The following is a 288,358-nucleotide window of genomic DNA, read 5'->3' on the forward strand; positions in this document are numbered from 1 at the left end:
GGATTATACCTGAGCATAAAGAAAACAAAAATTCTTCCAAGGTCACTTCAGGTTGTGTCCACCACAGGGCTGTTGTTTTTGTGTGTCATCACGTCAAGTCTGACTCATATCGACCCTATATGACAGAGTAGAACTTCCACATAGGGTTTCCTAGGTTATAATCTTTACAGGAGCAGGTTGTCAGTTCATTTCTTCCATGGTGCCGCTGGTGGGTTCAAACTGCTGACCTTTTGGTTAGTGGCCGAGTATTTAGCTATTTTGCCATCAGCGGTCCTTTACCACAGGGTAAAGTAGATTATTTTGGAGAAGGATCACAATGTACACCTGCAGGCTGAAGCCTCCAACTACACATCACTGTACTCACTCCTGATTCATCTTAACTGAGGTGCAGTGTATCACTAGCCTCAATCCTGACTTTTTGCTGTTTTTTCTTGAGTCTCCATTGTTGCTAATTAGACCTGGGATGTAATGCTTATTTAGTGGGGATACATTCCATAATCCACAACCTGTGCAGAAATGTTGTTTTCTATAATTGCCCCCATTCAGGATACGTTTTGTCACATTAAGGGTTTCTCCCTGGGTAGGACAAATGATTAAGGCACTCGAGTGCTAACTGAAAGGTTGGAGGTTTGAGTCCACCCAGAAGTGCCCTGGAATTGAAAGGCGTATCAGTCTCTTTGTGAACAATCAGCCATTGAAAACCATATGGAGCACAGTTCTACTCTGATGCACATGGGTTGCCATGAGTCGGAGTTAATTCAACAGCATCTGGTTTCTGGTTAAGTCTCTTTTGGGAAACCAAGTCAAATTCAGGGTTCTTTTCCTCTCCCTTTCCTTCCCTAGCACTGGACATGAGGTAAGAGGACAACATCTGGGCCTCAGCCATCATCTGTCCTCTGCTGGCATTGGATGAGCCTCATCAAATTTGGTCCTTGGTAAGTGGTCTCTAGCTGCTGTGATCTGGGCTCCCCCCATGGCCTCTAGTCATCAGTCTAAGTAGATCATTTGGTGGCCTCTCGGTCCCACTGCCACTTCCCTTTGGATTTAAAGACCTGTTCCCAGTGATTTCTGCAGCTTCCCTGGAGAATGGGAACTTTTTTTTTTTTAATTGTGCTTTAAGTGGAAGTTTACAAATCAAGTCAGCCTCATACAAAAACGGATACACACCTTGCTATGTACTCCTAGCTGTTCTCCCCCTAATGTGACAGCATACTTCTCCTCTCCACCCTGTATTTAACCAGCTCCTGTCCCCTTCTGCCTTCTCATTTGGCCTCTAGACAGGAGTTACCCACATAGTCTCATGTGTCTATTTGAGCCAAGAAGCTCACTCCTCACCAGTATCATTTTCTGTCTTATCATCCAGTCCAATCCCTGCCTGAAGAGTTGGCTTCGGGAATGGTTCCAGTCTTGGGCTAGCAAAGGGGGACCATGACCTCCGAGGTCCTTCTAGTTTCAGTCAGACCATTAATTTGAGGTCTGCATCCCACTGTTCTCCTGCTCCATCTGGGATTCTCTGTTGTGCTCAACAATGGGAACTTTTATGTGTTTTCCTGCACCACTGTGGAACTGTGCAATCTCAGGCCATCATGCCTAGAACACCATCTGCTCTTTCTACTGTTTTGCTCCTACATCTTTGATTGGCAGAGCACATGGATGAGGTTGCTGCCTTCCAGAGTTTTAGACGGGAAATAGGACTTAAGTTTTCTCTACTCTTGGATTCATTCTTACAGAAGACCTCTCATTCTTTCATTTCCAGGACTCAAAGTTTGATGGAAGGAGGAAGGACAATGGGAGAAGAAACCCATATCCATTGCCCTTCTTCTCCCTTTCTTCATCTCCAGCGTGGTGGAGGGGAGGTATAGTCTGACTTTCCATCTCTTCTTTCTAGTCTATAATTATGGTGTAAATCTTGGCTTTTGATACTAAATTATTTGCAACCACTATGCCAGCAGATCTCAAACTTTTTGATCTTGGGACCACTTTACATTCTTAAAAATTATTGAGGAGCCCAAAAGCCTTTTTTTTTTTTTTTAAAAAAAATGTCAGTTATATCTATCAATATGTATTATATTAGAAATAAAAAAATAATTAAAAAATAACAAACCTATAATAAAACTATAGTTTTGATAAAAAAAATAACTGTATTAAAAAAATAGAAAAGTGGCTTTGCATTACACTTAGCAAATCTCTTTAATGTTTGGCTCAATAGATATGAGAATCTGGATTCTCACATCTACTTCTCCATTCAATCTTTTTTCATGTTTTTGTTGACGTATATGAAGAAAGGAAACCCTGGTGGCGTAGTGGTTAAGTGCTACGGCTGCTAACCAAAGGGTCGGCAGTTCGAATCCTCCAGGCACTCCTTGGAAACTCTATGGGACAGTTCTACTCTGTCCTCTAGGGTCGTTATGAGTCAGAATCGACTCGACAGCACTGGGTTTGGGTTTTATATGAAGAAAATCTGGCCTCACAAGAATATATTTGGAAAAGGGAGGCATATATTAATAGCTTTTCAGATAATTGTGAAGCTATTAATACATGCCTCCCTTTTCCAAAATATTTTTCTTGATATTGAACTAAAACTCGACAAGTAGTATTTTCTTTTTATTTTGCTATTGTTGTTGAGAATATACACAGTAAAACATACCAATTCAGCCATTTCTACTAGTACAATCCAGTGACATTGATCACATTTTTCAAGTTGTGAGTTGTCACCCTCCTTTTCTGAGTTATTCCTCCTCCATTAATATAAACTCACTGCCCCCTAAGGTTCCTATCCAATCTTTTGAGTTGCTGTGTCACTTTGATTGATTCCAACTCATAATGACCCTATAGGACAGAGTAGAACTGCTCAATAGAGTTTCCAAGATGTGGCTGGTGGATTTGAACTGCTGACCTTTTGGTTCGCAGCCGTAGCACTTAACCACTATGCCACCAGGGCCCTGCTTGATCCCATATAGATAGTTCTTAATTAAAAGGGCGTAATACACAAAGCAGACGTTTTTACTTGTTGCACTAGACTACTTGGTTTTAAGAAGACTTCAGGGGATTTTTTAAATTTTTTATTGTACTTTAGATGAAGGTTTACAGAACTAGCTTCTCATTAAACAATTAGTACACATATTATTTTGTGACCTTGGTTATTAACCCCACAACATGTCATCACTCTCCCCTTCTCAACCTTGAGTTCCCTATCACTAGCTTTCCTGTCCCCTTTTGCCTTCTAGTCCTTGCCCCTGGGCTGTTGTGCCCATTTAGTCTTATTTTATTTTATGGGCCTCTGTAATCTTTGGCTGAAGGGTGAATCTCAGGAGTGACTTCATTACTGAGCTAAAAGGGTGCCTGGGGGCCATACTGTCAGGGTTTCTCCAGTCTCTGTAAGTCTGGTGTTCTTTTGTGAGTTAGAATTTTGTTCTATATTTTTCTCCAGCACTGTCCGGGTTCAGGCGATATTTTTGATATAAGGTTTAAAGATTATATTAGGGAAATAGTTTTAGGGGTTTATCCAGCCTCCATGGCTCCAGAAAATCTGGAGTCCATGAGCATTTTAAATTCTGTTTTATTTTGTTCTGCAGTTTCCCCCTTTTGATCAGGATTCTTCTGTAGCATTTTAGATCAAGTAGTATTTTCTTAAAGGATATTTGCAATGTGGAATCTGAAACTAAATCAATGGACTTTTCACACTCTGCTGCATTAAAATCTATTGGTTGATCTTGTTCTTAGAATGAATCTTTTATCATTATAATGATTATAACATATAATGATTTTGTAACCTCATGCATTGTTTATTTAGAAAACATTGGTTCACTGAGTTATGCAGGTCTTCCAAATGTTGATACATTTTATTATATAATATTTAAAAAATTACATTTGTTAATATCACCACCAATCTCATCAGAAAGGTCTTTAAATATTATGAAGCTCTCATGCTTACAGTTGCAAATAGAAGTTTTACAAACTTTTAATATTCACTTGAAAGCTCAAATTTTATCATGGACAAGAAATACTGTCAACTGTTGTCCTTGAAGTGACAGGCTCATTTTGTTCATATTCAAGAACATGCCTACCTATTATTTAAATCTGAGTAGCTATAGTTCTCTGTCAGTCATTCTTTCAAATAAAAAATGATTTTCCAAGAACAAAATGGTTAGTTCAGCTTGAAACTCAGTTACTCAAGTGCTTTTCCTGGAGACAGCCATCATACTTCAGTATGCAATAGAATGGTTTTATGTGTTCTTCACATTTTTTCACACAGTATTAAAAAGATATGTACTCAGGAGTTGAAATTTAATAATATTAATTTTTACTTCTTTATCAAGGACATTCTCAAGTGAAACTGACTTTTTTTTTTAATAAGAGTGTGTGGTTGTGAAGTATACAATGACTATTAAGTACAAATTGGGGCCACTGCCTTGATTTAAGTGGTTAAGTGCTGCAGCTGTGAACCAAAGGGTTGGCAGTTCGAATCTGCCAGGCGCTCCTTGGAAACTCTATGGGGCAGTTCTACTCTGACTTATGGGGTTGCTATGAGTCAGAATCAACTCGATGGCACTGGGTTTGGGTGGGTCTTGATTTATGTTAAGGCATCAGCAGTTTTATCCATTATTGTTTTGCACCATCAGTGAAAATATCCCCACAGTGCAAAGGTGTATAATGAGTTAGTATTATGAAAATAGTTTTCACCTCACAGACTCCCTGAAGAGGTCTTGAGTCTGCTAGGGTCCACGGTCTATATTTTGAGAACCACTTTCCTAAGTACTAAGGCTCTACCCTATGACAGACGTCATTTTATCTATTAGTAAATCTCCTGGATAATAGTCAACATCTGATGCCAAAGTCACCTGCGGCTTACATCTCTTGCTTTTATGCTCTTACCACCGAATGGATACTGCTGGTCCTGAATATTTACAGATTTACTTTTTTAAAAAATGATACATTTTAATAAAAAAAGAAAGTGGCATATGCATTTGGAAATAAGAATTCAGATACTTTCCCCTGATCCTGCACTATTAAAGGCAATCCCCTTTTATCATTTCTGTTTAAGTTCTTCTATTATCTCAATAATTCCAATTACCCTTTTACCTTAATTTTCTGATTTGCCAACTTTAAGTAGTTGGCTTCCCACATAAAATATGAGACATTTAGCTCATTTATATTATCGTTCTTCACTTACAGTCTTGCTTATCTTCGTACTTGTATTTTTATTTTTGTATCTGTCTCTTCTTTTAGTTATGTTTAAGGCTTTCCTTAAATGCTGACTTCTGCTAAAGTTACCACAGGCCAAGAACAGACCAGAGTATCTATTCTCTGTAGGTAGATGGATCCTAAAGAAAGTAGGGCGAGAGGGTGGGAGAGTTGGAGCTACTCAAGACCAGTTTCTGCTCCCAAATTTACCACTTAGATGATTTATGGTTCTTCCCTTGTAGCAGAGTACGTGAGGGCCAGGAAGAGTCAAAGAATGTCACAATAACTGATGCACTTCTGCGTGGAAAAATCAAGGAAGGGAAAAAGCAGTCCCCTCTCTACCAGTAATCACATGACTTCTTCCATTGACAGTTGGGGAAATTGAGGCCAAAAAAGGATAAGTGACCTACCCAGTTGTCTTAGTCATCTAGTACTGCTATAACAGAAATATCACAAGTGGATGGCTTTAACAAAGAGAAGTTTATTTTCTCACAGTAAAGTAGGCTAAAAGTCCAAATTCAAGCGTCAACTCCAGGAAGAGGCTTTCTCTTTCTGTCCGCCTTCTCAACGATCTTCCCCCAGACTAGGAGCTTCTTTGCACAGGAACCCTGGGACCAAAGGACGTGCTCTGCTCCCGGCACTGCTTTCTTGTGGGTATGAGATCACCCCTGTCTCCCTGCTCACTTCTTTTGTTTACATCTCAAAAGATAGCCTCAAGACACAATCCAGTCTTGTAGGTAGAGTCCTGCCTCACTAACACAACTGCTGCCCATCCTCCCTCATTAACATCATAAAGGCAGGATTTACAACATATAGAAAAAATCACACAATACTGGGAATCATGGCACAGCCCAACTGATACACACATTTTTGGGGAGACATAATTTAATCTATGACATCAGTGTTACTTAAGAACAGATGTTGGACTACAATCCACTATATTCTCTTTGCTGTTCTAATTGTACTTTGGATTAATCCAGGATAGAAAAAATATGGTCATATCAGCTTGATCAAGAGTGAGAGTGAGAATTTGTTAATATTATATTTTCATAACTTTTATCATTTTAAAAAGATTATAATCTTTAATTTATTATGGATTTATCGATTTATTCACTCATGTGAAATAAACTATTTTTAATTAGTATTTGTTTTGTGGGCCTTTAAAAATTTTGTTTGCTTTGAAGGATGTAATTTAACTTCTGAAATGATACACTAAAGCCCTAAGACTATATAGTATTTTGTTTCCATTTCCATTTAAAACGGTTGAAACTGAAAAAGACTCAGATTCAGAATACTATTTACAAAATAAAGAGACCATCTTCTCTCATCTATATAAATTATGTATAATATTTAAGGGCAAGACCTGGTTTCCATTTCAGTTATTGATTTGAAATAGAGCATTTTGGCATCAGAAATGTAGACAGCAGGCATTTCCTACACTTAATTTCCTACACTTAATTTATTCCCTCATAACTAGGAAGCAGCTTGATATAGGAAGTTTTATGTAGGCTTTGTCACAGATTCTGCATGCTTTGAAAATGTCTCACATTTCATTCAGTTTAATTCAGTTTTCTGTACGGTAAAATGTGGACAAATATATCCATCCTAACAATATCTTGGAGACAATATGCTGTGAGCATTTAATTTATGAAATTTGCTTTGATTTCCTTGAAAGGGGTTGCTAGGTAAATAAGATATTTAACCTGAATCTGGCAAGTGACTGTCTTTTTCTTAAATATTCATTGATACTCTTCATTCTTTCTCTAGGAGATGCTCCCAAGGAGACAGTGAACATGTAGCTGGATCCAATTTAAGTGATTTATTAATATTTGTATTTCTAACTTTTGGGACTAGACTGAGAAATAATAGAAAACCAAATATTAAGATAGTGAGATGATTAATGGAAGGAGATGCAAGGGGAGGTTAAAAAAATAAATTTCATGTACGTCTTAGGCTGGGTTCTCTAGAGAAGCAAAACCAGTAAAGGGGGTATATATACATATAAAGATTTATATCAAGGAAATGGATCAACACAGTTTTTACAGTCTTTAAGTCACAAGTCTCTGAGGCAGGAAAGGATTCTCCTGATTCACGTAGCCGCAGGGGCTGGCGAACCAAAGATCAGCGGGCCAGAGAGCAGTGCAGCCACAGGCTGTGAAGATTGATGATGGCAAGCAAGACCTCTGGCAAACTGCTAGTCTAAATTCCCCAAACCGTAGGCCAGATGAAAGGGAGCCAGCTGCAGGGTCCAGAACAAGCAAAAGCCCCAGCAATGGGAGCAGGAAGGAAGTAGGTGGAGGTGGGTGGGGAGATGAAGGCTGATGGGGTGGTGAGCTGCCACAGGCCCTGACCCTGCCAGTACCACTCAGCAGATTCCATCACGGGGGTGCTCACATATCAAATTTTAACAGGGAAGTGATCACAACATTTACAACTGCCAAAACACTGAGAATCATGGCCCAGCCAACTTGACACACAGCCTTAACCATCACAATGTACTAATAAGTGAGTGACTAAATTCTACTCCATTTGTGAAGAATACTGAATAAATAGGGAACTCTTATAGACAACACATTGGGGACAAAAAATGGCAAGAGCTAGTAGTAGCATTTGTTGGGGGAAGTTGCCACCAAATTCTCTTCGGTACCCTTGGCCACAGATGAGAGACTTACTTAAAGTAGATTCTAGATTTCCTTAGGGACAGAATCAATGTCACACTATAGCTTTAGCTTTCATCCTCAAATGCCAGATTCTTGGCTTTATGCAATTACTCTGTCTTTGGGTAAAATAAGTGAAGAGCTGGGATCATCTCAGAAAAACTTTCTTAAGGACTATCCACCACAGAATATCCATTGCCCCTCCCATGTCCACCAACTGTTTATGGGTGAGTGGCGGTGGAGGGCAGGAAAAGGCTGCAGCTATGTTTTAGGTGGTAACCAGGCAGAATCAGCTATAGACGTTAATTTGAAATTAGAGAAGCACCTTCACACTAAAATATTTGGCCAGTTCAGTGGTTCCTTATTAGTGAATCATTCCTTGGGGCTAAAATGTATCTCAGGGAAACTGCAGTGCGTTATCTCTAGAAAAGATAAACTATTATAAGCCACTAACATTGATGGGATGGCTTCAGATTAACCAGTTACCAATTGGTCCTGGAATAAACACCAATCTTTGAGTTAGCAGTCACGTTCTTAACCACTGCACCACTATACCTCCTTAGATGGACCTATTTGGTTAGAAATAGGGCATATTTGGTTAGAAAGTTGGGAATCATGTGTTGCAGATTGGAGCACCATGTGTGTGTGTGTGGCAAACCGAAGGGGAATCCCATCAGTGCACCACGACAGTGGGGGGTTGCAGCATAAGGTCATCCAATGTCTACATTTTGTAAAAGAGACACTAATTAACACCCTTTAAATCTCTAAGGAAAGATAAGTGCCCATTTATGAGGAGAAAAGCAGAGCACTGGGAGTAAGAAATGCTATATTAATTCAGGTCCTCATGTCTGTTAGGTACCAGCGGTAGGTTCTCTTGTTCTCTTATTCTAGGATCCGATGAGTGACCTAGGAGCTGCTTTACAGCTATTAGAACTTAAAACAAAACACAAACGCAGCCCCTGAATTTAGGAGGAAAAGGATCTGTGAAAGGTTATGTTATTAAAAAAAAAAAAAAAAAAATTTCTTACTGGAAGCTTTCCATACCTCTATGTTGAATTACATTAGTTCTAATAATCACCTCCCTCTGCCCCAGGCAAATACAATCAACCAAATACCTACTTAATACTGAAAATCACCAGGCTCAAACTCTTCATTTTCTTGCTAGAGTTTATTGTTGTCCATATGAGGTACCATGCTACTACCAGAAGTATACCCAGGTTTTTTATTTTAAAAAACTCAGAGAAAAAAATGTTTCCAGTAATTTTCATTCAATGTGAATGACAAGAATATTACAGCTATAAACATTGAAAAAACCATTTCATTTCTTCCTGAGGAAGTTTCATATTTTAAACAATGAAAAGGGGGATTCCATACAATGTTAGTTTTAAATTACATCATCTCTCATTCTTTCCTCATCTGTATTTATGTTACCTTCAGAATAGCATAATAACCAGCGGGAGTAGACAAGGTAGAAAGTATGCATGTCTTCTAGAATTTGGTGCTGCCTCTAACACACATTGAGTGGTCAAAAACCCTTTCAAAGGTTTGCTGTTCCAGGCAGCATAATACATGTATTTGTAAGAGACTAAATTTTTGTATGGTCTTTTGCTTTTTCTCCTTTCATTATGCAAAACCAAAAACCAAACCCATTGCCGTCGAGTCGATTCTGACCCACAGCGACCCTATAGGACAGAATAGAACTGCCCCATAAAGTTTCCAAGGAGTGCCTGGTGGATTTGAACTGCAGACCTTTTGGTTAGCAGTCGTAGCCCTTAACCACTACACCACCAGGGTTTCCTTCATTATACAAGCATCCACTATATAAGCATCTAAATTTTTGTATCTGCTTTAAAGGGTGAGCAGTTCATTTGACTCAGTTTACCTAAATAAAATCATACCATTAAGCTGCTTTATTTGTAAGTTTAAATGCACATCTCACCATTAAAACATAAATGTATGTTTTCTTTTAGCAGTAATAATGTTGTTATCAAAATGACAGCATGACACTGTATGCAACTGCTGGGGCCTATTCTTACTGTTTGACCCTCTTAAGCCAATTTCCTTAAATTAAATTAGTGGAGATAAAAGACTATGCTCATTTTCCTTAGCATGTTGGGCAAGAGCTTCTTCAAAAGAGGCAGCTGTAAGCATGAAGACTGAGTTTATCATATTTATCCAAATAACGTTTGTTTTGCTTTTATAACAGAAGTCTTAACAACTGGTTCTTTCTCCAATTCTTTCTGCTACTTGTTTAGAAATTACTGTATCCTTTGGGTACATTAAACTTTCAAAATGAATTTCATTAATAATTATAAAAGTTTAAAAAATTATAGCAACTGGAAGGATCTCACAATTAGTGAATAATTGATAGAGTTTAGTTTTGTACTTTATAATGAAAATGATAGTATTGGGCTATAGATTTTCCTTGTATATCTTAGTTTTTTCTTTTTATAACATTTTACACAGACTTGTCTAAGCACAGCAGTACATTTATTTGCTAAAATTTTATTTACGTGTACAGTACACATAAAAGATTAAGTAAATATTAACACTGGAAAATAAAAATGCCTATTCTTTTTTGAATACTTTATTAGTTATCGATGTCATTTAAAATTTAATTATAAATGTATTTCAGCAACCATGCCTTGCTCACCTTTTATTTCCTGCATTTAATTTTGTTGGTGTTCCATAAATTTAACTATGTTCTGTCATCTTCCATGAGAGTGATTTATGAAATATTCCAAAAATGGGACTCTACCTGCTTCCTTTTTTCTGCCTTGTAGCAAAAGTATCATTGCAAATATCAGATTATGAATCATATATTAATTTTTTGTTATAAATCTCTACATTACACAGTTTCATTTTGAACTACCTGGAAAAAAATGTAGTTTTTCTATAATTTGAATGTAAATAGCCTAAATACATCATCTAGGCAAACCATCTTTAGTTTTCATTTAATAGATTTTGCCTGGGGAACATTAAAAAAAAAAAAGCTATTCATATTTAAAAGTCAATCTGTTTTTGGAGATGACACATACCTCAGATTCTATACATGCATTTCTGTAGAATTAGTGAGGATTATTGAAATAGATTTGTAACTCTCAGTAAGTGGACAGGGTTGTCAGTGATGTCTTTCAAACCTGTTGCCATCGAGTTGATTCCAACTCATAGCAACCCTATAAGACAGAGTAGAACTCCCCCATAGGGTTTTGAAGGCTGTAATCTTTATGGGAGCAGACTGCCACATCTTTCTCCCTTGGAGCTGCTGGGGGTTTGAACCACTAACCCTTTGGTTAGCAGCTGAGTGCTTTAACCACTGCACCACCAGGGCTCCTGGATATATCTTTAGACCCTTATGATTTCTCCCTTCTAGAGGATTTAGTCAGTATAATTTATTATTTACTGTTTTAGTATATTCACTGTGTTTCTATTACCATCCAACAACTCTACGATATATATTTTAGTGTAACAATTATGCTATGATAGAGAAATTAATAATTTTCATGTAAATGCACCAGATTATGTAATCTGATAAATCACCTTTTTTTTTTTTTTTGCTATAGCACTTTTTGTTTTTGAATGCAGATAGAACTCAACTTTTCCACTCTCTGTTCTAGCACAAATTGTAATTTACAAATCTTTCTCAATACTTTAGTGGATTTGAGTTTTGGCAAACATTTTTTAGGGTGTTATGCTTTTGGCATTTTATGCTACATTGTGATGTCTAGTTTACTTCTTGTTTTGTGGGTCACTTTATAAAGTCAAAAAAATAACCAAACATTGTACAGGCAAACGGTGGCCTAAAAAATCTACAGAGACACAATTTAATTGACATATAAAGTGTAAATATCACTATGAAATGAAACAGTTCTGGGTTTGCATTTGATATTTACGTTGTTGCTATTATTGACTTCCACATGAGTGCACAGTAGTCTACAATATTCCACAGGCTCAGATATGGGCTAAGAGAAAGGCCATAGGCCTCAAGGCTTGTCATAGATCTTTCCTTTTCTTTCTTTTTTTTACCATCCACATGCCAGCACATGGAAGGAACTTTGTTCTTTTTTCTCATTTGAAGAGGTATATTTTTCAACAGCCATTTGGTAGCTTCTGGAAGCTTTGGAAAAGGTGAGTGTGTCATGGAAGATGAATCCTCAGGACGTTTTCTCTGAGTGCTATCTCACTTTCTGCAGCTCCTGTCTCAGCCAGGACGGCAGAGGCTGCCCCAGCTTGTGCAGCAGCTTGGAGAGCTCCACATTACGATCTCGATAATAGCTCGACAGAAATGCTCTGCTCTGAGGTAGGAGGAGGATATAAAAGTACATATGATTCTGTTTATGAAAGTATATTTCATATTCTTGCATGGTGTTTAAATCTGTATCAAGTATACCACATCTGGATTAAAATTTGTGCTATGCATGCCAACTATTTAGTGCAATAAAAACACAAAATGAATTTGCTTTTCAAAATATATGCTGTATATATGCACTGTTTTTGCTAGGGAAAGAGCTTCAGTATTAAACATATAATTTATTTGATTACAGAATTAAATGTTAAAATAAGTAGATTGAGTTGCTAGAAATATAGCTGTAACAACTGATTAGGTCTGTTATTATGTTCCATTAAAGTCATCTTAGCTTTGGAGAGTTTGGTAAATCTGCTATAAAATGGAAACCCTGGTGGCATAGTGGTTAAGAGCTATGGCTGCTAACCAAAAGGTCTGCAGTTCAAATCCACCAGGCCCTCCTCGGAAACTCTATGGGGCAGTTCTGCTCTGTCCTATAGGGTCACTTTGAGTCGGAATCAACTCGATGACAATGGCTATACTATAAAATACTCTTTCGTCATTATTTTATATTTAGATTTAGGGACTAACACCTTTCTTAAGAGGTGTTTTAAAAAAAAAAGGTATATACAAAATACTCATTGCTGAAACAGTCTTGTGATAGCCTTAAAAACTGCAGTAGGTAAACCAGTATCTTATTATTGCCTTTAATCTAGTGTATTTTAATCTGTTCACCCAAGGAAAGAGAAGAATGCCTCCTAAACTATCATGACTTAAGAATTGCCCAAATCGACCCAAATCCGTGGCCATCAAGTCAATTCTGACTCATAGCGGCCCTACTGGACAGAGCAGAATTGCCCTATAGGGTTTCCAAGGGTGTAATTTTTATGGAAGCAGGCTGCCACATCTTTCTCCTGTGGAGCAGCTGGTGGGTTTGAACTGCCAACGTTTTGGTTAGCAGCTGAGTGCTTAACCACTGCACCACTGGGGCTCCTTTGTAGAGAGGCAGGTGTCCCTTAATAAAAAGAATATTTTAATATTGAAATTGTCTAAAAGTGGAAGGGACTGCATTGTGAGATGGTGTGTCCTATCTTTAGAAGGGTTCATATAAAGTTTGGGTGATTACTGTCAGGAATATTGTGAAGGGGGGATTCCTGTATCCCCACCTCCAAAACTATTCTGAAATTTTTAGTTGAGCTAAACCTTTTAGAAGTGTTTATATTTAATTCCTTGTGCTATTCTTTTGAAATGTCGTATCTGGTACCCCATTTTAAACGCTAGGGAAAAAAGGCTCATTTTGTATTGATAATTTCACCATAACATAATGAGATATTTAACATTAACATCATGATCGTTAGAATGAAACTGGATATTTGTGCTTTATTCTACCCACTGTTATTTAGGGAGAACTTAAACCTCGTAGGTGTGTGTGTCAGTCCCTGTTTAATTTCTCCGGTTTTGGTCTCCCTCAGACATTAGTTCTAAGACCACCGATAGGCCCAATACTCAGAAAAGAGAAACTTAAGTCATATTTCCCATATACACATGTGGGAGCCCGATCACTCTGTGCCTCCGCTGCTGCCAACCAGGTCCAGAATCCAGGGGTGAGCCCTGGGTTTTTGCGTAGAGTCTGAGCTTCTGAAGTTCTTCCCCAACGTGTTCTCTCTTAAAATCTCACTCCCTCTTTATGACTGGGGTCCTGCTTGGAACAACGGCAGTCCGGGGCTGCGGAGATACTGCCAGCTTGCTTCCTAATATTTTCCAGATGTGTAAGTCCAATATTCTAATTGACTTCCAAACAGAACCTCCCAGGATCCATTTCTTCTATCCATCCCTTTGGAGTTTAGACTGAACCTCTGGATACTGAGGATCACCTCAATCACGCCTGAGCTTGGATGTCACTTGGAATCACCCGGCTGCCTGTATCAGTGCTGCCTCTGTGGCAAAAAACTTGTCCTGTACCCTACTATGTGTATATGTGTATCTTTAGCCCGGTTTCTCTCAAATATGCCCATAAGCAAGTCCCCCTTTTCTTCCTCTTATTGCTCTGCTCTCTCATGGCAATATAACTCCTCTCAGATTTGCAAAGCAGAACATGTCCTATCTGAGAGTCTATTACATTCAGGCTGAATGTTAACTAGGCCAGAACTCAGTAATATGCAGGACTTATTGTACATGCGCTGTTATCTGATGATCATTCAGAAGCGGGAATATTTTAGATGGTAAGATTACAGATAGGATGTATACTAATTTTAATAGCCTGACTAGTCCCAGCAAACTTATGTGGAATGACATAATTAGAAGTAATAATAATAATAATGCATACTTTGATGATATAACAAAGATGATAACAAAAAGGAATCAATAGTAAATTCCATATCAGGTTATTTATTGGCCTATTGTTAAACTAAACAATCAATAATTCACTTTTGATTTTGAGAAATAATAAATTCAGTGGCGTTAATTTAGGACATGTCTGTTTTTATCCTATTGCTACAACATATTTTGATAAACAAAGTCAAAGTGAAAACAGGCCAACACAATTCTAGACTGACCAGGGTCAAGTGCATCCTATGATGTTTTGGTAACAATTTTGAGGAGGGATGTTGGCACTTTTCTGCACTAGGAGGAGAGGGAAGCACATGGCGACGGCATTGACTACTCTAATCCATTCCTCATTTTGTTTGCATACCTCTATGAAGGTTCCTTTATTTTGCCTCATCTGTGGACACTATTGGAAATCCTGGTGGCACAGTGGTTAAGAGCTATGGCTGCTAACCAAAAGGTTGGCAGTTTAAATCCACCAGGTGCTCTCTGGAAACTCTATGGGGCAATTCTACTCTGTCTTGTGGGGTCACTATAAGTCAGAATTGACTTGATGGCAACAGATTTTTTTTTTTTTTTTTGGTGGACACTATTTACACAAAATCAGCCACTTTGCTCCCACAAATAAACCCAGTATATATTACACAGTAAGCTTGTTGAGAGATACAGAAGACTTGGTATCCTGAAAGGTTACATTAAATTTTTTCTTATCTTTCTCTACCACTGTATTTAATATTATATTCCGGTACTAGCTATGTTAGACAAGAGTAAAGTACAATGCTAAGAAAGCTATCTTACAGTGTATTTTAAACATTTTAGCTTTCATAAACATACCGGGAAATAGCTTTTACATAAATAAAAATATATTTTACATTGCTTTCTTGAAATACTATAGAAATTGCCCCTCAGCTTCTTTTAAGGTGTTAGGATTGTTTTCATAGTGCTCTGAAGGTATAATTTAATAATCAACCAAAGAAAGCCAGAGTTCTAAGAATGTAATTTATTTATCAAAACAACAGACAAAAGCCCTCCACAGTGCCTTCTAGATAGAAATTAATTATGAGGTTATTGAGAACAGCTCTGTCTCATCAAGACTGGCACAAAGAATGTCTGCAAAGTCTTGTTGGATAAAAGTATTCAAGTAATTTCAGATCATGCTAGGATTCTCAGTTGACATAGTGTATTAAACACAAGGGAAAAAAATCCCAAATAATATCTTAATTTCCAAGTTTAAAATTTTTTTACAAATCTTAATCTACTTGCGTTTTTATATCCAAGCTATATACTAACAGGGCTGATTATGATATTAATTTGCATATATTAATATATATGAAATAAACATTAGAGCAAAAATACAGGATCTGCAAACTGAGAAAACCACAGCAGTAAGTAATTACCACGTCACCATTGTAAACAGAAAGAGCGTGAAATACATCGAAGTATGCAAATCTTCTTTCTCCAAAATGCGTAAATTATCTGCTAGTATGTTAGACGTTTGGGAAATATATTCTTTCATCTCATCAGTATAGTAACAGTTTAAAGCTTAGTTTAACATTATTACTGAGGTCACTTATTATTAGAGAGTGAATTAGGTGGTTAAAAAAATTTATTGTCCTATTTTCAATTTCTAGTTGATATATTTCCTGTCTTTGTTTCAGCTGACATTTTCAGTGTCAAAATTTCTGTGACTACATCTTTTTTTTTTTTTAAATGAGATGTTACCTGCTTTTTTCTGATTCAAAATGGAAGATTCTATTGTTTTCCTTTATTCTTGCATGACAGGTTTCATTGGAAAAATTCAAAACAAGCAATCTAGAAATCCAAACGTCACTCCTGAGCTAGGCTTTTAAGTTCAAAGAAGGGCCAAATTTTGATTTCAAACACTTTTCTAAGAAAATAGATATGGTATTGTTTATCATTAGGCTTATTTAGTTTGTATTTTTAAGCTCCATACTTACATCAGAATCCATTGGAGGGTATTTTCTTCCTTTGCTCTTCCCAAGGCATTTTGTTTTACCTTCTTCTAGTAACTGACACCAGAAACCTTTATGAGAATCAAACCTAAAAAAGAAGAAAGAACGCACAAAAAGCAAAAGCAAAAAAAAAGTCTTTTTCAAGCAATTTATAAGATATAATGAACAAAGACATAAACATTTTCATTTGGACATCATTAATGTATAACCAGGAAAATTGGCCTAATTTTTGACTACCTCCCTTTGCATAAAGTCTTTTGGCATACTTCTGAATTCCCAGCCCATCTGTCAGATTGGTGAGTTTGCAAGATTCCTGATGGAAAAATTGTCAGCTGAAGATCTCCTATTAATAGAAATTAATAAGCCTACCTCCCTCATCTGGAAGATAAAATGTATAAATTTCAAACCTACTCCTTTCCTTTGCAGAGTTTAAAAATGACAAGTCAGGCTCCATCCATGTCTACGAATATAGACATTACTCTACCATACAACTACAGAGTAATAGAAGAGAAAGACTTTTGGTGTGTCATGTTGTTGTTAGGTGCTGTCCAGTTGACATCAACTATACATAGCGACCCGACGTACAATGGAACAAAACACTGCATGGTCCTGCGTCATCCTCACAATCGTTGCTATGCTTGAGCCCATTGCTGCAGTCACTGGGTCAGTCCATCTTGTTGAGGGTCTTCCTACTTTTTCGCTGGCCCTGCACTTTACCCAGCATGATGTCCTTCTCCAGAGACTGATCCCTCCTGATAACCTGTCCAAAGTATGTGAGATGTAGTCTCGCTGTCCTTGCTTCTAAGGAGCATTCTGGCTGTACCTCTTCCAAGACAGATTTGTTTGTTCTTCTGGCAATCCGTGGTATATTCAATATTCTTTGCCAACACCAAAATTTGAAGGCATCAATTCGTCAGTCTTCCTTATTCATCATCCAGGTTTCATATGAACACGAGGTGAATGAAAACACCATGGCTTGGGTCAGGTGCACCTTAGTCTTCAAGGTGACAACTTTGCTTTTCAACACTTTGAAGAGGTCTTTTGCAACAGGTTTGCCCAATGCAATGTGTCTTTTGATTTCTTGACTGCTGCTTCCATGGGTGTTGATTTTGGATGCAAGTAAAATGAATTCCTTGGCAACTTCAATCTTTTGTCCATTTATCATGATGTTGCTCATTGGTCCAGTTGTGAAGATCTTTGTTTTCTTTATGTTGAGGTGTAATCCCTACTGAAGGCTGTGATCTTTGATCTTCATCATTAAGTGCTTCAAGTCCTCTACACTTTCAGCAAGCAAGGTTGTGTCATCTGCATAATGCAGGCTGTTAGTGAGGCTTCCTCCAATCCTGATGCCTTGTTCTTCTTCATATAGTCCAGCTCTTGGGTTATTTGCTCAGCATACAGATTGAATAGGTATGGTGTGTCATGGCAGGATTAATTTAAGGATTCTCTAGCTATAATTCATTTAATTTTTTCCAAGGCCATTTTCTCCTTTCTCCATGAGCTCTGTATGAAAGTAACAGCATCTATAAATGCTATATTTAGAATTTACGTAATAGTAGCATGTTAAATTTATAGTTTACCAAGATATTTCATATATCTCTTTCTCATTTCAGCCTTCATTAAAAACCCGTTTAAGGATATAGCAGATAGGATTCTTCACATTTTACAGCATTTAGTATAGGGTTTGCCACTTTTTGAGGGCTTACCAAATATTAGTTGCATAAAAAATTAAAAAGAAGAAAATGCTTCCAAGGTCTCTTTATCTTGGACTTTTTCAGCATGCAGGTCATGACTAAAATCTAGGCCTCCTGACTCAAGGTCCAGTGCCTTTTTTTCTTCACTTCTTTCTGGGGTATATTTGTATTATTGTTCATGGTGAATAAACCAGTAAGTTCCAGGCTTGGATATAAAAGTGAAAGTAATAGTCTGCAAGATAATTCTTTCACATTGCTTTTTTATTCAATGATTTGATTGCTATATTTTCTCTTTCATCAGAAAGAGTTATCATTTAGGATCACATCTTCCTTTTGTTTTTAATCTATACTACTTCTCAGAATGCTGCTTCCAAGATTTTGCTTAAAATTATAGTGTGAACAGTGAACAATTGGAAATTGAAATAGAAACACATTTAAATTAGCATAAAACATGTAATACTTAGGGATAAATTTAACATGAAATAAGTGTAATATCTGTACATTGAAAATGACAAAACATTGCTCAAATTAAATACGTAGGGGAAAAAAGAGAGCTATATATATCATGCTCATAGATCAGAAGACTCAATATTTTTAAAATATCAACTCTCCAATCAAAAAAAAAAAAACAGGAAATAACAAATGTTGGAGAGGCTGCAGGGGAGATCGGAACTCTTAGGCACTGCTGGTGGGAATGCAAAATGATACAACCATTTTGGAAAATGATATGGCACTTCCTTAGAAAGCTAGAAATAGAAATACCATATGATCCAGCAATCCCATTCCTAGGAATATATCCTAGAGAAATAAGAGTCATCACATGAATAGACATATGCACACCCGTGTTCACTGTAGCATTGCTCACAATAGCAAAAAATGGAAACAACCTTGATGTTCATCAACAGATGAATGTGGTACATACACACATACACACACAATGGGGTATTATGCAATGATAAAGAACAATGATGAATCTGTGAAGCATCTCATAACATGGATGCATCTGGAGGACATTATGCTGAATGAAATAAGTCAATCACATGAAAGGACAAATATTGTATGAGACCATTACTGTAAAAACTCATGAGAAGGTTTACACACAAAAAGAAACAATCTTTGACGGTTACGAGGGAGGGGAGAGGCGAGGATGGAAAAACACTAAATAGACAATAGATGAAGTGGTAACTTTGGTGAAGGATAAGACAGTACACAATACTGGGGAATTCTGCACAACTTGTAGAAGGCAAGGTCATGGCAGCTCCATAGACACATCCAAACTCCCTGAGGGACTGAACTGCTGGCCTGAGGGCTGTGGGGACCACGGTTTCAGGGAACATCTAGCTCGACTGGCATAATATAGTTTATAAAGAAAATGTTCTATGTTCTACTTTGGTGAGTAGCATCTGGGGTCTTAAAAGCCTGTGAGAGGCCATCTGGGATACTCCGCTGGTCTCATCCCTTTGGGAGCAAGGAAGAATGAAGAAAACTAAAGATACAAGGGAAAGATTAGTCCAAAGGAATAATGGACCACATCTACCATGGCCTCCAGCAGACTGAGTCCAATACAACTAGATGGTGCCCAGCTACCACTACTGACTGCTCTGACAAGGCTCACAATAGATGGTCCTGTACAGAGGTGGAGAAAAATGTAGAACAAAATTCTCACTCCAAAAGACCAGACTTGCTGGCTTGACAGAGGCTGGGGAAACCCTGAGGGTATGGCCCCCAGACACCCTTTCAGCTCAGTAATAAAGTCACTCCTAAGGTTCACCCTTCAGCCCAAGATTGGACAGGCCCATAAAACAAAAAGAGACTAAAGGGGCACACCAGCCTAGGGGCAGGGACTAGGAGGCAGGAGGGCAGGAGGGAACAGGAAAGCCGGTATAGGGAACCCAAGGATGAGAAGGGAGAGTGTTGAGATGTAGTGGGGTTGTTAACCAACGTCACAGAACAATGTGTGTAAAAAAAAAACCCAGCACTGTCAAGTCGATTCTGACTCATAGCAACCTTATAGGACAGAGTAGAACTGCCCCATAGAGTTTCCAAGGAGCACCTGGTGGATTCGAACTGCCGACCCTTTGGTTAGCAGCCTGAGCACTTAACCACTACGCTACCAGGGTTTCCACAATGTGTGTACTGACTGTTTAATGAGAAACTAGTTTGTTCTGTAATCCTTCATCTAAAGTACAATTAAAACAAAATAAACTTCCTCCAAATTTATCTATAAATTATGTACAATCCCAATCAAAACCCCAATGTGTTTTTTTGTTTTGTTTTGTAGAAATTGAAAAGATGATGCTAAAATGCATGTGAAATTGCAGAAGGCATGGACAAGCCAAAACAATTTTGAAAAAAAAAGGTTGGAGATCTTGTACTACCTAGTTACAAGGTTTACTATAATGCTACAGTAGTCAAGATATTGTGGTACTGGCAGAGAGATAGACACTAGATCAATGGAATAGAATAAAGAGTCCAGAAATAGATCCACCCATTTATAGTTAACTGATTTTCAAAAACAGTTGCCAAGGGATAATTCAATGCGAAAGGATAGTCTTTTTTTTTTAAATTGTTGTACGAATACAGATAACATCAACATTTTTCACGTGTACAATTCAGTGAGACCAATTATATCAATCATCACCAATATCCACTGTCAAATTTCCCATTACCATGAAAAAGAAACTCAATGCTTCCCAAACAATGATTCTCCCTTTCCTTCTCCCTCCTGCCTTTGGTAACCACTATTAAACTCTGATATCTACACATGTGCTTTTTCTAAGTATTTCATATCGGTGAGAGGAAAGGATAGTCTTTTAAACAAATTGCACTGGAACAATTGGACATCTATATGGAAAAAATGAACACTGACTCAACTCACATTATATGTAAAAATTAACCTGAAATAGATCATAGACCTAAACTTTGTAGCTAAAACTATAAAAATTCTGGAGGAAAACAAAGGAAAAAAAGTCACATAGGCACAGGGATCATTCTCCAGGATAGGCCATATTTTAGGTCATAAAGCAAGTCTTGATAAATTTAAAGAAATAATATAAAGTATTTTCTCTGACCACAATGGAGTGAAGCTAGAAATCAATAACAGAAAAACAAAAAACAAAACAAACAATACCCTGGAATATACATAAACATATAGAAATTAAACAACACATTATTAAACCACCAACGGATCAAGGAAAAAAATCAAAAGAGAAATTTCTTAGATTCAAATGAAAATGAAAGCACAACATACCAAAACTTGTGAGATACAGTAAAGGCAGTTCTCAGAAGGAAACTAATAGCAATAAATGCCTACATAAAAAAAGAAGAGAGATCTCAAATTAACAGCCTAACTCGACAACTCCAGGAACTAGAAGGAGAAGAGCAAACTAAGCCTAAACCTACCAGAAGAAAGGAAATAACAAAGATCAGAGAAGAAATAAATAAGATCAAAAACAGAAAAACAATAGAATAAATAAAACCAGAAGCTGGTTCTTTGGAAAGACCAATAAAATTGACAAACCTTTAACTAGACTAACAAAGAAAAGAAAAGATGTAAAAAACCAAATTAAAAAATGAAAGAGGGGACATTACAACTGACCCAATAGAAATAAAGAGAAATTTGACAGAATATTATGAACAACTGTATGGCAGTAAACTGGATAACCTAGATGAAATGGACAAATTCTTAGAACCATACAATCCACTCAAATTGACTCAAGAAGAAATAGAAAGTCTCAACGGACCCATAACAAATGAAGTAATCAAATCAATGATCAAAAACCTCCCAATAAAAGAAAGTCCTGAACCAAATGGCTTCTCTGGGGAATTCTACCAAACATTTAGAGAAGAACTGACACCAATACTGTTTAAACTCTTCCAAAAGATGGAGAAGGAAGGAATATTCCCTAATTCATTCTATAAATAAAACATAATGGTGATACCCAAACCAGACAAAGACACAAGAAAAGAAAACTACAGGCCAATATCTCTTATGAATATACATGCAAAAATCCTCAAGAAAATATTAGCGAACAGAACCCAACAGCATATTAAAATGACCATGACCAAATGGGGTTTATTTCAGGAATGCAGGGATGGTTCAACATTAGAAAATCAATCAACATAATACACCACATCAATAGAACAAAGGAAAAGAACCACATGATCATCTCTATAGATGCAGAAAAAGCATTTGATAAAATCCAACACCATTTCTTGATGAAAACCCTAAAGAAGACTGGATTAGAAGGGAACTTTCTCAGTATGTTTCAGAGCATACATGAAAAGCCAACAGCTAACATTATATTTAATGGAGAAAGACTGAAGGCTTTCCCCTTGAAATTAGGAACAAGACAAGGGTGCCCACTCTCAATCACCACTTCAATAATGTATTAGAAGTCCTAGCCAGAACAATAAGAAAAAGAAATAAAAGGTATCCAGATTAGAAAAGAAGTAAAAGTATCTCTATTTGAGGATGATATGATCCTAAAAAAAAAAAAACCAAACCCATTCCTGTCGAGTCGATTTTGACTCATAGCGACTCTATAGGACTGAGTAGAACTGCCCCATGGAGTTTCCAAAGAAAAGAATAAAGTACCTAGGAATAAATCTAACCAGAGACATGAAGGATTTGTACAATGAAAACTGTAAAACACTGCTGAAAGAGATTAAAGAAGACTTAAATAAATGGAAAGAGGTTCCATGTTCATGGATTGGAAAACTTAATATTGTTAAGATGTCAATACTCCTCAAAGTATCATACAGATTCAATGCAATCCTGATCAAAATTCCTGCAACCTTCTTTACAGAAAGAGAAAAACCAATCCTCAACTTTATATGGAATGGCAAGAGGCCCCAAATAGCTAAACCAATGTTGAAAAAGAACGAAGTAGTAGGACTCAGATTTCCAGATTTTAAAACATACTATATAGCTAGGGAAACCCTGGCGGAATAGTGGTTACGAGCCCAGCTGCTAACCAAAAGGTCAGTGGTTCGAATACACCAGCCGCTCCTTGGAGAACCTACGGGGCAGTTTTACTCTGTCCTATAGGGTCCCTAAAAAAAACTAGACCCATTGCCTTTGAGTCAATTCAGACTCATAGTGACCCTATAGGACAGAGCTCTTAACCACTGCACCACCAGGACTCCTTTATACAGCTACAGTAATTGAAACAGCCTGGGACTGGTATAACAATAGACATATAGACCAATGGAACAGAATCAAAATTCCAGAAATAAGCCCACACATCCATGGTCAACCGATTTTGACAAGGGTGCTAAGTCCATTTGAAGCAGAAAGAAAAGTCTTTTAATTAATGGTGCTGGGAAAATTGGATTTCCATATGCAGAAAAATGAAGGAGGATCCATGCCTCACACTATACACGAGAAACAAATGAAAATGGATTAATGACCTACATGTGCAAACTAAAACCATAAAATTCTTAGAAAAAAAAAAACAGGGCAACACTGTCAGGCCTAGCTTTTAACAATGGATTATCTAATATAATTTTAAAAAAGCACAAACAGCAAAAGACAAAATAAATAAATGGGGCCTCATAAAAGTAAAAAACTTGTTCATCAAAAGAGTATCAAAAAAAGTGAAAAGACAAGCTATCAACTGGGAGAATATCTTCAGAAACCATGTATCTGACAAGAATCTAATAACCAAAGTATAAATAAAACTTTGACAGCTTAACAAAAAGACAAATTACCCAATAATAAAATGGGCAAAGGACATTTCACCAAAGGCCATGCAAATGGCCACTTAACACATGGAAAAATGCTCAGTGTCATTAGTCATAAGAGAGATGTAAATCAAAACCACTGTGAGATACCATTTCATCCCCACTAGGATGGCTAAGATAAATAAACAAACCAAAACACCAGAAAATAACAAATCGTGGCGAGGATTTGGGGAAAATGGAACCCTTACTCGTTGCTGGTGGGAATGCAAAATGGTACAGCTGTTATGAAAATCAAAACTAAAAATAAAGCTACCATATGACCCAGCAATTCCACTCCCAGGTATATACCCAAAAGGCTTGAAAGCAGAGACTCTAGCAATGTTCACTGCAGCACTATTCACAATAGCCAAAAGGTGGAAACAACCTAAATACCCAACAACAGATGAATGGATAAACAAAATGTGGTACATACATACAATGGAATACTACTGAGCCAGAAGGAAAATGAAGTCTGGATACACGCTACAATATGGACAGAGAAAGATGATGTTATGTTGAGTGAAACAAATCAATCACAAAAGGACAAATACTGTATGGGCTCACTTATATAAGAAGATAAGAAAAAGGCAAATGTACAGAGAACAAAGTTTATTAGTGGTTATCAAGGGTGGTACAGAAAGGAGGAGAGGGTGCTAAGGATGATGGAAATATTGCATGGATTAAGCATAGGATCGCATAGCTGATTATTGTAATTGCTGTCAATAAGTTGTATACCTGTAAAAAGTTAAATGGGCAAAAGTTGTGTGATAGCCATATTTACAAGCCCCCCCCCCCCAAAAAAAAAGCGTAGCTGCTGAGGCTGCTTATGTACAACCAAAAACCTCATGGGATTAACTTCATGGAATTTCGTTTCTTGGTTTGGAGGTTTAGGGTCATGGTTTCATGGGACATCCCAGTTATTTGGCCTAATAACATGTTTAGTGCTTCTGTTCTACCTCCTAGTCCAATGTGTAGTGCCTGGGGTTTTAAAAGCTTGGGAGTTGCTATCCAAGGCACAGCAACTGGTCTCTATGCACCTAGAACAACAGAGGAAGAAGGAGAATCAGGAATAGAAGGAAGATACGGAATGTGTGGCTAACTGCGTCCTTGAACTATTGCTTCCTCTGCCCTGAGACCGGAAGAACTAGATGGTATCCAGCTACCATTGCTAAACATTTTCATCAAATATTTCATAGAAGAACCCTGATCAGAAGGGGACAAATGCAGAAGAGAATTTCAAATTCTCATGGAATCCAGACATCCAGGAGCCATGAAGGTTGGAAGAACCCCTGAAATTACTGCCTTGAGATCATCTTTAAACCTTAAACCAAAAATATCCCCTAAAGTCTTCTTAAAACCAAGCAATAGTTTAGTTTAACTAGTAAAAAATGTCTTCCTTCAGCATTTGGTCTTTTAAAAACTATCTACATGGGATCAAATCGACAACGGCAACTTGAAAGGTTAGATAGGAACCTCAGGGAGCAGTGAATTTATGTTAATGGGGGAAGAACAACTCAGAAAAGGAGGCTGAGAATGGTTACACAACTCAAAGAATGTAATGAATGTCACTGTACATGTAGAAACTGTTGAATTGGTGTTTATGTTTTGCTGTGTATATTCTAACAAGAACAAAATAAAAAAAAAAGGGAAAAAATCATATGGAAAATTTTGTAACTTTGAGTTAGGCAAGGATTTGTTAGGATGAACCATAAAAGAAAAAATGATAATTTTGAATTCATCAAAATTAAAACCCTTTGCTCTTCTAAAGACACTTAAGAAAATGAAAAGCAATCCAAACACAGGAAGAAAAATGTACATAAAACATATACCTAATAAAGGTCTTATATTCTAATATATAACTGAACTTAATAAAAAGATGACAATATCAATACAAATGGGTAAAAGATTGTAACAGATACTTCACCAAAGAACATATATGAATAACCAATAAACAAATGGAAATCATTAGTCATTAAAAAAACCAAAGCCATTGCTGTTGAGTCAATTCTGATTCACAGTGACCCTTTAGGACAGATTAGAACTGCTCCATAGGGTTTGGTTAGCAGCCGAGCTGTTAGCCATTGTACCACCAGGGCTCCCATTAGTCATTAGGAAAATGTAAATTAAAATTACAAATGAAATACCACTACACTAGAGTGGATGAATTAAAAAAAAAAAGTGTTGACAAAGATATGGAGCAACTTGGGCTTTCATATCCTATTAATGGGAATTAAAAATGTTACAGCCACCTTGGAAAGTTTCTTATAAAGTTAAACATACACTTGCCATATTCCAAAAACCAAACTCATTGCCATTGAGTTGATTCCGACCCTACAGAATAGAGTAGAACTGCCCCATAGGGTTTCCACGGCTGTAATCTTTATGGAAGTGGACTGCCACATCTTTTTCCTGTGGAGAGACTGGTGGGTTAGCAGCTGAGGCTTAACCACTGTGCCACCAGGGATCCTTTTTACCATATCACCCACTATATTTACCTAAAAGAAATGAAAATACATGTTCACACAAAGATCTGTACACAAATGTTCATACTAGCTTTGTTCATAATAGCCTCCAAAGGGAAACAATATGTTTATCAACTGGTGAATGGATAAACAAATTGTGGTATATCCATATAATGGATAATAGATAAAAACCAATAAAAAGGGATCAACTGTGGATACTTGTAACAATATGGAGGAATCACAAAAGCATTAAGCTAAATGAAAGAAAGGAGATCAATGGTTGCCAGGGGCCGGGGTGAGGGGAAAATATTGACGGGAAAGGGACATGAGGAAACCTTGGATTAATGGAAATGTTCTCTATCTTGATTGTAGTGATGTATACAGTTTTATACGTTTGTCAAAACTCATTGAACTGTATACTTGAAATGGGTGAATTTCATTGAATGTAAATTATACATTAATAAAATCACACTTGAAAAATTACAGTGTGATTTAATGTGTGCATGTGTATGTGTGGATGTGATTTGCGGGGGGAGATAGTCTTTTTTATGCAGCTAATTTTGTAGAGTTTATGACTATAGCCCTATGAAAAGAATGCAGACTTAGATTTCTGCCTCTGTACTGGTTTGAGTGTTAGAGACAATGAAGGATTAATCACATCCGACTTACACTAAGTCCTCTTCTCTTCATTATTAAAGTGACTGTGTGAAATCAGAATACAACATGATATGTCTTTATCTTCTTTCTATCCTTGTTTGAACAAGTAAGGCAACTGAATAAATTAGTTCTATAGGCAGATGTACCAGATCATTAATAAAGACTTAATACTTAAATAATCTGTATATGAAGGCTGGGGAGCTCTAATAAAACAAATTTCAGGAAGTCTACTTTTGATATAGCATTTTCCATGAACATTTTGCTATTAACAGTTTCCACAACTGAATTCCAACTCATTTATAAGATATTCAAATGATAAAAACTCACAATTTGGACAGTTAATATTTTTTTGCTAATGTACCTCACAATAGATACATGACTGGTACATACATATCACATGTTAAAATGAAGCGTCTTTTGAGAAAATATTTTTCTAAGGAATAGACACATGGTACAAATCAAAAGAGAAAGATCTTATACATCAGGGTGTCATGCTGGGCCTTAACTGAGGAAGAAATGTGTGCGTGGTTGGCATCCAGCCCCAGGCATCTATGTACATCAGCTCGTGGGCAGTGATGTGTGTCTGCAAGGGGATGAGAAGGAGAGGAAGGTGGAAAGGAGTTCATGTCCATTTTCCAGGTGGCCTGAGAGATTGGGTCTGGTTTGCTAGAGAAAACAGTCACAGACAGAAAGCGAAGGGACTGTTGTTGATGAAGCAACTTGGGAGTCTGAGGACACAAGCAAACCTATTTCAGAGCCCGAGTGAAGAAACTTGACAGAAGTTGGACAAAAATCTCTCTGCATCTATTAAAACAGCAGCAGTGTCCCTCTAAATCAATAAACTATACCACCAGTGTCTGGTGAAACAGCAAGGATGCAACCTTATGTGGGCACTGGCTGAGCATCCGCAAAGGTTTCCAGAGAGTGAGCATGTAGGGAAGGTATTATTTTTTGTTCAGTGTCTGTATCTCGACCCTATCCTGAAGGTAGGGATTTTGCCTACTTAGTTCATCATTGTGTCCCTAGAATCATGCACATAATAGTCATTCAATAAAACTCTGTTAAAGAGTAAAGCAAGAATGGACTGGGTTTTAAGGTTGTCTGGAGTATCACCTGGGGACAGCTAGAAATAGCTTGAAGATACCTGTGGACAGGGATACTAAGATATCCAACAATTCAGCTTCAGGCTGGTAACATTTCTATATTAATGAAACTGTGACAACTCTGCCCTTTGGCAGGTAAAGCCTAGGGAACATTCGGATTACATTTAGAAAGCTTAAGTTTGTTTGAAATGCCTTTAAACTGAAATACCATTTCCATGGGAGAATATGAATTGCACATTTAAAAAAAAAAAAAACGGTTGAGTCGATTCCAACTCGTAGCAACCCTACAGGACAGAGTAGAACTGCCCTATAGGGTTTTCAAGATTCGAACAGCTGACCTTTTGGTTAGCAGCTGAACTCTTAACCGCTCCTCCACCAGGATTTCTGAATTGCACACAATACAGGTAAATTTCAAAACTAAAACAACCATGTTATTAACATGGGACATGCTAACACCTTTTTTTTGGAAAAAAAAATTTTTTTCTTTCGGTAAAATTCACATATCATAATATTCACCCATTGTCAGTTGTACAACGGAACAATTTTTAGTAAATTTACAGAGTTGTATAATTATCATCAGAATCTAGTTTTAAAACATTTGCATTATTCTGAAAATCCCCTTGAGCTCATTCCAGCCAATTAGAGCTGTCACTCCCAGCTTTTGGCAACCACTGATCTGCTTCCTGACTCTGCTTCTTCTGGACATTTCCTTTTTATTGAGCAGTGTCCCATTGTATGGATATACCAAATTATGTTAATCCATTCACCAGTTGATAGACATTTGGATTATTTCCAGTTTTTGGCTATTATGAATAATGATGCTATGACCATTCACTTACAAGTCTTTATGGACAAATGTTTTCATTTCTCTTGGGGTACATTCCTAGGAGTAGAATTGGGCTGTACGGTAAGCTTCTTTTAATTTTTAAGAAACCTCCAAACCGTCTTCCAAAGTGGTTGTACCTTTTACATTCGCTCTAGCAATATGTGAGAGTTTTGCTACATTCTTGCCAACGTTTGATATCATCTGTCTTTTGATGGGTATGTGGTGGTACCTTAATATGGTTTTAATTATATCCAGCGAGCAGCACCATGGAAGAAAGCCATGGCAATCTACTTCTGTAAAGATTATAGCCAAGAAGACCCTATGGAGCAGTTCTACTCTGTAACACATGGGGTCATCGCCATGAGTCGGAATTGACTCGATGACAACAGGTTATGATTACACATTATGCAAAGCGACACTCGGTGTGTGTGGAGATGGATATTTTTCATAATAAAGTGTACTTAAAAACTTAAAAGGCTTATTTCTAGTTTCAGTTTTTTAAAGGAACCACTTCCAATTGATATACTATTCACTAGCAAAAAATGATAATAATGTTTTTCTCTGGTTCTGATATCTTGTGCCAATTTAGAATTTGATAGTGTAGACTCCAGAGCTAGACTGAATTTTAATCCTTCCTCATCAACTTACTTGCTGAGTGACTTTTGCTTTAATTTTTCTCTGCCCCAACTTTTTCATCTGAAAAAATGGAGCTAATATTATCCACCACATAGTGTTGTTTTGAGACAACATATGCAAAATACTTAGAACATATAAATGTATATAGATTTTGAAAGGTTACAACCACTTGTAAAAACAAATTCATCATAAGAAATTGGAGTACACTATTTTCTTCTGTCTCCTCTCTTAGCATTACTAGGTGCTCTTTCACAGGTCATCCAGAGAATCAATAGATTTTAGCAGATCAATGAACAACATGGCTACTATTTTTTGCTACTAAAAATGTTCTAGTATGGCACATTTTGACTCAAACTCATCTAAAGTGGGTTGGGAAAGAATTCCTGAGAAATATAAATTTGGTTGAGAGGGGTGGATACTAAAACAACTGAAGTCCTTCTGAATTTTGAAATGGTGTAAGTCCTTTATGACTTAACTGAGCCTCATCCACAAAACACACCAAACCAACCAACCAAAACTAAATGCAACTATAGCCAAACTCTTCAAACTCTCATTGTCCATTTATTGAAGTTTTCACAGTAAATGAATATTAAAAATTCATACAACTCAGTCTGGTTTCATTCACTTTAAACAGGTTAATTTACCAAAAAATAAAGATGCTAGGTTCAAGTGTTTAACTAGTTCTAAGTGTGAAGACCTCCAGCACGGTCACTTGGTAGGTATAATCGTGTGAATGTACTTCATGGTAAAATTTAAAGCTTTCATTTTAGTTTATACAAATTAGCCCAATTCCTTGCTAAGGATTATTTTTCTTGCTTTCTCTCAAATGATCAGTCATTTTAAAACTATGTCACAGATAATATGAAAGCTACAGTAATGCCAATGTATCAAGACCATTTACCATTTAGGGATTTAGATTATGTTGAACTGGAATGGCAATATGCTTATTTACTTAATTGAATGAGAAAATTCCATTTATGTAGTTTGAAGATTATGCTGTTTATGTCAGGTTAGATTCAGACTCCCAAAGAAAATCATATTTGTTCTCTTCCATGTCCAATATGTCTATTTAAAATCCATGATGATGTTGTTGTTATGTGCTATTGAGTTAGCTTCGACTCATAGTGACCCTACGTATCATGGAAGAAAGCGTTGCCTGGTCTTGTGCTATGCTCACAACCGTTGCTATGTTTGTGCCCAATGTTGCAGAGACCATAATAATGACATTACTAAGTCATTTTTGGGACATCTAGACTATCCAGTGACTTTGTATGAAATTTGGAAGTCTTGGACCATTTTCGTTAGTGATTGTGCAAAAGAATAAATAACACTTGACAATGGAAGCTTATTACTATTCTTCTTGAAAATAATTTTGATACTGGAAATTGCTATATTGAATATGATCAGTTTAGAGATCTCTTAAATTTGAGAAGTCTTTTATGCCAAGATTGTATACTAAAACCTTTGTAACAACCTATTTTCATTCATTCATTCTACTGTGTGCCAAGCACTGGGTTCATGTGGGTTAGTTAAGAATTCATATCTGTTTGCAGTTCAGTATATTCTTATTAAACACTTTTTATTTATTTATTTTTTGCACCAAAGAGATAATCTTCACTCTCACTAGCAGGAAAATCAGTAAGCAATATCAAAGTGTACACAGGATCTCTTGACAACTGGGGTATATGGCATTTCCGAGAACATACATTTCTATACCCCCAGCCACCCCCCAACATTTTCAAAGCACCAGAAAAGCAACTATCAAAAGGGTTACTGCACGAAAAGTAACTAAACTCTGAGAGGATTCAGATAAACAACGGCAAAGGGCGTGAGGTGAAGGAGGAACAATTTAGTCCTAAGAAAATGGCATGAAACTTCCAAATATTCTACAACAAGCGCACTGCTGGTTTTTATACGACATGCCAGGCCAACTGATGACTGACAAGAAAATAGAAAAAGAAACTGAGTGGAAGTGCATTATCTCTATCAGCAGGGTGAGGGCTTGGGCAACCCTGCTGGACCGGAAGCTGCGATGTCAGGGACTACACATATCTTATCTTCCTACTTCACCCACTGAGCCCCCAACCAGGTTAGAGAATCATATAATGGGCAATTTTAGCCAGATACATCTCAGCTGCTCTTTGTATACAACACATGGCTTTGACAGTAATTCTCTTCGGTTTAACACTGCTTTTTCTTGGCAGTGGAGATGAATAAAAAGCTTGCTGCTGAGCTGGATACAGAGGGGACAAATACTCAGCATGCAGGTCAAGGACCATGCCGTAAAGAAAACAGAGATTATGTCTTTATAGAATACTTCTTCTGAAATACAATGCTTTGCTATACACTCTATTAAAAAAAAAAAAAAACCCAGAGAAAAGCCAATAGAAATAGAAAATAAAAGTTTTTTTTTTTTTTTTTCTTTTTCCCTAAGAGATGCTTAAAAAGACATAAAGCAGAAAGTGGACTTGAATTTCTAACTGCAAGGTAAAATCACTCAGCTTTCTTTAAGGTCAAGCTGAATGTGAAATTTTAGTGTCCGTGTTGGTACTTGAACTAAGCTCTAACAGCACTTGTAGTGTTGGAAACACACAGGTCAGAGGTTAATGGTATCAACAAAGCAAATGTCTCTCAGTATGGACACTCAAAACTCCTGAGTTTCACCTATTCCTTTGTCCTCTAAACCAAAAATCAACTCAATGGCACCCAACAACAACAACAACAAGAAAACAGTCAACTTGACAACCGCATCACCAAGCTACAATTTCTCTAAAGTCAGCTCTTTGTTGAAGCTTCAATCAATTAATTAGAAAATGAACTTACGTTAAAGCTTCAGAGTAATTATAATGAGGAGACACTCCTAGAAACTTCTGTACTTCATCCATCACTGTAGCTGGATCGGTTCTTAGCTGCTGCCCATCGACAATTAGCAACTAAATTACCAAAGAAATAAACAAAAAAGGACAATGCATGTTAACTGTACAATGAAAAATTTCTACAGTTTGAACTTACTCAGTGAGAGACAGGGTCCTGAGGGGATTTACATGCATGGTTGTTAGGCTTAGTCAGGTCATCCTCATTAACGACCTGGAACAAGAAATAAATCACCCCAATTAAATGCACTCATGTTTTATAATCTGAAAAGTACTGAAATCACTAGAAAAACAAAGAAGTCATTTGAAGGGACCAAAATAGCTTAGAAAGGTGACTACAAAATCACAAATGGAAACCAAGGTGAAAAACAAACCAAACAATGATTCCGTCGTTCAAGCTGGGAAGGCGTGAAGTAGAAAATAAGAGTTTATAATAAGATCTGACGTAATGAGATGGAGGACATATTATTCTTCACGTGTCCTTTCAAGAGTGGCCCTGTAAAGTTTTAAGAAGTGCTCTGATGATCTATTTGGAAAAGAAGGTAAGACTTTCAGAGAACCTGAGTGAGGACAGTAGTGCCACAATAGACTAAGGGGGAGCATTTGCTCATTACTGTGGTGAGGGAGAGGAGTGGATCCAGCAAGATAAGATTATGGGGACCATTATGGAAACCCACAAAGCCTGTAATGTAACACTTCCCCATACCCTTCCCTGATATTCCATTCCATTTAGTCTAGACCAGCACTGTCAAGTTCTGCAATGAACCCTAAGTGTAGAACAGACATGTTCTACACTTACACACTGGGTAATATGTGGCTATTGAGCATTTGAAGTGTGGCTAATGGGAGAGAGAAACTGAATTTTTAGTTTTATTCAGCTTTAACACAAATTTCAGTAATCGGCAAAAAAAAAATTTCTTTTTTTACAAGTGGTTACTGGCTATCATATTCAACAGTGCGGTTCTAGGCACGCATGCATACACCACGTTGGGTGTGACAGGGTTGCTTATGCAGTCCACTCTAGGGGCTGATTTTAGAGTCTAGGCTGATGGCCAGGTGAAACAGAGGAGCAAGGAAGCCAAGAACAACGTAAGACTTCTGAAAAATTGAATAAGGTGGTTCAAAATGAAAATAAACGCACATAATTAAGCAAAACAAAATTTGTCTTGTTTGGTTAAGAGGTTCTCAAGTCTTCTTAGAATAAGTATCAGGGCTCTGAAGCATTTTACAGTCAGGAAAGATAAGTACTAGAAAATAAAGCAAGGAGAATTATCCTGAAATACTCTTAGAAAGAAATGAAACAGCTTTTCCACCTCTGCTTATTTATTATTCTTTGCCATAGTCTCATTATTTACAACTAAAGAGTAAAAGCTAGTAAAGGTTTTAATGAGTAAAAATTTCCTTTATCCCAGAGGCAAAGTCATCAACTTAATGAGATTGTAACACAGTGGAAATTCTTCTTGCTCGGTACCTGAAAGGGGGGGAAATAAACAAGCCATCTCTCGATGTGGCTGGCATACCACCCGGGGACCAAACATCTCTTCTGCAAGGCTCTAAGCTCGGAGGGTGCACCGGGACCAGCTGAGATTACTTCGTAGAAGCTAAACTTCAGAGCTGCAGGGTCTTCATGCGATCGCTGATGCTATGACGAAAAGGTGGATGATTAAACTATCTGGAACCACAGGCATGAATTATTAAAAACCAATCTTTGTGACAAGTCTCAAAGCTAAAGGAAGTGCCTCACTGCTCGAAAGTTACTTGTTCTGCAATTAATAAAGGATGACAATGTTTGCTTCCGGCATCGGGATTGGAAATTATGCCAATGACAAGAGTATATTTTTGAGAAGTTACTTGGTAGAGGCTGAATGCTTCTAGGGAGGATTTTTAAACCAACTTTTTTGAGCCAGTTTCCTTAGTGTGTACATTTTATTCTGAAAGTAAACTTCTGAAGCTGCATGAATGCCCCCTTTTCAGCCCATCAGCAAACCATTTATTAACTTCAGTGACTATCCATAATGCACAAAACACTCTACTAGTTCTGTCAAATAGTTTTGCTCCATCCGGTAATGTAGTTTTAGATTAGAAAAGCTCCGGCGGCTACTTTAAATGGAGAAACTACTGAAAACTCTGACACGTACATTATCTGAAATTCACAGCTTTTATCATATATTACCTAGCATCTAAAAGCCAAAATTTTCTTATCTAATGGTGACCTTTGTGGTGAATCAGAACCATTTATTGTGCAGAAAATGCAGAAAGCAGCAATCCAAATAAGAAAGTGTTTCATAATGGCTCAGGCTCAAGCCCATGGGTTTGGGGAAATCACCTTTTCCTTAAATTGCTCAACAAATATTCAGGCTTAGTGGTGGGTTTGTGGATGTTTACCACGTCTAGTTGGAGAGCAAAGCTGCTGCAACTGGGATTCAAATTACTGCTCTCAAACTCTAGCGGACTTTGTTAAGCCCGCGTTTTGCCACTGTGGAGTAATTTATTGGCAATATTTAGGACATTTTGTTAGCTTGCAGCCTCGAGACTTCCTTTCTCAGTAAATTCTCAATTTTTCAGGGGCTAAGCAGTTGCCAAGCTCCAATTTTCTTCTTTTTCTTTGAGTCAATTAAGGCTTATTTCTCTTTTCTCAAGATACCTGGTGGAAAGAAGTAAAAGGCTCAAAATCCAATCAGTCAATTTGCAATTCTGTATATTTGGATTTAAAATAAAATAAAATAATAAAAAAAAAAGGCTCCAGGAGTTTGGGATGAATGATTAGCACGGAATTGTGGATTTTCATGGGTTTTAACTTCTAAGATGTCTCCAGTCCCTATTATGCAGGTTATTATCAATATGTCTATTTAAAATTCTGTTTCATATGACCTTCCCCACTCTGTCCCGGCCATGAAGTCTTCCCTGACAATCCCTCATTTTGTGAACCTGTAAAATCACTTCTGTTAAAAAAGAAAAGAAACCTTATTGTCTAAAATCATAGGTTGTCAGGAACTTTGCAGTTGGAAATCGTGTCAGTGAAAATGGGGCATCCCACTTTTGCCTGAAGGATCTGAGCCCTGTGAGCACTTTAGCAGGGAAATGGCCTTGATTTCCACACAGGTGCAGAGTTTCAGATAAGGGTTTTTTGGACACAACATTCTGCATTTTATCTTAAATTTATACTTTCTAAGGAAATAGGACCCTTAGCCCACTTTTCAGCCTTGACCTGCTGATAACCCCTATCCACATAGCCCTGCTTCATACCTCTCAACACACTCCTTCATTTTAATCTAACCTAAATTTCTCCCCTCACATTTCCTGTTATAACCCCAAGGGATGCCCATGGTTCCTCTGGTATTTGGGCTCCCTTGCTGCAGCCAGTTAACAAACCTAAGTTGTGGTCCTGAGATTTGTCCTTGGTGGTCATTATCAGAAGGACTTTATCACTGTAAACTCCCATAGCACATCGTCTGTAGCTTATGTGTCACTTACGACTTTCTAACTTGTATCCTGGTTATTTATACATATTTCCCCAAAAGAAGCAACCACATTTGAAAGTAGCATCCACATTTATCTTAGAACAATATTTTTCCCACCAAATACCAGTGGCCATCGAGTCAATTTCGACTCATGGTAATCCCATGTATGCAGAGTACAACTGTGCTCCATAGGGATTTCAATGGCAGATCTTTCAGAAGGAGACTGCCAGGCCTTTCTTGTGAGGCACCTCTGAGTAAATCTGAACCACCAAACTTCTGGCTAGTTACTAAGTTTGTTAACTGTTTGTACCACCCAGGGACTCTACTTTGTACACAGTAGGCATTATTTGATGAATAGATAAACACATGAACATTAGGAAAGTGTGTTTTAAATTACAATACTAAGGAATGATAACTAAGGATCCTAGAGGCTACAGGCACTTACTCCGTTAATGTTATTATGCTCTCATGTTTATTTTGGCTACTTTTATTGAAATTTTCCATTTGGTAATAAAGCCATCACGAGTCAGATTTTTTTTTGTATTATTTCTAATAATGTGTTAAGGTAAAAATGTATTTGTTACATAGATCTTATTATTAGAGTCTTAAATTATTTCAAAGTGATTGTTTCCATACTAGTTTCTAATCAGAAGCATAATGACAATGAGTGTTTAAGGAAGAGGCTTAGAGCAGGGTTTAGATTGGTTAGGCCTTCAGGGATGAAGAATTCTTACATTTAGCTTTGGCATTAAGTTGTTTCTTCACTGTTTTTGTTGTTATGTGCCATCAAGTCGATTCTGACTCATAGCAACCCTATAGGGCAGAGCAGAACTGCCCCATAGGATTTCCTAGGCTGTTTTAATCTTTATGGGAGCAGATCACCAGGTCTTTTTTCCAGTGGAGCCATAGGTGGGTTTGAACCACCAATCTTTTGGTTAGCAGCCAATTGCTTAATCATTGCCCTACCAGGAGCTCTTGTAGAACAAGGGTCGTCAGCTTCCCTAATAAGATGGACTGGGAAGAAAGGTCTGGTGATTTACCTCTGACAATTGGCCTGCTACCTATCACGGGGATGGCTCAGGACTGGGCAGCATTTTGTTCTGATGTGCATTGGGGTCACCATGAGTACAGGGGCAACTCGGTGGCAGTGGCAGCTAACAAGAATGGCAGAGCTGGGGTCAACAAACTATATAGCCCATGGGCCAAAGTCAGCTTGCTGCCTGTCTTTGAAAATAAATTTTCATTGGAACGCAGCCCTGCTTACTTATTTACATACTGTCTGTGGCTGCTTTTGTGTTACAACTGCAGAGAAGCAACAGAGACTGGATGGCCTGCAATGCCTAAAATAGTTTCTATCTGGACCTTTACAGAAAATATTTCCCACCTTCTGTTTTAGAGAATCAATCATAATTCTCATCTGTAAAACTGAGACAATAATAGCAGCATTACATGTGTTAGATAAAAAGTAACGACTTTAATTACTACAATATTTTACTCAAAAAATGCTGATGTGTAGAAGCACAGATATACAACTACACAGATATACATACAACTATATATTTTATTTATTGTATTTTAATTTAATATCTTCATTACATTAAGCAAAAATGCAATTAGTTTCTCCAAAGAAACAAAGACAAGTTTATCCATTTTTCTGCAGTTACTGAACAACTAGAAAATCTTTCGTTATAATCATAAAAAAAATAAAAGGAGGTGGTTATTGCTTAAAAACCATCTTTCATTTTCCGTACTCCCTTTTTATATCCTGTCTGTATTTTCCTTACCTGGTACCAGGAGTATGCTCGGTCTGATGGATCAATGAGAATGGTGATGATCTTGGCTTTGGGGACCAGAGAAGCGGCTCTTTTAGGAGCTTCCTCTGAGTGGAAGTAATTGGCACTCTTCTCAAACAGAAAGTCAGTGGTGACATTAGACGGGACTGGGAAGAAATCCATATACCTAGAAAAGGAGCGTTTGTCTTAAAATAAGACCAGTTTTCATCCTTGTCCTGGTGGCTGAAAATGTTAAAAGTGTCCCACAAATCCATTTATTTTCTAAACAAAAGCCTTTTTCCTTAAGGCATTTGTCCCAGATGATCAGCAAGAGAAAAATATCCAGAATGCTAGTGATGTATTTTGAAAATGTTTTTCTAAATACTTTTTTTTTTTTTTGGTTTTGGTTTTTCTTAATATCAGGAAAAAAAGGCTGAGAGATAACAAAAATGTAGACACAGGGTGATCAAACTACAATCATCAGCCTAATTGCAGAAAATGTACCTAGATATTGAAATACAGTACAAAGAAGTATGTAAGTGCTTAACCAAAAAGAAAATTTGATAAAAACAGATGATATGTTCAGTTCAAAGGTTTTAGACAAAGTGTTTTTTGCTTCATCACAAGAAAATTGTTTCCATTCCCACTAATGTGTTGTGCTGATGTTATAAAAAAAAAAAACTGTTAAAGTGCAGAATAGCTCTGGTGTAAACATTGTCTATTTGCTTTTTTTTTTTTTTCCATTTAAAGCCACTTATGTCCTTTGTTTTTTTTATTTTTTTATGTCCTTTGTAGAAAAATTATAAGAAAAGTTTTCAAATGCATAAATATTTCCAAATATAAAATCTTATCAAATTTCCCAAGATCAGGTCCAGTATCATTAAGTGTGGTGAGGATTTAAAACCTCAGTAGAGTGAACGCAGGGATACCTGTAGGCTCAGAGATTGAAATAAAGGACATAACTGATTTTGTTTAGTGTTCCACCTGTACAACTTCTGTCAAATGTAACTAACTCAGCATACGTCGGTAGATGTTTCTGATGAGCCAAGGAACACCTTTTAGAGGTAAAAGGGCCTTTTTCAAGAGAAGATACAAATCTAACTTCCAAAGAATTTTATATTTTATAATAATAGCCCACCCTCTTCAATACATAAGCTTCCATGACTTTGTGCCACCAAGATAGGGTAGTTCGATAATTACAGAAGAAAAGAGCCATTAACATTTATGTAATGGCTTCTTTTTGCAGTCTGTTAGTTTTCTTTTAGTCATCTCACATGATAAAGCTTCTGGTAGGATTCCAGTTGTTAACATATTGCAAAGTTTGGCTTGTGCAACAAAGTGATGTCTTGAGACTTAAGCAGTAAAGAAATCATTTCATGTGTTCTGCAAATTGCCTCGATGATGATATATCATTCTGGCATCCTTTAAGTGGGAAAGAGATACACAAAAATTTCTGGGACGTTTGATCTGCTCTGTTTTCGTGTTCATTCCATTTACAGGAAGTGTCAAATTCTCAGCTGTGTCTCATACAGAAGCTCACACTGGTTTCAGGGGTGCTAAGTTATCCCAAATGTCTAGTGGTGTCCTACTTGTTCCAAGCTTGTCTCAAGCTTGTTTGCTCAGAGAAAGGCTCCAAAAAGCACAAAAAATAACTAACTAACTAAATAAAAGGAGGGCAAAAGGGGCTGACATCAGATAACTTATCGCTTCTAAAAATTGACCCACCTTCCCAGCAGCCCTCTATACCTGGGATAGTTTAGGTCTAGAAAACCTCCACAAGCAGCTCTGGATCTTGGGCCTATAACCTGTTGGGAGGCTCCTGGAGAAGGAAGCGTTCCAATTCTTTTTTGCCTTTATGTCCACATTTTTCTAGTACAGCGACTGGCATGTATAAAAAAAAAAATGTAGCACTTAAAAATGTTTGATGAGTAAACCAGTAAATAAAAGGAATTCAGGTTCAAATTTTCAGGCTGGGCCCTGGAAGCTTCCCAAATAGAGCCAAATTTGAAGAATATAAATTCAGGTTATCCAAAGAGTTGGTAAGCAAACTAGAGTGGCTTAGCAATTACGGGGTTAAAAGTGAATGCCTGTATCACTTAAGCATTGCTACTTCCATGAGGTATAACACCTCAACAATTTTTTTGTTTTTACTAGAAAGATGTGATTTTTTGCAATTCTCTGTATTTATTTGTTGCTTGGGTTGGCCCTGAGTATTTCTAAGTCATTTTGCTCAAAGTCAGATGAAGACAGTTACAGGTTCTAAATGTTGAAAGGATTTTGTGGCTCTTTATGCACCACTCTGGAGCCCTGGTGGTGCAGTGGTCAAGAGCTTGTCTGCTAAACAAAGGGTCGGCAGTTCAAATCCACCAGCCGCACTTTGGAAATCCTCCTATGGGTCAGTTTTACACTGTCCTATAGGGTTGCTATGCGTCAGAATCGACTAAACGGCAGTGGGTTTGGTTTTGGTTTGGATGCACCACTCCAACCCTTCATGGCATCACCATGTAATTAAAAATGATAATTCCAAACCATAAACATAAAATTTACATGTATTCCAAAATCAAACATTTTTCTCAGATCTTCTGATCAGACATCTTGACTATTTATCAAAGATAAACACTTCTCATTTTTATTTGCCCCACTTTGCTTGTGCCCTAAGCCTGTGCTCAGGCTGCCTGTCCGTTAATGCAGTCCTGGTTTTACCCAATTCTCCAAGAAAAACAGAGTCATGTATCCAGATTAGCTACCTGTGCCTGCGTTAATTCTGTGACTCTGGCCTCTGAACCACATAATCTTCAACCTTCTGTTGCTGTGGCCCCAAAGGGTCTGCTGAGATGGTGAGGCTTTGCAGGCATGCAGGGAGGCTGAAGACTGTGAATACATTTGATTTTGTTGACGTCACTACTACAGCTATTGCCAGCAGAGTGACAAATTTCCGTTACTATCATTTATTATTTGTGTTAATTGCCTTTTATAAACACACTGTCAATTAATAGTGTTTGTGTTTGAGATGTTTTTTGTGAGAATTAAAATCTTTCATTGCTCTTAACTTTCTGCTTATTTATGTCATCCCATTGTAAAAACTGCTTGGGGGGGGGACTTTTTTTGTTTCTCTTACAGTGCCTACCCATAGTACTGGTCTATGATCAGCTTTTTATTTTTTTTTTAAAGACAATTCTTGTGAATATTCCTCAGTTTCAGTTCCAGGGAGCCCAAGTATTGCATTCCCCTTCACCTCCAAAGTAGTTTTTAATCACTACCTTTAGTCCTTACGTTAACATCATTTTATTCTTTTGAACACTGGTCTACAGATTTGCATCGGTGGTCAAACACCTGCTAAGTGGTTGATGGTTTAATTATTCTCACAGCTATTATTTAATATCACACAAGTAATCAATAACAATTACTGCATAGAAGAATTAGCAGTGAGAAATATAATAAACAGAACATATGTAATCCTAGTAGGTGTCTAATTATACTCAATACATTTCTTTATCTTTCTACTCGCAAGTCTTTCCATTCATTGGCTCTTGACGGGATGACACTTTTAAAGCTGAGATCATGCCATTTGACAATAGATGTTAATATCTACAACTCTTTATGCTAAAATACATGCAAGAAGTTTACGTTCATGCTCTAGAATTATTCTAGCAACTCCACTCTTTTATGCCATTCTCTGCCCAGTATTATAACTTAATGCTAAGACCTCTAGATACATTTTATGATTTAGCTGTGAGTTTGCACCATCAATTTATACTCCTTTGCTATATTTTATGTATATTTGACATTTTTACATTTGATTTTAAGATAACTATTTTCTTCAGATGTTTAACATATTTCTAATTTTAATTTAAAGGGCAAAAATTAAATTTCTTACAGCATTGATAGTTTTTTTAGCTTTTATGAAATATATTCATGAAATATACACATATTTCTAGTTCTATTTATTTATTTTTTAACCTTTTATGCCAAAGCACAGTAGAAAATGACATGCGTGGGCTATAGCAACACATATGCAGAGTGTACAAGAAGGTAAGTATGAAGATATTTTCTTTAAAAGAGAGAGGAATGAAATGCCTGGGTAGTAAGATATTTCTCTGTCTTCATATCTGTAACTACTATAAAAAAGTAATGCCAACTGAAATTACATGTGGGCCTCCAGGGTCAACAAGTCCCTTCAAAAACCGAGAAGGGTTTGTTATGAATAATTTCAGTGCTCTTTCATGTCATTCAACCAATGTACCATGGTACAGAGGGTAATTTCATGATATAAAAATATGTTTATAAGTATTAGTGCTAATTTTATACTGTGTACAGTACATATACTTTGAGATTTATACTAATAACCCATCTTACCAATCAATCCCCCTGTGGTAGTTATTTCTATTAAAGAACTGTACCTCCTCAAAGGTTTTTGGGCTGGGGGAGTTACTAAGGATGGAAGGATGCATAACCAGGAACAAATACAAAGCTGTGGTACCTGGGAAGACAAGAGAGGTTTAGACATTAATTGAATGAAAGTATAATTTCTTAGCATTGGCATTTCAAAGTTACTACTAAAGTAAATATTACAGTGACCCAAACAGATACATCGTAAGTTCGGCTTGAGTTAAATTAATTAGATATCCAGCATTTTATAAGAAGCTGATTCTAGAAAATGGAGATAGTCCAGTGTGGGAAGAAGAGGCTTGTTGCACGGTTTAGGTAAACCAGTTTTTGCTCCTGGCTCAACCACTGATTTGCTCCATGATTTTGGCTTTTTGCTTCTCTTAGTCTTAGTTTCCTTAACGGAAAATCACTTGCCTTACTTATTTATGGTGTTTCTCCAAGGAAGAAAAAATATAACGTGCCCGAAAATATTTTGATATTAGTAAAACACTATATAATGAAACATACTATCATTCAATATGAGGTAAAAAAAAAAAAAATTTTTTTTTTTTTTTTTTTTATTACATTACCAAAATTGATCCTTGGGTTCTCCTGTGACGTTCCTGATGAGGCCTATGAAAGCTTATTAAACTGGAGACAGAATTTAATCTTCCAGCAAGTGTTCTTAAATTTGGATGTCATTATATGTGTATAAAGAGTAGAGTCAAAAACTGTTTAAACTACCCCGAGAGTATGGCCCCTGGATACCCTTTTAACTCAGTACTGAAGTCACTCCTGAGGTTCACCCTTCAGCCAAAGATTACACAGGTCTATAGGGTCACTATGAGTCGGAATCGACTTGACTGCAATGGGTTTGGTACAGGGACAACAATAACACATGTGAGGAATGGGCTTCATTGTTCAATTCATGTACAGGTGACTAATGGGCACACTAGCCCAAAAGCAATGACGAAAAGGCAGGAAGGGACAGGAAAAACTAGACAAATGGAAACAGGGAACCCAGGATGGAGAAGGGGAAAGTGTTGACGCAGCGTGCGGTTGGCAACCACTGTCAAAAAATGATTTGCGTATTAACTATTTAATGAGAAACTAATTTTCTTTGTTACCTTTCATCTAAAGCACAATGAAAAAAATCCTTACAACCACACATACACAGACACAAAACTGCTTAAATCGCTAAATTTAAACAAAAGATTGGTGCTTTTTCTTAGGGACAGAGCTTAAAAATTTGCATTTTGGGAAAGAGACTAGCATATCACAGGTAACTACAGATCTGTGACTAAGAAGGTGCAAGGGTGTGATTTTTTTTAAGTAAGCAATGTCATAAACTATAAAAATTAGTGTTTTATACTCTATCAGCCAAAGAGAGTAGCTTAGTCAGATCGCTATAAGGAAAGGATGGCGGTCTGAAGTTCAGTTTGCCAAAGATTTAACCACGTGCTTGCAACTGTGACTGTGTTTATGAGATCATACTATAAAAATATTTCTGGTCTGTGCAGTCAGTACTCCTAAGACAGAAATACACCCTCTGGTTCCTGCTTCTCCACCGTAATGTGATTTATACTCTTATATAATCTGACGGAGCAGGAACTGTTAATTGTATTACACAGGTCGATAGCTAGCGATGGTGATCAGACATGGCCTTATCATACTGCACTTCTCTCACCTGGATAAATCACTGTTCTAATTTTACTTAGTAATAATACGTTGTTGCCATCTTTCCCCATTTTTTAGTTTCCTTATCTCTCTGGTAAGCTTTTTTTAGTATTGTACTTAAACCTTTTTTTTTTTTTTTTACTTAAACCTACCATATCTATAAAACAGAAAAAAAGGTAAAATAACTCTGTCAACAGCCCTACTGTCTGCAAATGAATTGAAGAAGACATTGCTCCTAGATTGTATTTGAGCCAAACAATGAACAGTTTATCTATAATCAGACATAGCTATACGGCACGAAGCACAGTAATCTCTTATATACAAAGGAAAAATGGTCTTTATAAGCTTGACTTGTAATAGTGGTTCTCAATCTTTAGCATGTGTCAGATTCATCTCAAGGGCTTGTTATAACACAGATAGCTGGGCCCGATGCCCAGAGTTTCTGATTCAGCAGGTCCAATGTGGGGCCTAAGAATTTACATTTCTAACAAGCTCCCAGGTGATCCTGATGTTTCTGGTCTCGGGACCATACTTGGAGAACCACTGACTTAGAAGAAATGTGGAAAAAATCTAAAACTTATTGAGGGGAAAAAAAAAAAAAACCAACCTCCATTAATTGAAATCCACAGTAGAGTAAAAAAAATATGGTCTTTGGAGTCAGGTACAATCCTAAGGCCAATAGTTTTATTTCTAGTACTTACCAGCTGTGAGAACTTGAACAAAAAATTATTTACCCTCAATGAGTCTTAGTGTTCTTACCTAATATGGGGAAGAAAATACGTAGCTATCAGGGTTTATGACAGTCAAGTAAAATAACCTATGTCAAAGCACCTAAACAGTGCCTCCCCTCAAATCTGAGTATTAGGAAGGTATTTAAAATAAAAAAATTACACCTTTATTCAGATATAATTAAGGCATTTTTAAAACTGAAAAGAACAAATCTTTGTGGGGAAAGGAAGTATGGATACTACAGTGTGAAAAGAGAAACAGAAATTAATTCCTTTCTTAGATCAACTGAAAACACTCTTTTCTGAATTTCATGTTTAAGAACGGTACTCAATTATGTTATTTGCTTTTAATAGCCTTTCATGTCCACCATTAAAGAGACAAACAGAAAAAAATGGATATGATCTAATTGCTTCACATGGTCAGTAAAAGTCATAATGTATCAGTGGTCAAAAAACTACATAGTGGTTTCTAAATTCTGGCTTTTCCTACACATGGTGTGGAGTCTGAAAAAACTGTCCTGATACATATATTTTAATGGTGGTAAATGGCACAGGACCTGGCAATGTTTCATTCTGTTATACATAGGGTCACCATGGACTGGAGCCATGGCAGGTAACTAACAGCAACAATAATTCAACTACAGAATCACAGCCATGACACAGTCAGATAACCATCAGTAAAGCTTCACCTTTTATACTTTTGTCCGTTTCAACACTGAAAAATATTTGAATATCTTCAAAAATACACTTTTGACAAAGCTAATGTTAAAAAATGAAGCTCTTTAATTCTCGTGGAATTAAGGAGATGTTTTTGTCCAATTAAATCAATTTTGCAAAATGCTGATACACACAACCAAATGGATGAAGCTCAAGAGGATTACGCTAAGCGAAAGAAGTCAAACAGAGAAGACCGCACACCATGATTTCTTTATATGAAATCCTAGACAAGACAAAACTGCAGTAGCAGAGGAGTCCTTGAGTGGGACAGTCAATGCACTCAACTGTTAACCAAAAGGTTGGAAGTTTGAGTCCACCCAAAGAAGCCTTGAAAGACAGGCCTGCTGATCTACTTCCAAAAAATCAGCCACTGAAAACTCTATGGGGCACAGTTCTATTCTGACACATATGGAGTTGCCATGAATTGGAACTGACTTGACGGCAACTAGTTGGTTGGTTATAAGTGGAGACAGCAGATCAGTGGTTGCCCGTGGCTGGGGGTGGAGGAGGGGATCCACTGCAAAGGGGCACAGAGAAACTTTTTAGGGTGACGGAAATTTTCTGTGTCTTGATTGTGGTGGTGGTTACTGAACTGCATACAATTTCCAAAAGGTATCACTATATATTGAAAATGTGTGAATTTTATTACATGTAAATTAATACCGCAATAAAGCTGGAAAAAATTCAATTTCTATAGGAAATAGATTAAAAAAAATCCTTTGCAAAGGTAAATGTCATATACAAATTGTAATGGAAACATTTGGAAACCCAGTGGAGCTTAAGATGACAGGTAATAATTCTGCCATCTAACCGTGATATCAAAAAATGTCTTCCTGTCCAGTACAACACGGGAGGAAGCATCTCCTGCAGGGCTTTCTGAAGCAAACCTGATACACAGAACACGCATGCTTCCCAGAGCAGAAGAGATCAGTGCCGGTGAGGCTACACCATGGCGGTGGGAGTACCATGAAAAGACTTTAGTTTAAACGTTTTCCCATATGCCTCTTGACTTTAAATAAATAAGGAAAAGTGAAATAGATAAGGGCGAGAAAATTTGTCATATTATTTTTTTCAGACTGGTATTTTCAAATGGAACCAATGGAAAACGAATGGGCTAAACTTTGTGTACACTGCATAGAATTCTTCCTAGTTATTTCTAAAGAGATGAAGAGAGGGAACACATCCCCCTTACGAAAGGTTCTGGTTGAAATGGCTGTTTTCTGTGAGGCCAGAATTCAAGGGCTCAGAATAATTTATCCTGCAGGATACAGCATGAATGTCTGCCGCCTTAAAACTTCCACTGGGCCTCATTTTAATACTGATTCTTACAGAAACAAGAACTTAATGGGGGGAAAAATTTAAGAAACCGTGGAAGCTTTCTTAATAAATACCTTTCTTAGCACAAAGTTTTGTTTACGTCTGGGAATTCTGCCTGTCAGACAGCTTTCAGACTATTAAAAAAAATAGTCATCTCTGCAAGAAATAGTTTAGAAATAAACCATATCAGGAAGATGGCAGCTTAAAAGGCTCTTTTTCTGGAAGAGATTTATTATAAAGAGTTACAGGTATTTATATGTGTCTCCCTTGACTTTTGACAAAATCATGTCAACTACTCTCTAAACACTTGATTAGTTTTGATTTTAGAAATGTTACTAACAATACTTGTCAATTAAGATCTTCGGGGAAAAAAAATTTATCACAGAATTTCCTGCTGAATATTCAAATTCTGTGACATCTGTTTTTGACCTTTTCCCTTAATTAAACAAAACACTTTGACAAATGCTTAAGTATGTTATTTAGGTAAACAAAGATTATGTCACAATACATAATGTGTTATTTTTTCATCCGCATTTCTAGGAAGTGTAAGAAGTCACTGTGACAGGAATTCATGGTCTAGTGTCATGAATTGAATTGTGTTCCCCAAAAATATGTGTCATCTTGGTTAGGCCATGATTCCCAGTATTGTGTGGTTGTCCTCCATTTTGTGATTGTAATTTTATGTTAAAGAGGATTAGGGTGGGACTGTAACACCCTTACTAAGGTCACATCCCTGGTCCAATGTAAAGGAGTTTCCCTGGAGTGTGGCCTGCACCACCTTTTATCTTACAAGAGATAAAAGGAAAGGGAAGCAAGCACAGAGAGGGGACCTCATACTACCAAGAAAGAAGCACTGGGAGCACAGTGTGCCCTTTGGACCTGGGGTTCCTACATGGAGAAGCTCCTGCTCTAGGGAAAGGTTGATGAGAAGGCCCTTCCTCCAGAGCCCACAGAGAGAGAAAGACTTCCGCTGGAGCTGACGCCCTGAATTTGGACTTCCGGCCTACTAGACTATGAGAAAATGAACTTCTCTTTGTTAAAGCCATCCACTTGTGGTATTTCTGTTATAGCAGCACTAGAAGGCTAAGACATCTAGTCTTTAGGATTGTTACATTAGGATTTTTACACTAGTTGGTTAATCATAACATAAAAAACTCTCACCAGTTTTCTGGGGTCCTATTACCAAGAATTTTGGTAAGCGATCACAGGTTTTTTCTTTAGACCAAATATCTCTGTGGCGTTTGTCATCACAAGGATTCTAAACGAGAGAAGAATATAGAAATTTATTTATTTATTTAGTGAGTGCGTCCATTGTGTGCTAGAGTTTTTCAACTTCTGCCCTTAAAAGATATCCCAGGTAACAAGGCTATGTGGCTCCATTTTAAAAATGAAAGCCTTGATATGGTATCCAAAAAGCTTTCAAATCATTTCTTTCCATCTTGAAGTTGAGAGTCTACTGAGGAGGTGGGGAAGGGAAGGCGTTTCCACTGTGGGTAAACAGCCTCACGCCACTGAGAGTTTTATATTTTTTTTTATTCTATTTTATAGTAGTTCTATGTCTCAGTGTTTTTTTTTCCTTCTTCTTTTTAAATAGTGAGCTTGCTGGGCAGAGACTGTTTTCTGCTAACCTAAAAGAAGATACACTCTCAGCATTCACTACATAAATGAAATACAAGGTGTCAAATTTTCATTCTGTGTAACTTTGAGCTTTCCTGCTGTGCTTCCGAGGGATATGGACCCGACCATAATAATGCTATTTAAAGAGACAGCTGATTCCTTTCAGCTGCCTTCAAGGGCCAGTAAATGTATATCTAAAAACGTAACTTTACAGGCTGTGGTGTTAAAAAGCACCAAATTTTAACAAAGGGGCAAAATGAGGGTGAATTACTACCTCAGGGATTCGGCTTTTGATCTATGGTACTTAAACTGACACACAGTGTACAAGATGTATCTTAAAAAACACCCTTTAATTCTGACTGCAAAGTGCATATTATGTTGAAAAGAGTAAAGAATTACAGTACCCTTTACTGCTATTTTCAAGAGTGGTCAAAAGGGACCACTTTCTATTTCTACTCAATTAATACTGCAGATATATATATATATTTTTATGTAGTTAAATAAACCTTCTGCTAAGAACAAATAATAAACAGATGCTACGAATGAAGCAAGGGTATTCTTTCTGGCTACTGTCCTAGAAAAAAAAAATGGGTTTCAACCCAGTCTCCTGATATAATAATGATTTCAGTTTAAAACTAAGGTGTTAAATTAGCAGGAAAATTGTATGTCTTTCCAGAGGCTAACATCGATGGTATTGTATAGTGGGTAAGATTAAAAGATGCTTGGTATAAAGACTGAAAAGTAACATGCAGTCCACAATCGTTGACTTTGCTAAAATGTGCTGTTATTTCCCTGCTTGGGGTTATCTGTTTGTGCTCTGGTGGTAATTAGCCCACAGTTTAAAGATGATTTGAATGGAGACAGAGTTTACCACAATATCAATCTGCTAAATTTACTCAGTTCTGCTGAAGGTTGTTATTGTTTTACCATCAGCTTCATCAATGAGTCTCCTGTAGCATTTTACACAGTGATTAAGACACAGTTTCTGGAGCCAGATGGTCTGGAATTGATTCCTAATTTTACTATACCCAAGCTGTGTGACCTTGTTCAAGGGGCTCAGCCCTTCTGTGCCTCAGCTTTTTCATCTGTAGAATGAGACTAATAACTGTACCTACCGCATAGGGTAGTTGTGAGGATTTAATGAATTAACAAATGTCAAGTGCCCAATCTGACCCATAGTAAACACTAAGTAAGTATTTGCTAAGAATATTACTTTTCCCAGATCGTGGAGTGGGCAATTTAAGCTGCAAGTATGTACCTGAACTTCTAGGACGCCCATCTATCCTTTGAAATTCTGGGATAACCCTAGAATACTCTGAATATGCCATATCTTTGTGACAATTTTGTCTTAAGAAACTTAGTCTTTTTACCACAAAACACTTTCTCCATGTTCTCAATCCAGTTTCTCAAATCCACTAACATTTCCAAAATGTACATTTTTTCAAAAAAGATGCCTTTACTCTTCTGATTTGGATTATCTCATAGAACCACAGATATGTTTTAGGATTAATTAAGCAATTATACCAAACTATCGATTGACGCAGTGGCTGCAACAATGGGCTTAAGCATAACAACAATTGTGAGGATGGCACAGGACCAGGGCAATGTTTTGATCTGTTGTACATAGGGTTGCTGTGAGTCGGAATTGACTCGATGGCACCTCACAACAAAAACAACATTGATCCTGTCTTACCTGCCAGAGAGGGTCTTTCTGTTCAGGGAAGAGCTCAAAATATTTGTGAGCGAGCTGCAGTGGAGGCAGAGTCTGAAGTCGCAGGTTGGTCCAGCTCTGCACGAAGTTGGCCAGATTAACAAATGTGTATAAGCCCAGTCGGTCATTCCCATAGTTGGACAAATGGGTCATGAAAATGCTGATCTGAAAAAGGCAAAGATGAACAGCAGGGTACATACAAACTGTTTTAACACTAGGGGGCAGTGCAATCACAGCAAGGCTAAGTTTTTTTTTTTATTACTAAGTAGTCTGTGCAGGGGAAACTCTGGTGGTGTAGTGGTTAAGTGCTACAGCTGCTAACCAAAGGGTCAGCAGTTCGAATCTGCCAGGCGCTCCTTGGAAACTCTATGGGGCAGTTCTGCTCTGTCCTATAGGGTCGCTATGAGTCGGAATCGACTTGACGGCACTGGGTTTGGTTTTTGGTTTTAGTCTGTGCAGGGCTTCAATTCATGAAGCGTTTGGAGATTTTGGACATAGCTCAAGGACTCTCACTGTATGAATGCATACTAGAGAATGTATTATTAGCAAGACCTGATAAGCATTTTTTCTTGAAATTTTAATATATTTTATAACAAAAAACAAATCCAACACCCATTAGCTGCCATATACTGATGTTAGTGCAGCTAGGTTGCAGCTGAGTAGCATATTTTAAAGGTGTTGCTAGGTGATGCAAATCGTTTGTGCTCCACTGCTAGCCTATACGTTGGTGGTTCAAACCCCCCCAGCAGTGCTGTGGAAGAAAGGCCTGGAAATCTGCTTCCACTACGATTACAGTCAGGAAAACCCTATGGAGCAGTTCTACTCTGTAACACACAGGGTTGCCATAGATCAGAATCGACTCAATGACAACCAACAACAAAAATGTCAACACATAATGGCCTCATGACGTATGGACTACTCATCATTTGAGACATCAGGATCCCAGAAGGTTGGAATTTTAATTTTAATCTACTTAATTCACTTATAATGTAGTTCTTTAAGGGTCAATGAATTGCCATTATTAATATTAACTGAGTGACCTCCGATTTGCATTTATGAAAGGCCACAATGACAACAGGCTGGTGCCTGAGTTTTTACTAAAGTAACCATTAACCATTTTCCATCAATAACACTCTCAAAACATGTTTCCATATTTATTGGGCCTACTATTTCCAATATATGTATAAGTATTGGGGTCCCTTTGTGGTGCAAATGGTTAACGCGCTTGGCTGCTACCTGAATGGCTGGCAGTTCAACTCCACTCCGAGGTGCCTTGGAAGAAAGGCCTGGTAATCTACTTCCAAAAAATCGGTCTTTGGAAACCCTGTGGGGCACAGTCCTACTCTGACACACATGGGATTGCCGTAAGTCAGGATCCATGGCAACAGGTTTTACTATTCCCAGTATCTTATACCTCCTTTAAATATAGTCTTCAGTGCTTGGGCAGATAAAATTGACTCTTCCTATGGAAGCATCTGACCTAAATTGAATTCATGCACTGAAAAAAAAAAAAAATCATAGCAAATGCGGGGAACTTTTCATAGTAAAATAAATTTCAATTCTATAGGTTTGATTAAATTGATCTGAGCATTTTTAAAGCTACTGCTCTAAGTCCATGCAAATAGCTTTTGTTGGTTAGATGTTGACAAATGGAAATGATTCTCCTGCATGAGATTTTCAACGGCAAAGAAAACCACTGTAGCATTTATGCTACTATTAAAAAGAGCCATAAAATAATCCAGGTGATAAAAGCACTTTCCTAAAATATACAATGTCATGGGAATGAGTAGTAATACTTATTATTATAATCATCATAATAATGAATATAAAAGGTTCATTCATTAAGTGGCTGAAAGAAATATTAAATAAAATTCAATAAGGTAAAGTGGTAAAGATGAGAGAAAGGGTTATATTAAGATCTGATATAATGAATCAGAAAAAAAAATAATTCCAACTATGAATAAGAAATAGTAATAGCCTATTTATATTCTAGGGAACAAATCCTGCAGGGCTTTCCCATGAAAAGCCTCAACTGTGATCAAGAATATTTAATTGTGTTTCTATTCACTCTGCTCTGAACAGACATTACATCTTAGAACTTTGACAAACAAAATACTTTGAGGGTGATTTTAAGTAGCTCCCGCAGAACAATACAGTAGTGGATTTGATAAGTAAGACGTATACCATTTTGGGTCTTTCTGAAAAATAAGACTTTTAAAATTTAACCTGGTTATATTCTATAGTCATTTCAATTCTGTAACTTATTTGTTTTACCCCTACTTCCTTTTCTTCTCCAAAGTTCATCAAAACAATATGTGACTGAGAAACTTAAGAAAATCATACTTAAACTTGAAAGTTCTTTTATACTGGCTGTTAGAGGCAGTCTTTCCTGATTTGTTTTATAGGCCACATTTTTTTTTTCAATGTAGCAGAATATTTCACGATGTTTTTATCTTAAAAGAAAAACTTTAATACAATGTAAAAATATATAAATGCCCACACATATGTATTTTTTTTTCTTAACCTGGTTAGCCACTTGTTGAAATTTCTTATTTTTATAAAAGATTTAAAAATACATGTGTGTCCCTGAATAATATTTACAATGGAAAGAAAATTGAAAACTTAGAGATCCTGTGTGACTTTGTGACACTTATACACTTGATCTTCCTTTGAATTCTCTTTCCCACCTTGGAAAAAATAATATTCTGTGACAATCAAAGCAGAGTACTACTTTTCTAACTGCATGACTACAGAAAGTAAAAAAAAAAAAAAAAAAAGTCACTTTCTCTGATAAACAAAGGAAACCCAAAATGAGTTATGAGCTAGCGAACAACATTGCTTTTGCTGAAACTCAACCTGATCTGTAAGGATCGCAATGACTCAAGGTGTTGAGCTTACTCCTGTCAAAGAAAAGCTACTTAGCCTGCAAGCATGGAAGCTTTCCCAGGTTTTCAATTCTATTTGTATATTCACTTTAGCATAACGCAAAGTGCACTATAAGCAAAAAGGCTATTTCAACGTAATTCTTTTTTCTTTCCTAATGCATGCCACCTCATGCACTTTTAAACTTGAGAGTCAAGCCCGGGATTTTGTTTTGTGTTTCTAAAGAAATACAAGACCAAAGGGAGTATAATTTGCTAGGACATAAAATACTGAATCACAATATTCTCTCTTGACATGGAATATTACATGTCTTTTGTTTAATATGGAGCCTCTTCAAGTTTTCTTTATTTTTTTTAAGTTATGAATCTATTGCACAACAAGCAATGGGACTGGTGAGAACAAACACCTAACTGGAATGTTGTGAGCTTTTCTTGTCCCTGTTCTGACCTCTGACATTTATAATGTCTCTTGGCATTTCCTCACCTGACAGCAATCTCTGCATGGTATAGAAAGAAACAATGAAAAAGCCTGAAAAGGTTATCAGTTCAGAGCAAATAAGGTCTTAGTTTTTTCATAAAGAGGGTATCTTTATAATTTTTAAAATGCTTCAGAACTGAGGTTCTAAAAAAAAAAAAATGGATGGAATGGATCAAACTAAATTACCTGTATTATACATGGAGGCTCCAGTGGGAAGGAAAATGCTAGAAGTTACAATTGCATTTCTACAACAATTTTTGCTCTAAGTAAAAGCTACTAAAAAGGCTAATTAGCTGCTTAAAACTCAAATCATTATAAACACTGCCAAAGGCATAAACTTCGTTTTATTATGAGTGGAAAAAATATTCTTCCTAGCCTCATAGACATAGATATATATAACAAGATAATTATCTACTTTTTTTTTTTTCTGTAAAAGGCAAAAGGCAAGTGTCAAATGCCATATACATTGGGACTCATTAGAAAGAAATAGATATAACTGGTAAAAATTGTAGCTAAGAGAAAGATATGGGAAGTCTTATGTACACTTTCCAGCCCCAACCATGTGAATCTAGTTAAGTTCCAGGTATGAGGAATGCATGAATCATTACCAAGAAGAATAAGGAGCAAAACATGTCCTGGTGCAAGAACAGTTGATAACGCAGCCATTATTCTCTTTCTTTTGAGAAGGTGAGGGAAGAGGAGAGGGAAAGGGAGTGTAAAAAGAGTATGTTAGTTGTAATATTTACTATAAATTATGCCATGAGGACCATGCAGATCAGTTCAATTCCACAGACGGGTTCTGGTCATGCTGCTACGTGCCAGATGCTCTGCCTGGCTCTGGGGGTACAAATATGAATACGATGCTCTTCTTTTTTCAGTTTTGTTCATGGCAAGATTCAGAATTCAGAAGGTAGAAAAGGGATTACAGTGCAAAGCCTCCCTCTCACCTCTGTCCAACCAGGTTTTTTTTTTTTTTGTATTCTTCTAGGTAGCCAACGATTCAAGAGCTTTAGCATACATACTGATCACCTAGGAAGCTTTTCAGAAGTTCAGATCACCAGGCATTACATGCAGAGATCCTGATGTTCTAGGTCCAGAGGGGGCCCTAGTATCTGCATTTTAAAGACTCATCCATAATGATCCTGACACAGGTGCCATGAGAACATTCTTTGAAGAAAACTGTCTGAACCCATTGTTTATTCCCCGAGAAAAGATTGAGTTTGACAAGAGTTATAAGTTGCTCTGTTTGAATATATATAAAACAAACACGTCTTGTTAAGTTCATACATATATTTTGATGCCCTGGACTTAGAGCTATCCCTAGCAAAAACAAAACAAAACAACCGGGCAAATGCTGCTGACAGATGTGTGGAGACGCATAAAGAGGATGTTGAAAAAGAACCACGGTTCGTATGTTGTTGTTAGCTGCCATCAAGTTGGCCCTGACTCATGGCGATCTCATGCACAATGGAACAAAACACTGCCCAGTCCTGCACCATCCCCATGGTCGGTTGAACATTGGGCCGTTGTGATCCATGCGGTCTTCACTGGCTGATTTTTGGAAGTATATGGCCAGGTCTTTCTTCCTAGCCTATCTTAGTCTGGAAGCTCTGCTAAAACCCGTTCAGCATTATTGCAACATGCAGATGCCACTAACATTACATGAACGCATCACTATGCGTGAGGTGCACTGGGCAGGAATTGAACTCGAGTCTCCTGCATGGAAGGTGAGAATTCTACCATTGAACCACCAATGTCTCATGTAGTTCATATAAACGTGTACAATCGGCTCCTAATTCCCTTTCAATCCTACATTTTTATCAAAGCACAATCCTTCTCCATTTCCACATATACATCTAAGATGCGTCTTATAACTCCTTTATTTAAAAGGCTGCCTTTCCTGTTCACTTTTACTTTATGTCACCGGCATTAAAGTTTTGTGTGGTAGAGGATAGCACACTGTGATTTGCCTCCTGTTCTTCCTCCTAGACTTACATCTTCAGACTAGAAATACTCTTTAGGGATTAAAATAAAGAAAGCCAGTTTATTTTTATGGGACAGTGATCAAATTCCAGTTATTTCATTTTCATCATCTTAAAATATATTTGAGTTCCACCACTGTCAAGATTGTGCTTCATCAAATGAGTGTGTCTCATTCTAGAAAAAAATAAAAAGTCCTGAGGAGAAAGGATAATCTAAGCATGCTCTGGACCCAAATCTTTTATTCTCTAATTTCCTGGTTCAAACCTTTAATAATTCCTTATTGCCTTCTGAATTATATATAAAGTATAAATTCAGGGTATTGTCCTAACATAGCACCAGCTTACCTTTCCAAACATACTTCTCCCTGGACTTGCCTACGCCGTCTCTGTTTATGCAATTTCTTCTCTCTGCAATATACAGCCTCACTTCTCTGCTTATCTAAATCCCATGTGTATAGAGTACCACCTCCACTTTTCAGATTTCTCTAGCTAATGCATTCTTTAAAAAAAATTGAGCCCCGGAGCACTCTAGTTTTGTCTTTCTGACATTTTCTACCCTAGTTTGTATTATGCTATTTTGGTCCTAGTTTTATTCAACACTAGATTGTACGGTAAATTCCTTCAGGGCTGGCATGAGGCGTTTTCAACCTTATTTTCCTATAATAGATAGTATGTGCCTTGAGGAGTCCCTGGGTGGTGCAAACAGTTAAGTGCTTAACTACTAACCAAAAAATTGGCTGTTCAAACCCATCCAGAGGCATCGCAGAAGAATGGTCTCGTGATCTACTTCCGAAAAATCAGCCATTGAAAATCCTGTGGAGCGCAGTTCTACTCTGCACACATGCAGTCACTGTGAATTTGAATTGATGCTACAGCGTAGAAACTTGGGTGTTTTTTGTTTTTTTTTTTTTAATGTGCCTTGAGCTTGCACCAATAACTTATGTGCAAAGTTGGGGAATACAGGGTCAGGTTTTTTTTTTTTTCCCAGTGCCATTCATTCTGACAATCATTTAGCACCACTCTAATTGTAGGCTTCCTCAGTGATTTGTTCTAGTCTCTTTAACTTCATCCCTATTCACTCTGAGCTCCTCTTCCTGAACTGTCTTCCCAGTCTCCGCTTACTTTCTTACTGCTGTCTTCCCTGTTTGCCTTGAAACCTCATTCCTTTGTAAGGAAATTATATCTTTATGTCTTTGACTTTGGCCTACACAGTGGTTAAAAAAGTAGGCTCTGCCACCTACTGGTTCTGTGGTCTTCACAACTTATTTAAATTCTCAGTCCTTAAATTTATTTATCTAAAAGAACAAGAGGCTAGAATAACTACCTTACAGAGTTGTTCTAAGGAATAGATGTGATAAAATATTTAAAGCACTGCCTGGCACACAGTAATTGCTTAATAAATGATAGCTTAATAAATGATAGCTATTTAAAAAAAAATTCTTTTTTTTATTTATTATTGTTATCGATCGATCATTATTATTTTGGAGGAATCATTTCTCATTTATAGTTCCCTTCCAGCAGCTCATCACCCTTATCTGGTCCTCCATTTCTTGACCTTCTCATTGTTTCCGCATCTATCAATGTCCTTCTAATCACTCCTCTTCCTTTACTGGGCAAAACTCTATGGACAACTATTTGAATTTCTCTCCCACAATCACCCACAGATTCCCAAATCATCTTTCTGTTTTTAATGTGAATCCAAGGCTTTGAATCAATTTTGCCACGGAATTACTTCACTCCCACATATGGACTGTTCAGCACAGCTAGAGAAAAACCACACAATGGGAGCTATTCATGTCACATAAGCATATGGTACCCAATCTTAATGGCACCCTCAGTGTTGTTGGATATTCTTTTTATTCATCTTTTGTCAACTGGCTCTTGAGTTCCCTTCGGCAGCTATTTCAAACTTTCATCCCTCTCTGGAGACTTCCTGCTCAATCTCCACTCTCTAATTTTTCCGTAGGTAATTATCCCCTAATTAATGGAGAATAATGGCCATCAGACAAGAACTCTTTCAACTTCCTACCCCAGCCCATACACATTTGTCTTTTTCAAATCCCTTCTGACAAATGAGAACACTAAGGTGCTCCATTTTGTATTCAAAGCTAATATGTCTCCCAATGCTTTTGATCCCATCCACTCTTACCTCCCATGAGACGTTATTCCAACACTTAAACTCCTTTGTTGTCCTCTATTTTCAATGCCTTCTATTGGGCCTTGCCTAAGCCCAAAAATATGTTCAAGTCTCTCTCATCTTAAGCTCTCCCTTAAGCTTTTATCTTTTCTAACCACTGTCCTTCCCAGCCAAGTTCTTCAAAGGAGAAGTCCACAGGTGCTATCTTTATTCCTCACCTCCTTTCACTTCCCAGTCTTCTATAATCTGGCTTTGCCCCCACCACTCCACTGAAAGCACCTTACAAAGGTAACCGTGGGCTCCTAACTACCTTATCCAGTGGATCCTTGGTAATCTTATCTTACTGCTCCATTTGACACCACTGACCACACTAAAAATTTTCTCCTTCCTGGGCTTTTTTGATAAGAGCTTGGCTACTAACCAAATGGTCAGCAGTTTGAATCTACCAGCTGCTCCTTGGAAACTCTATGGGGCAGTTCTACTCTGTCCTACAGGGCGCTTTGAGTAGGATTGGACTCGAAGGCAATGGGTGGTTTGGGGGACTTTTTTTTTTTTCCTTTAGAAGAAGGTTTACAGAACAAAGCAGCTTCTCATTAAACAGTTAGTACACATATTGTTTTATGACCTTGGTTAACAACCCCACAACATGTCAATGCTCCCCTTCTCAACCTTGAGTTCCCTATTACCAGCTTTCCTGTCCCCTCCTGCCTCCTAGTTCCTGCCCCTGGGCTGTTATGCCCCTTTAGTCTCATTTTGTTTCATGGGCTTTCTAATCTTTGGATGAAGGGTGAACCTCTGGAGTGACTTTATTACTGAGCTGAAAGGGTGTCCAGGTGGGGCCTTTTTTGAGATTGTTTTCTCCTAGTTCTCCTCCATCCATCGCCTTTGTAGATTCCCCTTCCTCCACTTTCCCTTAGTGTTTCTCGGGATTTTGTTCTTTACGTACTGTTCCTAGGTGGCCTTTTCCACCCCCATTAATCCACCCTCCAGATTTCCGTCTTTAACTACAATCCATATCTTTCTCCTAAATTTTACACATCGAACCTCTATGTGTCTAGCTGACATTTCTACTGGAATGTCTCATAGACATCTCACTTTCAACATGGCTAAATTGAACTCATTATATATTTACACTAGAGTCTAAGAACACTCTAGAAGATTAAGTACCTCTTTTGTTTTATCATTGCTAGATCCTTAGCACCTAACCAGCTAGATAATAATTAGAACATAGTAGATGCTCAGTAAATATTTGAATGAATGAATCTTTACACCTAGATCTTTCTGTGTTCTCTATTTTGCCTAAAGTTACTACTATTCACATGATCATCAAATCAAAAACTTGAAGGTATTCCAGTCTTTTACCAGCTCCTCATTTCTTATTAAATTGATCTCCTAGTTTTGTCAATAAAGCCTCTTTTACGACTCAAACCCATCTTCTTTTCTCTACCCCTATTTGTATTTGCTTAGTTCAATATTTCATTACACCTTATCTGGACTCTTTAAAAGGCTTCTAACTAGTCTTCCTCCTTCCAGTGTGGTCTTTCTCTAATCTATCCTCTAGAGTAGTGCTGTCCAATAGTTATATAATGCAAATCACATATGGAATTAAAAATTTTTAGTAGTCACATTACTAAAAATAAACAAAAGTAATTTTAATAATATATTAAATTAAATACATTAAATTAAATCAAATATATTATTAGAATTAATTTTATTTGTATTCTTTTTATTTTTAGTAATGTGGATACTAAAAATTTAAAATCACATCTATGGCTCACATTATAATTTAAAAGTCCCTAGGTGGCACAAAGATTGTGCTAGGCTGCTAACCAAAAGGTTGGTGGTTCGAACCCACGCAGAGGCATCATGGAAGAAAGGCCTGGCAATCTGCTTCTGTAAAGTTTACAGCCAAGAAAATCCTATGGAGCTTAGCTCTCCTCTATAACCCATGGGCTGGCCATGAGTTGGAATCAACTCCACAGCAATAGGTTTTTTTTTTTTTTATTTAACCCAAAATATTCAAAATATCATTTCAACATGTAATCAATACAAAAATTATTAATGACATATTTTGCATTTCTTTAAATACTAAGTCTTTGAAATCCAACGTCGTATTTTATATTTACTGTACATCTCAGTTTGGACTAGTCACATTTCAAGTGTTCTATAGCCACTGTGGCTAGTGGCTGCCATACTGGACAGTGTACCTCTAGAGTCTGTATCCTTAATGCTTCAAGAGCCCATCATGATCTAGTCCCTGCCTTTCCGCCCCCATCTTCATATCTTTCGACTTGTCTTCTTTTGCTTTCCATTCCAGCAAAGCCTCCATGCATTTGTACATGCTATTTCTTCTACTTGGAACACCTTCTGTCTCTTTATCCATCTTCTAAACCCCAATGTACCATGAATACTATTTAGGTTTAGGTGTTAACCTTCCATGTATCTCCCAAGTTAGGGTGGCCACACCCATTTTTGTATCTTCATTGTACCTTATGCTCTCTTTCAACAACTATTGGAACTACTAGTCTTGATTTGTTATATGTTCATCTTGCTAAACTATGAGCTCCCCAAAAGCAGGGGCTATGTCTTAACTTTCTTTTTACCTACAGTTATTGGCATGGCTCATTAAAAAAATGTTTTTTGAACTTAATTATTTGCATAACAGACTACCAGTAAGTGTTTGTTGGAACGAACTGAAGTCTGCCTCATTATGGGTAGTCTTTCTGCTCTTAAAAATTACATGCTCCATGTAAAATACTTGGAAAATAACAAAGAGAGGCAAAAAAAAAAAAAAAATCATTCAAAATCCTACCACTTGAAGGACATTTACGGACATTTTCTTCTATGTTTTATAAATACATATAAAATCTTGTATTTATATATTAAAATATGGCATAACTTAGTCCCTAATGTTTGTTACTTAGCAATATAGTTTTAACACTTTACTACAATGTTAAATTGCTTCTAAAACACACACACATATTTTAATGAATACATAGTAATCTATCTTACTAATCATCGAAATTTATTTCATCAACTTTCTACTGTTGGACCTTTAGGCTGTTTTCAACTCTTTACTGTTTTAAACAGCACTGGATGATTGGACATCATTGTTGATATGTCTTGGTTTGTATCATTGACTATATCCCTAGGAAAATTTCCTACAAGTGGTAGAATTAGTGGGTAAAACAGAATGCATATTTTGGAGGCTGGTATCTTATGTGCCACCTGGATTAGATTCAGCACTGCGCCCTACTTCCCTGGGCTTTTTTCCTATTCACCAGGGACATGAATAGGAACAAAACACAAAAGAAGAAGCAGTCTACTGGAGTTCATGAATGGCGACAATTTACAGTAGGGATCTGAGAAGAACTACCCTCGTCATTTCAAATCACTGCTTCATTCTGTGTGATTCTCACTTTCTGGGAAGCATTATTTGGAAGTCGTGCCAGCTTTGACTATTTAGCTTTGAATCTATAACAAGCGACAGGTGGGAAAGAAACCAAATGTGAATGAAGAATAAGAAGAGATATAGAAAAACAGTTTATCTTTCATCAGATTGGAGAGGGGGCAATAGTCTTACAGTTCCAGATGAACTACTTGTGAGGATTCAATGAGATAATGCGTGTTAAGGGTTTGATATAATGTCTGATAACATAGTAAGCACACAAGAAATACATATTACTTGAAAAAGACGCAGGAAATAATCTTAATTGGGTAAAATATGATTTTTAGACTTGTCTTGAAATTCTTGTCTCCAAGGCTAACCTATCACAATTATTTGGCTTGTTCCAAAGAAGGCATGTGAGCATACTCTGGAATGCATTTTGGCTCTTGCCTTATGTGTAGGAAAAAGAAATCAGCCATTCGGAGCACACTTCTTAGTCTTTTTTTTTTTTTTTCCAATGAGGATGGACTTTGAATCTGTAGGTGTACTATGAATGGTCATTGTACGCACTCAGCACTCTGTGGTATGATATTATCAAATATTATATTATTATATAATGATTTATTTTATCTACTTTTAATCTCAGAGTCCAGATGCCTCTATTTGCTTTATTTGCAAAAAGCAATAAAAATAATTCACTTTACATCATGTTTTCTTAACCAAGTCATCACACAAACTCCAAATGCAATATTTGTACTGGGAAAAACTTGATTCTTAAAAATCATTGTGTAACTCATACATTAAACATTTTGGATTCAGGGGGTATAATCGCTAAGGCAATCTTATTGCTTTAGAATCTATTCGGTGTGGGTGGTTTTCTCCCATCCTTGGCTGAGGCAGATGGTATGACTTCTCTGGCATCTTAGGCAACAGAAAATTCTAATGTAATTTTAGGTTGTTAACACAGTCTTGGGAAACCCTGGTGGTGTAGTGGTTAAGTGCTACGGCTGCTAACCGAAAGGTCAGCAGTTTGAATCCACCAGCTGTTCCTTGGAAACTCTATGGGGCGATTTTACTCTGTCTATAGGGTGTTTTTTTTTTTTTATAGGGTTACTCGATGGCACTGGGTTTTATAGGGTTGCTATTAGTTGGAATCCACTCGATGGCAATGGATTTGGTTTTGGTTTTTTTAAAACAGTCTTGACTGAGTAGTTTAAATCTTCTGGTCTAAGATACTAATCAAAATGTCGAACTTGTTGAAATATTATATCTTCTCTTCTCCCCCAGCTGGGGCCTGATGCAGGGACCCTATTCTCCTTTCTCTGGTGTGATTTTACTCTTCCTCATGCTCAGATGACACTAAGGGATAGGGCTTCTGACCCCTCAGTGTTGGGACATGGGGAAGAAGGAGGCAAAAGCATGCAGAAATTCTTATTTGACTGATTGTAAGATGGTATATGTTTAAAGCTGGCTCCCTTATAGGTGAGTTCCTGAGTTCTTTGGAGACATCCCCCACTGGGCCCTGCCAATGCAATTTTCTTTATTAGGCCAGTGCATCTCCAAGTCCTATGTCAGGAGCCCTCTCAGATGGGATTCCTTTTTAAGGACCCGAGCCTAACACTACTACTTAGTTTCACACCTGGTCTCTGGGATTTAGAAGCCTTTGACCTTCCATTGAAAAGAGGGCACGTACTTCCCAGATGTAGCCCTCTCCTCCTCTGACAAAGACCGTGTTAGCTGATCTCTCTCTTTCATGCTTTAGTTTTATCAGCCATGCGTCAGACACCAGCCTACTATGCCCCCACCTGCAGGGAACACATAGCAAGCTCTCTGATGGTACCAATGACGATCATCACCGCAGAGCTGGTGCCATGGCAGACACTTGGCCCTCTGGTCTTCCAGGGGTCGAGGGGCAGTGAGGCTCACGCTTACTGCACGGCACAATCCTTTCTAAAAATCTTCCTCACAAATTCTCCTTAATTTCCAGAAACTTGATCTTTTCATCTTTGATGCTGCGTGAGACACTGAAATTTTAGCACGATGGTTCCTCTTGCATCTCATTTTGGTGTCTACTATCTTTCATATTTTTGTGCTATTCCAACTGTTTTGTTCTAAAAATTACTTCCATTACTTTTGTCATCTTCTCCAATAAGAGAAAGAAAAGATGTCACTTTAATTCCTAAGGCTTAAATTCACTGAGTACTGCTTTTCTACCTGGCTGGTGCCTTAGTCATCATTGAAGGCTCTCAAAGGGAAACTCAGTTGCAAAATAATTTGACACAGGACTCTTAACACTTTGAATTTAGGATCTGGTAGGCTTTAATGGAAAGCTGGAAGGGTAAATCAATTGCTTTCAATTAGGGAGAGGTTTTAACGGTACAGAGATGAGGTCAATGTAATTTAAAGCAATTTATTTGGAGCAGTTTGTCTTTTTTATAACATTTATGTCTCCCACTTAATTTTTCTGGCTATATACTCAGACTGCAAGTTCAATCCTTTGATTACAAGCTAATGATTGATGATCAATTAACATTTCTGATAGGTGCCAGAAGAAGTAATATTGTTGGTTTAAGCATTGCCATTATTTTAGCTGCTGAACAAATGTTTACACACCGTTAAGAGTGTCTCCAACTCTCAGACCACCAATTTTCAATTAATTTTGCATTGTGCACCTTGTGTGTGCTGTTCTGATCTTGTCCCTACATTACTTTGAAAGACCCTATTGCAGTTATTTAGAGACCAGACAGCAGCTGTTCTTGCTCTATTAGACTCACAAAGTGCCAGAATAATGAATAGACTTACAGCTTATCACACATTTAAAAATGACTAAGACAATCCCCTTTTAAGCAGCAATGTAACACGAAGGTTAGATTCAATTTTTCAATGAAAACATCTCTGTTTTCTCTCAAAAGCATTTTGCTCCTTCATTTTAAAGTGCTGCCTCCACAGGTATAATGGATACAGAGAAGAAATTAAATTAGATATACCTACAGGTATTTAATTTAACCTAAAAAAAAATGCCCATATTTGTGCCCATTCAAAGACAGGTGATCCAATGGAATGCCGAAATTATGGAATGATATTGTAAATATCACATGCAATTAAAATTATGCTGAAGGTAATTCAAAAATAGTTGCAGCAGTACATCGACAGGAACTACTGCAAATTCAAGTAGATTCAGAAGGGGACGTGGCATGAGGGATGTCATTGCTGATGTCAGATGGAGCTTGGCTGAAAGCAGAGGATACCAGAAAGATGTTTCCATTGTTTCACTGGGAAAGCATTTGACTATGTGGATCATAACCAATTAAGGATAACATAGTTTTGAAGAATGGGAATTCCAGAACACTTAGTTGCGCTCATGAGGAATCTGTACATAGACCAAGAGTCAATCATTTGAACAGAACATAGGGACACTGGATAGTTTAAAATCAGGAAAAGTGTGTGTTAGGGTTGTACCTTTCATCATAGTCATTCAATATATATGCTAAGCGAATAGTCCAAGAAACTGGACTATATGAAGCACATGGAATCAGGATTGGCGTTAAGACTAATTAACATGTTACATGCAGATGTCACAACCTTGTTTGCTGAAAGGAAAGGATTTGAAGCTCTTACTGATGAATATCAAAGACAGTCTTCAGTATGGATTACACTCAACATAAAGAAAACAAAATCTTCATAACTAGACCAATAAGCAACATCATGGTAAACAGAGAAAATGCTGAAGCTGTTAAGGTTTTCATTTTACTTGGATCCACTATCAATGCCCATGGAAGCAGGAGTCAAGAAATCAAAGGATGTGTTGTATTGGGCATATCTGCTGCAAAAGACCTCTTTAAAATATTTTAAAGCAAAGATGTCAACTTGAGGGCTAAGGTACACCTGACCGAAGCCACGCATTTTCAAATGCCTCACATGCATGTGAAAGCTGGACAATAAATAAGGAAGACTGGAGAAGAACTGATGCATTTGAATTACGGTGTTGGTGAAGAATATTGAATATACCATGGACTGAGAAGAAGAATGAACAAATCTATCTTGGAAGAAGTACAGCCAGGATGCTCCTTAGATGCAAGGATGGGGAGACTTCTTTTCATGTACTTTGGACATGTTATCAGGAGGAATCAGTCCCTGGAGAAGGACATCATGCTTGGTAAGGTAGAGGTTCATTGAAAAAGAGGAAGACTCTCAATGGGATGGATTGACACAGTGGCTGCAACAATGGACTCCAATATAGCAATGGTTGTGAGAATGGCGCAGGACTGAGCAGTGTTTTGTTCTGTTGTGCACAGGGTTGCTATGAGTCAGAACTGACTTGACTGCACTTAACAAAATACAAAACAAAACAATTTAGTACAGAAATCCAGATCTGTATGTAGAGAGTGAGGACCCTAAGGAGAAAAAAGACAATGCCCAAGAGTAAACATACCAGCTATTAATGACGTCACCCAGGTAACTATTTGTTCCCTGGGACGGAAAATACCAGGGTTTGACTGGGCCTACGCAAGCCACATCTTACTGCTTTGATTGAAATGAAACATCTTAAAAAATAATGTTTGGCACAAAGAAAATCTAAATGAAGTGGTTCTTTCAGGGCTTTGCAGGGACTGGGAGGAGGCGGGTCCGGATATAGGAGCCAGCCAAGAGTTAATTAAAGGCAAGATACTTAAAGGCCATTTCAGTGGAGAGGCTGAAAGACCAGAAATATAAAAGCTTCCAAACCTTTGTGAGTCAGCAGAGCAGAGGCCACCTATTGCCAAAGCTGATGCAGCTAGAGGGTCTATTTCAGCTGTAGCAAGAACAATACACCACGACGGAAGCTTCTAACTCTAGGGATAAAAGGTGATAAGGTCGCAAAAGATTGTAACTAAACCTGTTATCTGCTTTTTTAAAAATGAATAATTTGTAGTGGAGGCTCTACATTTGACCTATAACTTATATCAGGAGCTTGGTGAAGAAATTGTTAAAAAGAACTAAAGTGGTAAAACTAGAGTTTATAAATGTTTCCTTTCCAAAAATGTCTACCCTTCCACATAGTAGCCACTACCCAGAACTGCAGGAGTCCTGGTAGTGCAATGGTTAAGAGCTCAGCTGCTAACTGAAAGGTCAGTGGTTGGAATCCACCAGCTGCTGTGCAGGAGAAAAGACCTGGCAGTCTGCTCCTGTAAAGATTACAGTATAGGAACCCTATGGGGCAGTTCTACTCTGTCATATAGGGTCCCTATGAGTTGGAGTCGACTCGATGGCACACAGCACCACCACCCAGAGCTTCACGTAGAGGTACAAGAAGAATTAATGGGATTATGAAATCTGAAGTGCAGAGAGTCAGACTCAGTGTCAAAATTTTCATAGTGACTTAAAGGAAAATTTCTAAGAATCTTTGTTTGGATATTAGTATTGCAATCAAACAAGCCTCGGACAACTAGAATTTTGAAAGAACTGCAAGGGATTTTAAGAATGGTTACATTACACACCAACGTCTAGGGAATAGTGCTTGCTGAATAAGAAAATTCATTTTAGGGACGGTAGATGGGTGACTGGGGAGAGAGGAAGGGGCAGGATTCTCCTGTTCCTTCCAGCTGTGAAAGTAATTTTCTATAGTTCGTTTTCTAGATACCTGTTTCATTGGAAGCTTCATGTAAAATGCTTAGTTTGATTTTATTTACTTATTTTTTTTTACTGTGGCACTTGCTTGTGTGATCTTGGGTTAGGCAACAAAGCTCCATACATTTAGATGCCTCATCTGTAAATGTGAGATGATATCCTCCAAAGGCTAATGCTGTAACACATGATTTCTCAAACTCTTTCTGCTTAAAGCACACAAACCCATGGTCCTCTGCTTCACGCTACATTATAACATGGGGCAACACTATTCAGTAGTACTCATTCCATAAATTTCTGTTATTAGAACTCTACATTTTTTATTTAAAAAAATTTCCCCATAATCCACTTATGCTAAGTTCTCTCTCCGATCCTATAGCTACTACCATCCTTACTTTAGGCCTCATTGCTTTTTGAATTTATTTTGGACAGGTAGGTACTACAACATCATATAAAATTCTAAAGGTTCAAGAGGGTATACAGAAAAAAACTCACTCCTGTCTTTCAGTCACCTAGCTCCTTTACCAAGAAGCCAGCAATATCATTCGTGTGTGTGTACTCTTCCAGAGATATCCTATGTACATGAAGACAACCACATATATAAATATGGAACCTTGGTGGCCCAGTGGTTAAGGGCTATGGCTGCTAATCAAAAGGTTGGCAGCTCGAATCCACCAGCTGCTCCTTGGAAACCCTACGGGCCAGTTCTACTTTGTCCTATGAGGTTGCTGTGAGTCGAAACTGACGCAACGGGTTTGGTTTTTTACATAGAAATATATATATTTATTCTTTTTTATTTTTTAAACATAAATGGAAGCAAACTCTATACACAATTTTGTACCTTGATTTTTTTAAAACTTAATATATCTTGAAGATTTTTTTTGGTGTATATATATATTTCTTTTCTTTTTCAGCTTTTACACATAAATGAGAGTAAACTCTATATACAATTTCATACCTTGATTTTTTTTTTAAACGTAGTATGTCTTGGAGATTGTTCTGTTTCAGTACATAAAGAGCTTCCTTGTTCTTAGTCTACAGTCTAGTATATGGAAGTACTATAATTTATTCAATGAGTCCTCATTCTGATTTTATCTTATGAATAACCTTGTATATGCATCATTTTCACTTATTTGCAAGTGTATCTGAGGAATACATTCTTTGAAGTGGGATTGCTTAGGGAAATTGTGCATTTGTAATATGAAAATTGTACACTTGTAATAGATTGATAGATATTGCCAAATTGTCTTTCATAGAGGCTGTACTAATTTAGGCTCCTACTAGCAATGTGTAGAGTTAGGCCTTCTTACTTTTTACCTAGACCACTCTAATAACTTCCTAAATGATCTTCTCACCTTTGTTTCTCCCAACTCTAATATATCCCAAATGCTAACACCAGAGAAACCCTCCTAAAGCAAAACTCCTTTGCTTAGAAAATATCAGTGGCTCCCTATTTTCCACTAAATTAACTTTGGTACCCTGGTACTCAGAATCCTTGATAAAACCAAACCGAAATCCACTGCCATCGAGTCAATTCCAACTCATAGTGACCTTTTATTGGATGAAGTAGAACTACAAAAGAAGCCCATATTCTCTCTTGAGTTTTATCTTTTAAGACATATACTCTATATTCAAGATAAACTGAACCACTCCTTTTTAAAAAAAAATACCTGTTGCTGTTGAGTCAATTCTGACTCATAGCGACCGCATAGGGTTTCCAAGCTGTAATCTTTATGGAAGCAGACTGCCACATCTTTCTCCCACAAAGCAGTTGGTGAGTTCAAACCATTGACCTTTCAGTTACCAGCAGAGTGCTTAACCACTTTGCGACCAGGTCTCCTTTTACAAAAAATAAGATGGCATATCCATACCATGCAATATTATTTGGCAATTATTGTTGTTTTCGTTAGCTGCCACTGAGTCTGCCCCCAACTCATGGTGACCCCATGTGTTACAGAGTAGAACTGTTGCATAGGGTTTTCTTTGTTGTAATCTTCATGGAAGACGTTCTCCAGGTCTTTCTTCCACAGAGTCACTGGTGGTGAGGAGTCGAACTGCGAGCAGTCGGTCGCAAGCTGCTTCCCCCACCCAGGTTCCTTGAACCACTCCTTTTTCCTCAAATGCTCGTGCCAGGTCTGACATTAGTTTCCTCTGTGCAGAATGCTTTTCTACCTAGGTCTTCCAGTCTACATCCTACCCGTCTCTCAAGGCTCATTTCAAATATTACCTACTTAAAGATCAAAATATATCAGTTCTTTATTTATAAAATAGTCAGTATATACTTGGGATGAAAAAAAAATTCTATTATAATCAGCTTTTGGCTTAGATGTAATTCTAACCTTGGTTAAGCAGCTTCTCAGTTCACAGATGACAAGAAGCAAGAGGTCAGAAAGGAGATGGGTGCAAGATTTCTAGTGGGGGTGTTGTCAAGGGTGGTGGTCAGGAATACACATATATTGAATGCCCAGTATGTGGGAGGCACTGCTAAGTACTATATATTTGTAATCTTATTACTCTTCAGAAGACCCCTATGGAGGTTGATAGTATAATCCCATTTTGCAGTCAGACAGGCCATATGGCTACTAAGCAGTGGAGCTGGGATCTCATTTCAGGTCAGTCTGGAGGCAAAGCCTGGACTCTCACTGACTACTCTGATATCTCTGGCAGAGAACAGCAGCAAGAAATGGCTCATATCCTGAACTGTATCTCTGAAGATGGAGAAAAAAAAAATCTATGTGGAAACAAAAATATAAGCATCACTGACTAGAACCATCTTACGCAGGGGCAAGTATCCCTACACTCTGTGGATTTCAGTATGTTACAGCACAGTGTACTAAGCAAATTATGTGAGAATATTTTGATAGATAAGTTAGGTAAGGGCTTACTATATCCAGGGAGTTTTCCATTGAATTTTTTTTAATGACATGTAAATGGATAATCTAGAAAATTAACTCAGTTGTAATGTCTGTCATTCTGTAAACTGAGGAAGAATTAGATGTGTGTGTGCGTATGTGTGCACTCTTTTATTTCCCCTGGGTTTGAGCCCACCCTGAGCCACCTTAGAAGAAAGGCCTGGTGATCTACTTTCAAAAAATTAGTCATTGAAAACCTTATGGAGGACAGTTCTACTCTGACACACATAGGGTCATCGTGAGTTGGAATCAACATGATGGCAACTGGCTTGGTGGTCTTTCTCATTCAGTGTCTGTTTGCGTGTCTCCCTCTGCATAGATGAAAATATGCCCACTTAGAAATGGGCTTATATTACTGTAAACTGGAAGACAAGGCCTACTCAGCTCTAGAGACATGTTAAATACATAAAAGGTAGCAGCAGCCTTAACAATATTACTGTTAAATTAAAACGAAATTAAGAGAATATTTCCAGAATTAACAGTTTTTTAGCATTAACCTAAAGTAAATTTAAAAGCAACTTTAACAAATAAGCCGATCAATTGTACATAGGTACAGAGAGAGTGAGCTCAAAAACTATTAGGCTCACTGATTCTAATTTCAGATTAAATATAAGAAACAACAATATACATGTAAAAATTAATTCTGCTAAGTTTCCCTGCCTTCCAAACTCATCAAATCCATTGTTTTTTTAAGCTCTAAATGTTATACAAGGAGCACTTAAGAAGAAATATACTATCTTAGAGGTTTTCTGAATATAAATACATATTTTATATATAGTAAAAGTATTATATATAATTTATCATAAACACATAAAACATATATTATAAAATTATTTGCCTTTTTGATTTAATCCAATTCATAGTGGCTCTAATTTACAAGCATTTATCATTTTCAATGATTAAATATTATACCAATCTTGGTACAGTTGATTTCTTTTCTTGTTAAGGCAAGCTGAATTTGGTAAATTTTCTTCTGTTTGTAAAATAACTAAAACTCACAGAGCTATTAAAAATGTTTTTAGTTTGCAAACACACAATTCCATGAAGCACATTAAATAAACAATGGTATAACATCTCAAATATTTCTCTGAAATTCAGTAGTCATTTGGAAAATACACAATACCATATGTACCATTATATTTCAATTATATTTTAATGTCCTTCGGAGATGTAATTAAACAGCTATTTCCCATTACATAGTTCTCCAGCATTGTTACTGCTTAAGAAATACAGAAAACCAGTAAGATAATTTGAACATAAATTTAGTGATCCATACTTACTGTCTTTAAAAAAAGTGGAAAATTCTTAATCATTCGTGCTTCATTTCACTTGCCAATTGAATAGGAATACAAGAAAAAAAAATGATCAAGGAAAAGAAGCTTCATGAAAAATTTAAAGGTCCATAGATGGCTTATTCAGTTTGCAGGGTCAGAGGGTGCAAGTGAGAATGCAGATATACACATGATTAGAACAGGTAAGTATAATTTATTTCTTTGGTACCTAGAATAAAAGCACATTTCTATTAATCAATTGTGCACATTTAATATTGTATCGGTTACAGCAGTACATTGACAGGGAACTGCTGGAAATTCAAGCTGGATTCAAAAGAGGATGTGGAATGAGAAATATCATTGCTGATGTCAGGTGGATCTTAGCTGAAAGCAGAGAATACCAGAAAGATGTTTACCTGTGTTTTATTGACTATGTAAAGGCATATATGACTGTGGATCGTAACAAATTATGGATGACACTGCTTGCTGAAAGTGAAGAGGACTTGCAGCACTTACTGATGAAGATCAAAGACTACAGCCTTCAGGATAGATTACACCTCAATATAAAGAGAAAAAAAAAAAAACCTCACAGATGGACTAATAAGCAACCATGATAAATGGAGAAAAGACTGATGTTGTCAAGGATTTAGTTTTACTTAGATCCACAATCAATGCCAATGGAAGCAGCAGACAAGAATTCAAATGACACATTGCACTGGGCAAATCTGCTGCAAGAGACCTCTTTAAAGTGTTAAAAAACAAAGGTGTCCCTTTGAGGACTAAGGTGCACCTGACCCCAGCCATGGTATTTTCAATCATGTCATATGCACGAGAAAGCTAGACAATGAATAAGGAAGACCAAAGAATTGATGGCTTTGAATTATAGTGTTGGTGAAGAATACTGAATATATCAAGGAATGACAGAAGAATGAACAAATCTGTCTTGGAAGAAGTACATCTAGAATGCTCCTTGGAAGCGAGGATGGGGATACTTTGTCTCATGTGCTTAGGACATGTTATCAGGAGGGGCCTGTTCCTGGAGAAGGATGTCATGCTTGGTAAAGTAGAGGTTCACTGAAAAAGAGGAAGACTCTCAATGGGATGGATTGACACAGTGGCTGCAACAATGGGCTCAAGCACAACGACGATTGTGAGGATGGCGACAGGACTGGGCAGTGTTTTGTTGTTGTACATGGGATTGGTATGGATCTGAGCTGACTCAACAGCAACTAACAACAACAAATACTGTATATTATAGTCTGAGAAGAAAAATAATTAAAAACAGAATGAGTCCCATTTTCAGTACCATATGTAATAAAACAACTTATTAAACTATTTTGTGTCAAGTGCATTCTCCTTACTCATAGTTCCTTGTGAAGATTTTGCTAAGAAAAAGAGGAAAAAAGAATTGAGGATCTTCAAAATTATAAATAGGACAGATGTTATATGGGTGGGGGGGGTCTCCCGAGTCACCCCTTAAAGTGCCCTGGGTAAGTGGAAGGAGCTCCATTTGGATGAAAGCCTCTGTGGCACATTTGTGGAGACTGGAGCCTAGGTTTCCAGGCTTCCAAATTCAGGCAAAATTCCCTTGTTCCAGCCTGACACACATAGGAGCCCCAGATGTTCTAGCCCCCAGGTAATCATGCAGGCTTAACTGATGAACAATTAAGAGGATGGGAAAATGGGTTTACTTTAGTTTTATTTTCATCTGAGGCCCAAAGACAATAGTTGTCAACTCTTACATTCCTGAGATCCCAGGCTACTTGTACAGAGCTTGTTAAGGAAGAGGTGAGAAAACTTTTGACCATTCCTGTACTTGACACGAAAGATTCTTAACAAATAATGAAGAGATTTAGGGAGTTTAAGGAGCCCTGGTGATGCAGTGCTTAAAGCGCCTGGCTGCAAACTGAAAGGTTGGTGGTTTGAACCCATCAGCTGCTGCATGGGAGAGAGAAGTGGCAATGCGCTTCTGTAAAGACTTACAGCCTTGGGAACCCTACGGGGCAGATCTAGTCTGTTCTATAGGGTCGCTATGAGTTGGAATCGACTTGACAACAGTGGGTTGATTTAGGGAGTTTAGAATTTGGAAGATTTCTTTTATGAGAGTTGTCAGTGTACTGTGTTAGTGAACATGCTTCTGATTCCTATGGAAGAAGGTGGAGCTATTTCTTCATCTCAAGACTAATGAGTGGCAGCCTCAAGACCACACCAAGAGATTAATATATATCTTTCAAAGTTGGTTAGGGAACTGCAGATGAAAGATCTCCTGCCGTATATGTGTGTGTGTGTGTGGGGGGGGTGATCTGTGGCAAACCCACACAGCCAACTCCATCTTCAAGCTCTTAAGCTCTAAAAACCATAAATCAACTCATGGGAGAACTAGTTAAATTTAATTTATTTTGCCCTTACTTTCTTCTCCCATTCCCCACTTTGACTCCAGCTGGGTCAGAAACCATTGTGAACCAAGGGGCCTGCCAGCCCTCCTCCCCAGTGAGAATTTCTTTCTTGCAGCAGCTGGAGCTGTAGGATGGGAGTAGAGATTAAGAGAAGCTTTAACCTTGAACGAAGTTCAGTGTTTTCATAATTATGCAAGCCTGGAGACTTATTTCATTACTAAAGTGATAACCCAAAACTAACCAAACCAAAAAAAAAAAAAAACCCTAAAGTGATAGGAGGAATTTTTATCATGTGAGAAGAACCCAGAAAAGTTATGAGACTTACTTGAGATGTTTTCTAGGGAAGGGAAAAGTTGGATTTGTTTATAAGAATAGTCATGGGGAATAGAACAGTTGTTTCCTATTGTATCATATGTCTTGCTCATTTAATCCAAGGATATAAACATATATGCCATAATGACAGGTTGAACCAAGAAGATCTCACTTTCTAGATATTTTTTGCATTTACTTGAACATGGAACCTGTCTCTCTTTCCCTCTCCCTCCTACCAAACTCTCACAATCAGTCAAAACCCAAAACAAATACATTGCCATCAAGTCAATTCCAACTCATAGCGGCCCTATAGGACACAGTAAAACTGCCCCATAGGGTTCCCAGGGAGAGGCTAGTGGATTTGAACTGCCGACCTTTCAGTTGGCAGCCGAGCTCTTAACCCCTGTGCCACCAGGGGTCCTACAATTAACTGGACAACTCAGATTATATTACTAGGCAGTATAGAAGAATAAGAGCTTAGAGTAAGACATAATTTAATAAAAAGAACATGGAATTTTTGCAAATTCAAATTTGTAGGCTATTATTCATGTGTGATTCACATTTCCTTAGATATTTAGTGCTAATCCTGTTAAAAACATGACCAGATATTTGTCAGGAGAAAATATACATGGGTCTCTCACATTTCTGCAAGTCTTTCAAGTAGAGGCACTGATTACTTTTTTTCTGGACTATATTTTCATGAGCATTTATAAAGTGAAGTGCCTAGGAAGACAGAACTAATGTCTCCTGAACGACCAAAGGGCAGGTTTGTTTACATTCCAGCATGTTGTTGTTGTTAGGGTGCTGTGGAGTTGATTCTCACTCCCAGTGACTCCATGTGACAAAGACAACTGCCCCATAGGGTTTTCTAGGCTGTGATCATTATGGCCCCCATGTGTCTGCCAGTTTGTCATACGGCGGGTGGGGGGGGGGGGCTTGTGTGTTGCTGGGATGCTGGAAGCTATGCCACCTGTATTCAGATACCAGCAGGGTCACCCATGGAAGACACGTTTCAGTTGAGCTTCCAGACTAAGACAGACTAGGAAGGAGGACCCAGCAGTCTACTTCTGAAAAGCATTAGCCAGTGAAAACCTTATGAATAGCAGCGGAACATTGATATAGTGCTGGAAGATTAGCCCCCCAGGTTGGAAGGCACTCAAATGATGACTGGGAAAGAGCTGCCTCCTCAAAGTAGAGTCGACCTTAATGATGTGGATGGAGTAAAGCTTTCGGGACCTTCATTTGCTGATGTGGCACGACTCAAAATGAGAAGAAACAGCTGCAAACATCCATTAATAATCGGAACCTGGAATGTATGAAGTATGAATCTAGGAAAGTTGGAAATCGTCAAAAATGAAATGCAACACATAAACATCGATATCCTAGGGATTAGTGAGCTGAAATGGACTGGTATTGGCCATTTTGAATCGGACAATCATATAGTCTACTATGCTGGGAATGACAACTCGAAGAGGAATGGTGTTGCATTCATCATCAAAAAGAACATTTCGAGATCTATCCTGAAGTACAACGCTGTCAGTGATAGGATAATATCCATATGCCTACAAGGAAGACCAGTTAATATGACTATTATTCAAATTGACGCACCAACCACTAGGGTTAAAGATGAAGAAATAGAAGATTTTCATCAGCTGCTGCAGTCTGAAATTGATCGAACATGCAATCAAGATGCATTGATAATTACTGGCGATTGGAATGCAAAAGCTGGAAACAAGGATCAGTGGTTGGAAAAAACGGCCTTGGTGATAGAAACGATGCAGGAGATTGAATGATAGAATTTTGCAAGACCAACGACTTCTTCGTTGCAAATACCTTCTTTCACCAACATAAACGGCAACTATACACATGGACCTCGCCAGATGGAACATGCAGAAATCAAATTGACTACATCTGTAGAAAGAGATGACGGAAAAGCTCAATATCATCAGTCAGAAAAAGGCCAGGGGCCGACTGTGGAACAGACCATTAATTGCTCATATGCAAGTTCAAGCTGAAACTGAAGAAAATCAGAGCAAGTCCATGAGAGCCAAAATGTGACCTTAAGTATATCCCACCTGAATTTAGAGACCATCTGAAGAATAGATTTGATGCATTGAACACTAGTGACTGCAGACCAGATGAGTTGTGGAATGACATCAAGGACATTATCCATGAAGAAAGCAAGAGGTCACTGAAAAGACAGGAAAGGAAGAAAAGACCAAGATGGATGTCAGAAGAGACTCTGAAACTTGCTCTTGAGAATGGAATAGCTAAAGCAAAAGGAAGAATTGATGAAGTAAAAGAACTGAACAGACGATTTCAAAGGGCATCTCGAGAAGACAAAGTATTATAATGACATGTACAAAGAGGTGGAGATGGAAAACCAAAATGGAAGAACACGCTCAGCATTTCTCAATCTGAAAGAACTGAAGAAAAGTTCAAGCCTCGAGTTGCAATAGTGAAGGATTCTATGGGGAAAATATTAAATGATGCAGGAAGCATCAAAAGAAGATGGAAAGAATACACAGAGTCATTATACGAAAAAGAATTAGTCGATATTCAACCATTTCAAGAGGTGGTATATGATCAGGAACCGATGGTACTAAAGGAGTAAGTCCAAGCTGCTCTGAAGGCATTGGTGAAAAACAAGGAACCAGGAATTGATGGTATATCAATTGAGATGTTTCAGCAAACAGATGCAGCGCTGGAGGTGCTCACTCGTCTATGCCAAGAAATATGGAAGACAGCTTCCTGGCCAACTGACTGGAAGAGATCCATATTTATGCCTATTCCCAAGAAAGGTGATCCAACCGAATGTGGAAATTATAGAACAATATCATTAATATCACAAGCAAGCAAAATTTTGCTGAAGATCATTCAAAAACGGCTGCAGCAGTATATTGACAGGGAACTGCCAGAAATACAGGCCGGTTTCAGAAGAGGACGTGGAAGCAGGGATATCATTGCTGATGTCAGATGGACCCTGGCTGAAAGCAGAGAATACCAGAAAGATGTTTACCTGTGTTTTATTGACTATACAAAGGCATTTGACTGTGTGGATCATAACAAACTATGGATAACACAGTGAAGAATGGGAATTCCAGAACACTTAATTGTGCTCATGAGGAACCTTTACATAGATCAAGAGGCAGTTGTTCGGACAGAACAAGGGGATACTGATTGGTTTAAAGTCAGGAAAGGTGTGCGTCAGGGTTGTATTCTTTCACCATACCTATTCAATCTGTATGCTGAACAAATAATCTGAGAAGCTGGACTATATGAAGAACGGGGCACCAGGATTGGAGGATGACTCATTAACAACCTGTGTTATGCAGATGACACAACCTTGCTTGCTGAAAGTAAAGAGGACTTGAAGCACTTACTAATGAAATTAAAGACCACAGCCTTCAGTATGGATTATACCTCAACATAAAAAAAAAAAAAAGAAAACAAAAATCCTCACAACTGGACCAATGAGCAACATCATGATAAACGGAGAAAAGATTGAAGTTGTCAAGGATTTCATTTTACTTGGATCCACAATCAACAGCCATGGAAGCTGCAGTCAAGAAATCAAAAGATGCATTGCATTGGGCAAACCTGCTGCAAAGGACTTCTTCAAAGCGTTGAAGAGCAAAGATGTCACCCTGAAGACTAAGGTGTGTCTGACTCAAGCCATGGTATTTTCAATCACATCATATGCATATGAAAGCTGGACACTGAATAAGGAAGACCGAAGAAGAGCTGACGCCTTTGAATTGTGGTGTTGGTGAAGAATATTGACTATACCACGGACTGCCAAAAGAACGAACAAACCTGTCTTGGAAGAAGTGCAGCCAGAATGCTCCTTAGAGGCAAGGATGGCAAGACTGTGTCTGATGTACTTTGGACATGTTGTCAGGAGAGATCAGTCCCTGGAGAAGGATATCATGCTTGGCAGAGTACAGAGTCAGCGGAAAAGAGGATGACCCTCAACGAGGTGGATTGACACAGTGGCTGCAACAATGAGCTCAAGCATAACAACGATTGTAAGGATGGCACAGGATCGGGCAGTGTTTCGTTCTGTTGTGCATAGGGTCGCTATGAGTTGGAACCGTCTCAATGGCACCTAACAACAACAATCATTATGGGAGCAGATGGCAAGATTTTTTATACTACGAGCCGTTACTTAGGTTCGAACTCCCCAACTTTCAGCTTTGATAAATATTGAAGAGGTTTACCAACTGCTTAACTTTTGTACCACCTTACTTTCCAGCATAATAAAGATAATATCTCTTTCTGGGGAAAGGTCAGGCAGGCTTACTCCCCAAACTCTCAAACTGTCAGGTGACTGAAATTACATTTCTAGTCAGTATGGCAGAGTAAGAGCTTAGAGTAGGATTTAACTTAATAAAAAGAAAAAGGATTTTTCTTAGCTTCCCTAAACTTGGAGTTCCTCTTCTGTAATACGCCCCACTGTGTGTGCAGATATCATTTGCCCCTCTTTACTTCCCTTGTGAGGTTTGGAGAACCAGTGTAAATGCTGATACTCTGGGTCTTGCTGTAAGTAATAACGTCTTTTGTCTTTAACACAAGTGTCTCATGCCTCCTGCCAGCATCTATGAACTGGCAGGCTAATTTATTAGCTTGCAAGCAGGTAAAATCATAGTTTGTGGCAATATTAAATCACACGTCTAGATTCTGATTATAGTTTTGTTATATGGATAAGTAACGTGTATAATACAATTCTTAAAGGGAATTATGCCTTATAAATGTAATTTAGACCCACAGAACACACTTTAAAAATAAAATAGTGTGTGTATAAGTGGATGTGTTGATATTCATTCATCTATACTTTCACTATTCAACTTTATTTCTCATTATTCTGAAGTACTAGACTTCCACTTCAGACAAGACCCTACTGACTCCTCTGAACACTGAGGACTATTCCTTCTGCAGATCGATACTCTCTCTTTCTTTACCTAATTGAATCATGCACATCCAGAAAGCCTCATTCAAATCCTCTCTTCTTCATCAAGACTTCCCAAGGCTTATATGAATGCTTCCTTTTTAAAAAATTCCAGTAGCACTGTGTTGCAGCCTTAATCTACTTCATAATCTTGATTCAGGATTTCATCTACTCTGAAATATCCATCACCACCTGAAACTAAGAATTTAAGTGATACCTCAAGAGACAAACTCTGTTCATTTTCTTTTGTTGAAAATATGCACTTGACTTTAATTTTTGTAGTGGAAAATCCCATAGGGTCTTGATGTTTTCCTGTAATCTTAAACTAAATTAGAAGATAGACTGACATTGATTGAGAATACTGAGATTGAAATAAAAGAAGGTTTAAATGTTCTTAAAACAGAAACTGATAAAAGCAATAAACCCAATGATTTCATTAAGGACAAGAAAAAACTTAGTTGTTTTTGCCCTTGATTTGATAATTAATTTTACAGAAATAATCCATGTTACACAGCACAGGGGACTGTGAATAATCCTCATGCCATTTTTATGAGAAAGAAAGTCTGTGTCTATCCTAGGAATCCAAACCTATTTCTCAGGATTCCTCACAGTGGCATCACTAGGGGAGTGCAGAGGCAGTCTGCATGGGGTGACCCTGTCACAGGGGGTGACACCAAAATGACTGTCTATAAAAATATCCCTGTAGTTAGTTAGTTATAACAACAAAAACATTTTTTACATGTATACAAGGCCAAAACTCTATGCTAAATTACTTTTTGAACCTTCTAATTTGCTCAAACTCAAAATGAGAAGAAATAGCTGCAAACATCCATCAATAATCAGGACATGGAATGTACGAAGTATCAATCTAGTAAAATTGGAAATTGTCAAAAATGAAATGGAATGCATAAACATCAGTATCCTAGGCATTAGTGAGCTGAAATGGACTGGTATTGGCCATTTTGAATCAGGCAATCATATGGTCTACTATGCTGGGAATGACAACTTGAAGAGGAATGGCATTGCATTCATCTTCAAAAAAAAATTTCAAGATCCACTCTGAAGTACAACGCTGTCAGAGATAGGATAATATCCATACACCTACAAGGAAGACCAGTTAATATGACTATTATTCTAATTTATGCACCAACCACTAAGGCCAAAGATGAAGAAATTGAAGATTTTTACCAACTTCTGCAGTCTGAAATTGATGGAACATGCAATCAGAATGCATTTATAATTACTGGTGATTGGAATGTGAAAGTTGGAACCAAAGAAGAAAGATTAGTAGTTGGAAGATATGGCCTTGGTGACAGGAATGATGCCAGAGATCGTATGACGGAATTTGGCAAGACCAATGACTTCATCGCAAATACATTTCTCCAACAACATAAATGGGCAACTATACATGTGGACCTTGCCAGATGGAATGCAAAGGAATCAAATCGACTACATCTCTGGAAAGAGACAATGGAAAAGCTCAATATCACCAGTCAGAACAAGACCAGGGGCCGACTACAGAACAGACCATCAACTGATCAGATGCAAATTCATGTTGAAACTGAAGAAAATTAGAACAAGTCCACAAGAGCCAAAGTATGATCTGAATTTAGACACCATCTCAAGAATAGATTTGATGCAGTGAACACTAATGACCAAAGACCAGACAAATTATGGGATGACATCAAGGACATCATACATGAAGAAAGCAAAAGGTCATTAAAAAGACAGGAAAGAAAGAAAAGGCCAAAATGGATATCAGAAGAGACTCTGAAAATTGCTCTTGAATGTCAAGTAGCTAAAGCAGAAGGAAGAAATGATGAAGTAAAAGACCTGAACAGAAGACTTTAAAGGGTGGCTCAAGAGAACAAAGTAAGGTATTGTAGTGACTTGTACAAAGACCTGGAGATAGAAAACCAAGAGGGAAGAACACCTTTGGAATCAGGACTTGAGGAAGACTCGTTAACAATCTGCGCTATGCAGATGACACAACCTTGCTTGCTGAAAGTGAAGAGGACTTGAAACACTTACTAACGAAGATCAAAGACCACAGCCTTCAGTATGGATTGCACCTCAACGTAAAGAAAACAGAAATCCTCACAACTGGACCAATAAGCAAAATCATGATAAACGGAGAAAAGACTGAAGTTGTCAAGGATTTCATTTTACTTGGATCCACAACCAGCATCCATGGAAGCAGCAGTCAAGAAATCAGAAGACACATTGAGCAAACCTGTTGCAAAAGACCTCTTTAAAGTGTTGAAAAGCAAAGATGTCATCTTGAAGACTAAGGTGTGCCTGACCCAAGCCATGGTGTTTTCAATCGCCTCATATGAATGTGAAAACTGGACAATGAATAAGGAAGACTGAAGAAGAACTGACACCTTTGAATGATGGTGTTGGTGAAGAATATTGAATACACCATGGACTGCCAAAAGAACGAACAAATCTGTCTTGGAAGAAGTACAACCAGAATGCTCCTTAGAAGCAAGGATTGTGAGACTTTGTCTCACATACTCTGGGCATGTTATCAGGAGGGATCTGTCCCTAGAGAAGGACATCATGTTTGGCAAAGTAGAGGGTTAGCAACAAAGAGGAAAACCCTCAATGAGATGGACTGACACAGAGGCTGCAACAAAAGTCTCAAGCATAACAAAAAATGTGAGGATGATGCAGGACCAGACAGTGTTTCATTGTTGTACACAGGGTTGCCATGAGTAGGAACCAACTAGACAGCACCTAACAACAACATCAATATCATGTTGGAGCTGTCATTATTACCCAATTACAACGATGCTTCCAATCATGTGGTTTTTTTTGTGTACGGGCTACAAGCACTTGGTGGTGTTTTCTTTGCTGTCAGTGTTTTTACAGTTCCTGAATTTCCTGGTGTTTTAGCTACAATATTATGGTAGTTATTATTTGTGAACCTATATTAATAACTTTGAGAATGAAGTCGTAATTAAAGGAAAGGAAGAAGTGATATACAGGAGTTATGATTTACAAATAACATTAGTACAGAAAACATTACTAAGGATTCTGTATGGTCTGGTAGGAGAGGTCCATGGGGAGGGGGTGACACCATGAGTTACTGCACTAGGTGACACCAACCCTAGTGATGCCACTGATACCTCAACATCTGTATATTTTCAAACACCTTCACATACATTATCTTCATAAACTTGATCTTCCCACAACCCTGAAAGACTGATGTTTACCCCGTTTTTTTTTTTTTTTTAAATAGACAAGTAACCTGTGGTTTGGATTGTTTCAATGACTTGCTTGTGACTCTCAGTTCAAGCTTTCATTTCTCTCTGCTGCATCAGTGTGAGCTAAGTCAGGCAGATTTCCTTACTGGCTCTGTCCCCCAGCTTTCTCAACCCTGCCTCTATATCTTTGCTCTTTCCTGCCCTAGATCACTCCTCTTCCCCTCCCACTCCCATCTACCACGTGAGAACTTCATTGAGTATTCAATTTTCTTCATTTTTCACATTCAACATAAGTTTCCTTTCTCCTTGAAAACTTCCGTTACTGATTAAGTTCACATTGATTTTTTTCCTTTCCAAATTTAAAGTTGATAGTGTGTAATTTAATCTCAATTTACATAGTATAGTTTTTCAATTTACACAGTATTTTGATTAATCTCCATTTTTCCAGATGTTTATTTCATACCTCCTAACGTATAAAGGAAGGAGCCCTGTGGTGCAGTGGTTAAGCACTTGGCTGCCAACCCAAAGGTTGGTGGTTCGAACCCACCAGCTGCTCCGAGGGAGAAAAATGTGGCAGTTTGCTTTCATAAAGATTACTGCCTTGGAAACCCTAACTCTGTCCTATAGGGTTGTTTCGAGTCAGTATCAGCTCGACAGCAGTTGAGTTCTTCGTTTTGAGAGCAAATACAATCCCTAGTGGTACAGTGGTTAAAGCACTCAGATGCTAACCCAAAAATTGGTGGTTTGAACCCAGCTTCCTGGGAGGAAGATGTGGCAGTCTGCTACTACAAAGATGGCAGTCTTGGAAACCCTATGGGGGCAGTTCTACTCTGTCCTCTAGGGCTTCTGTGAGTCAGAATCAACTGGACGGCAGCAGGTTCAGTTTTCGTTTATTTAAAGTAAAATGGAAATTTTTTAAGGGAAGGACCGTAGCTTATAAAGCTTCCCTATTCTGTTAACATAGTGTCTCGTATTAAAGACTTAAATTTTTCTCAATGTAGCTTTTCTCAATACGTTCCTTGAAAGAATTCTACCCTGGAGAAAATGATTTGAATGTCTATTTTATTAATTTTCTCAAGAATGGTACATAACGTGTTGCCACTGGGGTGATTCTGACTCACGGTGACCCTATAGGATAGAGGAGAACTGCTCCATAGGGTTTCCAAGGAACGGCTGATAGATTCGAACTGCTGACAGGTTTCCAAGGATGGTACATAGCCAGTACCAATCTAGATACATAAGAGAGAAATTAAGTCATCATATGTAATATATTCAATAGGGCATTAGGATTTAATTCTCCCAGCGAGAATTAACTCTCCCAGTGAGATCTCTTTACAATGATGGTTTGTTCACAGTCCAGCCAGCCATACATAATTATGAATATATATTGAAAATTTCTGAGCAAAATGGTGCATTACCACCTATATATATAGTTCATGAGATCTGATTTCTCTTGTAAATATAAGTGGGGATCATTTGCAAAATAACAGAGTAGGATTTCCTGTGCAGACAGATGCTTCTCATATTTATAAAGCTTGAGTTCCTTTTTTTGTTTTAAATGCTCTGGGGAACTGGAAACTGATATGATTTTTCATATCAAGTTTAGTTTAACATATGGCACAGAGTTTCTCTGAGACTGTCTCCAAACTTTGCAGTTAACAGCTTCCAGCCTACACAGGAAACGAAGCTGTGCTTCTGACGCATTCCCATTCTATGGGAAGACCGCAGAGAGCAGCCTCCAGTTAAACCACAAAAATTATGTTTATACAAAGCGCAGCTCACAACTTAAACCACAGGAGCACAGAAAGCTTCAGTGGATGCTTCAATTCCATTTTTAAGTTGTTCTAGCAAAATATTTCAAGCTGTATCAGTAACCAAGCCGCTGCTGTGTTCTATTCTTCAGCGTTTATTTAGGTAGGCATGTAAATACAAGTTCTGAATCTGGATATTACTTTTTTGCGTGGGGCCTCGGTTTAGGAATCAGTTTGTGTTTTTAAGTCTTTTACAGATTCTTTAGTATAACAAAGACAAAGACAAAAACAGAATTGCAGAACAATGTCTACCCAGAACTCTCAGAGGAGCAAGCTAGGGGGGCTTTGTGCAAAATAATTTTTATGTATTACAAACATTCCTCCTGTATCACAGAGTATAATAGGGAAGAACCTGGGATTGAATGTAACGATTCCCTCAGGGTTGCATAGAGTTGTATGTCTTGTCAAAATATAGTTTATACATCCATACGACTATGCTTTTTGAGTTCTTAGGCTGCTTTTCATTAGTTGCTTTCTTTTTCCTCCCTCCCACCCTCCCTTCCCATGATTGGTTGGGATTTGGACCATTGTGATCCATAGGGTTTTCACTGGCTGATTTTCAGAAGTAGGCAGCCAAGCCTTTTTTCCTAGTCTGTCTTAGTCTGGAGGCTCCACTGAAATGTATTCGGCATCATAGCAACACACAAGCCTCTGCTTCCTCCTTTCCTTTCTTTGTCTACTCTTTTGTCAGCTTTCATTTTCCACTGATTTTTTTTTTTTTTCTTTTTGTAGGGATGAAAACAACATTCTTCCTGGGATAACTGAGTTGCATTTAAACCATCAGCGTTCGAAACCAGCAAAGCATCTTAGGGAGACTCTAAAACTGTTGATTACATAGTTGTCCTGTCCCTGAATGAGTTTCCCCCCTTATTTAAATGGCACAGCTCCAACTTTTCAAGGTCAAACTCAAATTTTATTACTTTAATTTTCAAGGTGTGCTATTGCGGACATAATGTGTGTTCTCCACCACCTTTCCCCAACTCTAAAGTAAGAGGGAGCATCACTTTAATATTTAAAACAAAAAACTAACTAATGAAGATAAAGGAGAAAAGCTCCTGCCTTGCTGGATTCCTATTTAGGAAAACAGACTGTGTAGACAATACAGGATTCCTCAATAATGAGAAGAATCATTTGTTTTTCCTCCAATCTTTTTTCTTTTTTTTCCCACTACTTTTGCTCTAGCATTCTTTCTTTCAAGTTGTAATGCTTGCGTATAATATCCTTTAGGATAAGAAACCAGGCTAACAAGTGTGGCTAAATTCTGTTTAAAAATGAGGCTTTATAAAGCCACGAGTAGGAGCCACAGATTTTCTATCCACAAAGCACAGTGGCAGTAGAAAGAATGGAAACCTTTTTCCTACTACCGTATTTTAATGAAAATAATGCATACTTTCTACATTTGTTTGCCAACTGCACCCTTCTTCCTCCAAGAGGTATTTTTGTAAGGCTGATGTGAAAAAATTAGCACAGTGCCCTTACAAAAATACCTTGCAGTGGGAGGGTTCGGTTGGCAAACAAACGTAGAAGGTGTGTATTATTTTTGTAAAAATATGGTACGTGGGTATCTTTGGTCAAGTTACGTAACCTCTTTGAATCTCAGTTTTCTCATGTGTAAAATGCCTCATTAAAGTCAAATAACACAACGTATATAAAGACTCAGAGTTCTTGTGGGAACTAAATAGATCATATATAATATCACACAGCACACTGACTGGCATGAAGTGCCCTTTTTCTCCTCCCCTTTGGAAACCGTGGTGGTTTAGTGGTTAAGTGTTACAGCTGCTAACCAAAAGGTTGGCAGTTCAAATCCACCAGGCTCCTTGGAAACCCTGTGGGGCAGTTCTACCCTGTCCTATAGGGTTGCTATGAGTCAGAATCGACTCGACCACAACGGGTTTGGTTTTTGGTTTCCTTTTCAAGAAGTTTTTCTTGCTTATTTCCTTGTTTTGGCTGCATACCATATAGTCTTTAAAGGAGGAAAAATTACACATAGTTGAAATATTATTATTCATATAATATTCTTAATCCATGGACTTTTAGAAGGCTTTAGAATTTGAAGAAAATGATATTTAGATACTCAAAACATATTGTTGAGCTGAATGCCTTAATATAAGTCATTGTCTAAGGTGTGTTTCTTGCAGACAGCAAAAGGATGGATCATGCTTTTTATCCATTCTGCCACTCTCCGCCTTTTGCATGGGGCACTGAGACCATTAACATTTAAGGTTGTTACTGAAAACGAATTATCTACCTCACTCATTTTGCTATTTGCTTTTTGAATGTTTTGTATCTTCTTTGTTTTTTTAGTCTAGTTTTTCAGTTTTTGTTTGTATTTGGATGCTTTCTTGTGATGAGCCTTTTTGATTTCCTCCTCCTTCTGAATGTTTCTTCTTGGTGATTTCTTAGTGGTTACCACATGTTACATTACACAACTTACAATGACAACAGTATTTAACATATGAACAACAATTAACACACAGCCTTAACATAATAAATCTATTCCTGATATGTTCCTCTCTCCCACCCCTTTTCTGTTGGTGTGTCTCCATTGACACCAATATGCAACCTATATGCTCTACCCTTCCTGTTAAAAAAGTAATGGCAATTTGGTTGCACAGTCAATTATCCTAATAGCTTTCAATAAGCTGTACACCTGTAAAAAGCCAAATTTGCAACAGTTTTTTGATAGATATATTTACAATAACAACCAAAAAAAAAAAAAAAAAGCATCAACTGAGGCTGATTATATACAACCAAAAAGCTCATGGGATTTAGTTCCTTGGTTTGAAGGTTTAGGGTCATGGTTTCATGGATGTCCCAGTTAAGTGGCCTAATAACATGTTTAGTGCTTCTGTTCTACCTCCTACTTTATTGTGTAGTGCCTGGGGTCTCAAAAGCTTGCAAGCGGCACCCAAGGCATGACAATTGGTCTCTATTTACCTGAAGCAACAGAGGAAGAAGGAGAGTGTCTTAGCTATCTAGTGCTGCTATAACAGAAATACCACAAGTGGATGGCTCTAACAAACAGAAGTTTATTCTCTCTCAGCTTAGGAGGCTCAAAGTCCAAATTCACAGTGCCAGCTCCAGGGGAAAGCTTTCTCTCTGTGGGTTCTGGAGTAAGGTCCTTGTCATCAATCTTCCCCTGGTTGAGGAACTTCTCAGCACAGGGACCCCAAGTCCAAAGGATACATTACGCTCCTAGTGCTTCTTTCCTGGTGGTATGAAGTCCCTATGTCTCTCTGCTTGCTTCTCTCTTTTAGATTTCAAAAGAGATGGGCTTAAGACACAATCTAATCTTGCAGATTGAGTGTTGCTTACTAACATATAAAAAAAAAGAAAACTAATTCTAACTCATTAACATCATAGAGATAGGATTTACAACACATAGGTAAATCACATCAGTTGACAAGATGGTGGACAATCACACAACACTGGGAATCATGGGCTAGCCAAAATGATACACATTTGGAGGGACACAATTTAATCTATAACAGAAAGTCAGAAATAAGAGGAAGATATGGACTGTGTGGCTAACTGCCTACATGAACAACTGCCTCCTTTGCCATGTGACCAGAAGAACTGGTAATGGTGCCCGGCTACCATTACTGAACATTTTGATCAAAGATTCCATAGAAGACTCTTGATCAAAAGGGGGAAAATACAGAACAGAATTTCAAATTCTTGTCCACTATATATACCCTGGAGCCATGGAAGTTGGATGAACCCCTGAAACTACTGCTCTGAGATACTCTATAAACCTTAAACAAAAATATACCCTGAAGGCTTCTTATTACCAAACCATAGTCTAGCTTAACTAGTAAAAATGCGTGCCTTGAGCATTATGCTCTTTTAAGAACTATCTGTAAGGGATCAACGTGACAACAGTAACTCAAAAGAGTACACGGAAACCTTAGGGCCCAGTGAGTTTATATTAATGGAAGAGGAACAACTCGGAAAAGGTGGGTGAGAACTCGAAGAACGTAATCAATGTCACTGAATTGTACATATACAAATGATTGAATTGGTGTATGTTTTGCTGTGTAAATTCTCAACAACAAAAACAAAATTAAAAAAAAGTAACGGCAACTCATTAAGGAGAAACTGTAAAATACAGAAAAGCAGAAAAAAAGCCCTAATTCTCAAAATCAAAAGATATGCTTTTTGTTTTTCTATATAGTTTTTAAAGAAAATTTTGATTCTTCATGTACAGTTTTATATTATCTATTTTTTTTATTTTATATAGCATTCATTTTCTCATATTATTATCAAATTGTTCATAAACCTACATTTTAAAGTTTGCATAATAACAACCAATTGGATGTAATTTATTTAGCCTTTTTTTTTTTCAGTTGGACATTGTCTTAGTTATCTAGTTCTGCTATAACAGAAATATCACAAGTGGATGCCTTAACAAACAGAAATTTATCTCTCACAGCTTAGGAGGCTAGAAGTGGGAATTCAGAGTGCCAGCTCTAGGAAAAGGCTTTCTCTTTTGTTGGCTCTGTGGAAAGGTCCTTATCTCCTTTCAACATCTGTGGCCTTGGCATCCCTTGGATATCTCCATTTATCTTTGGCATCAATATTCCCCTGGGTCTAGGAGGTTCTCAGTGCAAGGACCCTGGGTCCAAAGGACACACTTCACTCCCAGCTCTTCTTTCTTCATGGTAGTGAGGTCCCTTTCTACTCTATTTGCTTCTCTCTCCTTTTATCTTTTGTAAGATAAAAGGTGTGACTCAAGCAATGGTGTGACTTGACTAAGGGTATGACTTGAGTCACACTCTCTCTTAAGGCTATGACTCAAGATACACCCTACATTGATCCTGCCTCATTAACATACATAGGTTAGGATCACAAAATGGAGGACAATCCCACAATACTGGGAACCATGGCCTAGCCAAGTTGATACATATGTTGGGGGGACACAATTTAATTTATGACATTCCATCCTTTGGCCATTCCACATGTAAAACACATTCACCCCATCAAATCACCCCAAAAGTCTTAAATAAACTCGGACTCTAAAATCTCATCTTCTGAATCATCTAAATCAAATATGGCTGAGACTTTAGGCATATTCCATCCTGGGGCAAAATTTTTCATCCGTGAACCTGTGAAACTAGACTTACAAGTTATCTATTTCCAAAGTACAATGAGGAAACAAGCACAAGGTAGATATTTCCATACAAATTGGAGAAACTGGAGAGAAAGAAGAGATAATGGGCACCATGCAAGTCCAAACCCCAGCAGAACAATTTACATTAGCTCTCAAGACATGAAAATAATCCCTTCTTCTCTGAGACCATCTAGACAATGGCCCTGCCTTCCAGGCTCTGGGAGTTGGTCATGCTCTCTGATTCTGGGTGGAGGCCCCTCGGCCCTGGGCTTCAGCTCTGCCTCCCAGGTCCACTAGGATGGCAACTAGGCACCCTCGGCTTTGGAGAGCCCCATTCTCCTAGTCCATCTGAGTGGCAGCCCCATCCCCTTGGCCCCAGCAGGCCCTGTTCTTCTGAACGGCAGCCCCATGCTCTGGAACAGAATTGGAGAGGACTGGACTCTTTGAAATTTAGGAGGCCTCATCCTTTGTGATCCAGGAGACCATGGCCAACTCTTTAAAACCCCAGAGGCCATGGCCCCACCCTTTGAGACCAAGGCAGCTCTGTTTCCCATGCTCCTTCCAACAGTTCTGCTGATGTCTGAACTGCTCCAGGGATGGTTCTTTTCTTTTCTTGGAGGACAAGAGATGTAGCTCCTTTGGCCTGTTTCCTGCCTGTAGAATTCCAACAGGCAGACATTTGTCTCTCCTTTTGTTCTTTCTCTGTCCCCTTCAGTCTAAACTGATGGATTTTCTTTTGCGGTAGTTGGTTAGAGCTGTCTGTCACAGGCTTAATCTCTTTAACAAAAGTTTGAGTAGCCATGTTCTTGGTGAAAATTCTAGGACACGTGTCCTAAGTTGGTATAACAGGATTTTTCAAATCTGTTTTCATCTTGCATAGTTCATTTTTAAGCCTCTTTCCTCTCACATTTTACTATAACCAGCAAGGAGAAACCACATGACCTCTTTAAGATCTTGCTTAGAAATCTTTTCAGCCAAATATTCATCACTTACAAATTCAACCTTCCACTAAACATCTGAATATAATTCTGACAAGTTCTTTGCCACTGGATAAAAAGCATCACCTTCTTCCACTGCCTAATAATATGTTCATTTTCTTTTAAAGCCTCACTGGGAGAAAATTTAACATTAACATTTCTGGCAACATTCTGTTGCTGGTGCCATGTGTATTCTCTAAGATGATAGAGACTTTCTCTATAGCTCTCCTCACTTCCTTCTGAGCCCTCACCAGAATTTCCTTTGAGGTCCATAATTCTACCAAGAGTGTTTTTAAGGCAATCTAGGCTTTTACTAATAGCACCTTAAAACTCTTCCAGCCTCTACCCACTACCCAATTTCAAAACCACTTCATATTTTAGGTATGTGTTATGGCATCACCCCACTCCTGCGGTACCAAATTCCATCTTAGTTATCTAGTGCTGATATAACTGAAATACCACAAGTGGATGGCTTTAACAAACAGAAATTTTGTTATCTCACAGTTTAGGAGGCTCAAAGTTTGAATTCAGCGTGCCAACTCTAGGGGAAGGCTTTCTCTCTCTGTCAGCTCTGGGGGACGGTCCTTGTCTCCTTTCAACATTTATGGATCCAGCATTCTGTGGAGATCTCTATGTTTCTTGGCATCAACCTTCCCCGGGGTCTAGGAGGGTCTCAGTTCAGGGATCCTGGGTTGTCTTTCTTGGTGGTAGTGAGATCCCTCTCTACTCTGGTCGCTTCTCTCTCCTTTTATTTCTTGTAAGATAAAAGGCATGACTCAAGCAAGGGTATGACTTAAGTAAGGGTGTGGCTTAAGCAAGGGTGTGACTTGAATACAGGTGTGACTTGAGTCACACTGTCTCGTAAGGCCATGACTCAAGATACACCCCACACTAATCCTGCTTCATTAACATATAGATATGAGAATCATATGTAAGATAAGTACATCAAATCACAAAATGGAGGGCAACCACACAATACTGGAAATCATGGCCTAGCCAAGTTAACACATATTTTTGGGGGACACAATTCAATTCGTGACAGATATTAATTTTGTTTCTAATTTTTTTCCCATTATAATTAACACTCTTCCTGTATTTGTTGTTGTTAGGTGCCGTTGAGTCAATTCTGACTTACAGCAGCCCTATGTGCAACGGAACACTGCTCGGTCCTTCGCCATCTTCACAATCATTGTTATGCTTGATCCCATTGTTGCACCCACTGTATCAATCCATCTCTTTGAGGATCTTCCTCTTTTTCACTGACCCTCCAATTTACCAAGCATGATGTTCTTCTCCAGGGACTGATCCCTCCTGATAACTTGCACAAAGTATATGAGAAGTAGTCTCACCATCCTCGCTTCTAAGGAGCATTCTGGTTGTATTTCTTCCAAGACAGATTTGTTCATTCTTCTGGAAATCTATGCTATATTCAATATTCTTCATCAACATCATAATTCAAAGGCATCAATTCTTTGGTCTTCCTTATTCACTGTCCAGCTTGAGGCAATTGAAAACACCATACCTTGGGTCAGGCATACCTTAGTCTTCAAGGTGACATCTTTGCTTTTTAACACTTGGATTTGCCCAGTGCAATGCATTGTTTGATTTCTTGTCTGCAAGTCCCCACAGTACAATAAGCTAACAGATGTGTGGGGGCTTTCTGTATTTAGTACTCCTTTTTTTTTATTTAGAATAGAATCCTTGAAGTGGAATTGTGGTATTAAAGGGCATACACATTTTTTAGGGCTTTTGCTAAGTTGGAAAACAGCAATCTTGGAATCATGATCTTACCACAGAGGACACCTAGTAAATCCTCCCTGGCATCTGAGTGTCCTGTTTCCTCCAGATGAATGCCTCAGCCTTCCGTTTCACTACGGATTACGAATCTCGCCTGCGGTCTGCTCACTTTACTGATGCTGACTGCAATGAGCATCCAGACAGCCTGATAATACTTTCTGAAACCTTGATTTGTAATATCTATTAGATATCTAATTTCTAATAAGAGAGACTTGTATCACTTCTACTACAATAAGTATTATTGACATTTTACATAAGAGGACATCTCAGCAGAGAGTTGAGGTAGATATGTCCTTCCGCCGCCCCCCTTCTCTTCCAGGACTTACACTGCTCACTGGCCTGAAGGCTGTCTGTGAGCTCCCCACACATGGAATTTACTAAGAAGCCTACCTAACACAAGGTTCACTGGTTAGAAAGGAATGATGTGGCAGGCTCATTCATGTGGAAACCGGAAAGCACAATTATCTAATTCTCTGTGTGACTAACACCTTCCCTGAAGGCAGTATCAGATGACCTTCAGAAGGAACCTCAGTTGTGCTGAGAGCCAAGACCGAAACATCAAAATACAAATACTGCTTCTGTGAGAGCTTTCATCCGCCCTGCCAAAGACAGGAAATTACTACCGTCTGCGACGGGCTGCACCAAAGTATCTTCTCAGGCTTCTCTCTCTGAGCAATTTCCCATCAGACAGTCCTTCCCCAGGTTATGACAATATCCCCTCTCCTGCACTGTGCTGGCAGGACACTGATGGTTTTTATATCACAGGCACCACATTCTAGGGCCACAGGCAGGTGAGGTCTCCACAGAACTCAGAGCAGCATAAGCCAAAGGCAGTCAGACAGAAAAGGCAATGGATTAAGTTCTGCAAAGTACAACCTAAGAACCTACTGAATTACTATGAGGCATGCCCAGGTAACCTACCTCCCAAATATAATATAATCCAATGTGTCCTGTAGGTATGATTGAAATCCAGTATCAGGGAGTTTGAGGGAAATACCAAATTGGTAAAACCCCCAATTTGAATGTAAATGGGAACCTTCTTCAGTTTTCTTTGCTGACCTTGATTTTCCTTTCTTAGGCTGAATTCTCAGGCCTTTTAGCTGGGAGTGAAAGAATGACCTGGTTTTGGCTGAACTCTCTCGGGTTGAAGCTCCTACTACTAAGACAGAAGTGAGAGAGCAGCAACTGACGAGGTTTCACATCAAGTCAGAAAGTCTGGGAAGTGCACACAGAGATTCAAGCATAAGATATTCAAGAGGCATCAACTAAAAAATAAGACATGGTCAACAACTCACTGTTTCTAAAACACACCAAGCACACTCAAGGGGCTTTTGTACATGCTGTTCCCTCTGCCTGGAGATGAAACCAGAGAGGTAAGGGGAGGGGATCACACGTGGTTTTATAGGTCACTACAGTGAAGCCAGGGAGCCCTGGTGGCATAGTGGTTAAGTGCTCGGCTGCTAATCAAAAGGTTGGCAGTTTGAATCCACCGGCCACTCCTTGGAAATGGGGCAGTTCTATTTTGTCCTATAGGGTCACTATGAGTCGGAATTGAGTCGACGGCAGTGGTGGTTTTTTATTTGGATTGAAACCTATGAGAGCTGGAACATAACAGGATTGGCTTATTTTTCTGGGTCTTGCAAGTTTTCCACCTTTGACAGTGTGCAGTCTTACCAGTTTTCTATCACTTGTTTTAATGGAAAAGATTTGAGTTTTCCTTCTCTGACAGGTTTCCACGTTACATAGGTTCTGGCTTTCACAAGTTTTACTGAATAAGGAGTCTGGCTTCTACTCTGGAAGAGGAAAGCTTAGAGGATTTTCAGCAGAAAAATACCGTGATCTTCCTTATATTTTATTTTTCCTCCACTTACATAAGAAAAGTTTATATAGATAGAAATTTTAGATAGACAGAGCAAAAAAAAAACACCAAACCTGTTCCCATCAAGTCAATTCTGACTCATAGTGACCCTATGAGGAAAGAGCAGAACTGCTACACAAAGTTTCCAAGGGGTGGCTGGTGGATTCAAACTGCTGACCTTTCGGTTAGCAGCTGAGCTCTTAACCACTGCACCACCAAGGCTCCTTAGATAAATAGAAAAGGCAAAAAATCAGTACAATGAACGTCTGTATATCCTTTACCTAGATTCTCCAACTGTTTACATCTCACTACATTTGCTTCATTTTTCTTTGTTTTTTTCTCTAAATATATCCTTTTATTTTGCTGAGCCATTTGAAAACAAATTGTAAATATCAGACACTACCATTAAATCCTTCAGCATGCATTATCTGAGAATAAAAAAAAAAGAAGTACATTTAAATACATAACATCTAAGAAAACTGATTTTCATTCAACAATATAATTTATTTTATAATCCACATTCAAATGTACCCAACTCTCCCATAAATGTATATGGCAAATTCTATTATTTGAAGATGGCCACCACAATTTCTCTCCCTTCTAGAACCTTGTCAGTCTCCTACAAAGAGGTCGAATCTAATTCTGCTCCTTTTGAATGTGGGCAGTCTTTTTTTTTTTTTATTCTGGTTTAAGTGAAAATTTACAAATCAAGTCAGTCTCTGATACAAACACTTACATACACTTTGTTATGTACTCCTAGCTGCTCTCCCCCTAATGAGACAGCACATTCCTCCTCTCCTCTGTGTATTCTTCATGTCCATCCCACCAGCTCCTGTTCCCCTCTGCTTTCTCATCTCGCCTCCTGACAGGAGCTGCCCACACAGTCTCATGAGTCTACTTGAGCCAAAAAGCTCACTCCTCACAAGTATCGTTTTCTGTCTTATAGTCCAGTCCAATACCTGTCTGAAGAGTTGGCTTTGGGAACAGTTCTAGTCTTAGGCTAACAGAGGGTCTGGGGACCATGACCTCCAGGATCCCTCTAGTCTCAGTCAGACCATTTAAGTCTGGGCTTTTATGAGAATTTGAGGTCTGCATCCCATTGCTCTTCTGCTCCATCAGGAACTCTCTGCTGTGTTCCCTGTCAGGGCAGTCATAGGTGGTAGCCGGGCACCATCTAGTTCTTCTGGTCTCAGCCTGATGTAGTCTCTGGTTTATGTGGCCCTTTCTGTCTCTTGGGCTCATAATTACCCTGTGTCTTTGGTGTTCTTCATTTTCCTTTGCTCCAGGTGGGCTGAAACCAATTGATCCATTCTAGATGGCCACTTGCTAGCATTTAAGACCCCAGACACCACTCACCAAAGTGGGATGCAGAATGTTTTCTTAATACATTTTGTTATGCCAATTGACCTAGATGTGTGGGTAGGCTTTTGTGAGAGCGGAAGTAATGCTGTGACTTCTGAACCCGAGGCAATTCTATTTCTGCCTGGCTTGTTGGAGCACTATCGATGGAACCCCAGAACCATCTGATTGCCTTAAAGTCATCCCGTGAGGCAACCCAAATAAACCCATGGGGAGGGATCTCATGGAAAAACCGAGACTACATGCGCAGCTTCCTGCTGCTCCAGCCATCTCTTCTCCTGGTTTAAGTCACCCACTAATTGTAATCTCATGAGAGACCCTGAGCCACAATCACTGCCCTTCCCAAATTCTGACCTGTAGAAATCACGAGAGATAATAAAATGGTTATTGTTGTTTTAGGCCCATATGTTTTGTTATCCAGCAGTAATAAATAGAAAGGTCACTTTTACAGATGCTTAGTTTTTTGAAAATTCAGGATCCAATTAAGCTTTAAGGTTTATAAATTGTATTAGGTTATTATATCTTTTAGTTTCTTTTAATCTAGAATAATTTCTCTCATAAAACAAACAAAATTTGTTTTTTTTGGAAAGTTCAGAATAGTTGTTTTATAAAATACATCAATGGTGGAATTTGTCTGATTGCTTCTTCATGATTAACCAAAAAAAACAAAAACAAAAACAAACCCATTGCCGTCAAGTCATTTCCAACTCATAGCAACCCTACAGGACAGAGTAGAACTGCCCCACAGAGTTTCCAAGGAGCACCTGGTGGATTTAAACTGTCAACCTTTTTTGTGAGCAACTGTAGCTCTTAACCACTACACCGCTAGGGTTTCCTCTTCATGATTAGATTCATGTTAAAATTTTATTGTCAAGAATACAAGAAGGTATTTTAAAATTTCTTTATTAAAAAAAAATCTTATTGAGTCACATCAGGAGGTTTGCTCCCCCCCCCGCCGACCTTTTTCATTCAATTGTATTAATTTGACTAGGTAACACATTGCATGGTTAAAAATCAAAGCTATATAAAGAGGTTTACCCAGTAAAGTGTGCCTCCCATCCTCCTATCCCTCTCTTCCTCTTGTTCATCCAGTCCCTTTAGGTAACCATTTTTATTATATTCTGTCACACATCTTTCATGGATGGTTATTCAGGTCATTCCCATTATTTGCAAATGTATAATTCTGTAATTAATAACTTTTTTGCAAAATTGACTTGTGTTTGTGGTAATTGTTCAAGGTAGAGTCCTAAAAGTAGGATTGCTGCACCAAAGCATAAATGCACAAGTAGACTTGTTAGATATTGCTGAATTACTCTGATTAGGAGCTGCCCCTGGGTAGCGCAAAAGGTTAAGTATTTTTAAGTGCTCAACTACTAGCTGAAAGGAGGGTGACAGCTTGAACTCACCAGAGGCACACTGGAAGATAGTCCTAGCACTCTGCTTCAGAAAAGTCACCAAAACAAACAAACAAAAATCCCAAACCTGCTGCCATCTGGTTGATCCTGACTCATAGTGAAAGGTCAGGCAGTCTTGGAAAACCTGTGGAGCAATTCTACTCTGCACACATGGCCTCACCTTGAGTTGGAATGGACTAGATGGCAACTAACAAAAACAATAGCTAACAACAACAACACCAACAACCACCACCAACAAACAACAACAATCATTCTGCATACCTACCAGGGTGTACGTTTTCCCACAGCCTGGCCAACAGAGTATTTTGTCAATCTTTTGAATTTTTGCCAATCTTAGAGATGAGAAATGGTATCTCAATATAGTTCCACTTGGAATTTTTTTTATTATAAGTGAAATTCAGCACCTTTTCATAAATTGAATGACTTTCAAAAGGATCTCTCTGGGTGCCACACTGACAGAAAATGAAGGCCCAGTAACGCAAACCCTCTGGAGTCAAGTGAAGTCAGCGGTTAGGTTTTCCAAGGCAACCAGGTTTTCCTTAAAATTCAAAGGCTTTTTTTTTTTTAGTACACATGTAGGCATCTGAAGCTAATGTGCCATGATTTACTGAGTACTACTATGTGACAAAAACTTTGCCAGGTATTGTGGATATAAAACAGAATAAGGCATAATGCTTTCTGTCATGGAACTCACAAACTATTGGAAAAGAAATATAGTTGATTACAGTACTGTGAGCAGGTTATATTAGGGTTATGTCCAGGTGCTATGAGAACACAGAGGAGAAACATCAAAAATCAAACTCGAGGGTCAGGGGAAGTCTTCTCTAAAAAGAGGATGTACGGGCTCAGATTTGGAGGAAGGTATTTCAACTTGAGGAGGTGACACTTAAAAGCACAAATCGAGATAGTCATGTGATGTTCAGAGAACTACAAGTCCTTCTATATGGGTGGAGCTAAAGAAGCCCACAGGAGATTATTCAAAGACGAGACCAGAGAAGTGGGCAGGAGACAGATTTGACTTTTTTTTTTCCAAATAAAGAGATTTTGTGTTTATTCTGAAGGCTATGGGAAACTATCAAAGGATTAAATAAGAAATAACATAAGATGCATTTCTTTAACTTAGTATCTATTTTCTAAAATTTCTTAATAACATCCATTCCAATGGCATGAGAGTTTATCATATTCCTATAGCCTTAACTATGGAAACCAAAAAGACTTTGTCACACTTTCTTGTGATATTCTTAACCTCACAAAAAACAAAACACACCATAGTTAGTTGAGAAGGGCATTAAAGAGAGGAAAACAAGGCTGATATGAGGGTAGCAAATGAATGCAACAAAATGCTTTGATTTTACAAGTTTAAAGGTCCCATCAATTTATACCCCCACATATCTGTCAGTTTGTCGTACTATGGGGACTTGAGTTTGCTGTGATGCTGGAAGCTATGCCACTGGTATTCAGATACCAGCAGGGTCACCCATGAAGGACAGGTTTCAGCTGAGCTTCCAGACTAAGACAGACTAGGAAGAAGGACCGGGCAGTCTACTTCTGAAAAGAATGAGCCAGTGAAAACTTTATAAACAGCAGCAGAACATTGTCTGATATAGTGCCGGAAGATGAGCCCCAGTTTGGAAGCCACTCAAAAGATGACTGGAGAAGAGCTGCCTCCTCAAAGTAGAGTCAACCTTAAGGACTGGGATGGAGTAAAGCTTTCGGGACCTTCATTTGCTGATGTGGCATGACTCGAAATGAGAAGAAACAGCTGCAAACATCCACTAATAATTGGAACCTGGAATATACAAAGTATGAATTTAGGAAAATTAGAAATTATCAAAAATAAAATGGAATACATAAACATTGACATCCTAGGTATTAGTGAGCTGAAATGGACTTTACTGGCCATTCTGAATCAGACAATCATATAGTCTACTATGCTGGGGATGACAACTTGAAGACGAATGGTGTTGCATTCATCGTCAAAAAGAACATTTCAAGATCTATCCTGAAGTACAACACTTTCAGTCATAGGATAATATCCATATGCCTAGAAGGAAGACCAGTTATTCAAATTTATACACCAACCATGAAGGCCAAAGATGAAGAAACTGAAGATTTTTATCAGCTTCTGCAGTCTGAAATTAATAGAACATACAATCAAGATGCATTGATAATTACTGGTGATTGGAATGTGAAAGTTGAAAGCAAAGACGGATCGGTAGTTGGAAAATATGGCCTTGATGATAGAAACAATGCTGGAGATCAAATGATAGAATTTTGCAAGACCAATGACTTCTTCATTGCACATACCTTTTTTCACCAACATAAACAGCGACTACACACATGAACCTCGCCAGATGAAACACACAGGAATCAAACTGACTACATCTGTGGAAAGAGATGATAGAAAAGCTCAATATCATCAGTCAGAAAAAGGCCAGGGGCTGACTGTGGAACAGACCATCAATTGTTCATATGCAAGTTCAAGCTGAAACTGAAGAAAATCAGAGCAAGTCCACGAGAGCCAAAATATGACCTTGAGTATACCCCACCTGAATTTAGAGACCATCTCAAAACAGATTCGACCCATTGAACACTAGTGACCGAAGACCAGACGAGTTGTGGAATGACGTCAAGGACATCATCCATGAAGAAAGCAAGAGGTCACTGAAAAGACAGCAAAGAAAGAAAAGACCAAGATGGATGTCAGAGGAGACTCTAAAACTTGCTCTTGAGCGTTGAGCAGCTAAAGCAAAAGGAAGAATTGATGAAGTAAAAGAACTGAACAGAAGATTTCAAAGGGCCTCTCAAGAAGACAAAGTAAAGTATTATAATGACATGTCCAAAGAGCTGGAGATGGAAAACCAAAAGGGAAGAACATGCTCAGCGTTTCTCAAGCTGAAAGAACTGAAGAAAAAATTCAGGCCTCAAGTTGCAATAGTGAAGGATTCTATGGGGAAAATATTAAATGACGCAGGAAGCATCAAAGGAAGATGGAAGGAATACACAGAATCATTATACCAAAAAGAATTAGTTGACATTCAACCATTTCAAGAGGAAGCATATGGTCAAGATCTGATGGTACTGAAGGAAGAAGTCAAGCTGCACGGAAGGCATTGGTGAAAAACAAGGCTCCAGAAATTGACAAAATATCAATTGAGATGTTTCAACAAACGGATGAAGCACTGGAAGTGCTCACTCGTCTGTGCCAAAAAATTTGGAAGGCAGATCCCTGGCCAACTGACTGGAAGAGATCCATATTTATGCCTATTCCCAAGAAACGTGATCTAATCAAATGTGAAAATTATCGAACAATATCATTAATATCACATGCAAGCAAAATTTTGCTGAAGATCATTCAAAAGCGGCTGCAGCAGTATATTTACAGGGAACTGCTAGAAATTCAGGCCGGATTCAGAAGAGGACGTGGAACCAAGGATATCATTGCTGATGTCAGGTGGATCATGGCTGAAAGCAGAGAATACCAGAAAGATGTTTACCTGTGCTTTATTGACTATGCAAAGGCATTCGACTGCCTGGATCATAACAAATTACGGATAACACTGCAAAGAATGGCAATTCCAGAACAATTGTGCTCATGAGGAACCTTTACATAGATCAAGAGGCAGTTGTTCAGACAGAACAAGGGGAGACTGAGTGGTTTAAGGTCAGGAAAGGTGTGTGTCAGGGTTGTATCCCTTCACCATACCTATTCAATCTATACGTTGAGCAAATAATCTGAAAAGCTCAACTATATGAAGAAGAACGGGGCATCAGGATTGGAGGAAGACTCATTAACAACCTGTATTATGCAGATGACACAACCTTACTTGCTGAAAGTGAAGAGGATTTGAAACACCTACTGGTGAAGATCAAAGACTACAGCCTTCAGTTTGGATTGCAACTCAACATAAAGAAAACAAAAAATCCTCACAACTAGACTTATAAGCCATATCATGATACATGGAGAAAAGACTGAATTTGTCAAAGATTTCATTTTACTTGTATCCACAGTCAACAACCATAGAAGCAGCAGTCAAGAAATCAAAAGACGCATTGCATTGGGCAAATCTACTACAAAGGACCTCTTTAAAGTGTTAAAAAGCAAAGCTGTCACCTTGAAGACTAAAGTGCATTTGACCCAAGTTGTGCTATTTTCAATCGCATCATATGCATGTGAAAGGTGGACAATGAATACGGAAGACCAAAGAACTGATGCCTTTGAATTGTGGTGTTGTTGAAGAATATTGAATATACCAGGAACTGCCAAAGAAACAAACAAATCTGTCTTGGAAGAGGTACAATCAGAATGCTCCTTAGAAGCAAGGATGGCGAGGCTCCATCTTACGTATTTTGGACATGCTATCAGCAGGGATCAGTCCCTGGAGAAGGACATTATGCTCGGTAAAGTAGAGGGTCAGCAAAAAAGAGGAAGACCCTCACTGAGATGGGCTGACATAGTGGCTGCAACAATGGGCTCAAGCATAACAACGATTGTAAGGATGGCACAGGACTGGGCAGTGTTTCATTCTGTGGTACATAGGGTCACTATGAGTTGGAACCAACTCAACGGTACCTAACAACAACAATGGCATCAATTTATAAGTGACATCAACAATTGTTTTAAGATAAAAATTGCATTATTCATAGCTTCAAAAGTACCTTAGACATTTTCCCTTAGCTATAACTGTTTATTACAGCTATTCTCAGGAATACTTATTATTTTATTTTTTTCCAACATGGAGGGGCATTGCTTTTTCCTAGATAATAGTCTGAAATTTTAAGCCATTCACACATTTTCCTGTTACCAGGTAACTATGTCATATTAAGAGGTAATGTGCCTCACATTAAGGCCAATTTAACCAGGAGTGAGGGAGTGATGTGTTGTAGTGGTAGAAGCACTGAACTAAGAGTCAGGAAGGCTGGAATTTATTGTCAGAATATTACATGAGTGACTTTGGACAAACTAGACCATGTCCTTGGGATTCCAGTTCCTCCCCTGTACAATCAGGAGATTGGAGAGTTGACCTTCCAGCTAATTGTCAGTTTTCTGTGTTATGCGAGTTCCTTATCATTTGTGAAAACTCACCAAAGATTCGGGCCACTGGTAACTTTTCTGAATTCCAAATTTCATTTACTTCTAAGCAGAGCATCTGCTAGAATGCAGTTTTGTTAAAACTAGGCTTGTTATTATTCACATCTGGATATGCCATAAACTAAGTCATGCCCGTGAAACTTAACTATAAATGAATTTAGTCATCTATTTAATAAACATCTAGTGACCTCTTATTATATTAAAAACATTGATCTAGACACAGTGGGAAGCACAAAGATAAAACACACATAATTTCTTCAAGAAGAATGCCCCTAATATAGGAGACAAGATGGGTACACAAATAACCACATGGTGAGGTAGGTGTAAGGTGACACAGGAGAAGGAGAAATCAGTAGGGACAAAGAGAAACTCAGGACTTGAAAAGCATCCACTGTGTTCAAGTTAAAGCAATAAGTAGAGATCAGCTTTGTCTTTATAAACCCCAGGGCTGCCTGGGCCCAGAACACCCTCCAGGTCCTGTGAGCCATGGTTGTTCAGCTTTCCAAAGCCCCGCACACCCATTAGGTGAGGTAACTTGAATGAGTCTGAGCCCTTAAAACCAGAGGTACGCAAAACAAACAAAAAAACATATATAATAGGAAGGTAATCACATGTGTGAAGAACAGAACACAACAATCCAGGCCCCTCTGGTTCATGAAACAAGTATCACTCATGTTTTGTCTGGGAAATATCTTATTAAGACTTATCAGATTTCCCTTCCTTTCAGATTCATTGTTCTCTTGTACCAGATCATTAGAGAAGTCAGTTCTCTTCCTTAAAGGAAAAACAAAAAACAACCAAACCCACTGCTTTAAGTTGATTCGATTCCAGCTCAGTACATGTTAAATAACAATTAGGTATACGGCATCATGTTTAGGCACTGAGATGGTTTTGGAGACCAAAAATACATTCTCTACTGCAAGGACCAAGGAGTCCTGGTGACACAGTAGTTAAGTGCACAGCTGCTACCTGAAATGTTGGCATTTCAAAGCCACCAACCACTCTGCAGGAGAAAGATGTGGCAGTCTGCTCCTGTAAAAATTATAGCTTTGGAAACCCTATGGGACAGTTCTACTCTGTCCCTATAGGGTTGTGATGAGTCAGAACTGACCTGATGGCAATAGGTATGTACCACAGGAGCAAATGGCCTAATGGGAAATGGGAAACCACAGTGATGGATAATAAGTGCTTTGGAAAGAGTCTTCAGAGGAGGCTACTGGAACACAGAGAAGGGGCCTCCAAAGCGAGGTTAAGAATGCTTCCTGAGAACTTGACTCTTTAGCTAAATTTTAAAGAATAAAGAGAGTTACCTCTATTTTAAACTCCGGGCAGGCTACAGTTCTCTGGTCACTCATAAAAAAAGTTTACTCCCACTGCGTTTTTAAATCTCACTACAGATTTGGGCTCGTTTTCAGTTCTGATACCTTGATCCTAAGTCCGTGATTTCTACATAGCAGTTTTTGGCAATCCTCGGTAAAGTATATCTCCATTTTCTTCCTCTGCAATATTTCTCAGATTCACCTGATCATAAGAATCACCTAAAGCTCATGATAAATATCAGATCCCCAAACACTCTCTGAAGACTCTGATGCAGTAAGTCTGCATTTTTTTAATCAAGTGTTCCAGATAATACTCATTACGGGGCATGTTCAGGAATTACCTTTCTACTGGCTACAGTTGTTGCTTTATCATTATCATCATCATCATGCATTTATTTATATATTTACTTTTGCACAAAGGGTTTTTTCTATCAGAATGTTCTCTAGGACTGGTAAGAAATAAAAAAAAGAAGCATAAAACTTTACATTAGGAAAATGAGTTTCCTTTCAGATGAATTTCATAGATAAGCACACAGACGACACATACACACACACAGATGATAGGTTTTAAAAATACCAACGTAGATGAATTTCTATTTAGGCAGGCTTCCTTTTCTGTGTGAGTTTTTTTTGTAAAGCTCCCATGGGTATCCCCTCCCCCTCTTTAAGATACTCTTTCTATTCAAGTCTATGTTTATGTTTCTTCTTTGATAAGAGAAAAACTTAGATTTCTTTTTTGAAGATTTGGGTAGGAAGGTATGGAGGTATGGTGGATGGATGCTATATCAAATGGAGAAACATGGAAAATGTTTAAAAAAGTGTGGGCATAAAGGGATTGAACAGGAACTCCTGTTAGCTGCTGCTTCTGTGTGGGGTCTAGGGATTTGTTGAAGGAGGTATGATAATGCTGTGCAGTGAGGGATTTGCTCTCCTTGACTTTCAAGCAAGTGTGGTGGGAGCATGCATCTCATGGCAGCCCACAGGTCTTTTTGCATTAATAAGTACAGTAAGCCCTGGCTATATCATCAAGCATGTTGGAGGGAGGCAAAGCCTTTAACAGCAATCAATTGTTAATGACTCAATACTTAGAGTCTGTTTATTGAACAAGAGCATAAGCAAAGACATAGGACATTTTGTGATTAGCAGCAGACACTGAGGCAAGAAGCTGATGTCTTTGTTCAGAACATCTGGCAAGATAATTTGACTCCCTCAAGAGGAACAGCCCTGTCTAAATCAGAATTATTTGCTTAATCACACTAGTTAAATGTTCGCAGCTCTCCCTTACATACAGGAACTGAAAACGCATGATAAAATAAACTGTATACTATGACTGGTTCCTTCTGTATAGTTATATGTGCCATAAATTATATAGGATTCTATGTACTGAAGGCAGGTTCAGTCATTGTCAGTAAATGTTTTTGTCATCTTAATGAGTTTCTGTTCTTAGTCCCTTTCTACATATTATTTTATGTAGGTACCTAAGTAGGAACTGACTTGTAGGCAATGTTTTTTCTTCTTTTTAAGGTGAGTAGAATCTTCCTCACTATGTTTAAAAATGTATCTGAGGGCCTTCTGTGGACTTTAGACTTGACTAAAAATATATGCATCTGGGTGTATTGCATGTTTGTGTAGAAGTTTTGTCCTTGTGTGGTGTGTGTGTGTGTGTGTGTGTGTAGCTACCAGTGACTCAGGTACTTCTTGTGGCTCTCTCCTACAGGATAGCACAGGGCAACTCTCATCACCTTCCTGAATCAATCATAGTTCAGGGTCTGTTTCTCAGCATTGCAGGCTTTGAAACCTGACTCAGCATACTCAGAGATAGCTCATTTCTCAGGGGTATGTACCACAAGGAGCAAATGGCCTAATGGGAAATGGGAAACTACAGTGACAGATAATAATTGCTTTGGAAAGAGTCTGCAGAGGAGGCTACCAGAACACAGAGAAGGGGTACATACCTTTGTTAGAGTTAAACTAACAAAACCCATGAAACCAATAAATTAAAACAGATTGCCAATCTATTAGTTTTAATGAGGAATGGTAAATTACAGAGGAATTGAAAAGGTTGGCAGTTCAATTCCAACAGCTGCTTCTTGGAAACCCTACGGGACAGTTCTACTCTGTCCTTTAGGGTTGCTACGGGTCCGGATCAAATCAACGGCAATGGGTTTGTTTGTTTGTTTTGGTTTTGTACAATGAGAGGGTCCTCTTCTGGTGGTCAAGTTACACAAGCAGTATTCATTAATCAAAGGAAAATTTGTATTTCAAATTGCTGTCTTCAGTTAGTACAAGTTTTTATGATCAACCTATACCTATACCAAAAACGAACTCAAACCCATTGTGTCGATTCCGACTCATAGCAACCGTACAGGACAGAGTAGAACTGCCCCATAGAGTTTCCAAGAGCACCTGGTGAACCTGAACTACTGACCTTTTGGTTAGCAGCCATAAAACTTAACTGCTATGCCATCAGGGTTTCCACTTTTCCTACAGTGGGATCTACATAGGGAGGTGGAAACCTTGGTGGCGTAGTGGTTAAGAGCTATGGCTGCTAACTAAAAGGTTGGCAGTTCGAATCCACCAGTCGCACCTTGGAAAACCTATGGGGCAGTTCTACTCTGTCCTATAGGGTCGCTATGCGTCGGAATCGATGCGATTGCAATGGGTATATAAAGAGGTAAACCGTAATGGGAAAGTTGTCAGTTGAGTTTAGAATCTGTAAAAGAATTAGAAGAACTGAATGCTTAATGATCCCAAGCTCAGATACCTTGATGGGCCCATCTCCCACTGAATCTGAACTTACAAAGTCTGTTGATCAAAACTTCTGCATCCACCACACATCAAAGGTTCCAAGGACTGTTACACTGGAAATAGTCATTCTGATCTAGTCAAGTCTTTCTCTCCTGTAGACAGTGTCAACATTTGCCTTTGTAAGTCTTTATAAGTATTGAATTCATTTGATAGAACTTTCTTTAGCAATGAAAATATACTGAACTGGGTAAGAGTAGAATATTCCAGATCAGGGAGTTATTCCATCCAAAGAGTCTTTAATTATCCTGTTATAGTCTATATTCCAGTTTAACTCTGAGTGGCTCCTAATTACGGCTGCCCCTCACCCCAATACTGGTAAAAGTTATTGTAACATCATGGAGTTACACAGACATATGGAAAGAAAATTTTAAAACCTTATTAAAGTCCTGTTTACATTTTCCTTTTCAACTCAAATGTGTTTGAAGTGCCATAGATATGCCTCCAATACATTCCAGTACACGTCTATCTTTTTGTAGGAAACTACAACCTCAGTGAGTATTCACAGAAAATGGCACTTTTAATTGAGGCCTATGGTATTACTTAAGCTTACAATAGTTATCTTTCAAATCCACTATAATTAAAATTCATATCTTTCCTACAGCTAATATATCCTTTGGTTCCCAGGTTTTCTCTTTCTTATTCTGACCTAAAAAAAGAGTGGCACCTGCGAAATCACTAGCATGTCCCTGGAACTTCTCAATTTTAATAAAGCTTTATCTAAACATTTAATTTTGCAATAGAGAATACATAGGGAACATGCTACTACTCCTCACTCTGTTACGCTGGGCAGCATCACTACCTCATGGTAACACTCTACCCCACTGACCCTAGACTGGGGCTTCTCAACCACATACTCCCAGGTAGCAGCGACTGCTTCCAAAAACTAGAGACGACATGCCAGAGGAAGTTCATTTTGGACTCCTTAGGCAAGGTATCTGAGAAGGTTTATCATTTATTTTGAATCCCAGTGTTTATCTGGAAGTAACTGTCTTCTGAAGGTGGCCTGAATCAGGAAAAGGAGGTTTTGAGGGGAAGTTTTTAATTCCTTTATTCCCTGTGAATCTCCAGATCAAGACAAAAAAAAAAAAAAAAAGCCAAATATTATTGTTAAAGGCTTGAAAAGTAGAGAGACTTGCTAAACATTTGAAGTTTCCTCAGTTAGTTTAGTCCAAGTTGGTGTTCAAGATCAACCCAAGCTTTATTACAAGTTTTTTTTTTTAAATTAAGAAAGTAATTTGGTTTTAATTAGTGAAAAACATATTAATTCCTATTACAAAATGGGTGAAATTATTAATAGAAATCCATTGTAGGTGGATGGTCTAATCTTGAATTTCTTCCATGTTAAATGAAACTCATTTAATCTAGAAAGTTCTGAAATAACAAAGTTATTGTAAGTACCAAAGCAACTACTGATTAAAAGGATCAAATGTATGGTTATCTGTTCACAGTCCTATTGCTCTGTGATGAAAGGAAATATGAAACATCAGAATTTGATAGATGAATGATTAAAGGATCTTAAAGTTATTGGTGAAAACGTTAGCATTTCAACTGAGTTCTTCAGTTCATAAACAGGATTAGGTTTAATTCTTTTGTCTGTCTATTGCTGGCTGAAATGAGAAGAAAGAGAAACAGAAAGCCTTATGAGGTGGCTCAAAGGATATTTCCATCTGTAGCTATGTTAGCAGATTCAGATTATTTCTGATGTATAAATCAGACATTTATATTTCTGAGGTTCGATGGTTGAGAAACTTCCAAAAGGTCAAATGCCACACTATCCAAAACTATCCAGTCTTTGGATATACATGCATATTTTGCCCAAAGATGAGTTACCCTTACTTATATCTCATTTTCTAGGAGTTAAAAAATAGATATGGTTGGTGAATACAAGGAGGATGATGAAAAATACTTGCAATTTTATTTGCAAGGCCAATAAAATTAAGATCAAGAGAGGAGTCTTTCAAAATTTATTCTATTTATCCATTATTCAGCTTTTACACTGATAGAATCTTTTTCCACGTTTAAAGATAATTACATATTTTCATCTCGAATATTGCTAATGCCAAGGGCAAAACCCATATATCTCATGATAAATAAACTTGGCTTTATCTTTTACATTACAGATTTTCCAAAAGGAAATAAAATCACTTCTTTTCCCTATACCAAAACACAAAACCAAATCCGTTGCCGTCGAGTCAATTCTGACTCACAGCAACCCTATAGGACAGAGTAGAACTGCCCCATAGAGTTTCCAAGGAACGCCTGGTGGATTTGAACTGCTGACTTTTTTGGTTAGCAGCTGTAGCACTTAACCACTATGCCACCAGGGCTCCCTTTCCCTATACAGTTTACTTCAATCAGTTCTTCTTTCTCCATACAACTTCATAATTCTTGCCTCAAGCAAAAAATGTGTAAATGGGTCTTTGTAAGCCAACCACAGGCACACGAGCATTAAGAAGTAAAGGACGAAGAACAGTAGCCTATTATACAGGGCTGCTCTGCCTCAGCCTGGGACACAGCAAGATAAGACCTAACATGAATAAAGATGTAACTTATTTGCTTATTTTACTCCTGCCCCACTTGCATATACTTTAAATAGGAAGAAAAGGAATATTAGAGATAATGGTCACCTACATGAGAATATTGGGAATAGGAGAGCTTTATAGGTGAAAAATCTCATTCCCCGAAGAAGTAAGAATCTCTGAATTCTGATCACTTTCCAATGTAGAGGAGGATCTGCTGGAGTGTTTTCCTGACTCTGCATCAAGTTCCGCATGTTAATGGTGCTTGTAGAATCAGTTTGCCCCCATTTCTAGATGTTTCCATTTGGTTTTCACTGCTGTTTTAGAGCCAGAACACCATACTGATTTGACTGATAACTTCCTGATCATTGGTTTGTCACGGTAATTTTCATCCATCCGGTTATTTTTCATTATTTATTTGGAGAAGAGTTCAAAGTACTTACTGGGTTGAGGACCACAGTGAAGAAAAGTTCACCTCCTTGGATACTCTTATCCAGCTCTTTAGGACCTCCTGGATATTCTTTGTAGAAAATCGTGTGAGTGAAAAGCCCACACGTTTGTCTTGGGAGAACCTGAAGAGAAAATGAGTAAGTAAGGAAAAAGTTCCCTTCAACCAATTAATTTGTTGAATTGGAATTCTCTATTTCTTATGGAAGATGATGCATAAGCTGGTGTCATTATTCAGTTCTAAATAAGGCTCAGAAGATCCTTCACACTCTGAGAAAGCAAGGATGACATCAGTACAGATGGAATGCTGGAGAAAGTTGAAGAAATATTTTAAAAATAAGATAGGCTTGGGGTTATTTTAGTCACTGATCTATTTTAAATCACAAAGTCAGTACTTCTAATATGAAGCCTAGTAGATTCAAGCATCTTAAGCAATTAGAAAATATAGAAGAAATAAAAATGATACTTAAAAAATATTTAAATTGGCTATGCTACATTGTAATTCTAGTTGGCAAAAATTTTAACGATAATACTTTCTGTCAAATTCTACACATGCATTAGAAAATGAAGTCAATTATTAACTTAATGTGCTTCTTAGGAAATGACATTTTTAATTTGAACAAATATTTGAGACACAAATCACAGTAGCTTCTCTGGAAGGGCTACTGCAGTCTGTAGTTGCTGCCTCAAATTCTAAGTCTGAAGTTTGCCAGTTCCAAAATTAAGAGTGAGAGTATGCATTTTGTTAGTAATTTTTTTTAAAAAAGTCACACACAAAAAAATTAAAGGTCACTTAGTAAAGGTCTTCTTTTTCAGCTATGTATTTGAAGGCCATTATTTGCTTCAATTAGACAGCTTGTGATAAGGATATTTTTTTAAATTCTTACAGCTCTCCTGGTAAAATATCAGTGCAATTATAAAAGATGTGAACTGAAGCTGTACAAGATGGTACAGGCTTCAACTAAATCTTATATAGTGACTTTATGATATGATCTGTGTTTGTCACTATACATTTGAAGTAGCAGAAAATTAATGAATATACTTTGGAGAGCTACAGATGTTTAGAGAATCTTACACAGGCAGACCTGCTTATTGTTCTAAGAAATTGATCTTCATATTTTCTGTCTTGATTCTTAAAGCATAGTGTTAAATTTCATCCAGTGTTTTCAAAATATTACCTGTTCAAGACTTCCATTCTTTATAAACTTTATAATCCTCCATAAATATACTAGTTCATTTTCTTTTAGTTTGAATGTATTATAATACATTTTAATCTAATCACTGGAGTGTTTTCTTAGAAAATATTCTCGGCTCTATCGACATATCATATAATGCTGTGTAAATGGAAACTCTACACATCCTATTTGTTTTGGTAAGTTGGTAAAGATTATATTCTTAGAGGCCATTCCACCTTGATGACACGGTTAAAAAGGCTTCAGTTTAACGTACAGACTCTTAGCTCTGGTGGTCTCTATGTTTAAAAGCATTGTAAAACTAGTTGCTGTCAAGTTGATTCTGACTCATGGCAAACCCATGTGCGTCAGAGTAGAACAGATCCATGGCTGATATTTTCAGAAGTATATCACCAGGCCTTTCTTCCAAGGCACCTAAGTGTGGACTCCAACAGCCAACCTTTTGGTTAGTAGCTAAGCATGTTAAATTTCTGCACCACCCAGGGACAAAAGCATTACACATTCTCATAATGCTATGCACAGAATCAACCAAAAAAAAATAACTAAATGCAAAGGTAATTCTAACTGGATTATACATATTTACTAACAGTTATTGGAAATGTCATATTCTGGAAATGAAAGATTTATATGACATGTATTCATTTATTTAACGAATACTTATTCTAAAACTCTATGCTAGTCCATGTGGGAGAATGTGAAGATGTACGTTTTCTATTCCTGAAGAAGTTAAGATATATTGAGAGGCAAAGAGAAATAGCCAAAAGCTACGTAATACAATGCCCGCATGTAATTAAATGTTAGGTTAGCATTACATTGAAAGTGTACGACTCTGTATTACTTTTAGGGTTTAGTTTGAATATATGGCTCGGAAAGGTATGAAATACATACAGGGCTGTCCTGGGAATTTGATTGCCTAGCTGATTCTGTGCAAAATGGACAGAGAAGTGAAAAAGAAATCTGAGTTTTTTTCAAGTTTTCAAATTACTTCCCTTTGAACAGAATGAAGAGGAAGTTCCAGAATTTACCCTCCAACTCTGGGGAGGACCACACTTCCTGGGAGGAGGAGAGTCATTGTGAGCCCTAGGAGGGCCAGTGGACCAGGACACTAAAGAGATAATCAGGAGTATGATAAGGATCATATTTGACTGGCTTGCTCCCAGAATGCAATGGTACAGGCTGTAGAACATGTTCCTTGAAACAACTCTCTTATACTAGGGAAGGCATAAGAGAGTTTTTAAAACATTCTGCTGTGAACTGCTCTCTAGAACTAGTTCTGGGAATAACACTATCAAATTCAAACTCTGAGGAATTTACGAGCCACTGGAAACCTTATAGCTGCTAACAGTAACTGGGATATGCTTATCAAAGCCATGGCCGACAACGGGACCTGAAGCCAATATCCTGTACCTAAGGTCTAAAGCTGAAGCAACTGCCCATAAATGCTTCTGAAGGCTACCAGTAAAGACTGACAGTAGGATTAATGAGAGTCTCCGCCAATGGGCATGACTATTAGAAACAGTAGGTGGATAATGAGGGTTTCTGGTCTAATTGCTTAGAGGTCTCTGGCTCTCTCCAGTTGCAATGAACAAGTAGAGAGTACGGGTTTTCATTCAGTTCCTTACTAAATGAGGACTGCCCATTAGATAATACAATAGGACTGCCCAGAGATTCCAGTTAGGACTCAAACGCCTTGAAATGTAATTGGCTCCTGTGCTCCCAGTGAAGGAACAGCGATGATGTATTATAGGAGTTCAGAGAAGGGGAATGTTGAAAATATAGAAATGAATTAGGGATAGCAGGATAAATAGCTGGTATGAGAGGAAGACAATGTGTTTCATTTAAGGCATTTTGAGTCTGATTTGTGAATGGATCATTAAGAAAAAAAGGTTTTCATCATTCATCCCATACAACAAATTATGGACATGATGTAAGGTACACTCCTCAGTTCCCTGCTTTTTTTTTTTTTTGTAGTCTCTTCCTAACCAGATGCCACTGAGTGGATTCCAATTTATGGCGACCCTTTGTCTGTCAGAGTAGATTTGTGCTTCCTAAGGTTTTCAATGGCTGATTCTTCAGAGGTAGATTGCCAGGCCTTTCTTCTGATGTGCCTCTGGGTGGACTTGAACCTCCAACTTTTCAGTTAGCAGCAAGCCAGTTAACCATTTGCAGGATTGTTGGTTCTTGAGATCTCAATTTGCATCTCTGTGTGGATAGAACAGCAGCCCCATCCTGCCTCTTTTCCTGCATACTCAACTGCCTGCTGAACAAGTCCTGCTCGGAAATTCTTATCCAAGAGCTGACAAACCAAATACAGAACGTTTCCCTAGATCGCTGCAAAAGTGGAACCACAGGGACAGTTCCATCAAAACAGAAAACCTATTAAAGCCTTTATTACCTGCAAGATCCAGGCGTTTTAATACAGGTAAAATATGTTTTCAGGCGAAATGAAAAATGAACGTATCTCATGGGACATATCCAAGCAAGTTTTTTGGCAGTACAGAGAGAAACAGAAACAAAAGCGAACAACATTGAATAAAGTCCTTAGAAACTTAAGCTTACTATTCTACAAAGGCTACTTATGATATTAAAATGACAGGAGAGTACTGAACGCTTGTAAATGATAACATAACCCAGGTCTCCTAACCTCTCTCTGGTCAGAAGGCTGGCAGCTGGAGGCACAGTGAGTTCATTTCCAGCAGAGGAAGGGCAGGCTGGGATACAAGGTGGCCGTGATATCCCCATTTAGCATTTACAACCGTTTCATTGAGGGAAAAGTCAAGGTAGGAGTTGATCCAAATTAAATGTCATTATCCATTCTTTAGTTTTTGCAAAAAAATTAAAATAAAAACTTTTTATTTTATTTATTTATTTTTTTGCAGATATTATAAAACTGTCTGAAAGGAATCATTTACACCTAATTCTAGAATGTAGACATCTGTTCAAACACATCAGCTTGACAGAGTTATGGAGGCTCATCACGGAGTGTTCTGTGTGGTCTCTCCAGCGTCTGAATCTAACTCAGGAGGCCCATTCCTAACATGACCAGTACCTTCCCTGGATTTTCTGATTTGAGGAAAATTTGGATTTAACTACTTACTCTGTACGGGCTCAAGAAGGTTAAAAAAAAAAAAAGGCTACGAAGAGAATTAGACAACGGATATAAATGATTTCATTGCCATTGTTTCTCATTTCTACTCTATATCGTTGCTGTTGTTAGGTGTCACAGAGTCAGCTCCAACTCATAGCGACCCTATGTACAACAGAATGAAACACTGCCCAGACCGGCACCGTCTTCACAATCATTGCTATGTCTGAGCCCACGCTTGCAGTTACTGTGTCGATTCATCTCACTGAGGGTCTTCCTCTTTTTCACTGACCCTCTTCTTTACCAAGCATGATGTCCTTCTCCAGGGACTGGTTCCTCCTGATAAAATGTCCAAAGTATGTGAGACATAGATTTGCCATCCTCGCTTCTAAGGAGCATTCTGGTTGTACTTCTTCCAAGATGGATTTGTTCGTTTTTCTGGCAGTCCGTGGTGTATTCAATATTCTTCACCAACACTATAATTCAAATGCATCAATTCTTCTTTGGTCTTCCTTATTCATTGTCCAGCTTTCTCATGCATATGAAAAAAAAAGCATATGAGATGATTGAAAATACCATGGCTTGGGTCAGATGTCACCTTAGTCTTCACGGTGACATCTTTGCTTTTCAATACTCTAAAGAGATCTTTTGCAGCAGATTTGCCCAATGCAATACATCATTTGATTTCTTGACTGCTGCTTCCATGGGCATTGATTGTGGATCCAAGTAAAACAAAATTCTTGACAACTTCAATCTTTTCTCTGTTTATCATGATGTTGCTTATTGGTCCCATTGTGAGGATTTTTGTTTTCTTTATGTTTAGGTGTAACCCATACTGAAGGCTATAGTGTTTGATCATCATTGTAACCAAAACCAAACCCCTTGCCATCAAGTTGATTCTGACTCACAGCAACCCTATCAAACAGAGTAGAACTGCCCCATAGAGTTTCCAAGGAGCGCCTGGTGGATTTGAACTGCCGACCTTCTATAGCTATTAATGATTACTCAGGACTCCGCATGTGGTTTGTGGCTGAAAATGGTTGAGTATTTTTAGCCTAATATGTAAAGAGTAGAACAAAGTTTGACTGATTGTAAAAGGGCAACATGGTTAATATATACAAAGTTGGTGTTAGTTTTGCATATTAATAACTTTTTGAAGAAATGATGGCTTCTAGAAATTATCTGCAAGTTAGCTGTACTGTTTTCTTAGTATTTTAACATCAGTGCCTCCTTAATACCAGTAATGTCAATGACATTTTAGTTATTTTTAAAGAATTGTAAAGAAGTGATTTTAATTAAAACATTCTTTGCTATGATATGACAAACACGCTTGCTGCAGCATGTGCCTTTTCATACAGTTAAGCTTTTAATATTTTGGTATTTTTTGTTCTTACTTCACAGGAGAAATGTAAATCTGGCAGAATAAGCTGTACCCTAAGCGTAATGGAAGAAGCTCACCATGATGTTTTTGTGGATGAAGCCCCTCCGGTATCGAGCTGGTTTTAGATGTGGATACTCTTCAGTGCTGGTGATTTTGATATTCCAAACCTTCTTCCAGGCTTCATAAAGCTGAACGTGTACAGGGTAGACACCCGAGTGGTGTGGGGCCACCGCGTAGCCCATGTCAGTAGGAATGCCGTGCTCCTAAGATCAAGCAAACATTAGTTAGAGCATGCGAAGATTTATCTTGATCCTATTTTACTCCCGATTTTCAAGTGCGCTAAAAATTAATTTGTTTAAATCCACATCCCTAACTGCATAGTACAATTAAAGTCATAAATATTAACACTGCTAGATTTCATGACTTGCAGCCATTCTAATGTTGATGCCGTTGTGTTTGAGTGGCAGTGGGTCAGGACTAGCGATTTTAATGAGCTATCTGAAAGAGCCTCCATTTAACACATCCTCGTCATAGCCACTGTTATGGATTAAATTGTGCTCCCCCAAAATATGTGTTGTAAATCCTAACCCCTATACCTGTGCTTTTAATTCCATTTCAGAATGGGTTTTCTTTGTTATGTTGATGAGGCAGCATTAGTGTAGGGTGTGTTTTAAGTCAATCTCTTTGGTGATATAATAGAGTAGATTGAGCAGACAAGCAAGCAAGCACAGACAGGGGAAACTATATGCCACACCACATGAGATCTCCAAGGAGCCAAGGAACAGAAGTTGAGAAGACCAAAGAACCTTCCCCTAGAACCAGTAGAGAGAGGAAGCCTTCCAGAGCCAGCCTCCTAACTTGTGAGAAAATAAATTTCTGTTTGTTAAAGCCACCCACTTGTGGTATTTCTGTTATAGCAGCACTACACTAAAACAGCCACCTAGTCCTTGCAACTGCTCACAATTACAAGTTAAATGAAAAACACTTGCTACAAACAACACTCAGTGCTCCCCATAAAAGAAAATCAGCATTTATGAGTGGGATAGAACACATTCCAAGTTCACTAAGCCTGCTGGCAAAACTTTCTTTTGCCTAATGCCCAGTTGCCATCACATTTGTCACATTTCTTTTGGCCCCTCAGTGTATGGGCCAGTAATAGACGTTCCCTGCTTGAGAAGCACACACTTCTGACTGGATACTGTAGTAAAATTCTGTAGAGCAATTTCCTTTGAAGTAGAAGCCCTGCATATAATGAAAGTAGGAGGTTTGAAAGTGTCAAATAATTTAAGAATCTTAGTTAATTTGAAGTAAAGCTTTTGTACATAAAATGACTTGAGTTAAAAAAAATTTTTCAAAATTATACACACACAAGAAATAACTAACCATGTGTTATGGTACTTCTTCTATTCAGATGTTATGTCAAGTCCAAAAATAAATTTATGTGTATCTGGATTTTTTTTTTTTTGGAGGGAGGTTGGGACAATACTGTCTAATTGTGAGTATTCTTCTCCATTTGAGATGGTCCATTAATCCTGATAGAGTCTTTTTGGCATAGAGAAAAATAGCACAGGCATAAAAGATGAAACTTGTCTTTTATAAAAAGAACACCCATGGCTTCAGTAGTTGACATGTATTTTTTCTTCTGAACGCTTTTCTACTTTCCAGTTCTGTACTTTTCAATTGCTTTACAGTCTCCTCAACTTCCACTCAAAGAGCTTCCTTTCAATTAGTCATGGCTCTTCTTCAAGCCAAAGAGAAATTTTACATACAGAGAACCACAGTGTCAGGCTGCTAAATGTAATGGATTATAGAAATACACTAGAAATTTAAATGGGAAAAGTGGAAGAAGTATGGATAGCTTTATTTTTCAACCTAAATAGTAACAGGAGAGGAAGGAAGAATACGAATAACTGAACACAGAAGGAAAACGAGTTGCAAATGGTTTGCCGTTAACTACGTGTTCAGACTCCTTCGCATAGCAAAAACAACCCACAAAATTTGGCGTAGACCTAACGACATAGCCTTGTCTCCTATTAGCATCTGATCCCTCATTTCTGATGATTTCCCTCATGTCGTTGCTATACACTGTACACACTGTCCCCCCAACTGTAACGCCCTTTTCCTCTTATCTTATAAACTCTATTTATTGTTCAAAACTCAGACTAGCCAGCTATAGTTTAGGATGCTGAAATGGGAGCCACCGTATTGCTGCTGTGAGAAAGAGAATGGGTGGTACTGGAGGTGGATGGACTATGCCTGTGTTTTAGACAGGCAAAAGGAAAAGTTTGATGTTTTTCATTTTACTGCATCCTTTGTGGCAATTACCATAACTGTGCAATTATTTAGAATGCCACTAAAAATAGAATTGAAAAATCTCATTGCTTTTTTTTTCTTTTTACTGGTTTTTAATAACTCAAAGAAAGCAGTTTTTTTCAACAAAGGATCATGAACCAACACATAATTTTTGTTAGAAAAGGTCAGAGAAATACTCATCTAAAGTGGTTTAAAAATACGGTTGGTATAATAATGGGTCAGATGAAAGAAAATGAATTTCAATCCTCTAAAATTTGCAAGAAAGTGTATCAACAGATATAATATATAGTCAGTTGTGTCTTTAAGAATCATGTAATAAAAAAATGGTCCCACACGTAGAGATGTTTCCCTTATTTTGGACTGTTTCACAATATTTAGGAACAAGTGTACACACAGATTTTGTTTTTCCCTGTAACTTTTAACACCAAATAAACACTGAGGCTCTTTAATCTTGCTTTTATTTGTGTGCTGGTGCAGTGGGGCACAGTGGTGGCAAACTTCACTTCTGGAGTCAGACACATCTGGCTCATTTCCCTTTCCCATTTGCCAGCTGTATGGCTTTGACTACTAGGATGAGACTTGTCCCCTCTAAGTCTCATGTACTGCTCTCTAAAATGCTGGTCTTAAGTGTACTTACATCAAAGGAACTTGGGGGTGATTAAAAGATATAATGTTCTTCATTCTCCTTTGGTCCAAGTGAGTTGAGGCCAATTGATGCTTCTTAGATGGCTTCTTGCTAGCATTTAAGACCCCAGACACCACTCTCCAAAGCGGGATGCAGAATCTTTTCTTAATAGATTTTATTATGCCAATTGACTTAGATGTCCCCTGAAACCATGGTCCCCAAACCCCCACCCCTGCTACGCTGGCCTTCCAAGGGTTCAGTTTATTCAGGAAACTGATTTAGTCCAGTTGTGCTGACCTCTCCTGTATTGTGTGTTGTCTTTCCCTTCACCTAAAATAGTTCTTGTCTACTATCTAATTAGTGAATGAATACCCCTCTCCCTCCCTCCCCACTTTCGTAACCATCAAAGTATATTTTATTCTCTGTTTAAACTCTTCCTCGAGCTCTTACAGGGAGCAGGAGAGCAGTGGGATGCAGACCTCAAATTCTCGTAAAAAGACCAGACTTAATGGTCTGACTGAGACTAGAAGGACCCCAAAGGTCATGGTCCCCAGACCTTCTGTTAGCCCAAGACAGGAACCATCCCCAAAGCCAACTCTTCAGAGAGGGATTAGACTGACCTATAGGATAAAAAATGATACTGGTGAGGAGTGAACTTCTTAGATCAAGTAGAAACATGAGACTATGCGGCAGCTTCTGTCTGGAGGGGAGATGAGAAGGTAGAGGGGGTCAGAAGCTGGCTGAATGGACACAAAAATAGAGGGTGGAGAGAAGGAGTGTGCTGTCTCATTAGGGGAAGAATAACTAGGAGTATATAGCAAGGTGTATATAAATTTTTGCATGAGAGACTGACTCGATTTGTAAACTTTCACTTAAAGCACAATAAAAATTAAAAAAAAAAAAGATAGAATGCATGTAAAGCATTTAGCAAAGTTCCTGAAACACGATACATATTCAGTGAATGTTATGATTGTTAGCCTTACTACCCTGCCTACATTGCCTTTATGCCCTACAATTCTATCACTCAAATATAATGTGGAAATTATGAAACTAGGGAGCCATTCTTTTTTTCCACTGTAAGAGATAATAAGAGATAAGTCTTCCCCCCTACCCCCCCACTTCCAGTGTAGATTTGGGGATTTTCTCTCCAGAGATTGCTGTGGTAAACCCTGGATTCTTCTTCTCCTTCTTTTTTTTTCAATAATTTTGCTTTAAGTGAAAGTTTACAGTTCAAGTTAGTTTCTCATACAAAAATTTATACACACATTGTTCTGTGACCCTAGTTGCTCTCCACATAATGTGACAGCACACTCTTCCTTTCCACCCCAGATTTCCCGTGTCCATCCAACCAGCTCCTGTCCCTTTTTGCCTTCTCATCTCACCTCCGGACAGGAGCTGCCCATTTAGTCTCATGTATCTATTTGAGCTAAGAAGCACTCTCTTCATGGGTATCATTTTACGTCTTATAGTCCACTCTAATCTTTGTCTGAAGAGTTGGCTTCGGGAATGGGTAAACCCTGGCTTCGACCCTACTACCACTTCCTGGGCCTGCCTCCCTCCTGATCTGTCCAAATGCCTTACAGCTCTTCCATGTAGTTCCGGCCTATGATTTATCGAGCATTTGTAGGAGGTCTCTTTTAAATGAATTTTAGATAAAGGCAACATAAATTAATCCCAAATCTTGTATTCAATCCCCAAAAGAATACCTGACATCCTACTGCATAGAAAAACTGGGGCTAAGATTGAAGGTAGTATGTTCTGGAAGGTAGATCATCATGTCTTAGAAGGCTTAGTCATATTGCTAAACTCTTGGCTAATTACTCTCTTCCCACTCTTTAGATCTGAGATCAAATATATTTTATTTGGTAATATTGGGAAAAAGGTGTGCTGGTGACGTAAACGGTTAAGCACTAGGCTGCTACCTGAAAGGTCAGTGGGTTGAACCCACCAGCTGCTCTGTGGAAGAAAGACCTGGGGATATTCTCCTGTAAAGATTACAGCCTAGAAAACTCTTGCGGACAGTTCTACTCTGTCACATGGGGTCACTATGAGTTGAAATAAACTCAGTGGCACCTAACTACAACAATATTGAGGAAAAAAGTATAAAATAGTAGACATTTTAGCTTAAAAAGTTAATTTTTAATTTTTTAAAAAATTGACCCTTGACTGAAAGTAGTATCTTGGATCCAGGAGCTCTGTAATATATGTCAAGATTTTCCTAGCGGAGGACATGTATCAAAAAGACTGGGGAATATGACTGTTAGTATAGAATGTATGTTAAATATTTAGAACACCGATGGGATTAGTTATTCTAATAATAATAATCTAATTAGTTATTCTCAAAATTCAATTCTTGATCTCCACCTCAAAGCCTCAACAGATCTGCTCTTTTTCCAGAGGTCTTCCATCTATCAAATGACACCATCAATCATCAACCAACCAGTTGCTGTGTGGGAAAGATAGATGCTATTCTTAACACCTCCTGCAGCCTCTTGCTGAATGCCACCAAGGTGATTCCAGCTCGTGGTAATCCCACGTGTGCAGAGTAGAACTGCTCCATAGAGTTTTGGAAGCAGATTGCCAGACCTGTCTCCCAAGGCACCTCTGGGTGGGTTCAAACCACCAAACTTTTGGTTAGCAGTCAAGTGCTTAACCATTTGCACCACTCAGGGATCCCTCCTGCAGCCTCATCCTCTCCTAAATCCAGTCAATTATCATGTTTATCCATACTACCTCTAGTTTATATCTTAAATCTATCCACTTTTCTCCAGTTCTATCATCATCATCATCCTAGTCCAAACCAACATCTCATTCCACTGGCTTCTAGCATAAAAAAAAAAAATAAATAAAAAAATTTTTTTTTTTTCCTAGCATAGACCCCTAAATATTCTCTCCATCTCCTCTCTGCCTCCTTCTGACTCATTTCCTACGCAGCAGGAACAGCAATATTTAAAAGATCATATTTGGATATGATCATGTGACTTTCTATTCAAAATCCTTCAATGGATTCCCCTTACACTTAAGATAAAATACAAAATTCTAAGCATGGCCACAACCCTGCATGACTCTTGTTTCTCCAGCCTCATTTTGCACCACCCTCTACTCCTACCTGTTTTTTAGTTACAGATACCTTTTCCTTGAACTCTCCAAGTACTTGCCTACCTCAGTACCCTCCCATATGTATCTTTCTTTGCCTGGAATGTTTTACACCAATTCGTCAACTGGATATATCTTACATCTTTTTTAGATAATTTATTCTGTGTCCTATCTGCAGAATAGTCTTCATTAACAACATTCAAACTAAAGTAAGTCCCTATTGTGACTTGGGAACCTGGTGGCGTAGTGGTTAAGTGCTATAGCTGCTAACCAAAAGGTCAGCAGTTTGAATCTGCCAGCAGCTCCTTGGAAACTCTATAGGGCAGTTCAACTCTGTCCTATAGGGTCACTATGAGTTGGGATTGACTTGACGGCAGTGGGTTTTTTTTGGTTTATTGTGACTTGTCTTAGTAGCCTTCGATTGTCTTTCAAAGTACATAGTGCAGTTTGTAAGTACATATTTCTTTGCATAATTTCTTAATATCTCTCCTCTTCACTAAACAATAAGTTTCATGAGGTATGGTCATGGCTCTGTTTTATACACACAGTAAGGTTTCTGGGTGGTGAACATGGTTTGCACTGGACTACTAACCTAAAAGTTGGTAGTTGGAACCTACACAGTAGCACCATGAAAGAAAGGCCTGGTGATGTGCTTCTGCAAAGACTACAGCCACAAAAAGCTTATGGGGCAGTTCTACTCTTTAACAGAAGTGGTTGCCATGAGTTGGAATTGATTTGACAGCAATGGGTATATGCCCAGTGTCTTGCCAACAGTACTCAACAAATATTAGTGAACAAGTACATGAACTGACTCTGGCCACTTATTCTAATTTTTCCTTTCTCAGTTACCTCAACTAAATTGTAAGTGCTTCTGCAGAATGGACACATAGTAACTCACATGAAAATTTACTGCCTGTATAACTAATACTTGAAGCAGATAAACTGCAAGCTTTGAGACTGTAGATAAAAATTATTATCCAAGTGCAAAACAGATACACTTTTTATTATTATAAATTCATATTTTAAATTATGCTGGATAGAACTAAAAATTATCAGGTTTTCCTAAATATTGCACTTAAATATTTCCAGATAGACTGAAGACAGTACAACTTTATCAAGAAAAAAGTCATGCTGTATTCCTTAGAAAAATTTCTTCCCAAACTAAAAGAAAAAATTAGTATTCAGGTATTTGAACAACACAGTAAGTTTTGCTACAGAAAAAAAGATTTTCAATTACTATTTTTGATAATGTCTTTGTTTAAACTCTTGCTGGAAATTAAGAATGGTGCTTTACTTTTCATGTCTGTCTCCATTTTAATCTTCTGAAACAGAAGAATCTTTTTTCTTTCCATTAATGGCTATAAAACCTTTTGCCAATTTCTATATTTCCAAGATTAGCAAGTATGCAAACTAATGTAATTAAAAAAAAAACCCATAATGATCGGAAATGAAACAGACATTTTGTACTGTACAAGGGAAAAAAATTCAAAACATCATTACAACATAATTTGAAAATACTTCTAAATGCTTTTTTTTTGCAGTTCATTTTGGTTAGAATGTCCCATTTACCCAGTATATAGAAGTTCATGCTTTGGTTAACTATTTCAGAGTTCTGAGAATTTACATTTACAATTTACATCAGTTTAAAATAGAATTTTCTCTATTTTTTCATATACTGGTATATTTTGGAGTTGTTTCCAGACAAACAATTGCTTTGATTTTTAAAGTGATGTCCCTAAAAGCTATAGTTATTTAGATATTATTTCACGTGGAAAAGAATACACTTCTCCAGAAAGTACAAGCAGGGGGTGCATGCTTAGAAAATGAAATAAGAGCCTTTTAACATAATAGACACATGCATACATATCCAAATACTATATGAAGAAAATCAATTTATGAAACTGTTCCCTTGGATACAATAAGTAACTTAAAATATCTAAAAACAATTTGTTTCCTAGACATTTAAGGAAATAATAACCTCCTAAAATGTGACAGACACATCTATATAAATTTGATTAACTGTTTGATTCATAATGTAAATTTCTATGCACCCACTAGTACGTGAAAAACCTGTTGTGATGATCATGCTGATTTTAGTAGACTTGGTTTAAGGGCTTAAAATCATCCTCTGTTGACACTGTGCTGTTGCTAAGTGTGCTTTTTTCAACATCAAATTCTTCCCACTTCCTTATTAATGGATAATCCTTGGTGATATTAGCTCTCTTTCTTTTCCTTCTAAGAATGCAGTTACGTGTTCCCTAGGTGATCTAATCATAAACCTACCCATTTTAATATCTCCAATTCTAGGGATGGAATTGAACTTGTTTACAACAAAACAAAAACTTATGGAGAGTCATACTGTCATTTGTTCAAAATACACTTTATTTTCTATTCTCTCTAGAAATGGGCAAAATAGGTTTCTTTATCCATAACATGTGACCAGGAGAATACCATCTTAATTTTCTTTTTTTAAAAAAACAAATAGAATATACAAGTTAATCAGATTCACTTCTTATCAAGAAAGAATACTACCAGAGCAAAACACAAAACAAAAAAATACCAAAGCAAAAGGCCTGAGAAGTGGAATTTATAAAATGAAGTCTTTTTGAACTGGATTTAAAACGACCCACTCTAAGTAGGTCTAAATAGATAAAAGTAGATGTTTAACATAATCTGTCCTGGAAGATTGTCAGAAAAAAAGGTGCAGAAAAGTGAAGTGCCTTGCCTAAGGATATAAACCACCATCCAAAATATAAAGTACCTAAAAGAGAACTAGATCTTAATTTTTCTATTACCTGCCCAGGATGCTATATCACATAGTAGATTACTTATTTGGATGAAGGATGCAGAAGAATACTAATTAGTACCACCAATTATATAATAAAAGTTACTATTCAGTGAAATACCAGCACAGTGCCTGATACAGAGTAGGCTTCATTAAATATTGATTAAATAGAAATGAAATGCATCAAAATGGGCCAGTAAAGCAAATTTTAGAAACAGATTTGTGGTTCCTAAGTTTCTTTCTTTCTTTCTTTCTTTTAGTTATAATGGATGCTCTGATGAGCAATTTTGTCCAGTAAAGAGAATACATTTATTACAGAATGATTAAATTCATTTTTCTTTAGTTGGTAGAATCCCACTGAGTTGGTTTTATAGTTAAAAGAAATGTGAAATTCTAATTAGTTTTATGGAAATATTTTTTACGGAATATACAATCCCTATGAGAAATCTTGAAATACTTAAAATAGCTAAAAAAAAAACTACCTTTAATACTCTAGTGGACTCCTATGGATCCAAAAACCCTAGGAAGGAGACCATGAAGATAACAAACAACATAGCCACAGTAACAAAATTAACAGAAGTTTTTTGGCAAAGGTATTAAAGGCGTTAATAACGAGGTCTTATGAAATACAATGACATTGTAGTAACTAATAAAATAAAAGTATGACCTTATGACCTTATCTCTCTGAAATTACTCAACTCTAGAAAAGAGAGTATAATGTTTCATTTACTACATAGTGAGAAAAGAATCTTATTCTTTCTATATCCAAAAAAGACAATGAAATTATGAGTGTCTACCAGGGAATCCCATGGACAGATGAGAGCATAGGATACTGGAGAGTGCACAGATTTAAGAGCCTGGGCTCAATCTCAGTGCTGCCTTTTGTCAGTTGAAGGGCAGGTTACACAACTTCACCAGGACAAAGTTCCCTTACTTGGCACTCAGTGGTAATAAAATTAATTACCTCCCAGAGCTGTAGGAAATGACAGATATACATACTTTCCTCACTTATTGACATGGTTAGGTTCCAAAGACCAAGTTGTTACACAAAATCAGCATTCAGTGAAAATGGAAGATGACCATATCAGTTCACAAAATGGAAGATAACTACATCACTAGATAACTGCCAAATTATATCATTACATAACTGTTAGACCACTGAGAATCATGGCCCAGCCAAGTTGACACACAACTTTAATCATCACAGCCTGTGTTAACTCTCACCTCACATCTCAGCATTCATTACTGCCAGATGTATGTCATTAAAGCACAAATTAGTCAGCCAGTAGATTTTTTGCTATCGACATAATGCTAAATGTCAGATAAAGTTGATAAGTGAGGAGAATGTATAATGTAAACAAAGGTATTGGTCAAAAGCAAGTGCCATTTCATTTTCTTCATATATTCTCCTTCTTTTCAAAGCAACAATAAGCAAAAGAAAACAAAGGTAAACTAAGAATCTCTCCACCATCACTTCCATCCTCAAACAACTCAAAATTCTTATTTAAGGACAGATGTTCCTAAAAGAAGATACCCCATCATTATCAATCTTATCTAAAAAAAAAGTTTTAATAGACAGTATAACTTCTTTCTGGAAAAAGTAATTGATATTAGGTATAAAATGGGAAGTAAGAAATATCCCCAGTATAATAATAAATTTGATATCATCTTTCCACAAGACCTATCTTTTTTTTTTTTTTTGTAATTTTATTGTGCTTTGGGTGAAAGTTTACAGCACAAAATAGTTTCTCATTCAAAAATTTATACATGAAGTGCTTTGGGACATTGGTTGCAATCCCCCACAATGCATTAGCACTCTCCTCCTTTCCTTTACACCCCAAGTTGCTGTGTCCACTCATTCAGTTTTCCTGTCCCTTCCTGCCTTCTCTTCTTTGTTTTTGGACAGGTGTTGCCCATTTGGTCTTGTATATTTGACTGAACTAAGAAGTACATTCCTCTTGTGTGTTTTTCTTTCATCGGCATGTCTAATCTTTGGCTGAAAGGTGGACTTCAGAAGTGTCTTCATTTCTGAGTTAGCAGGGTGTCTGGGGGCCACAGTCTTGGGCGTTCCTTCAGTCTTTGACAGACTGTAAATCTGGTCTTTTTTGCGAGTTTGAATTACGTTCTACATTTTTCTGCTGCTCTGTCCAGGACCCACTATTGCGATTCCGGTCAGAGCTGTCAGTGGTGGTAGCTGGGCACCATCTAATTCTTCTGCGTCACAAGATCTATGTTTTAATAACATGTTAAAATATAATCTATAGCAGATTTTTTTTTTCCAAGAAATGTATGGTACATCAGTTTTTCTTCAATTCTTTTTTTTTTTTTAAGTATGTATTACATGGAAACCCTGGTGGCATAGTGGTTAAGTGCTACAGCTGCTAACCAAAAGGTCAGCAGTTCAAATCCACCAGGTGCTCCTTGGAAACTCTACGGGGCAGTTCTACTCTGACCCATAGGGTTGCTATGAGTTAGAATCAACTAGACAGCAACGCATTTGGTTTTTTTTGGTTTAAATATTATATGCACACATCCTCCTTGTAAAAGAGTCAAATAATTCAGATATGTTCCAAGTAAAAATACTCCAGTAACGTCCCTCAATCAAAAATTCTCTCCCTTTTTATAAAGAGGTTTCCACTGTCAGCTATTAGGTGTGTATTTTTTAATTATTTTTTCTTAATTTCAAACATATATCATATATGCCTTTAAAAATATTAAAAATTTATTTCCAAAAACCAGACCTTAATTTTCCAACAATACTTCCTGTCATTCCAGTGTCATTTTCTCTAACTCCCAAATTTCTCCAGTGCCACTAGTATATCCCACTGATACCACCATTTTTTCACTGTTCTCATTCTATAACCTCACTTCCCTCCTTAACCCATTTATATTCCAATATTCTTCATTATAATTATTCTTTCACAAAAAAGCCTTCAATTCTCTTGCTCATCTTACCGTCTGTCATACCTCTTTGGAGACAAGGCATAGCCAGTTCCACTTTAAATGAAAGACAATTAATCTAAAAGAGTTCTTCAGTGTTGTCAGGTAACCCAACTCTATTTCCTTAATCCATTCACTTTCCTACTGCCCTAACTTCTATTTTATAGCCTCTGCTCTCTGCTCAAACCTACAACTGCCCCTTCCCCATCTTTGCCCTAAATTGATGACTAAGTGTCACCTTTCAATGAGAAAACAGAAGGAATTGAAGATAATGTCTTCCGTTCTTACCATCACATCCACCAATATCCCTGTATCTGAGTCCATACACTATTCCTGCCTCCTGTACTGTGGGTACCATGTCCATACCCTAGTCTAGGGATAACCTCTTCATAAAAACCAGCCAAAACACAACCCATTGCCATTGAGTTGATTTCAACTCATAGCAACCCTACTGGACAGAGAACTGCCCCATAGGGTTTCCAAGGAGCTGGTGCATTTGAATTGCTGACCTTTTGGGTAGTAGCCAAGCTCTTAACTACTATGCTACCAGGGCACCAATCCCTTCATACCAAAAAAACCCGTTGCCATTGAGTCAATTCCAAAGATAATCCCTTCATAAGTACACCAAATTCCATTCCCTCTGCTGACTCAAAAAAATGACTTCAGCAATTTATCCTTTTTCCCTCCTTCCTCAAAGGTTTCCTTCTTTTTCTACTGGGTGATTTCCCAAAAACATACCAACACAACTTCTATCTTATAAAAAGCAAAACAACTATCAACCAAACACATAGTGACCACAGCAAAAACCTTTTCTCAATACTCATATTCTACTTCAAGTACTACCCCAATTTAACAGCTGAATTATTTGAAGAACTTGAATGAAATTTGAAGAACTCGAATTATTTGAAGAACTTGAATGAAATTCCAAATGCATTTAGAAATTCCAGAAACACAATTTAAGCTAAACACTCAATATCAATACTGAAAAAAGGATTACAACAGATTTGCGTACTTGGCTTAACCTTCATTTTCACTTATATCCTCATAAGAAAATAATTATTTGGGGAAGAGTTTGACAGATTTTTCACCCAGTATTCCCTAAGAATTATGTCATTTGTATTGTGAGTTTCCATTTACCAGAGCAGGTTGTTTTCCTGTCTTAGAAGTCTCTTCAGAATTTCTGAAGTGTCGTCATATCTCTGTTGAGCATCTCATAAGTAAATACACTGCTAAAGGGTGTGCTTGTATGAGGATACTCAAAAGAATGATGTAAACACTTGTGCTCTGCACAGGCCCCGCTGATATTTTTTGAGTTGCTGAAATTTTTTCTAGTAAACACAAAAAGTGGTTTGTAGAATTATAATTTAAAAAATGAACTATGAGGTTTTATTGTTGTGCTACAACAAAATAGAACAGAAAATTATCTGAAGATCCAGTGGGTGAATGGAGGCCTTAGTTTAATCCAGCTTTCTCAGAGTTTGAAGTGATGTATTTTGTGTGGACCTCTGGGGTCCCCTGAGAGGTAATAAAAGAACACACAACTCAGGGAGAGGCTCAAATTCCCAGAGTACTTGCAAATACATTTAATCTTTCTGAAAATATACAAGGTTGATTAAACTAGGAATCCTTAAGTCTGCATAGCATTAATTTTAATTAAAGTTTGACATTCTTGAAAGAATAGAAAAGTTGATATTGATCTTTGTTTGTTATCACTACTGTCTACCCTCTGGCATTTATAATAGCCACTAGGACAGTAATGTTTGCAAGGCTGGTTGCATAAACAGAAGAAATCACATAAATCATATAAACAGCTATCCAAGAGAAAAAACACTGAGAAAAGTCAGATTTTAATAACATGAATTTGTTTTTTAAAATGTAACACTTTAGGAAAGTAATAACATCCTGACTGTTAAGTTTGTGTAACATCAATTAATAACTTTTAATGACGTGGCGACTTTCAATTATATAGACCACAGTTGTAATCACAGGGTTTATAGCCCCACACCTCGGTTACCAAATCTTTTCTCCAGCTTTCACTGGCTTTGTGGTCGTGGGAAAATTATATAACCTCTCTGAGCCTCACTTTCTGCATTTAAAATATAGGCATGGCCAACCTCACAGATGGCTGTGAAGCTTAATTAGGAGGTGTGTAAAGGTGGTAAATAGCTGGAGAACCATAATTTCCCATCCTACCTTTCCTCAGGAGACTCAAGAATCTTTCTAACTGAAATGCAAAGTTCTGTTTCATGAAGGGGAAAGAGAATAATAGAATTTCAAGTCTCACAACCTTCCCTGATCTGAGCACAAATTTAAGGAAAAGAAGGGGGAAACTGGGGAGGTGAAGCAATGATCCAGGGGTAGAATGAAGGATTTGGAAATGGAGTCGGGATGGGAAAGAAAGTAGTAGGAGGCAGTATACAAGAACGAGCTCACAGAAATTGTTGAATGAATGGGAATAGGGAGTAGGAGATATGAAAATGTGAAAGCAGGCCCAATTTAGCACTTGTGCAGATTTTACTCTCATATCTCCTCTGGCCATCACTTCCATCTCCCCAATGGTTTATAACTGCCTCTCAGAAAACAAGTGCCCCTCCATGTTAAGCAGCTGTAAAAGCAAGGAGTAGTCAAAAACCAGGCATAGCACGCATGCGTTTGGAAATAGATCTCCCCCAGCCCATCTCCATGTTCAATTCCACCCTGCTACGAAGTTTCTAGGTGAATAGTTAAAGGCTTGGAGTGGAGCCCTGGTGGCACAGTGGTTGAAAGCCTGGCTGCTAACTGAAAGGTCAGCAGTTTGAATCCACCAGCCGCTTCTTGGAAACCCTATGGAGCTGTTCTACTCTGTCCTACAGGGTCATTATGAGTCAGAATTGACTCAACAGCAATGAGTAGTTCATCTTGTGTCCAAGTAAATTTGCGCAGTGAGGGACTATCTCTATGTAGATCATATGCTAACTTTATCTTTCTCTTCATGAAACTAAGTCACCAGATATATGTGTTGGAGACTCAAGGTAGCATTTTTGTCAGAGGAGAAGGGAATGGAATTAAGGAATACGCTTCTACACTCTGTCTCGTTGGAAGTTTGAAGTCTTCCCGTAGCGTGGAAAACAGGCAGTGTGAAAAGGGATCTACAAAGAAAAGGGTTCTGAGTTCAGGGGAAATCCAAACCACTTCAAAAGTTTAATGATTAATCTAACCCCACTGCCAAACCCACTGCCGTAGAGTCGATTCCGACTCATAGCGACCCTATAGGACAGAGTAAAACTGCCCCATACAGTTACCAAGGAGCGCCTGGCAGATTCAAACTCCCAACCTTTTGGTTAGCAGCCGTAGCACTTAACCACTACACCACCAGGGTTTCCGATTAATCTAAAGGGAGAGAAATTCTGTACCATTACAGATACTGGTAGGGATGGGGTACACTCCCGTAGGGGAAATACAGAACTTGCGAATAAAAAGGAAAAGTTCTTACTTACATAAATTTAATAAGTGCATGCAGATAGAACAAAAAGTGAGAAGCTCAGGCCTAGATGTGATTTTTGACCTCTTATTTCCTTTTTCTTCCTCATTCATCCAATAAAAAAGCACTATTGATTCTATCTCAGAAATAGATTCTATCTCAGAAATCTCAGTTTTGACATCTCTGTTTTTTATAATCCCACTTTCACTGGTTTAGTTAAACCTGGCTTTTATTTCCACTTCCTTGATTACTTCTATAGTAATCCAATTTGTTTACTTACCTCCCATCTCTCTCTCTCCATCCTCAATACTCTGAGTTATAATGTTCTGTGATTGTAAGGTTTATGTAGAAGTGATAGAACTCGGAGGGGGTGGGGGGATCACAAGGTCATCATGGAGTTCAATATACATAAAATTTGAAAATAACTAGATATGAGATTTTTCAGTTTAGGAAAGCAGGTTTAAAATTTTTCTGAAGAAAATACAGTTGTGACACAATGCCAGAAGTATATCAAGGGAATACAGCTAAAGAAGGATGGGGTATTCAAAAATTATAATTCTCTTGAAGGAATTATAATCATTCCAAACCAGAAGAAAATAGCAGTTTAGCATGGTAGTTAAAAGTCAGAAAGCTCTGAATTTAAATACCAGATCTATGATTCAGCTACATGGTTCTGGGCAATTACTTAACCCCTCCAAACATCAGTTTTGTCATCTCTAAAATGGAGGTGTTAGCAGTTAGATTGTGAAGGTAATTAAATAAGTTGTTTCATGTAAGTAAAGCACTTAGCAGAGCTCTGGCCCTATAGAAAGCTCAATAATATTAGCTGTTACCTATATAAGCTGACTACTTATGGGGCTTCTCAGGGTTTAAAACACATATGAGATGTAAGGAAATGCACATACTGAGGACAAAAACAAACTAACAAAACAAACAATAAGCAAAACAGGTTTAAAAATAATGCAAAGGGAGCTAAAGCTCAGAATGAGCTTATTTTCCAGAAACTGGTAATTGAAAATCACTCTGATCAACAAAAGATGAACAAGGCATATTACACCATATTCATAATTTGGGGGAGATGAGGAGGCTTAACATATTTTAACTGATGACAGCGTAAAAAAGCGTAAATACCCAACATTTATTCTGTGTCTACTTCCTCTATTAAGGAGAACAATTTTCAAAATACTTAAGAGCAACTGAACATAAAACTGGAGACTGGTGCAATGGGTAATAGCTCGCTGCTAACCAAAATGTTGATGGTTCCAATCCACCAGCAACTCAGCAGGAGAAAAGACATGGCTATCTGCTCCCATAAAGATTAAAGCCTAGGAAACCCTATGGGGCCATCCTACTCTGTCATACAGAGCTGCCATGAGTCGAAATCCACCTGGCCGCACACAACAACAGACATAAAATCAGGTTAAAAGACAATAAGAGAAATATAATAAACCAAATTAGTTCAATCTTCTCCAGGCTCAGAAGAGTACATCTTCAGGTAATTAAACACAAACATATACACAAAAAAATTGTAGATTTTATCAGATTACTACTTTTAGCAATCATAGAGAAACAGATAAGAATAGGATGCATGAGTTGAAAAGATACCTCAACTTTAAAAAAAGGAAGGGTAGATTTTTGGAAACTATGGACCAATGAGCTTAACTTCAACCTTCAGGAAATTTAGTAAGGTGTTACTAAACATATAATTGAGAAGTTATAAAGAAAAAAGCAATGACTATGAGGAACTACTATATTTAAAACCTTACTATGTAAATTCCTTTATAAATAAAAGTTCTAAATTGGTATCAGAGAAATACCACACACATCTTGATTAGCAGTTTCAGCAAGGCCCCTGGCATCCTTAATCTTTACAGATATTAGCTGAGTTAAACAGATTTGTAGCTGATTAGCCAAATATTCACAAATAATGGTGATTACTGGACCTTTGTTAACTTGGAAAGGAGACTCTAGCTCTACCAGAAGTATCTAACCTTGATATTATGATATTCAACTTAACCAATAAGTTAATGAAGATGCAAAAGTCATACCTATAAAATATGGGGATGACAACAGGCTGTATCATGACCCATCCTTCCTTTGGAAGGATATTGTATACTGAAACACTGAATATAACAAACAGATGAAATGCTAAAGGGATGATTGGACTCTCAATGCCAAAATTTGGTTAACAAATACTTTAAAGCTTAATAATAGCTCATGGACAAAAAGTCTGGCAGACTCAAGTGTGCTTTTTTTTTTTTTTTTTAAGCTGATGGATTTTGGCTACAATAATAGAAGTAAAGTATACATGAAGGAAAAGAAATATTTTATTCTATTCTATTCAAACCACATCAATGGAGTACAATGTTCAGATGAGGACAACAGATATTGGGAAGGATATTGACAAGTTAGAAATTTTACAAATGTTCCAACTGGGATGATGAGGATGTATGAAAAACTATGGAGTGTTGCAATACATATGAACTGAGAGAGATATGTAATGATAGAATATTAAGAGTTGGAAGAGATATTTATTTACATTTTCATCAAACATTAAATGACCACCTCCTAGGTGTCAACCACTATTCTGTGTATACTATCTAGATTAGAAGAACTGTACTTCTTGGATAGACAGAACTATACTTCTCCTTCTATGACTTCCTTTCCAAATATGCTGATTTAAGTCTCTTCTAAATCATAAGATTGACTGATTATAATCAGGGGTGATATTCTAAGTATTTACCAACCCGTCTACCACAGCACTGACTAGTCAGAACTGCTGCTAGCCAGAAAGCTGTCATTGGGTACTAGAGGTCTGTCTGGGCCAGGCACCCTTATTTGTTGAGTAGTTGGGAGGTTTAGGACACCTTGGGGAAGAGTCTTAGGTAGCTGAAATGGTGGTGGCAAAGGGTAGTAGTATTGGCATGTTTCAGTATGGTAACAACTGGCATGACCGTACCAGTGCTCCTCAGCTGAATGTTGTTAGTTGCCATCAAGTCAGTTCCAACTCATAGTGACCCTATGTACAATGGAACAAAACAATGCCTGGTCCTGCCATCCCTACAAACACTGCTGTTTGAGTCCACTGCTGCAGCCACTGAGTCAATCCATCTCACTGAGGGTCTTCCTCTTTTTCGCTGACCCTCTAATTTACCAAGAATCATGTCCTCCAGGGACTGGTCCCTCCTGATAACATTTCCAAAGTACATGGGATGAAGTCTTACCATCCTTGCTTCTAAGAAACATTGTGGCTGTACTTCTTCCAAGACACATTTGTTAGTTCTTCTGGCAGTCTGTGGTATATTCAACACCATAATTCAGAGGCATCAACTCTTCTTCAGTCTTCCTTATTCATTGCCCAGCTTTCACATGAATATGAAACCACTGAAATACCATGGCTTGGGTCAGGCACGCCTTAGTCCTTAAGGTGACATCTTTGCTTTTTAACACTTTAAAGAGGTCTTTTGCAGCATATTTGCTCAATGCAATACATCATCTGATTTCCTGACTGCTGCTTCCATCGGTATTGACTATGGATCCAAGTAAAATGAAATTCTTAACAATTTCAATATTTTCTCCATTTATCATGATGCTGTCTATTGATCCAGTTTTGAGGATTTTTGTTTCCTTTATGTTAAGGTGCAATCCATACTGAAAGCTATAGTCTTTGACCTTCATCAGTAAGTACTTTAAGTTCTCTGCAATTTCAGCAAGCAAGGTTGTGTCATCTGCGTATCAGAGGTTGTTAATGAGTCTTTCATCAATACTGATGCCACGTTCTTCTTCATATAGTCCACTTTCTCAGATTATTTGCTCAGCATACAGACTGAATAAATGTGGAAAAAGGATATAAGTCTGATGCACACCTTTCATGATTTTAAACCATGTTTTTAGTATCCCTTTGTTCTATTAAAATGATGGCCTCTAGGTCTATGTACAGGTTCAGTAGGAGTATAATTAAGTGTCCTGGAATTTCCATTTTTCTCAATGTTATTCATAATTTGTTAGGATGCACACAGTCAAATGCCTTTGCATAGTCAACAAAACACAGGTAAACATCTTTCTGGTGTTCTCTGCTTTATTTTTGAATATTATCCCTTATAATATATTTTTTAGTTTTCTCTTCTATCTCTGACCCTCTCCATGGTCCTTTGGCCATTCTTCTTATGAAGTGAATTATAGACTTTATCCTGGGTGTCCTGCTTTGAATAATAGCCAGGGTCTTTCTCAAACTACTCCAACAGTGGCCTGCCACCTCCCAGTTGACTTTTTGCAGGCTGATTTAAACTCTCTATTTTTATTAGGACTACTAGGTCAATACTTTGTGTTCAACATCAATGAAATAAAAATCTAATGTGCCTCTTTAAAAAGTGATTCTCTGAAATACAAATAATTCTTTAGTTGGCAAACAAACTAATTATCAGATTACTGTCTTAGTCATCCAGGGCTGCTATAACAGAAATACCACCAGTGGATGGCTTTAACAAAGAGAAGTTTATTTTCTCACAGTCTAGTAAGCTTGAAGTCCAAATTCAAGGCGCTGGCCTCCACAAGGAGGCCTTCTCTCTCTGTCAGCTCTGGAGGAAGTTCCTCGTCGTCAGTCTTCCTTTGGTCTGGGAGCATCTCAGTGCAGGAACCTCAGGTCCAAAGGACTTGCTCTGCTCCTTGCACTGCTTTCTTGTTGGCATGAGGTTCCCCCCTCTCTCCTAGCTTCCCTTTCCTTTCATCTCTTGAGAGCTAAAAGGTGGTGCAGGTCACACCCCAGGGAAACTCCCTTTACACTGGATCAGGGATGTGACCTGGTAAGGGTGTTACAATCCCACCCTAATCCTCTTTAATATAAAATTACAATCACAAAATGGAGGACAACCACAGAGCACTGGGAATCATGGCCTAACCAAGTTAATACACATATTTTTGGGGCAACATAATTCAATCCATGGTAATTAGTAAATGCCTTAAGCCAGCAAGTCTTTCTATATATTTAAAATTACATTTTGATACTATAATCTTTATTTTCATATTAGTTTATGTGTTCATTAATCTCAAAGTTGCATAATTGATAATAAGCATTCCTGCTAGTTGGAATTAGTGGATTCTGCCAAACTTGGAAAAGAGTTGAAAAAATGATGATAATGCAATTAAAAAGTACAATCCTTGGTAAGGTTTTTTGTTTTCAGGAACATTGCTCTATTAATAACTTTAATAGTGCTGCCAATAGCACTGTTAACTATCGTATGACATTGGCAATGTGTTCTTTGATAAAAATCTCCACTAATTATTTTATTATTAAAAATTAAACTCCTGTCTTTTGCCAAAGTTTAGGTGCAATTCTTAAGTTGAGAGTAGGTATGAGTAATGACTTTTTTGAGGTTTACAGGCAGCAGGCTATTTTAGTTTTCTAACAGTACTTTGCTGTTTTTTTAAAGCTGTACAATAGATATTTCAAACTGTGTTGTAGGTCAATCATTAATGTTAAAATGAATCACTGCTTCGGAATTGGTACTTAAAAAACAAATCCCCTGTGAAATTTAAGTTTAATGTCTGATTTAGCCCAGGGCTGGTACCTAAAAATATTTTCTAATCAACCTCTAATGTTGTATTTCTTGATGGCTGTAATCATCAAATGCGAGTTTGCTCAAAGGGTTTGCTTGACCTTCCATGATAAGCTACTAGAGAGAGCTTTCAAAGCTAATTAAAATGGACATCCAATTCCCTGTGAGACAGAAGTGTCTACTTTGTGCAATAGGATAAAAGACTAGAGGTGTTTGCTAAGACTAAATGAAAACAGCAGGTGTTTGGCTGTATATGTTGCTAAAGAGGAAACCCTGGGCGTAGTGGTTAAGTGCTACAGCTGCCAACCAAAGGGTTGGCAGTTCGAACCCGCCAGGTGCTCCTTGGAAACTCTATGGGGCAGTTCTACTCTGTCCTAAAGGGTTGCTATGAGTTGGAATCGACTCAACGGCACTGGGTTTGGCTTTTTTTTGGTTTGGTTGCTAAAGAAAGTCCAAAAAAAGTGGTTTACATCATAGTCTCAGATTCTCTTGGGGAGTCCTGGTGATGCAGTAAGTGCTCAGCAGCTAACTGAAAGGTGGGCGCTTTGAACCTACCAGCCACTCCAGGAAGAAAAACGTGTCACTCTGCATCAGTAAAGATTACAGCCTTGGAAACTCTATGGGGCAGTTCAACTCTGTCCTATAGAGTTGCTATGAGTCGAAATCAACTGGACAGCAATGAGATTATACATATGTGTGTGTATGTGTATTTATACTTATAATTATATTTATTAGTTATAGTTATGGCTTGGGGGGGTGGTGCTGATCTGGGTACAGTCTTTTTTTGGCTGTCCTCTCCTGACAAAAATGTCCATTGGTTCTGTATTTGGTCAAATATCAGGGAATATATCTTCTTGGCTGTTCTCTAATGCCTCAAGGACCATAATTTGGAGTGTTAACCTGTAGTTAGGAATGACACTCCTAAGAAATGTCCTTTGCTTGGCACTTGAGTTAGGAGGTTAAGAATTACTAGATTATGATATTGAATTATTCTTTCAATTCATGATGCTTTTTGGTTGCCATTATGGACTGAATTGTGTCTCCCCAACATATACGTTGTAAATCCCAATCATTATATCTGTGGCTATAATACAATTTCGGAATGGGTTTTCTTTGTTATGTTAATAAGGCAGTATTAGTGTAGGGTGTGTCTTAAATCAATCTCTTTTGAAATATATAAGAGCAGATTAAGCAAACAAGCAGAGATGGGGGAAGATAGATGCCAGGCCACATGCAGATCACCAAGGAGCCAAGGAAGAGAAGCTGAAAAGAGAGAACGACCTTCCCCCCAGAGCCAAAAGACAGAGAAAGCCTTGCCCTAGAGCTGGCACCCTGAATTTGGACTTCTAGCCTCCTAAACTGAGAGAAAGTAATATTTCTGTTTGTTAGGGCTGCTCACTTATAATATTTTTTGTTATAGCAGCACTAGATAACTAGGAGTTGGGGAGTCTATAAAAATGTCTATAACTCGTTTATGTCTGTACTTACTATTTGTACTTCCAAGTATTTGCAGTTGTTTTAAATATAGTCAAAGGATTAACCCTAAAACCCGTGGCCCTTGAGTCGATTCCAACTCAAAGCGACCCTGCAAGACAGAGTAGAACTGCCCCATAGGGTTTCCAAGGAGCTACTACTGGTGGATTTGAACTGCCAACTTTCTGGTTAGCAGCTGAGCTCTTAGCCACTGTGCCACCAGGGCTCCAGACAAAAGATTACAAAAAAAAAAAAAAAATGCTGTTGCCGTTGAGCCAATTCCGACTCATAGAGACCCTATAAGACAGAGTAGAACTGCCCCATATGGTTTCCAAGGAGCGCCTAGTGGAATTGAACTGCTGACCTTTTGGTTAGCAGCCATAGATCTTAACCACTACACCACCAGGGTTTCCAAAAGATCGGTGTTCATTAATTCATTCATGCAAGTATTTATTGAATACCCATTATTCTAGTTACTGTTTTAGTTTTAGGGGGATATGATGGTGAATGCCATGTCTTTTACCAAACCTGGCTTGATATGCTAATTTTTTTATGGTTACCAGTTTTTTTTTTTTAATCTTTTACTGATATTTTCTTTATTTATTTACATTTTTAAAAATAAAATCCTTTCTCTCAGATTTAAGAGTTAATTCTTCAGATTTAAGAAGAAACCACAAAATAATTTTTTTCTCCACATCCTCTCTTGCTGATTGCCACAGCTAACATCAGCCGCTTAGACTTCTAAAAATGACAATTAATGTTTGCTGCCCCAAGATAGGAATTTTAGTGCTCTTATTACAAATTGTGGCAATGCTCACTTAATATTACATGCTATCTACTATTTATTTTTTGGAAAAAAAATGGCTGCCTCCATAACAGGCGTTTGCAAGTATTGTCAAGATATTTTCATACTGTCAGCATGGACAGGCATATTCTTCTTCTTTTCTTATGAAAATATCAACGCATTGCACAGGTGCACTTGAAAACGTGTCTCTGTTTTGGGGAGTTGACTGAAGCTAAAAAACAAGCCTGGGTTCCTGATGCTACCCATAAAGTATGTGGTTTTCTATCTTCCCCACAAAAAAACATAAGCTTATAAATTTTAACTCTTTCTTATGTAAGTTTTAGTAAGGTACCATGCAGATCAGCCACCCAAGTGTCTCAGCTCTAGTGGTTTATGCAGAGAAGCATTCCTCTTAGTGGGCATCAGTGCTCTCTAAAATTCTGATTAGCCAAAAAGCTGAGAGTTACATGGGTGAGTGGCTAATCACAGAGATCTAACACCTCCTGTACTGACCGACAAGCACGAGCTGTCTATGCCATTTTACAGTCAAATATATGTTAGAGTAAGTATGCGAAGAAATAGCACGTTTTAAGGGTTGAAGAACTGCTATGTTGGGAAAGGCATATATGTGTGGGGAAACCTCAAAATGGAGCAGATTATACTTCAAGTCATTTCTAGAGGAATGGCAACCAGTTATGAGTGAGGACTTCAATTCTGTGGTACAATATTTTCCGTCTATCAGGGGAGTAGCTGTATTTTAGGGTTTCTCTAAATCATATCCAAGCTAATCAGTGCCGTGTATTTCAATTTATGTTGCACATTAAGTCAACAATTCATAGAATTTGCCTAGAAAAGTGACTTGACTGTTTTGGGCTTATTGATAACATAGATAATCTATGAATAGTACAAAATCAGTTTTGAGATTTACAAATAATTAAAAAATCCAGTAAATTAAGATATATTACATTTCAGTTCCTTCTTCAGTATTAATTTCTGCCGCCTTTGATCATTTTATGCTGTAAATACTTCTAGAAAGCTTTCTAAGAGCTATTGTTGTTACTAGCTGCTGTCAAATCATCCCCAATTCATGGTGACCCCACACACAACAGAAAGAAACTCTGCCCAGTTCTGTGCCAACTGCATGGTCAGTTGTGGACGAGAACAGTGGGATCCATATGGTTTTCACTGGCTGATTTTCAGAAGTAGGTCACCAGGCCTTTCTCCCTAGTCTGCCTTAGTCTGGAAGCTGCACTGAAACCTGTTCAACATCATCCAACATGAAAGCCTCCGCTGACAGACAGGTGGTGCATTGGTCAGGAATTGAACCTGAGGCTCTTTCATGGAAGATGAGAATTCCACCACTGAACCACCACTGTCCCTCTTCCATGAGCTAGTGACCGTGATACGGTGATGGACAGAATATAGCTCCTGCCCCCAAGGTACTCCCTGCCTAGAAAGGAAGAATGCTAATAAACAATTGTCTTTCTGGATTCCCTCCATGTGTTTTTGTGACCATCAGTATAATTCACAGGAAACAGAGATAAAACACCCTCTCCCACCTAACACATGCTCTATTGGCTTGTTAATTACTACATCTCTTCCTCACTGATTACAAGCATATTTCCCATCACACCGTATTTATTAGAACTTTAATTGCAAATTTCTCTGTTATGAATCATAAACTCTTCAGTATCAAACAATGTACCTTCCTTTGGGAAAACAAATTTTGCATCCCTATAACATATATGTTTGCAATGTCTTTTAAGTGGCTTTCTTCCCATTTCCATGATCCTCCTAGGTTAAGTCTTCAGTAATCATGCTGAAGGTATGTTATGGTTTCTCAGTCGGTCTTTTCCCCCTGCCTCATTTCTTTCCAGTTCATTCTGACACCTAAATCTGATTCTCATTTCAGTGTGTACCTAAAACCCTATTTCCACAGGAACATTTCTCTGGCCACTGCCAATGATGCTTACCTCTCTGAACTGTGGGTTTTACATCCGTACTGTTCATTTTGGCACTGGGCCACAGAATATGTCATTTCGCTGGATAATTGTTTTATGTGCATATTTCTACCTCCCTAGTGCAGCAGAAAGCTCCTTCAAGACAGGAGCCAAGTCTTAGGAGCTCTGAGCATGTCACGTGACTGAGTCTTGTGGGTGACTCGTGAAGTTCCTCTTAAATCGGACCCCTCAGAGCATCAAGCATAGTGAGACGCACACAATACAAACCCAAAGCCTCATACTCAGAGGCTGTAATGCCAAGATCCTCTTTACAATTCCACAGAAAAGTCTGCTTAAAAATTGCTAATTGCATAAAACCTTTAAGAAGTTCTCAACATAAAACTTGGTCACTATCCTAATTAAATGCAGCAGTCAAAGCGAGTTACTTACTAAGGCAAATTTTTTGTTGAGAATCATCTGTTCCACCAATGATGACTCATTATGGAAGAGGTGGGGCTGCATATGGCTCCACATATGAGGAAACCACCAAAACTCATCGACAGACCCCAACAGACAGTCATCCCCTTCATCTTCCTCTTCAGTTCCTTCAGGTAAAAAAAGAAGAAAAAAGAAAAAGGTTATCCAGCTAACCACTGATTATCCGTCTGTCTGTCTACCTATCTATCTACTCCTGTGTATTTCGAAGACACCATATACAGCATTATAAATACATATCAGGCTTTGAACATGAAACGTAGCAAAGAAAAAGCTGTTAGTTGGGGAACAGCCAGAGAGAATGTCAAAACTCTTTTAAAAAGTTGTTAAACATGAGACATGGATATAAAATCAATGCAAAAAAGGAAATACACAACCATTCCCAAGGACATTAGAACTAAATTTCAGCATCTTTGTACATTGATAAGATGAACAGAAAATTATGCTTTTCTGGATCATTCAAACAAAAATATAGTTTGGAGAGAATGGGAGATTAATAGGAAATCTAACTGAGAGCATATGATCAGGGAAATATGTGTCAGAGGATCAGAGGAGATCATTTTGACACGGGTTATGTAGTGTAGTGTATACAGTCACAACAAAGTATTTCTCTTCTTTATTTACGTTCCTTTTGAGGTCTGAGAAGAAGCTACTCAGTATTTGGAGGAAACAAAGGCATGCTTGGTGTCCCCGGGTGGTACATATGGTCATCGTGCTCATCTGCTAACTGAAAGGTTGGTGGTGTGAGTCTACCTAGAGAAGCCTCACAAGAAAGGACTGACAACCTACTTCCAAAAAAATTGAAAACCTATAGAGCACAGTTTTACTCTGACATACAGGAGGTTTCCATGAGTCGGAATCAACTCAACAGCAACTGGCTGGTTAAGGCATGTGGAGGAGACAAAAGAGAATGTGGAAATTGTTATTATGAAAAATTAGAGAAAACTGAAGGAAAGAAAGGAGAAAGGATAAAAGTGATGGAAAGAAGAAACTGAGAAGTGGTAAACTCATAGTAAAACAATCCTTAGTGATACGGTCCTTATGCTTTTCCTTTCTTTCAAGTCTTAGAAGCAGACTCTTGCTCCATCCATCAGGAAATTTCCATTTCCTTGGGAGCCAGCCCTATTTTTCTTCCTATCATTTTTCATATCTAAAACCAAAAACCAAACCCATTGACGTCGAGTCGATTCCAACTCATAGCAGCCCTATAGGACAGAGTAGAACTGCCCCATAGAGTTTCCAAGGAGCGACCCTTTGGTTAGCAGCCATAGCATTTAACGACTATGCCACCAGGGTTTTCTTTTCATATCTGGCTTGTTTAATTCCTCCATTCTCCCCTACCTGCTATTTAGTTGAGTGCAGGAAGTTCCACTGTTCATTTAACTCATTTGAAGGGGACAGAGGTCCTTTTATACCTCCCCAAGCACAGCTTCTTTACAAAAACATGAAATGAGAGCAATATAAGGTCCTTACTACTGTCTTGTCACATTATCCGATGAGCTTATTGAATCTAATAAGCTTCTACAGCAGTGAATTCTACACACGATTCCCCTCTCTGTGGAAAAAAAGTCTCCTCTCATATTTTCAATGGCAGTTCTGATGCAACTGGCTTTAATAGGAACCTGAAGCCTAAAGATGGTGGATGGACTGCTGCCCTGGCCCAGGCAACTCTGGTCAGTGCCTGTTACCACAGTTTTCTCATTCAATTTCCCATGACAAGGAAGGCAAAGCCCATTTACAGGAAAAGATTTGGGCCCTGTGGCCTACTGGCAGTGAAAGAGAGTTACCAAAGATAAGAGTTTAGTATGAGGCTTAATGGTCATTCTAATTTAAACAGAAGGAATAAGGATTGAGTGATAAAGAATAAGTGGGATAACATAATCTTTCAACCAGGATAGTCTTGAATTTCACTTTCATCTGCTTAAGTACTCTACTGATACATAAAACAAACAAAAAACAACTTGGGTATCCTCAAATCTAGTCTGTTTTATTCCCCTCATTATCTCCTCATTATACATTCGTGTTAACAAAGTCTAATGGAATAAGTATAGCTTTTGGAGCCAGAAAATTTTAGTTTATTTGGGAGTTTCAACAGATTTGAGTTGTATAACTGGGCAAGTTACATAATCCCCCTAATGTCTGAATTCATATAAGTAAAAAGATGAATAGCAATAGATATTTTACTCTTTTGGGGAGGAAGCATCTATACAGTCCTGAAATATGTAGGGTAATCTATCATATCCCTTTATTCCTATATTTCTTAGTCCTGTTCTCTTGTATGTCTCCTTCAGGTTTTCATTTTTTCCCCCATCACACCTGTATAAAGGGATGGGAGTGGAGGCAGAGGCCACACTTGTGTGTTATGTGTGGGATTCAGGAACTGACCATTATATTAGCTCATTGGCCTGACTAATGGGTCGCCAACATTGAGCCATCTAGGCGCTTCTGGGTGGTTATCTCACAGCACAGGAAGTCTTTTAAAGAGAAATGAAAAGGAGTGGGGTGATAGAGTCAGGGGTTTAGAATCTCTAAAGATCCCATTCATGGTGGGGTCATGGGCCCTGCTACCTGTTGGAGGCAAAGAAGAAAGATCTGGTAAAGAAGCATTTGGTAGGTATGACTGGTGATGTTTAGAGGGATAGCTTCTTTGACATGAGGGTGATACCATTTGGTTTCCCCATAAATAAATATCTCCACGTACATCCACCCCATGCATCTGTCAGTTTGTCATGCAGTGGGGACTTTCGTGTTGCTATGATGCTGGAAGTAATGCCACCATGATGCAAATACCAGCAGGGCCACCCATGGTGGATAGGTTTCAGCTGAGCTTCCAGACTAAGACAGACTAGGAAGAAGGACCCAGCGGTCTACTTCTGAAAAGAATTACCCAGTGAAAACTTTAAAAATAGCAGTGGAATATATATGGTGCTGGAACATGAGCCCCTCAGGTTGGAAGGCACTGAAAATATGACTGGAGAAGAGCTGCCTCCTCAAAGTAGAGTTGACCTTAATGACATGGATGGAGTCAAGCTCTCAGGACTTTCACTTGCTGATATGGTATGACTCAAAATGGGAAGAAACAGCTGCAAACCTCCCTCAATAATAGGGGCATGGAATGTACAAAGTATGAATCTAGAAAAATTGGAAATCATCAAACATGAAATAAAACACATAAATATCAATAACCTAGGCATCAGTGAGCTGAAATGGACTGGTACTGGCCATTTTGAACCAGACAATCATGTGGTCTACTATGCTGGGAATGACAACTCGGAGAGTAATGGCGTTGCATTCATCGTCAAAAAGAACATTTCAAGAACTATCCTGAAGTACAATGCTGTCAGTGATAGGAAAATATCTATATGCCTACAAGGAAGACTAGTTAATACAACTATTATTCAAATTTACACACCAACCATTAAGGCCAAAGATGAAGAAACTCAAGATTTTTACCAACTTCTGCAGTCTGAAATTGATTGAACATGTAATCAGGATGCACTGATAAATCTGGAGATTGGAATGAGAAAGTTGGAAATAAAAAAGACAGATTAGTAGTTTAAAAATATGGCCTTGGTGATAGAAATGATGCTAGAGATCACATGATAGACTTTTTCAAGACTAATGACTTCTTCATTGCAAATACCTTTTTTCAATAACATAAACAGTGACTAAGTACATGGATCTCGCCAGATGGAATACACAAGAATCAAATTGACTACATCTGTGGAAAGAGACGATGGAAAAGTTTAGTATCATCAGTCAGAACAAGGCCAAGGGCCAAGTGTAGAACAGATCAATTGCTCATATGCAAGTTCAAGTTGAAACTGAAGAAAACTAGAACAAGTTCAAGAGAGCCAAAGTATGACCTTGAGTATATCTCACTTGAACATAGACCATTTCAAGAATAAGCCTGATGCGTTGAACGCTAATGACCGAAGACCAGATGAGTTGTGTAATGACATCAAGGACATCATACATGAAGAAAGCAAGAGGTCATTAAAAAGACAGGAAAGACAGAAAAAACCGAAACGGATGTCAGAAGAGACTCTGAAACTTGCTCTTGAACATCCAGTAGCTAAAGCAAAAGGAAGGAATGGTGAAGTAAAAGAGCCGAACAGAAGATTTCAAAAGGCAGCTTGAGAAGACAAAGTAAAGTATTATCATGAAATGTACAAAGACCTGGAGTTAGAAAACTAAAAGAGAAAACATGCTTGGCTTTTCTTATGCTGAAAGAACTGAAGAAAAAATTCAAGTCTCAAGTTGCGATATTGAAGAATTCTATGAGAAAAATATTAAATGATGCAAGAAGCATCAAAAGAGGTCACTATACCAAAAAAAATTGCTCGACATTCAGCCATTTCAAGAGGTAGCATATGATCAGGAACCCACGGTAGTAAAGAAAGAAGTCCAAGCTGCGCTGAAGGCAATGGTGAAAAACAAGGCTCCAGGAATTGACGGAATACCAATTGAGACATTTCAAAAAATGGATGCAGCACCGGAAGCACTCACTCCTCCATGCCAAGAAATTTGGGTGGCAGCTACCATGCCAACTGACTCAAAGAGATCCATATTTATGCCTATTCCCAAGAAAGGTGATCCAATGGAATGCAGAAATTATTGAATGATATCATTAATAACACATGAAAGTAAAATTTTGCTGAAGATCATTCAAAAGGGGCTGCAGCAGTATATTAACAGGAAGTACCAGAAATTCAAGCTTGATTCAGAAGAGGATGTAGAAACAGGAATACCATAGTTGATGTAAGCAGAGAATACCAGAAAGATGCTTACTTGTGTTTTATTAACTATGCAAAAGCATTCGACTGTGTGGATCATAATAAATTATGGATAACGTTGCAGACAATGGGAATTCCAAAACAGTTGTGCTCACGAGGGAACTCTACATAGATCAAGAGGCAATCGCATGAATGGAACAAGGGAATACTGCAAGGTTTAAAGTCAGCGAAGGTGGGCATCAGGTCTGTATCTTTCACCATACCTACTCAATTTGTATGCTGAGCAAATAATCTGAGAAGATGGACTATATGAAGAACGGGGCATCAAGATTGGAGGAACACTCTTAAACAGCCTTGGATATTCAGATGACACAACCTCGCTTGCTGAAAGTGAAGAGGACTCGAAGCACTTACTGATGAAGATCCAAGAACACAGCCTTCACTATGGATCATACCTCAACTTGAAGAAAACAAAAACCCTCACAACTGGACTAATAAGCAACATCATGAAAACAGAGAAAAGACTTAGGTTGTCAAGGATTTAATTTTACTTGAATCCACAATCAACACCCACGGAAACAGCAGTTAAGAAATCAAAAGACACTTTCTTTTCTAGTGCACATGGAACATTTTCTAAAATAGACCACATATTAGGTCATAAGGCAAGCCTTAGCACAATCCAAAACACTGAAATATTACAAAGTATCTTCTCTGACCATAAGGCCATAAAAGTGGAAATCAATAACAGGAAAAGCAGGGAAAAGAAATCAAACACTTGGAAACTGAACAATACCCTGCTCAAAAAAGACTGGATCATAGCAGACATTAAGGATGGAATAAAGAAATTCATAGCATCCAATGAGAATGAAAACACTTCCAATCAGAACCTTTGGGACACAGCGAAAGCAGTGCTCAGAGGTCAATTTATATCAATAAATGCACACATACAAAAAGAAGAAAGGGCCAAAATCAAAGAATTATCCCTACAACTTGAACAAACAGAAAGAGAACAACAAAAGAAACCCTCAGGCACCAGAAGAAAGCAAATCATAAAAATTAGAGCAGAACTAAAGGAAATGGAAAACAGAAAAACAATTGAACCAATTAACGAGACCAAAAGCTGGTTCTTTACAAAAATCAACAAAGTTGATAAACCATTGTCCAAACTGACAAAAGAAAAACAGGAGAGGAAGCAAATAACCCAAATAAAAAATGAGATGGGCGATATTACAACAGACCCAACTGAAATTAAAAGAATCATATCAGATTACTGTGAAAATTGCACTCTAACAAATTTGAAAACCTAGAAGAAATGGTTGAATTCCTAGAAACACACTACCTACCTAAACTAACACAAACAGAGGTAGAACGACTAAATAGACCCATAACAAAAGAAGATTGAAAAGGTCATTAAAAAACTCCCAACAAAAAAATGCCCTGGCCCAGATGGCTTCACTGCAGAGTTCTACCAAACTTTCAGAGAAGAGTTAACACCACTACTACTAAAGGTACTTCAGAGCACAGAAAAGGACGGAATGCTACCAAACTCATTCTATGAAGCCAGCATATCCCTGATACCAAAACCAGGTAAAGACAGCACAAAAAAAGAAAATTACAGGGTTATATCCCTCCTGAACACAGACCCAAAAATCCTCAACAAAATTCTAGACAATAGAATTCAACAACATATCAAAAAAATAACTCACCATGACCAAGTGGGATTTGTCAGGTACGCAGGGATGGTTCAACATTAGAAAAACAATTAATGTCATCCATCATATAAATAAAAGACAAAAATCACATGATTTTATCAACTGATGCAGAAAAGGCATTTGACAAAGTCCAACACCCATTCATGATTAAAAATCTCAGCAAAATAAGAACTGAAGGGAAATTCCTCAACATAATAAAGGGCATTTATACGGAGCCAATAGCCAACATCATCCTAAATGGAGAGAGCCTGAAAGCATTTCTCTTGAGATCGGGAACCACACAAGGATGCTCTTTATCACCGCTCTTATTCAAAATTGTGCTAGAGGTCATAGCCAGAGCAGTTAGGCAAGATAAAGAAATAAAGGGCATCCAGATTGGCAAGGAAGAAGTAAAAGCATCTCCATTTGCAGATGACATGATCTTATACACAGAAAACCCTAAAGAATCCTCAAGAAAACTACTGAAACTAATAGAAGACTTCAGCAGAGTATCTGGATACAACATAAACATAAAAAAATCAGTTGGATTCCTCTACACCAACAAGAACATCGAAGAGGAAATCACCAAATCAATACCATTTACAGTACCACCAAGAAGATAAAATACTTAGGAATAAATCTTACCAGAGATGCAAAAGACTTATACAAATAAAACTACAAAACACTTCTGCAAGGAACCAAAAGAGACCTACATAAGTAGAAAAACACACCTTGCTCATGCATAGGAAGACTTAACATTATAAAAATGTCTATTCTACCAAAAGCGATCTACAGATTTAATACAATTCCGATGCAAATTCCAACGACATTTTTTAATGAGATGGAGAAACAAATCACCAACTTCATATGGAAGGGAAAAAGGCCCCAGATAAGTAAAGCATTACTGAAAAAGAAGAAGAAAGTGGGAGGCCTCACTCTACCTGATTTTAGAACCTATTATACTGGACAGTAGTCACAACAGCCTGGTACTGGTACAAGAACAGATACATAGACCAATGGAACAGAATCGAGAATTCAGACATAAATCCATCCACATATGAGCAGTGGATATTTGACAAAGGTCCCAAAACAGTTAAATGGGGGAAAGGACACTCTTTTTAACAAATGGTGCTGGCATAACTGGATATCCATCTGCAAAAAAATGAAACAAGACTGATACCTCGCTCCACGCACAAAAGCGAGCTCAAAATGGATCAAAAACCTAAATATAAAATCCAAAACAATAAAGATCATGGAAGAAAAAAGAGGGGGAACGTTATAAGCCCTAATACATGGCATAAACAGTATGCAAAACATTACTAACAATGCAGAGGAAAAACTAGATAACTGGGAGCTCCTAAAAATCAAACACCTATGCTCACCAAAAGACTTCACCAAAAGAGTAAAAAGATTACCTCCAGACGGGGAAAAACTGTTTAGCTATGACATTTCCAATCAGCGCCTGATCTCTAAACTCTACATGATACTGCAAAAACTCAACTACAAAAAGAGAAATAACCCAATTAAAAAATGGGCAAAAGATATGAACAGACTTCAGTAAAGAAGACACTCAGATAGCTAACAGATACATGAGGAAATGTTCATGATCATTAGCCATTAGAGAAACACAAATCAAAACTACAATGAGATTTCATCTCACCCCAACAAGGCTGGCATTAATCCAAAAAACACAAAACAATAAATGTTGGAGAGGCTGTGGAAAGATTGGAACACTTATACACTGTTGGTGGGAATGTCAAATGATATGACCACTTTGGAAATCTATTTGGCGCTTCCTTAAAAAGCTAAAAATAGAACTACCATATGATCCAGCAATCCCACTACTTGGAATATATCCTAGAGAAATAAGAGCCTTTACACAAACAGATATATGCACACCCATGTTCATTGCAGCACTGTTTACAATAGCAAAAAGATGGAAACAACCAAGGTGCACATCAGTGGATGAATGGATAAATAAATTATGGTATATTCACACAATGGAATACTACGCATCAGTAAAGAACAGTGAGGAATCTGTGAAACATTTCATAACATGGAGGAACCTGGAAGGCATTATGCTGAGTGAAATTAGTCATTTTGCAAAAGGACAAATATTGTATAAGATCACTATTATAAGAACTCAATAAATAGTTTAAACAGAGAAGAAAATATTCTTTGATGGTTACGAGAGGGAGGATGGAGGCAGGGTGGGAGGGAGGTATTCACTAATTAGATAGTACATAAAAACTACTTTAGGTGATGGGAAAGACAACACACAATACAGGAGAGGTCAGTACAACTGGACTAAACCAAAAGCAAAGAAATTTCCTGAACAAGCTGAATGCTTCGAAGGCCAGTGTAGCAGGGGCAGGGGTTTGGGGACCATGGTTTCAGGGGACATCTGAGTCAATTGGCATAATAAAATCTATTAAGAAAACATTCTGCATCCCACTTTGGACAGCAGCGTCTGGGGTCTTAAATGCTAGCAAGCGGCCATCTAAGATGTATCAATTGGTCTCAGCCCACCTGGACCAAAGAAGAATGAAGAACTCCAAGGACACAAGGTAATTACGAGCCCAAGAGATAGAAAGAGCCACATAAACCAGAGGCTACATTAGCCTGAGGCCAGAAGAACTAGATGGTGCCCGGCTACAACCTATGACTGCCCTGACAGAGAACATAACAGAGAACCCCTGAGGGAGCAGGAGAGCAGTGGGATGCAGACCCCAAATTCTCGTAAAAAGACCAGACTTAATGATCTGACCGAGACTAGAAGGACCCCAGTGATCATGGCCCCCAGGCCTTCTGTTGGCCCAGGACAGGAACCATTCCCAAAGCCAACTCTTCAGACAGGGATTGGACTGGACAGTGGGTTGGAAAGAGATGCTGGTGACGAGTGAGCTTCTTGGATCAGGTGGATACTTGAGACTATGTTGGAATCTCCTGCCTGAAGGGGAGATGAGAGAGTAGAGGGGGTTAGAAGCTGGCGAAATGGACACAAAAAGAGAGAGTGGATGGAGGGAGCAGGCTGTCTCATTAGGGGGAGAGCAACTGGGAGTATGTAGCAAGGTGTATATAAGTTTTTGAGAGACTGACTTGATTTGTAAACTTTCACTTAAAGTACAATAAAAAAAAAAAGAAAGAAAATACGCATTGCACTGGGCAAATCATCTGCAAAAGACCTCTTTTGAGTGTTAAAAAGCAAAGATGCCACCTTGAACAGTAAGTGTGCCTGACCCAAGCCATGGTGTTTTCAGTCACCTCATATGCATGCAAAAGCTGGATGATGAATCAGGAAGACTGAAGAAGAATTGATGCATTTGAATTGTGGTGTTGGTGAAGAATATCGAATATACAATGGACTGCCAAAAGAATGAACAAATCTGTCTTAGAGGAAGTACAACCAGAATGCTCCTTAGAAGCAAGGATGGCAGAACTAGGTCTCACATACTTTGTACGTATCATCAGGAGGGATTAGTCCCTGGAGAAGGATATCATTCTTGCTAAAGTAGAAGGTCAGTGAAAAAGGAAGACCCTCAATGAGATGGATTGACATAGTGGCTGCAACAGTGGGCTCAAGTATAACAAAGATTGTGAGGATGGTACAGGATGGGGCAGTGTTTAGTTCTGTTGTACATAAGGACATATGAGTCAGAACCAACTGGATGGCACCTAACAACACTTATAGCCAAGATATTCTTCTGTTACTTACCATGTTGTGTTTCATTGGGACATAGTGTTTGACTTACAGTTTTGCAGTAACACTACTGTTGTTGCAGTTTTACTTTCCCACACTGAGTTCTCTTGGATGGGTGCGGGGCGGGGGGGAGGGTCCCAGTAATCACTTCATTCCTGGTGTCCACCTCCCTGCAACGTGATTGTGAGAAAACGAAGTGGAGATTCCCTAGTGTATGAAAAATCATTCCTCCTACTGCTTTTCGTATCTATTCCCTGTCACCTATAACTCCTATCTTGCCCTGAGTCTTTCCTTCTGTCTCTCCTTCATTCATTTTTCTAGGTGGCCTTTGCCTAAAGTTTATCAGAACAGAGCAACAGATTTCAGGGTTCTTCAGAAAAACGGCTCAGGAATTTGCTGTCCTTCCTGAATATCCTGGTGAAATCTGTTATTTCACGTGTATATTTGAATCCTGTGGGAGTTAAACAAATGATGTCTACACTCTGACACATTTATCTCTATTCATAAAATTCACAGTAGGCATAATTTTACTCCTTTCCTTTTTTTTCTTTATTGCTCTGTTTTATCTGATTTCCTTCAATCCTACTTTGGGGATGTTTCACATCACATTTAATCATATTGAGAACAGTTGTCTGTCACGTGTTACTTTAAATACTATGATGAAAACCAGTGGAGATTTACTTGTTCATGGCTGGATTGCCACCCCTCATTCCCCTACTTCATCCACCTTTGTCAGAACTTGCAGAAGAGAGAAGAGCTAGAACTCAAATTCCTCAATTTTAAGCAATATTTCTTAAGGTGTTACAAAACTATGCTAAAACATTTGATGCTTATTGCAAATTATTATCTATTTAAATAACTTTTGTCTCTGCAGTGTTTTCTCTGAAGTATTTTCTACTCAGACATTATATTAAAAGCCATCATTGACTGAAACTTTACCTTGTGTCAAGCATTATGTTAAGTGCTTTACAAGCATTATCTCATTTAATTCTCACAACAACCCTACGAAATAGGGGCCAATGCTAACCCTATTTTACGGATAATGAAACTGATATTTGAGAAAGATTAGGTAACTTATCCCAAGTCACTGAGAGGGTAGGTACAGAACCTGAATTCTAACTCAGTGTGAGTAATTCCAAATTCTGTACCCTTAACTATCATTCTCCGACCAAATGTGTAGTTTTGAAATAAAATCAGCATTTACTCATTCAATATAACTTGCTCTTTAAAATTGCTAATTCATTATATCATTTAATTAGGAATTTATAAAAACTACTGGTTTTCAGTGATTTTTGGAACATACATGAACCTAAAAAAAACTAAAAATGCATTGGCACGGGGACGGAACCTTCCTGTTACCATTCAGCTTCCAAGAAAATAATAAAAACTAAATTGTCAACTAAACAATAAAAATCCAATTTCTCTAAAGCACTAGTGTTGGGCTCTGACTGACCTAGGGCTAACACTATTTTTTGAAATTTAACTAGCTATGTTAAGACCTTAGACTCCTCTACATTTCCATTTTCTTCTCTAGAAAATAAGGTAATATACTCTCTAACCCCTAGGATTCAATGAGAAGATGCATGAAAAAGGCTTAGCAAAGTCCCTAGAATATGGTGATTGTTCTCCAAAAAAGAATTAATGTTTTTATTTTCTTCACCTCTTTCATCTCACAAAAATACACAAACCCTTCAAAAATTAAGATAACAAATCCAACAAGATGAAACCCTTTCCTGAAATAGCCTTACTACTATGATGGTGTTTTTCTCCTACCCTATGAGACTGAGTAAGATGGATAGAATTTTTAATAGAAAAAAAATTACTCATTTGGAAGGTACAATGTAATTCAATTAAACTTTACAATATCTATTTTTGGAAAATCCCACAGGTCTGTCAGTTTGCCCTACCATGGTGGCGTGCATGTTACTGTGAGCCTAGAAGGCTTGCCACTGGTATTCGAATACCTGCAGGTCATCCATGATGAACAGGTTTCACCTGAGCTTGCAAACTAAGATAGACTAGGAAGAAGAACCCTGTGATCTACTTCTGAAAAGAATTGCCAGTAAAAACCTTATGCATAGCAGTAGAACACTGATATACTCTCAGAAGCTGAGACCTTCAGGTTGGAAGGCACTCAAAATACGAAAAGGGAAGAACTGCCTCCTCAAAACAGAGTTGACCTTAATAACATGGATGGAGTCAAGCTTTAGGACCTTCATTTGTTGATGTGGTACAACTCAAAATGAGAAGAAATAGGGGCAGGGCCAAGATGGAGGAGTAGTCAGATGCTTCCAGTGAACCCTCTCACAACAAAGACCTGAAAAAACAAGTGAAATGATTATATTTAAGACAAGCTAGGAGCCCTGAACATCAAAGGCAAAGTTAGAAAACGGACTGAGTAGCAGGGGGAGGGAGAGACTGTTCAGAACCAGAGAGGAGTTGCCAGACCTGAATCACCGGGAACCCTCAGGCACCACACTCAGGAGTGACTGTAGGGGACTAGTGGTTGTGTTTGGCTGCAATTTCTTCAGGGAAAAACAGCCAGCCGCACAACCTACTCACACCTCTGGAACCAGAGAATAATGGCACTCTCAGCAAAAGCTAAGTGCTTGTTTATATTTTACCTTGCCCCCAACCCCCAAGCCAGTTTCAATGGCTGTCGATTTCCCTGGGTTTGAGATAGGTCCTGCTGTGCTTCAGGAGCCATTCTCCCAGATGGAGAAGGAATAAATTCACAACTGCAGGAAAAGATAATATGCCAGCTCCACTAACCTGGGGAGCTCAGGGCAGAACCAGTTCCTGTGCAAGCATAAACGGTCTGTGGATGGTGCATAACTTTCCCCCCTGCATGGACCTGTGTGGACCTATTTCAGGAGAATAGGCCCTTGTTGGCAGACTTCAACTGTTTCAGCTGCATGGTGGAGAGGTGGGTGTTTGATGTTTGACACCTCTTTGCCTATTAAACAGGGTCCTCCCCTATCCACATCAGGGGACTAAGGACTGGTGGCTCCACTCAGGTCACCCACCCAGCTGTGACAGGGGTCCAAGGATAACTGCTACCTCCCATTCCTTACAACCAAAAGCACTGAGTGCCCATGGTCCATTTGCAGAAACCACCCACCTGTGCACTCTAGGGAACTGGGATGCATTTTCCTCACAGACACTCTGGGGACTGTCATCAGCCCCCTGCCTTTTTTACAGTGTGATCCCCTGCAACCAGATACCGGTACATATGCCAATCACCCCTGCCTCTCTAAGACTGTAGGACAGAGCCTATACCACACATTTGATGACCAACTACCTGGACACTTGAGCTGAATCCATACAAGAAAACTGAATGGACTCCTAGGCTGATATACCTGATAACAGCTCTAGCCATCTGGTGACAGGACATTAGAGCTTCAAAGATGAAAATAATCAAGCTGGCTCACTCAAGCAACCAACTTGGGCATATCAAAACAAAACAAAGCAAGAAGCTAGGATACAGTAAGCAAACAAAATAAACTAATACAATAACTTATAGATGTCTTGGAGACAACAGTCATTATCAAACCACATAAAACAGCAGACCATGATAGCTTCAACAAGCTCTCAACACAAAGAATCAAGGGATCTTCTGCATGAAGGTGCCTTCCTGGAATTACTGGATTCAGAATACAAAAGATTAATATACAGGGCTCTTCAAGACATCAGGTACGAGATTGGGAAGGAGATCAGGCAATATGCAGAACAAACCAAGGAACACACAGATAAAGCAGCTGAAGAAATTAGAAAGGCTGTTCAAGAACATAATGAAAAATTTAATAAGCTGCAAGAACCCATAGAGAGACAGCAATCAGAAATTCAGGAGATTAACAATAAAATTACAGAATTAGAGAGCTCAATAGAAAGTTAGAGTAGCAGATTTGAGCTACTGGAGAGCAGAATTGGTGAGATTTAAGATAAAGCACTTGGCACCAATGTATCTGAAGAAAAATAAGATAAAAAATTAAAAAAAATGAAGAAACCCTAAGAATCATGTGGGACTCTATCAAGAGAAATAACCTACAAGTGACTGGAGTATAAGAACAGGGAGAGATAACAGAAAATACAGAGAAAATTGTTGAAGATTTGTTCACAGAAAACTTCCCTGATATCATGAAAGATGAGAAGATATCTATCCAAGATGCTCATTGAACTCCACATAAGGTAGATCTTAAAAGAAAGTCACCAAGACATATCCTAACCAAACTTGCCAAAACCAAAGATAGAGAATTTTAAGAGTAGCTAGGGATAAACGAAAAGTCACCTACAAAAGAGAATCAGTAAGTATTAGCTTGGACTACTCAACAGAAACCATGCAGACAAGAAGGCAATGGGATGACTTATATAAAGCACTGAAGGAAAAAAAATTGCCAGCCAAGAATCATATATCCAGAAAAACTGTCTCTCAGATATGAAGCTGAAACTAGGACATTTCCAGATAAACACAAGTTGAGGCAATTCGTAAAAACCAAACCAAAAGTACAAGAAATACTAAAGGGAGTTCTCTGGTTAGAAAATCAATATCAGATATCTACCCAAGACTAGAACACTGGACAGAGCAATCAAATGTCAACCCAGATAGTGAAATCACAGAAATAAATGAAGATAAAAAAACACTCAAAACAGGGAAACAGGGATGTCATTATGTAAAAGAAGACAACGTTAAAACAATAAAGAGGGACTAAGAAATGTAGTCATAGATCTTTCATATGGACAGGAAGACAAGGCAATAAAAAGAAATAAAATTTAGGTTTTAATGTAGAAAAATAGGGGTAAATATTAAGGAACCACAATGGAGACTAACAATCCTAATCATTAAAATAAAATACAAGAAAGAAATAGAGACTCGGCAGAAACAAAATCATCAGTAACGTATAAGAGGAAAAGACAATATATAAAGATAAACTACTCAGCACAAAAAATTAAGTGGGAAAAAGAAACTGCCCACAACACACTAAAGAAGACATCAAAATGATAGTACTAAACTCATACCTATCCATAATTACGCTGAATGTAAACGGACTAAATGTGCCAATAAAGAGACAGAGAGTGGCAGAATGCTGCCTACAAGAGACACGCCTTAGAGACACAAACAAACTAAAACTCAAAGGATGGAAAAAAATATATCAAGCAAACAGTCAAAAAAGAGCAGGAGTGGCAATATTAATTTCTGACAAAACAGACTTTAAAGCTAAATCCACCACAAGGGATATGAACAGGTACTTCACTAAAGAAGACATTCAGGTAGCTAACAGATATATGAAGAAATGTTCACGATCATTAGCTGTTAGAGAAGCACAAATCAAAACTACAGCGAGATTTCATCTCACTCCAACAAGGCTGGCATTAAGCCAAAAAACCCAAAGCAATAAATGTTGAAGAGGTTGTGGAGAGACCGAAACACTTTTGCACTGCTGGTGGGAATGTAAAATGGTACAACCACTTTGGAAATCGATTTGGTATTTCCTTAAAAAGCTAGAAATAGAACTACCATATGATCCAGCAATCCCATTCCTTGGAATATATCCTAGAGAAATAAGACCCTTTACACAAACAGATATATGCACACCCATGTTCATTGCAGCACTGATTACAATAGCAAAAAGATGGAAGCAACCAAGATGCCCATCAACGGATGAATGGATGAATTATGGTATATTCACACAATGGAATACTACGCATTGATAAAGAACTATGATGAATCTGTGAAACATTTCATAACGTGGAGGAATCTGGAAGGCATTATGCTGAGTGAAATTGGTCAGGTGCAAAAGGACAAATATTGTATTAGACCACTTTTATAAAAACTTGAAAAATAGTTTAAACAGAGAAGAAAATATTCTTTGATTGTTACAAAAGTGGGGACGAAGGAAGGGAGACGGATTTTCACTAATTAGATAGTAGATAAGAACTATTTTAGGTGAAGGGAAAGACAATACACAAGACAGGTGAGGTCAGCACATCTGGACTAAACCAAAACCAAAGAAATTTCCTGAATAAACTGAATGCTTCAAAGGAAAACATAGCAGGGGCAGGGTTTTGGGGACATCAAGTCAATTGGCATAATAAAATCTATTAAGAAAGCATTCTGTATCCCACTTTGGAGAGTAGCGTCTGGGGTCATAAACACTAGCAAGAGGCCATCTAAGATGCATCAACTAGTCTCAACCCACCAAGAGCAAAGCAGAATGAAGAACAAGAAAGGCACAAGGCAATTATGAGCCCAAGAGACAGAAAGGGCCACATACACCAGAGACTACATCAGCCTGAGACCAGAAGAACTAGACAGTGCCTGGCTATAATCGATGACTGCCCTGACAGGGAATACAACAGTGAACCCCTGAGGAAGCAGTAGAGCAGTGGGATGCAGACCCCAAATTCTCAAAAAAAGACCAGACTTAATGGTCTGACTGAGACTAGAAGTATTCCAGTGGTCATGGTCCCTAGACCTTCTGTTAGCTCAAGACAGGAACTATTCCTGAAGCCAACTCTTCAGACAGGGATTGGACTGGAGTATGGGATAGAAAATGATACTGGTAAAGAGTGAGCTTCTTGGATCAAGTAAACACATGAGACTATGAGGGCAGCTCCTGTCTGAAGAGATTAGTCGTCAGAGGGGACATGGCCGAATGGACATGAAAAGAGACAGTGGAGGGAAGGAATGTGCTGTCTCATTAGAGGGTGAGCAACTAGGAGTATATAGCAAGGTGTATATAAATTTTTGTATGAGAGACTGACTTGATTTGTAAACTTTCACTTGAAGCATAGTAAAAAATTAAAAAAACACAAAAAATGAGAAGAAATAGCTGTAAACATCCATTAATAATCGGAACTTGGAATATACGAAGAATCAATCTAGGAAAATTGGAAATCATCAAAAATGACATGGAACACATAAACATCGAAATCCTAGGCATTAGTGAGCTGAAATGTACAGGTATTGGCCATTTTGAATCAGGTAATCATATGGTCTAGTATGCTGGGAATGACAACTTGAAGAGTAATGGCGTTGCATTCATCTTCAAAATGAACATTTCAAGATCTATCCTGAAGTACAACGCTGTCAGTGATTGCTTAATATCCATATGCCTACAAAGAAGACCAGTTAATATGACTATTACTCAAATTTACCCACCAACCACTAAGACCAAGGATGAAGAAACTGGAGATTTTTACCAATTCCTGCAGTCTAAAATCGACTGAACATGCAATCAGGATGTATTGATAATTACTGTTGATTGGAACACAAAAATTGGAACGAAAGGAGGATTGGTAATTGGAAAATATGGCCTTAGTGATAGAAATGATGCCAGAGATCTCATGACAGAATTTTGTAGGACCAATGACTTCTTCATTGCAAATACTTTTCATCAACATCAACAGTGAATATACACGTGGACCGCGCCAGACGGAATACGCAGGAATCAACTCAACTACATCTGTTGAAAGAGATGATGGAAAATCTAAATATCACCAGTCAGAAAAAGGCCAGGAGCTGACTGTGAAAAAGGCCATCAATTGCTCATTTGCAAGTTCAAGTTGAAATTGAAGAAAATTAGAAGTCCACAAAAGCCAAAGCACAACTTTGAGTATATCCCACCTGAATTTAGAGACCATTTCAAGAATAGATTTGGTGCACTGAACACTAATGACCCAAGACCAGAGGAGTTGTGGAATGACATCAAGGGCATCATACATGAAGAAAGCAAGAGGTCATTAAAAAGACAGGAAAGGAAGAAAATCCTAAAATGGATGTCAGAAGAGACTCTGAAACTTGCTCTTGACTGCAGAGTAGCTAAAGTGAAAGGAAGAAATGATGAAATTAAAGAGCTGAACAGAAGATTTCAAAGGGCAGCTCAAGAAGACAAAGTAAAGTATTATAATGATATGTGCAAAGACCTGGAGATAGAAAACCAAAAGGGAAAAACACACTTGGTATTTCTCAAGCTGAAAGAACTGAAGAAAAAATTCAAGCCTCAAGTTGCAATATTGAAGGATTTGAAGAGCAAATTATTAAACAATTCAGGAAGCATCAAAAGAAGATGGAAGGAATACACAGAGTCACCATACCAAAATGAATTGGTGGAAGCTCAACCTTTTCTAACAGCAGCATATGATCAGGAGCCCACGGTACTGAAGAAAGAAGTCTACGCTTGCACTGAAGGCATTGGCAAAAAACAAGGCTCCAGGAATTGACGGAATACCAGCTGAGATGTTTCAACAAATGGATGCAGCGCTGGAAGTGCTCACTTGTCTATGCCAAGAAATTTGGAAGACAGCTACCTGGCCAACTGACTGAAAGAGACCCATATTTATGCCCATTTCCAAAAAAGGTCATCCAACCAAATGTGGAAATTAACAAGCAATATCATTAATATCACACGCATGTAAAATTTTGCTGAAGATCATTCAAAACGGTATGCAGCAGTAAATTGACAGAGAACTGCCAGAAATTCAAGCTAGATTCAGAAGAGGACGTGAAACCAGGGATAACATTGCTGATATCATATGGATCGTGGCTGAAAGCAGAGACTACCAGAAAGATGTTTACCTGTGTTTTATTAGCTATGCAAAGGCATTCAACTGTGTGGATCATAACAATTACAGATAACATTGTGAAGAATGGGAATTCCAGAGCGCTTAATTGTGCTCATGAGGAAACTGTACATAGATCAAGATGCAGTCATTCAGACAGAACAAGGGGATACTGCGTGTTTTAAAGTCAGGAAAGGTGTGTGTCAGGGTTGTATCCTTTCACCATACCTATTCAATTTGTATGCTGAGCAAATAATTCAAAGAGCTGGACTATATGAAAAAGAACAGTGCATCAGGACTGGAGAGGACTCATTAACAACCTGTGTTACGCAGATGACACAACCTTGCTTGCTAAAAGTGAAGAGGACTTGAAGAACTGACTGATGAGGACCAAAGGCCAGAGCCCTCTGTATGGATTACACTTCAACATAAAGAAAACAAAAATCCCCACAACTGGACCAACATCACGATAAACAAAGAAAAGACTGAAGTTGTCAAGGATTTCATTTTACTTGGATCCACAATCAACACCTGTGGAGGAAGCAGCAGTCAAGAAATCAAAAGACACATTGCATTGGGCAAATCTGCTGTAAAAGACCTCTTTAAAGTGTTAAAAACCAAAGATGTTACCTTGAAGACTAAGGTGCACCTGATCCAAGCCATTATGTTTTCAACAGCCTCATATGCATGCAAAGCTGGACAATGAATAAGGAAGACCAAGGAAGAATTGATGCCTTTGAATTATGTGTTTGGTGAAGAATATTGAATGTGCCATGGACTGCCAAAAGAACAAACAAGTCTGTCTTGGAAGAAGCACAACCAGAATGTTCCTTAGAAGCAAAGATGGCGAGACTACGTCTCACATACCTTGGACATGTTATCAGGAAGATCAGTCCCTGGAGAAGGACATCAAGCTTGGTAAAGTAGAGCATTAGCAAAAAAGAGGTAGACCCTCAACGAGATGGACTGACCCAGTGAGTGCAACAATGGGCTCACGCGTAACAACGATTGTGAAGGACTGGGCAGTGTTTAGTTCTGTTGTACACAGGATCACTATGAGTGGGAACTGACTTGATGGCACCTAACAACAATTTTTAGAAAGACTCAGAGTAGTAAATTTTTTATCTGCTTCCACTAAAAATTATTTCGTTGGTTTTAGAAAACCATAAAATGTAGAAGCTTTCATATCATACACAGATGACAAAACCCCTTTGAGCTTTGGCTTCACTTTCCTCCTATGCTCTGCATTTCCTGGCTTAGAGAGAGGATGCTCTTACTGTGAGCTGTGCCTAAGAAAAGGAGTCTCTTAGAGGCAATGCCAAAAGAAAGGATTGGCTAGAGAAATCCTAGAGCATTCTGCATTGGACAGAATAATAGGAATGTTTTCTTGTATTTCTTGGGTGAATTGGGTTGTGCTGGTTTTGCTACCATGGCTCTTCCCATAATCTTTCCTCATCTCCCAGACACACTACAGACTCTGTATTCCTTAATCCTTGACCAGATTGTCACCTGCATGGTAATTCTATTTTCTTTCCTTCAAAGAATGTCAAAGTATCCAAGATAATCACCTTGCAATTAGGGTATTTTTAGGAAGGGGTTGTGGGAAATCTTCTAGTTCCTTAAGGTCTTGGGGTCTCCATTGTGAAATTTATTGGTGTTACAGCTCTAACTTTGCTAGAAAGATGAGCTGAACCCCTGCACATAAAAAGAACTTTCCTACCTCATATATTAATGCCAAGGTAGCAAAACTTTCCCATAAGCAAGACATTTGGAGCAGATCTCTAATTGTGTTTCTATTTTTGAGGTCATCATAAACACCATAACTTATTGAATCCTAAAACAATCTTAAACAATAAAAGTGAGGTTCTCAGTTATCAGTATTTTTAATAATCACAGCAAGAGTGCATTTTACGCATTGGTATGAGAAATTCAGGGGGAGAAGACCTTCAGGACTTCCTACATTAAAGTTCCAGTCACAACAAGATTCTCAAACTGAGAACACAAATCCATGGGTAATTATATGATACAGGACATACTAGGGTCAATTCCCATGACTCTAACTTTCATGGAAACAACAGAAATTTACTTATTCCAGAAAAGCAATATTACCCCATTTAAAATAAAATTATGTTATTTATGTGCACAAGGAAATTATATTGAGGTTGACATCAAATAGGTAAAACTCTTACCATTACATGCTTTTAAACTGTTGAAGAAACTTAATAAATACATATAAAATAATTCATATCCATATAGTAAATAAAAAGTTTAAAAAGAATTTGCAATTGTAGAATACTATTCGATACCCTTATTTAAACACGGCATAAGTTTTAAAATTTACTTACATGTTTATTTACTTAAACAGATCACATACATACATATGATATAAAATTCAAAAGATGCAAAAGCATACAAAAAATTGTCATTCTTTCTCAAAACCTGTTCTCTACAGGAACCCATTTATACAAATTCATTGTGAATCCTTTTGGAGATATTCTATAGATACAGATGTTCTGTATCTTTGCCAAATTGCTTAGTTGCCTAAGCAAGTAAAATAAGTTAGGAGGCCTGTACCTAGCTTTGGGTAGATTTCACCTTCTTCCCCCTTTATTTTTATGCAAATACTATCATGCTCTGATCACTGTACTGTATCTTGGATTCTCAGAATAGTTTTCAAGAGCTTCTTCCTTATTAGTTACAATTAAAGTTGACTCCTTTTTAATGATTACAGAGTATTTCATTATACAGATATACGTTTGGCTAGGTTTTGGTGTCCAATTGTTTGATCAAACACTAGTCTAGTTGCTGCTATAGTTTCAAGTGATTAAATCAGTTGGCCTTAAGTAAAACAAATTATCTTCCATAATATGAGTGGGCCTCAACTAATTAGCTGAAGGCCTTAAGACAAAAAGGGGAATAGTCTGAAGGTAAAAAGACATTTTTTCCAGAACTCACACAGTCTTTACTCTTCCCATCACCTGACCTACAGATTTTCAGACACAAGTCTGCAGAAACCTCTAGCCTGTTGACTGACCTACAGATTTTGGACCTGCCAGCCCCCACACCCAAGTCACTGGAGCCAATTCCTTAAAATCTCTCTCTCTCTCTCTCTATATATATATACACATCCCAGTGCCCTCGAGTCAACATACACACATATATTTGAGAACTGACTGACAATATTCTTGTATTGCTCTTGCATCTTTTGAATTTTGTATCATATGTATGCATGTAATCTATTTAAATATATACATATATATTTGGCTACTAACCAAAAGGTTGGTGGTTCGAACCCCCCAACCTCTGTGGGAGAAAAGACCTAGTGATCTGTTCCCCTAAAGATTTACAGCCTAGGAAACCATATAGGGCAGTTCAAGTCTGTCCTACAGGATCGCTATGAGGTAGAATCAACTTGACGACACACAACAGCAAATGTGTATACACACACGCACACACACACACACTCACAGAGTCTTTTTTTTTAACTCCTAAAAATACAGATTGGTTCATTTGTTTATGAAAAATGTAGTATACAGCTATGCTCAGGCAGATTGTAACTATTTGATTATATTCACTATGTTTGGGAAAGAAGATTTTTAACCATTTTTAATATCTACGATGACTTTCTTTCACAGTATTTTATTTAGTAATGTAACACACCATGGTCAAATTTTATTCTCTAACCTTGTTCCATCTAATACTAATAGCTAATTTGTTCATTGATTCATTTTTCCACAGGCACTGTTGAAGTTGCTGGTGTTGCAGCAGTAATGTCCTCATGGAGTGTTCATTTTAGTAAGGGGTGACAGACAATAGATAAACAATTTAAAAATAAATTGCACTCAACACTCATTTATGATAAAACACAGCAATCTAGGAACAGAAGGGCACTTTCTTAAACTAGTACAGGATATCTACCAAAATAGTCTCTTGAAAAATTTCCTCCTGAGAAAAGGAACAAATTTATTGAAAAATTTCCACCTGAGATCTGAAACATGACATGAATGCTAGCATTACCACTTATATTTACTATTTTACTGACTTTCCAAGAAAGTGCAGTAGGAAATTAATAAAATTCATAAGGCTTGGAAAGAAAGAAATAAAATTGTTACTATTCGAAATTACATGATTCCATATGTAGAAAATCCAGTAAAATCTACAAACAAATACAGAATTAATAAGTGAATGTAGCAAGGTTGCTGGATATAAGATCAACACAAAAAAAATCACAAGACATGAATTACTATTGCCTCAGAAAACATTACCTAGAAATAAATCTAAAAACTATAAAGTTTCGTTGAGTACAATTAAAGAAAGCCTAGCTATGCTTAAGAACTAGAAGACTCAATATTTAAGATGTCAATTCTCTGCAAACTAATTTATAGGTTTAATACAATCTCACTCAAAATTCTAACAAGTTTCTTTGTGGATACTGATAAGCCAATTCTAAAGTTTATATGAAAATGCAAAGAGGCAAGAATAGCCAAGGCAAATGTATAGGGACAGGCATTTATTAGTGGTTAAGAGGTGCTGGGGAAGAGGAAGAATAGAGTTATTACTTAAGGGGGGCTGAGTTTCTGTTTAGGGTGATGAAAAAATTCAGAAGTGGATAGCAGTGCTAGTTGCACAACATGGTGAATACAATTAATGTCACTGAGTTCTACACTTAAAAATGGTCAAAATGGCAATTGTTGTGCCATACATATTTTATAATAATCAAATAGAGTATATACTGATAAGCAGGTCAGATTTTCCCTGAAAACAATATTATAATAAAGCACAACAATAAATCAATGCATTAAAAAAAAGAATAGCCAATGCAATCTTGAAGAAGATGAATAAAGCTAGAGGATTTACACTAGTAGACAGCAATACTAATTATAAAGTTACAATATATAAGGCAGTGTGATGGAGACAAATAGATCAAAGAAATGAGAAACAGAGTCCACGCATACATGGTCTTCTAATTTATGGTGATGACACTATGATACAGTGGGGAAAGGATGGTCCTTTCATCATATAAAAAAAAAAAAATTTTTTGTGCCAATTTGATATCTTTATGGAAAAAGAAGCTATACTGACCCCTATCACATACATACACAAAAACAAATTTAATATTTTACTGGAGATCCAAGGGAAATATTCCAGATGGAGCACAGATTTACAAATATTAAGAATGCAGGAAAATATCTTCATGATCTTGTAGTATGCAAAAAAAAATTTTTTAAAGATGACATAAAAAGCCACCCATATAGGGAAAAATGTTATACTGAATATTAAAAGTATTTCTATTAACCAAAAACACATTACAGAGTGAAAATACAACCTGGACAGTGGGAGAAAATATTTGCAATGCATATAACTGACAAAGGACTTATTAAGGATATGTACTCATCAGAGAAATGTAAATTAAAATCATAATATGATACTGCTACATGTCTAGCAGAAAGGCTAAAATGAAAAAGGCAAACACCATCAAATGTTGATGAGAATGTGGAGCAACAGGAACTCTCATATACTGTTGGGAATATAAACTGGTACAGCCACACTGAAAATTGTTTGGAATTATCTACTACATGTGATCCTAAGTATGTCATAAAACTAGCAATTCGCCCCCTGGCTGATAACCAACAAAAATGAAGGCTTATATCATCTAAATGACATAAAAATCTTTGTAACAACACTACTCAAAAAAGCCAAAGACTGGAAACAACTCAACCATCTTCAATAGAATGAACTGGATAAAAACAATCTGGTATGTTCAAACAATGGAATACTACACAGCAGTGAAAATGAAAGAATTACAATCATACACAATAATATCTATGAAAATGAAATAAAGTTGAACAAAATAAGCTAGATACAGAACAGTCCATACTGTATAATTTCTTCTACCCAAATTTCAAAGCCACACAAAACGAATTTATATGTCAGGATAGTGGTTACCTTTGAGGGAAGCTAGTGACTGTAAGGAGGGGCAAGGGCAAGGGGTTCCGGCCATGTTCTCTTCCTTGGTCTGGATGCTGGTTATACAGCTGTGCACATTTTGTGAAAATTCACTGAGCATCACACTTATAACTGCACTTCCATGTACACAAATTATGGTTCAATTAAAAAGGAATCCCATTATATAATACCACAGTGAATGAAATTTTAAACTATTAACATTTTCTAAAGGTCAAATAATGATATTTTAAATGGAGTTTAATGACATGAAGGACTGCAGGAAATTGTGAGCAGTAGGGGTGTACAATTTTAAATAGGGTGGTCAGAGAAAACCTCAATGAGAGCAGTTAATTCTCTTTTTCTTACCTGTATGGTAAAATTTCCCCGAAAATCCCAGGTTGAATGTAAAATTTGTGATTTGCGTACGCAAAAGATTCTGTGTATCAAGCAGGGCCTGAAATACATAATTAAAAACAATGCATCAGGCAGAGAATGGTATTAAGACATTTATAAAGGTATCTTCCTTGTGCATTCAGAGGATAAATCTATTCCTATATACATAAGGGAATTAAGTGATGAAAAGTAGTTTCTTTACCACCTTATGACTAGAAAGATGTTTCAAGATTAAACAAAACATACATATTTATCCTTAAGCTTGCAAGAAATTGGCAAAAAAATGTTGAAAACTAGGAAAAATGTTACATGAAAAGTTTATCCTGTATGGGCAAGGGACTAGTATCTAGTACCTAAAATGTATGTCTGTATACCTCAGGGACATAGATCACCAATTGTCAAAATAAACTCTCTTTAAGTGAGGTTATGAAAGACCACAAGAAGCTGGAGTGGTGTAGTGATTAAATTGCTCAGTTGTTAACCAGAAGGTTGGCAGTTCCAACCTACCAGGCACTCTATGGGAGAAAGATGTGGCAGCCTGCTTCCGTCAAGATTTGCAGCTGTAGAAACCCTATGGGGGCAGTTCTACAGGGTTGTTATGAGTTGGAATTGACTGAACAGTAATGTTTTTTCTTTTTTGGTATGCAAGAACGTATGTTGAAGTAAATAGATTATTATACATCTTTGGTCTTCAAAATACAAGACTTTTCAATCTTTAAGTCTGAGATTTCCAAAAGACAGTAACTGCTCTTCAAAAAGGCGTATAATGGTAAAGTAGATCTTAAATATGCCCTTTCATTAAAAAACAGAAAAAAATCCTACTTCTGACAAGTAAACCTCTTTTGAATTAGGGTTTATATTGTCATATCCTATAAGTATTTACCATACTATGAGTATTTAATGGACTTTTTTTTCTCGTTCTTATTTAAATTCCTATCATTCCCCTCCCTCCCCTGCCCTCCCCACCCTACTCTCTTTCACACACGCACACACACACACACACACACACACACAGTTGACTTCCCACCCCAACGAGGCAGAAAGTAACAGTGAATGTTGGATTTGTAAAGGCTCTTTACACTTATTTTACACACAAGGAAACTGAGAGAGGAGAAATGACTAACCAATTTTCACAGTTAAAATTAGTTTTATATCCTGGATTAATGATATAGATCACTTGATTTTAAACTAAGTACTCCCTCTATTCTACCACACCATCTCCTCTTTTCCACTTTCCATAAGTACAGATGGGCCCACAACTAAATCTTCTTTTTTTGTAGTGTAGCTGACGCCTGGAAGCCCTGATTCATCATGTGCGTGGTCTCAATCTTTTGGGAATATACAGATGAACAGCTTTTATTCAGTGACTACCCCACAAATACCTGCAGATGCACGGGATTCCCCTGTTGTGTAAAAGCAGAGGAAGAGAACTTCTGAATATCAAATTAAACTTTATCTGACCAATGCTAAGTTTAAAAAAATTAGGTATCTGATTCTTCTTTCTGTACATTACTCTTTTCACGCGAGCAACTTCTCTGTGTGCACAACTGAGCCATGTAAGATGTGGGTTTTGTTGGCACTCAAAGATGAAAGGTAAGTTTATTCAAGAGTTTCCAAAAGTACCTCTTGGAGCAAAGGTGTTCAGTGATGGCACTGGTACTGGGGTCAGGTCCTGCCCTTAACAAGGCTGGACATAGGTTGGGCAAAGAAAAGAGAATTTCGCCAGCTGAACACTGGTACTTGGTGTGTGAAGGTAGGAGGAGGAGTTATACCTGGGTTCAAGGTGTAAGCTTTTCTTTCTTTTTCCTTGAGGAAGGAAAATTAGGAAGAGAACCTGAAAGTACAGATTTAAATTCAAGCTCTGGAACTTAACAGTGTATTCACTGAGAGCACAGGCTCCAGAGTCAGATTGTCTCAGCTGGAATCCTGGATCTGCTACTATTCAGCAATCCAGTACCTGTTAAAATTAAATTTCCCAAGACTCATCCTCATCATGTGTAAGGTAGGTATAATAATAATTACCTCAAAGCTCTGTTGTGAGGATTAAGTATAGTAATTCATTTATGTTATTGGTAAAGTGATTGACACATAATTTTTTTTATAAGCTCAACAATTATTAGCTCGCTGTCATGGTTAATTTATGTGTCCACTTGGCTAGGTTACAGTGCCTAGTTGTTTGGTCAAACACTAGTCTAGATGCAGTTATGAAGTAATTATACACAGTAAGTCCCCGGGTTATGAATGTCTGACTTATTGACGACTCGTAGTTACCCTTTAATATTGTGTAAATTTGTCCTCACTTTGAAACGATTGAACCAGTCCCTAGCAGCACTAAATCGTTCATCACAATCACATGTACTTGCTGCCCATGCAGCTTTTAAATCATGGAAAAGACTTGGAGCCTTTTTTTTCAATAAGGTAAGGTCAAACAATAACTGTGCACACTTGCTCCAACTACATATTCGAATTAAAGACACACTTAAGACTGGATCTTGTTAGTAACCCAGGGCCTGCTGTATAATTAAATTAGTTGGCCTTGACTAAAGCAGGTTAGCCTCCATAATGCAGGTGGGACTCATCCAATCAGTTGAAAGCCTTAAGAGCAAAAAAAGAGTTTTTCCTAAGGTGTATTCTGCTTCCACACTATAAATAGGTGTCTTGTCAGAACGCCACTCTTTCCATTACCTGACCTATGGATTTTGGGACACAGTACTACAGGAATCTCCGGCCTGTCACTGACCTGTGGATTTTGGACTTGTCAGCTTCCTACAATCACATAAGCCAACTCCTTAAAATAAATTTCAATCTCTTTCTGTAAACATCTATACTAAAAAAGGAAGATCTCAAATTAGCAACCTAAATGTATATCTTATGCATCTAGAAAAAGAAGTGCAAACTAAACCCAAAGCTACCAGAAAGAAGGATATAATAAAGATTAGATTAGAGATGAGTAAAAGAGAGTATAGAAAAAAATCTGGTTTTTTTTCTTAGAAAAAAAGATAAGGATAAATATTCAGGATCTTGGATTTGGCAATGGATTCTAAGATACCATACCAAAAGCACAAGCAACAAAGAAAAAAAATAGATAAACTGGACTTCATAAAAATTAAAACTTTTGTGCATCAAAGGACATTATCAAGAATAAAAGGATGACTTACTGAAGGGGAGAAAATATTTAGAAAACATATATCTGATGAGGTTTAAAACCCAGAATATATGAAGAGTACCTACAACTCAGCAACAAAAATATAAACAACCCAATTCAAAAACAAGCAAAGGACTTGAACAGACATTTTTTTCAAATAAGCACATAAACACATATTCAACATCATTGGTCATTACAGAAATGCAAACCAAAACTGCAATGATACTACTTTACACCCACTTGAATGATTATTATCAAAAAAATGAAAAACAAAAAGTGTTGACGAGGATGTGGAGAAATAGGAATACTCATATGTTGCTGATGGGAATTTAAAATTGTACAGCTGCTGTGGAAAACAGTTTGGTCTTTACTAAAAAAGTTAAACAAAGAATTATCATATAAATCACTCTTGGGTGTATACCCCAAAGAAAGCAGGGACTCAAACAGATACGTGCACACCAATATTCACTGCAGCATTATTCACAATAGCCACAAGGCAGAAATCCCACTGTTTATCAACAGATGAATGGATAAACAAAATATGGTACATATATACAATGGAATATTACTCAGCAATAAAAAGGAATGAAGTTCTAACACATGCTACAACGTCAGTAATATGCTAAGTGAAATCAGGCAGACAAAAAAGAACAAATATTGTATGCTCCCACTTACATGAAGTATCTAGAATAGGCAAATGTATCGAGACAGAAAGTAGACTCATTACCATGAACTGGGATGAGGGGAGAATGGGGATTTAATGCGGAATGGGTATTTGTTTTTGTTTTTTGGGTATAGACTTTCTGTTTGGGATGATAAAAAAAGTTTTAGAAATAATTAGTGGTGATGCCTGAACCTCACTGTGAAAATAAAAGACACACTGAAACCGAAGGCAGATATTAATATTACGTCTTTGTATTGTGAAAAGGGAAATTTATTTCTAGATGTTACTTTATGTTTAAGATAAACCAAAAAAACCAAACCAAACCCAGTGCCGTCGAGTCGATTCCGACTCATAGCGACCCTATAGGACAGAGTAGAACTGCCCCATAGAGTTTCCAAGGAGCGCCTGGTGGATTCGAACTGCCGACCCTTTGGTTAGCAGCCGTAGCACTTAACCACTACACCACCAGGGTTTCCACTAATATTTTCATATTGTTTATATGAACTAGATTTCGGTGGTGTCTATGACAGTAATATTACATATTCATCCAATCTTTCTAGCCTTTCAAAATATGCTTACTAATGGCCTATTCTGTGTAGGAAGCTCAAACACCCAGCAACATTCTGAGATCACATCTTTGTCATTAAACTCTTCATTACTAGAATGACTTTACTTAGCATTATTCTATTTTAGACTGAAACAGACTATCATTTTGATGAATAAAATATTATTATATAATTTATGGTAAAAATTACTTTGCTTTATTGTCTATATGCAACATGCCTAAAATAAAACCCAAACCTGTTGCCATCAAGTCGATTCCAACTCATAGCAACCCTATACAACATAGCAGAGCTGCCCCATAAGGTTTCCAAGGGGTGCCTGGTAGATTTGAACTGCCGACCTTTTGGTAGGAGCCGTAACTCTTAACCACTACACCACCAGGGTTTCCATTCCTAAAATAGTGGAAAAAAAAACAAACCAAACCTATTGCCATCAAGTCAATTTCAACTCACAGCGACCCTATAGAACAGAGTAGAACTGTCCCATAGGGTTTCCAAGGAGCAGCTGGTGGATTCGAACTGTCAATCTTTTGGTTAGCAGTCAAGCTCTTAACCACTGTGCCATCAAGGTTCCAAATAGTGGATAGTATATAAAAATCTAACCACAATAAGCTAAATCAGTGTTCTAATACCCCATTTAGAAAACCACATGCATTTTGAGCAAGCAAATCCTCTCTGATGTTTAGAGTACCTTGGTCGTGGAAGAGGTAAGAATCATGACCACCTCTGCTAAGGCATCAACCAAAGGTCTCTTCAACTGTCAATTCAAGAAGCCTAAGAACATATATGTCTACATTCAAAAATTGTCTGATTACTGAGAAACAGTACTTTATTTTTAAGTGTTCTCATTTAAGGATAATTTATAATTCATCACTGATTATTTCAAAAATAAGTTTTTTTTCTAATAAAAAAAACTTAAATTACCAATAAATGCACCTTTTAAGATAAGTTAATATTATGACAGGATTTCTCTCAATTTTTTTCAGGAAGTAAGTATACCTGTGTGTACGCATATATGTGTGTATGTATGTGTGTATATATGCATGCATGTATGTATATGTATGTGTGTGTGTATATATATATACACACACACACAAATTAGAGCCATAAAATAAAAATTAGAGCTGTACTGATTAGGATCAAAAATAGAGTTTTGAATCTTGCCTTCTACATTTAACAGTATATCATGAGCTTTCTCCTATGACATTCATCTTCTAAAACCAGATTTTTTAATGGATGCAAGAACATTTGCACCATATAGGTGTACTTAAATGTATTTAACCATTTCCTCCTATTGCTGTACATTTAGGTTGTTTACATTTTTTGGTTAATATAAACAATGCCCTATGTGTCAATACATATTTATATTGCAATGACATAGCCATTCCTGCAGCAGAAAATACTTTGGCTTGTTCTTCAGCAAACTAAACAACTTGGCAGCAAATTTGAAAATGCTTATCAAAATCTTAGAAGGGAAAAACATTCAATTAAAATTATAGTAAAATTCATTTTGAATATAATTTCAAATGAAGATTTGACTCTTTTCAAAATTTACTTTTCAAATTTGAATCTGTATGTTACCCTACTGGCTTCTTAGTTTTTCAAGTTTTCCTTCTGTAAAGACACAACGTTTGCAGACATTGGTGTGTTGAAGGCGAAAAGATCTTATGTAAAGAAATCAAGCTGTGAGAACTGAGCAAAATGGGAACTTCTGTATATCCTGGATTTTCTCCAGGTGTCTTTAACAGAATGAATATATCATATTCGAGTAAATCAATGAGACACAAAATTAAAAGTAACTGCAAGAAAGTTTTATCTGAGGATTCATATTAGTACTCATTACATGTCTGACATTCTTTGGGGGAACATCTGCTAATATTTTGTTTCTTATTTGAGTGTCTTAGATTTTATTTTGGTCTGTTTTATCTTTTGCAAGTGAACAAAAGGAGTTGGTGGGACAAGTTAAAGGTGGGGAAGAAACTTCAGTGTACAGCATGAATTTTCTGCAGTAGGCAAAGATACCATTTTTCAGTACAGAATTTTTAAATTAATATTTCCTTAAACAACCACACACTATCATAAAATATAAATAATATATCTAGGAATGCTAAAGTAAATGAAAACAATTGGACAACTAAGGTGCGCCTGACCCAAGCCATGGTATTTTCAATCACATCGTATGCATGTGAAAGCTGGACAATGAATAAGGAAGACCAAAGAAGAGTTGACACCTTTGAATTGTGGGGTTGGTGAAGAATATTGAATATACCGTGGACTGCCAAAAGAACGAACAAATCTATCTTGGAAGAAGTGCGGCCAGAATGCTCCTTAGAGGCAAGGATGGCGAGGCTGCGTCTTACATACTTTGGATGTGTTGTCAGGAGGGATCAGTCCCTGGAGAAGGATATCATGCTTGGCAGAGTACAGGGTCAGCAGAAAAGAGGAAGACCCTCAGTGAGGTGGATTGACACAGTGGCTGCAACAATGACCTTAAGCATAACAACGATTGTAAGGATGGCGCAGGACCGGACAGTGTTTTGTTCTGTTGTGCATAGGGTCGCTATGAGTCGGAACCGACTCAACGGCACCTAACAACAATCCATCTATGTATGGATCTACACACACACACACACATTCAGACATCAGAAAAACTCAGTAAAATAGAGATCCTTATCATTATTTTCAGATGCAGTAGACCTGACTTACATAGTTTAAGTAACCTCCCCATGGTCACAAAGCAAGGTAAGGGCTGAAGAAGTGATTTAAATGGGGATTTTGGATTCCAAAGCTCACTGCTTCTGTTGTCCATAGAAACAATAAGAATATTAAGATTGAACACTTATCATTGGTGTAAAGAACTGTGGTGACATAACCCATTAGAAGGAAACACGAGTTTGCTCTTCTTTTCACTTTCACCAGCTGGCTGTCACTCTGTTATCAAAACCTAAAGATATGAAGGGGATGAGAACACTAGGTGGGCCAAGAAATACTCAGCTAACCTAAGTATGTCCATCCACGCATCCAGATTAGAGAACATTCATTCAGTCTGTAGCGGTCTACTGAAGGACATGGAAGGGCTATGAAGTGCTATAAGGTCACCTGGGTTTTCCTCTGACCATATATAGAAATGGGAAGGTTCTCTATAAAAGACTTGTTCCCAGTCAAAGAAAACACTGAAATATGCTGGAAACAGTCAATGAGGCTTGGTACTAGAGTGAGGGTATCTAGCACAATTAGAGAAAAGACAGCATTAGAGGAAAGCAATGAACAATAAACCCAGGATCACCTTTACTATTTGACCTGCCTATACAATGACATTGGGAGTGGAAGTAAACCCTAACCCTACCCTCACCCTAACCCTAAATATATTCCCTGAAGCCTTCTTAAAACCAAGCAATAGGTAAAGGATGTCTCCTTAGACCACTGTATTCTTTTAAAAACTACCTATATGGGATCAAATTGACAATAGCAACTCGAAAGATTAGATAGAAAATCTAGGGGGTAGTGAGCTTATGTTAACGCGGGAGGGACAATTCAGAAAAAAAGAGTGAGAACGGCTGTACATCTTGAAGAATGTAATCAATGTGACTGAATTGCGCGTGTGGAAATTGTTGAATTGATATACGTTCTGCTGTGTATATTCTCAACAAAAACAAAATAAAATAAATTATATTAAAAAAAGAAATGCAGCAAAAATGGATAAACTAGTATAAGGCATAATACTTGGACACTTTCTGCAACAGTATTTAAACTCTCTTGATAAGAAACCTATAGATGTAGACCTGTATCATCTAACTTAATAAAATTCCTAACAGTGAAAGAATCACTGAGGGGAATAGTTGTCCATGGAAACCCTGGTGGTGCAGTGGTTAAGTGCTAAGGCTGCTAACCTAAAGGTCGGCAGTTTGAATCCACCAGGCGCTCCTTAGAAACTCTATGCAGCAGTTCTACTCTGTCCTAAAGGGTCACTATGAGTCAGAATCGACTCGATGGCAACAGGTTTGGTTTTTATAGTTGTCCATATTCTAAATTTAAAGTCTACAAATAAAGGCGTGGCAGGGTGAGGGGAGGAAGGGAGCTATCTTTATCCTACCAACTTAAAATATAAAGCCCAAAGGTTTTCTTTAGAGTCTGTTTTCTATGTTGTCCATGAGGCCTATCAAATTCAGGAAAATGGATAGGGAACTTTCACCTAGGAATTTGCTAATTACGACAATCTTTTTTATAGAGATTTTACTGCTCCTTGCGAACACTGTCTTAAGACAAGAACACCATCTGCTGAATGCCAAGTCCTTGAACTTGGCCTTACCAACATGGCATGATGGAATGAGCATCAAATTTGGAAGGGTGGCTTAGGACTCTGACTCTTGATACTTGGTCCCTGCATAACCTTAGACAACTTACTAACTCCCTCCAAATCGGTGTCCTTCTCTGTAAAACATGGATAACAATTTATAGATCACAGGTTTGGTATGATAATCAAATGAGAAAATTTATATATGGCCCTAAAACCCTTCCCAAGTACTTAGAAAGGAGCCCTGGTGGAGCAACGGTTAAAGTGCTGGGTTGCTAACTGAAAGGTCAATGGTTCCTACCCACCAGCTGCTCCATGGCAGCTATGAATCAGAATCAACTCGATAACGATGGTTTTTTTTGGAAGCGGGGAGCACTTAGAAGCTGAGTGCTGAGTTTTAGCTCTATAAATGAAATCCTCTATCCCTTTCTCTGCCGATTTTAAAAACTCATCATCTGGCAACAAAACTGTCTCTTTCGGTGGTAAGAATCCTGTTACCACCTGGAGAAAAATCAGGCGTATTCCTAAAATGTTAAACTATATTTTCAAGTTGAGCAGGGTTGCTACGAGTTGGAACTGACTGGATGGCAACAGGTTTGGTTTGGTTTTTTGGTAATCAGCCCTAAGGAGTCCTGGTGGTGCCGTGGTTAAAAGTTTGGCTGCTAACCAAAGGGTTGGTGGTTCAAATCCATAGCTGCTCTGTGGAAGAAAGATAGGGCAGTCTGCACCTGTAAAGATTTACAGCCTTGGAAACCCTATGGGGGTAGTTCTACTCTGTCCTATAGGGCGGCTATGAGCCAAATCAACCCAATGGCAATGGGTTTTGGTTTAACGACCCCTACTCTGTCCTATAGGGTCACTATGAGTCGGAATCGACTCAATGGCAGTGGGTTTGGTTTAAAGGGTGCCCTGGTGGTGCAGTGGTTAAGCACTTGGCTACTAACTGAAACATGTGGCAGTCTGTTTTTGTAAGGATTACAGCCTTGGAAACCCCATGGGGCAGTTCTACTCTGTCCTATAATGTTGCTATGAGTTGGAATCGACTAGACTATTGCATTTTTTTTTTTAATCAGCCCTACGCATTTTAAACAAAAGAAGGATGAGCCAGGTAGCTGTATTATATTAACTTTCACAGGACTTTGTATTACTTTCTAAGCGATCTTGGTGAATTCCTCATTTTACACTTGAACGTTCATGTATTTTATTGTTCGTATGGTAGTACTAGTAGGGTAAGGACGAAGCTTTGTGTGAATGCTAGAGAAAAGAGTAACAGAGTAATCCTGAATTATTTCTGTTACATGCTTAAGCTTGTCCAGGGTATACATTATACATAACCTCTAAATTACACACACACAAAAAAATTACACAGGTGAGGGATAATTTTGCTAGAACATTCGTTGAACCAAAATTGGCAAGTAATGATATGGGTGTGGAAAAAATATAAGGCTTAAGTGAGTGCTACTCTCACTAACATTCACTTGAACTTTTATCCATAGTCTATTCAGCTTACGCTTAAGTGGTCAAAATACTAATATGATATTTATTTTAAGAAATAAAATATAGTTCAGTTTCTTATAGCATGGTACCTTTAGGAAACTATTAGTTACATCTTATTCATTCAATTATACCAAAAAGGGCTGTTATGTATTACCATAAACATAATTTTAACACCTTAATAATTTAAAATACTTGCTTTGAGCAGCAAAGCAAAACAGGAAGCAGAAGTGTAAGATGCCATGGGAGGGGAATGAGGCATCTCAATCTACTTGCTATTATTCCAGAGAAAATTAGATTTCCTATAATAGTTGCTGAGGTATACTAAAAAAAAAAAAAAAATTTTTTTTTTTTTTTTTTTATATTAGAAACCCCTTAAGTAGCATATCTGCTCTGCTTAAGAAGTGAAAGTGCTAATGCTTAAGAAAAGAGAAGGGGGAAAAAAACCTAATAAAATATTTCCTAGCCCTCCCCTCCCAAATCTTCATGCTAAATGTTAAAAACAAAACATGAGGTTAAAGCTGGACTGTAAACTCCATGAGGTAAGGACTGAGTCTATCCCGTTCACTGCCACATCTCTACTCTCCAGCATGCTGGCAGGAACAGAATATGGCCAAGTACATATTTGCTGAATGGAGACATAAAGGAACTTTATTGATCTCATAGGTTACAAGCTCATGAAGACTTGAAAATGAACACTTTGGAACACTCTTCTATTATTTTTTTCATAAACTGTTTTCAATCATGATGAAGAATGTCAACACAATCAAATTCAAGAAAGTAATTAGAAAACATTTTCTAAGTACTGTAAAAAGCACTGAAACCAAAGCATTTCCTATGTCAGCACTTCTCAAACTTCTATGTACATGAAAATCATCTGGGAAACTTACTAAAATGCAGATTCCTGGGTCCTAACCTAGAGATAGATTCCAAAAAATAGTAATGGATCAAAGCATCACTGTATTTGATATAGTGACATCTAAGAATCACTGTCATATTCCTTGATTTTAAATAGTTCAAGGTAGTTTCTAATTTATTCATTTACAGGTCTGTTTCTCCCTTAGAGTATGAAATTTTTGATGTGTACTGTTTAGCACAATTCCTGGTATACAGTAGGCATTCAGAGAATCAGTGATTATATGAGCCAGTTAAGTAATGGTTACTGTGAATTCTCATTTCAGAAATATTCTAGAGAATAAAAATGGAATATATAAGGGTCATCAGAATTCATCTGAGTCCTAGAAACTATGCTGGCCCAAAAGTACTTGTCATGGGTTGAATTGTGTCCCCTCAAAATATGTGTCAGTTTGGCTAGGCCACTATTCCCAGTATTGTATGGTTGTCCACCATTTTGTGATCTGATGTAATTTTCCTATGTGTTGTAAATCTTGCCTCTATGATGTCAATGAGGCAGAATTACAGGCAGTTATATTAATGAGGCAGGACTAAATCTACAGGATTAGGTTGTATCTTCAGCCAATCTCTTTTGAAATATAAAATAGAGAATCGAGTAGAGAAGAGAGGGACTTCCAGGGAGAGCCTGGAGTGGAACGTCTCCTTTGGACTTAGGGTCCCAGTGCTGAGAAGCTCCTGGGCCAGGGAAAGATTGATGACAAGGAACTTCCCTAGAGCTGACAGAGAGAGAAAGCCTTCCCCTGGAGCTGGTGCCCTGAACTTGTACTTCTAGCCTCCTGGGCTGTAAGAGAATAAATTTCTCTTTGTTAAAGTCAAACACTTGTAGCATTTGTTATAGCAGCACTAGATAACTAAGACAGTACTCTATCACTGCTAGAGTACATTGAGTTAGAAATTACACTACACAGAATTGTAGACTCTAAACAGTTATCATTTTATGCCATTATTACTTTATTTTTCTAAAAAAAAAAAAAAGTCCATTTCAGCTGAGTTGGGAGAATCAGTTAATCAGGTTGCCACTTTAGGTAAAAATGTGGTAACCTAGTGTAACCACCTCTAACCTAGGGAAAATAAAGCATAAGGAAGGAAGTGATTATAGAGGACCAAGATGGCTTAAAAATTAGTGTAGTGAGAGTGTAAAATGGTGCAGCCCCTATGAAAAATCGTTTAACAGTTCCTCAAAAAATTAAACAGAATTACCACATGACCCAGCAATTCCACTCTTTGGTGTATACTAAAAATAATTGAAAATGGGTACTCAGACAAGTAATTGTATACCCATGTTCATAGCAGCACAATTGACAATAGCCAAAAGGTGGAAATAACCCCAATGCCCAACAACAATAGATAAATAAAATGTGGTACGTATACAGTGGAATATTATTCAGTCATAAAAAGAAATGAAGTACTGATATAAGCTATAATACAATTGAACCTCAAAAACATTATGTCAAGTGAAAGAAGCCACACACAAAAGGTCACATGTTGTATGATTCCATTTATATGAAATATCCCAAATTGGTAAATCCATAAAGACAGAAAGCAAATTGGTAGTTGCCAAAGGCTGGGATAAGTGTGGAATGGGGAATAAATGCTGAATGGGTACAGGGTTTTGGAGTGATGAAAATGTTTTGGAACCATGTAGAGGTGGTGGCTGTACAACACTGTGAATGTACCAAATGCCACTGAATTGTTTACTTTAAAATGACTAATTTTATGTATGAGAATTTCACCTAAAAAACAAAAATCAGAGTGTGAACCTGAGAGTATTGCTTTTGTTGCTAGGTGCCGTTGAGTCAGTTCCGACTCATAGCAACCCTACGGACAACAAAACAAAATGTGTGCTATCCTCACTGTTACAGCCAAAGTATCAATCAATCTCATTGAGGGTCTTCCTGCTTTTCGCTGAGCCTCTACTTTACCACGCATGATGTCCTTCTCCTGGAATTTGTCCCTCCTGATAACGTGTCCATAGGAAGTGAGATGAAGTCCTGCCATTCTCGTTCTATGGAGCATTTTGGCTGTACCTCTTCCAAGACAGATTTGTTTTTCCTTCTGGCAGTCCAGGGTATATTCAATATCCTTTGCCAACACTATAATTCAAATACATCAATTCTTCAAAAGCCATCCTTATTCATTTCCCAACTTTCACATGCACATGAGGCAACTGAAAATACCATGTCTTGGGTCAGGTGTACCTTGGCCCTCAAAATGACGTCTTTGTTTTTTAACATTTTAAAGAGGTCTTTTGCAGCAGATTTGCCCAATGCAATATGTCATTTGATTTCTTGACTGCTGCTTCCATGGGTGTTGGTTGTGGATGCAAGTAAAATGAAATCCTTGACAATTTCAATATTTTCTCTGTTTATCATAACGTTGTTTATTCGTCCAGTTGTGAGGGTTTTTGTTTTCTTTGTGTTGAGATTTTCTTTAATCCATACTGAAGGCTGTGGTCTTTGATCTTCATCAGTAAGTGTTTTCAAGTCCCCTTCGCTTTCAGCAAGCAAGGTTGTGTTGTCTGCATATGGCAGGTTGTTAATGAGTGTTCCTCCACTCTTGATGTTGCATTCTTCCAGGTGTAATCCAACTTTTTGAATTATTTGTTCAGCATACAGTCTGAATAAGTATGACGAAAGAATACAACCCGGACGCACACCTTTCTTGATTTTAAACCACAAAGTATCCCCTTGTTCTGTTTGGCTGCCTCTTGGTCTACGGACTGGTTCCACATGAGCACAATTAAGTGTTCTAAGTATTGCTAGCCCCATATTATTTTTTTTTTCCTGAATTTTATTAAAGAGGCATTACACAAATTACCCTACTAAAATTACTCCCAATAGATGCTCCTTCAGCTGGTTTTAAGAATATTGTCCAGAAACTGCATCAAGTCAAAGACAGGAAATGTTAGAAAGCAGTGACAGCTGATGTTCAAAAATTTCTACACTATTTGGTTCTTATCTTGGGGATTATCTTCTACCATTCTCCTTCCTACACACTCAGTTCTGGACATACTTGCCTTGGAATATACCAAGTTTGTTCCCACATTTAAGTCTTTAGTCTTGCTGTTTCTTCTTCAATGACACGCTTTCCCCACATATTACATGGTTTACTTCCTTACTTCTTCCAAGTCACTGCTAAAACGTCATCTCCTTGGAGGGGCGTTCCTTGACCACCCTCTTTTAAATAGATGCTCACCTCTCCCTCTTTACTGTTGTGCTCTATTTTTTCATCCACAGAGCTTATTGCTATTACTATTGGTGTATATTTGTTTAAGATAATTCTTTTAGCTCTTCCTCATTAAAATCATTCATTTAGAACTGCAAGAGTAGAGATTCCTTCTGTCCTTACAGTGCTGAACCCACAGTGCCCAGGGCAGTGCTTGGCACATAGTAGGCTCTCAAAAACTACTTGTTGAATGAATGAACAAATAAATGAATGAATGGTAATGCTACAATAATTCCAACCAGCAGAGAAGAGAATAATATTTGACTAAGAAATTTTGTAGGGCAACTAAGGGTAAATAGAGGTGAAGGCTGTTAAGGGTACCCCATTAGAAGAGGTGCACTTGTAATCATGCTGTGCTGAGTGGGTGCATCATCCACACTGACTGCGAACCCTTGCTTCAGTGAGGGTAAGTGGGGCTCAGACAAACCTGTAAGGTGTGGATGCTTCAGATAAATGAGCTGAGGTGTGGTCTGATCAAGAACCTTTAAGCTGCCTTGAGCTCTCTTTTGGATGGGCTGAAAGGCTCTATAATTTCTTTTTTTTTTTTTTTACTAAAGGAAAAGGCGTGACTATATGATTTGCCTACCAAGACATTACTTTTGCAGCAATGTTAGTCCACTAGAATCTCAGTGCAAATGCAGAAATAAGCAAAAATGTCTTTGAAATCATAACAGCTGTCAGGAAGCAACCAGTAAAGTTATTGAATTAATTCTAAAAGAATGGGTTTCCTGATCTCATTTGGAGTCATGCTGTCATTTAGACCTATTTTACATCTAGATCTAACACGCTTTGTGATCTGGGTTACTAAAATGTAGCCAATTACAGAAGAAACATTAGGAGCCTAGAGAAACTGGGAGGTCCCAGAGCGACATAGTTTGTGCTCAACTACTAACCTAAAGGTTGGCAGTTCGAACCCATCTAGTGGCACAGCAGAAGAAAGGCCTGGTGATCTGCTCCTGTAAAGATTATAGCCAAGAAACCCTATGGAACAGTTCTACTCTGTCACACATGGGGTTGCCATGAGCTGGAATCAACTCGACAGCAATGAGGTACGGGCTTTTTGTTTTGTTTTTTGTTTTTACAGAAACTGACTAAAGAACTTAATGGAGGAGTTAAGCGGAAAAAGTATAAATCATCATAAACAGTAAATACATATACATATTAAGGTGGAGGCAAATGGCCCAACACATCCCTATTGACTCTGAGGCTTCACTGCATTAAACTCCAATCACTGAAGCTCAAGAACAGAATAAACTTGAAAAATGAAAAGCTGTGTCATAGAGTTAATAAATAAGTCCTTATTTTTTTTGGTATACATGTATCAAGTGCCTGCTATATTTCAGATCCTATGTTAGTTGTTGGGACAATCAAATAAGACCCATCACTCAGAGGCAGAGTGTTTGGAGGAGAAAAATGAGATACTTGTGAAAAGGCTTTTTTACACTGTACAGCACTAAAACGACTGTATACAAATATTAATAGCATTTGAAATAAGTCCTCTGGCAAATGGCTCATATTTTCAAAGTAAAATGCCATTCTTGAATGAATTATAGATGAGTCAAGCAACCTTAGGCATCAACTCATTCATCTCAGTCAGCTCCAGCCTACGGGCCTTCTGATGGTTATGGAAACACTCCAAGAGGGTCCTTGCTTCTGAGTCTTTGCTCGTTCTGTTCTCTACCTGATACTCTTACCAGATTTCACATTTTTTAACCTTGTTTCTTTTATGTCTCTACTCAAATATTATCTTGTCAGAGAAGCTTTCACTGGCCATCCTTGTAAACTTGGCGGTAACACCCCTCTGTCTCCCAAGGCAGAGTTCCCTATCTCTTTTTCCCTACTTTATTTTCTCCCCAGGACCTGTCAGTACCCTGTTGTTACACTGTATACTTACCTATTTATTGTCTACTCCCACATGAACATAAAGAAAATGAAAGCAAGGACTTTGCCTGTTCTCTTCACTGCAGATTGCTCATTGCCTGGCATATAGTAAACCTGAAACAAACCTGCTGCTGTCGAGTCGATTCTGGTTCATAGCAACCCTATAGAACAGGGTAGAACTGCCCTATAGGGTTTCCAAGGAGTGGCTGGTGGATTTGAGCTGACAGTCTTTTGGCTAGCAGCCATAGTTCTTAATCACTGCACCACCAGGGCTCCAGGCATATAGTAGGCACTCGTCCAAAATTTGTTGAATGAATAAATGAATAAGTGAATGCTTCTGAATTAGAATTTAGAGCAGTTTGACCCTGAAGCTGAAGTGTAGTCCTGGGAACAAAAAATAAACTAAGATTAGGGAAAAAAAAAAAAGATTTGTTTGGACTGGTCTAGCTTCTATGGACGGTACAGGGGCATTCAAAAAAGTAAAAAGGATGGAGATTCCAGAGGCTGAAAGGGAAGAAAGGCCAGCTGACCTGAAGGAACCAGAAATAGAAATGGTTTAACAGCCGACAAAGACTTCAAGCCAAGTCAAGCTACCAGAATAACATACTGTGACTTTCTAACAACATTCTAATTGAGAGGCTATTCTCAAAGATAATTAATAGTGTAGTTTCTGGGCTCCAATCCCAGCTCCAAGGACACTAAGTAACTTTTTCACCTGGGCAAGTTACCTATGTTTCCTGAGCCTCAAATCCCTTATTCTGAGGGGGGAAAAAAAATAGGTGACAATAGCTACCTCATAAGGTTGTAAGTTTTGGATGACATTGTCTATGAAAAGTCTAGTACCTGGCATATAATAATCTCAACAAAAATTTAATACCTGATCTAATTCTAAAAGAAAGATTTAAAGCTGTGACCAGATGAAAGAAAAAAGTTCCTGTTGAGTCAATCTGACTCACGGAGACCCAGGTGTGTCCGAGTAGAACTGTACTCCACAGGGTTTTCAATGGCTGAATTATCGGAAGTAAACTGCCGTCCTTTTTTCATTTTTATTGTGGTTTAGGTGAAGGTTTACAGAACAAATTATTTTCTCATTAAACAATTAATACACATATTGTTTTGTGACATTGGTTGCCAACCCCGCCACGTGTCAATATTCTCCCCTTCTCAGCCTTGGGTTCCCATTTCCATTCATCCAGCTTTCCTGTCCCCTCCTGCCTTTTTGTCCTTGGCCCTGGGCTGGTGTGCTCATTTAGTTTCACATATGTGGTTGAGTTACGTTATTATTGTTTGTTTTATGAGCCTGTCTAATCTTTGGCTGAAGGGTGAACCTCGGTACTGAGTTAAAAGGGTGTCCGGGACCATACTCTCAAGGTTTCTCCAGTCAGTCAGGCTAGTATGTGTGGTCTTTTTTTGTGTCTTAGAATTTTGTTCTACATTTTTCTTCAACTCTGTCTGGGACCCTCTACTGTGATTCTAGTCAGAGCAGCTGGTGGTGGTAGCCGGGTACCATCTAGTTGTGCTGGGCCAGTCCTTTTTTCTGAGGCACCTCTGGGTAGACTCTAACCTCCAACCTTTCAGTTAGCAAGCAGCCTAGCACGTTAACCATTTGCACCACCAAGGACTGCAAAGTTGCAACGAGTATGTATAACATGAAAAGTGATAAACATTAGATATGAGTGATTAAGAAAATGCAAAACCACAAAGAATAGATATAAAATGGAGTCAATCATAATAAAAAAAGCACAGCAGTGCATTGACACTAATATTAGCTCTGTAAGGGCTGGACATCAGTAGGCGTGGTACAGGACACATACTACAGCAATTGGAAAGGGTAGAGATCCCAGCAGTTCTTTCATGGAGATGGGAGCACAGATCTTTACAACCAGAACCTAACTAAAGAGTGCCCCACTTGGGGTCGGCCTAACGCTGCATCATAAACCGTGATAATCTCAGAGCGGAATAACAGAACGTTAGAGTTGGAAGATATCCTAGAGATTGTCAAGCCTGATATTTCTCCCAGCATTACACTGAGACATTCGTCTCTGAAGAGGAAGATGAACAGATTACTGCCCATCCCTCATAATCCTGGGGCCTTGCTCTAGAGACTGACAGGGTTCCTCCAAAGAAAAGATGTCCTTGGTGTCTTATGTTTTACCTGCAAAATCCTCACAGATTTTACTATAATCTACCTTGATGTTAAAAGAAAAAGAATATTTGTAATTGTTTGCCAGCTAAATTATAAAACCCAAAAGAGCAAAACAAAGTAAGAAAAAACAATTTTTTTTTTTAATTTGCAATATATAATTCTAATCATGTGAATTGTTTTAATTTCATCTCTTTGTAGGTGATCCAATCTAACCCTCTTATAAACTGTTCTACATCATAAAACCTCTAGAATTTTCATCTGGGATTTTGCTGTACTCAAGAAGGCTCTTTTAATGCTGGAATTGACTCACAAGATATTTGAAAATTATTTGTGTCTGATTAATTTACCTAAGGAGAAGCAGGCCCTTCCTTTCCTGATTTTTTTTTTCTCTTCCTTTTGACTGAAGAAAGTTTTGAAAAGATACGGGTTTTAAACATACGACAAGATCAAAATCAGTCTGAAATAGTGTTCGCAAATTTCATCAGGCTTCAGAATATTTTATGGTAAAAAAAAAAATCTGCTTGTGTATTGTCCTTCCAGCTTCTATAATTTCAAGCTTCTGTTGTAAGTAGGAAGGAAGTGTATCTATTTCATTTAATCAAAGGTCAAAGCACCCCAAGCCAATTAATGCAGCTTCAAAAAGCCCCTGATTGTTGGCTTCATAGTCATCCCGCGGGCTTTGATATGATGGAGCACTCCTTATGTTTTAGAATGAGCCTTACAATGCTTTACAAAGGCTTCAAAAGCTAATCTCCCAAAGTAGAATCAAACTTTAATTTAAATCAGATTTACTCGCAAACTTTAACTCACTGTTTAAAACATTTGACATTCGCCTCGTTGTGAAGAGTGAGATAAAATGCAGAACTGCTCACTGTCCTGCCAAGCCCTGCCAGCAGGGCTGTGCGCGAGGTACCAAGAAGTAGATGCTGTTGCTAGGTGCGGTCAAGTTGATTCTGACTCATCACAACCCCACGTGACAGAGTAGAACTGCCCCATAGGGTTTTCTTGACTGTATTCTTTATGGGAGCAGATCACTGCTAGGTCTTTCTCCCTCAGGACCATGGGGTGGATCTGAACTGCCAACTTTCCAGTTAGAAGCTCAGCACTTACCCATTGTGCCACCAGGACTCCTTCTAGGTGTAGAGAGAGATAGTTTAAGGGACTTCTTATTCCTAATGGGGAATTAAGGAGAGCTGTAAGACACTGCCATGAGGATCAAATGGTTCCTTGCCTTGGCTGCCTCTAGGGCTGGGAATATATATTTGTTTTATTCACTTATGGTGGGTGGCAAGTGGTCTCTTCCTGTTGGTGTTCTAATCCTTTGTGCAATCTGAGCTACAACAGGGGCGATATTCATCTCCGTGATCAAGCTTGCTTGACATACGCCTTGTTGTTTGATTAAATTTCTTTGGTAACTATCACTTCTGCTTCTATTTTGTTCTCAAAGTGTGTGTTTTACTTTTTATCTGCTCAGGATCAATAATGGGCTTCTAGTTCCCCAAAGCCCTTCTTATTCTCACATAAATCTCCTTCTTTTATGAAGTACTGTCATAGGCCTCTTGTTTGGAAAGAAGTTGGGAGCACACAGCAGATGCTGATGTATAATTGAGGTGTAATATATACACAGGCAAAGCAGAGAACAGAAACTGGAAGGCTTTTAGTATCTGCAATAATTAAACAGAACATCTAAGGTCACATTTCTTTATGTGGTGACCTCAGACCATTCTCAGTATTTCTTTTAATAATAAAGTCTAGACTTGATCTAAATTTTGAGTTATAATTGGTAAAGAGACTCTCAAACTGGGAAAGTTGCCATTGTTTATTCCATTTAGACCACCGAATAGTCATTTGCTCTCAGTGACCCAGTTCATATGCAAATCAAGACCTAGATAGAAGTTCAGAATAACATCTATTCAGTTTCCTAACGGGGAAATAATTTTTCTTCACAAAGGTAATCTCAAATCAAAATAAAGTCAAAAGGAAATCAATGATACAATTGTCTCCATCTCCTAGGTTCTGAATTACTGGGCTGTCTGCACTACAGCATGCTACTGAGAAATATCGAGCATGTCCTATTACAAAAAGGAGAGGATTTACAAATTACTTGACTTGTTTCCAAAACACATCTTTAGGTTTTAAGTGTTCATTTTATCCATGCCTATATTTCATATGAGTCAGAATTGACTTGAAGGCAATGAGTTTTGTTTTTTTTTTTTTAATGTTTGGTATAGAACAATGATTTGGAGAAGACAGAATTGATCAAGAAACTTTCAAAGGGCTTTACAGCCTGTTCCTTTTCCACAAATGCCTCCAATATCATAAATTCCGAAGAAGAATTAAGCTTGTCATTCCCTGAGCCTATGAAAATTAACTGCCTTAGTTTAATAGACCTATAATGACCCATATGCTCCTTCTGTTTGTCTTAGGTAGAATTTAATAATAACATCATAATTGAGGCAATTAACTATCAGAGAGCTAGTAATACTGTAGTCTGAAGATAGAGGCTACAAGTTAACACCTAGACTTCTCAACTAAGGCACAACTGAAGTGTCAAGGAAGTTGTTACTCACATTGCTTTTTATTTTTCAGTGGGAAAATACGTAAATGCCCACAGTGAATTTTAACAAAGGACTTTCCAGAAACAGAGTGACAGTCTGTGTAGTAATTTGCACACATTTCAGAGATGAAAGAAGTTACACAAATTGATAAAAACTAAACTGTAATTTCTGCAATTTACAAACTTGTTACTATAAACCCTCCCCCCCCCAAAAAAAAACCCCACTGCCGTCGAGTGGATTTCGACTCATAGTGACCCTATAGGACAGAGTAGAACTGCCCCATAGAGTTTCCAAGTAACACCTGGTGGATTCAAACTGCTGACCTTCCACACTTAACCACTATGCCCTTGTTCCTATGGGTTGTGTAAAAACTAACATCATTCCAAGAAAAACTATACAGGCAGTGACTAGACTAGGAGAAGTATTGTTTCTTCGAGTAGACTGGTCCGATGAGCAGGTACAATACGTAGCCAGTCATGCCTTGGCCACTACTAATGTTGAGTCAGAACTGAGTCAGCTGAGAAGGACAATGGGCATTAGGTTTAGATAATTCTGAGTTTCATATTTATTTGTATTCTGTGAAAGTGGCAAGTTTCTCATCCATAATTAAATACCTAGGACCAGGCTAGAGAAAAACACATTCTATTTTGATAATGTCTTTACTGTTGTTAAGAGCTGTCAAGCCAGTTCCTAATCATAGCGACCCCATGTACAACAGAGCAAAACACTGCCCAGTTCTGAGCCACCCTCACAATCATTGCTATGTTTGAGCCCACTGCTGCAGCATCAGCTCATCCCCTTGAGGGTCCTCTTCTTTTTCGCTGACTCGTTCTTTACCAAACGTGATGTCCTTTTCTAGGGCTGATCCCTCCTAATAACATGTCCAAAGTACATAAGACGATGTCTTGCCATCATCCCTTCTAAGGAGCACTCTGGCTGTGCTTCTTCCAAGACATATTTGTTTGTTCTTCTGGGAGACTATAGTATATTCAATATTCTTCCCCAACATCATAATTCTACTGCATCAATTCTTCTCCAGTCTTCCTTATTTATTGTTCAGCTTTTGCATGCATATAAAGAGACTGAGAATACCACGGCTTGGGTCAGGTGCACCTTAGTCCTCAAATGGCTTTAATCATAGAAAACTATTTGAATGTAAGTAGCTCTAGAGTTGATCCCAACTCACAGTGACCCATTTGTGTCAGAGTTAGAATTGTACTCCATAATGTTTGCAATGGCTGGTTTTTGACAATGAGATTGCCAGGCCTTTCTTCTGAGGTGCCTCTTGGTGGACTTGAACCTCCAACCCTCTGGCTAGCAGCTGAGCATGTTAACCTTCTGCATCACTCAGGGACACCAATGGGGGCATTACAGTTCATTGGTAGACTTCTTGCCTTCCATGTGGGAGACTGGGGTTTGATTCCCGGCCAACGTACCTCATGTGCAGCCACCAGTCATCTGTCAGCGGACACGTGCATGTCATGCTACGGTGCCAAACAAGTTTTAGCAGAGTTTCCAGACGAAGACAGACTAGGAAGAAAGGCCTGGTAATTTACTTTTGAAAATCAGCCAAAGAAAACCCTATACATCACAGTAACCTGATCTGCCTCCCATCAGTATTTTGTTTCATTGTGAATGAGGTCCCCATGAGTTAGGGCCTGATTCCATGGCAGTACGAATAACAACAAGGAGCCTGGTGGCACAGTGGTTAAATGTCTGGCTGCTGACTGAAAGGGTAGTGGTTCGAACCCATCAGTGGCTCCACAGAAGAAAATACCTGGGGATCTGCTCCCATAAAGATTACAGTCTAGGACAGTTCTACTCTGTCCTATCGGGTTGCTATGAGTCAGAACCAAGTCAAAGGCACTTGACAACAACAGTAACAGCAGCAGCAGCTCGAGGTAACCCTAGAAATCTGCTTTTGTCACATTCTAAATTCTGAATATTTTGATAAAGCATAGTTCAATATATTATTTTAAATTCTCTCCTTTTTATTATTGTTCTTAATATTTTTAAACTAGACAACACTGGGGCTTATCTAGATTTATCTGTGTTTCCTGTTATCTGGCTGGTACTTTCACAGAAGACCCAAGTTAGAGACTAAGGTTGAACTGCCAACAGTTTTACTTACTTACAATTTCACCCTGAAAAAGGGTGTAGGAATTGTGGCAAAAGAAAGAAAATCGATAAATAACTCTCCTCTGATATCCCTAAAATGGCGAATCTCCTTGTCATGAGAAACCATCCCTAATTGTGCCTGACAACATCCCACAGGTTCTCCTTAGGGAAGCGCATCCTAGTTGAGGACAGTTAAGGTCAATCTTTCTTGTATTAAAATCTAGTCTTCAAGGCTCAAACTTGTTTCTCCTGGAGAGAATTTAATAAGTTTCTATTGGCTCTAAGTGTGCATATTTTTATTGTCCTCTTTGTTCTGTCTTTTGTGACGTAGGGAGAAAGGCTGGTATGCAAATGGGAAGAGAATATGTAAAAAGCAATCAATCTCAGAAGGAGAATGACTTATGCCTTCCAGAGACACAAACTGAACACTGAAGAAGCTCTGGTAGTGATGATTTGTGTCACGCCCTGAATTCCCAGGATGGTTTGGGACTGACTAAGGTTACTCACTACTGAGAGAAATGCTACTACCCAGAAGTATTATTGCACGGTGCCTAGGAAACCTCAGTAGGACTTCCTTTGAGTTTCCATGGATCTGTTAATGTGTGGATGGAAGGGCTGGACCATGGTGTCACTAGGGCTGGCGTCACCCAGAACGGTAACTCATGGTGTCTCCAGCCCCCCGCACGGACCTCCTCCCGTACTGGACCATACAATCCTTAGTAATGCTTTGGTATTAATATTACTTTTAAATTGTAATTCCCACATGTCATTCCTTTTCCTTTAATTACTATATCATTCTCGAAAAGGCTATTGATACAGTTCACAAATACTAATTACCAAAATATTGTAGCTAAAACACCAGAATATTGGACAAGATCAGTGACTATAAAAACACCGGCGGAAATGAGAACAACAGCACACACTTGTCGCACCTGCAGATGAGGCATCACTGTAATTGGGTAATAAGGACAGCTCTGACTGGAGCACATTAAGAACGTTCAAAAAGTAAATTAGCAGAGAGTTTTAGCCTTGTGGGTATATTGATATATGTAAGCTGGGCTTATGAAAAATGTTTTGGTTGTTAGTTACAACTATCAAACCAAAAAACCAAACCTGTTGCCATGAAGTCGATTCCAATGCATAGCAACCCTACAGGTCAGAGTAAAACTACCCCCACAGAATTTCCAAGGAACAGCTGGTGGATTCGAACTGCTGACCTTTTGGTTAGCAGCTGAGCGCTTAACCACTGTGCCACGAGGGCTCCTTAACTAACTACAAGGATATTTTTATAGACAGTCATTTTGGTGTCACTCCTTCTGTCAGTGTCACTCAGTGTGATTCGCACCCCCTGCCATCCCCTAGTGATGCCACTGGGGCTGGGGGAAGGAGGGAGGGAAGGAAGGAAGAGAATATGGAACTCACTACACCTTCCAGGATTCTCTTGATCAGCTAGAAAGAGTTAAGACCTTCGCTGCCTTCCAGGTGATCCTGCACAACAGCACCCCACTCGGGGGTCCCATAGCCACCTCTGAGGAAAGCCAAGAGCTAGAGAAGACCCAATAGAAAGAAACAGTGACACTCAAAGCATGCATACGTGTGTCAATGGAGCACTATGTTTTGTGCTACCAAGAGAATACTAGAGAATGTTGAGGATACCAGACTGCAGCAATTCTGATTTGAGACATGACTGTTACTTTAAATTTGTATTACCGTTTGTACTTCTCAAAAAGCTTTCACGGATCTCATTAGATCTCTGCAACAACGCAACAGAGGCAGGGCATGCACTCTTATTGCCTCTACATTTGAGGAAATGGAAGCTCAGATATCTTTAAGTGACTTGCCTAAACCCACACAATAAATAGAGGCAGAATGGAAGACTTAAACCCATATTTCCATATGGTTTAAACTATCTTGTCTAGAAGTAGGAAGACTAAAAATGTCTTGACTAATATTCTTTCCAGGTATAACATGTTACATAGACAAGTATTTCAATTTTTTTCTTTTAGAACATAAAAGAGCCTTTCCTGTTTTATGCCATGAACCTTGACTTTCAAATATTTCTTCCACACTAATACTTTCGTATTAGTGTAGAGACAATGTGTTTTGGGCATACTTATGCTTATTTCTTAATCCACATTCTCTCCTTATTATTTAATACATATCTCTAATATATATATATATATATATATATATTATTGTTGTGTGCTATCGAGTCAATTCCGACTCACAGCTACCCAATGCGACAGAGTAGAACTGTCCCATAGGGTTTCCTAGGCTATTATCTTTATGAAAAAAGATCACCAGGTCTTTTCTCCTATGGATCTGCTGGTGGGTTCGAGCCTCTGACCTTTTGGTTAGCAGCCGGACACTTAACCATTTCATCATCAGGGCTCCCTAAATACCTATATATATGTAAAATCTTTCCTGAGTATGAATTAGTCCTTCATTTTATAGCACCCCCACAAAGAAAATGGCTTTAATATTATTATGCCAAGAAGGTTATTCAAAACTGATGAAAGCATGACATTTATGAGTTCTCTCTTTTACAGTGTTTTGAGTGTAGATTAAGGCTTCATGTCCTGAGAGTTAAGGTACTGTTATGGATTGAACTGTTTTCCCAAAAATGTGTGTCAACTTGACTAGGCCAAGATTTCCAGTATTGTGTGGTTGTCCACCATTTTGTGATCTGATGTGATTATCCTATGTGTTGTAAATCCTAACCTCTATGATATTAATGAGGCAGGATTCAATCTACAGGGTTAGGTTTTATCTTGAGTCAATCTCTTGAGACCTAAAAGATCAAGCAGAGGGGAGAAGGACCTCACGCTATCAAGAAAGAGGCGTCAGGAGCCGAATGCATCCTTTGCACCCAGGGGCCCTGCACTGAGAAGCTCCTCAACTAAGGGAAGATTGATGACAAGGACCTTCTCTCAGAAACAACAGAGAAAAAGACTTTCCCTAGTGCTGGTGCCCTGAATTTGGACTTCTATCCTCCTAACTATGAGAGAATAGATTTCTGTTCGTTAATGCCATCCACCTGTGGTATTTTTGTTATAGCACCACTAGACAACTAAGACAGGTACTAAAGTACTCTACTGTGATTTTCCACAAGCAAGAACGACTTTCACACTGACATGAAAGGCAATTTTCTGTCCTCAGGCCACCATGATCAGGCAGATTGCTTTTTATATAATCCCTGTAAAGCTTGCAGGAGGTGACTCATATACATAAATGCCTTTTTCAATCAGGAAAAAGGTGTCAGAGGTAGGTGTGTCTGAATGACTAAGTTTTAAGATGTTAGGGGTAGTGAAAGAAATCTGTTAAAAGTGAAGATTATGTCAATGAATCAAAGGAAAACTCAAGAGATTCACTACATTATTTACGTCTTTGTCTTCATTTTATAACTCAATAGAAAAAGAAATTTCCCTAACTGCTTATAATTGGAAAACATGTCAGAGCTTAAAGAGCTCTAGAAATAAGACCTGAGACCAAGATGTTAAAAGGGAAATATGAAGTGCATAGTATGAAAGGGACAGAGGAGATATGGATATGAAATGCTATGAGGAAATCACAGGATTTTCCAGAAATAGCCACAGTAGAGGAGTATGTCCCTGAGAAAATAAGTGACTACTTACTATTACATTCGAGGACAATAACAAAGCTTCCCTACAGGTGGGAGTGATATGGAACAGATTAAAAATCTCTATTGAAAGTCTTGCAAGGATTTCTAATAAATGCTAAGTAACACTATGGCTGAGTATCCAGGTGGTAGTCCACAATAGTTGATGCTCTCAGTAAATGCAGATGAAAGCCAAGGCAGTAATTGAACTCCTAGCGAAAGCTGAACAGGTTGACAGTGTGAAATTCTTTATGTCTTTATGTTCTTGCTCTCTCATAAGGCCATCTTATCTTTTTATATATTTTATTTATTTATTTTTTGCTTTTGAGGCTTGTGTTTAATTCGTGTCATTGCGATGGAAGAAGTCAAGTCTCAGCGTTTCTCTCACAGCAAGAGTGCAGAAGGGGATGGGGCTCCTGCAGCTTTTCTTCTCTTGTGTTCTGGTCGCATACTGGGATCCCAGGCCCCAGTGCGACAAGTGCCAGCTGATTGCCTAACACGCCCAGTCGGTTGATGGGGCCAAGCAAGGAGGAGAGTCATGTTCCAAACACAGAGGCCAGCAGGGAGTGCTTTGTCCTCCCTGTTGTTTTTGTCCCTAAAAAACTTAAAGAAGCAGGCAAAAATACAAAAGGGGTCATATATAAAAGGGTTACTATGAATCAAGGGTGATCAGCTGGAACAAAGGGATCAAGAGCCTGATTCACCAAAGTTCTCAACAAAAGGCTGCCACATTTTTTTTTTTTTCCGAAATGGTAATATATAATGGACTTATCACTCTGCACATTGTGTTGACAGACTGGCTATCCTATATTATAAGACCAGTTTATTATTTTCAGGGACTGTATGATTGCTTTCAATTACAGCACCAAGAAATTTCTATTAGTACTTTTTTCTCTTCATATCTGTTAAAAGGTTATATATGAATTCTCAGTATCTTCAGGAAGTTCTCGGGCTGTGGTTTGAATTCTACTAGGTATTTTTTTATTTTGTAGTTTTCTTGATATGGTGAAATTTTGAGAGAGCTAAAAGCATTATTTCAGAAGACCACTTGCATGGTCTACTACTGTCAGTGGAGCCCTGCCAGCATAGTGGTTAAGTGCTCGGCTGCTAACCAAAAGGTGAGCAGTTCAAATTGACCAGCCGCTCCTTGGAAACCCTATGGGGTAGTTCCACTATGTCATATAGTGTTGCTAGGGGTCAGAATCGACTCAACAGCAATAGGGTGGTATGGTATGACTACTGTCAATATGATTTCAGGAACTACAGAAGCTTAATTCTGCTGCAAATTTATAATATCCTTGATTCCAGTCCTAAGAAGCAATCATTATTTTCCCCAGTCTGATTTTTACATCAGTCTTTTTAAAGCATATATAATTGATTTTCTGTGCAGAGTTGGTAAGAAAATTGCTTTGGTACTGAGTTTAAAAGACATGCTTTATACTATTTTTTGTTTGTTTGTTTTGTTTTAAATATAGCATTAAGAGTTTACCACCTAAAGTAAAAAATGAATTTCCATGATTTATCTGAATGTCTTGTTAATTGCAGGCTTACTATAACTTATTTTTATAATTTCCGCTCAATGTAATGACTCTCAGCAAAGCCAACACACTCTAGAACAGAGCTTATGCTTGTATTTTTAAAAGATGTCACATTAACATTAATGTTCCTGAGAGAGACTTGAAAACTACCAAAACTAGTAATCATACATTCAAAAAGAGTGAGAAAAATATGTTGCCTTAGGCTATGCATCTGGCAATGGTCTGTGATACAAAATAAAGTATTTGAATAATACGTACCATTCAAACCTACGACGCAGTGGACATTGCTGAAACACAAAAACCAAAACAACCAAACCCGTTGCTGTCAAACTGATTTTGACTTATTGATACCATATACAACAGAGTAGAACTGCCTCATGGGGTTTCCAAGGAGTGGTTGATGGATTTGAACTGCTGATCTTTGAGTCAGCAGCCATAGCTCTTAACCACTGTGCTACCAGGGCTCCTTGAAAACACAGGTGGATCCCTAATGCTCTGCTCCCACTGGTGATGAAGGCTGGAGAGTGGAGCTGATTTTCTGTTAGGAAGGCTTATCCAGTCCCAAATGATAGAGAGATGGTTTGAGGGAAGAAAAGCTGAACGGTTAAAAATTTAGAAGGCACACAGTCAGACAAGAGTCAGACAGGGCTTGGCTCCTGCTCTTCCATTTGCATGCTGTGTGACCTAGGGTAAGGCCTACACCTCAGTCCACTCATCTGTAAAATGACACCTTCTTTATGACAGTGCTGTGAAGATGAATGAAATAATAACTGGAAATACTACATCAAATAATATAAAACACACAATAGGTCTTCAAAACTGCTATTGTTGCCATTGGGTCAGCTCCAACTCATAGAGATTTTATGCGTAACAGAGCAAAACACTATCAGACCTGTGTCATCTTCATGCATATCTTTGATACATTTGAGCCCATTGCTGTGGCTATTTTGTCAGTCCACCACAGTGAGGGTTTTGTTTGTTTTTCATGGCCCTCTATTTTACCAAACATGCCCTCATCTAGCGATTGGTCTTTCCTGACGAAGTGTCCAAAGTAAACGAGATGAAGTTTTGCCGTCCTCACTTCTAAAAAGCACTCCTGTTCTATTTTTTCTAAGACCAACATTAATGACATGTGCAAAGACCTGGAGTTCGAGAACCAGAAGGAAAGAATATGCTCAGCATTTCTCAAGCTGAAAGAACTGAAGAAAAAATTGAAGTCTTGAGTTGCAATAATGAAGGATTCTATGGGAAAACAGGATTTTGCAAGACCAATGACTTCTTCATTGCAAAGACATTTTCTTAATAACATGAATGGTGGCTATACATGTGGACCTCACCAGATGGAACACACAAGAATCAAGTTGACTATATCTGTGGAAAGAGATGACGGAAAAGCTGAATATCATCAGTCAGAACAAGGCCAGTTGATGACCATGGAACAGACCATCAACTGCTCACATGCAAGTTCAAGCTGAAGCTGAAGAAAATTTGAACAAGTCCATGAAAGCCAAAGTATGACCTTGACCATAATCCAACTGAATTTAGGGACCCATCTCAAGAATAGATTTGACAAATTCAGCACTAGTGACCAAAGACTAGATGAGTTATGGGATAAGGTGAAACACATCATACATGAAGAAAGCCAAGAGGTCACTAAAAAGACAGGAAGGAAAGAAAAGACCAAAATGGATATCAGATAAGACTCTGAAAGTTGCTCTTGAAAGTAGAGCAGCTAAAGCAAAAGGAAGAAATGATGATGTAAAGGAGTTGAATGGGAGATTTCAAAGGGCGGCTCGAAAAGACAAAGTAAAGTATTATAATGAAATGTGCAAAGACCTGGAGATAGAAAACCAAAGGGAAGAACATGTTCAGCATTTCTCAAGCTGAAAAACTGAAGAAAAAATTCAAGCCTCGAGTTGGAATATTGTAGGATTCTATGGGGAAAATATTAAATGATGCAGGAAGCATCAAAAGATGAAGGAAAAAATACACAGAGTCACTGTACCAAAAAAGAATTGATCAAAGTTCAACCATTTCAGGAGGCAGCATATGATCAAGAACCAATGGCACTGAAGGAAGAGGTCCAAGCTGCACTGAAGGCACTGGCAAAAAACAAGGCTCCAGGAATTGATGGAATACCAATTGAGATGTTTCAACAAATGGATGCAGTGCTGGAAGCCCTCACTCGTCTATGCCAAGGTATTTGGAAGACAGTTACCTGGCCAACTGACTGCAAGAGATCCATATTTGTACCCGTTCCAAAGAAAGGTGATCCAACAGAATGTGGAAATTATTCAATAATATCATTAATATCACAAGCAAGTAAAATTTTGCTGAAGATCATTCAAAAGTGGCTGCAGCAGTACATTGACAGGGAACCACCAGAAATTCAAGCCAGATTCAGAAGAAGACGTGGAACCAGGGATATCATTGCTGATGTCTGATAGATCCTGGGTGAATGCAGAGAATACCAGAAAGATGTTTAGCTGTGTTTTATTGACTATACAAAGGCATTTCGGCTGTGTGGATCATAAAAAATGATGGATAGCATTGAGAAGGATGGGAATTCCAGAGCACTTATTTGTGCTCATGAGGAACCTGTACTTAGACCAAGAGGCAGTCCTTCAAACAGAACAAGGGGATACTGCATGGTTTAAAGTCAAGAAAGATGCACATCAGGGTTGTATCCTTTCACTGTACTTAGTTAATCTGCATGCTGAGCAAATAATCCAAGAAGCTGGACGATATGAAGAAGAAAGGGGCATCAAGATTGGAGAGAAATCCATTAATAACTTACATTATGCAGATGACACAGGCTTCCTTGCTGCAAGTGAAAAGAACTTGAAGCACTTGATGAAGATCAAAGACCACAGCCTTCAGTATGGATTATACTTCAACATAAAGAAAACAAAAATCCTCACAACTGGATTAATAAAATAAGCAACATCATAATAAACAGAGAAAAGACTGAAGTTGTTGAGGATTTCATTTTACTTGGATCCACAATCAATGCCCATGGAAGCAGCAGTCAAAAAATCAAACTACACATTGCCCTGGGCAAACTTGCTGCAAAAGACCTCTTTAAAGTATTAAAAAGCAAGGATGTCCCTCTTAGGACTAAGGTGCACCTGACCCAAGCCATGGTGTTTCAATTACCTCATATACTTGTGAAAGCTGAACAATGTATAAGTAGACTGAAGAAGAATCTATGCCTTTGAATTATCATGTTGGTGAAAAATATTGAATATACCATGAACTGCCAAAAGAAGGAACAAATCTGTCTTGGAACAAGTGCAGCCAGAACATTCTTAGAAGCAAAGATGGCAAGACTTTGTCTCACATACCTTGGACATTATCAGTCCCTGGATAAGGACATCATGCTTGGTAGAGGGTCAGCAAAAAAGAGGAAGATCCTCAGTGAGACAGATTGACACAGTGACTGCAAGAGTGGGCTCAAGCATAACAATGATTGTGAGGATGGCGCAGGACCAGATGGTGTTTCGTTCTGTTGTACACAGGGTCACTGTGAGTTGGAACCAACTCAACGGCACCTAAGAACAAGAGTGATTTGTTCATTCTTCTGGAAGTCCAGAATACATTCAGTATGCTTTGCCACACCATAATTCAAATGCATCAATTCTACTGTCCTTTTTCCACTGTCCAACTTTTGCATGTGTATGAGGTGATTGAAGAGACCATGGTTAGGGTCAGGGGCACCTTAGGCATCAAACTGACATCTTTGGTTTTTAGAACTTCAAAAAGATCTTCTGAAGCAGATTTACCCAATGCAAATGTCATTTGATTTTTTGACCAAGAAACTAAATTTTCACTTAGTAAAAGAAAAAAGGAATTTTAGGTATTCCTTTACAAGAGGATTATGTAATTTTTGGAATCATATTGGCTTTAAAAGCTCATGTACTGAAACCTTATTATACTGTAATACAAATATCTTAGGCTGGGTTCTCTGGAGAAACAAAACCAGTGAAGTGTGTATTTAGAGAGAGGGAAAGCACGCATGTGCTCTCAAGAGAGATTTGTATCAAGGAAATGCCTCACACAGTTGTAGAGGCTGGAAAGTCTCAAGTCCATGGATTAGGCTGAGGCTTCTCCTGACTCATGTAGCTGCTGGGGCTGACAAATCCAAATTCAGCAGCAGGTAAGACAGCAGGCCTTTGGCTCACAGGCTGCAGACGCTGACAAATCACAAGATCTGCAGGTAATATGGCTGGCCACTGGCTCTCAGGCTGTGGAGGCTGACGAATACCAAGAGCAGCAGATAAGCTGCAAGCTCGAGTCCCAAGACCTGGAGGCCAGATGCAGGATCCAGAGTAAGCAAGAGCCCATGAGCTTTGCCAGAAATCCACATATATTGGATGCAGGCCACACCCCCAAGGAAACTCTCTTTCAAAAGATGGCTGCTCATAGCAGATCTCATCACAGTGGTGATTACATTATATCAGATCTCATCATGGAGGTGATTACATCATTACACACCTGCCAAACTACATCATAACTGCCAAACCACTGAGAGTCATGGCCCAGCTGAGTTGACACACAATCTCAACCCACACAACAAGTTAATGAAGAAAAGCTTCAGTGGTGTTCGAAAACAGCTCTCCATGGTACTCTCACACTTCTACATGCTTTTTGAGCAGAGGATTATTTCCTTTGCTGTGCATTGTCTTTTCAAGTATGTTTGTTCAGCAAACAACCTTTAAATATAAAGACGGTGTCTCCCTTGTGAACAAAGGGCAAGACTGCTTACCGCCAAGTAAAAAAACAACGCCTACCTCCAGAACAAAAGTCAGGCAGGCTTACTGCCCATCAGAAAAGATTTGGATTCTGTAAGCTCAGGGTTCCTCTCCTGTAATGCAACCTCTGCATGTACAGGTGTCATGGCCTTCTTCATGTCATCCAGTAGGAACTGAGCCTCGGAGAACTGGCCAAATGCTGATACTGTGGCTACTGTTATTGCCGTGGGTAGTAGAATCCTTTCTCTCCGATCTAGGAGTCTCGTGCCTAATGCCAGCCTCCCTAAAACTGTGTCCTGATAACTTGTTACCTGGCAAGTAGGGTAAAATCTCAGCCTATTCACAGCTCTTGACAAGTGGAGAAAGGACACTTGTAAATATCCATGGATAGTGAAAGATTCAGTTTATTTAAGACACCATCTAAAGCAATGGCACAAAGATGTAGGTGGGAAAAAAATCATCCCCAAAGGCTTTGTGTAGGTAGTGTGTGTGTGTGAGAGAGAGAGAGAGAGACAGAGCACATACAGAAAAGGAGAGGGAAAAGAAAACATATTGCTTGAAACCAGGGCAAACTAATAAATATACATGGCTGTACACAGCTTCTAAAGACAGGTGCACTGTGCTGAACATGATTTATATGTTTGCTCCTGGCTTGAAAATGAGCATCGGTACTAGATCCACAAAAGCTGTTAAATTCTTCTGGAGTTCAACACTGCAGAAAATTGTTTCATATCTGTATTCCTAGGTACCCAATTGGCTGCTTTATAACTTTATGCAACTTTTATATCTGGCAAATTGGATGGAGGGAGTAATCAGAAAGTAGGGTTAATTTACTGTGAGGTATAATTCATGGTCAATAAATTGCAACAAGCATCAGTAAGTAAAGAAACAGTAGCTTACTGGAGACACAGCAAAGAAGCCTTTTTTCCCCTTAAATGTATTTAATTAGCACAGTTCATCCTCTGCGGGGCAGGAAATAATGAGACCATAAAAGCCTTTTCCTCTGGATGCTGCTAAATCTGTTTAAAAGCAACAAATTACTACACGTGTAACAAATCCCCTCTGTTACACGTGAAGCATCCTTTCCCACATACTTAGGTAAAACCATATAGTGTATTTTTATAACTCAATCTTCTTTTATAGCCACAGATAGCACACACGCATCAACCTACACAGAATATACTACTTGTATATGTCATTTGTACTTGTGTACATCATTACACAAATAAATGGAATTTTACATGTATATAATGAAACTATAGTCTGTGTACTGAAGACAAAGGGGCGCGTGAATGGGAAACACCTTCCATAAGATGAGAAGATGCAGCATATTTGATAGGAGAGATAAAGAAGCCAACATATGCATATTCAGTGTGTGACAGGCACAAACTGCTTTATACTTCTTCAAGCTTCATGAGGTAGGTATTATTATCATCCCGATTTTAAAGAGAATTCTGAGGCTCAGATGGGTTAAGCAACTTGTTGGGGTCTCACAACTTGTGTGGACTTGAGATTTCAGCATAAGTTTGCCCACATCCAAAGCCTCATTCTCTTTTCACTTTTTATCTGCTCCTTGGGCAGTGTGGAAAGACAGATTCTAGAAAAATGAATTTATTCATGAGCTTGAATTCATCTTCAGTGTTCCAAAAGGGGTCACTTTGTCTTTTTTTTTTTTTTTTTTGGCAATATGATTGGAAGGTATATGTGTGAAATAGAAAATGGAGGAGACTTTGTGATCTAGAACATCAAATAAGATCTTTTCATGAATGGATTTAGGAATAGGGCTTTCTCTAACAATGAAGAGTAAGATAAAGAATTCATTCAGACTCTCAGCCATTTCCGTGACATCCAAGTACATCTGAGCTATGACCTTAATGCTGAACCGCCCCAGGGCTGGCCCTCTTTTATTCTCTTCTCTGCCCTCTACCCCTGGGTGATTTCATCTGGTGCCAGGGATTTAAATACCATCAATATGCTATGCAGTTCCCAATTTATATTTTTCCACCTGACTTCTCCCTGAACTGTAGTCTCGTATATCCAACTGCCTGTACATCTCCTCTTTGACATCTAAAAGGCATCGGAAACGTAATGTGTCCAAAAAGGAACTCTGTTTCTTCTTCCTTTAATAATATCTAACACATGAGACAGGTGCTATTCTAAGTAATTTACATGTATTTAATTATTTACTCCAGAAAGTGAACCCATGAGATGGGTGCTATTATGATTCTCATTTGACACAAAAGAAAACTGATACACAGAGGCTAAGGAACTTGGCCAAGGCTGGTAAGCAGCCAAGACGGGATGCAATCTTAGTCTATATCCACAGTGTGTGCTCTCACAACCGCTCCAGTATATACTTCCTCTTCTCCAGGTCTTCTTCAACTCAGAGAACACAGCACTACCCATTCTTTCAGGCCAAAATCTCAGCCATTATCCTTGATTCCACACATTCCTAAGTCCCCCGGCCCCCTCAAAAAAAAAACAGCTGCCTTTAAGTCAGTTCTGACTCATGGCAACCCCATGTGTACAGAGTAGAACTGCCCTACAGCGTTTTCAAAGCTATGACCTTTTGGAAGCAGGCTGTCAGGCCTTTCTTCCAAGGTTCCTCTGGGTGGGTTCGAACTACCAACCTTTAGGTTAGTAGTCAAGCACTTAACTATTTGTGCCACCCAGGAACTTCTTTTAAATCTCCCCACACAATCTATTAGCAAGTTCTTTTAACTATAACTCCAAAATATATGTCAAACCTGTTAATGTCTCACCATCGTCACTCCCACTACTCTCTTACCATCATATTACTTACCAGGTCTACTATGATAGCTGCCTAACTGGGCTCTCACCTCCCATTATTTTTCTACAGCCCATTCTCCACATTACAGCCAGTGTGATTCTTTTTAAAATCGAAGTCAGACCTTATCACTACCTCGCCACAGACTTTCTAAGGCAGACTTCCTCATTTCCCCTGAAATTAAAATAAACTCAAACTCCTCTCGGTGGTCTTCTGGACCACACCGAATCAGGTCTCTGCCTGCCTTTCTGAACTAATCTCCCCTCAGGCTTCCTCACATCCACCGAGTTCCAGTTACACTGGCCTGCCTTCTCTTTCTTCCTCTCGACCACACCAAGCTCATTCCCTTTGCGCAGATCCTTGGGATCTTTGCATTATAGGCTCTCAGTTTACAGAAACCAGCTCTGTGCTTTGTCTCTGTCCTCACAGAACAGTCTGGCATTCTTTATCTCACTAAACCTGTTTCTTTTTCTTCAGAGCTCCCCCTACCCATTTTTTAAGCATCATTAGGTTTTATTGTTAATAATAACACTGGTATTGTAGTTTTGAAACTATGTATAACTGTTTAAATTTTCTAACAGAAAAGTGCACAGAATTACACGTGTTCAGCTTAATTAATTTTCTTAAAGTGAACACATCCGTGTAACCATCACCTGAATCCAGTAGTAGAAAATTCCATGGGATGAATTCATTTTTTTCAAAAATTTTTATTGTGGTAAAATATATATAACCAAACATTCACCATTTCAAACATTTTTTCCACATACAGCTGAGTGACGTTAATTACATTCACCATACTGTGCAATCATTACCACTATTCATTTCCAACTTTTTTCATCACCCTTAACAGAAACTGATGACCCCTTAAAAAATACCCTTGCTTTTCCCCTTACCAGTGGTCCCTGGTAACTCTAATAAACTTTGGTTTCTATGCAGTTGCTTATTCTGGATATTTCATATAAGTGGGATCATATAATATTTATTCTCTTGTCTGCCATATTTCACTCAGCATAATGTTTTCAAGGTTCCTCCATGTCACAGCATATATTAGAACTTCACTTCTCTATGGCAGAATAATATTCCAGTGTATGTATATACTACATTATTTTTATCTGTTGATCTATTGGTGGACACTTGAGTTGTTTTCACTTTTTGGCTATCGGGAATAATGCTGCAACAAACATTGGTGCACAAGTACGTGAGTCCCTGCTTTCGAGTCTCTTGGGTATATACCTAGGAGTGGAATTGCTGGGTCATACGGTAAACCTATGCTTAACTTTTTGAGGAACTGTCATACTGGTTTCCACCTGTACCAGTTTACAATCTCACCAGCAATGGATGAGGGTTCCAATTTCTCCACATCCTCACCAACACTTATTCTTTTCTATTTTTCTGATAATAGTCATCTTAGTGGGGATGAAGTGGTACACCAGTGTGGTCTTGATTTGCATTTCTCTAATGACTAATGGGATGCCTTGGTGGGGCAAACGGTTAACGTGCAGGGCTGCTAACAGTAAGGTTGGAGGTTCGAGTATACCCAGAGGCACCTCTGAGGAAAGGCCCAGCAGTCTACTTCAGAAAAATCAGGCATTGAAAACCCTGGGGAGCACAGTTCTACTCTGACACACATGCAACCACCATGAGTTGGCATTAACTCAGTGGCAACTTTTTTTCTTTCCTTAATATCTAATGATATGGAGCATCTTCAGAGCTCTCTCATCCCTATCTGAGGTTATATTATTTGTTTGTTTCCTTATGTGTTTAGTTTATCCCCTCTCCTTAGAAGGTAAATGCATGTAAGCACCAGTCACCACAATACCACCAGCTCCTAGAAGAATGCCTGGAACATAGTAGACACCAAATAATACTTTTTGGGTGAATGACCAAAAATCGTTTCATTTTCTTCTGTTTTTATACCACTAAGTTATTTAGGAAGCCGTCGTGGCATAGTGTTTAAGAGCCCAGCTGCTGTCTTAGTTATCTAGTGCTGCTATAACAGAAATACCTAAAGTGGATGGCTTTAACAAACAGAAATTTATTCTCTCACAGTCTAGGAGCCTAGAAGTCTGAATTCAGGGCACCAGCCGCAGGGGAAGGCTTTCTCTTTCTGTTGCCTCTGGGGTCTTTGTCATCAGTCTTTCCTTGGTTGAGGAGCTTCTCAGCACAGGGATCCCAGGTGCAAAAGACGTGCTATGCTCCCAGTGCTCCTTTTTTGGTGGTATGAGGTACCCATCTCTCTCCTTGCTTCTCTCTTTTACATCTCAAAACAGATTGGTTTAAGATACAACCTAATCTTGTAGATTGAGTCCTGCCTCATTAAAATAACTGCCTCTAATCCTGTTTCATTAACATCAAAGAGATAGGATTTACAACACATAGAAAAATCACATCAGATGACAAAATGGTGGACAATCACACAACACTGGGAATCACGGCCATTTTTTGGAGGCACAGCTCAAGGCACAACAGGTAATAACCAAAGGTCAGCAGTTCAAAACCACCAGCTACTTCTTGGAAACCCTGTGGGGCAGTTCTACTGTGTCTTATAGGGTCATTGAGTCAGAATCTACTTGACAGCAACACGTTTGTTTTTTGCTTGTTTTAAGGTATTTACAGGAAATAATTCTATTCCTTTTAGAATGCCTGTCAATGCGCTGCTCAAATATTCTGTTTCATTGCACAATATGTTCATGATGAAAAATAGGTTAAATTTACTGAGGGCCTACTGGTATTAGGCATTTGATATACACTGTCATTTGCACAGGAGACGTGTATGCTGTGAAGCAGGTATTGTTCTTATTTTAAAGACATGAAAACAGATGGTGAGAGAGGGTAAAAAACTTGCTCAGGGTTACTCATCTAGAAAGGAGGACAGTTGGAAATTGGACCCAGGTTGATCAGTCTGACTTACATTCCCAAACTATTTTCAAGCAGGAATTTTATGTTCAGCTATGCAACTGGCAAGGGAAACTAAATAATCAGGAAGATGAAATGATAAAGAGCCTTTCTGTATATAAAAAATGTGAAGGCCAGGAGAGGAAGCTGGTTGAGGTCTACAAAATTGAGGGTAGAACAGAATGATCACAGATTTGGTAAGCAATAGTGAATATACCATAGACTGCCAGAAGAATGAACAAATCTGTCTTGGAGGAAGTACAGCCAGAAGGCACCTTAGAAGTGAGGATGGCAAAATTTCATCTCAAGTGTTTTGGACACATTATCAGGAGGGACCAGTCCCTGGAGAATGACATCATGCCTGGTAAAGTAGAGGGTCCGCAAAAAAGCCGAGACCCTCAATGAGATGGATTGACACGGTGGTTGCAACAATGGGCTCAAACACAGCAACAACTCTGGGGATGGCACAGGACAGGGCAGTGCTTCCTTCTGTAGTACATAGGGTTGCCATGAGTCGGAACTGACTCGACAACACCTAATGACAACAACAACATGGGCTGGGAAATTTATTTCAAATAAAAAGTAAGCTTATGCGACATATAACAAGTGGTATTTTTTTTTAAAGGTTGATTATATAAGTAGCTTCAAATACGTTTAAATAGTTAAATAATATAGCAATAATAAGTTTTTTTTTTTTGAGAAACCAGACTGTTTTGGAATTCTATTTCTTAAATGAGGAGGCTGAACTCAGAGAGAACACCCACACTTTCTCACATACACCCTTCCTAGAACTGTTAGGCAAAGCACACCATGTGGATGGATAATGAGAATTCTAATTCTCAGGAGAGTGTTCAGCTCACCTTATTTTACCATATAATTACTCTGTTTAAGTCAATAGATGTTGGACATCTCTTAGTGATGTTTTAGAGAATTTCACAGCTAGAATTGGTAGAGACCTTATAAATGGATAAACCTGATTCTTTCATATTACTGTAAAACAAACTGAAACCAGAAATAAATACCAATAATTTATTAAGTGCTCTCATATTTATAGACTCAGTGCATTCTCATAATGGCCCTGTGACAAAGGTGGTGTAGTTTTTCATTGCCATCTTTACAGTGGAGGAATGAGGCTCTTGGTGGTTACATGTCACAGGAGTAACACAGGGAAGCGGCACCAGGAACTGTGAATCCGTATCTTCTGAAAGAGGGCGCATAAGCTTTCCCCTCTATGATATCAATGAAGTTTTTACATTTTAATTTACAAGGAGTTTATGAAGTTTTCTGGGAATATGGATACATCAAGATTATATACCAATTAAAAAACATACCACTCAACTGATGGAACATGAAATAAAATGAAAAATGATAACTGATTGGAGAGACTTCTAAATATAAGTAAAAACTAACCCTTCCCTTTAATTACAAGTATGAACAAAAATAATCTCTGAAGAGTTAAAATGGAGATAAAAAGCCATAACTACCATCTGCAAGTAGGATATGTCTTCTTTGTGAAGATACAGAATTGTATAGATTACTAACAAAAGTAAAAACCCCAAGAGAAAAATGGGAAAAGGGCAATTCTCAAAGGAGAAGTACAAGTGGACAATAAGCGTATATGGCCATTTTAACCTACATTAGAAATTACCTAAAAATAAAAATTTAAAAATTAATGAAATATAAGTCAATTGGCAAAATAATTCTATTATGAAAACATTCTGCATCCCACTTTGAAATCTGGCGTCTGGGGTCTTAAATGCTAACAAGCGGCCATCTCAGATGCATCAATTGGTCTCAACCCACCTGGATCAAAGGAGAATGAAGAACACCAAGGTCACATGATAACTATGAGCCCAAGAGACAGAAAGGGCCACATGAACCAGAGACCTTCCTCATCCTGAGACCAGAAGGACTACTTGGTGCCCGGCCACAACCAATGACTGCCCTGACAAGAAGCACAACAGAGAACCCCTTAGGGAGCAGGAGATCAGTGGGATGCAGTCCCCAAATTCTCACAAAAAAGACCATACTTAATGGTCTGACTGAGACTAGAGGAATTCCGGCAGTCATGGTCCCCAAACCTTCTGTTGGCACAGGACAGGAACCATTCCCGAAGACAACCCATCAGACATGAAAGGGACTGGACAGTGGGTAGGAGAGAGATGCTGATGAAGAGTGAGCTATTTGTATCAGATGGACACTTGAGACTGTGTTGGCATCTCCTGTCTGGAGGGGAGATGGGAGGATAGAGAGAGTTGGAAGCTGGCAAAATTGTCACGAAAGGAGAGACTGGAAGGGCTGACTCATTAGGGGGAGAGCAAGTGGGCGTACGGAGTAAGGTGTATATAAACTTATATGTGACACTTTGACTTGATTTGTAAACGTTCACTTGAAGCTCAATAAAAGTTAATAATAAAAAAAATTAATGAAATAAAAATGTTTGTTTATCAGATTTTCCAATTTTAAAGACTGACTAAATCCTGTGTGTGGCAGGATTTTGGGGCAAATTTCTTGCTTTCTTCTTTGTTTATGGTGTTAGGTGTCGTGGAGTCGGCTCCAACTCACAGTGACCCTATGGTAGTACACAACAGAACACTTTCTGGTCCTGTGCCATCCTCATGATCACTGCTGTATTTGAGCCCATTTCTGCAGCCACTGTGTCAATCCATGTCATTGAGGGTCATCTTTATATTCACTGACCCTCTACTTTACCAAACCTGATGTCTTTCTCCAGGGGCTGGTCCCTCCTGATAACATGTTGAAAGTACTTGAGATGAAGTCTCGACATCCTTGCTTCTAAGAAAAATTCTGGCTGTACATCTTCCAAGATAGATTTTTTCATTCTTTTGGCAGTCCATGGTATATTCAATATTCTTCTCCAACATCACAATTCAAAGGCATCAATTGTTATCAGTTTTCCTTATTCACTGTCCAGCTTTCACATGCATATGAGGTGAATGAAAATACCACAGCTTGGGTCAGGGGCACCTCAGTCCTCAAAGTGACATCTTTGCTTTTTAACCTTTTAAAGAGGTTTTTTTGCAGCAGATTTGCCCAAGATAATACGTCATTTGATTTCTTGACTGCTGCTTCCGCGGGCATTGATTGTGATTCCAAGTAAAATGAAATCCTTGACAACATCAATCTTTTCTCCATTTATCATCATGTTGTTTATTCGTCCAGTTGTGAGGATTTTTGTTTTACATGAGGTGTAATCTTTACCAAATGTTGTAGTTTTTAACGTTCATCAGTAAGTGCTTCAAGTCCTCTTCACTTTCATCAAGGTTATGTTATCTGCATATCGCAGGTTGTTAATGAGTCTTCCACCAATCCTGATGCTGCGTTCTTCTTCAGACAGACCAGCTTCTCAGATTATTTGCTCAGCACATAGACTGAATAAGAATGGTGAATGGATACAAGCCTGATGCACATCTTTCCTGATTTTAAGCCATGCAGTATCCTCTTGTTCTATTTGAATGACTGCCGCTTGGTCTATAGACAGGTTCTGCGTGAGGACAATTGAGTGTTCTAGAATTCTCATTCTTCACAATGTTATCCATAATTTGTTATGATCCACACAGTCGAATGCCTTTGCATAGTCAACAAAACACAGGTAAATATCTTTATGGTATTCTCTGCTTTCAGCCAAGATCCATTTCAAATCTGCAGTGATATTCCTTGTTCCATGTCCTCTTCCGAATCAGGCTGGAATTTCTGGCAGTTCCCTGAGGATGTACTGCTGCAACTGTTTTTGAATGATCTTCAGCAAAATATTACTTGTGTATGATATTTTTTTTTTATGATATTAATGATATTGTTCAATAATTTCTACATTCTGTTGGATCCTCTTTCTTTGGAATGGCACAAATATGGATCTCTTCCAGTCATTTGGCCAGGTAACTGTCTTCCAAATTTCTTGGCACAGATGAGTGAGAACCTCCAGGGCTGCATCTGCTGAAACATCTCAGTTGGTCTTCTGTCAATTCCTGTTTTTTACCATTCCCTTCAGTGCAGCTTAGACTTCTTCCTTTAATACCATTGGTTCTTGATCATATGCTACCTCCTGAATGTTGACAAATTCTTCTTTGGTGTGATAACTCTGTGCATTCCTTCCATCTTCTTTTGATGCTTTCTGTTTCATTCAACATTTTACTTATAGAATCCCTCAATATACAACTGGAGGACTGAATTTTTTCTTCAGTTCTTTCAACTTCAGAAATGTCGAGTGTGTTCTTCCCGTTTGATTTTCTAAATCCATGTCTCTGCACATTTTGTTATATACTTCACTTTGTCTTCTCAAGCCATGCTTTGAAGTCTTCTGTTCAACTCTTTCTCTTCATTATTTTTTCCATTTGCTTTAGCTACTCTATGTTGAAGTGCAAGCTTCAGAGACTCTTCTGACATCCATTTTGTTATTTTCTTTCTTTTCTGTCTTTTCAATGACTTTTTGCTTTCCTCAAGTATGATGTTCTTGATTCTTTTTTGTAGTTTTCTACATTGTTTGGCTGCTTTTATTGGAAAGCACAGATATTATTTACATACTTAAAAACTATGAAAAAAGTCTCAAAACATTCCCATTGAGATCGGGAACAAGGATGCCCTTTATCACCACTCTTATTCAACATTGTGCTGGAAGGCCTAGCCAGAGCAATTAGGCTAGATAAAGAAATAAAGGGCATCTAGATTGGCAAGGAAGAAGTAAAAGTATCTCTATTTGCAGATGACATGATCTTATACACAAAAAACCCTAAGGAATCCTCAAGAAAACTACTGAAACTAATAGAAGACTTCAGCAGAATATCAGGATACAAGGTAAACATACAAAAATCAGTTGGATTCCTCTATACCAACAAAAAGAATATCAAAGAGGAAATCACCAAATCAATGGCATTTACAGTAGCCCCCAAGAAGATAAAATACTTAGGAATAAATCTTACCAGAGATGTAAAAGACTTATACAAAGAGGACTACAGTACACTTCTGCAAGAAACCAAAAGAGACTTACATAAGTGGAAGAACATACCTTGCTCGTGGATAGGAAGACTTAACATTATAAAAATGTCTATTCTACCAAAAGCAATCTATACATTTAATGCAATTTGGACCCAAATTCCAAGGACATTCTTTAATGAGATGGAGAAACAAATCATCAATTTCATATGGAAGGGAAAGAGGCCCCAAATAAATAAGGCATTACTGAAATAGAAGAACAAAGTGGGAGGCCTTACTTTACCTGATTTTAGAACCTATTATACTGCCACAGTAGTCAAAACAGCCTGGTACTGGTACAACAACAGATACATGGACCAATGGAACAGAATTGAGAATCCAGACATAAATCCATCCACATATGAGCAGTTGATACTTGACAAAGGCCCCAAAACAGTTTAATGGGGAATAGACAGTCTTTAACAAGTGGGGCTGGCATAACTGGATATCCATCTGCAAAAAAATGAAACAAGACCCATACCTCACTCCATGCACAAAAACTAACTCAAAATGGATCAAAACCTAAATATAAAATCTAAAATGATAAAGATCATGGAAGAAAAAATAGGGACAATATTAGGAGCCCTAATACATGGCATAAACAGTACACAAAACATTACAAAGAATGTAGAAGAAAGAGTAGATAACTGGGAGCTCCTAAAAATCAAACACCTATGCTCATCTAAAGACTTCACCAAAAGAGTAAAAAGACTACCTACAGACTGGGAGAAAGTTTTTAGCTATGACATTTCTGATCAACGCCTGATCTCTAAAATCTACACGATACTGCAAAAACTCAGCCACAAAAAGACAAATAATCCAATTAAAAAATGGGCAAAAGATATGAATAGACACTTCACTAAAGAAGACATTCAGGTAGCTAACAGATACATGAGGAAATGTTCACGATCATTAGCCATTAGAGAAACACAAATCAAAACTACAATGAGATGTCTTCTCACTCCAACAAGGCTGGCATTAATCCAAAAAACACAAAACAATAAATGTTGGAGAGACTGTGGAGAAATTCGAACACTTCTACACTGCTGGTGGGAATGTCAAATGGTACAACCACTTTGGAAATCAATTTGGTGCTTCCTTAAAAAGCTAGAAATAGAACTACCATATGATCCAGCAATCCCACTACTTGGAATATATCCTAGAGAAATAAGAGCCTTTACACGAACAAGTGGGGCTGGCATAACTGGATATCCATCTGCAAAAAAATGAAACAAGACCCATACCTCACTCCATGCACAAAAACACCCAGGTTTATTGCAGCACTGTTTACAATAGTAAAAAGATGGAAACAACCAAGGTGCCCATCAACGGATGAATGGATAAATAAATTACGGTATATTCACACAATGGAATACTATGAATCAATAAAGAACAGTGAGGAATCTGTGAAACATTTCATAACATGGAGGAACCTGGAAGGTATTATGCTGAGTGAAATTAGTTGCAAAAGGACAAATATTGTATAAGACCACTATTATAAGAACTTGAGAAATAGTTTAAACTGAAAAGAAAACATTCTTTCATGGTTATGGGGGGGGAGGGAGGGAGGGTGGGAGGGGGCATTCACTAATTAGATAGTAGATAAGAACTATTTTAGGTGAAGGGAAAGACAGCACACAATACAGGGGAGGTCAGCACAATTGGACTAAACCAAAAACAAAGAAGTTGCCTGAATAAACTGAATGCTTCGAAGGCCAGGGTAGCAGGGGCAGGGGCTTGACCATGGTTTCAGGGGACATCTAAGTCAACTGGCATAATAAAATCTATTAAAACTTTCTGCATCCCACTTTGAAGAGTGGCGTCTGGGGTCTTAAACACTAGCAAGCAGCCATCTAAGATGCATCAATTGGTCTCAACCCACCTGGATCAAGGGAGAATGAAGAACACCAAGGACGTAAGGCGACTACGAGCCCAAGAGACAGAAAGGGCTACATGAACCAGCAACTACATCATCCTGAGACCAGAAGAACTAGATGGTGCCTGGCTACAACCGATGACTGCCCTGACAGGGAACACAACAGAGAACCCCTGAGGGAGCAGGAGAGCAGTGGGATGCAGACCCCAAATTCTCATAAAAAGGCCAGACTTAGTGGTCTGACTGAGACTAGAAGACCCTGGTGGTCATGGCCCCCAGACCTTCTGTTGGCCCAGGACAGGAACCATTCCCGAGCCAACTCTTCAGACATGGATTGGACTGGACAATGGGTTGGAGAGGGATGCTGGTGAGGAGTGAGCTTCTTGGATCAGGTGGACACTTGAGACTATGTTGGCATCTCCTGCCTGGAGGGGAGATGAGAGGGTGGAGGGGGTTAGAAGCTGGTGAAATGGACACAAAAAGAGAGTGGAGGGCTGTCTCATTAGGGGGAGAGTAATTGGGAGTTTTAGCAAGGTGTATACAGGTTTTTGTGTGAGAGACTGACTTGATTTGTAAACTTTCACTTAAAGCACAATAAAAATTGTTAAAAAAAAAAACTATGAAAAAACATTTTCATTTTGGACATACACCAAAAGGAAAAAAATAAACAAGCCAAAAAAAAAAAAAAAACACCAACCCAGCCCACCCTAACTGTAGCTTTGCTAAGACAAATGTTTAAATATTAGTTTAAAGCTTCCTAAGATAAAAGTTTCTTTTATTCATTCAAAAATATTCTCTCTGCTAACATTTTTTCAAATTCATCTGTTTGGCATCTCTATCTTGCCTATAATTCCAACCTAACTTCTATGATTTCTTTGATATCTCATTATAAGCACATTCAGTTAGACCTGAAATGTAATGAACTTATCATACATTCTCTCTCTGTGTCTCTGTCTCTCTTTTTGATCCTTCCCCTGAAAACAAAAATGTCACTTCTATACCCTTGTTCTTAAACCTTCTGCTCATGGCCCTCTCTGCCTCTAAAGTCTCTCTCTTCTGACTGATCTAACATGCAGGTTCCTGAAAGATCATAGGAGCAATGTACCTTTCATTATTTTACTTTGTCAAAATTATTCAATGTCCTCTTACTGGGCAATACTAAGGTATCCATTTATTGAAGTTACTCCCTCAAATCCTTTGTTCCTCGCCCCTTCATGTAAAATCTACCTTAACCATCTTCGTGCACAGTTTCATATGTATATTCATTTGCCAAAATACCATCCCATAGTGTTGGTTCAAAAATACACAAAAATAAGAACTCTTCTAGCATCAGGATGAAGTCACAAAGCTATTAATTCTATTTTGACCTCTCTCCATTACATATTTGCTTATATAGAGAGAATTAAATATTTTTGTATGAACTGATTTTAACACGCTTTCCCTAGAGAAAGTTAACAGGTTACATGTCTCTATATTTTGCAATGATAGGGAACACAGTTTATTTTAACCAGTGTTTCTCCCAAAGTGTACCACTACCATCTGAATTAGAATCATCTACGTGAGATTTTAAACACACAGATTCCTGGACCCTCTATAGATCTGCCATGTCAAAATTTGCAAGCGTGGGACTTGGAATTCTACATTTTCAAACAAGCATCTTAAGTGATTCTCTTTCCTTTCTGTTGTTTGGAAACTCCTGAAAACAGTCTCATCTTAATAAGTGATTAAATACATTTAAACGTCTATGAGCGGACGACTGCTTAAGGTGAAAAAAAAGCTAGTAGCAAATTTTTAGACTCTTTCTTTTTTAAAAATTACTATCATATCCTGTATTTTGTTCATCTACAAATTACAAGTTGATTCATCACTGATGACTTTAACAACATCAGTGTTTTAAGCTTATTAAAAATAAAATAAAATACCGTTATAAATGGTTGAATATGTGATATGTGAATCACTTGAAGGATTAGTTTAAACTCATTACTGATTATGTCTGTAGAGGCACTCAGTTATAAAAAAGAAGCAGTCTGAAATCTATTGACAGCTTGAAAGCAATGATGTGCAGTGAATTACCCTCCCAGGCTCTTCCTGCTCTTGAAGACATTGCAATGACATTGTGTCAATTGTGAAGGACATGAATCGCACACAGGGCCTCCTGCGTATCTGCTGAGGTTCTGAACTATTCCAAAGGGTTGGTGAACCACTTTACGTAACTGGTATCCATTAGAGACTGATCCCATTTAGGGAAGTAGAGCTTTTTCAAATGGAATCTAAGCACAAATTAGTTATTGAAAAGTCACAAGTGACAATGATACTGAAGATCAAGTTATAGCATAAAGTTCTAGCAAGAATGAAAAACGCACATTTCCTTTCCCATTGTTCATTCGTCCCTCAGTCAGAGCAATGGTAATGCCCCTGAATCAGATAAGAAGTAATAACATTTGGAAAGTGTTTTCTCTTCTTCCTTTACTCTCTTTAAACGCTTATTGCATTTCTAGAGCAGATCAGGACGTTTTGCAAAAATCCTTTGAATATTAACCTAAATTATGTTGTCAAAGCAAATACACTGGAGTTAAAATAGGTTTTTATCACAATGCCTTCTTTCTCTTGAAAATATTACCAGTTAATTTTTGTTAAAATGTTATGCAAAATCTCATTAAGATATTTTTTGGTATATCAGAAACCCAAGTCTGGCAGGATACAAGTGCTAACTATATTGATAACAGCAGCTTTAACCTTTGAACAGTTTTTATCCAAGTCAATTCACTTACTCAGAGTATTAAGGAAGTTGTATTTCTATTTGAACTCAAACCTTGTCTCTTGGGATTCTTAAAAGAGGAATGGTTCTGATCCATGTTGTTCTGGTATTATAGAGATTATTCAATCCAAGACAAAAAATAGCGAAGGACTATCCTTGGCTAGATCATTGTTCAGTGTGCCAACTGGCTGACTTAATTTCTATATGTGATTATTTTTATTTAAAAAGAATTTTTTGAAAGTTAATTCTACTCTGTATGGATAGTTGAATGAAAACAAATTAAAGGCAACTCACTACGTAAAAATAAAGACGGGAGCCTCAATGGAGAGGGAATAAACATTGCTGTAGAAACCCAAACACCAGGGAATCAAAGAAGAGAAACCAAAGAGAGAAGAGATAAAGAGATGAAATAGAACTTAATCTTTTTTTTTTTTTTTTTTAGATTAGGCTAATTAGAGTAGATACTCCAAAGAAGGAAAGGCCAACAAAATAAGGGCATTGACGTTGAGGAGGATGCAGGAACACAAGATAAGTCAAGAAATAAAATGGAAAGAAGAAAAAAAGTATAATGAAAATGCTCACCAGTGCTTAAATAACTGTGTGGTAAACCAAAAAACCAAACCCATTGCCACTGAGTCAATTCCAACTCATAGTAACCCTACAGGGCAGAGTGAAACTGCCCCATAGGGTTTCCAAGGAGCGGCTGGTAGATTCAAAGTGCCAGCCTTTTGGTTAGCAGCTGAGCTCTTAGCTCCTGCATCATGAGGGCTCCAACTGTGTGGTAGTACTCATCAACTGGCTTTTAAAATAGTTTTTAAATTAGTCTCATAACGGATGCCCTTATAGAAAAATGATGTTAGAAACCTCTAAAGTACTGAACTGATGATAGTCTCACATTTGCTCCTACTGAGCAATCTTTGGATAGCTAGATTTCTTAAATCATCACACAATTGTCTACCTAAGTGAAGAGAAGGTTACCTGCCCACCCATGTTAACCTTTTAGAGTATAAGAGATACGAAGAGTTAAAGAGTACAATCATTTTCCCCAATTAATTACTACTGGCTCAGAGATTAATTATTTGATCTTATGTATGCCATCACAGTTTGATTTCTCAGTGAGGAGACCAGTAGTAAAGACTTTCAAGGGATTGAGCTGGTGTAAGAATTGCTGGCATGATTATATAAAGAGCATAGCTTGTGAAAGGCAGAATAATGCCTCCAGCCCCCAAGATGGCCATGTCCTAATTCCCGGGATCTGTGAATATGTTATCTTACATGGCAGAAGGGATTCTGCAGATATGATTAAGTTAAGAACCGTGAGATGGGAAAATTATCCTGGTTTATCCAGGTGGACCAATATAATCACCAAAATCAAACCCAGTGCGGTCGAGTCGATTCTGACTCATAGCAACCCTACAGGACAGGGTAGAAATGCCCCATAGAGTTTCCAAGAAGCGCCTGGCAGATTCGAACTGCCGACCCTTTGGTTAGCAGCTGTAGCCCTTAACCACTACACCACCAGAGTTTAATCACAGGAGTCCTTAAAAGCAGAGAACCTTTCCCAGTGGTAGTGAGAGATGTGATCATGGAAGAAAGGCACAGAGAGTTGCTAGCTTTGAAGATGGAAGAAGGGGCCATTAGCCAAGGAATGTAGGCAGACACTATAAGCTGGAAAACACAAGGTACATCTTCGTATTATGATCATATTATATCAGATTTAGAAATAAGTATTTTGCCAATTTTTTTTAAAGGAATCATTTAACATAAGTTTTTAAGGACAGCCCCAAGTTTCCTAACTTTTCCCAATTAGAACACAATTGGGGACCAGTGGAATTCTGATATATTCTGCTACCTCTATAGTTCAAGTGACTTCCACCAAAAACAAAACCAAACCCACTGCCGTCGAGTTGATTCTGACTCATAGTGACCCTATAGGACAGAGTAGAACTGCCCCAACGAGTTTCCATGGAGCACCTGGCAGGTTTGAGCTGCCGATCCCTTGGTTAGCAGCTATAGCACTTACCCACTATGCCACCAGGGTTTCCAAGTGACTTCCAGGGAGCCTCAATCTTCCCAGTATTAGCAGCAGTGGCACATGATGAAGCTGTCAACTCAGTATTGTATACTCAACAAATTTATCTTTCAAGAGTAAGGGTAAAGATATTTACACTCTGTAAAATCTGAGGGTGTTTAGCATGAACACGCTTTCATTACAGGAACTTCTAACAGATGTACTTCAGGAAGAATGAGACTCATTTATTCAATAAATACATACGGAGCCAAGCACACTTGTAGTTACTGAGGATACCTCAGGGAACAAAACAGACAAAACAAAACAAAACTCCATGCTGTCATGGAGTTTACATTTTATCAGCCAAAAGTACATAACAAAATAAGTAAGTAAAATATACAGTATGTCCAGTAGTACGCTGTTAAACATTTAACCACTGGCTCTTTGGGAAAAATTCCCTGATTTGTATCATCTGCTAATTGCTGTGGTGTTAATTTCCATCATGTCCAATTTCAAACTACTAATGATATCACTGGAGGCAAGGCTGGGAAGAGATGTGAACAACTGACCTGACAAGCCTGTATTAGCAGTTCTAGCACTATCAATGATCATAAGTGCTAGGGAGAAAAATGAAGCAGGGAAGGGTGGGAAGGGTTAGAGTTTACAATTTTAAGGAGGATGATCAGAGACCTTACTGAAATGGAGGTGAAGAAGAAGCATGCTGCAATTTGGGGGCAGACTATTTTAGGCAGTGAGAACAGAAAGTGTAAAACCTTGAAGCAGGAGCTAGAAACAGAGTGGCCATAGCAGAGTGATGAAGAAGAGAAACAGGAAGTGAGATTAGAGAGTTAAAGGGAGGGTGCAAAAGATTGTAAGAATTTTGGGAAATTAGAAGTCGTGGAGGATTCTAAAGAATAGGAGAGGCATGATCTGAATTATATTTTAATGGTATCCCTCTGGTTGCTTTGTTGAAAAGAGGGACAAGGTAAGAATCAGGAGGTACACCAGACATGAAAGAATGACCAGTTAGCAAAGAAATATTATACACCTGGTATCATGGATTAAATTGTATCCCCCCCAAAATGTGTGTCAACTTGGCTAGTCTGTGATTCCCAGTGTTGTGTGACTGTCCACCATTTTGTCCTCTGATGTGATTTTCCTAACAAATCTGCCTCTATGATGTTAATGAGACAGATTAGAGGCAGTTATGTTAATAAGGCAGGGCTCAATCTACAAGGTTGTGTTTTAATCAGTCTCTTTTGAGATAAAAAAGAGAGAAGAGAGCAGAGAGACAGAGGGACCTCATACCACCAAGAAACAAGAGCCAGAAGAATAGCCTATTGGACCTGGGGTCCCTGAGCTGAGAAGCTTCTTGACCAGGGGAAGATTGATGACAAGGACATTCCCCCAGAGCTGACAGAAAAAGAAAGCCTTCCCCTGGAGCTGGTGCCCTGAAATCAGACTTCTAGTCTCCTGGACTTCGAGAAAATAAATTCCTGTTTGTTAAAGCCATCCACTTGTGGTATCTCTGTTATAGCAGCACAAGATAACGAAGATACCTGGCTAACCTAATTAAACACTGATGATAATTAAAAAAAAAATAGTGTCTATCATCTGGAGTTAAAAGAAAAAAATAACAACAAGATAGAGTTAATATCCAAAATAAGAATGGCTCATCAGACAGCAGAGAGTGGGGATAATTGGATAAAGCAGCCCTAGTTCCTTGTACTTTTTGCGTGTGTGTGTATGCGGGAAACCACCTGACATTTAATTGTGGTATGTTAAAAACTGTACAATTGTTTTGACATGCCCCCTACCCCTATACTTAGTCTTTTAAAATGACAGGAAAAAAGCCAACCAATCACAGGTTCAATGAGTTTAATATCTAGTTCCTTGTACTTTTTGACAGAAGTTCGAACATATTGATTTATGTTAAGTATATATGCTTAAATTTCTAGTGCAACTACTAAGAATAGAAATAAAGTAAATACATTTCAAAACAGGAGGGGGTAGAAAAATGAGTAAGAAACCCACATTCTATAAATTCAAATGAAGGCAATTAAGGACAGAGAAAGAGAAAAGAAGAAACAAAACAAGTTAGAAAAATATAAAGCACACAATAAGATGGCTGAAATAAATCCATACACACTGATAATCAAACTAACCCTTTCATGGACCACGGGGTATGTACACCCATGTGACATTATCCTACCCCTGGAGGTTTACTGGCAGGCATTTGAGCCACTTTAGTATATTCTGGTGGACACTGATACAACTGCCTAAAAAACAAAGAAGTTGGTCTGTGCCACATTTGGGTGTTGGGATAAGGGGATGCTTCCTGCAGGGGTGATTGTGTGACGCTTTTGTGTCTTTTGGCTTCCGTACAGTGAGATAAGACTTGTTTAGTATGTCCTTTGTGTTATTGGGGAAGTATGGTTACCGAAATTTGGAAATATTCAAGTAAGTGAGTTTTTTTTTGGAGAAAACATTTTGTGATGCACTTCCCGGGCCATGGTTGGATATGGCCCACAATTTTAATGTGCTTCACAGAACACTATAGTGATATGGCCTACTCTAAATCAAACTAGTAACAACTATGTGCAGCAAGTCCAATGTTTATTTAGTGTTTTATGTGTATTTTTGGAAAGTCAAGTAAGATATTTTACGGCTCAAGTGTCACCAGGAAGTGTGACGTACCATGGGACCAATATGTCCCATGTATGATGTGCTTCATGGAACATGGGACCAATATATTCCATGTGCAACTGGCACCACATGTTTTCAAATAATAAAAAACTACCAACATTTAGGTGAAGGGAAGGACAATACTCAATACTCAGAAGGTCAGCTCAACTGGACTGGACCAAAAGCAAAGAAGTTTCCAGGATAAACTGAATGCTTCAAAGGTCAGTGGAGCAAGGGCGGCAGTTTGGGGACTATGGGACTCCTAAATCAATTGGCATAATAAACTCTACTATGATAACATTCTGCATCCCACTTTGAAGTGTGGAGTCTGGGGTCTTAAATGCTAACAAGCGGCCATCTAAGATGCATCAATTGGTCTCAACCCACCTGGATCAAAGGAGAATGAAGAACACCAAGGTCACATGATAACTATGAGCCCGAGACAGAAAGGGCCACATGAACCAGACACTTACATCATCCTGAGACCAGAAGAACTAGATGGTGCCCGGCCACAACCGATGACTGCCCTGACAGGGAGCACAACAGAGAACTCCTGAGGGAGCAGGAGAACAGTGGGATGCAGACCCCAAATTCTCACAAAAAGACCATACTTAATGGTCTGACTGAGACTAGAAGAATCCCGGCAGTCATGGCCCCCAAACCTTCTGTTGGCCCAGGACAGGAAGCATTCCCGAAGACAACTCATCAGACATGGAAGGGACTGGACAATGGGCTGGAGAGAGATGCTGATGAAGAGTGAGCTACTTGTATCAGGTGGACACTTGAGACTGTGTTGGCATTTCCTGTCTGGAGGGGAGATGGGAGGGTAGAGAGGGTTAGAAACTGGCAAAACGGTCCCAAAAGGAGAGACTGGAAGAAGGGAGTGGGCTGACTCACTGGGGGAGAGTAAATGAGAGTACGTAGTAAGGTGTATATAAGCTTATATGTGGCAGACTGACTTGATTTGTAAACTTTCACTTAAAGCACAATAAAAATTATTTTAAAAAATAAAAATAAAACTACCAACAAACAATGATTCAGCATTCATTTCATTAGTGAAAAAACATGACAACAAAAAATTAAAAAAAATAAATCACCCATGAAAGGGTTAAGTGTATACAGACTGATCTCGCCAATTAAAAAAACAAATATTGACATAATAGATAAAAATAAAATTCATCTAGAAGCTGGTTTCAAAACTAATTTATAACAAAGAACACACAAAATATACAAAAATGTGGAAAAGTATAATTTTGGAACAGTAACCAAAACTCAGCTGGTATAGCATGAGGAAAAATAAAGTCAAAAAATGCTACCAAAGTTAGAAAGGTCACTATGGAATGATACAATATTAAATTGAAATATAATTCACAAAGCTTAGACAGGCCCATAAAACAAAAAGAGGCTAAAGGGGCACAGCAGCCCAGGGGCAAGGACTAGAAGGCAGGAGCTGGTAATAGGAGCCCAAGGTCAAGAAGGGAGAGCACTGACATGTTGTGGGATTGTTAACCAATGTCATAAAACAAAATGTGTACTAACTGTTTAATAAGAAGCTAGTTTGTTCTGTAAACCTTCATCTAAAGTACAATAAAAAACTTAAAATGTAATTCTACATGTATATGTACTTAACAATGCTTCAAAATATGTAATAATTGACAAAGCAACATGGGAACATTTACAATCCACCATCAGAATTGTAAAAGTAAACACATATCTTTTGGTAGCATCAGCAGTACCTCCATCCCTATCTCCCACTACTGCCCCCCTCCCCCAAAAAGAAACGGTACGAATATAGAAGATTTGAATAGCACAGTTAACAAGGTTGATCTAATAGGTTTACCTTCATTGGAGGATATATATACTCTTGTCAAGAACACAATGAATATTATACCTGGTCAGAAAGTAATTTGAGGCAATTTTAAAGTATTGGTATCCAACAGATAGATGTTTCCAGAGCATAATGCAATTAAAATGAATAACAGCAACTAAAAGGTAAGAAACATCAGAAACAATGAAAAGAGGGTAGGTGGATATGGGTTTGGAGGGAAAAAGATAGAATTGGTGTGTACACAGGCCTTGGCAACCACTACAGACAGTGACCTGCCCGAAGAAGTTTTTTGTTTTTTTTTGTTCATTACAGAATAATTGATTGTTGTTGCCTCCCCGTCCCCCCGCCCCAAGCATGTGGTATGTTATAAATATCCTTTTTCAATGATTTTTTTGAGCCCCCTGGCTTTCTCTTCTCTGGGGTGGTTGACGTTAGTATGACAGGTGATACAATGCAGCACAGCGCTCACCTCTACCTTCCAGTTACAGCTTTCCAGGGTCAGCCCCAAGCAAGGCTGAGAAGTCAGCCAAGTTTGTCTTCTGAACCTGATACCACTCATTTCTCACAGCTTTATGGTTTCCTACTTCTATTTTCAGCACTTTTTTTCCCCTAGGCACTCCCTAGCTTCAGTTACAGATTTAAAAGAAAAATGATAAAATCACTCATGACATTGCATTAAAGATTTAAGATATGCCCTTTCTATAAGTCCACTTCAAAAATAGAGATATTTTTAAGGGGTATCCACAAACACCCAAACAGTGAAATGTAAGGATATGGTAGAAAAGGGTCGGCATGGTGCAGAAAGGGAAGGGGCCGCTATCGCGTCCCTCTGATTATTTTACACGCACCTCTTTCGTCTGCTTAACATGTGGCTGGACTGGTCCTTTATTTTCTGGTTGGTGCTACAGAGCTTGTCAAAGTTACAAAGGAAATACAAATCTATTACCAAAAAAGAGGGGAAAAGACACATATGGAGAAAGATTGACACACAGCCTTTCTCTTTAGTGAGAGTACAGTGTTCAGAAAAACCCTAAAAGACTGCCTTTACCAGGGTCTTCTCCACATTCAACTTCCATCTACCTTAGAAGTGAAAGTGTTCCATGAAATGGTCTAAGTCTAAAGGTATAGTGTATCTCAGGCCAAGAGCGAATTAATATTGTTAAAAAGATAATCTATGTTGTTACTGTTCACTGGGTCATTCTGTACTTCCACGTAAAACTTTAAAATGATTTAATGGTAGAAACACATATTTATATACCACTTTCCTGCTTCAAAACCCCCTTCTCTCAGCTTAGGCTCAGGAAGTTTGAAGGCAAATCTGAGAACACAAAGAACTTGAATTTTCTAACATCATATAACTAGTCCATGTTGAATTTGGGACAAGTCTCATCCACGTAGTCCAATGCAACACACACATGCCTTCTTCTTCTGGCTTTGATTTAACTGATGTTGTTGTTGTTAGCTGCTATCAAGTGGGCTCCCAATTCCTGGTGACACAATAGAATGAAACACCTGGTCCTGTACCATTCCCACGACTGCTTGCGGATTAGACCAGTGTGAGCCATAGGGTATTCATGGGCTGATTTTCAGAAGAAGATTGCCAGGCCGTTCTGCCCAGTCTGTCTTAGTCTGGGCACTTCATTGAAACCTGTTTCAGCATCACAGCAACACACAAGCCTCCACTCACAGATGGGTGGGGGCTGCACATGAGGTGCATCGGCCAGGAACCAAACCTGGGTCTCTCGCATGGAAAGCGAGAATTCTACCACTGGACCGCCAATGCCCTCACCGATACTAGTCCTGCCATTTTTGAAGAATATTTTGTTTAAATGATTTTCCTCTTTGGTTCTTAAAGGCCTATTGCCTGTAGCTTGTAAATATCTAAACTAATAAAAACACCACCTTAGGTTATTTTGTATGACTCCTCATGAAGAATTACTCATTGATGCTATGTCTCACTTTTTTTTTTTTTTGCAGTTCTTTAAAATATGCTGATGCTATTCAACATTTAGCTAAAAGCTGGTATTGCAGTTTCCGACTCTAATTCTCCCATTCAGTAAGGAAACACATTTTCTGTTCCAAATATGGGGGAAAATATCACTTACGCAGTGATTAGTATAGGAGTTAAGTTTTGCATGTTATTTACTATCCTTTTAATTTTGCATGTAATATCATACGTGACCTTCAATTTACTCATTCCTTTTAATTTCCCTAACATTTCAAACAGGGAAAATAAAATATTTGTTCATAAGTGGCAAAAATTCAATTTTTAAAACTCGATTAAAAATTTTTCTATTAGTTATGTACTATTAATCACCAAATCCATGACCTCAAGCTCTTCTATCTTTCTTCCTAGGAAAAATCCTTCCCTTGCCCCAGTTAGGGTGATCTATCATCCTGATTTGCCTGGGCCTCTCTCGGTTTTAGCATTGAACACCTTCAGTCCTGGGCATACCAGGACGATCGGTCACCCTAACTCCAGTCCACCCTCCATCTACTGTCTAATCTCTCACCTATCCTTCATGTCCATGTTTCTCCACTGAGTACTCCAGACTCTCTTTCTCCATGTCTTAATTCCCCAGTTCATTTCTGAATTCGCTGCAACTGGGCTTCTACGTCTACCATTTCATTGACACTGACTTTTCAAGAGTCACCAATGGCCTTCACCTTCCCCCAAAGGAGACTTTGCAGTCCATGCTTCAGTGATTGCTGAGCCCTTCCTGAAGCTCTACACTCCCAGCACGGCTTCCTGGTTCTCTGATTCTCTTGGACTCTTATTCATAGGATCATCTCCTTCTACTTGTTTTCTGAAAGATGAGTTTCTTTAATAACTTACATTTGATTATTTTCTCTTTCACTCTATAAACTCTTTCTCTGGCTGATTCCACAAACTCTCATGCTTTGAACCATTCATGGTAGAATAAAGATTCTGAAATCTATACCTCTTACCCAGACTTCTCTTGTGAGCCAACTACTTGTTAAATATCTACACCCTGATATTTCACATGCATTTCAGTAAAAATGAAATGTTTATGATGATATCTAGTAACTTCGCTATGATCCTCTTCTTCTGTCCTCTTTATTGTTGGTATCATCAATAATTATTCACCTATGCTAAAATCTTAATGTCATCTTTGATTATATTCTTTTTCACCTCCATTCATCCAGTTACTAGCTTCTTCAATTTTACCTCAAAAATAGTTCTTAAACTGGTCCTTCTCTCTTCATTCTTACTTCCACTGCCTTATTTCAAGAAATTGCTTTATTTTGGATAAACCACCCACAGCCTCCCACAGCATCGTATCACTCTAGTCTCACCTTCAAAATCTGTCCTACACACTTAATAGTTTCTGGGACACAGCACAAACGATATTGTTTCCCACAGCATTACATACATAAAACCATGTAGATACCTTTACAATTGTACTTATCACACTGAAGCTATGTATCTCCCCCAGAGGACAATACACCCATTTAGAGGTAAAGGGCTGAAGAGATGCTCAGCACAGTCTTTAATTGGTGCTTTCTGGGCTTCTATGGCTTTATTCTGTCCGCCACCTCCTCTTCTAAAGGGATGGGACCAAGGTTTATTGCTCTACAGATATACACCCAAAAGTGCTTTACATGTAGTACACTGCCAGAGCAGCTTACTGCTGTGAATCCGCGTTTCCAGACAGAATCACAGATGCAATTTAGAAGTAGTTTAAAAACCTAAATAATTCAAACACATACTTTTTAGGCCTTTAGGTAGCTTAGAAAAGATATTCCCATCTAAATATGAGCATTTCATAAAGTATTTTACATATGCTAATTTCTTCTTGAATGTGTTCATTTGGCCTTTAATTTTTCATACTTCTAAAACCTTAGGGGAGGCTTAACCTCAAGAGCTCAAGAGCATAAAAGACACTTTGCATTTTTTATACTAGAAGGGGACGTAGTGAAGTTTATACAAAAACTCAGATATTTGTCTGTCATATCTTTAAATACTATACAAAAATTTTTTTCAGCAGTTTTAAGGAATTTTATATGAGAAATGTATACACCTTGATAATATTTTTTTATCATACTATTTTGAAATGGAAAAATTAGAAAGGGAATTATGTATCATTTGCAATTTTCAAGCACATAATAAAATGTTTAAAGTACAAGTTTGGTTTTAATTTAATTTTCAAAAGTTAGTTTCAAAAGACTTAATGAAACCTTAAATATAACTTCATTATTAACTTTTATTTAGTTAAAAGACTAAAATATTGCCAAGAATATAGAGGGCTTTTTTTTTTTTTTTTTCCCACTCTTCACACTCTCTTATTGTAACATTTAATGATACTTCCAGCATTCTCAGCTCACTTAAATACTGTGATGAACACTATTTGCCAGATGCTTAGTGTCTGGAGAAAAGAATGCCGTTTTTGCAAAATGTACTTTTTTTTCTATCTGATTTAGTTCTATTTTACTAAAAGGGCAAATCTGTACAAAATAAAAATTATGTATCGAAAGTCTCTCACTTTGATTAGAAATCTATATATAGCATAACAGAGATAGACTTTTATGATAAATCCTAAGATCAATGTAGGTTATTTTGATTTCAAATTACATTAATATTAAACAACCAGTTTATGGAACACAATCCATTCACAATAATAACCAATTATCTTAAAATACTTGTTTTCTGTTTACAGGCAGAAATTTTACACCATAAGAAATCTAATGCAGTTTAAGTGCAGCACCACAGGCTTCATATTCATACCAGAAAAGTCTTCAATGAAATCTGAGAGTTAATTTAGATCCTTATGTTTAGATATGAATAAATACGTTTGCATATTCATGTTGTTGCTGTTGTTGTTAGGTGCCATCAAGTCAATTCTGACTCCTAGTGACCCAATATGACAAAGTAGAACTGCTCCATAGGGTTTCTTAGGCTGTAATCTTTATGGAAGTAGATCACTACATCTTTCTCCCTTGGAGCAAGTGGGTGGTTTTGAACCGCCAACCTTTCAGTTAGTAGCCAAATGCTTAAATACTGCACCACCAGGGTTTCTTAGTGTAGTCACAGTGCTCTGTATTTAATTATTCTCATTTTCAGAGTTCCAGAAAATATGATCAGAGAAAGTGGGTTATATTTGACATTCCAAAAAATCTGAAGTTGCCACTTAAGAGATTTGTGATTGTTTAAAATGTATGGGAGTATTTATTTTCATGAAAACAAATTCACTTTGATTTCATATTTAAATGGACTAAAGTCTTAGATTAGTAATAGTTTTCTAAGGTACACAGTTTATGTAAAGGAATTAAACAAAACTGTTCACACTCTTATAAATATACATAGAAAACCACTTCAGAATCATGCCACGCTTTGTCCTTTGGTACAACGTTCATTTCTCTTGCTTTAGAGAGAAGGATCTTATCTGCTTAGCTGATTTAAAGCTGAGAAAGAAGGTAAACAACTCATCCCAGTTCCTCTGAGACTTTACTGGTTTTAGCAATGAAAGTCCGACATTCCGGGAAATCCCTCAGCTGTAGGCGAACCAGATGGTTGGTCACCCTACTGAGAGGTGAAACAAAATTTGAAACATGGAGATAATAAAGACTTACCTTCACATCATTGGTGTTCATTCTTGTTCCTTCCTTTCCCACAAAGATATCATCAATGTCCACAAGAACGTACCTATCCAAGGACAACGTCAGCCTCTTCCCTGACAAGAAGGAGACAGCATCTATGAAGATGAGTTTGTGCAACCAGAAGTTCAAGTTGTTGCCAAAAAGAACTCTTTGAATTCCATCATGAAGCCCCAGGTCATGTATGACAGTGGCATAAAAAGCACCTTTAGAGATGGGAGGAGAAAGGTTTTCTGGGGTCTTTACTTTGGCGAATATTACTGGTTGGTAGGCTGAGTGATTGATCTGAAAAAGTGTCCAGTCAGTTCCAGGCAAAGGACCTTTTTCAAGCTTAGAAGATTTGGTCACATGAAGCAGTGGAGAATGAGAATTAATGCAACAATCTTTTACGGCAAGGTTTCCATATATGGAAAAAGGGAAACCTTTTAACTGAAAGTTCTGCAGGCTCTTCTCACTGGTTTTATAGAATCCTATGACACCCACACCATATTCTATACAGTATTTATCTAAAAGACTTCTATTCCAAGAGTCCATATTTATATACTTTAAAATATTCTCATAAATAATGAGAACATATTTGCCTTTAGTTTTGTCTATAAGTGCGGGGATATCCCCCTTTCCAGGAGCAATTTCAATGTGATACTGGAATCTACTTGATTCCAGAATCATAATGATGTCTTGACCGAGGGATGAGTACTGGCTCTCCACAAACACCAGGACTATGGGGTCTGTCCTTGAGGCATCAAAAGGCTTCATGGTCTTCACTTCCATTAGCTTGTACGGCAGGTGTTGGAGGTCCCCACAGTTCACTTCGGTAGCCATCTCAGAGAGTTCGTTGTCCTGTTTGTAGCCACTATACAGGTAGTAAGCAGAAATAATAATGCTCACCATACAAAAAGTAGCAAGCAGAATAACTGTCCTTTGAAAATGTCTGTGAAGCTTCATGATAAAACTCATGTTGTATATACCTGCTCAGACTGTTCCCAATCAAAGCACCATAAAAAAAAGAAAAGAACAGAGGAAAAGATGGTGTTTCAGCTGCTTTCCCAGTCTCAGTCAAGACTTTATGTCACCATTGCAGCACACTCGTATCACTTGAGCAGGACTCACAGAAAATATAGCCTGAAAAATAGAATACATTTATAAAATATTCAGCCTGCAGTGTTAAAATGAGCAAATCTTTATCCTATTGACTGGCCAAGTGCCAGCGTATTAGGCAGATGACCTGGCGTTTGATAAGTAATAAAACTTCCCCCTTTCAAGCACTCAGCTACTAATTGAAGGGTTGGCAGTTAGAATGCAGAGAAGTGCCTCAAAGGATAGGCCTGGTGATCTACTTCCAAAAGATCACAGCCACTGAAAATCCTATGAAGTTCTACTCTGAAACACAATTGGTCGCCATGAGTTAGAATCAACTAGATGACAACTGGTTTGGTTTTGGTTTTCTTTCCCCCAGCTCTGGATGAGGACATGGGAGAAGGGGGATAAACAAATGGGTTTAATTGATCAGAGGTCCCATCCCTACTACAGAAAAGACAGTAGGATAACAAGCAATTTCATTTTATTCATTAAGCCTTGCATCAAGCTCTGTAGACAATACAGACCTAAGACTACAGCAATGTCACCTGAATCAGACACAACCATTTCTTGTCTTCTAAGTACACATCACATAATGCATAGTCAAGCTATTTTTGTTTGATTTAACATATTCTAAGGTCTTAAAAAAAATTTTTTTTTTAAGGTCATAAAAATTTGGACACTCTTCATTAAATGCCTCACTTAAAACCAGTCTTTTATTTTTTTTTCTGAAAAGCTGTTGTTACAATGAATTTTGCCATTCTATTTATACTATAAATTCTTTAGACAAACAACACTATACTAATTGATTTCATTAAAATAATCTATTTGAAATGAAGATACGGTCCCCCAACCCAAATAATCATTTTCGAACTGTGTATTTATGTAGTTAGGTTTTTCGAAAATCAGGACAGTCTCGTAATGAGATGGATGTGAGGAGTAAAACACTTCCTGAGGGGCATTAAACTCTGGTGTCAGTCCGGGAGGGCATCGTGTCCTCCTGGCTGGAGCATATTCACCCAGTGATTCACCTTCTGTACCATTCTGTTTCTGTTCTTTCAGAAAAATCTCAATAAATATACGAAAAAAAAGTATTTTAAAAAACATAGTGGAAATAATCAAGACTTCATGGAACACCTTGTTATGCTATGATTTCAGACCCCTTTTAAGTTACTAACCTTTGAAAAATTTAGGATACTTTATAAGAAAGGAACATTGGTGCTTCTCAGAAGTTTAGTAGAGTCTTATGGTCCTGGTACTTTGCAAAATATATATAATATACAAGTGTGGGTGTATGTGTATAAAGTTAAGAAAAATAGATACACATATGTATATATAATTAAGTCAGGTCTTGTCCATAAAGCAAGCTAAAAGTCAGCTGGTAAGACAAGAAGCATTGGTGGGAAGCATTGTATCTGATGTGTTTGCCATAATAACAGTGTCCATTCCACCTCTGTCTTTGTTAATTAAATCACTTTAGCCCCAGGACCTTTCAAGCAAAACGATGGGGCTAGAATTAACAATCATCGAGAATATTCTGGCTCTAAAATTCTGTTATATCCATCTATGAAATAAGCAGGGAACAATATTTTGAATGTTTAGGAATAATATATTCCTTTATATTATGTTATAATTATGTCTGTAAGATATTATATAAAATAATATTCTGAAGTATAACTGCAGGTTATTTAAGGGATAAATGTATTATTTTTCCTGTGAATTACATATTGTCACTTATTCATTTAAGTACTTAGGGTTTCTACATCATTCATTCAAATATTTATGGGGTAGCTTTCTATCTAAAACGTAAATGTTCAGCAGAGCACATTTCTTTAAAAGGTTTGAAACGATAAAGCAGAGTCAGTGGCCAGCATGATGAACAAGAATATGCGAGCCGTTAAGTAGAGACTATAACAAGGTGAGGGAAGAAAGAGATGTTGGCAACTGGGGGAGCCAGTGCGATGTCATGTGAAGGGAGGTAGAGGGGGTCTGCACAAAGCCTTGACGGGTGAAGATCACCTGAAAAGGCGTTTGAGATAGAGGGAACTGTGTTGTAGTAGGAATGAGCACAAGAGAGAAAGCAAAGAGTAGGGAATACTTACAAAATTAATTTGACTAAGTACGTTGGGACCCAGATTATGGAGAGATTTGAACATCAAGCACAGATGTTCATGGCTGTGAAAGCCAGCGGGAGACATTATACTTTCCTGAGTAGGAGACAATATGGTAAGAAGGATAATTTTCACAAAGATGAATTCATCAGTAAGGTGGAGAATATCACAGCAGTGTTTTAGAACTTAGTCTGGCAAGCCAGCAAGGGCTCCTGTCTCACAATCCGGTCATGAGGTGTTAACAATCTTAGGTCAGGGAGAATGTGGGGAAGGGGTAAGTCTGGGGGACACTGTAAAGAAAGGATGAAAAGAACTTGAAAGTTTCTGCTCACGTGAGGTCTATGGACATGCCCCTCTGCCAGGTAAAATGTCCTCAAGTGGTCTGACATGCTCTAAAATTAATCTAATATAAGGATAATATTCTACTTTTTTAAACAATCTATGATAGGTATGAGTCAGAATCAACTCGATGGCACTGTGCTGGGTTGAGGATAGGTTTAGGAGTCCCTTGGTGGTAGAAACTGTTAAGCACTCAACTACTAGTAGAAAGGTTGGTGCTTTGAAGCCACCAAGGGCCACCTTGGAAGACAGGCCTGGAGATCTGCTCATGAATGGTTACAGTCTTGAAAACCCTATGGAGCAGTTCTATTCTGCACACACAGAGTCGCCATGAGTTTGAATCAACTCTAAGCCAATTAACAACAACAACATCAGAGATTTGGCTCTTTAAAAAAAAAAAAAATTATGTGTAATTGAAGCAAATACAAATTACCCAGACAATCGAGTTTTTACTGTAACTGTAGTCATTTCATTTTGATAATAATTGCACTGCTAAAATTGTGTAAATGTTTATAAATAACATAATATCCTGGCGTATAACTGTAAGGTACAGGATCTCACATCTCCCTATTCCTGTGCTTCAGTTTTAGCTGTGAAGTGTTTTTGACTGAACGCAAAATATATTGCCACATTCTACATTTCCGATAGGAGCGTTTCACAATTTGTCCCTTATGTCAGAACTGAAAGGCACGTAACTCACACGGTTCTTATCTGTGATAAGTCAGAGTAGTGAGAAGCATTTGCTCTCACTATTGAGGACAGATATTAGGAAGCCATCAAAGTGACTTTGTCTGTTAGCAGGTATGAAAATACTGAAGGACATTTTTTTTTTTTTCCAGGAAACTTTTCAAGTTTCCTCCTGAGGCCAAAGGGAATTTCAAGCATGTCCCTAAGGGCAGGATTTGGTCTAACGCACTTAAATAGATTTTCCTAAGAGCAAAATTTTCTGCAAACCTTTTTCAATGGCATATTTCACTTTGCCAGTTTTCCAGCATTAGTCTCTGATGTGGCCTCTCAGAACTTGCTGTTTCTATTGTAACCTGCTCCTGCAACAGCTACTTACACTCTCTACAACGTGTCTGCTAGCTCTGAAAACCTCAGAGTGGGCTGACCTATTGCCGTCACTCCTTCTTCTGCAGAGAAGGGCATGCAGCAGCCGGCAGAGGCAAAGGGGCAGCCTTCTTCCGAGCCCTTCACTGGGGGCAGGGGGGACATCACTGAGAGGGCAGATAAAAACCAAAACCAAACCCACTGCCGTCAAGTTGATCCTGACTCATAGCAACCCTATAGGACAGAGTAGAGCTGCCCCACAGGGTTTCCAAGAAGCAGCTAGTGGATTTGAACTGCCAACATTTTGGTTAGCAGCTGAGCTCTTAACCGCTGTGCGAGAGGGCACATAGATGTGGAAAATTAAGCCTCTCCACACAATGCCCCTGAAAAGTCTTCTTTGACCTTCCAACCTTGGTAAGACCCAGAAGTTACATATGATTATTATGAAAAGTATCTTTCCTTTGTATTTCTTGCTACAATTATATTTGCCAGAAGTCTGCCTCCCTTGTCTGACTGGAAGTTCCAAGAAGGTAGAGATGGTACCATTTTGTCTACGATGTTCTCCTAGCACCAGACACAGGTGATTAGTGTCACCGTAACATCCAGAATGGACAAATAACAGTAACATGAACAGAGAGAGTAAACACTATATCGTACAGAGTGAAACACAGATACTTGAGGGTACCTATCTTTTAGGGTGTTAGTGATGATTTAACGAAAGAATCCACGAAAAGCTCTTGGAATAGTGTCTGGCATATAGAATGAACATAACAAATGTTAGCTATTGCTAAGAGTAATGTACAAATAGCACACGACATGAGAAAAATATCCTGAAGGTGGCCAATAAAAATTTACTGAGGGATCATAAAGGGACAGGGATCCCTGGGTGGTGCCAATGGCTAACATGATCAGCTGCTAACCAAAAGACTGGAGGCTTGAGTTCCCTCAGAGGCACCTCAGGAAAAGCCTGGTGATATACTTCCAAAAAATCAGTCCTAGAAAAACCCTGGAGCACAATTCTACTGTGACACTCATGGGGTCATCACGAATTGAAGTCAACTTGACAGCAACTTGTAACTGGTTACATACATCCTGGAATAAGCAGAGCTGGGGAAAGCTTGGACAGTCCACCCTTGGTGCAGTGATCTAAAACCAGGTGGGTCTCAGAGCAAAGAAAGAGGCCAAGTCAGGGACATAAACAGGACAAAGTCCTCAGACTTCCTCTCATGCCCCTTCCTTTCCCTAGACTGCTCCCAATATGTATTTGTAATTCTGACTGTCTTTCTCTGAGCTCTAGAATTCCAGATAGAACTATCAGCTTCATAAAACAACAACTAACATTTACTCTGCCCTTTCTGATTATATGGCAGCCACTGTTTGGCTCCACCAAATCTTGTTACAACCTAAGGTTATCTTCATCTTCCCACAAGCACCTAGTGACTGATCCTTGACACCTCCTTCTCCCTTACTTCTATTTATCTAAATAACCCCCCCAGTCATCTCATTTCCATTTCCTAAAACTCACTTGGCCCAGTGAACTTCTCTCCTTATCCAGACAACAGCACTTCCACTTGAACTACTGAAACAACTCACCTGACCACAAATGATCTTACTCCCTCTACACTTTCCTCAATGCCACATCAAAATGCAAATCTGATTGTTTCTCCCTGGCTGAAAATCCATCAATGGCTGCCTATTTCACTTGCTGATTAAAACCCAAATTCCTATATGTGATCCACAAGATATGCCCCCCTCCCCCCCACTCTCAGGCCTGATTATGATGGGCTCCCCTTTAGGTTCCAGACAAATGGGTCCTCTTTCAATTCCCCAAATGAGCAAGCTCCTTCCTGCCTCAGGGACTTCTCAGATGCTGTTCCTTTTGTCTAGAAGTTTTCTCCCCACTTCATCTGCTTCATTCCCCCCAAATCCCCCCAAATGGCCCTGCCTCACAAAAGTCTTTCCTGACTCCCCACATCTGTCTGGTCTCCGTGTTACATACTCTCAGTTCACCCTCTTCTTTACTTTGGTAGCATGTCTCACAGTTACGTTAATTAGTTTTGTGAGTTCTTTACAGTGCTTCCCCCCAGGCAGACTAGAAGCATCCATACATTCGGTTCTGTTCAATTCCTCTTCTCAATGTCTAACACCGCGCTTGAAGTAAGAACAGCCCACTGAATACACACTGAATAAGTGAGTGTAAAAAGAATCTCCATGAAAATTCACAAATAGCAGCTGGATTCAAAAACTAGGACAGTCATTAAGTCAAACCAATTTCCATGAACGGATATCTCTGTTAGTCACATGGACCTCAAGTAGTGAGGGCGGCAATACCAGCACTGAGAATGGCAGTGACCCCCTTTACCAGAGTTATAAATCAGGCACACCTGGAATGTACCTTTCATGGAATCTGACTTAGTATCTATTTTTCTCATCCTGAGATTCTTCAGAATTCAGTGTGGCTGGAATTGGCTTGCAACTCATTTTCAAAAAGATTTCACCAAAAAGTTGTTGTTGGTTGCCATCAAGTCAATTCCAACTTATGGCAACCTCATGTATGCAGAAAGCTGCTCCATAGAGTTTTCAAGGCTGTGACCTTTTGGAAGCAGATTGCCAGGCCTCCCTTCTGAGGTGCCTCTGGGTGGGTTTAAACTGCCAACCTTTCGTTCAGTTAACAGTCAAGCACTTGACTATTTGTGCCACCCAGGAAGTAGGGGCTGCAATTATCTTTGGGAATCACAGGCCATTCCATAGCGCAGATCAAATTTATGTAAACATACATTTGCAAAGTACTGAAAAACCAGCAAGGAGAAGCACCTACTTGTCAATGTAACTCATCTTCTCTGCTCCACTAACATCCACAATCATCCCAGGGTACAAACCAGTTTCTAAATGAAACAGAATCCTGTTGAAGTTGACAGCGCAAGATACGTGAGAAAAAAGGAATGCCATCTGGAAAATAAGTCGGCACGGCACTGGACTGGAACTAAAGAGCTTCAGATTCTGACATAAATGAAAAATATTTCAAAGGTCTTGACAATATTCCTTTTTCTCAAAATTACCTATACTTTCTCGTGTTAGAAAAGTGCACTTGGAGGCCTGAAATATATTACATGAATTTGCTAGAAGTAATTCAGTAATATTAAAAATTGACAAAGAACATTCTTTTCTTAGGGAAAGAATGTGTGAAATTGTGTCATGTTAATTGAACCCTGCTGTGGTAGGCAAGTTAGAAGCTGATTTGCATAGAGTAGGACCAAGAATACACTGTCTTTAGAAAAGGGATTTTTTTAAAGATGGCTGGGAGAAAAGCTGCACTTAGGGGCATTAGCTTTGTTTGTTACATCAAATGGAAAATGACTTGCTATTGCAATGTTCCCTCCCTCTTTGTAGCTGGAAATTATGAAGGAAAGAATATGTTTTGTTCACTTCCTTAAACGTTATGCCATTCAGCCAGTCAAGAGGAAAAAAAAAAAAGAATCCCACTACTATTTACTGCTTATATGACTTAAGTGGAAAAATTTCTGCCTAAACTCTCTTAAATTGAGTCAAAATGTATATACCGATGTATGCCTAATAGTAGGGTATTATGAATACTGCCCTGGTTGCACAGTGGTTAAGAGCTAGTCATAAGGTTCAAATCCACCAGCAGCTCCTTGGAAACCCTATGGGGCGATTCTCCTCTGTCCTGTGGGGTCGCTATGAGTTGAAACTAGCTCCGCGGCAATGGGTTTGGTTTTTTTGGTTTTTGTGAATACTGCCAATGCAGCTTTGAAGATATAATTTAACCCTTGTCATCATCCGCCTTCATTAGAATCCTGGGTACGGGAGAGCGTTATTAACCCAAACTCTCACTGGCTGCATGGACCATAAGATGTAAAGATACAAGATCAATGTTTTGCCGTGTTTTAAGGCAGGTTGCACGAACTGGAAAGCAGAGACAGAGAGAGGGTGTTGCAACAGGAGCAGAGAGGAGCCATGAAGAGATACGATAGGGAGTCATGAAGAGGTTTGAGGTCCTAGTTCCATTATTTTATTCTATGTATACCTCAATGAAGAAAACGGTTAAATTCTTCCTCCGTTATCACGGAACAAGTGACACTCAATCCAACTGGGGTGTCAGAAGAGGAAAAAGAAATCACCTAAACTAAACTGTATATACCCCATTATGGAAGGCACCACATTTTATTACCCTAGGCATTGCTTTACGCCTGGCACAAAAGTAGGTGCTTAGTAAATATCTCTTGAATGAATTAATAAGCGATCGTTTCATATGCAGGGTTAAAGGTGGTGGAAATGGTAGCAGTGATACATGGATTGCCTCCATCAGAGGCAATCACTTATTAATTCATTGCTTCTATCAGAGGCAATCATCGTGTACAGATATTTGAAAACCTGTAGAGACACAATGTAACTGAAACTAGGCTCCAGCTCCACCACTTGCCAGGGATGTGATCTTAGATAGGTAACTCTTCAGTGCCCCCAATTTCCTCATATATGAAAACTGAGACTGTCTCATCTGCAAATAATTATAGTACCCATCTCAAGTAATCTTTATGAGGGTTACCTGAGCTGAAACTAATATGTCAAGTGCTTAGAACAGTGCCTGGTAGAAGGAATGAGTGTTAACTGTTATTTTAAAACCTTGTATCTCTACAACTAAAAATCTAGGCAACAGCACTTATCTGTAAGTCATGTTTTGTGTTATTCACTGACTTTTTTCATGCAGATTTATCCTATCCTCCAGAGCAACTGCCATAATGTTGGACAACAAAAAAGATAGGAAAGAATCTCTGACATCTTCATTTTACAGGTGAGGAAACAGAGGTTCAGATCCATCAAGAGACTTGCCCAAAGCCATATCTCTCATGACAAATCAAGTCCTAGAATCCAGGTCTACTTTCATGCTATATTCAAACACTGTAATTAAGCAAGAAAGATTAAAAATGAAATGTATAGAAAATGGATACCCATCACTGAGATGTCTAAAGGCCTTAGGATAGGACTTTAATATTTGATTTTTAAATTCTTATTTGGCAACATGTAATCAAGAATTACTTTGCTGTTTTTGTGTACCATTGAGTCAATTCTGATTCACAGTGACCCTTTAGGACAGAGAATGACTGCCTCATAGGGTTTCTAAGAGTGGCTGGTGGATTCGAACTGCTGACCTTTTGGTTAGCAGCCGCACTCTTAACCACTGTGCCACCAGGGCTCCAATCAAGAATTACAGCCCTCAGTATTTTATAGGAGCTTTTGTGAAATGATTTATTATAGACAACATTTAATTGTACAAGAGTTTGACTGATTTTCTCCTAGTTATAGAATTTGCATGAAATTGATGAAAAATGTTTGGAATGAACATGAAAGGGATAAATCACTCACTGTAACATCCAGAAGCCTAAGGATATAGTTTTTATTAAAAACAAACAAGCTGACTCTAAAACCAATTCTTGACACTCTAAGGAAAACTTCAGTTGTAAAACAGTTTTGAGCATTGTTCAGACTAATTATCATTATAGCACAGACTGTTACTCTTGTGGCCCAGCAGCATCCCCTAATCTGTACAGGCGTTCCAAGTTCATACATTTTACTGTGGATACTTATCTCTAATAACCACAGCATGGGGAAACTAAACTTCCACTGTTTTTTCCCTATTGTCTAAACTGTTAAGCAGTTAGAAATCCAAGGCATTCATTTTGTTGAGAACAGCGTTTTTATCCTTAATTCTATTTCCCTGTTTTTGAAGTGCATGCAAATCACTATGTATTTAAATACACTTTTCCTTTTGAAAACATCTTTTACCTCGACAAATGCATATTTGAGTTTCAAAGTTGGCACCAATTACCCAAGAGCAGCTGAGATCCAACCGAGCTTCAAGGAAGTCCTATAATCAGACTCCCCGGGTTAAAAGAAAAATTTGTCACATGTTTACGGTTTTTAAATTCTGAAATTGACAAGTCAACCACTGGATATTTAGATTCTATCTCAAAATAACTTTTTCAGCAGAATATATAGTCCAGAAAAAGAAGCTTATAACACCTGGTTATCTCGTCTACTATTTTTTCCAACAAACATTTCAATTATACTAAAAATTACTCTAATATTTGCTACAATCTTCAGAAACAAAATTTTCTCAAGAAATTTTACTTAAAAAGAGAAGGCTGCACTATAACTCAACTAAACTATAACTTATCTCTCCAGAAAAAAAAGGATAAGTTTTGTTTTACCTAAACATTTCAGTAAACTGAGAAGCCTTCATTCTAAAGACAATGAAGAAATTCAACTCATCAGACCAGTTTAAAATCAATATTTACTTACACAAGAAAACAGTCTTCTGTTTTTATGATCAAGAGCATAAAGAAAAAACAATAAAAAATACTACAGAGACAGTAGATACTGTGCTAACTAGAGGGAAAAAAAAAAGACTAGTGTCTGTTAGGGCAAGCCTCTTGATATGTTCAAAAACAGTCTCTTTCAAATTTATTTTTGAAATCTCCTTCTCCAATAGCAGTATCGATAGGGAGCTATCCTGGAAGAAAAAGGAAAAATTGCCCTTCAGCTAAATATCAGATGTTAGAGAGTTTCTCCTCCACAGGATTCTGCTCTCTTGTGGTGAACAGCATTGTTCAATAGGTGATAATATGGTATTTTCTAAGCGCAAAGAAAGACAGGGTTTAAGATGAGCTTCAATGCTTCAATATTTAAGGATTCGTATCTTAACCTAGTAAGAATGTAGTTGTTTACACTGTTTGGGAGTGATTTCCTCAAAGCCCTTTCAGATTACATATGCTGCCATATTACAATATGTTTATAAAGAATATAAACAACATTTCAGCTGAAAATGAATTTGAGGGATAATACTTTCCAGATATTAGAAGAATTACTTGGAAGAGGAGCTGGATAAACCCCTTAGAGTATGTGATTTGGTTCTTCCAAAGACTGGACACATTAAATGGAAGATGTATCTATTTCCTTTTAAAGTTCTTGTAATCCATATGCAGGCTATTTCCAGTTACATATCATTTTATTAATCGCACAATTTTAAATAATGTTGACAAAATGAATTGTGTCAAAAAAGAAAGATTTGTTAAGGATCATTACTATATAGATAGTTACAGTTTAAATTTCTGATTTGCTTACAAAATTCTAGTCCATCACGGGAAACAGAGATGTGGTCTATTCAACCAATCCACTAAAGAATAATTACAAGTTGTTAGTGCAGATCTTAAGCCACTGTAAGGGCTTACCTCTTTATTGCTTTATTTTTATGAAAGAGAAGCTTTAAAATTACCACAGAATAAGAGATTCCTTTATTTCACTTAATTTAATTAAAAATATTCTATTTCTTCTACAGGAATCAAATTAGGCACTTATTGACCCTGAAATTCTGAGATTGATTAACCTTAATTGAAAATAAAACTGCTATCTTTTACTAAAAGCCCCTACATTTATGAGTGAGCCATTGGGGTATGGTGTAAATAAATAGATACACTTACCTGGAATTAAAGTTCCAAGAGTTGAAAACGCCTGAGAAAGTTTTAACAGTAAAGAATCGGAAACAGCAGTGTCCGCTACCATCGACTCAGGCTTTTTGGCTTTACAAGTGGCAGCAGTACCAGTCCTGGCCCAGTACTCTCGTGTTATGTAACACCTTATTAATATTAGCCATCAAACTGCTACCAAGCTGGTGAGGCACTAGAGGGCAAGAGTGTCACATACAAGACCCATCGCCAAGGGACTGGCTTTGGTACCACTCGGGAGAGACAGATGCTAAGTAAGCTGATAAATAACACGATGCCCTAACGCAACAGCGAACTTGTAATGTGCCTTAAAGATTATTTTAAATGTCAATTTTCTGACTAGCCAAAGAGTTAACAGGTTAATAAATATGCATAAGCAAATAACCACAACAGGCAAAACTTTCAAGGTTGTATTTACAAACCCACAGTCCGCCAGGAGGCTATTTTGTCATTGTCTACACGAACTTATTTAAAACAGGAAAGGATGGGTAAATAAAATGAATGTCGGTTCACGCCACCTTCATTTCAAACAGCGAGAAACTTGTCCTGAGCAGCGTATGCCGCATTTCAAGTCGCCGGGTCCGGTTCCTGGGCGAGGACCACCGGCCCCGTCTTCCATCCGTGATTACCTCGGGCTGCAGCCGTCCGCCGGCATCCTCCGTCCCCGCCTCCGCAGCTCCGCGGGCGGAGGCGCTGGGTGACTTGGGCTGGTCCAGGAGCGCGGGCGCCGCGGGCAGGGAGCGGCTGTGGGGCGAGCGCCTCGGGCGCGCGGGGAACTCCTGCGCTCGCTCCGACGCGAACCACGGCCCCGGGACCCGCCCGGCCGCGCCGCCCCCGCCGCTCTCACGCCGCCTCCCCGGGCGGGCGCAGCCGCCTCCCCGCACTCGGCCGGCGCGCGCTCGCCGGAGGGAGGGCCGAGGGCGGGAGCCCAAGCGGGAGGTGTCTCCATCCGGCGCCCACCAGTACAGGCTGCGTTCGCCGATCCGGCTTCCCGGGCCTGGGCGAGGAGACCCCTACCGTCCCGCCCCGACCAACCAGTCCCGACGGTCGCCCCGGGAGGGGCTGGTGCCGGCAGCCAACGATGCGCCACACACGCGCCGCTGGGGAAGCGGGTCCGAGCTCCGGCAGCCGCTCCGGGAGGGTGGGGCGCACCGGCGCCGGACGGTGTGGGCAACGCAGTCCCCTCCGGCTGCGCTCCTGCCCGCTGCGCTGAACTAGGCGGCGGGCGGCTGCAAAGCTGGAAGTCCAGGGCTTTTCTCTATTTGCCAGGTTTCTGAAAGGCCATATGTTCCAGCTCTTGAAGACAAGTGGAAGGCCAGCAATTCAAAGGACATTTCAGTTGGATGTAAGGTGTGAGGTTATGCTCTTCAAAATAGTTTGATTCGGAGCCTCAAGCAAATGATCTTTTAAAAAAATCTCGTTTTGGTTCCACTAACAGCGTATGTTACAGTTTTAGTGTGTGTGTGGGGAAGGGGGTTACTAATGATAAATTGTAGCGGACATTTATGGTTTTGGTCTGCAGCGCTCTTCTTTGTGGAAACGCTGCCCCTGTTTATTTTGGAGGGTGCAATCACCAGCCTACGGAAAGGCCTATTTGCTTCAGATGATGTCAGCTGCTGTTTTGACACCCCAGGTGACCCAGGACTCAGGCCTAACAAGTGGAATCATTCTGTCCTCCTGGTATCTGGTATTGTTTTAGAGAAAAGTATGCGGTCCAAGTCTGGCCAATCAGAGACCGAAAGACAGAGTTCTACTTTTTTTTTTTTTTTTGGTCCCACCTGAAGACAAAAGTGAAGATGTGGGCTTAGAGCTGCTTGTGCCACTATGTGAAGCCTGAGAAGGAAGCTAATACTCAGGAAGGCAGACCCAGGAGCTAGAAAATTTAAAACCGAAATTGGATATTTGAGCTCGGAATCCAGCTGTGGCTGAAACAAGTTCTGCCTCTGGATATTTTTGTATATGAATCAGTAAATGCACTTTTTAGCTTAAAGCAGCTTGAGTTGGGTTTTCTCTCCGTTAAAATTGAAAGAAGCTCACACGATACAGAAATAAGTACATTTAATATAAATTACCAATTATCAATCATTTAGATTATTTTATTATTAATATAATTATATACCAATGTCATGGAAAAGTTTGGAATTTTAAAGAGCTAGAAGATGGTCTATTCTTGCATTAGATAGTAGAGGGATTAGAGAAGTGACTAAACCAATTGCTCGTTCTGGAAGCCTACAGAAATTTCACGATGGTACAATTATTTGGCCAGATGATATGCATTAGATTGGTTTTATTTATTTTGTGTTTTAGCTGAGGTCTGGTGCCTTTTAGGAATTTTAGGAACTACATTTAGTTTTATACACTCCTTATCTCATAATTTTTTTTTTTTTTTTTTGTCTCAGAGAACTTGCTCTGTCATTCAAGCATCTATACATTCATCCATCCAGTCATTGAAAACAAAAACTATTGAACACTTACTAAATGCCTCTGGGAATCCAATAATAATAATTAAAAGAAAGAAAAGCAGGCACATTTCCTGCCCTCTGGTTACTTTTTATGTTCTGATACAGCTATAGGAGGTCGAGCTCTTCTACAGTTTCAAAGAATGGACGAGATTTATGAATCCATAAATTCCCGAATGTCCCAGGTTATATAGTTAACTTCAGAAATGACATTCACTTTTCCTTCTTTCTTATTCCATCTTCCGTGCTCAAAAGCAACCAAGCAAACAAACAGAAAACTTCTACAAAATAACTAAGTGCTTTTATAAGGAGCCCTAGTGGCTCAATGGTTAAGTGTGCGGCTGCTAAATGAAAGGTCGGGGGCTTAAACTTGCCAGCAGATTTGTGGGAGAAAAGACTAGGCAATCTGCTTCTCCAAAGATTACACCCTAGGAAACCCAATGGGGCAGTTCTACTGTGTCCTATAGAGTCTCTCTCAGTTGGAATTGACTAAACGGCATGCAACAAGAACAACAGTGTTTTTGTGACTGCATTTTGGGGTTTTCTTCAGCTGTAAAAATTACCTGTATCTTTTGATGAGTTTTTTGTCCTTTGTACAAATAAATGCTCCTATGTGGAAGGTGCTGATTATAAAAGAACTTTCGGAAAGTCTTTTCAGTTTGCAGAGTGTTCTATTTTTCAATGTCTAAATTAAAGCAGTATGTTATTCTGTTTTGACAGGGTTAAAACACAATAGTGCTTTTAACTGAAACAGATAGTAAGCATAAAAAAAATCTGTTGCCTTTGAGCTGATTCCGAATAATAGTCGGCCGCTGTAGGATGGAGTAGAACTGCCCCATAGAGTTTCTGAGGTGTACCTGGTGGATTTGTGTTGCCCATCTCTTGGTTAGCAGCTGTAGCTCTTAACCACTATGTCACCAGGGTTTCCAATAATAAGTATAAACATTCCAGTTTCTTTAGAAATCTTTAGCTTAGATTTATAATAATTTTAGTATTTATGTAGTTTTTTATATAAGTATAAAATATAAAAATTTATATAGCATTTATAGTAATTAATGACTTTTTAAAGCCGTTGAAAAGTAATGGAATGAAGTCTTAAAATAAATCGTATTCTAGCTATGAAATGCATCCCCACTTTCTTTATTGTTTCAATAGATGTTAAAAGTAGATGAGAACCAAAAACGTCAGCAAAACGATTGGTTGTGAGGAAGGGAAATGGAAGGGATATTAGGCTGCTCACTGCCTTTTTCTTAAAGCTGCAGAAAGATGAATGTTAGCTGCCTCTAAGTTGGTGGCATGGTGGTTAAGAGCTGTGGTTACTAACCAAAAGGTTAGCAGTTCAAATCCACCAGGTGCTCCTTGGGAACTCTATGAGACAGTTCTACCCTGTCCTATAGGGTCACTATGGGTCAGAATCTACTTGGCGGCAATGGGTTTTTGTTTTTAAGTTTCCTTGCAAGCACCACCTGTGAAAAGTATACAAGGTTGAATTAGTGATATGGAAATCTCATTTATAAAACATCAACTTAAAGCTTAACGCTAAAGATTAGGGCACTGGTTCCGAAACTTTAGTGTGCATCAGCATCTCCTGTTGTTGTTAGGTACTGTCAAGTTAATTCTGAAACTCTAGGTACCACAGAACGAAACAGTGCCAGGTCTGGCGCCTGCCTCACGATCATTGCTATGTTTGAGCCCGTTGTTGCAGCCACTGGGTGAGTCCATCTCATTGAGAGTCTTCCTCTTTTTAGCTGACCTTCTACTTTACCAAGCATGATGTCCTTCTCCAGGGACTGGTCACTCCTGGTAACATGTCCAAAATACTTGAGACAAGTCTCGCTATCCTTGCTTCTGAGGGGCACCCTGGCTGTACTTCTTCCAAGACAGATTTGTTCATTCTTCTGGCAGTCTGTGGTATATTCAATACTCTTCACCAACACCATAATTCAAAGGCATCAGTTCTTCCTCAGTCTTCCTTATTCATTGTCCAGCTTTTGCATGCATATGAGACAACTGAAAACACCATGGCTTGGGTCAGGCACACCTTAGTCCTCAAAGTGACATCTTTGCCTTTGAACACTTTAAGGGAGTCTTTTGCAGTAGATTTGCCCAATGCAATACATTGTTTGATTTTTTGATCACTGTTCCATGGGTATTGATTGCAGATCCAAGTAAAATGAAATCCTTGACAACTTCAATCTTTTCCCCATTTACCGTGATGTTGCTTATTGGTCCAGTTGTGAGGATTTTTGTTTTCTTTATGTTGAAGTGTAAGCATCTCCTAGAGAGCATATTAAATCACAGGTTCCTGGGCTCCACCCTCAGAGCTTCTGATTCAGTAGGTCAGGCGTGGAGCCTGAAAATTTGCATTTTCAGCAAGTTCCCTGGCAATGCAGATGCTCCTTGTCTGAGGCCACACTTTGAGAATCACTGGATTAGAGCCCTGTTGAGGCCACAGATTGTGCTTTATGTGAGTCTATAAAAATGAGCATTTTCTGTTATGTAAATGATTTGGTGTTCATAATTAATTGTCTATTTTTATATTAACCATAATAAATAGACAATGCATTCTGTATTGTAGTTGGTTTGTCTATACAATCCATTGGATAAACTGTCACAGAAAAGAAAATGGCTTATTAAAAAATATAGGGCCTTTGTCATAGTAAAAAATAGCAAGATTTGGAAAAGAGAACTGACGCGCTGCACTCTTATCTCCTTGAGGACTGCCTCCGTCACTAGTTCATCCTCATGTCTTTCACTGCCCTGGGCATATATAGTGCCTTGCACAGCAGCAGTCATTTAAAACACACTAAAGAAGAGAAACAAATGGTTTTTTAGTATCATGGATAATGTTTTACAATGCCCCTGATGAAGGAAATCATCTTAATTTATCCTGTCTAAAATTTTTCGAAAGTTCTTTAGTTAAAAACTGCCTCTGGATATTCTGTTCTGTCATTTCTGTTTAATTTTCAAATGCTCTGTCCTAAAAATTAGCATTTTCCCCCCTGTGAGACCAGTTTAAAGTCTTAGGTGCTGATCGTAAGGTATGTAACTATTTGCAAGCCTTGGGTGATGACTATTTGGCAGTATAAACGTATTCATATCTATAGTTTTAGCATAAACTAATGCAATAACTGTTGTTTTGTTCCATCTTAATGGAAAAATACAAGCAATCACCAGATTGTAGAACGTATTGTTTGAGTCTTCAAAGCGATCTCTCGATATTCAGGGAGGACCAAACATCATTAAGGTGTTTCTTTGATGTAGCTTGCAACATTAAAACATCATTTTACAGCTTGGCCTCATGCCATGTAGTACAACAGAGATTCATTGTGAGAGCAAAATGGATAATTTCTCTCTCAATTTGTCTGGAAATAGGCTTCATAAAGACCTCACAATCCTTTCCCTAGCACCACAATATGGCTCTTCTCCATCATATCTGATCCTCGGATTTCAGGAGGTTGAAGAAGACAGTAAATATTCAAGAAGTGAAGTTTTACAAATTAACTTTATTTTGCTTCTCTGAAATTATGTGTCTTTGAAACAGTGATATGAGAAGTTGTTACAGAAAAGAAGAATTGCAGAGAAAATTAAGATGCCCTGTGCATTATGGATTGACGAACCCAATCTTTTTAGGCTTGAGGCTTTTTGAATTAGAGACCTGTGAGTATATAACATGAAAATTTAATTGGGAAGAGGGAAATTTTATGCCAATAGTTTTCCTCCCCCAAATGCGAACAAGTGCCCTCAGTAGCAATAGAAGAAATGGGCCATGGGGACTCTGCTCCCCCAGCACTAAATCTAAGCATTGCAAGTCCTTGTTGGTCTTCTAGGAGAAAAGGTAATAGATGCACTCATTCATTTTTCTTAAAACTCGCACTTGAAATCAAACACATACACTTCAATAAAATGAAATTATATAAGTTTTAATGGTCAGAGACAAAGTATTGTCCTCCAAAGTCTCATTTTAATTTAATCATTAGAATTCATGATCGTTTTATTTTTCCTCCACAGCATATAGCTCAGCCCTCTGGAAAAGATAAATACGTATTGATTAATACATGAATCCAGATCTTAAAATGTTCTTTTCCTTAAGCCTTTTATGTAAAATATAGGTAGGAATTAATCTCTGAAAGATTCCATTTGTAGTTTGTGCCTATGGTATTATATATAAATTATACATTTAGAACTTAATTCTCTTGCAGATCAGGGGAGAGGAATAAGCTCAGCAGAGACCCTGTAGGTTCTAAAACTTCTAATAGCTTTGTATTTACAGCAAAAGAAAAAAAATTAAACTAGGTTAAAGAGCTTGAGGTGGTAACAACTATTTTTTATTCAAGCCTGACTACCCTAGGGACAACAGTTCTCTGGCCCTTGTGAAAAATCTTGACTCTAACTAAATACAGAAAACTGTTACTTTTCACTATAGGATAGAATTTAAACCAAACAATGTGAGGTGATCCATATAAATTCATTTATTTTACTTTATAAATAATAAAATACATATTAACATTCCTTGAAGTCAGCATTGATCATCTTACATGTGTATCCATCTGTCTGTTTTACTATAGCTCCTTTACCAAAGAATTTAACCATTTTGACAAATAGCAATAACTAAATTTCTAAAAATAATAGCAACAGAGATGACAGCCAAGCAGAAAACATGGTAAACACTTGTCACTTGTCAGCTTTGTATATGCATAAAAGTGCAACAAAGTGAGTATTGTTATAATTGTGTAGAAATAGAAAAGTGTAAGTAACATTCCAAAGCCTACATACACTGATAGTGACTCTTGACGGGGGTAGGTCTGGGATAGAGAGGAGAGAGAGAAGAAAAAAAGATGAAGGAAATTATATTCCAAGGCTCAGGCTTGTTTCATTGTACTGTGATACTTATTCAATGAATTGGTTATTTTTATACCATCAACAAATATGTATGGGTATTTGTGCATATCATGTGCTATGGAAATGCAGTGCTGAAGTATAATGATATATATAGTCCCTGAAGTAATAATTTCACCTACAACTTCATGAGGGGCAACTTTATAACAATAAGCACAAAGCTGTTTCCTGTGAGGTGGAGGTCAAATATATCTCTAATTTCCAAGTCCCCATTATTTCTGACACTGGCACTATCCCTCAAAAACCAAACCCATTGCCATTGAGTGGATTCCAACTCCAAGTGACTGTATAGGACAGAGTAGAACTGCCCCATAGGTTTCTACTGAGTGGCTGGTGGATTCAAACTGCTGAACTTCTGGTTTGCAGCTGTAGCTCTTAATCACTGCACTACCAGAGCTCCTGCTGGGTTTGATAATTTGTTGCACTGTCCACAAAACTCATGGTATCACCACACCAGCAATAACAACTTTAATAAAACAGAGAAGCTGTAAACAAAGCATATAAACAGAAATTAAGATATGCATGAGATGAGGTCCAGGAAGGGTCTCAGCACAGGCCCTCAACATCTCAAGGGGGCAGGCTTACCCTCCTGAGTACCAATGTTCACTTTCTAATACTCCACGATGTCTCTCTGGGGCCAACATGCCCCTGCAGCTCTTGGAGCAATAACACCCGCTGCCAGTGTAGCTCTTGAACAGTTCTTTCAGTTAGAACAGCACTCCTCTGCTCTGCTGCCCTTGTCCAGGCCTGCTGGTTTTCTCCACCATTTCTGGTACCATTGCTGCTGGTCCGTAGCTCTAAGTGTGTTACATCTCTTTTACCCAAATCTGGGAGGCTTCCAGCGCAGGGCTCTGTGTCCTAATAGACACACCAATCTCTCTTAGTTCTTAGCCAAGAAGCCCCAAAACTGTTGTGGTTCAGCACTTCATAAAGGACATTTCTTGTCAATTTCAAGACAGGGGAATGGGCAGCGGGGAGGGGGTAGTAACATAAGGGGCTGTGGGGCTGGGGGCTCTCTAGCCAGGTAAGAACCCAACCAATTTTTAATTAGCCAGGAAATGTCAATTCGAACCTTGTCAATTACTGAGCAACAGGCTGAACAGAAGTAAAAAACCCTCAAATTGTTTACTGCTTATTCAAGAAATGTCAGTCAACTTGGAAAATCTCTTCTCAATTTGTTCTTTTCCACAAGCCCAGGGCTAAAAGTCCACATAAGGGAGCCAGTTGCACCACAGCCCCTGTAACTAATGATGTGATTGAACCATTATTATCACACAGTTATTATTTCACAATTTAACTACAATATTAGTTAAAATTATCACTAATTGTGTGGTGGCTGCTATCCAAAAGGTCAGCAGTTCAAAATCGCCAGCCATGCCTTGGAAACCACATGGAATAGTTCTACTCTGTCCTATAGGGTCGCTATGAGTTAGAATAGACTCGATGGCAAGGGTTTTTTTTTTTTTTTTTAATCACTGATTTTAAGTACCACAGTGAAAACATACTGGGTAATGAGAGCAACTATCAGGCAACCTGGCCTAGTGATGGAGGAGTGGGTGGGAGAAGTCAGAGAAACTTATGTGTCTGATTTTCTATAAAATATGGTACCCAGTCTAATTTCTTCCTGCGGTTCTGCAGAAAGGGATCAAAGCCACAGAGCTTTCAGAGTGGAAGTGAGTGAGAGATTGTAACCCAATGAGGGTGGGTCCTGCCCAGTTCGACTCCTCAAGTCAATAGAGACACGAGGCCTTTGAGAAAGAGAAAGTAGACTTATTGCAAGCCGGTGAAGGAAAGAGCTCGGAGACTCTCAAATCAAGCTCCCCGAGGCTGGGGATTCTGGAGTACTTATAAGGTTCTGGATAGGGAAGTTATGTATATATTTTGAAGCTTCTGAGAATAGGCAGACAATTCCAAGAACTAATTAATATGTGTGGGGGTGCATTGTCATGGCAGCTAAGGGGTGTGTTTTTTAGGGTATGACACATGAAATTCATCTAAGGACAGCTTTTCGGCTTATTGTGCATGTCTGAATGGAAAGGGAGCAGTGAAGTATGGCCTTGGGCTGCTACACAGGATGCCTTATCAGGAACTCGCATCCAGGATGCCTTTTCAGGAACTAGTGTGGTAATGGAGGGGTAGCAGTGAGGTAACCTTGGGCTGCTACACAGAATGCCTTGTCAGAAACTAGTTGACCACAGACCCAGGGTGTGATGGATGGAGGAGGAACAGTTTAACTCTGTTGGTTACAAGATGGAGAGTGTAGATAGAAGAGATTCATTTTAGTACTCTAGCAATAACCTGTTTTGGAAGGGTCTCAATATTTTACAACAACCTGACTAAAACTAACTGCATTCTGAAGGACTGGATTGACTATGTAACTAATAATTTTCTTTATTTAAGATTCTCTCCCCAGTAACTTATTCAAATGTCGAAGTCCTTCCAATGGTAAAAACCAAAACCAAACCCATTGCCACTGAGTTGATTCTGATTCATAGCTACCCTGTTAAAAAAAAAAAAGCACCTTTTAATAACCAACTGCCCCTCTTCTAGACTTTTCTCTCTTCTTTTCCTGCTCCATTACAAAAATGAGTCCTTTTAGTTGGGGCTATGTGAAAACGTGAACAGAAATTCATCAATTGTCTGGATATTTCCACATTTGTAGAGCTTTACAAACATCTGGTATTTGTACTTGTATTTTTCAGTGAAATTGATTTCTTGACATTAGAGTGTATTAGAGTATATGGAGAGGCAGATGACTCAGATCCCAGCTCTGGTTGTACCACTTGCCGGTTGTTTAACTTTGGGCTGGTCACTTAACCTCACCTGGGAAATGAAAACAATGAATCCTTCAGAGGGTTGAATTGAGAATAAAATATGTGAGAGAGTGCTATGAAAATTGCTAAGGGTTGTATAGATATACAAAATTATTCTTTATTATTGGGGTTATCAGGTTGATCATGTTTATGAGAATAAAAAAATACCACAAGACTAGATTGAATTGATTTACTGAGACTAAAATTTTAGTATACAAATGAATTGAACATGAATTTCCATCACAAACTCTTTTCTTCTTTTAAGAGAATTAAATGTTTTTATTCCTCTATTAATCAAAATTTATCTAGTAGTAAATTTAGTAGATGTAATTTAGAGAACATTGGTTGACCACCCTGTAATTTATGCCAGATGTTTTCATGTTCCTCATCCCACTTAATTGCTACAAAAAGTTCTGATTGGAAGGTCTCTGATTGAAGGCAATCTGCTAATTGACCCCAATAATTGATCTCTCCTTCGTCCACAATAGTAGCATTTGTGGCAGGACACATGGCCATCTGGAAAAAAGATTACATTTTTTAACTAGGTATGGCTCAGCTGTGGCCAATGAGATATAAGATGGAGTATGCTGTGATTATTTCTGGGAACCTTCCATAATCACTGGCTTCTGAATGTTCATACCCTTGAATAAACCCCCTCACTATGAATGTGGATGGGATTTGTGACTTGCTTCTAATCAACAGAATATGGTAAATAAGATCAAATGTCAATCCTGTCGTTATGTTATATTACATAAGACTCCATCTTGCTAGCAAACTAACTCTAGAGACTCTCCTTGCTGGATTGAAGAAGCAAACAGCTAGCTCATGTGGCAAGGAACCGCAGGAGGCATTTAGGGACTGTTGGCAGCCTCTAGGAACTGTGACCTCTAGGAGCCAAGGGCAGCCTCCAGCCAACAGCTAGCAAGAAGCCAAGGCATTTATGACAGAAATAAACTCACACCTACCAACAATCACACTGAACATAAATGGCTTAAACAGAGGGTGACAGAATGGAATTAAAAAACAGGACCCATCAATATGCTGTCTACAGGAGACACACTTTAGAAACAAACACATAAAGATGTTAAAAATCAAAGGATGGAAAAAATATACCCAGCAAACAGCAACCAAAAAAGAGCAGAAGTGGCAATACTAATCTCAGATAAAATAGACTTTAAGACAAAATCCACCATAAATGACAATGAAGGACATTATACAATGATTAAAGGGAAAATCCACCATGAGGGCACAACTATAATAAATATCTATGCACACAATGACAGGGCTCCAAAATACATTAAACAAACTCTAACAGCACTGAAAAGAGAAATTGACAGTTCCACAATAATAGTAGGAGACTTCAACACATCACTCTCAGTAAAGGACAGAAAATCTAGAAAGAAATTCAACAAAGATACAGGAGATCTGAAGGCCACAATCAACCAACTTGACTTCATATGTATAGAACACTCCACCCAACAGCAGCAAAGTACGTATTCTTTTCCAATGCACACGGAATGTTCTCTAGAATAGACCACATCTTAGGCCACAAAGTAACCCTCAACCAACTCCAAAATACTGATAATACAAAACATTTTCTCTGATCACAACTCCATAAAAATAGAAATTAATAATAGGAAGAGCAAGGAAAAAATCAAATACATGGAAACTGAATAACACCTTGATTAAAAACCACTGGGTAATAGAAGAAATCGAAGATGGAATAAAAAAAAAATTCCTGGAATTAAAGGAGAATGAAAACACATCATATGAAAACCTCTGGGGCACAGCAAAGGCAGTGCTCAGAGGTCAGTTTATAGCAATAGACAAACACATCAAAAAAGAAGAAAGGGGCAAAATCAAAACATTAGCTACACAACTTGAACAAATAGAACAGCAAAAGAACCCCATAGACCCCAGAAGAAGAAAATAATAAAGATTAGAATAGAAATAAATGAAATAGGGAAAAGAAAACAACAGAAAAATTCAACAACACCAAAAGTTGGTTTTTGAAAGAATCCACAAAATCAACAAACCATTGGCCAAATTGACAAAAGAAAAACAAGAGAGGGTGCAAATATTCCAAATAAGAAGGAAATGGAGGATATTATAACAGACCCAAATGAAATAAAAAGGATCATAACAGAGTACTATGAAAAACTATACTCCAACAAATCTGAAAACCTAGAGGAAATGGACAAATTTCTAGAAACACACTACCTACCTAAACTAACACAAACTGAGGTAGAAAATCTTATCAGACCTATAACAAGAAAAGAGATTGAAAAGGTAATAATAATAATAAACTCCCAACAACAACAACAACAAAGTCCTGGCCCAGGTGGCTTCACTGGAGAATTCTACCAAATTCAAAGAAGAGCTTACACCAGTACTGCTCAAAGCATTTCAGAACATAGAAAAGGAAGGGATACTTTCAAATTCATTCTGTGAAGCCAGAATAACCCTGTTACCAAAACTAGGCAAAGATACCACAAAAAAAGAAAATTGAAGACCAATATCTCTCATGAATATAGATGCAAAAATTCTCAATGAAATTCCAGACAGTAGAATCCAGCATCATAGCAAAAAAATAAGAGAATCACATGATCATCTCAATCGATGCAGAAAAGGCATTTGGTAAAGTCCAACACCTGTTCCTGATAAAAATTCTCAATAAGATAGGTATAGAAGAAGAATTCCTCAACATAATAAAAGGCATCTACACAAAACCAACACCCAACATCATTCTTAATGGAGAGAGGCTGAAAACATTCCCCCTGAGAACAGGAGCAAGACAAGGAGGTCCTTCATCACCACTCCTATTTAACATTGTGCTAGAAATCCTAGCTAGAGCAATAAGGCAAGAAAAAGAAATAAAAGGCATCCAAATTGGTAAGAAAGAAGTAAAACTATCCCTATTTGAGGATGATGTGATACTATACATAAAAAAAAAAAAAAAAAAAAAATTTTATAGATAACCCAAAAGACTCCACAAAAAACCTACTGGAACTAATAGAAAGATTCAGCAGAATAGCAGGATACAAGACAAACATACGAAAATCAGTTGGATTCGTATAAACCAATAAAGAGAACTATGAAAGGGGTATCAGGAAAGCAATACCACTTATAATAGCCCCTAAAAAAATAAAATACTTAGGAATAAATACAACCAGGGACATAAAAGTCCTATACAAAGAAAACTACAGAACTTCTATTGCAACAAACCAAACAAGACCTACATAAATGGAAAAACATACCATACTCATGGATAGGTAGACCCAACATTGTGAAAATGTCACTTCTACCCAAAGCAATCTACAAATACAATGCAATCCTGATCCAGGTATCAATGACATTCTTTAGCAAGATGGAAAAACTAATCATTAACTTTATATGGAAAGGAAAGAGGCCTTGGATAAGTAAAACACTATTGTAGAAGAAGAATGAAGTAGGAGGCCTCGCACTACCTGACTTCAGAATCTACTATACAGCTACCGTAACTAAAACAGCCTAGTGCTGGCACACCGCCAGATGCATTGACCAAAGGAAAAGAATTGAGAACCCAGGTATAAATCCATCCAACTACGGTCACCTGATCGTCAGTAAAGGCCAAAGTCCATTAATTGGGGAAAAGACAGTCTTTTTAACAGATGGTGCTGGCAAAACTGGATGTTGATCTGTAAAAAAGTGAAACAGGACCCATACCTAACACCATACATAAAAACTAATTCAAAATGGACCAAAGACCTAAATATAAAACCAAAACCTGTAAAGATCATAGAAGAAAAAATAGGGTCAACGCTAAGGCCCTAATGCATGGCATAAGCAGGATACAATCCATAACTAACAATACATAAACACCAGAAGATAAGATAAATAACTGGGATCTTCTAAAAATTAAATACTTATGCTCACCAAAAGACTTCACCAAAAGAGCAAAAAAGGGAAACTACAGATTGAAAAAAAAAATTGGACTATGACAAATATGACAGTGCCTAATCTCTATAATCTATAGGAAAACCCAAACCTCTACAACAGACAAATAACCCAATTAAAAAATGGTCAAAGGATATGAACAGATACTTCACCAAAGAAGACATTCAGGCAGCTAACAGAAACATAAGGAGATGCTCATGTTCACTAGCCATTGGAGAAACACAAATCAAAACTACAGTGAGATAGCATCTCATCATGACATTACTGGCATGAATCAAAAATCAGAAAATAACAAATGTTGGAGAAGCTGCAGAGAGCTTTGAACACTTATGCACTGCTGATGGAAATGTAAAATGGTACAACCATTTTGGAAAACGATATAGAGCTTCCTTAAAAACCTAGAAATAGAAATACTGTAGGATCTAGCAATCCCATTCCTAGGAATATATCCTAGAGAAATAAGAGCTGTGACATGAATAGACATGTACATCCATGTTCATTTCAGCATTATATACAATAGCAAAAGATGGAAATAACCTAAGTGCCCATCAACAGATGAAAGGGTAAACAAACTATGGTGCATACACACAATGGAATACTACGCAACAATGAAGACCAACGATGAATCTGGGGAAACATATCACAACATGGATGAATCTAGAGGGCACTGTGCTGAGTGACATAAGTCAATCACAAAAGGACAAATGTTGTATGTGAGACCACTAATATAAAAAATCATGAAAAGGTTTACACACAGAAAGAAACAATCTTTGATGGTTACAAGGGAGGGGAAGGGTAGAGAGGGAAAAACACTATCCAGACAATAGATGAGTGGTAACTTTGGTGAAGGATAAGACAGTACACAATACTGGGGAAACCAGCACAACTTGTACAAGGCAAGGCCGCTTCATAGACACATCCAAACTTCCTGAAGGGCTGAATTACTGAGCTGAGTGCTAGGAACCATGGTCTCAGGGGATATCTAGCTCAATTGGCATAACATAGTTTACAAAGAAAATGTTCTACATCCTACTTTGGTGAGTGGCCATCTAAGCTTGTGAGCGGCCATTCAAGATATTCCACAGGTGGCACCCTGTCTCAAGCGAGAGAGAAGGAAGAAAACCAAAGACATAAGGGAAAGATTAACCCAAAGGACTAATGGACCACAACTACCACAGCCTCCAACAGACTGAGTCAAGCACAACTAGATCTTGCCCAGCTACCATCACCAACTGCTCTGACAGGTATCTCAATAGAGGGTCCTTGACAGGGCTGGAGGAAAATGTAGAACAAAATTCCAACACACAAATAAAAGACCAGGCTTACTGCTTTGACAGAGACTAGAGAAACCCCAAGAATATGGCTCCCGGACATCCTTTTAACTCACTGCTGAACTCACTCCTGAAGCTCACCCTTCAGCCAAAGATTAGAGAGGCCCATAAAACAAAATGAGACTAAATGGGCACACCAGCTCAGGGGGCAAGGACAAGAAGGCAGGATGGGACAGAAAAGCTGGTAATGGGGAGCCCAAGGCTGAGAAGGGGAGAGCGTTGACATGTCATGGGGTTGACAATCAGTGCTGCAAAACGATATGTGTATTATTTGTTTAATGAGAAACTAATTTGCTCTGTAAACTTTCAACTTTAATTAATAAATTAAAAGAATAACAACGAACATTAAAAAAAAAAAAAAGAATCCAAAGCCTTTAGTCCTACAACCACAAGGAAATGAATTCTGCCAATAGCCTGAGTCATCTTAGACGTGGAGCCTTCCCCAGTTGACCCTCCAGATGACAATGCAGCCCAGCTGACCTCCTGCTAGCAGCCTTGTGAAACCCTAAGCAGTGAGCACAGCTCAGCTGTGTCTGGACGCCTGACCCACAGAAATTATGAGATAATAGATGTCTGTTGTTTTAAGTTGCTAAATTTGTGGTAATTTCTTGTACGGCAATAGAGAACTAATGTCCTCCTTAAGAGACAGCTGGCATATGTCCTTTGTCCTCTATTATTCATGTCATCTACTGTCCTGTTGCCTGGAACTTGGTTACAACCTTACTGGACCAAGAATATGGGATGGTTGAGTCTTGAGCTAGAAAGGACCTGGATTCCTGGGGGTATGAATAGGAGCATAATCATTTATTTTGCATGAGCCACTGTTATTCTGTCTTTTCTATCCTGAATTACTCCAAATAATACAGGAAGTATTATTAACTGGAATTTGTTTCATTTTACAGTTTACTGTAAAAGAAATACATATTTTGAAAAAGGAGATTTTGAAAGTACAAAGTGTATAGATGAAGAAGAAATACCACCCATTGCTTTATACTCAGAGACACCAACTATTAACATTTTGGTATAGTTTCCTTCTGTATTTTGATCTGACTTTTTGAAAAAGAAAACCTATACAACAAATATTTGTGACATTTTAAAATGTCATGGCTTCTCTGTCTGTGAGATAAAGTTTGTTGAAATTACTTTAAAACATCTGGTTGCAACGTGAGAAATTCAATCAAGTAAGTGTTAGGCACAAAAGAGAAAAAAATATCCCATCCATTTTTTTTTTTTTCATTGCATTTAAGCTTTTTTTTTTTAGTTCAATTGAGGCCATCCATTTGTGTATTCAGAAACGTGACCTCAATGACTAAACAGATAAAAAAAAGTCAGAAGTTAGATTCCAAACCCTGGCTATTAATGTAAAAGTTTATTTTGAGGGCCCAAATTATCTTGATTTTCTGTATTTACTGATAGAGTCCATCTATTGCTTAACCTTTAACATTATACATACATAAACTGTGATTTTGCTAATATTTTCACATGCTAGTTAAAAATGTTAGCAGGTTCAGTTAAAAATGTATAAAAACTCAAACTAATCACATTATTCATTCTAGCTTTCTAAAGGTTGAAGGCTTGCTAAATCATACTTTGAGAGTCCTCTTTTAAGATTCTCATTAAGTCCAAGGTTCTTAGACTTATGAATGATCCTCTACAAAATGGTGGCAATCTGTCTTTCCAAACTTAGCTTCTAGGTCAGCTCTTACATCTGGGCAAACCGATCTGCCCCAAAGCAGACTTACACGTCTGCCACCTGCACACCTTTACTCGGTTCACCAGCCTATAATGATCGCTCACCAGCTCTGCACTTACCCAAAGGGTCCCTTCTTTCAAAGTTCAGTTGAATCCTCAGCTTCTTTATGGAGTCTCTCCTGATCAGATCACCCTTCTGTGATTCCTCCTCTCATTTTCTAGCACAGATCATTTACTCTCCACATCGCTCAGATGGCATTAAACACAGGTCATGGTTCAGTGGTAGAATTCTGGACTTAGATGCAGGAGATTGGTTTGATTCCCAGCCAATCCAGCCACCTTCCATCTATCAGTGGAGGCTTGCATGTTGCTATGATGTTGAACAGGTTTCAGTGGAGTTTCCAGACTAAGGCAGACAAGGAAGAAAGGCCTGATGATATATTTCTGAAAGTCAATCAATGAAAAATACCCTATGGATCACAATGGTCTGATTCTGCTGTGCATGGGGTTGCCATGAGTCAGGCTGGCTTGATGGCAGCTAACAGCAACAGCATTTTCTTCCCTGAGGAAAAGGACTTTTTAATTCCTGTTATCTCTTTTGCTGATTTGCATAGACTAGATATTTATTTGCATTTCTGTGCAAATAAATTGTGAATTGATAAATATAGCTCAAAACTCTATTAATAACTACAATTTTCCACTTATTAAAGTAAGTAGGTCATTTTAAATGAAAAGTTACGAATGTACTTCATGCATGGAGAAGGACTTAAGAATGTATAAAACTAGAAATTTTGGAATTCCATAGAAGTGTCATCTTCTAAACTAAAATGATGTTAAGGAGATGGCTCCAGTCACCCCTTTCACGTGCTGTGCCCTCAGTGGAAGAAACCTGTCTGTGGAGTCATACTGTATATCCTTTGGAAGTGAGGAAAACCAACTAAAAAAATATGAGGACTACAATCTAAATTTTTTTTTAATGATGGTAATTTATAGAGACTGTATTTCTTCTCTCCAGTTCACGAAGAAAGTGATGATTAACACTCAGAAGCTTTCATGTTCAAGAATACTTCACAGAGAATAGATAATGAAACTAAGGCGCTCCTCTTCTGAAATGCTCACAGGAGATTTAACGGAACCTTTATGCGACAGGATGGTGACAGCACTGCAGTCAGGGTCCCGGATGCACATTTCAGTGTACCTAATGGAGTAGTTGTAATTTTTGATTAATATGATAACTTCTCATAATTACATTAGAAGCTTTTTTTCGCTCCAGCAGATTCCTAAATAGAAAATTAAAGTATGGTTGAGATAAAAATAAGTGACTTCATGGTTTGTTTATAGTCCAATCTCACTGAACTCTTAGATGGTGGGATGTGTTATTATACAGGTGAAGCAGCCGAGGCTACAGTAGGTTCACTGACTCTGAACCTCTAAGTTAGTGATAGAATGAAAACTTCAACTCCTTTGGATAAACTACTCATGCTCTTGTGAAAAGGAACTTTAAAAAAAAAAATTTTAATGGTAGTTTGGTGCTCTAAATAACACGTCAGATATTTAAAGAATAGAAAGCTCTTTGTTTATTTAACTTGCAACAAACTAATGATATCCTAAACTGCACAACTAAGCTTTTCTTTCTTTTAAAATTTATTTTGTTGTTGTTGTTGAGAATGTACAAAGCACAACACACACCAATTAAACAATTTCTACAGTTCAATGACATTGATTACATTCTCTAAGTTGTGCAACCATTCTTACCCTCCTTTTCTGAGTTGTTTCTCCCCCATTAACATAAATTCACTGGCCCTAAGCTTCGTATCTAATCTTTAGAGTTTCTGTTGTCACTTTGACACCATATAGATAGACTTCAGAGAATATTTTTGGTTTAAGTTTAAATATTATCTCAGGGCAATATTTTCAAGGGTTCGTTAAGCCCCCATGGCTTCAGAAAGTCTAGAGTCCATGAGAATTTGAAATTCTCTTCTCTATTTTCCCACTTTTAATCAGAATTCTTTTATAAGATCTTTGATCAAAATGTTCAGTAATGGTTCCTGGGCACCATCCAGTTCTTCTGGTCACATGGCAAAGGGGACAGTGTTCGTGGAGGTAATTAGCCACACACTTCCACATCCTCCTCCTCCTCTCTGTTGTTTCGGGTGACTAGAGACCAATTTTTGTGTCTTGGATGGCTACATGTAAGCTTTTAAGACTCCAGACACTATGCAATGAACTGGGAGGTAGAATAGAGACACTAAACACGTTATTAGGCCAGTTAACTGGGATGTCACATGAAACCATGACCCTAAACCCCCATACCAAAGAACAAAATCCCATGAGGTTTTTGATTGTACATGAGCAGCCTCAGCAGCTACTCTTTTTTTTTTTTTGGTCATTGTAAGTATATCTATCACACAACTTTTGCCAATTCAACTTTTTACAGGTGTATCACAACTAAGCTTTTATAAACTCTTGTTTTCTCTCTTGCTCTCTGAAAATGAAACTTTCTACTACATTTGGCACAATTTTAGATATAGTTGCTTTTCTACTCAATTAAGATAGAAATGTCAGGGGAGTATGCCTCTAGAAAGTAAAGTAGAAAACTGGTGAAAGGTGGGGAATTTCTTTTTTACCCTTCATTGGCAAGTTGCTTCAGCCCTTTGATGTACAGCTCCAGATACCATTTTGCTGCATTTATTACCTAAGTTTTTATGTAAAACATTTCACTGATTTGTCATTTTAAGAGTAATTTTGTATTTCAGAAAGAAGTAGCACTTTTTTTTTTTTTTTTGCTAGAGTTCATTTAATGATTTTAAATCCAATGCTGCCACTCATGTGTTCCCAGGTTTGTTTTTGTCTAAGGTGGTGTTGTCCTTGTAAACCTTACCCTCAGGGAGAGGGCTGCTCCAACCCAAGGGTCATGTCTTGAGTTCTCAACTACATCTTTGCCCAGAAACCACCAATCAGTTCTTATTCATCACTGTCTGCACAATGATATGGGACTAGCCCAAGTGGCAGCTTGTGTAGCTAAATTGGTGGAGCCCGGTATTTCCAGGAAGAAAGGATGAATTCCTAATTACCAATTTCTGTAATTCACCATCAAAACTCAAGGAACACTTTGGAATTATAATGTATTCAATCTATGTATCAGGTTTAATAGCACCACATTTCAAATTGAATACAAAAATTTCATAAAATTCAGAGATGTGATACAGTGGAAACCACATTGGACTTGGAATCAAGGATTCTGGGTTTCTGCCCATTTATTCCAGTGGTTCTCAAACAGATTCTCTGGATCAGAATCATCAGGAATGCTTGCTAAAATGCAGATCCCCAAGATCGAGCCCAAATATGCTAAATTAGAATCTTTGATAGAAACATACCAGGGAGCTACATTTTTTAGCAATCACCTCAATTGATTCTTAGCACTCCAAAGTTTAAAATCCTCTATTCCTCTTTCTTCTTCCTAAATTTTTCTTATCTATAAAGTGAGAGAATGAAATCTTTAAGAATTTTAGGTTTCTTTTTATTACTTAGTTCCTATAAGGTTTCCACGAGTCAGAATTGACTTGACAGCAGTGAGTAATGGGTATTGATTCCCTTGGTCCTTAAATGCCATATTTTTGGGAACACTAGTTATTTTGTTTAAATTATCAATTACATAAATAGAAAAAAAAAAATACAACCTGTAGGTATAGTTAATGATTTACCTGAAAGACATGGTAGCCAATCTTATAATTACTTATTTTTTCTTTTCTATTTTTTTTATCTAAAATTTCAGGAGAAATTTTGTTGCTGTGTGATTTCCTTTGATCTTAATTTTAGAATGTACAGAAAAAATTTCTTTCCATGAAAGTATAATAGTAGAGTTATGTTATAACCTTAGAAGAAGATCTATTGTGGAGATGAATGAGATATTCCTCACAAAATTGTAATGATCATACTGCCAACAAATCCTATAATGATTCCATAGTCGGGTTTTGTTTTAGCAAGATCTTGATGCTGATCTTGCTAAACCAGAATGAACGAGGAGCCTTGAAGTGGGATAAAGAGAATAATAAAATGAAATTATTGAGTGAGGTACTAAAATCAGAGATGGTAATGACTCTTAGCCCTTTGTAAGTGTCAGGAGCTCCATAAGGGCAGCAGATTCTTAAAAAATTCTTCCTGGCAGCATGACTTAGAAAAATTCAATGCTTCTTATTAACATGTTTTATTAATTTTTTCTTATGTCGTAGTATCCTGATTGAATTTCAGAGGAAACATGCCTAATCCCTTTGTAAAGATAAACTACAGTATTAAAAAAAAGAAAATTTTAACGCAAGAAAAAGAAAGGAGGATATAGATTTGAAATTGAGCATACTTTGCAGGGTTATCTGAGATAATATTTGAGGCTTGGGACCAATCACACTGTGGACTGTCCTGTTCCCACACCCCAAACATCTTCGTGCCTCATATGCCCCAAGTGAGATCTGAAGAGATCACACTGGTGACAGCGGATTAAAATTTCTCGTCAAAGACACTGTTATGGATTAAATTGTGCCCCCGCCAAGTATGTGTTGGAATTATAACCCCTATACCTGTAGATGTAATCTTGTTTTGAAATCTTTGTTATGTTAATTAGATCATACTCAGATAGGGTGGGTTCTAAATCTAATCACTTCTGAGTTATAACAAGAGCAGATTAGACACAGAGACACAAGGACACACCAGGTGAGGGGTCATACATCATGTGAGGGTCTTCTATAAGCCAAGGAACCAAGGAACTTCTGGCACTACCTACAAGGAAGGAATCAAAGTATTAATTGGCATGCCTGAGGCTCTGATTTGGACTTACATCTTCCAGAGCTGTGAGAAAATAAATTTATGTTCTTTAAAGTTACCCACTTGTGTTGTACTGTGGTGCAACGAGTTTCTCTTATGTGACCTTTCTGACCCTGGGCTTGTAATTCTCCCAAAATGATTGGTTGGGCTGCAATATGCCAAAGAATCGATTGGTTTGCTATCCGCCTAAGCAATCTTGTAACCCATGCAATAGGATTGGTCAATTTGTGATCCACCTAAGGAATTGGTCGGGTTACAAAAGCCAAGCCTTGAAATTGACAAGGGGTTTTCCTATATAAACAGCCAATCTCACAGAGATTATTTGGGAACCTCCTGACCAACAAGAGCCTGGAGAGGGATATGTCGTGTGGACCCAGGATCCGTGCACCGAGGACCTTCTAGATGTGAGTAAAAGGGCTGCACTGAGCTGGTAACACTGAACTGTTAAAACTGAAGACTGAGAGAAGCAGCGACAAGCGCAGCAGAGCTGAGTGATAGTGAAACAGCAGCAGTGTGAGCAGAGGGAATGATGAGACTGGCAGGCCTCTAGGCAGGAGGTTGCCTATGGAACTCGGTGCCCATAAAAGGGAAGCAGCCATAGTCCGTGCTGGTGCAGGCAGATATCTGAAGGGAGCATGTGGCAGTGTGGAGGCTGAGCTGGCCTGCCTCTGGCAGAAGCAGCTGTGCTGAGAGCTGTAACCTGAGGGCTTAGAGGAGGCCCGTCCTGAGCCAGCCAAGAGGAGGATTGTCCAAAGGGCTTAGAGGCTACCTCCAGAGGCTTGGGCATACACTGCACAGGGGTTTCCCATAAAACAGTTTTGCCTTGAGAGCTGCTGTAATGCTGACCTAATAACCCTGGCATTGCTGTCCCAAAGCTGCTGGTTGAGAACTGGACCAGTAAGCGCATGGGGTGAGAGCCAGCCAAGGAAAGCTGTGGAGAGAGAGAACAAACACAGCCACAACATATCTGACCTGAGCTGATGACATACCTCTGAGACAGAGATGGAGAGTGATGGGCTTGCTGACACCTGATCCATGGCACTGTCTTCCAGTGACACCGAAATGGACATGGGTAATCTGGGAAGGGTGGGAGCGTCCCCTTTTAGACCTAAGTCGGTTCCTCTTCTACAATGCTGAGTAGGGTACTCACAGGGGTGGAAGGGACCAGTTCACCTCAACTCTGTTCTTGTTGTTTACTGTTCACCTTCTATAAATAATAATAATGGCTTTCAACTGCCAACACTTTGTGAAGTGTCTTTGTGTGTGCTACCCTATTGGATCAGATAGTAGACTTCACATTCCAGCAGTATCACGATCATCTGGAATTTAGAGGACAGCCTGTGTGTATATGTACATATATGCACTTGGGTTCATAGTGTAGCACTAAGCAGCTAAGGCAGATGAATGGGAAACCATATCAAAACAGGACGTTCAGCCCGAGGCTTTTATGTGCAAGTAGGAAGAAAGGATGAACAAATCAAATTTAGAAGAAATACAGCCAGAATTCTCCTTAGAATCAAGAATGGCGAGACTTTGCCTCACTTACTTTGGACATGTCATCAGGAAAGATGTATTGCTAGAAAAGGACATTATATTTAGCAGAGAGTCAGCAAAAATGGGAGAATCCCTCAAAGAGATGGATTGATGCAATAGCAAAAACGATGGACTCAAATATACCAACGATCACGGAGATGGCACAGGATCAGGCAACGTTTTGCTGTTACCCATACAGTTGCTTTGAGTCGGAGCCAACTCGTCGCACCTAACAACAACAAAGGAAGGAAGGGTATAATTTGTTTTGTCTTGGAAATAAAGCGTTGTATTTTTATGTAGACTGGTCATTTGTAAAAAAAAAAAAACAAAAAACCACTGGCTAAAAACTAACCTTCCTTTTCCCTCCACCATGATGTATGTGTCCTCCCAGCTGAGACCCGGAACTTTAGTCTTGAATTATATTTAAGATTTTGCTTCAAGTCATCGGCTTCCAATTCAGGAGGAAAAAAAATTTTTTTCGTTTCCTAAAATGCATGGTTAAAATAATAAGCTCTTAAATATGAATGCTAAATATATGTAAGAACATTTCAGGGTGTGCTTATCACTTTAAACATTGGTTTATAACAAACAATAAAAAAGCAAACCATAACCCTAGAATTCTCGTGGTGTCAAATGTCGAAGCATCATTTTCTGAGAGTAGGTAAACAAATAGTTGCAAAATCTGTGCAAGAATCCACAGCATTGCAAAAGTCAACAGAAATGGGATAATTTTTCCAAATGCCCAAAGGGCTCATCAATCTATGGGATCTCTTTATTAAACCCCAAAAAACGAAACTCATTGCCATCGAGTCAATTCCGAATCATATAGACCCTATAGGGCTGAGGAGAACTGCCTCACAGGGCTTCCAAGGAGCGGCTGGTGGATTCCAACTGCCGAGCTCTTAACCACTGTGCCGCCAGGGCTCCGACTTCTTTATTAGACACACGATATTGTTCAGCATGAGCCTCTTACAATGTATTTCCTTCTGACCTTTCTCATAATAACTTTAAAACAGATCTCCGAGGAATACCCTGACCAAATGACAGAAAAACAGTAAAAGAACAATAAAAGAGAACTGGGGGGAGGAGTGGTAAACGCGTAAGTTATACTTTCAAATAAACTAGTAATTACTAGAAAATAATTAATGCATAATCTGCTGATTGCATATGTTATCTACACGATGGGAGTGTGACCCTTTCTCCCACAGAAATGACTGATTGACTTTGTAGGGTTACATTACCTAATAAAAATGTTACTTGTGGTGAATTTAGAACAGCTGAAAATTTGAAACGCTACTGTTTCATAATGCTTAGTAAGCCATATTGTTTGCTAGCAATAGGTATTTTCTGAGCATGAATTTTCTCGTTATGTCATCTCTAATTTTTCTACTTCCCATAGCCATTTGGAACTTGTTCCGACCTTAGGTTAGTGGAGGCGAATTCTGTGCCTTTGGCAAAGTAATATAACCGTTCTTTGTCTAACTGCTGTAATATTTCTTGTTTTTGACATAAACAATGTCCAAAGTACCCCAACGAAGCCACACGAAGTACAAATGGAACAAACAAACACAGAATGATTTATGCACACTTGAGGGTATTCTATGCCTTACTACATGAAGAAGAATTACTGTCTTATGTAGGGACACATTCTTTACCCCCAAAATCATTCTTTGTGGATTTCTAGGGCTTGGTCTAATGAAAATGTGTTTTAGCATATTGCCACTCTATATCCACTGTCTGATGTCTATTACATGATTGATAATTTCAATGGCCCTGCAGAAAATTTGGATCGGATACCATTTTGGAAAGAATCCAGTATCTACTAGCTTTAACTTTCTCTACATTTTATATGTATATATATATAATATATATATAATTTCTGTTGAAAGATTTCCAGTAGGATACGTCATATTCAAATTTTTGTTATACGTGACTTAACTCTCGTAATTATTTTCCTTTTTGTGTATGTGTCATTTTATGAGGTCACTAATGAACTTGTGTTAAGGCACTTAAGCAGAGAATGGCTTTTTGGGATCAATAATTATGGTGAATAAAGCAATGCATTAATACAGAAAAGGATCATTTGTCATTAAGTTCAGAAATGCACATTATCTTGAGGCTTAATGGACAAGCTGGCTCCAATGTATCAGTCCATAGAGTATTATCACTCATAGCCTGACTGCTATTTTATCAGAAAGTGCCAAGGCAAAGGAATAAGAGTTTCTAAGAAGCAAAAGAAATCGTGTGTGATCTCTCCCTTGAGCCTCGGGGCGGCGGGGGGGGGGGGGGGGGGGGTGAGATTTTGCATGAAGTCTGTTCCCTGATGCTTTTAAGTTTAGGGTTGTGGAGGTCCTTTGATTTTTCTTGTTTGATTCTGCTAATGTGCTGGAAGGTCAACTGGGAAGGATAATTAAGTAATTTGGATACTAAAAGGCTTATTTGTTCTAAAACTTTGGGGTACATTCCACTGCTAAAAAAGTGCACAGTTGTTTGTTTCACGTAAAAAGAAAACCTTCAGATAAAAATGTATCCCAGATATGTAGTAATATAATTGTGAATCTATTTAGGATCAAAAGACTTAATTTTAAAGTGCTTTTTTAAAAAATTTTAACTTTGAATATGATTCTATAATCAAAAGGTGGTCTGATGTAAATAAGAGAAGACTTCGCGGATTGATAAACTAAGGTTTATTTTTTCTTATAACAGTGCTGTTCCTTGTGCAGCCAAAAGAAGGTGATTCAATTCGTTATGAGCTCGTTAGCCAAAGTGTCTCATTTTAACAAAGAAGACACTAGAAAATAGAGAAATTAACCAACTTGCTGAATTACACATAAATGAATGATAGAACAATTCTAGTATTCATATTTGAAAGGAAAATCTAACTGGCACAAAAACAAGAGGAAACCATAGATTAAGTAAATAACAGTATAGTTTTTTTTTTTTTTGCCTCTATTTGGTTAGAAAAAAAACCTATCCATTTATTTTATATATTCTGGAAAATTGTCAGTTTTTTATCACGAGAGGCAAGAGATTGCTTTCTTTATGCAATTGTGCGTATGTTCTAAAATGAATAAATTTCATTAAGTTTTAAATTTGCCATTTCAAATAAGTTTTTGTTTTGTTTTTGTGATTGTCAAGGCAATACATACTCACTAGAAATACAGAAATAATTGAAAATAGTAAAGTTAACCAACTTTTAATTGTGATATAAGCATAATACATATATGATAGGAAGAAATAGGAAAAGTGAATATGCACAAATATATACATGTACATGTGTATACGTGTGTACACATAGATTTTTATATAAGTAGGATTATCAGGTTATTATGATATTGTAATGTGCAAAAGGGCACTTCTATATCTACATCTATGTTCATATCTCAATTTCTTTTGGCCAGATTCTTAAAAGTGAAATAATTGAATCAAATGATATTGGTATTTTTCAGGTATTTGACACACATTTAAAAATGGCTTTTGATATAGGTTGTACCAGGCAATACTCTTTGTAGCAGTGTGTCATGCGTTCTACTATGACAAAATTTTAAATGTCTTTGGAGCATTGATGGATAAAATATACAATTTCACAGTTGTTTTAATTTGTACTTCTTTAATTACTAATGAGCATAAACTTTTTATATTATTTGTACAAAGCTTGTTTCCTTTGACTTGTCTACATTTGTTTTATTTTTCTCTTAGTATTTAGGAGAATTTTACATATTGTAGTTGTTAACTATTGTTTTGTCATATTTTATTTTGTTTTAATTTTGTTTATGACTTTTGGATGTACAGAGCTTTTCATATATGTGTAGTTAAGTCTATACCCTTTTCTTTTATGTATTTTTTCCTACTGATTTTATGTTCAGAATGTCTTCCCCAATCCAGAGCTCAGATAAATATTCATCTACACCTCCTCCTAGAATTTTATGATTTTCCATTTCATGATTATATCTTTAATTTTCATGGGAGATGAAAAAGAGGGATTGTCTTGTTTTTATTTTTTCATCCAAAATCACTAGTTTTTCAGTTCTGTTTGTTGGATAGTCCACTTCTTTCTTACTAATTTGTGAAAATTCTTTTATCATTTGTTAAATGCTTACATACAATAAAGTCACTTTATGAGTTTTTTTTTTTTTCACTAAAAAGTGTGTCTAATCCGGAACCACAAGATTGTAATTATTGTGGCTTTATAGTGCATTTGAATATCAAATATGGTCATCCGCTCTTATTTCACATCTTTTTCGAAGTTTCTTAGTTATTTTTTTCTGTTTATTCTTCCTTATGAATTACAGAATTATTATTTTTTTTAGGTATCAAATATTTTACTATGTACTTCGATTGATGCTAATATTTACTAATAATTCTTGCTTATAATTCCCTTAAATTTTTATATTATTGGGGCATAATTAACATCACTAGACCATTTTGTTTCCATTCAGGAATATGTTATGACTTATTTCAGTTTTTATAAAATGTCATCTTAAAATTGTCCTTCAGATAAAGGTTATGTTTTTATTTTTCACATATTTTGTTGCTATTTTAAATGGGGGTCTTTTAAAATAATTTGTTACTGATTATTGTAATTTGAATATTGTAAGTCCTCAGTTGTATATTTTTTAATAGAGATAATTTTGTTGAATTTTCTTATTAAATTGAAGAGCTTTATAGTTGATTCTCAAAATTATAATTTTGATCTTTCCTTTCCAGTTGAAGTATATACTAATTATTAGTTTTTTTGTTTGTTTACTTTTTGCATTAGAAATTTTAGGATAATATTAGATTGTGGTGTTGATGGGTTTGTTTTTGATTTGTTGTCAGTGTGAATGGGATGTCTTTGGTATTTGGCATTGGAAATTTTTTTATGATTTATCACATTGGGGACAGGTCATTTTATTTCAAACTTAATTTACATTTTTTAATAAAAAATTTTTCACATCTATTGAGATATTACTATATTTTAAAATTAGACCTATTGATTTAATGCATTATTGAAGCAATTCTTATTTATTGGAGTAAGCTCTCTTTCTTTCTCCTTTCCTTATGTAAACATACACTATACGTCCATGATGGATTGTTCCTTTAATTTAAAATTTTCAATCTTTAAATATAACTAATGAACAAAGCCTTGATTGGACAACTTTTTTGGAATATTCATCAAAAAGTTAAGTGAAATATTAACTGAGTTAACTTTTTCAGAAACCTTATTTGGTAGTACAGGGTCATAGGAACTGGCTTTGTCTTACCGGATTATTCTCCCAAAATGTTGTTAAGCTGTATTTGACCTATGGAAGTCTAGCAAAGAGAAACAAAGAACAGGGCTTTTTTTTTTTTTTGCAAATTATATAGTTACAGCAAAAACTTAGCTCATTGTCAGCATTATGAAGAAACATTTGTCAGTTTACTTCAAAGCACTGCTTTAAAGAAAAGGAATAGGAAATAAATTTAAAAAATAATGTTAAGATTTGAGTAATTTTTTCAACCTTGGAACTCAATTCCATGACAATTGTCTTAAGGATATCATATTTTATTTATTATTGTTAAAGTTAAAGCAAAGAAAAATAATTTTGGGATATCTACAAACAGGCTTTAAAGTCACTAACCCTTTTGGTGAGAACACAGTCCTTTTACAAATTACTGTTAGACAAAACTAGACTCACAGATTTGAACAAATCAAGAAAATTTTACAACCGATTGAAATGAACCAAATAGATTGAGTCAAGCAACTACAATAGCACATGAAGAAAGTAGGGACATTGCTGGTGGAAAATGAAAACATTTTGTCATCAGCAGCCTTCCTAAGAATGTTTTGTGTTCAGATGTATTTATAAAGTGAAAGTTGTATTAAAATTCATTGAGCCACTTGCTTCTCAGTTTTTTGTTCACCTAACCAATAACCACTTCTTTTATTCAAGGTAGTGATAAGAAGTACGTCTTACTTTCTGACTCAAGTAACTGAAATACAGAACTACTTCAGAACTACTTGAAAATTTCATGCAGCAAAGGGTTATTTGACCATCGCATATATTTATAACATTAAAATTCCCTGTTGTAGGAATTATTTTTAGAAAAATAATTCCACGTGGATTGATGATTTCATGAAAAATGATTATAATGATAGTAGTGCATGTTCATATAAGCTGAGGAAAGTTCTTTCTCAACCTTATCCTCTTCTTTCAATGTTCTGTGATATTGGGACTCATTATGAGGGTATTTTACTTTTTATTTAGAAATTAAAAATGATTATCTATTTGGTCCAGTCTGGTGAGTCCCATGTTAATTCTTTTGGCATTACTAGTGTTCAAAGGAATGCAAATTTAAACATAATGAGACAATTTTAACATCTTTTAAATTAGCATAAGCATTAAAAATGATAATAACGTACTACTGGAAAGTTCCCAATAAAACTGGTACATGAAATGTGAATTCAGATAACTTGGAAAACAATTTGGCAATGTGTATCTTAAACCATAGAAAATTTATACTCTTTGACTCTGTAATTCTACTCTTGGGAATTTACCCTGAGGAAACTCTTTGAAGTAGAAAAAAAAAGTTATAAGCACAAAGAAGCTCATTATAGCAATGGTTGTTATAATGAAAAATTGGAAATAAACTTAGTATTAAAAGAGCGGGCATAATTAAGTAAATTAAGGTTTAGCTAGTTGATGGTGGCATCAAGTAGAAATTATGAAAATGATTCACCATGGAAAACTGTGATGTTAGGTTAAATAAGAAAAATTGAAAAAGCAAAATTTTGTGTACCCTATGATTTAATCTTAACTATAAATCCAAGTTCATATGTACATATCCTAGAAAGAAAAGCTAAAAAAAAAAAAAAAAGAAATAACTAGAATTAAAATTGTAGATCACAGATTTTTTCCCTTTAAAATGTCTTTTAATATTTTAAATGCATGTGTTATATTTTAATGACTGAACAGTTAATAGCTTATTGATGATTTATTGAGATATTCATGAAAAAATCCTCTTGTGGCCGGTAACGTAAACCTCACCCATTTCTTATTCAGCATTACAGATTCCGAGCACTACTTAAAAGCACATGTGGTGTTGGATGGCTTCAGTGAATCTGCTGTGAAGATCCAGCACGTCACTTAAGCTGCTTAGCTGATAAATATGTTCTATATATTTCATCTATTTATATACATATAATTCATTTATATTTCCAGATCACATCTGTGCCTGCTTGCAATAAAGCCATATTTATGATCACAAAGGTAGCTAAAATATAGAGTGATAAAGTTGTAGAGCAAGGCTCTATTGTTCGGTAAAGAAAAAAAGATACAATGACAATAATAAATAAATTATTTATAGAATTAAATAAATCAACACATACACAACCCATCACATTCCATCCTTTTCTCAGTGTACAATCCAACTGTACAACCAGAGTAAGCAGACAGTCTGGGAACTCAGCAATCATGTAGATCAGGGATTGTAAACTCAAATCCTGCAAAGGCCATCTAGTAGCACAAACAAAGCTGATTGGGTTCCATCTACAGTGTGTGACCATCCAAAGAGGGCAGCAGTGGCCCAGGCTCGCTGATGGTTGGGTAGAATATAGGCTGGGTGTTCAAAAGAAGCCAGAGACCTAGAATTTTATGTGAAAGCTCTCTTTAGCATTGAAAAATAATTCAAATTAAAGAGATGAAACTACAGTGGACCGAAAATACATGCATTTGCATGTCATATTCAGCCCAGAACAGCCAGTGTGTGATTCTAGTAAAAATCTTTTATTTCATTTTAGAAACAAAGTCATGTCAATTACAGACATGAAGTGACTTGTCTAAGATCACAGCAAATTCATTCCACTATAATCAAACCTTGGTTCTTTGTTTTTCCTGGTGACACCAATTTTTACAGCCCTACAACAGAGTAGAATTGCCCCACAGAGTTTACAGGGAGTGCCTCGTGAATCCAAATGGCTGGTCTTTTTATTAGCAGCCAGAGCACTTAACCACTACACCACCAAGGTTTCCGTCTACCAAGAATTAATTCTTTAAAAATTTTTCAGTATCTTTATCAAAAGTTATTTACAGCTGCAGAATATAGAGATTTTTTTTTTTTTTTTTGTAGAGACTATTTAATTTCAGTTTACGCTTCCAAAATTTTGTATGGAATTTCCGAGACCACTGTGATGGTTAAGATTGTGTTTCAATGTGGCTAGGCCATGATTCTCAGGGTTTTGGCAAGTGTATATTGTTGTGATCACTTCCCTGTTGAAATTTGATATGTATTTAATCACCACCATGATGGAATCTGCTGAGTGGTACCAGCGGGGGCAGGGCCTGTGGTGGCTAACCTCAGCCTTCATCTCTCTGCCTTCCTCTGCCTTTTTCCTTCCTGCTCACCTTGCCAAGGTGTTTGGCTTGTTCTAGATCCAGCAGCTGCCTGTTGTCTGACCTCCAGGTCTTGGGACTTGAGCTAGCAGCTTATCTGTCCATCTTGGGGTTCTGGATCTTCACAGCCTTCAAGCAAGAGTCCTCCTTCCTGACCTACCAATCTTGGGTTCTCCAGCCCCTGCAGCCACGTGAATCAGGAGCAGCCTGTGGTCTTGCCTGCTGACCTTGGGATTCCTCCACCTTCATAGCCGGTGAGCAAGAGCCCTGCTCTCTGACCTGACTCTCTTGGGTTCACCAGCTTCTGTGGTTCCGTGAATTGGGAAAGACCTCTATCCTGATACATGGTCTTGGAACTTTCTAACCCCTACAATGAAGCAAGCTGTTTCCTTGATATAAATCTCTCTGTATATGTATTCATATGCTTTACTGGTTTTGCTTCTCTAGAGAACCCACCCTAAGACAACCTCAAATTTCCCTTTAAAGCCAAGCAAACAAACCAATGGCAACTACTCCTTTTATAACCCAATATGAACACAAACACTTGAATGTGAAGCATTCTGCCAATATTAGAGCAAATGATTCCTTTTAAAAGCAGACAACATAAAAAAAAAGCACAATTTTAGTCATCTTTCTACCCTCCAAACGACATTGGCTTTCAAGACACTCTTTTAAATAGAGCTTTTTGTGCTGTGTGGCTTGTTTAGCTGGTGTCTAGTCCAAAAAATAGTTTCAGAATGTTGAGTTTTTTATGTTCTTGCTGTTTTAGACCAATAAATGATTTGTAATGTTACTTATATTTTAACATTTCCTATTGATATTTAGTCATATTCTCTAACCCAAGACAATGCTTGAATTCTGGTTTTCTTTCTCTATTAACTTAGCACCCCTACTTTTGCCAATCAACTCAAAGGTACTTCACTTACAAGATTTTTTTCACATATACTGAACAATAATTATCATAAAAGAAATATTCTAGCAGAATTACATACATTTTGAGTCTTCCTTATTCTTTTTAAACCTGATTTTCTCCCTAAATTCACTGTTTTCCTAAAACATTGTTTTGTCATTCCTCTGCTCAAAAACCTTTAGTGTTCCTTATTGGAAATTAATGTCTAAACCCATGGTTCCCAGACTATGAGCTTAGACACCGAGGCAGTGAATTCATAGGGATGTCACTATATTTTTTTGAAAATAGATGGAAGCCCAGCAACATTTTTCACTGTCAAAAATACTATCTCAAGATAGATCACAGTTTCAATATTAGATGATGCTATATTCCCTTTTTTTAAAACTTTGACTGAAGCAGCGTTTACTTTTTTTTTTTTTAACTTTTCTTGTGCTTTAAGTGAAAGTTTAAAAATCAAGTCAGTCTCTTCTACAAAAATTTATATATGCCTTGCTATATACTCCTACTTGCTCTCCCCCTAATGAGACAGCACACTGCTTCCCTCCACTCTCTCTTGTCCATCCAGCCAGCTTCTGATCCCCTCTGCCCTCTCATCTCTCCTCCAGACAGGCGCTGCCCACACAGTCTCATGTGTCTACTTGATCCAAGAAGCTCACTCATCCGAAGTATTATTTTCTATTCCTGTCTGAAGAGTTGGCTTTGGGAAAGGTTCCTGTCTTGGGCTAAGAGAAGGTCTGGGGACCATGACCTCCAGGGTCCCTCTAGTCTTAGACCAATAAGTCTGGTCTTTTTATGAGAATTTGGGGTCTTAATCCCACTGCTCTCCTGCTCCCTCAGGGGTTCTCTGTTGGTTACCTGTCAGGGCAGTCATCGGTTGTAGCTGGGCATCATCTAGTTCTTCTCAGGCTAATGTAGTCTTTGGTTTATATGGCCCTTTCTGTCTCTTGGGCTCATAATTACCTTGATTCTTTGGTGTTCTTCATTCTCCTTTACTCCGAGTGGGTTGAGACCAGTTGATGCATCTCAGATGGCTGCTTGCTAGCGTTTAAGACCCCAGGCACCCCTCTCCAAAGTGGGATACAGAATGTTTTCTTAACAGATTTTATTATGCCAATTAACTTAGATGTCCCCTAAAACCATGGTTCCCAATCCCCTGCCTCTGCTATGCTGGACTTCAAAGCATTCTGTTTATTCAGGGAACTTCTTTGCTTTTGGTTTACTCCAGTTGTGCTGACTTCTGTATTGTGTCTTTCCTTTCACCTAAAATAGTTTCTTATCTATTATCTAATTAGTGAAAACCTTCTCCCTCCCTCCCTCCCTCCCCACTCTCGTAACCATCAAAGAATATTTTCTTCTCTGTTTAAGCTATTTTTTGAGTTCTTATAATAGTGGTCTCATACAATATTTGTCCTTTTACAACCTACTAATTTCACTCAGCATAATGCCTTCCACATTCCCCCATGTTATGAAATGTTTCACAGATTCATCATTGTTCTTTATTGATGTGTAGTATTCCATTGTTTGAATTTACCATAATTTATTTATCTGTTCATCTGTTGATGGGCACCTTTGTTGCTTCCATCTTTTTGCTTCTGTAAACAGTGCTGCAATGAACATGGGTTTGCATATATCTGTTTGGGTAAAGGCTCTTATTTCTCTAGGATATATTCCAAGAGTTGGGATTGCTGGATAGCATGGTAGTTCTACTTCCAGCTTTTTAAGGAAGCGGGAAATCAATTTCCAAAGTGGTTGTAACATTTTACATTCCCACCAGCTGTGTATAAGTGTTCCAGTGTCTCCACAACCTCTCCAACATTTATAATTTTGTGTTTTTTGGATTAATGCCAGCCTTGGAGTGAGATGGAATCTCATTGTAGTTTTGATTTGCATTTCTCTAATGGCTAATGATGGTGAGCATTTCCTCTGTTAGCTACCTGAATGTCTTCTTTAGTGAAGTGCCTATTCATATCCTTTGCACATTTTTTAATTGAGTTATTTTTCTTTTCATAGTTGAGTTTTTGTAGTATCATGTAGATTTTAGAGATCAGACTCTGATTGGAAATGTCATAGCTAAAAACGTTTTCCCAGTCTGTAGGTAATCTTTTTACTCTTTTGGTGAAATCTTTGGATGAGCATAGGTGTTTGAATTTTAGGAGCTGCCAGTTATCTAGTTTTTCTTCTGCATCGTTAGTAATGTTTTGTATACTCTTTATGCCGTGTCTTAGGGCTCCTAGCAATGTCCCTATTTTTTCTTCCATGATCTGTATTGTTTTAGATTTTATATTTAGGTCTTTGATCCATTTTGAGTTAGTTTTTGTGCATGGTGTGAGGTATGGGTCTTGTTTCATTTTTTTGCAAATGGATATCCAGTTACGCCAGCACCGTTTGTTAAAGAGACTGTCTTTTCCCCAATTTAACTGACTTTGGGCCTTTGTCAAATATGAGCTGTTCATGTGTGGATGGATTTATGTCTGGATTCTCAATTCTGTTCCATTGGTCTATGTATCTGTTGTTGTACCAGTACCAGGCTGTTTTGACTACTGAGGCGATATAATAGGTTCTAAAATCAAGCCTCCCACTTTGTTCTTCTTTTTCAGTAATGCTTTACTTATCTGGAGCCTCTTTCCCTTCCATATGAAGTTGGTGATTTGTTTCTCCGTCTCTTTCAAAAATGTCATTGGAATTTGGATCAGAATAGCATTGTATCTATAGATGGATTTTGGTAGAATAAATTATTTTTACAATGTAAAGTCATCCTATCCATGAGCAAGGTATGTTTTTCCACTTATGTAGGTCTCTTTTGGTTTCTTGCAGTAGTGTCTTGTAGTTTTCTAAGTACAGGTCTTTTACATCTCTGGTAAGATTTATTCCTAAGTATTAGGGGCTACTGTAAATGGTATTAATTTGGCGATTTCCTCTTCAATGTTCTTTTTTGTTGGTGTAGAGAAATCCAACTGATTTTTGTATGTTTATCTTGTATCCTGGTACTCAGTTTTCTTGAGGATTCTTTAGGGTTTTCTGCGTATAAGATCACATCATCTGCAAATAGAGATACTTTAACTTCTTCCTTACCAATCTGCATGCCCTTTATTTCTTTATCTAACCTAACTGCTCTGGCTAGGCCCTCCAGCACAATGTTGAAGAACGGTAGTGATAATGGGCATCTTGTCTGTTCCTGATCTCAAGGGGAATGCATTCAGACTCTCTCCATTTAGGATGATGTTGTCTGTTGGCTTTGTGTAAATGCCCTTTATCAATGGCACTGGGTTTTGGGTTTATATGTTGAGGAACATTCCTTCTATTCCTATTTTCCTGAGAGTTTTTATCATGAATGGGTGTTGAACTTTATCAAGTGCCTTTTCTGCATCAATTGATAAGATCATGTGGTTCTTGTCTTTTGTTTTATTTATATGATGGATTACATTAATTGTTTTTCTAACGTTGAACCATCCCTGCATACCTGGTATGAATCCCACTTGGTCATGGTGAATTATTTTTTTTGATATACTATTGAATTCTATTCTCTAGAATTTTGTTGAGGATTTTTGCATCTAAGTTCATGAGGGATATAGGTCTGTAATTTTCTTTTTTGTGTGGTGTCTTTACCAGCTTTTGGTATCAGGGATACGCTGGCTTCATAAAATGAGTTTGGTAGTATTCTGTCCTTTTCTATGCTCTGAAATGCCTTTAGTAGTAATGGTGTTAACTCTTTGGAAGTTTAGTAGAACTCTGCAGTGAGGCCATCCGGGCCAGGGCTTCTTTTTGTTGGGAGGTTTTTGATTACCTTTTCAATCTCTTCTTTTGTTATGGGTTTATTTAGTTGTTCTACCTCTGTGTTAGTTTAGGTAGTTGGTGTGTTTCTAGGAGTTCATCCATTTCTTCCAGGTTTTCAAAGTTGTTAGAGTACAATTTTTCATAGTAATCTGATATGATTCTTTTAATTTCAGGTGGGTCTGTTGTGATATTGCCCATCTCATTCCTTATTCTGGTTATTTTCTTCCTCTCCTCTTTTTTTTTTTTTTTTTTGTCAGTTTGGCCAATGATTTATCAATTATGTTAATTTTTTCAAAGAACCAGCTTTTGGTCTTGTTAACTCTTTTAATTGTTTTCCTGTACTCTATTTCATTTAATTCTACTCTGATTTTTATTATTTGCTTTCTTCTCATGCCTGAGGGTTTCTTTTGTTGCTGTCTTTCTATTCATTCAAGTTGTAGGGATAATTCTTTGATTTTGGCCCTTTCTTCTTTTTGTATGTATGTATTTATTGATATAAATTAGCCTCTGAGCATTGCTTTCACTGTGTCCCAAAGGTTCTGATCCGAAGTGTTTTCATTCTCATTGGATTCTATGAATGCCTTTATTCCATCCTTTATGTCTTGTATAACCCAGACATTTTTGAGCAGGGTATTGTTCAGTTTCCAATTGCTTGATTTCTTTTCCCTGCTTTTTCTGTTATTGATTTCCACTTTTATGGCCTTAAGTCCGAGAAGGTGCTTTGTAATATTTCATTGTTTTGGATTCTGTTGAGGCTTGCTTTATGACCTAAAATGTCTCCTATTCTGGAGAATATTTCATGTGCATTGGAAAAGAAATTATACTTGGCTGCTGCAAGGTGGAGTGTTCTGTATATGTCTATGAGGTCCAGGTTGGTTTATTGTGGCTTTTAGATCTTCCATGTTTTTATCGAGCTTCTTTCTGGATTTTCTGTCCTTCACCGAAAGTGTTGTGTTGAAGTCTCCTACTATAATTGTGGAGCTGTCTATCTCACTTTTTGATGCTTTTAGTTCGTTTTATGTATCTTGCAGACCTGTCATTGGGTGCATAAGTATTTAATATGTTATATCCTCCTGGGATACTGTCCCTTTAATCATTATATAGTGTCCTTCCTTATCCTTTGCGGTGGATTTAACTGTAATGTCTGTTTTGTCAGAACTTAGTATTGCCACTTCTGTTCTTTTTTGATTGTTGTTTGCTTGATATATTTTTTTCCATCCTTTGAGTTTTATTTTGTTTGTCTCTAAGTCTAAGGTGTGCCTCCTGTAGGCAGCATATAGATGGATATTGTTTTTCATCCATTCTGCCACTCTCTGTTTCTTTGTTGGTGCATTTAGTCAATTTACATTCAGCGTAATTATGGCTAGGTATGAGTTTAATGCTATCATTTTGATGTCTTTTTTGTTTGTTGTTGACTGTTTCTTTTTCCCTCTTGAGTTTTTGTGCTGAGTAGTTTATATATTTTTTCCACTTATTTGTTGTTGTTGATTTTGTTTCTGCTGAGTCTCTATTTTTTTCTTGTATTTTATTTTGATAAGTAGAATTGTTAGTCTCATTTGTGGTTACCTTAATATTTACCCCTATTTTTCTACATTAAAACCTAACTTTTATTTCTTTATATTGCCTTGTCTTCCTCTCTTTATGAAAGATTTGTGACTACATTTCTTAGTCCCTCTTTATTCTTTTATTGTTGTCTTCTTTTACACAATAACATTGCTGTTTCCCTGTTTTGAGCATTTTTTATCTTGATTTATTTTTGTGATTTCCCTATCTGGGTTGACATCTGATTGCTCTGTCCAGTGTTCTAGTCTGGCTTTGATATTTGATATTATTGATTTTCTAACCAAAGAACTCCCTTTAGTATTTCTTGTAGTTTTGGTTTGGTTTTTGAGAATTCCCTAAACTTCTGTTTATCCAGAAATGTCCTAATTTCACCTTTATACTTCAGAAAGTTTTGCTGGATATATGATACTTGGCTGGCAATTTTTTTCCTTCAATGCTTTATGTAAGTCATCTCATTGCTTTCTTGCCTGCATGGTTTCTGCTGAGTAGTCCAAACTTATTCTTATTGACTCTCCTTTGTAGGTGACTTTTCGTTTATCCCTAGCTGTTCTTAAAATTCTCTCTTTATCTTAGGTTTTGGCAAGTTTGATTATAATCTGTCTTTGTGTCTTTCTTTTAAGATCTACCTTATGTGGAGTTCCATGAGCATCTTGGCCAAATATCTTCTCATCTTTCCTGATATCAAGGAAGTTTTCTGCCAACAAATCTTCAACAATTTTCTCTGTATTTTCTGTTATTACTCCCTGTTCTGGTACTTCAATCACTTGTTAGTTATTTCTCTTGATAGAGTCCCACATGATTCTTAGGGCTTCTTCATTTATTAAAATTCTTTTATCTGATTTTTCTTCAAATATATTGGTGCCAAGTGTTTTATTTTCATCTCACCAATTTTGCCTTCCATGTGCTCAATTCTGCTCCTCTGACTTTTTATTGAGTTTTTTAATTCTGTAATTTTATTGTTAATCTTCTGAATTTCTGATTGCTGTCTCCCTATGGGTTCTTGCAGCTTATTCAATTTTTCATTATGTTCTTGAAGAATCTTTTTAATTTTTTCAACTGCTTTATCTGTGTGTTCCTTGGCTTGTTCTTCATATTGCCTGATCTCCTTCCTAATCTTATTCCTGCTGATTTGAAGAGTTCCCTATATTAATCTTTTGTATTCTGCTTCCAGCAATTCCAGGAAGGCACCTTCATCCAGAAGATCACACTGATTCTTTGTTTTGAAAACTTGTTGAAGAGATCATTTTCTGGTTCTTTATGTGATTTGATATTGACTGTTGTCTCTGAGCCTTCTATAAGTTATTGTATTAGTTTATTTTATGTTTGCTTACTATATCCTAGCTTCTTGCTTTGTTTTGTTTTGATATGCCCAAATAGGTTGCTTGAGTGAGCTAGCTTAATTATTTTTGCCTTTGAAGCCCTAACTTCCTGTCATCAAGTGGCTAGAGCTGTTATCAGGTATATCAGCCTAGGAGTCCATTCAGTTTTCTTGTATGGATTCAGCTCAGGTGTCCAGGTAGTTGGTCATCAAGTTTGTGGTACAAGCTCTGTCCTACAATTTTAGAAGAGCATGGAGTTTGGTGTAGGTACTGGTATTTGGTTGCTGCAGGGGGTCACACTGTGAACAAGGCAGGGGGCTGACAACCATCCCCCAAGTGTCTGTGAGAAAAGTGTGTCCCTGTTCCCTACAGCACACAGGTAGGTGGGTTCTGCTGTTGGACCATGGACACACAATGCTTTTGATTGTAAGGACTGGGAGGCACCTATTATCCTTGGACCCCTGTCACAGGCGGCTAGATGACCTGAGAGGAGCCAACAGTCTTTAGGCCCTGATGTGGGTATGTGAGGACCCTGTTTAATAGGCAAATCAATGTCAAACATCAAACACCCACCTTTCTATCACACAGCTGAAACAGTTGCAGTCTGCCCACAAGGCCCTATTCTGAAATAGGCCCACACAGGTCTATGCAGTGGCAAAAGATATGCAAAGTCCATGGACCGTTTATGCCTGGACTGGAGATGCTTCTGTCCTGAGCTTCCCAGGTTAGTGCATCTGGCAAATCATCTTTTACCCCAGTTATGAATTGATTCCTTCTGCAAGGCTGGAAAAATGGCTCAGGGTGTGCAGCAGAGCCTATCTCAGGCACTGGGAAATCGACAGCAACTGAAGCTGGTTGGGGGCTGGGGGCACAGTAAAATGTACACAAGCACTTAGCTTTTGCCGAGAGTGCCATTCTTCTCTGGTTCCGGAGGTGTGAGTAGGCTGTGCAGCTGGCTATTTCTCCCTGAGGAAATTGTGGCTGAATGCTACCACCAGCCTGCTGCAGTTGCTCCCAGGAATGGTGCCTCTGGGATCCTGATGATTTAGATCTGGCAACTCCTCTCCACTTCTGAACTGTCTCTCCCACCCCCTGCCACTCAGTCTGTTTTTTAACTTTGCCATTTGATGTTCAGGGCTCCTAGCTTGTCATAAATATAATCATTCCACTTGGTTTTTGGAGTCTTTATTGTAAGAGGGATCACTGGAAGCATCTGTCTACTCCGCCATCTTGACCCTGCCTCTGCTACATTCCTTTTGAGGGAGTTCCTGGGTGGTGCAAACGGTTAACATTCTTGGCAACTAACTGAGAGGTTGGATGTTTGAATTCACCTAGAGGCACTTTGGAAGGAAACCTTGGCAATCTACTTCCCAAAAATCAGCCATTCATTGAAAATCCTGTGGAGCACAGTTTTACTCAACCCAACCACATTTTTTTTTTTTTTTAACCTTTGCAAAGGTAGATTCTCAACAGTCACTGTGATAAAAGGCAAGTACCACATGGAAAATAATGTAGAACATGAAATGTGGGTGGTGGTGTGCAATCTGATTTTGAGGCTTCAGAAATTGTGCAGTGCCCAACAGACATATACATCCCATTAGTAAGTAATTATGGGTGCTTCACAAGGAAAAAGGAGCCCTGGTGGGAAACTGGTTAAGTGATTGGCTGCTAACTGAAAGTTCAGAGTTGTGAACTCATCAGCCACTCTAAAGGACCATAGTCCATAAAGATTACAGTCTTCAAAAATCTCTGGGGCAGATCTACCCTGTCCTGTAAGGTTACTGTGAGTCAGAATTGACACAATAGCAATGGGTTTGGTTTTTTGCTTTGGTTTTCATAATGAAATAAAAATATCTTTTTTTTCTTTAAATACACTTACATTAGTTTCTCAAATGTTAGGCCACAAATACTGAGTAGTTTTGAACCTAATCACTTAATAAATGGAAGTATTAGGTATTTCTTTTAGTCTTTTAATTAAGTGTATGAAAAAGTTACAGAGATAAAAAAGTGTGCCATAAATCAAGGTGTTTTCGGAAACTCTGATCTAAACATTTTAGCCTTACATTCAGTGTTCCTTAAATATTGCTGCAATTAATTTAAATTTGTCTTAGACCATTACTTACTTTAATTCTTAATGACCTCTAGACTGGTGCATTCATTGTCTCTGCAGTATGAGTTAGCCGGCCAGTATACTGGGTATTTGCTCCATAACCTGGATTTCTGTCCATATAATTTTCACAGTGGCAGTATAACTTGTTGAGATATTAATGTGTGTTTTGCTATCTATTTTTTCCCATCCTTGTCTAAACAGGTTCTTAGGCATTTGTGGTGTTATTGTTGTTGGGTACTATCCGGTTGATTCCAACTCACAGAGGCCCTACGTGACATGGTAGAACTGCCCCATGGGGTTTTCTTGGCTGTAATTTTTACACACTCAGATCTCCAGATCTTTCTTCTGTGGAAACACTGTGTGGGTTCAAACTGCCAACCTTCAGGTTACCAACTGAGCACTTAACCATTGCACAACCAGGGCTCCTTTAGGTATTTGTAGATCTTTAAATAAGGGGGAATTTTAAAATTCCAGTCAGAAAATATAAGCTGTTGGCAGTCAAAGGGTCTTCCTGATTTTGTTTTAGTCAGAAGGCCAAAGTTCTTGAGAGATTTATGTTTCGGGTAAAGAGAAAGAAGGGAGTGAATGATATTGGATCTGGGGGGAAAAGAAGAAAAAGAGTAATTCCAAGTCAGAGAGCAGAAGGAAATGGGCAGGTAAACAGTATTACATACCTGTATTTCCTGCCTGGCAGTGCCAGCACGGGTGGAAAATTTTGAAAAGGGAATTAAAGGATTCTTATTTCACAAGTAAGACAGAACTTGGCTACTAGGACTCTGACATAAACCGAAATTCTTCTATCCAAACTTGCCTGAGAGACAGTGGCCTCCTGCCTTCAAGGGGCAGCTTGAATTATCTCTCTACAAACACTCATACTTCGTACATTCCATGTTCTGATTATTAATGGATGTTTGCAGCCATTTTTTCTCATTTTGAGTCATTCTACCTCAGCAAATGAAGGTCCCAAAAGCTTTACTCCATACATTTCATTCAGCTCGACTCTACTTTGAGGCGGCAACTCTTTCCCAGTAGTATTTTGAGTGCCTTTCACCCTTAAGGGCTCATCTTCTGGCACTGCACTAGACAATGTTCCCCTGCTATTAATAAAGTTTTCACTGTCTAATTTTTTTAGAAGTAGGCTGCCAGGTCCTTAATCCTTGTCTGTTTTAGTCTGGAAGCTCAGCTAATACCTGTCTCCAATGGGTGACCCAGCTGGTATTTGATGCTGGCATAGCTTCCAGTATCACAGCAATGCAAAAGCCACCACAGTACAACGAACAGACAGATGCAAGGGGATTTCTCAAGCTGAAAGAACTGAAGAAAAAAAACTGAAGCTTCAATTTGCTATACTGAAGCTTTCTACGGGGAAAATATTGAATGACTCAGGAAGCATCAAAAGCAGATGGAAGGAATACACAGAGTCACTGTACCAAAAAGAATTGTTCGACATTCAACCATTTCAAGATGTAACATATGATCAAGAACCAATGGTACCGAAGGAAGAAGTCCAAGCTGCACTAAAGCAAGTGGTGAAAAACAAGGTACCAGGAATTGACGAATACCAGTTGAGATGTTTCAACAGATGGATGCACTCTGGACATGCTCGCTCATCTATGTTAGGAAATTTGGAGGATGGCTTCCTGGCCAACTGACTGGAAGAGATCCGTATTTATGCCCATTCCAAAGAAAGGTGATCCAAGAGAGTTTGGAAATTATCAAGCAATATCACGGACGAGTGAAATTTTGCATAAGATCATTCAAAAGAAGTTGCAGCAGTACATTGACTGGAAACTGCCAGAAGCTCAAGCTGGGCTGAGGAAAAGACATGGAAAAAGGGATATCATTGCTCATGTCACATCGATCATGGCTGAAAGCAGAGAGTATCAAGAGATCTTTACCTGTGTTTTATTGACTATGCAAAGGTGTTTGGCTTTGTGGATGGTAACAAATTGTGGATAACATTGCGAAGAATGGGAATTCCAGAACACTTAATTGTACTCATAAGGAACCTGTGCATAGACCAAGAGGCAAATGTTTGAACAGAACAAGGGGGTGCTGTGTAGTTTAAAGTCTGGAAAGGTGTGCATCGGGGTTGTATCCTCTCACCATACTTGTTCAATCTGTACGCTGAGCAAGTAATCCAAGAAGCTGGACCACATGAAGAAGAATGGGGCTTCAGGATTGGAGGAAGAGTCATTAACAACCTATGATACGTAGATGACACAACTTTACTTGCTGAAAGTGAAGAGAACTTGAAGCACTTATTGATGAAGATCAAAGGCCACAACCTTTCGTATGGATTGCACCTCAACATAAAGAAAACAAAAATCCTCACAACTGGACCAATAGGCAAAAAAAAAAAAAAAAATAGGCAATATCATGATAAACGGAGAAAAGATAGAAAGTGTCATGGATTGCATTTTACTTGGATCCACAATCAATGCCCATGGAAGCAGCAGTCAGGAAATCAAATGATGTGTTGCATTGAGCAAATCTACTGCATAAGAATTTTATAAAGTGTTGAAAAGCAAAGATGTCATTCTGACCTAAGCCATGATATTTTTCATCACCTCCTATGCATGTGAAAGCTGGACAATGAATAAGGAAGACTGAAGAAGAATTGATGCCTTTGAATTATGGTGTTGGTGAAGAATATTGAATACACCATACTCTGCCAGAAGAATGAACCAATCTGTCTTGGAGGAAGTGCAGCCAGAATGCTCTTTAGAAGCAAGGATGGTGAAACTTCATCTCACATATTTTGGACATGTTATCAAGAGAGACCAGTTCCTGGAGGACAACATGCTTGGTAAAGTAGAGGGTCAGTGAAAAAGAGGAAGACCCTCAATGATATAGATTGACACAGTGACTGCAACAGTAGGCTCAAACATAACAACCACTGTGAAGATGGCACAGGACTGGGCAAAGTTTTGTTCTTTTGTACACAGATAGGATCACTATGAGTTTGAAGCAACTCAATGGCACCTAACAACAACAATAAACATTCAGGCTAAAGTCATTTCTTTCTCTTTTGTATTGATTGTGACTTTCTTTTGATAATTAATCCTGTATTGCCTCTTCTCATTTTTTCCCCTCTCAAATAATTTGTAATTTTAATCTTGTAAGGCTATTTATCATTCTATGTATTTAGAGTGTTTATAGATTTATAGATTAAAGTTCCTTTTTAGGAAAGGAGTATGTATTATATCTTCTGATAACCTTCACAATTCTTATCACCAAGCACTCAGTAGGTATGGATATAACTTGATCTATTGCTTTTATTGCTTTTACTTTTTGTTTCTGGTGTTCATAGCTCTCTCTATTTCTTCTTGGTATCTGGTATTTTTTCCAGTGAAAACAAATTACTTGTGTTTTAGAAGAGTGTGTGCAGCCTGCAAAGAGTCATTATGATTTCTACCAAATCATTCCAAGATAAATGGGAAGTGAAAAAATAAGTAGTTTTTGTTTTCTAAGTCTTTTGGCATCACAGGTACACCAGGATTTCTTCCTCTTTTGCTGAGCAGTGTGCCAGCCAACCTTGCCAGTTTCTGTATTTCGCCTTGCTTTATCGGAAGTATATGCCAGTGAGCTCTGAGTAAGCGTGTAATGTATTACAGTCTGGAATACAAACAAATCTTCTGGGTCTCAGTTGATGCTTTTATGGGGATGCTGTGCTCTACTTAGTTTCATTTTCTTATGATGTAACTTTCATATCATATTGGAACTGAAATAAATACAGAATTTCAGAAAAAAAAAATAATCCCAGAATACTTCAGTCATCTTCAAAGGAAACTCATTTAATCTTCCAAACATGGGACTGAGGAACATGTTCATTCTCTTTTTTTTCTTTTTGATTGACCTGGAAGAGTGATAGAGTGAGGACAAGTGAGAACTCCTGATCTTAATGAATCTTTTCTTCAGTTTGAAACCATCCTATGCCCAGGATGGATTTGAAGGGCTCTCAGAAAATCTGTAAACTATGTTCTATGGGCAGACTATCAGGTTTCAGACTAGGCATTACCTTTTACTTGTCATACTTGTCTCTCATTTGAATCTGAGAAATTTAAGAGGCAGAACCCTTATTTAATACTAATGGATTTCATTTAACTACCAGTGCCAGTACCAGTACTAATTGCCATTGAGTCAATTCTGACTTATGGTGACCCCAAGTGTGTCAAAGTAGAACTGTGCTCCACAGGGCTTTCAGTGGTTGATTTTCCTGAAGTAGATTGCCAGGCTTTTCTTCTGAGGTGCTTCTGGGTGGATTCACACCTCCAACCTTTTGGTTAGCAGCCAAACACGTTAACCATTTGCACCACCCAGAAACTCCTATTAACTTACCACAAACAGTCTTTATTAAAAATGTCTTTAATCAGCTCATAAAGAAAATAATATCTTGGATTCTTTACCACAAAAGAAATGAGTAGTCCACCCAAAATCTTAATACAAAAAGCTATTTCCCACTTAAATTAGAAAAATGATTTTTTGAAATTAAAAAAAGAAAATTCTTGCTTCTGAATATACAATCTATACGGCTAAATTCTTTAACCTCTACCTCTAGGGTGAGCAGTGCCACAGTTTTGAATTGGTGGAAAACATTGACTATTTGGTAAAATTTACATAAGAGTTGTCCTCTCTTGCCGTGAGAGACCAAGCTACTGGGCTGAGTGCTGGAGACCACAGTCTCAGAGGACATCTAGATCAGCTGGTATAACATAGTCTATAAAGAAAATGTTCTACATCTGACTGTGGTGAGTAGTGACGGGGAACTTAAAAGCCATCAAGTGGCCATTTAAGATACACCTACTGATTATATCCCGGCTGGAGCAAAGGAGAATGAAGAAGACCAAAGACACAAGGGAAAGAATTGTCCAGAGGACTAATGGACCACAACTATCACAACCTCCACCAGACTGAGCCCAAAGCAACCAGATGGTGCCTGCTTACCATCAGTGACTGCTCTGGCAGAGATCACAATAGAGGAGGGTCTCAGACAGAGCAGGAGAAAAATGTAGAATAAAATTCAAATTCACCAAAAAAAAGAAAAAAAGACTGGACTTGCTGGCTTGACAGAGACTGGAGAAACCCCAAGTGTATGGTCCCCAGACAAGCTTTTAACTCAGTACTGAAGTCACTCCTGAGGTTTATCCTTAAGCCAAAGATCAGACATGTATATAGGGCCAACAATGACACATGTAAGGAACGTGCTTCATAATTCAATTATGTATATGAGACTAATTGGTACACCAGCTCAAAAGCAAAAATGAGAAGGCAGAATGGGACACGAAAATGAGACAAAAGGAAACAGGGAAAGTGGAGTGGAAAAGGGGAGAGTGTTGACACATCAAGGGGTTGGCAACGAAAGTCACTAAACAATTTGTGCATTAACTATTTTATGAAAAACTAATTTGCTCTATAAACTTTCACCTAAATCACAACTAAAAAAAAAAAAAAAAGAGTTATCTTCTCTTTAAAAATTGGAAAATCCAAAAATATGTGGTCCACTTTATAAAATGGCAGAAATTTGGTAATGCTCACTCTTTAGACAGATTCTGAAATGTATCCTATATTTAGTCCAAGACTCTGGGTGTTTTCCTGCCAGGTTAGAATAATCACATCAAATCACAAAATGGTAGATGACTACAGTACTGAGAATCATGGCCCAGCCAAGCTGACATACATTTCTGGAACACAATTCAATCCATAATGTGTGGTAATCTTCTGGGAAGAGAAATCTGGGGCCCATGGCCCTAACTTATCCTTGACACTTCTGTGCTCTAGTGACTAGCACAAGATTGACGGTGCAGTGGTGGAATTCTTGCCGTCCGTGTTGGAGACCTGGTTCAATTCCTGACCAATGCACATCATGCGCAGCCACCACCCATCTGTCAGCAGTGGCTTGTGTTGCTATGACACTGAACAGATTTCAATGGACCTTCCAGACTAAGACAGACTAGGAAGAAAGGCCTGGTAATCTATTTCCAAAAATCAGCAAATGAAAACCCTATGGTTTACAACAGTCTGATCCATTACCAATCATGGGATGGCACCGGACCAGACAGTATTTTATTGCATTGTGCATGGGATTGCTGTGTGTCAGGGGTGACTCAATGGCAGCTAAGAATAGTAGTAACTAGTACAACCACCTCAGTGACCTAGAACAGGGCACACAGTTCCTCACTTAGTACTCCAGCCAATGCATGGATGTGAATCCTGGCTTTTATTTTCTCTTAATATGACTAAGAAAACCTGAACTTTTTAAACAACTTATTTGGTATTGAGAGATAACAAAGGAAAATAGATACAGCATAGGAGAAATTCAAACATTCTTGGTTATAGGGTAAAGCTCACTCCTTGGAGATAACAGGCCCGTCTAATTCCATATGAAGTGATAACAACAGCTCCTGTTTTTTGAGTGCATACCATCTGCCAGTTACTATATTAGAGTTTTATTTATTTCTTCATTTATTTTCGTTAAATTGTCACAAAAATCTAAAAGGTAGTGATATTTCCTCTATTTGCCAACCAAAAAACTAAGGGTGAGAGGCAAAGTCATTAGTAATACACTAGACAGCTCATTAGCCAAAGAGCTGGGCTTCTACCCCAGATCTGATCCTGAAACAGGAGTTTTCTCACTTTGCTAAGAAAAATATTAGCTTAATATTATTAGCTTAAGCCCTTCCTTTCCTTGCTACAGGCCTATTTCCTCAAGGCTGGTTCCCAGGGTGGCAGTCTTAGTGTGGTGAAGTGCAGAATGAATAGCGTTATACTCTTCTATAAGAAGCTTATTTTCCAGTTGTGTTTTCCTAATTAAGATGCATTCGACTGCTCCGTGTGAAAGTCTCCCAGCCCCACCTACAGTTGAGTGACCTTGTATGGTCTGAATAGCTCCATCTAGCAACCATAGTCCTTGCCTTCCCGCAATGTCACTCATGCAGAAATGGTTGGGATGGGAAGTGTTCACTAACAGGGTCCAAAGTGAGAGAGGGTGAGCCTGCGCATCCCATGTGAGAAACCTGTCTGGGCTGGAAGGGAATGTTACTCATGATGGAGGAAGGAAAGGCCTTGTTTCTGAGTGTTCTCTGCAGGAGTAGGTAAGGAATGCAGAGGTGGTGTTGTTAGGAGAAACACATTCTCTCTAGAGTCATGGAACTTCTAAGCTTCCAGGTCCTGAAAGGATATGACACAGCTGTAGAAGAACTGCCTCAGAGCAGTAGGAAGACATATCTTAATTCTTCTGTATTTTGTGGGTCCCACTTCATTCAGATGTGATTACAAATGGAAACAGTCAAGTTGCTATCCTAATGGAACATGGAGCTTGTTGCTCAATCATCCAATGGTTCAGTATGAAGAAAAAAACAATTCTAGCTACAAAGAGACTGGGTTTGGCTGAAGGTGTCTTGACTCCAGAATTCTTGCCTGAGTGTGGCTTTTGTGCTAAGACCTCTTGCTCCTCTACCTCTTCCTTCCACTGGTGGGTATAGTCTGAGGATTTTAAAGAACAGCATCAATGAGAAGAGGGAGAATATGTATGGAGATGAGCGCAGGACTCTGTGTGGGGAATCCAGAGGGGTATTGAGGTGATACGGCATTAGTGGCATGGGCTACTGTGGTGGATACTGTGATATGCCACCTAGATTTCCTCTTCATGATAGAAGGACTTACTCCCCCAGCTCTTGGAAGTGCTACAGACAGAAAGACCTCAGCCATTATCCCCTGTGGAGTACCTCCACTTCATCGAAGGTCACTCTCCATTTCTGAGGTGGCCTCCATCCAACGACTGATCTACTTGGACTATAAAATCTTCACTTTTTCCCCTTAACTCAGGACAACTCTGAAAGACCATGTCAATTTTAGGACTTCCTGTAGGATCAGCTGAGGCCTTCACTGAGATTGCATCTAATGATGCTCAACTTCTCCTTTGGCCCAGCCTTGCTTCCCACTCGCCCACCTCCTTTTTGTGAGTGTTGACTGCAACGCATTTCCTAATGAATGTTTTGCATACTAAACTCTATCTGAGCATTTGCTTCCTCTGGAACCTGACTTGTGATAGTCACAAAAATGGTGTGGAACAAAAGGATTTGCTCCATTCACAGTGCCAATGGTCCAGTGACCCATGTGGGTTGTTCTAGAAAGGAGGGGCCTTTTAGCTGCAGAGTTGTAGGGGGCTTGAGGACAATTCTAGCTGGAATGATTGTACAAGCAGGAGCTTTGAAATGTTGTTGAAAATACCATTTCCCCGTTTATATTACCTCCATAAGTTTCAGGGGCTTTTGGAAATACATATTTAATTTATATCTTGGTTTATTTAGAGGCCGGTGGAGACACAGGGATTTCCCCATAGAAGATTACAGTTGACTTCATCTTATACATGAAGCTTTTTCTGAGTACTTAGTCCTTACTGATTGTCCTTATCTGTGATTCTGGACCACTTAGTCTGTGCTGCACAATTTACCACTTATCTCTCGACTTCTATCCTTTGCTCTTCTAGTGTGAAATCTTGTCTTTCCAATAAATTTATGTAATTTCTAAGGCTAGATGTTTTATTTTCTAGGTTTGCATCTACCTAGAAAACTGGGCGCAAAGGAGACAATAAAGATTTTCTGACATAACTCAGAGTAAGCTCTCATTAATGGTTTGAACAATGGATATGGAATTCAAAAAACTATATCATGTTTGGAGCAGGATTGGGACATTCAGACAGTTTGTCAAGGAAATGGTCTTTTATGTATTGAATTGTGTCCCTCCAAAATATGTGTTGAAATTCTAGCTCCTGTCCCTGTAGATGCGACCCGGTTTGCAAATAGGGCTTTTTCTTTTGTTGTATTAATGTGGTCATACCAGAGTAGTGTGGGTCCTAAACCTAATCAGTTCTGAGTTATGAAAACAGTAGAATAGACACAGTGACATAGACGAGGAAGAGTGAAGAGGACTTGAAGCACTTCCTGATGAAGATCAAGGACTATAGCCCTCAGTATGTATTACACCTCAACAAAAAGAAAACAAAAATCCTCATAACTGGACCAATAAGTAACATCATGATAAATGAAGAAAATATTCAGATTGTTAATGCTTTCATTTTACTTGAATCCACAATCAACGCCCATGGAAGCAGCAGTTAAGAAATCAAATGACATATTGCATTGGGCATACCTGCAGCAAAAGACATCTTTAAAGGGTTAAAAAGCAAAGACATCACTTTGAGGACTAAAGTGCACCTGACCCAAGCCATAGTATTTTCATATGAATGTGAAATCTGGACAATGAATAAGGAAGACTGAAGAAGAATTGATGCCTTTGAATTATGGTGTTGGCAAAAAATGAACAGCTCTATCTTTGAAGAAGTATAGCCAGAATGTTCCTTAGAAGGGAGGATGACAAGAATTTGTCACATGTACGTTGGACATGTTGTCAGGAGGGACTAGTCCCTGGAGAAGGACATCATGCTTGGTAAAGTAAATGGTCAGAGATAAAGAAGAAGCCTCTCAACCAGATGGATTGACACAGTGGCTGCATCAATAGGCTCAAACAGCAACAATTTTAAGAATGGCACAGGATGGGGCAGTGTTTCATTCTGTTGCGCACAGGGTCTCTATGAGTGGGAACCAACTTGATGGCACCTAACAACATACCAACAACAAAGAATTTAAGAGAAAGCAGGCTGGGCATAAATTTGTGAATGTCCCAGGAGTTTCTATGTTTCAAAGCTTTTGCTTTCTGTGCTGTAAAAAATCTGGCAGAAATGAACTCCAAGTAAAGCAGGATGAATAATTAAATTCCCCTTCCTACAACTTCAATGCATTTTGGAGTCAAAAACCAAAAACAATAACCATACAGCAAGTTACACATTTTACAAGTTACAAATTTTGCAGTCATACAAACTAGTGCTGTGGTGTGATAACTTGTCATTAAAAGGCTAGCAGCAGCAAACTGAGAAAAAATGGTTTGGTTGAATGGTTCTGACACAGCTATACTTAAAACCCTGTAGTTGACTTCTGTTTTTATAAATGGTAGGTGGCTCAGCACGCTAAGCCAGGGACCAATCTAAAGGGAGAGAAGTTAGAACTTAAGAATATTAGAAATGTCAAAGCAAATATATCCACATATAGCAAAAAGTGCTTAAAAATTTACAAATGAGTGCAAGGCATAATTCTACACAGTAAGTTAGAAAAGCTAGATAAAAGGATACTTTCCAAAGGAAATAAAAATTGTCATTTCCTTTATGGTTTATGATGGTTCAAACCCACTAGCAGCTCCGTGGAAGAAAAGACCTTGTGATCTGCTTCCATAAAGAATACAGCCTAGGAAATCCTATGGTGCAGATCTATTCAGTCTTATAGATTTGCTATGAGCTGGAATTGACTCCACGGCACACAACAAAAAAGGTATATGGTGATATCTCATTGCAGGTTTAATTTTTATTTCCCTGTATACTACTGAGGAGC

At 38.1% G+C, this 288,358-nt stretch overlaps 1 protein-coding gene across 4 annotated transcripts; it reads right to left on the bottom strand.

The window, feature by feature from the left end:
* Positions 1 to 7,158: 7,158 nt before the first annotated feature.
* Positions 7,159 to 237,131, bottom strand: LOC100675289 (N-deacetylase and N-sulfotransferase 3). 4 transcript variants are annotated; one of them, XM_064285411.1, is made up of 15 exons: positions 236,382 to 236,886; positions 225,277 to 225,430; positions 224,285 to 225,161; positions 163,925 to 164,012; positions 138,882 to 139,036; positions 113,538 to 113,723; positions 107,798 to 107,926; positions 49,750 to 49,932; positions 47,601 to 47,697; positions 41,989 to 42,112; positions 37,645 to 37,819; positions 33,871 to 34,041; positions 32,350 to 32,459; positions 16,410 to 16,512; positions 7,159 to 12,136 (listed from the first exon to the last, which is right to left on the bottom strand). In XM_064285411.1, exons 3-15 carry the CDS (start codon positions 225,128 to 225,130, stop codon positions 12,017 to 12,019), a joined length of 2,487 nt encoding a protein of 828 aa, XP_064141481.1. In that variant the 5' UTR covers positions 225,131 to 225,161; positions 225,277 to 225,430; positions 236,382 to 236,886; the 3' UTR covers positions 7,159 to 12,016. The 4 variants fall into 4 exon arrangements, with proteins under 4 accessions (XP_064141481.1, XP_064141480.1, XP_064141479.1 ...); XM_064285410.1 differs by lacking the exon at positions 236,382 to 236,886 and adding an exon at positions 237,035 to 237,131 and having other exon boundaries at positions 7,160 to 12,136; positions 224,285 to 225,430; XM_064285409.1 differs by lacking the exon at positions 236,382 to 236,886 and adding an exon at positions 236,924 to 237,029 and having other exon boundaries at positions 7,160 to 12,136; positions 224,285 to 225,430.
* Between the last annotated feature and the right edge of the window lie 51,227 nt (positions 237,132 to 288,358).

This window comes from Loxodonta africana, chromosome 5 (assembly GCF_030014295.1).
Source record: "Loxodonta africana isolate mLoxAfr1 chromosome 5, mLoxAfr1.hap2, whole genome shotgun sequence".
NCBI classification, from domain to species: domain Eukaryota; kingdom Metazoa; phylum Chordata; class Mammalia; order Proboscidea; family Elephantidae; genus Loxodonta; species Loxodonta africana.

What these genes read in the sequence shown, in the direction of transcription:
- LOC100675289 (XM_064285410.1), bottom strand. Translation starts at nt 225,265, where the DNA reads ATGAGTTTTATCATGAAGCTTCACAGACATTTTCAAAGGACAGTTATT. An exon ending in TCAACAAAAAATTTGCCTTA is followed by an intron (nt 113,724 to 138,881) that starts GTAAGTAACTCG and finishes GCTTGATCTTAG; the next exon opens with GAGCACGGCATTCCTACTGA. An exon ending in TACCACAGGGGGATTGATTG is followed by an intron (nt 37,820 to 41,988) that starts GTAAGATGGGTT and finishes CTCCTTTTCTAG; the next exon opens with GTATATGGATTTCTTCCCAG.